Here is a 288,358-nt window from a genome sequence, read left to right on the forward strand (position 1 = left end):
CCGAACCTCCTATGGCGCCATTTTGATGCTAATAAGCACTCACCGCCGTTAGCATTCCATTGACTGCCATCATCATTTTGACGTCACTTTGACAGCGAATAACTTTACATCTAAAGCGTTTAAAGACTTTATTTGTCCATTGTTTATTTCTAAAGAAACAAGACAATGTATAAAAGGCTTGTACCTCACGTTATGGCTCCGTAGCAGGCGTTTTTGTAAAAATAGGTTAACGATTGTGTCATAACCACAGGACTTACTGTCGCATAGTAGAGGAATTACCGTATAGTACAGGAGAAGCTCGCAGACAGTTTCGACTTACATTAGCTCCATCCATCCATCCATCTTCATCCGCTTATCCGGGGTCAGGTCGCGGGGGTAGCAGCTCCAGCAGGGGACCCCAAACTTCCCTTTCCCGGGCCACATTAACCAGCTCCGACTGGGTGATCCCGAGGCGTTCCCAGGCCAGGTTAGAGCTATAATCCCTCCACCTAGTCCTGGGTCTCCCCCGAGGCCTCCTCCCAGCTGGACGTGCCTGGAACACCTCCCTAGGGAGGCGCCCAGGGGGCATCCTTACCAGATGCCCGAAACCACCTCAACTGGCTCCTTTCGACGCAAAGGAGCAGCGGCTCTACTCCGAGCTCCTCACGGATAACTGAGCTTCTCACCCTATCTCTAAGGGAGACGCCAGCTACCCTCCTGAGGAAACCCATTTCGGCCGCTTGTACCCTGGATCTTGTTCTTTCGGTCATGACCCAGCCTTCATGACCATAGGTGAGGGTAGGAACAAAAACTGACCGGTAGATTGAGAGCTTTGCCTTCTGGCTCAGCTCTCTTTTCGTCACAACGGTGCGATAAATTGAATGTAATACCGCACCTGCTGTGCCGATTCTCCGACCAATCTCCCGCTCCATTGTCCCCTCACTCGCGAACAAGACCCCAAGGTACTTGAACTCCTTCACTTGGGGTAAGGACTCATTCCCTACCTGGAGAAGGCACTCCATCGGTTTCCTGCTGAGAACCATGGCCTCCGATTTAGAGGTGCTGATCCTCATCCCAGCCGCTTCACACTCGGCTGCGAACCGATCCAGTGAGTGCTGAAGGTCACAGGCCGATGATGCCATCAGGACCACATCATCTGCAAAAAGCAGCGATGAGATCCCCAGCCCACCGAAATGCAACCCCTCTCCACCCCGACTACGCCTCGATATCCTGTCCATAAATACTACAAACAGGATTGGTGACAAAGCACAGCCCTGGCGGAGGCCAACTCTCACCTGAAACGAGTCCAACTTACTGCCGAGAACCCGGACACAGCTCTCGCTTTGGTCGTACAGAGATTGGATGGCCCTGAGAAGGGACCCCCTCACCCCGTACTCCCGCAGCACCTCCCACAGTATCTCCCGGGGCACCCGGTCATACGCCTTCTCCAGATCCACAAAACACATGTAGACTGGTTGGGCATACTCCCAGGCTCCCTCCAGGATCCTTGCGAGAGTAAAGATCTGGTCCGTTGTTCCACGACCAGGACGGAATCCGCATTGTTCCTCTTCAACCTGAGATTCGACTATCGACCGAACCCTCCTTTCCAGCACCTTGGAGTAGACTTTACCGGGGAGGCTGAGAAGTGTGATACCCCTGTAATTGGCACACACCCTCTGGTCCCCCTTTTTAAAAAGGGGAACCACCACCCCGGTCTGCCACTCCTTAGGCACCGTCCCAGACTTCCACGCAATGTTGAAGAGGCGTGTCAACCAAGACAACCCCTCCACACCCAGAGCTTTAAGCATTTCTGGACGGATCTCATCCGTACAGAACAGTACAAGGTACCTTGCAACTGCCTCCGGAGTCGTCTGGGATAACATATCCCGGAAAGACTCCTTCTTCAGTCGGACGGCTTCCCTGACCACCGGTGTCCACCACGGTGTTCGTGGGTTACCGCCCCTTGAGGCACCTAAGACCCTAAGACCACAGCTCCTCACCGCAGCTTCAGCAATAGAAACTTTGAACATTGTCCACTCGGGTTCAATGCCCCCAGCCTCCACAGGGATGCACGAAAAGCTCCGCCGGAGGTGTGAGTTGAAAGTCTGTCGGACAGGGGCCTCCTCCAGACGTTCCCAATTTACCCGCACTACCCGTTTGGGCTTACCAGGTCTGTCCAGAGTCTTCCCCCACCCCCTGACCCAACTCACCACCAGATGGTGATCGGTTGACAGCTCCGCCCCTCTCTTCACCCGAGTGTCCAAAATATATGGCCTCAGATCAGATGAAACGATTATAAAATCGATCACTGACCTTTGGCCTAGGGTGCTCTGGTACCAAGTACACTTATGAGCATCCCTATGTTCGAACATGGTGTTCGTTATAGACAATCCATGACTAGCACAGAAGTCCAACAACAAACAACCACTCTGGTTTAGATCAGGGAGGCCGTTCCTCCCAATCACGCCTCTCCATGTGTCTCCATCATTACCCACGTGCGCGTTGAAGTCCCCCAGCAGAACTATGGAGTCCCCGACTGGAGCCCCATGCAGGACTCCACTCAAGGTCTCCAAGAAGGCCGAATACTCTGAACTCTTGTTTGGTGCATATGCACAAACAACAGTCAGAGTTTTCCCCCCCACAACCCGCAGACGTAGGGAGGCGACCCTCTCGTCCACCGGGTTAAACTCCAACATAGCGGCGCTCAGCCGGGGGCTTGTGAGTATCCCCACACCCGCCCGGCGCCTCACACCCTGGGCAACTCCGGAGAAGAAAAGAGTCCAACCCCTATCCAGGAGTATGGTTCCAGAACCAAGACTGTGCGTAGAGGTAAGCCCCACCAGATCTAACCGGTAGCGCTCCACCTCCCGCACAAGTTCCGGCTCCTTCCCCCACAGAGAGGTGACATTCCACGTCCCCCAGAGCCAGCCTCTGCTGCCCGGGTCTGGTCCGTCGAGGCCCCTGACCTTCACTGCCACCCATGTGGCAGCGCACCCGACCCCAGCGGTTCCTCCCACAGGTGGTGGGCCCATGGGATGGAGGGATGTCCGCCACGTAGCTTTTTCGGGCTGTGCCCGACCGGGCTCCGTGGCAAACCCGGCCACCAGACGCTCGCTGACGAGCCCTCCATCTGGGCCTGGCTCCAGACGGGGGCCCCGGGCTTCCTCCGGGCAGGGTCACTTCATCCCTTCCTCGATTTTTCATAGGATTTTTGAACCATTCTTTGTCTGGCCCCTCACCTGAGACCACTTTGCCTTGGGAGACCCTACCAGGAGCACAAAGCTCCAGACAACACAGCCCTCAGGTTCATAGGGACACACAAACCTCTCCACCACGATAAGGTGATGGTTCCTGGAGAAGCTTACATTAGCTGTTTAAAATGCTAGTTAAAATTAGTAATTAAACTTAAACAGCTTACATTAGCTGTTTAAGTTTAATTACTAATTTTAACTAGCATTTTAGTTAGCAATAATTAGCCTGTGTCCATGTTATCTCCTTACATATACCTACGCTGTCTGTCTCTGCAAGATTGGGAATGATTGAGATTTCTCTTGGCACAGCTACCAGAAGGCTTACAACTTTCAGACAGGTTGCTCACGGCACATTTACGTCGCCTCTCTCAGTTGGAGGCTGTGCAGTAACGTTCGGCGCTCACCGGAAATGTGATTCTAAAGGCCTTCATTGGTCTCCGTCCAGAGCAACGGGATCTGTTGGTCCATTCTTATATACTGTCTATGATCCTTCCAAGGTAAAAAAAAAAAGAGGACTGGAACACACTGATCGACTTGCAGCCCTTAATTGTGCAAATTGTCTATTTGCATTTGCATTTTGCGCATGCTGTATGTAAGACTTTTGCTGCATATTCATGCATTCATCCACACAGTTGGAATGAATGAACACTGGATACTGGATACTAGTTGTATAAAACAAAGGAAGAGTACAAGGAAGACATGTAGACATTTGGTCATTTGCAGTGTTGTGTGGGTCAGAATGTTGCCTGGAGTAAATTGGAATGCATTTGAATGACTAAAGGAGGTTATTATCCAATGAATGTCTCATTATTTCTTTGTCAGAGCCCAAAGGGGCCTCGACTGGTGCCTCAGTGCCTTGCTAAATGCCTTTGAATTAAAACAGTAATTTCCATGAGGTCGATTCTCCTTTTTTACATTTGCATTTTTCGGCATTCAGCCAATGGTCTAAATCCGAGCAGTAGTAGAGACTGTTAGAGACTTGTTGAAGGACATTAGGCCTACATCAGGAGAGCACTCACAGCTGTTGACTGCTGCACATTGTGACTACTGAACGGATCTTACCCATGACATCTGTGAAACATTTCTTTTTATTTGAACACGTAGTGCCACCTAGAAAGCCTGTTTTGTAAAAAAGAAAAAACACTGTAAACTTGCTTTAAAACATATTATGCTATCAGAATAAAGGCAGCAAAACCTAGCGTAGTGGATATGTACTGTAACAGAGCTGAGGTCAATTACTTAATGAATTCAGTGAATTCCAAGCGCATCTCTCTTTGCACTATTAAGAGCAGAAGCTTAAATTCCTGATAGAGAAAGACAGGCTTAGTGGTACGTCAGAAGAACAATCTTCCTGATATGTATTGTGTGATATGAATTAAACTGAAATTATTTTTGTTAGGTCACCTTTAAATATGAGCAAATAAGCTTTAAAGCAAATCATTTTAGTTTCTCTGAATACGTTTCTATACTGAATAAATGATGAAAGACATTCAAGCATATGTTAAGCAGTTGAATGTGACTGTGACATTGGCACAGAATTGTGAAATCATTCAAAGGTAAATGGTCTCAAAAAGATGGCAACAAAGGTTTGTAATTTGATCACCTCTTCCTTACTAAAGTTTTGATAAATCTGTGATTTTTCAGGCAGGAAGGGTCCTGTGTGTTAACGTCTTACCAAGGTACCCATCTTTTTGGGAAATAACTAAGCATTTTCAAAAGCGAGAGAACTAAATTTGGAGTCAAACTTTTTTCACACATGAATTCACAAGTGTGTACCGTAGACAGCTGCCAAGAGCTCAAACTCTTTATCAGTCACATATAGAAGCAGCATCTACGCACTATTGTTTCTTCAATCCCCTTGACTTCCCTGATCTCTTCCTTTTCCTGATCTTATTTCTCAACTTGTCATTTCCTCTCTATTCCACTCTCTTTTCCTCTTGGCGCATTCTTTCGTCTCCTCCCCCATTATCTCCTCTCTTGTCTTTTCCTCTCTGCTCATCCTTAATTCTCCTCCAAGTTTCTCCTCTCTTTTACTTCTCCAGTTGCAGACCTGTTGACCTTTGCACAGAGTAGGTCAGCCTTGTGTTTTCTTACTTTGGGCTTTTATATTTCCATGGATGCTCAGTGAGTGAAAGTTTCCTGTTCCTCTGTTGTGAATGTACCCTATGTGGTCACATTGCTGGAGAGAAAATACATGGACTCATTTCTGAGCATGCATGTTTTCATTTCCCAATTTGCCTTTGCACCATGATGCTTGGCCATCTGTCCCAGCACCGTGACCAAACGCAATGCCAATATGTTGCAGGGTCATGAGAAAACAAACCGGAGCTGCTTTCCACATGAGTGGATGAAGCATGACTTAACCCACGATCCGCGGCAGAAACAACAACACTGAGTGTCACGCCTGAACGCTATTGGGAGGATGCCGGGCAAGATTTCCACTATCTTGATAGATGTTCATTTCGGATGAGTTTTAGCTTCCGTGCTGTTTGGCCATGCAACCTTTTATTCTGGCTTATTAATGGCGACTCGCCCAGCCAAGGGAGTGTCTCATGCGACGGAGGAAGCGGTAGTGCAACAGCGTGTGTGCAGTGAATAAATGCTGTACATTAAACAAATTCCCCCGCGCTTGTCTTGGCAGCCAGGCGTGTGGGAGGAGGAAGTATTGCAGAATCTGCCTCACTTTCCTCTCTCTCTCACTGACACACATGTACATGTGTATCCAGCCACACATGCATTTATTTCTAGGCAAACATTTACACAAACTAGCCAAACCAGTGCTGCTTGCTTTTAAAACCAACCTCATGCAAAAGGATTTAATTTCACACACACTAGTATAGTCACATTGTTACCATCATAAACACATACAGTTTCATTGAGCTTCATAAGAACTGCATTTGTCCCCATATGCACTCTATATGACATGTGCATAAACCCATGTTGTAACACAAACACGTACACATCCACTCCCTACTCTCCACTGTACTGCAGTCAGTGTATCAGGGGATCCTTCTGTAGCCAGCCTGTAAATTGACACTGATTGGCCAGCGAGGGCCGACCTGACCCCAGTGGCCTGTCAGAATAAAGGATCATGTTGACCGTCGAGGTAATAATGCTCATAGAGGATTCTGGGAGACTGTCTACAAGCAGCGTTCCATTCATGATCCAAAGACGAAGGGTGGAGGAGGAGAGAAGTAAATAACATCGGGCTGAAGACAGATAGATGTCAGTAGAAATTTGTTGTCCTTTCTGCTGCTTAACATTTCCTTTTTCATCTGACAACAAACCAAAAGTTGTCTTATTAATGTCAAATTTGATAGCACTTTTTGAGAAGTAGCAATTTAATTTCATAAAGGGGTTAATATTTTTATTTTTTAAATGCTATCTGTAAGTGGAAGTTCAATTTTAGTGTCACACCCATATGATGTGAACATCCAGATTTTAAATTCTTAAAGAAGCAGAGCACTTGACTGTAGCAGCAGTCAGCATAATTGACCTTGTGGATAATGATATCATAGCATGGGCATTGCATTTGTGCAGGGTATGAATTATGTGTTCTCATTACTTGCACTCTATCTACATAGTGATTTAATGTCAGTATGCAGAACTTGCATAAATATTGTATTTTCAACTCCCGACATGAAGTCAAAACTCTGTTATTTTGACAAGTATACTGCAACAGGCCATGTAGTGCATTTAGGGAAGCTCTCCCATAGGAGCCTCAGTGTCCATATTAATCAATGATGCCCCTGTCATACATGCCAGCACTGATATCATATCGTTACCTAGAAGGAGACGCTGGGGACAGGGTACTGATGAGCTCCTCTGACCTTTCACTGGCGATAACCTTCCTCAGCTGCTCAGTGGAAGTTCCTTAGGGTGGACTCATGGCCGCCCACAGCTGCAGACTTGACCCACAATGTTGACTGAATATTGAGTAATGCTGTTGCAGTAGACATGGCCTCTAGAAGCCCCATGTACCCTTACATGTAAAGACACAAAAGAATCAAAGTCGATTTACAGTATGCACTTCTATTTTAGTATTTCAAATTACAGAATAACTACAAACAAACATGAATGTACACTTAAACATGGATACACCCCTCCATATACACAAATTGCAATGGAAACCATCAACTTATGGATCTGTACATGCAGTACATGGCTAATTATCCAAACATCGACCACGCTCATGCACACACCCAACCACCCACCCACACACATACACCCACAGATTTGGACCAGGCTCATTAGAGATGTGAAGGAGAAAATGAAAAAAAGAAAAGAAAGGAGGGAATTCATGCAGATTTGCACTCCACTGCTCTCAGGCAATCAGCGGCAAACCTCCTCTTCGCCTGAGAACTGTCGTCCTGCGGTCACAAAGGGCAAGGAGGAGAGAGAGAGAGAGAGAGAGAGAGAAGCTCATCTTAGCGTTTGTTGAATTACCCCACCTACCACTTGAGGAGGCAGTTCATTTAGTAGTCCCTTTCATTGATGTTTCTCTTTCATCTTTTTCTCTTTTTCTCCCTCTCCCCCTTTTTCTATCTACTTTAAAGGTACAAGTGAGCGAGTAACAAGAAGAAGAAGTAGAAGAAGAAGCCGCTGGAGCAGCTGAAGATATGAAGCTAAAGAGGTTTTGAAAACAACCCAGTGGTAAGTGCGCCCCTGAATTATTTTTTTTGCACAATGCACCACCATATTTATTAGGAGAGTAATTTAGTTCTCCAAAAGGAGTCCTACGCCCTGCATAATATCTGATTTTACGTTGTTTGGCACAAATATATACTTCATTATAATCCTCAATCAGATATGTCTGATTTTCAGCTCTTTCCTTTCCTCCACCTTTTCATTTTTATAGTGTATATCTGCCGATTTCAGCTTTTTGATAGTCACAGTGTGGCATAATTCCATGTGAGTAAGATATTTTCTATCCATGTTCTTCTCGTGTTTCACACCATTGCAGATGACACTTAATAACTGTCCGAAGCAACCCTATGCCTATCGTTGAATCAATTTGCAATGACAATTTTCCTTAAAACATGCAGCAGGCAAAGTCTAGGTTTAAATTCCTAATTCCCAAAGTGGGGCTGTGACAGAACATCTTACCTCCCCTCCCCCTCAGTTGAAAAGCTGCAGATACATTTTATTGTCTAATAAATCATTTTTTTCTGTCACTAATGGACTCGGACAGAAAACAATTCATCAAAATAGTATAGGAAAACACCCAGAGAAAGATTGACATGTCCAAGAATAGATTTCTCTGCTTAGTCACCAGTTACTGCATTTAATTCATACTGTATGCTCTGTACACATTGTGTGCAGATATGTAAAGAACTTTGGGTAAAGACATCCACACAACGGTGTGAAAATTTATTGAAGTTTGATTGAAAAGTGACACTGCAGGACCAGTGTCCTTATTTTCCCTTCCTAATGATCACGTGACACATTGTAAACTGTCATCTTCCTCCACAAGTTTTCCGTTTTCCCGGTGCTAAACCCATCCATCCATATTGACAGCTGGGCTGAGGCAGAGAGAGAGAGAGAGCTATCATCTACCTGTCACAGCGAGCTGGCACTGAGGAGCTCTTCCTGTACCACTGCAATTATTTTATTTCAACCACATTGTTGGTTTTCAGACTTGAAAGCTATCAGGCATCAGTATAGAAGTGTAATGTACTCAGTCGCCTGACTTGTTCCGTGTCCATTCATATCCACTCCTCTCCATGTTGGTGCATACCAGTAAGTGCAGAATTCATTTAAAAAGGTTTCCTACACGTACTCTCTTTGAAATTGATTAACTAATTGTTTTTGCACTCTATGTTGCATTTGGCATCCTCTTGAGATTAGACTCCTTGAAAAAACACCCTAGATCTCCTTTAATTTAAATCAACTCCTGCTTTTAATTCTATTTGTGTCATTTTCTTTATTTATTTACCTTTTGTTTTCCTGGAATGGTCTCTTGACAATAAAATTTCTCATTCAGGGAAATAGTGGACATCATGACAGCACATTTAGTTTATACAAGCCAGCACACACAAAGAAAGGCAGAGAAGTAAAACAAAACATTATTGCACGACTTATTATTAAAAAGTCATAGTCTGCCCGTTGATTATCGTTCACATTCTTGTACTCCATTTATCACTTATCTCAATCACTCACATTAAACTTAAACTGACTTCATCTACACAATTAAATGTCAAAACATACACAACCAGACAACCTATTCTTACAAGCGGTAACATTTAACAGAATACAATATTCTCTGCTTTTTTGATAATAAACAATAAACATCAGTTTCTGTTTTTCCAGTGTAGTTATTCATTTTGGACTGACACCCCACCATTTCATTTTAGATGCGTGCACTTTATGTCTGTGTAGATTCATCTTATTCCTCCAGATATTATACCATCAGGTGAAAATGTAATCTCTCGATTGTCTGGCAAAATGTCCTCATCTCTACAGCTCCAGTCCAGTGGATAGTTTAATTTTGATCTGAAATATCTACTGTAGTTGAATCCACTGCCATTCCATACACTGCACACCCCATCCTCATTTCCATATCATAAACTGATTATTAGTGCTGCTGGCAGAGCGGTAGACATGTAGAGACTGCAGAGGAGTGTGAGCTAATGGGTGTTAGAGCAGATGCAGGCCCAGACATCCCCCTCGCCATGTGCAGGGGGTGGCCTGCTTCTTGTCACCTCGCTGCCAGAGGCCACCAGCCTGATATTAACAGCTGTATTTGGCATATTGGGCTGCGATGATAGTGAGGCCTCTGTGACCTGCTTATTTGACTGCAGAAATGGTGAGGAGGCAAGATAGCACATCTGGACCCCACACCATAGGCTCAACAAGCTGGAAACTAAAAGAGCACAGTGGTGGGTTTCACTGCCTCACTCTGCATCATTTACACATCAGCAAAGGAATTTCAGAGAATTTCCAGGACTTTAATTTTCAAATCTGCTCTCTGCAAAGAAGTTTGATTGCCATATTAATGATTTATTCATCTATATAACTGTTTTCTCAAACAAAGAAAGCATCACATTTTGTGTGGCTGGAGATGCTCTCTTGAGCAATTTAAAAAAATTATGGCAATTATGTTGGCTTAAAATCAGCTCTAAGTTTCTTGTCATATGCATTATGAATTACAGAGGTTCCTTTCAATGCAATAAAATGCTTGTGCTCTGGCTTTACTTCTGGATACTTTACCAACCAACTAACAATATAAACATGAGCACATCATAAAAAGAAAAACTTAAGAGTTGAAAAGCATATTAAAAGTATATTCTTAACAATGTTCATTTGAAAAGAAAAGTGAAATCATCACAAGTAAAGGAATAAGGACATTGCACATTAAAAAGTCAGTCAGCCAGCAGTGACATTACAGCCACATTGAAAGGAAATTGAAATAAGATTGGTGCCTTACATACTTGTGTATGTAAGGCACCAATCTTACATGTTGATGAGTCTATCTGCTCGTAGATAAAAACATGTGTTCAAAAGTCTCTGAAAATGTGATCCAGACTATTAATACAGAAACCAGGAAGACAATTTTGTTGAGCTGCTTCTGGTCTTTTACAGACTTCAATTAAACCTCCAGTGAAACTTTTGGTGGTGCACTGATAGAAGGTCATCATTGTTAGATTGCACTTTGCCAGCAGGTGTAATTTGCAAGTTTTATTTTGCTTAACAATGAGATATCCAACTCTAATTAGACAAAATGTAATTGACAATAGTGTTTTATGTTGTTTATCCCAACTAGTGAGAAGAGTGTTTGGTTCTAAGGAGTTTTACATCAGATGGTAGATTTGTCACTGGTTCAGGTCTTTTTGTTGCAAAACATTTCAGTCATATTGAGTTAAAGTGGAAACATGGCCTTGAGTGGCCACTAGTGGGGCCTGTGAATGCTTTCTTGGTTTAAAATTGCACAATCAACATTTAGACATGCCCACTGAGATCTGTTGATTGTTGGTCTGTAGTGGTGTTTGAATTGGACCATTTGAGATCTATCTCGGTTTGATGCTCATCTGTGCAAGGTGATGCTGATTCAGGTGCCTCCCTCTGCAGGACTTGGCCAAATCCCTAAGGCCTTTGCACCTAAATGCACAGGCAGCAGTAACTGTTGGCTGAGCTTTAAAGACTAGTTTCTAAGGAAAAGAGAGCAGCAGCTTCTAGGATGTTAGCAGCACAATTAAACAAAGCTCTGCTAATCTTTACAGCTGGCGTCAAGAGGCACTGTGTTCTAGCAGAGCGGTGTTATCCGTTGCATGGCACTGGAAGTCTGACAGGCTGCATAATCACTGCCACCACCCTCATCACGGTAGTGCCTTCACTGCCCACGTACTGTACTGTACTAGCAACAACCCTAATATACATCATAAAGAGAAAAGACAATTATATACACCACTTATTTGTAGCGGCATTTAAAGAAATGTAAATTGACCTCAAGTTTGGAGGTAATGAATTTGATTATGCCAGCACATCTAATTTCATGGAATTTGCGAATGAAATATGTTTTGCTTATAATGCTTTTCTCACAGTGATGGTGAAAAGCTATGCAGCGTGATGCTTTTTAAAGGTCCCCTTTCTGTTTCATGTCTTGTATCATAATGACGGAATTTTCCATTTTGTTTCTTTGGAACTTGGAACACATCCAAGCTTAATTTATGTCATTACTTGTTGCGTGCAGCTCAACCATCAATTCTGACAACCTGTTACAGGTTGGAGTGTGAACTCATTTTCCCTCTAACACATTTTATACCAGCTAGAGGGCTTTGGCCCACCCCGCAGACACTCAACACTTAACACTTCAAAGACTCAAAACTACCTCAAGTAGTTTGCAAACTATCCTGCTAAACTTTGGGAAAGCTGATGGATGGAAATAAACAACCTGCTGATGTGTCCTAATATGAAAGACTTGGATAGATATTTTTAGGGTGGGCTGGAGAGATGCTATCTTAGGTCCATTAATGCAGTCATTGCTGTGTTGCCCCAGGCCATAGGGCCTAATCCAGAGGAGTGAGAGTGAATGGGATTGTGGCTCGGGCTTGCCAGACCTACTTAGGTTCTGGTTGAGAGCACAGTGCTGTGTGGGCGAATCTATTCTGTCCTGGGCAGGGCACAGCATAAACATTGCCCAGGGAACGCAGGCAGGCAAGCAGGCAGGCATGCAGGCAGTCAAGCGGACAAGAGCAAAACTATAAGGATGGTTGCCTTTAATTTCCTTTTCACTGACTCCCCTCAACTGTCCAGGGCCTGAGAGCAAGAGAGGGTAGGGTGTGTATGTGTGTGGAAATTACCTGTAGAAGCTATCTTTTTTTGGGGCTTCACCAAAGTATGTACTGCTATCAGCCATCCTCTTTTGCTCTCTCTCACACACACACACACCATCACTCTTTCACGTCAAATCTGCCCCGATCCATCCAGTCGACGGCCGTGAAGCAATGACTCTCTCTCTCTTACTGTCTTTAAGTGATCTGTGTTTGCTCCATGGCACTCTGGCGCTCTGACCTTCTGAACCTGCATGTAAACAGAGCACCGCTACTCCCCCATCCACTACCCCGCAGCCACCATCCCCCACCTTTTACTATACCAAATAAGGAAGATGGAGCCACTGAGAGCCAGCAAGTCGGTCAGCCAACCCACTGAGGAGGCCATTAGTGAGCCAGCAAGCCAGCAGAGGGGTTGATAGAAAACCACCTCTGGCATCACTCATCACTCCTAGCCTCCCTGGCCTCACCCGCCTCTCCGCGGTGTAGAAATGCACACACACTCACGACATGTGCACAAACACTCGCTGAAAGGCTCACTTACATCTGCACACAGCACCACACGCACAGTGACCGGAAAGCGTTAAAGGCACTCAAATGCACACACATACAGTACACTGTATACAATGACACACATTGAAAGACACATATGCACACACAGCACATTAAAAATCACTCAGAGGCACATATACTTACAAAAGACACATTCATGGGACGCTACACATCCAAACACGTACACAGAGTAATGACATATTACTGCATAAAAACACCCCTACACACAGCATAAATTATACACTGGGGTTGTTTCAGCAGAACAATCAAAGATGTGTTTCTAACTTTGCTGAAAGATGGATTTATATGGTGATATACCATTACAGGTATTTATCGCTCAGTAAAAGTGCTTATTACCACACTAAAAACAAGCTTGCACAGAAAACATTAAGCATAATAAGGCAATAAAGCATTTACTGGATATGTGTGCAAGCAGAATTTATATTTTTATATCAACAAGGGTGATATCTGATCTTTTATCTAGTTTACATTTGATCAGTTTTATCCCAAACATGATAGGAATGCTGTTTGCACCAGTAGTCCTATCATGCCTCTCATACAGCATCTAACACATATATAAAACCCAGACTAATGACCTTATCTTTAATTATGTTAGCCACTTTTAAGTAAATCACACCTTTACATTCTGGGATACAATATTTTCATAACAGGGAAATTAAATTATAAATAATTTTCTTAAAATCAAATGGATAAATAAAATAAATGTGCTTGATTTTACCGACTCCTACATACTGTATGTAGTTGTAGTGGAGTAGGTGGAACATCAACATCACGTATTGACATGAATATTTAATGTATAGTGTTTAATAAAAGGCAAGTACTGGTCTAACCCTACACACACCAGTGGAGAACATATGAAACCTTCACTAGTTTACAGCAGTGGCAGTTAAACTAACTGTCCGCTCAGTCCAGTAATGCCAACCTAAGAAATTGAAATGTACTGCAGCAGTGGGCACCATATAAAACAACCCTTGTCAGTTTAACAGAATTCACAGGACACACAGTTAAACACAGTAATACAAAACACTCCCTCTCTGTCTGTGTTTTTGTCTCCCTCTGTCCTCACTTTTTCTTCTGAAATTTCTTCTTGTTTATTTAGCTGCACTCTTTCACCTGCCTTCAAATGTCGGCTGAGTTCAACAGAGCTGTAGGGAAAATACTCTCAGAGAGAAAGCCATATTGAGAGTGAGCTGGTTAAAAGAAATGCAGGAGAATTGAAGGAGAAAGAGAGAGGCGGGAGTAAGTGAGTGTTTGGTAGTAGAAAAGTCCTCAATGAAGGTTATACAGACTCTAATGCATTATATCAACAAATAACACTCACTAATTTAGGCATTTATCTGATGTCTTCTCCGCAATGTCCATTGTTAGACTTGTTAAGTGAGGACTTGTATCATGCAATCATGCCAGGATGCATTTAATGTTGGATTGAATGCACAAAAATGGGATTTTGCTCGCATTTCTCTTAGGAGTGAGCAAGTCAAAACACAACACCAGGGAGCAGCACCAACACCAAACACAGATGCTGCACTTCTTTTGTTATTAGTTACTTTAAAATTGTGGAGAAAATGGAAGAAATCATCATTTAATTGAGCTGAAATGAAACCTGCCCAGATAGTTAGTTTTATAGTTTTAATTGCTGTAAATTAGAAATTAGAGACATGTGAGGGTTGTCTGTTGTTAGAAGCTACGATTACAACCTTGCAACTGCCCACATGTTCTTTTGTGACGCTCAGCAAGACAGTGGACCCCATGATGACCTGTAATAAAATGCATGCATGCAAAAATTCCTAAAAATGCAGAGAGAGCTTAAAAATGTATTCTCTACCCAGCAGCATGTAATTCATTTCATTCCCATCCCTGCCCCTCCCAGTACACCCACCAAGCTCCAATCTCCATTCTCAAACTCCTGCATATCGCAGTGCTCGCTTGTGTATCAAGGTAATGAATTCGTAATCTCTCTCAAGCTCTTTGTAGATCTCTATCGTGGTGGGAGATAAGAGGGAGCATCGTTGCACTCTAATAGCCGTCAGTCTGCCTGTGTTGCTGCTTGCTGTCTGCGTTTGCGTGTGTACAGTATGTGTGTGTGTCATCACCACAAATCCCAGTACACTATCCTCCATTTGGGCTTCCAGGGAGGAAAAAGGATCCTAGCCCAGTGCACAGTCACTTATCAGTGAACTCTTAAGGCTACACGTGCACCAACGGCGGACGTGCTTACCGCTCTTCTCTCTGAGATCTGGTCCACTTTCTCCCTTCCAGTGTCTTGTTCACACTGAAACTCCACCTAGCACTTTCCAACTTAGCTGTCAAACACTCAACCACAGGGAGAGTAAATATGAGGGCGAGGCAGGCTCAGAGTTACTAAACTTGCGACTAGGGGTGGCTCCCGAGGGCCGCTGACTGCCCCGTGCGCATGTTTTTAATTGTGTTTTTGGTGGGGTGATGAAATGTCCTCCATTTGAGCGCGAGTTGGCAGTAAGTGGGCTGTCGCCTCCAGGGACAGAGTGAGCGATGGCCCGCTGCTATCGGAGGTGATTGTACCTCAACCCCTAGGGGTGACAGATGAACGAAGGGGAGCAGGGTGACAATGAGGAAAGAAGCAACAGTCTTACATTTAGTTAAAAACAGGACAGGGCGTAAGAAAGAATTGTAAGTATGACTGGGGGGGTGGGGGAGAGGGTAAGAGAGATATATATATATAAGCCCTTATGTTTGTACTGACATTTCCTGTGAAAATAAATAAAAACATATTTAAAAAAAAAAAAGAATTGTAAGTATGCATGTAAATCTGGACCAGGTAAACTTTGGCAGTGTTGACACATTTGTAACACTGTGCCCTTTTGTTGGTTTTTGAGTTGAGCAGCTCTGTAAATAGAAGTAAGCAGTAATATATTGAAGGAAAACCCAGCCTCATTCATCTTTTTGTTAACTAAATGGTGGCATAGATCTTTTTGATGTAGATGTATGGTATGTGAAAAAGCAAATTAGGTCTAAGAACAAATGCTCTGCTAATAGTGTAGGTAATGTATTTTTTTTTTATAAAGTTTTTTGGGGCATTTTAGGCTTTTATTTTATAGGACAGCTGAAGTCATGAAAGGGAAGATAGATGGGGAATGACATGCAGCAATGGGCCACAGGTCTGAGTCGAACCTGCGGCCGCTGCGTCGAGGAGTAAACCTCTATGTATGGGCAGGCGCTATACCAGGTGAGCTACCCTTGCGCGCAGGTAAAGTATTTTTAAAGAAATTATGACCACCAACTGGGCGACGTTATTGCTTACTATGCATCTTTTTTATATCAGGAAGATCACACCATAATACTAGTGGATCGACTGAATAAGTTATAATCTGTGTATTTATTTCAGAAGAACTATAGATGCTGTGTTCAAAATTGTATTGCAATCTGCAACTTATTCATCTTTCCCGTGTTTATGGACATCAATCTCATGTCAATGTTGAGATTCAAGACCCCAAATCCTTTAAAATCAGGTAAAATAACTATATTGCATTCATAATGTCCGGAGCACTTATGTATGATTTGGGAGGCATTCTTCTCCCCTTAAATGCTATTTTTCTTGGATGCTAGTGTTTCCTGTTGGACAACAGTGATAAGCAGACATCGTGGTGAGTATCAGCTTCACTTGGAGACATAACAGCTGACAGGAGGCCAGTTGTTTCGACAAGGTTCACTGGTCGTTTGGAGCGTCTTCACACTGTACATGCTGTTACACGATTCGGTAACAAGACGCAAACGATTAAGCGCTTTCCCTGGAGCACTCGCCACATCTTCCGCTCTTTGAATTTACATGGCATTTATGAACACTCACAAGGAAAACAAAACGTGGAGAGCGAGAGCAGAGGAAGAGAGCTCCTAGTGTAGAGGAGTCTCATTATTCTGTTATGGATTGCACATGTCAGGCGGTAAGTGCTCTTTTTATCCTTCTAAAGCACTAGCCTTGGCCACTGAGCACATTTCCCTACCCGATTGAAAATTTACCATGTTAAGGCTCACGCCACCAGGGGAATGGCGGTGAGAGCTCTGGGTTTTTGCTAAGATTTACCGGCCTGATTAAATAAGGGGCTGTAGTGTGAATAAGAGGCCAAGGGAGAAATCTACGTGATATTATCACATGTTTTTTACTCACCAGTTAAATTGATTAGACCCCCCCACACACACACACACACACACACACACACACACACACCCCTTTACACCTCTTTATAGTGTGTTACATGTCACACTGGGTTTTAAACAAAGAGCAGAGAGAGGGCAGTGGAGGATTGCTTGTGGCTCAGGATGGCTTTCTGCCAACACACAGCTAAGATGGGTCTTTTTAAAAGGGCCCGTTCCCATCCATTACTGCCTGCATACCTTGAAAAGTTCACACAAAATATATTGCTACTCTCCTTCCAATTGGGCAGGAGAGGCCTTTCATTTGATGCACTGTGCCTCACAAATTGTAGCCCCCTTTCCAAAGACTGCAAAATTTAATCTCATTTCCTTCGATTTCCCATCATACACCCTGGTCCTTAATGTACCAGGAAGGTGATTTGACGTAGCCAGCTACCAGCATTCTTTAGCTGAGCAGTTGTGGCTGGGCTAGGGGACAAGATTATTGTCTTTCTGTTCAGAGGCCACAATGGCATTTAAATCCCAGTTTCAGACAGTCACTTCCACTACCTTCTGAGCCCGAAGGGGTTTTGGATTAGAATGCAATCTCTAACAAAAATAAAGAAAACTTAACTGACCTGAGCCTAAGGTAAAGTGACATTTGGCTGTATGTTGGCTGGTAGTAACTGACTGTGGGTCTGTGTGTCTCCAGTCTGTGTCTCGCCTCCCTACTGGACAAAGTGAACACTAGCTGTCACTATTCAAATTCAAATTCTACCAGCCAATCAGAGTTACTGTTTCATCTTAAAGCCACTGTGATTGGATGAACTCATGTCCAAAATCCTCCTCACTTACAGCAAATTGAAAGGAGTAGGGTGAAGAGTGATGATGACTCTCACCAGAAGTTGTTGTAAATCCATGTAATATTTTTCCCTTTAATTTGGAATATGAGTATTTACTAGAAGAAGACTTTTATTGCTGTTTATTACTGTTTTTTTGTAGGACATTGTAAATCAAATTTTTTTTTTATTATCACTGAAATTAAAACAATTGATGCTAATTTGATTAGTTTTGAAATGTAAATGGTAATAAGGACAAACAGGACAGACAGCACTGAAAAGAAATACATACTCATTAAACAATAAAATAATTAAATAACAATATATATAACAATAACATAAAACTAAGTAACTTTTCCAAATTGTTTGTTCCAGCCTTGTATTTTAGCCGATGTGCAGTATAACGAATATTTTGCTATTAAGTAGCCTAGGCTTATTTTTAGCTATTAAAATACCTTTCTAAAACCACTGCTTGGTATTGACAGTGGAAAGTGGTCACACATTTTACTCCTTTGCATGTAATTTCATAACTATTTATAGAACATCATAAATTATGATTTAAAGGGGCGCTATGCAGTTTTGGCCATTTCTTCGCTGTTTTCTCGCTTTTTGCTCGCAGGTTTCTCTATAGAGCTCCCCCTACAGCTTTGGAATTGATATTTGGCAGCTCCTATGTTAACTTGTATCGGACTCCTTGCTCAGTCAGTCTGCCGTTTCCTCTTTCTCTGTTCCTCCGACAATGCTTTCTGCTTCTTTTTTGCCGACTCAGCCATGACGATAGTGTGAAATGGATTCCTGAATGGATGTATGTGTGCAGTGCTGTGAAGCAATTCATTACATCGCGAGACCTGATATCACGCGATACTTCCTGACGCTGAGGCCGGTGGCTCGCCGGACGAAAGTTGCAAGGGTGGTTTTTCTGCTCGCAGGCGCTAGGGGGAAGCGAGACAACCACCATTCAACTCAAAAAAAGACATATAACCATTCCAATGACTCCGAAGCTGTTGAGTTAAGGTAAATTAAGCTAAAAAAAAAAAAAAAAACTGCATAGTTCCCCTTTAATTCAATTGATTTTTTTTTATTTTTTTTTTTTATTGCAAATCAGGTTATTGTAGTTTATAACTTTAGCCTAGATGTTTGTATCTTAGACACTTAACTTTTAGGCTACATTTAAAAACAACAACATATACTACATAGTGAAATATCTTTCCAAATGTATTTCTATACTCAGTGCTTTGTCACTGCACCATTGCTCTGTATGTTTGTCTTCTCTTCATTGTGCCATGGTAGCACAGATTTATGAAAATAAAAGATCAGCCCCAGTAACTCGTTTCGTTACAGGTCCAATTGTGTTATGGTTTCCGACTAAACGTGCTTGAACGCACCAAGTGGTAGGATTTACGATTCCGGAGAAGTCAAGGGACGAAGTTTTTGAGGTGGCATTGAACGCAGCACAAGGCTCAGTATTTTTTCACTGCAATAGAGGGGAGGGAGAAAGGGGGGGTATTTGACTCCTGTCTCCCCACCCCCAGTCCGTGCGAGGTGGATTTAGGAAGAAAGGATCCAAAACCTGGGACGCGGAGATAACGAGAGACACCAATAAAGAGATAGGCTATACATTGGGAGATCCGCGCGCGGCGGTGTCGCGCACGGATTAATATAGGATATTTTCTTTTTCTTTCACTGCGGAGATTCTGACTCGGAGCGTCTGATCTGTTGGGGGGCACAGGAATACAAACGCACGGGGAATAATAGAAGTGTTTTCTACTCGTTCCCTCCGTTAACAAGTGACTGCTCTGCAGCTCAAGAAAGTGGAATATAGCGGGTTTTTTTTTTCTACCGTCGGGGATGCGAAGTAACTGTCTTTCTGAGGGAATACGACGGCTCACCCACAAAGAATACGGATTTGAAAAGCTGTCCCCCGTAAACAAACTAGGGGGTCGTTTCAGAAAGACTTTTCTCACGCCGTTGAAGTAAGTTTTTGCAACTTTTCTTCTTCTCAACTCTCGAAATGCTTGATATTAGTTTAAAGAGCGGGTTAAAGATATAAAGTAAATACATGTGGTAAGAGTGGGGTGAAGATAGAACTCTACAACCCTTGTTTAACTCTGCCATCATGCTGGACTGTTGTATCTAAGTAAAGTCTGCTGCGGGAAAAAAGAAAAATATGTCGTGCAGAATGTGTTTTAAAATGAACGTAGCCTATTTGCCCAGACTTTTTCGTCAACTGAAGTTTCTTTGTGTTTGCTATACGGAAGATTGCAGTCAACGGTTTTGTCCTGATGCAGAGGTTCAGACATCCAGGACTCCACATACACAGATCAATCTCTGAGCCTCCATTCTGGTGAGATTTTGACCAACATGCTAACATTGTTTTGCATTTGAAAACACCGAGGCAAGCAGCTTTCAGCCACTTGGTTGCGATGTTCATCACAAATTTCAGTGCTAAGCAAGAGTCCTTAAAACAGTTAGCCTATGTTGCTTGTTTATGTTACTAATAAAAAGTCGAGAAGAAAAGACTATCAATAAAACACAGTAAGATTCCCATAAATGATGTGTGAGGGATTTTCTCTCCTTGTATTTACTAGCAGTGTGTCTGCAGTGTCTATAGTGAGCTTTGTGTGGAGTTGATTACAATTGATTGGAGCTATTTATTTTTTTTCATCTGTGTATAATGAAGAGCTTCTTTCAGCAATTTCTTTGATGGTTGTACAATCAATATCCTTTTAATTTTTCACCATTACTACTTTGTTCGGTAAATTGCCTTGAGAAGTAACTTTTGTCTGATTGTGTTGGAAAGTTTAGATACATCTTCAGGCTATGACTTGTTTTCCTTCTTCTTTCGTTACAGCAGGCTACAGTAAGTCAAGTGAGTCCAATTTTAATTGCAATGGATGTTAATTTTATCAGAACATTTAAGGCTAAACCCTCCCCAGGCAAGATACCCCCATTCTCTTCACCCTCCCACCCCACAAGCAACTGCAAGCCAAAAAAAGATTAGTAATGCATTTCATTCACTGCAGCTTGCAGAACAGACGAGTTCAAACACTGTTGTTTTTGTTCCTGAAAAAATAGCAGAGAAGTATCTTGAAATTTAGGGAGTTAAGAGGTAAGGGTCAGGACCAGGGAGTCAAGCTGAAAAATGCAGGTGAAAGACAATTAATTCAGTTATACATACCATTTAGTGCTATTTACTTTCATTTGTTGTGCTTATTTCACATCCTCGTGATTCCCTAACCTGGTGGAGAATTTGTATTCTATTCTGCTATTCTTAAAAAAAAATCAACACACATTCTACCACATTTGCATTTGTAATGGAGATTCAGATTTTACCTCATGGCGTAACTCCAAATCATCAGTCTTGCACTCCAGCATTCAATCAGCCTGCTAGGTTGTATAAATAAACCCATTTGTCTTATGATGAGAGTCACATGTTGATTGTCAGTAGCAAGAAGGAGTCTTGTCCTTCAGAGTAATTGGACAACACGTATACCAAGAGGCTGTGCGTCAAGTGTGTTCAGGATTCTTAATGTTGCTTTAATTGAACAATTTATCACCCGTGATCACTGTCAAATAACTAGGCAAGAAAGACAAACAGCAATAAAAATGTTAAGGATAAGCTGCCAGGCACAGTCGGCTGACCGAGACCGGCGTGTCTGTCACAGCTGCATCAGCAATGGGTTGTTTTATTTAATTGTACTTACTTTATTTATTTTATGTCTGTAGAAATTGTAGATTGATGCCTTTGTGGGTGGCAAGCTTGTAAGCAGTGGTAATGAATAGTGGAGGAGGACGGGGCAGTGAGAACATCACATCGTTAAAAACTTCTTTTTATTGGACAAAACTTTTGATTTCTCCCCGGAGCTCCTTTCCCTACACTTGGAAGAAAAGCTAATTGAATTGTGCCCCGGATATGTATGTGCCCCAAAGTATGGAGGTCTTGAAGAAGTGTCCTCCTCGGGGTTTTGAAATTCATTTCCTTTGCAATTATTACTTTATGAGCTGTTTTCTTATATTTCCCCTACTTCAACAGTAGGCTGTATTCTCTCTCTCATTTCAAAGGGGAGAAGAGAGGGAGATTCTAGATAGCTACAGGCCTCACACACTGACTGGAAGCTATGTATATAATCATGCATTTGACTTCAGGAGAGTTCAAAAGTTGTCTTTCTGACTGTTTATTGTAGTTGTTTGGTGTTCTTGACATCAAGTGCATTTTTGATAGTTTGACATACAACCAACTTAAGCTATTGGATTTTTATAGAGGCAAAGCAAGCAGCGCTCTTAATACTCTAAGAGCTTTTTATCATCAGAGATTTTCCAGATGCTGCACTGAAACTGAAACTTGCAACCAGTAAAACATTTTCAAGTGTCAAAATTAGATCTTTGCGAAAGTCACACATACTCAAAAACACATATACAGATATATTAAATAATGTAACAATGAAGGATGAACTCTTATTAATAACTTTTATCCCTTAAATTACTGCACCTCTATTTTGAATTCACACTGTGGTAATATAATGTTTAACAGTCATGAGAGCAAAACATTAATCAGCAAACAGTACACAGGTACTGAACATATATGCCAAGCCCTTTTTGTTCAAGGCTTTTAGGCCTACAGTTGCGCAGTCAACCAATTTTTTTTACCACCCAATGCCCTGTTCATTTAATTCACATTCTAATTAGTAGCATTTTGGTGGCATCAAGTGCTTTCCAATTAGTCACATCGCACTTGACGCAACAACACGGTTAATAACAGCTGCTCTGAAGTGAGTCGTCGCAGAGAGAAATGTGCGCTGTGCAGAGGCGCTGTTGCACTCACAGCTAATTGTGTTTATTCATTTTAATATGCTCAGAGTGCTAAATCAGTGCTCTTCCAGCGACACAAGGTGCAATTAGTCTGGTTGTGAAAACAGGAGGCAGTGTGTCTTGTAAAGTGTCCCCTCCTCTCCTCTTTGATTTGTGGATTAGCCATCCTTTGTCATGCACATTTCTTTTATTGCCACATAACCAGAATGGGGAAACACTCAATGAAAGTAAAATGTAACAACTTTATAGCAGAAAAGCTAATATGCACACAATGGAAAGATCATGGAACATCATTGCACATGTATAAAAACCTACAGTAAGAAGTAAACACCATGTCCCTGGATACGGCAGTTATGCATTAGATATAAGACTCTGCTGACTACCAATGATTCATGATGATATGTAATATAGTCTACTTTACTAATATACGTTTAAGCCACAGGATAACTTGGCCTGGTTTTAGCTAGAATCCTGGAACTCCTTTGTTTTAACAAAACAATGGGATCTGTTTGTGGCCTCAGTTATCCATAATCTTTGATGCCTTTTTATTTGCATTTACTTAAACATTAGGCAGCTGATGTGCACTACTCTTACACTGTAATAATAATAATAATAATAATAATAATAACAATAATAATATTTTCCCATGCATTATAGTAGTAAACTGTGGTGCACCGTTGTTGGTTTCTTACATTTCCAAGAACAACTTTTAGCAACAATAAGTACAGTAGTGACTTTTTGGAATTTAACTGTAGCTAATATGAGCAGTGGAGTTTCTGCTATCATGAAAAGTAATTATTGCAGCCCCCAAGCCTGAACCATCATTTTGTGTCTCAGAGTCTGTAAACATACAGTGTGCTGCTTTCATCAAACCAGAATGTAGAGAAAATAAGAAACTTTGAAATGAAAACTTATGTTTTTGCTTTTGGCTTGGTTTGTCATTTTTGTTCCATGTTAACGTCTTTAATATGTGTTTTTGAATTTAGAAACATGTCAGCTTTAGACCTTTGTCGGGGCAAGTCTTTGCAAGCTGAAGCAACCCAGAAAAACCCTCTTTCTGCTTCAAAACACCACATCTTGTGCTGCGTCTGATTACTGTAAATTAGACAAAGTAAGTAAATAATAGCCAAGAGAGAAGGTAGTTGTTATTTTATAACCATTACATGCATTAGAGGATCACTTAAAGAGACTCCAATTTTGAATATGCGCACTCAGCACTAGGGATCTAACGAACGATACGATTTTCTCACAATTTTTTTTAACAGAATGAGCTGTAGACAAATGACTGCAAAATATTCCCTTATTTATTCATCTTAAATAACAAAAATTAAATAAAAAAATAATAATTAGATTGTTTTTAACAAATCCAACATCAAAATAACTAAGTAGAAAAAATAAATAAACCAAAAAGACGTAGGGACGTTTGAAGTGAAACAAATTAAATCAAAAGTAGATTACGCCTAGGGTTGGGTATTGTTGTTTTTTTTCAATTCCGGTGCTAAAACAATACTTTTAAAATGGTGCTAATGCCTAAACGGTGCCTGTACTGATACATTAAAAAAAGAACACAAAACACCAGTCTGTGATATTAAAAAATGGCTTGTTTATTGCTAAGGCCATGTGGTCAAATTTAAATGATTTATTTAAAATGTAATAACAAGAACTTATAACAATAACTTATTTCACCAGGCAACTGCTGTTAAACACACTAGATGGCAGAAGTGTATTTTACAATAACTTTGAATGCACAATGAGCTTACGAGTTGGATTTGAACGCACCATTAAGTCCCTTTTTGTTTCTCCAACAACTCCGACAGTGGCAGTGGCCACAGTGTCTCAAAGTGCTACACTATGTCTTCAGCTGCAGACTGTTGTACTGTACTTGTACTTTACACTCCTTAGCTGTCAGCATTTTAATAGTGTTTAAGCCAGCTACTAGCTAATGGTAGGCTAATGTCATCTGCTGTGTAATGTTAACTAGTGTCACGCCCTAGGCTCTTTAACCAATTCACAATGCATTGTTACATCCCTACTCAGCACTGTAAGACACTTTGATAAAAATGTACGAACTTTTACACCTAGAGTAGACAGAGATAGCTGTGAAAGAGGAAAACCAGAACATCGCGGTCACGACAAATGAAAACAATTTAAATCTAGGTTAAACTTCCGGAGGCTGGTATGTCATTTTTACTCCATAGACCTACATTTTCACTCTGGCCATAGGGGTAGAAACATGAGCGCGGTGGCTGGCAGAGGAGTTACTGATCACTCACTTGGACACCCCTGCTGGGTCCTTGGGTCTAAAATTGGTAGCTCTGTCCTCAGCAGACCTTACTGGAGTTGAGAAATGGCCATGACCCTCCTAGCAGCACCCACAAGTCATATTAACACACAGATTCTTCTGAACTCAAAAGGACAGCACTCTGAAACTAGCCAGCAAAGGTTTTGGGCAGAGGTGACGCATGTTGAGAGGCAGGGGCCAGATAAGACGAGGCTATGATAAGGCGTATGAACTCAGCAGGATTGATCCGTCTCTGGCTGAGTTTAAGTCCGCCTTGTATTTTGGCTGACTTTCAGGCTCCTTCGGTGTTTGTTCACTCTTGGTTTTTCTTCATCCCTATATCTCCCTCACTCAGTTTGTCTTCTCTCACATCACACATTCTCTGTGTTCCTGTCTGTTTTTCTGTCACTCTCAGTCTAATTTGCTTATTTACTTTTGGAATGGACTGTGTATAATGCATTTCTGCTGTTGTGAGTGTTGGGTCAGAGCTTAAATGTGTATTTAGTGCATTTACACATAAGATATATATATATACGTTTCAGGCTTTTTCTTTGCCCTTTTATCACCTCAAATGTGCCAGGTAGAAGTGGAGTCCTAATCAGAGTATTTGCAGTCGTCAAGTTATTGTGTACAGAAGTGAAGGTAGCCCCTCAGACATATAGACTCCACTAATCCCTACCAGACTATCTGGTAAAGCCTTGGGGAATACATCAACACACTGTCACCTCCCCAGCCTCCTGCCCGTTCCCTTGGTACCTTCAGGTTTTATAAAAATGATTTGCTCCAGTTCTTTCTGATGAAGTGACAGTAATCTGCTTTTGACGATGAGCAGTAGCAGACCTTCTGTCGATGCCTGCTACTCCCACTTCACTCTACTCTGCCTCTCTCAAGATACAACACACTTGAACAAACATAGTGCATACTTTGTTAAAGCCCGAGAGGGAACTATACTAAACCCTGCTGTAGTCGCACAACCACCCATTCACGCTCCTTTCCCTCTGGCCCTGATCCCATCCTCTTTATGGTTATGGAGTTAATGTGAACTGCTGTTTCATGGTGAGAAGTAATTAACACCCGGTCTGGGACAGGCATCAAATGGATGTGTCTGATCCTGTCTCTCTGTCTGCATCTCCTCTGGTCGTCTCCTGATGCTTGCTGTTGGGCTGTTTCTATGTGAAGTGTGATTACCAGCTGCTCTCCCCCAGATTAATGCACAGTGGTTCCCCCTGGGGTGTCTGCCTCCTCATCTTTGCAAACTAGGTCTCGCAGGAACGGATGCCCTGGTAGTTTGACCCGTGTGTGTGTGTGTGTGTGTGTGTGTGTGTGTGTGTGTGTGTGTGTGTGGGGGGGGGGGGTTAAAGACCACAGTTCTTACGCCCTAAGGGTTCAAACAGGTTGCATTTAGAAAACTGCCCCTATTACACCTATCACTTGTGATTGGTCTGCAATGTCAATAATTGATTTATTTCTGATTCTGCTGCTTCCTCCCACCATAACTCACAAGCTCCTCCAACTGCAAATGCTATACAGCAAAGAAGTGCTCTTAGGATACTGTTTGCTTGCAGTGCTGTATTTAAGAGCAGCTTGGCAGCTTTTCCAAATGTGCCAAATACCACTTTATTTTATTTATTCAGTTACTATATGAAAAGTCAGTGTGACTTTGTGTCCAGAATCACGTTAGTCCTAGTGTGAGAAAAACTGAAAGTGCAGCCAACTACTGTAAGTAGAGGCACATGATATTCATAAATAAACAGAGCAGTGTCTGACTTACATAACATCCTGGTTATGATAAGACTCACAGACACTGATCCAATAGCCTGCTTTGACTAATTCACACCAAACATGAGCTTTTCCCAAGTTGCTGTTTCAGTGTGAAATAGTTATAAGAGAGGTAAGTGGTTTTGTGTGTGTTCCAAAAGCTGTTAATCTGATGGTGCTTATTGTGCACACACAGAAAGCCAAGGGCAAGATGGCTTGGGCCATTCAGAGGATCCCCCACACCCACCCATCCGTTTGCCCCTCAATCCACCACCCTGTCCTTTTGTTCTTGCTTTCTTCACACATGCACACCCTCACCAAAACTTTAGAGACATCTGGTATGAGGAGGGGCTACAGGAGGGGTGAGCTTTGGGGGAAGAGAAAGGAGTAGAAGGGGAAGGAGAACAAGCGCGTGGGGAGGGACACTACGCAGCCTCGAGGGGTGGGAGGTGAGAGATGGGGGGTCGCAAAGAAACATGTGTATGCAGGATAGTGGGGGTTGTTGTCATAGAGTAGAGAAAGGGAAGTGGGCTAGCTAAAGAGGAGTAGGCAGATAATTGATGGATGGAAGTAATTGTGTGTAATGCAAGCAAGGAAACATGGGCCTCTGGGAGGGAGAGAGAGGGAGCCAGTGAATAGGAATAGAGAAAGGAGGGGGGATAAAGAGAGGAAAGAGAATAATGAAGAGTGTGAGTGTAGCGAAAATAGGAGGCTAGAGGAAAAGACGGAGAGGAGACATGGAGAGAGGGAAGCAGGGGAGGAAGAGGAAAAGGAGGGTGCCTGCTGTTCTGTAGCATCACTCAGTACTAGCTGGGGTTAAGAAGGAGTAACTACCTGCCTGTCAGACTGATTGTTCATCCCTATGCATCAGGGGATACGCGTCCTGGTTTATAAGAGATGGCGCAGAATCACTATGTGGGCCACTTAACCACATAAAATGGCTGCCTCTGCATCTCTGGGAATATAAGCATCACTGCCATGTTGGGCGTTCTGAGCCAGTGATGGTTGTTTTGTATGCAGATGATACCATCATCTCCCTTACTACAAGACGCTCATTGTCACAACATTTTTAGGTGTTCTCATTTTACCCTCTCCGTTTGTAGTCTGGCTCACTGCAATCATTCATTTTGTATTAATAATTCCCCCATCACTACAAAACCCCTTCATCGAAAAGCCTAATCATAAGGCCTCCTCAGTAATTACAACTCCGGCAGGCTGGGTGCCTTTTCAAACAGCACGGTGCCTCATCTTTCAGTAAAATGGAACAAAGCCTATGCACTCCAGTCTGGATACACAAATTACAGCCTACCAGTGGCCCGTAAAAGAGAAAGAAGACAGAGAGAAAAGGCACCAGAGGCAAAATGCATTGAGTTTCCTCTCACTTTCTCACTGTGCATCACAAGCTTGTCTCCCAGACGGAGCAGAAAGGTTTGTCAAGCTCGTCATGGTGGAGAGAGTAAAACCTTCCCCAGCCCCTGGGAAGATAGAAGGTGACATTTGTATGTAAATAGAGACAGGCACTTTCCACTGTATTCCAGCTGACAGGAAACAGAGTGGGCAACCTGGCGTTTTCCTTTCTTTTTTGAGAAGTTGAATGTTTTGTTGTTGTTCCCTGACATTTATTTTTTTGCGAGGAAGATGCATCAAAACAGGCTGCTTTACAATAGGTGTGTGTAAAAGGAAATGCTCATGCATTCACACACAGCAAATTATGACATTAAATCTAAAGAACCTTGACACTGCAGCATTTAACTAAGTCCCCAATCCACACACATTGGTAGTGTTTTTTTGTTGTTGTTTTTTAGCTAGGCTGTGCTGTTCTGTAGTATTGACCAACACATCAAATTGGTTGTCAGAGTGTTACCATGATGTTACTGGATGTTTTTTGTTGCAGTCTCTCCTGTTTGATAGCTCTAGGTTTTGCAGACTCTGAGATCAAAATAATTTAGAACAGAAGAAGAATAAAGTAATCCTAACAATTCCAATAGGGCTCTAGCACCTGCAGTGACTGGACCCCTAATTAACTCTTCAGTTTCAGTGTCCGAGAAGATAATCCTGATTAAAAAGTGGTGGAGGCTGGGGGAAGAATGACAACATAGCAATCAGAGATACCAACCACGGTTTGGGAGATTAGCACTACCAGAGGGTGGGGGGTTTCCTCCTTGCTGCTGTCACCCTTTTGTTTATGGATCAAATCCATGGCAGAATAATGATTTTGGAGATATTGTTTTTTTCCATCTGGTTTTTGTACCAGAGGGAAGATTGTCTTGGACACTAAACCGCTTTATATTATTTTTTGTTTTTGTTAGAGGTTTGTAGTGGTTTGTGACAGAAGAGAGCAGAGTAGCTGATTACGAACCATAGGAATACAATTTATTTTTCATTTTTGGATACAAGACTGCATTCAAGTCTTGTAATTTAAAAGGTGCCTGACTCATTGCATTGGCTGTAGAGATGTTGGCCAGGTGGTCGCTAGACAATGGGACAGGAGATTTGGCGTCTCAGACACGTTTTCAGAAACAACAAGTTAACAGGGTCATTATGGAGACTCCTCAACCTACTGCTGTGAGAGGGTCACTGTACCCAGTTAAATCTGCATTACATGTTACTGGCCTTGCCTGGGATGTCCCAATTGGTATAAAGCCTGTTTGACATTCTGATGTCTGTCTTATAACATGAGTGGTGAAACAAGCTGATTCGTCACTCTAGCCAATACTAAGACAGGAATCAGGTTAAACAACACTTAGTGGGCATCTTGTCTCACCTTTGAGAGATTGTCATGTAACCATACCTCAGTTATCCCTGCAATGGCAAGTTTTGTTCATCAATAGCCACAACTCTTGTGTGAATGTCCTGGATGCTGACCCACTACATGTACATTCTAAGTGTTGTTTAAATCCCTCCAGTATGAAATGTAAAATGTATGCAGTCACCTGTTAGTTTAATCCAGTGAAAGAGGGAATTGGGCAAGCAGATTTGGAGTAAAGTAGACAGAGTTTTTAAAGGGAAATAAATAAGGCTGTTATCAGAGTCTGTCTATTTGCTGCTGATACAGGGAGATAGTGTTGACACCGAGGGAAGCGGGAGCCAGCACTGCTCTGATTATGCTTGCCGCCTGATGCCACCAAGTGGAAACTAGAAGAGAAATGCACTTCAGAGATAGGGGGCATCATAGATGAAGATCTGTCAGGAAGCAGAAAGATAATTTTACTTGACAAAACCAAACACAGTTGCAAAATGCACTTAACAATACAATTGGAAGTCATAATCCTAAAATACTGTACCGTTTTTCAGAAACACAAGGTATCTAGTGGTAAGAGTTACAAGAACATATTTGAATGTTTGATCCCAGTGATTCCCAGTGAGTGTCCTTGAGTAAATGCACCGTCTGCAGTATACGCATGCTCATTATAAGTTATTCTAAGTAAAAGTGTCTGCTACAAAGCTAAAATGTGAGCCCAAAGCTAAAGACTTGAAGCCAGGCAAGGATGCTCCCTGACCACTGCTCTGACTCAGTATTTTAGCCAAAGGGATGGGTGGGAAGTATCTGGAGATAAATCCATCTCGCCCCAAGGCAGCCCCTTTGACATTTGTCATTGTACAGCTCCCAATCTGTAGTCTCAACAGGGTGGAGGTAGGGTTTAAAACACAGGGACAGAAGGGAAGACAAAAGCAGGTCTGGCATGGAAATGGGGGTTGCTGTTTACATCACCATAGTTGCCCTTGGGTTAGTGTAGTTAAAAACGAGGGAGAGACAGAAACAATGAAAGCAGGGAATTGGAGGAAGAGGTGGAGAAGGAGGAGGGGTCGATGCAAGGATTCCTCTGAGACCAAGGCTGCCAGCCCTGTCAAGGAGAAGACTGGAGAGGGAGGAACAGAGTGCATGAAAATAAGAGGGGAGGAAGCATGTGACAGAGAGAGAAAGCAATTTAGAAAGTATGAGAGAGAAAATTAGACATTGACAAGGAAACTGTATGTACAGTGATACTGAGCAGTGAGCCCAAAAAAAATAAAATACTGCTAGTTTGAAGGACCTAATGTTTTGACGTTATCGTTTGATGTGGGCCTCATCAGATTTTAATGATGCTCCACTTTGCCGGTGGGCAATATGGTGTACCACTCTCAGATTAGCATGTCAGCGTATTGCAGGGTAGGGGAGCGAAGGCATTGGAAGGACATGGCCGGATACCTCACAAGAGAAGCCGCCCCCCTCTCAACACCCCCTCTTTCTTCTCCTTGTTATCCCATCCCTTTCCCTCCCTCACCATTGAGGGATGAAACAATGTGAGCGACAAGCTCTACAGCTGTAATCTTCCCTTATAGCCTTTTCAATGACAAAGTCTTTCCCCCTCATTTCAAGCCTAATGTATTACATCCACCCATTTTTACCTCAGCGCCCCCTTTACTGCTTACTGTGCCTCGACTGCAGTTGCTGCCTTTGGATGACCTCTGTGGTGGGTGAAATGGGTGAAAGGCCACAGATGGAAATAGTATCAGCAGATAAAGGTGACAGGTGATCTGCAGTGCTGAATACAACTGGGGCAAGATCTGATTTCTTTCTGCCTTCACCTGATTCAAAGGTTGCCTTTGGACTATTACGGGCCTGTTTGATTCTGTTTGTGCTCTTCTAGCAAGTAAACATGGCAACATGGCGCAGTATCATTTGCCTTGTCAGGATGTGTCTTTATCATTTTCTGGGGGTGATGTCATGTCAGGTTGAAGTGTTGTTGACATCAGGTGAGTTATCCTCCCCTCTGCTTTCATCTTTGCGCAGCACCCGACTCATCACCTGGCACTCCACAAAATAAATCAGATGACGCCGCTTGATGTTTACTTTGGTTTCTTTATTCCTGCCAGCAAATGTCAGCCCAGCTTTCAGTCGACATGATGCTACCGAGCTCCTTCCCCCCGCCTTCCCTCTCCTTTCTCAAATTGGCCTGTGGTGGTTACCGGCGAGTTAATCACGATGGGTATTGTAGTTTGCTGATCGTCACTGGGTATATCACTCCCAGCATTGACAATCCAACAGCACACTGGCAGTGACTGCCACCTGACGCAGTCATCTTGTCCTTCACATGTCAGCTCAGATTTCACGGCAGGCCACAGTTTTGACAAACAGGGACTTTACACAGTCAAACAAGTCAGTATCTCACAGGAGGCCGTTGATTGGATTAGTATCGTGACATTGCTATTGATGTCTTTGGGAAGAAGATGGAACCCCTTTGAAGACGGCCAGTGCGAACAGCTGTTGACAATTTCAGGGTTGCTTGTCACAGGAATGTTGTTGTGCAATGGTGTAGCGGCATTTTCTCAAGCTAACCTTACTATATTCACACCCTCGCCCCTTTCAACTTACCGCATCTCAAAAGGCTTGTGGCACTCCGCAATGGCAATTCAAGAAGAATTGTCCCCTTTTCCACTACAACCCTTAATGTGGCCATGTTGTTATTTGGTTTTGGTACCCCAGCTGTCGCGTTGAGGCTCCAACCACGCCACATGGTCTTCAGATGTAGTTCTTGAAGCACACAGATTGTTTGGGCTTTAAGCCAGTGTTAGCCAAGACTGGATAATGGCAGTGGCCAGTGTGAATGATGAAAGATGTTGGAAGGTTTTTTTCTTTTCAGTTCAGTGGGTGTTTAAACTTGGACACATTCAAATCCCACATAATGCAAAGCATTCTGTACATATAGTTGCTTCACAGACGCATATAGTCTGACAGCTATTGCCATACTCTTCTGTCTCCATTTCTTTTATTTAGCTAGAAATATTTGCAGAGGATACACTTCCACGTTTTTAAGGCACGTACTGTCTGACTTCACATTTATCCAGATCCACACATTGCCTCCTGGGAGCTGCCTTTTAGATACACATACATTTTCTTTTGGAAAAACAAAATCTATTTTCAATGCCTTCACATGGGGACACCAAAGAACAAACACATCAGAATGTGGTACACACAAAAAAAGGGCAAATCTGGACATTAACATTTCAAAGCAGACCGACATGATGGAGCACTGAGCACTATACTGGAGCAGTTTGGGGTTGATTCTTTTGCTCAAGGGCATGCAGTGGTGGTAGGTTCACATTTACCGGCTCCTTACAGGTACATCGACCAGAAAGTACTCCATTCCTAAACTTACTTTGTATACTCTATAATTAGAGCTGTCTATTCAGTTGTATTTAGCATCCAAACTCACATTACATTACATTACATGTCATTTAGCTGATGCTTTTATCCAAAGCGACTTCCAATTAAGTGCTTTCAACCCTGAAGGTGCAAACTCCAGACAACAAGTGCAAGTACATTAGCTTTAAATAAGCAAAACTACAAAGAGCCATATGAACTCACACATTTAGATATGAAATATGGCATATATGCCCACATTGTTTGAGGCAAAAGAGCAGGAAATGTGCCATGTGAATCAAGGCAGGCACCGCAAGGGAGAAATAAAGCAATATTTTTGGACCAATAACCGCTTAAAGGGTCAGAGAGAAAAAAACAGCTTTAATATAGAGGTGTTTGTTGCCCTTAATGTCATCTTGTGTTCCTATAAAAATGCCAAAAAAGTGCAGTGGAATGGTGAATACTGGATAAATTTGTTTTGAGTTTTTATCCCCTGGAGTCATAATGTTTTAATTTGGCTCCGGCCCCCCCAGTTGTGAAATTTCCGTGGCCTGCTGTCGCGTAAACAAAACACATTTAGCATAATTGCACCTTTGGTGTAGGCCTCTCTTCAAGGCAAGGTATTGATTTTCTCTCTCCCTCTGTCTATCTTCCGCTCTGCTCTTTGTTTTTCTTCTCCTCAGCTTTATTTTCTCTTTTGCATTCCTCGGCCGGAGTACTCACTCGCTTTCTCTCCACTCTCTTTCCTTGTCCTTTGTCCTCCCCCATCACTTGCTCTCTCTTTCATCAACGGCGCTCATGTGGAAAATGGCAACAAGAATTCAATTTGACTACAGTAGCCAAAATAATGTTCACCTTAATCACACCGAAAGCCCGGCTGTTGCTGAATCCAGTCCTGTCCTCAGTTATGGAAGCAAAGAGTAGATCATGCTAAACAAAACACTTGTAGCTGTGATTTATCATGTTGATTTGTTAAAGGACACAATAGCAGCACTGGGAGAAATCCTACAGATGGCTTCCACTCTGAAAATGGAGATGTTTGGAGTCCTAAGCTGCATGACACACACACAGATGCACATAGTTCATATGTTCAGACATACTTGCAAATGTTCAGACCGCTTACCCGTATACATTTTAGATAGATAGTATGTTTACTGACGACATCCGTGTTTTAATTTATCTGCACATTTACAAATGCACTGGCTAAAACACTTAAATCCATCGTCTAGTGCACAACCTGCTGTGTTCCTTCTTCACCAGCAGGTCAAACACTTGCTGTGCTTTTTAACCCCCCCTCTCAGCTCACCAGCTGCTATCTCACTGTCTTATCATTCCTACATGATCCGATAACTTCCCCCCTCTTTAATTAACAAGCAGCGACAGAGTCCAGAACATCTCCAACGGTTTTACACCGATCAAAGAGCGGAGGCTTAGTGGTCATCATCGCCCATGTCTCATCTCACCTTTTTTCTAGCTCTTCTTTAATAGCGCTCAAACTGTTTTGGTTTTCTCTCTTCTGTGAGAAATGAGAGAATAATGCACTTTCCAACTGGTTTCATTCTTGCTTTCCAAATCCAAATGTAGCAAAAAAAATCTGGGAATTTTACATCAAGGCCACAGAGGAAACTCGGAAATGTAATGTTGCAATATCCTTTGGCAAGTAGAAAATTCACCACAAGAACCAGTAGTGCAGACAGTCTTGGATGAGGACCGCAGGACATTTTTGCGCTTCTCTTTTGATTTTCAAGGTTTGAAAGAGACTTATTCCAATCCATTTTTTTTAGGGCTGGAGGGAAAGATTACCTGTAGTGTGTCGGATTTTCATAGTGCACCTATCGTTACCATACCTGTTGGATGTAAAGTGGTCGTTGAGTGGTGCCAGTGACGGATGAATATTGGTTGTGGTCTTTTCGTGTAAATTGTCAGCTTCTCATCAATTTTTTCATTCAAAGAGCAGGAAATGTGCCATGTGAATCAAGGCAGGCACCGCAAGGGAGAAATAAAGCAATATTTTTGGACCAATAACCGCTTAAAGGGTCAGAGAGAAAAAAACAGCTTTAATATAGAGGTGTTTGTTGCCCTTAATGTCATCTTGTGTTCCTATAAAAATGCCAAAAAAGTGCAGTGGAATGGTGAATACTGGATAAATTTGTTTTGAGTTTTTATCCCTGGAGTCATAATGTTTTAATTTGGCTCCGGCCCCCCCAGTTGTGAAATTTCCGTGGCCTGCTGTCGCGTAAACAAAACACATTTAGCATAATTGCACCTTTGGTGTAGGCCTCTCTTCAAGGCAAGGTATTGATTTTCTCTCTCCCTCTGTCTATCTTCCGCTCTGCTCTTTGTTTTTCTTCTCCTCAGCTTTATTTTCTCTTTTGCATTCCTCGGCCGGAGTACTCACTCGCTTTCTCTCCACTCTCTTTCCTTGTCCTTTGTCCTCCCCCATCACTTGCTCTCTCTTTCATCAACGGCGCTCATGTGGAAAATGGCAACAAGAATTCAATTTGACTACAGTAGCCAAAATAATGTTCACCTTAATCACACCGAAAGCCCGGCTGTTGCTGAATCCAGTCCTGTCCTCAGTTATGGAAGCAAAGAGTAGATCATGCTAAACAAAACACTTGTAGCTGTGATTTATCATGTTGATTTGTTAAAGGACACAATAGCAGCACTGGGAGAAATCCTACAGATGGCTTCCACTCTGAAAATGGAGATGTTTGGAGTCCTAAGCTGCATGACACACACACAGATGCACATAGTTCATATGTTCAGACATACTTGCAAATGTTCAGACCGCTTACCCGTATACATTTTAGATAGATAGTATGTTTACGACGACATCCGTGTTTTAATTTATCTGCACATTTACAAATGCACTGGCTAAAACACTTAAATCCATCGTCTAGTGCACAACCTGCTGTGTTCCTTCTTCACCAGCAGGTCAAACACTTGCTGTGCTTTTTAACCCCCCTCTCAGCTCACCAGCTGCTATCTCACTGTCTTATCATTCCTACATGATCCGATAACTTCCCCCCTCTTTAATTAACAAGCAGCGACAGAGTCCAGAACATCTCCAACGGTTTTACACCGATCAAAGAGCGGAGGCTTAGTGGTCATTATCGCCCATGTCTCATCTCACCTTTTTTCTAGCTCTTCTTTAATAGCGCTCAAACTGTTTTGGTTTACTCTCTTCTGTGAGAAATGAGAGAATAATGCACTTTCCAACTGGTTTCATTCTTGCTTTCCAAATCCAAATGTAGCAAAAAAAATCTGGGAATTTTACATCAAGGCCACAGAGGAAACTCGGAAATGTAATGTTGCAATATCCTTTGGCAAGTAGAAAATTCACCACAAGAACCAGTAGTGCAGACAGTCTTGGATGAGGACCGCAGGACATTTTTGTGCTTCTCTTTTGATTTTCAAGGTTTGAAAGAGACTTATTCCAATCCATTTTTTTTAGGGCTGGAGGGAAAGATTACCTGTAGTGTGTCGGATTTTCATAGTGCACCTATCGTTACCATACCTGTTGGATGTAAAGTGGTCGTTGAGTGGTGCCAGTGACGGATGAATATTGGTTGTGGTCTTTTCGTGTAAATTGTCAGCTTCTCATCAATTTTTCATTCACAGCGAGAGAAAGAGATTGAGGCAAAGAGAGGGGATGTTAGTGGATATGAAATGGCTGTGTACAGGGCCTGTGCTCATGTTGATCTTTCATGGTGTCCCTGTGTCAATTTTCATCTTTCTCTCTCTGTTCCACTGTGAATTTTATGTTGATTTAAATCCATCTTATTGGGCAAACACGCCCAAAAAAGATTTCCAAATATTTCAAAAGATCTATAATGGTAGCCTCTTTCTCCCTGCGTCTCGCTCTTTCAGTCTTCTACCAACTCAGCTACTTTTATTAACGTAAGTATAAAACATATTGACCAATTGTCAAAAGAGAAATCCCTATACACATAGAATATCAATACAAAATGTTTCTTTTCAACAAATTTAACTGTAAAAAAAAGTATTCAGCCAGTCATCATTTCAGAAATATTTAAATACATGAAGCCAACCAAAATAATAGGTGAATTGAGCAAGTTATACTAAAAAAAGCGACCTGCCTTCTTGTCTGGCTACTGTCCAAGACCTCCTGCCTAATTTGCAACAAATGATATCCCTCCTGTATGTGTCTAATACCCCTTTTATACATGGAACAGCTTTTCTGAATGTGTGCTAAACCCACAGTTTACCTATTCTTACCAGACTGCTGCCTGTCGCAGGTTAATTTCTGGCTGCACTGCTAACAAAGCATCAAGTCTGAAAGTGTACTCTACAACTATAGAAATACACCAAGTAGCGTTGCACATGAACCACATGAAGTTCAAGTGACATGGGATGACCCATTCATAATAACCAGCAACATTTTGACCGACTGATGTAAACACACTTTCTGACAGCCATACACAAACACACACCCCTAAGCCCATGACTTTACACAGGGATATTAACCCAGGTTTGGTGTAGGTGGTCTCACACAGGTTATATAATGCTGTGAAACATGGGTTGTACACTGTTTTTCAATGTTACATCTTCATGTAAACTGCCTCTAGATGGTTGACCACAAGTGAGCCGAGTACTCATGTACAAGTAGGTTCATGTACAAGCTGTCTGCTATTCCCTCTTCTGGATTCAACTGGACACGCTCACGGTTCTGAATGTCAGCACACGTGTAATGTAATGTGGCCAAGTGTATTATCATATATAAGACATGCTTACAAAAACATGCATGGCTACACACTGTACATACACGGTCTAATGAGTCCATGTGCATACTCAAATTATCCTGTCGCCTACTGCACCTTTCTATAAATACACTAATTTGCACATCAGGTGTGTGTGTGTGTGTGTGTGTGTGTGTGTGTGTGTTACATTTCTGTGTGTGAGAGAGACGGAGAGAGAGGCAGTCAGGAAGTCATTGAGGGCCCCTCAAGTCTGGTGGAATGCAGACTGAGGGGGATGGGCAGGCAAGATTTGGTCTGACAGGAGAGTGAGAGAGACTTGGATAGAGGGGTGTGGTTCTCTGAATTCGAGGACACACACAGACACACTCTATAGCCTACTATATTTTACAGTATGAATAGGCTCCCACAGATGTTCACTGTTTATATGGCCCTCATCAGCTCTGATTCAACCCTCCCTTTGAGCAGCTGCGCGCCACACACACACACACACGTGTGTGTGTATGTATGTATATATATATATATATATATATATATATATATATATATATATATATATATATATATATATATATATATATATATATATATATATCAACAGGCTGGAATTTGCTATTTTTAGTCACAGCCATGGGTAATGAGGAAGCTAAGAGTGCAGCAACAGGCAGAATATACTCTTTTCTTGAAAAAACAACAACTAATTTGCAGTTTTCTCTGTTCATCTAACATCTTTCCTCGCCTTACTTCATTCTGCCTGACTGGATATAATATTTGTACCGTAAGCTGATAGGGGAAAGGGTTTCAAAATGAGGCCCAAGCCCTTCCTCACCTGGTTTGGATAACACAGGCGACAGACGAAAGAATGTTTCGAATCAGCATTCTTTTACACCACATGTTCGCTCCTCAAAAATGTCTGACACAGAGTTTTTTCTGTCACCGTCTTATTCATTGTTCATCCCTGGTAGATTTATCTTCAGTTGAAAGCTGGCATCGACGAATTTAGCCAATGTTTTGTTGCCCCTATAAAAAGTTTGAAGGTTTTCATGCCAAATGAACATTATGCGATGCTAAAACTCTCAGTAACATTATGATATTAATGCTGCTTTGCATGTTATTGCATCAGCATGTTGGACTATAATCAAACTCTAGAAGTGGATGGTACTGCCTGATAAATATTTTTTTTACTTTTTATGAAGTATCCGTTTTCTATGCATCCTTGACATGTGGATGCCCAACATTATGTTGATATTCAAACCAACTGCAGCTTTATAGTGTGATAGCAGAATGCAGAGGCAGTCACTAGTTGATAGTCATATTGTGATATCAGCTGTAGTGTAGCATAATCTTCAGATATATGAGAGAGAGAGTGATAGATGTGCTACTTGTCAACAGACATCACACTCAACAGCAACCAAAATCATTCAATCTAGTCACGGAATCAAGGTTTGGAAAAAGTCTAGAATACTGAATTGGATAATGTGAAGGGACCTTGTCTCAAGTTGCAAAGCCTTCAGAGAATCTAACTGCACATAGTGAGTGATCGGGATATGTCTGGAGAAACAAATGACAGAATGTGACGCATGAGATGCTTTTGAATGGACGTGTTGCTCTTGTTGTAGTTTTTTCACGTGTGCTCAGTTTTTTTCAGCTGAATGTCCCGAGCTCGGCAGCACTAAACTAATAAAGAAATGTGTGTTTTCAGTGTTTCGAATTTCAATGAGGCTCAGATGCTTACTGATCGGAGGGGGTTGGTGGAGTGGGGGTTAGGTAAAATTGATTTTCGGCTGAGTAAAAGCAGATGCATGAGAGCGAATGAGTGGGTACACACACACACACACACACACACACACACACACACACACACACACAAAACCCAGACCACTCACACTCTCCTGTATTCAGGAGGAAGGTTAATTGAAGGTTATAACTGGGGAGCTGAATTGAGAGGCTTTCGGCGGTAACGTTTGTGTCGGTGTGTGTGTTTCACCCCCTTTGCTTGCCCTGACCTCCTCACTCCCCATTTCTTCCCCATTTTATTTCTCTCACTCTGTCCCAAAGCCCTGTTAAAATGTGCAGCCATGCAGATACCTACAATCTCATTAATTCAACCCATCGGCTGTACTGTAGCGCTAGCTCTCTCTCTCTCTCTCTCTCTCTCTCTCTCTCTCTCTCTCTCTCTCTCTCTCTCTCTCTCACCCCCCACACTTCACCCATATGCAAACACTTTCTCTAAAAGGTTAATATAATCTGCAGCTGCTGAGGTTAACTATCTGTGGATACACTCTAAGAAATGATGTGTCAAAGCATATGCCTGCCTTGTATCTGTCTTTGAATATATCACTCTATATACATTTTAAAAAGAATGCTACATACTGTTCTTGCTTGGTATTTAAAACATAGGTGATGGCATTGTTTTAAACAGTGGTATTTCACTAACAAAAGGCTCGAAGTGAAAGGTTATAATAACAAAAGTTTTGAAAGTGCTTTAAATAAAAGGAGATACATAGGAAACAGAATATATCAAAGGAACATTTATTCAGTGAAATGACGTCAATTAAAGCAAGTTATTAATAGTCAAGTGTATTATAACATTTTTCATGAAGTGCACGGAAAAAGTGAAATATTTTCTCTTATACAAATGATCAAAACGGGAATGACTGAGATTTTTAGTAACTTTGTCTCAAAACCTTGGAAGAAAAGGTAAAATGGACCAAACTCCACTAATGAATTGTTGGTGAATTCCGTTCTGTAAAAAGGTGTCTCGTTCTTCCACATGCTTAAAACCTAATATTTCTCTATTTTGGCGGTCCAGCTGATGGCGAAACTATTCCTCAAATAGACGACCTGAGTTGAAACTTGTTTTCTTCAGTGATGAGGATTGGCTTTACATGATAGGAGGCTTTGATGACTGTGTGTTTGTCTGCTAATGTGCGTGTGTATGCACGTGTGTATGTGCATAATAGCATTTTGTATTCATATTTGTGTGTGTGTGTGTGTGTGTGTATTTCAGTGACACTTGGCTCTTTGTATCTGTGTGTATTAGTCTTTGTGTGCATCCATGCACCTATGCGTGTGTGCACCCTTCTATCGTCACCCTCTCAGAGCCTCTCTCCCACACACACTCATTAAAATGTCATCCTAAGCAGAGCCATCTATTCTATCTGTGGAATGCAGTAGGCTGGGAGGGAGTGATGCAGCAGCCATTGTGCATTCTCTAAAGGGCCTGTTGTGTGTTTCAATATACGTACATGTACATTCCTAAAAAGAGCGCTTATCGAAATCTATAATAAACTGTTGTTATCTAACGTTTAATTAACGGTGGATTGATTAGTTGATCAACAAATTAATTGACAACACATTGTTGATAATTGATTAATCATTTACTTACTTATCAAGTAAAAATAACTACCCTAATGTTCCAACTTTCAAATGGAAATCTTTGCAATCAAATGCAATTTAAGATGCTATTCTGGGCACTGGAAACCTTGATTGGAAGTTGAAGATACTAATAATATACTTTTTTTCACTTTTTATACACTAAAATGTTAATGAATTATAATAAATATTTGCCTTAGCCTTTAAGCCTGGGGGTCATCTGTGACCCTACAATATCTTATAGTGTTATGTCATATCACCGGATAAAGACACATTTTAAATTTAAATTTGTATAGGCAAATTGTCAGGATATCTGAGAATATACTCTAGGAGATACAAACTGCAAAATAGAAAAATGCTGCTACAAATGATTTATTAAACGATTGTAAAACGTGGCAGATAAGAAATACCTTAAAGTAGATACAGCTGCTGCAAAATACTACAGCAGATTACTAGTATAAGATTGGTATAGGAACTTCACATCAGAGCTGTTGTCAGACTCCCAATTTCTCTTGCCTCCATCTTTTCTCCCTCTCCCTCCCATTTCCCCAAACCCTTCTCTTTCCATTGCAAACAGACAAATGAATAATTTAATCATGATCGATTCGTTTGTTTCAGGCTCAAATGTCAGGGTGTCATTTGATAGCTCCCCACCCCTTCACCCACCACTCTACCCACCTGCTCGCCTCCTCATTTCTCCGTGGGGCCAAACAAAAGGCTTTCCTCCCTTTAATGATGATGAGGAGGAGGATGCCTCCCTGTCACGAATCGTGTTTACTGAAAGAATCACTGTTTGGTTTTAGCACTGATCTGTGTGTTTCACGTGTGTGTGTGTGTGTGTGTTTCTGTGTCTGTGTGTCTTTGTTCCTGTGGTGTGTTTAACTCTAACTAAATTGTGATTGTGATTGTGTGTTTTTACAGAGCCTAATTATAGTACTGGTTTTCTCAATTGCTAAAACACAATTTCTGAAACTTTGCTCCATTTTCTGAAAAACGTAAAACACAAAACCTCATCTTCAAGCACTATTTACAAAACCTCTGTCTCCTCTTGCAAAATGAAACTTGCGCCTCAAAACAGTTTTACCTGTGTTCCAAATCAAACACTGCTCTCAAATCATAAACAAAGTGATCAAAATGATATACACTATCAAGCAGTCAGTAAACAATACACCAACAAATAGAAAACACATTGTTCAAAACATATAGTTCACAAATTTAATATTTTTCTGTCAGTCTTTAGATGAACGAAAACATGTTCTATCATAGTAGCTCAAAACTGATCAGAAATTACTACTCTGCTTTGCTCTTTGCAATTTTTTTTGTTGGTCCTCCAACTTGTACAGTACACACAGTACTGTACCCTGCATCTCACACACTTTGTCCTTTGTCTCTGTGATACTGTAATTCTTGTTCTTTGTTGATATGAACCTGCAACCAGTCAAAATCTATTGAGCGGTCAGTACTGTTACAGTAACAAATGGAAAGCACAATGTTCAGGGCCATACAATTTGTTCATTGTACAGTGTACAGCCTAAAATGCACTGTACTACAGTATACAATACTAAAAGGGACAAAAATCAAAGGAGTAAGCATGTGATCAATGTGCTTCTTCTTGTCTTTGGGCTGGGTCAGGCCAGGGCACTTCGTCGACATCACAAGCAATATTGTCCCTCCTGAGGCAACGGGGGAAGAAGCCTCTTGTGTGCTGTATCCAGCCCTGACACCTCACATACGCACTCGTCCTCGTCCTCTCACATCGTTTCTTCTATCCATTCTCAGACTTTCTCCTTCCCACCTCCAACAACCTGTTTTGCGCTCTGAACTGGCCTATATTAGTTGTGTCACATCATTTGAAACAAGTGAAATCAATTTTGAAAGGTTGTGTTCAATCAATGACATGTGTTCTCTATTTGTATTTGATTGTTGCCACTTGTGTTTACCAGTATGGATGACATGTGCATTCGAGTGCAGAATGTGTTTTGAGTTTTGCTGAAAAGTGTAAGTGAGATCTGCAAATTGTGTTTTACCATGTGAAATGGTTTAAGGTATTGACAACAGACTGCACAATCAGCTAAATGAGTTCAGGCAACTGAGAACTTTGTTCAGCCAATTGGTTTTAGTGTTTTAGCAATTGAGAAAAACTGTAAGCTTGTGCGTGTGTGTGTGCACCCTGTTAGCATTACTGCGTGAAGACCAGTCACTATGTTATTTTCTTCTCTTCCTCTGCTCACAGAGAGCAAAGGAAGCCTGGCAGACAGGGGGTGGATGGAGGGAAAGAAGTAGAACAAATAAAGAGAAAAAAGCAGGCAGATGAGTGATGTTAAGATGAGAAGAAGGGAAGAGAAAGATGAGGATGGAAAGCAGCAGGGGAAGTTTGGAAAAACTGAAGAAAACAAGTGATTGTCAAAGGAATTAAGAGAGGGCATGCAGAGCAAGAGGGGGGATTGAATGACAACAGATAAAAAAGAAAAAAAAAAAAGAAAAAAAAAGAGGAGTGTAAACATGAAACAAAAAAGCCTGAGGTGTACTTGCTGCATTACTGCATCAAACACAACAACATGTTTGTGGAGAAAATCAAGCACATTACCACCAGTGCCTGATTAAACTATGAATAAAATATAATTCATTGAATTATCACGATTGGTTGCTTTCCCGCTTATTTTGTAGTAACGAGTCTCTGCTGTTTACATCCAAAGCTGCAGCAAGTATTCATGCATTTTCTTCTTTGATTTTAGCTAATTAATATTTGTGGAAGGCCACGTTAAAGTACAAGAAAACTACAGCAACGGACAGAAGTACAGAAACCTGACTACTCTTTCCAGCGGACATTTGTAAGGTGGAGTGTGTTTTGCTTTCTTCAGGACTAAAAGTGGTGACAATAAATTCCCTCCGAGTTTATTTCTGCATTGCAATGCACAGCTGCAGCAAGTATTCACATACATGAACTAATTAGTTTGACTTGATTTTTTTTTTGTTAATTTGTCATGTCAGAGTGGACCGTACTCTTACAGTCATTTGACATTTTTGTGTGGATGTTGGGTTTTTGGTAGGTGGCTTTTAAGGCGCTGACACACCAAGCCGATAATCGGCCGTTGGACAGTCTGACGAGGTCAGTGACTCGAGTCCGTTCGGTGTGTTCCGTGCCGTCGTCCGTCCGAGGGGCCGTCAGCCTTCATTTTGACGGATTTGACATCTGATAGAGAGAGAGAGAGAGAGAGAGAGAGAGAGAGAGAGAGAACAATAACCCCTGTGTTATCTGTTGAGGACGATGAGGGAAGAAGGGGCAGCTGGTTCACATTTCCATGTGGTGCAGGGAGATGGCGGCCAACTGCACTACTGCTCTGAAGCAGCCTTACACACACACACACAAGGTCGTTCTGGAAATTGCTGGATTTTGCTGTTGTTGCTCTGGGTTCATTCATGAGTCAACCTGGCTACGAGCTTTGCTGCAATGCCCAGGTGACTGAGGCAGCCCCATGGGACCTTGTTTGTGACAAACACACACACTCTAGCTATACACTCAATTCAGCCCACATTTGATATTTGGGGCACGACTCATTCACCAAATTTTGCTGCAAAACTCTTAACCATTGTTAGTTTGTGTGAAAAAACTTTCTGAACTTTATTGTTCTCTAAACAAGGATGATTCTGTCTGATGCTGTCATTTCATTAACAAAGTTATGCACTGTGCTCTTAAAAGTCTTAATTGGCTTTAAGTGGATCCAACTAGTAATAAAAAAACATTTATACTTTGGCACCCTCAAGAGAATGAGATAATAGTGTAATAACAATGACAAATGTCGTCATCATAGTCTTGGAGGAAGATCCACACTTTTAAATTTTTTGTCTTTTGTTCTCTCACTTCTTTCATACTCATTTTCTTTTGCTTGACTCTCCTGCTGCTCATTTTGTGTCATTGTCTCTAATTTACTTTAGAGATTTTGCTGCTATAATGCCAGCAAACACAGGGCTGAAATGAGGGAGGAAAGGGTAATAGAATACTGATTAATTTTATAGTACCTGTTAAGCTGCTCTGTGTGTGTGTGTGTGTGCGTGTGTGCAAGGGATAAGTGGATAAGTAGAATATACTCAGGCACATTGCATAACCAAGAGAATGTACACACGTTATTCTCATTAGTGCATGTGATAGTAAAAGCCATGCTCTCACACACACACACACACACACACACACACACACACACACACACACACACACACACACACACACACACACACACACAGACATAGACAACACACACACATACACACAGCGTCTCTAGAGAAGACAGAGGAGGGGTGGGTTGACCAGATGGAGCAGCCTGCTTCTTGCTGAGCGAGCTTGATGACAGCTGAACAGCTTGAGGTGTACCGGAGTGGCAGGCCACACACACACACACACACACACACACTCTCTCTTCTGTTTCTGTATTTGTCATAAAGTCACACGTGACAATCACGCTCACAAAACGCATGCACTCATTTAGACAAACGAAAAAACGCACTCAAACTGAAATATACACACATTCCATCATACAAGGCCTTCAATCAGGTCCTATTTACATATCAATGCAACACATCAAGAGCTATAGTGTCACTGTCATTTTCGTCTCTCCTTCCTCCTTCCCTCCTCTCCTTCTCCATTCCTCCCTCGCTACGAATTGTGATTCTCCAGTCAGCCTATTCCCTTAGCTGTGATTAGTGGCTTTGGATTCCAGCCTGCATGCATTTCAAAGCCCGGAGGCTTTGGAAAACCAGCCGTCTTTTTCAGTCCAATAAAGAACGGCGAGTGAGGGTGATCCAAATATGCAAGGCGAACAAGCAAACGAGTTGTACACAACTCTTATGGTGAATAAGCTAAACAAATAGAAACATAAAAAGCAAGGGGGAAAATGTGCCTCCTGGTTGAATGAAAGCCAGCGCCCTGCCTGGTGCCAAGAAGATGAGCAGCTTGTTGGTACGGCAGCCTGTCATGGATGTCACCTTTTTATGCTCCTTCTCAATTTTTGTTCACTCTGTCGCTATTTTCCCACAATAAATTGCCCTGGCGTTTGTGTCATTGGAACTCTTTAATATTTCCCCAGTTTTTATTTTAATTTTTTTTTTTTACATCTCCCGCCCTGATGTTTTAATTCCATGCTGTTAATAAGCCTGTAGAGGCAAGTTGCCACTTTGTTGCAAAGCCTCTATCCCATATATCAGAAGCCTGATGTTTTCATTCCACCTCTTACACAACACTATCAACTGATGCCACTGTGTTCTTCACTCTGACTGGAAATGTGTGTTAAAGAAATTCAAGCTTATCTATGTAGCATTTCAGCACAAGCATGTTTTGAAATACTGAACAGATGCAGACTAACCCATCGGGAGTCAGCAGGAAAACATGTTACTAATTACAAAAGTAATAACCTTTCCCCACCTTCTGCATACAATGGCCATAAAGGAGTATACCAGTGATCATGATTCCTTGGCAAATACCCACCATGGAAAATGGCCACTGGGTGTGCTCATAAATGACAAGACAATGGAGGAAATCATTTTGAGTCTACACTTGGGAACTGGCCATGGCTTGGCATCTACCACAGTTTTGCGTTTACCTTCTGATAGCCCCTTAAGGGAATGCAGGCTGTGGAGCTCTTGCTAAAAAAAGAAAGAGCTAAGAACATAATGTAACCACGTCCCAAAACCAAGAGAAGTAAAAACTCTTATCAGACAAGTCCAAAACAATATAACATCTGTACAGAGTCTTGACATAAAACTGAGGCCAAGCTTGAGCCTGGTTATGGATTATATTGCAAGCAACATGGTAATCCATAGCTGGATTACAATAGTAAAACATCTAAAATGTAGCTTAGGGGCTTCTTCCATCCCATGTGTCTTGGGCCAAGATTCTGTCAGCTGTCTCTGGCTGGCGTAGTGTAAATCACTGAAACTGAAAGGTTTCTGGTTTAATCCTGACACAGGAGAGTTTGTTTGAGCCCCTAGCTGCTGATTAAGGGCAGCAAGAATTACAGTACCAACCATCACTGCCAATGTGCTCTTGAGCTAAGTGCTCAATGCCTAAACCGCTATATGAAACACTGACTCTGCATTGTGAGCTCTCGCAAGACGTCACTTTCTCACAGCCTCTTCAAGTATACATTGTTCTTGGCAGTGGCTTCACAGCCTTGACTGGGCCTAATATGATGCATTCATCTGTCTCTATTAAGTCTGTAAACCCCCATCCCTGTCAGACTCATCCGCCGATCAGACTCAGCTGCTCTGGATGTGGTTTTGGCTGGTGTCTCTGAGCGTGTTCTCTCTTACTTTATGATTATGTATGTAAACAAGATCTGTCTTTCTCTCTTTCCTTTTGTCTACTTTCCTCTTTTTCCCCCCTGCTCTCCAGCCACTGCGATTTTACCTATGTATACGTATGTGCATTTTGCATGTGTACATATGTGTGTGTGTGTTTGTGTGGCTCCATGGCTCATTCTTTCCCTCTCTGCTCCACACAGCGTGGCACACAGAACAACAATACACAGCATGGGTGTGCAAAGTGGTAAAATGACAAACACACAGAGGAAATAAAAGACAGCGACACAGGGAGAAAGGGGTCTTGTTTATGCATTAGTTGCAGGACTTAAAAGCCCCCTCACCCACTCTATCACCACTTAAAATCAGCGTGGGTACTGCAGGCAGAAAAACAAACAAACCCGCCAGCCATCCCATCTCTACTGGGGTGTTGCTGTTTTGAATATTGCAGAATAAATTTGCCTTTGTGTTCCGAAGTCTCCTAAAAATATGACATTTTATATGCATATGTTGCATGAGTGTGACACATACACACACATATAAGGTGTAAAAAAAACACATCTCATACACATTCTCAAACCTAAATCAGGCATGGATGGATGGCTATACCTAACAGTAACCTGCTGTGAAGGAATTTGTGGATTTAAAGAGGGTTTCCAGCTGTCTGACCCCTCACCTTTGACCTCAACACCCTCCCTGGGCCCTCTGAAATTCATTCTCAAGTCAACGTCACACAAGTGGCGGGGTGTGGTGGGGGCTTAAAAGGATGGTGGTGGTGGAGGGTCATTGGTCATAGTGAAAGGGTCAGAGGAGGTGTGCTCAAAGGAGTGATTGCTGACTTTGTAGACACACTGAAGTGGATGTGTGTGAGATAGAAGCATTGAACATGCATCTCAGAGGCCATACATGTGTGGCCACTGTATGTGCCTTTTCTTATGCAGTAAGTGTGTGTGTGTGTGTGTGTGTGTGTGTGTGTGTGTGTGTGAGCAGGTTTCGTGGAAACTCCAGCATGTTCATTATCACTGCCTTTCTCCTGGCTTTTGCCCACTTGCATACCCGTAGTCCACAATAACCTTCTGTCTGAGGCACAAACAAACTCTTTATTCTGGTGGGTGGGAGGAAAGTAAGGCCAGTTCACAACACTGGCTCTGTGTTTCAATAATTTATTGTGGAGGAATACATTAATATGGATCATGCCACATTATTACCTCCCACTGAAATTCCCTTCCTCAAGATATTTTTATCCTAAATACCCTCATATGGCAAGCTACTGTGTGCTGACATGTCTGTCCATGGCAATTTCCTTTTTTCTTTTTAGCATGGTGAAGACTTGCCATGATCATGAAACTTAATTATCACTGTCAGATTGTGATTATAACTTCTATTTATGTTTAAATGCAATGTAGATGCAGAATTTAGATTCCTCCCCTATAATGTGTTGCTCATATACTTTTGCTTAAAAGGGTGTGTTTTAGTGATTTCTGCTTCACTTGTCTGTTATGTTGTGCAAAGTCAGTGTTTGTTCTTTCTGTCTTGTTTTCTTTAATTGTCTGGTTTGCTGAACCACACCATATATGAAAGCAGGGCTCGGGTTTTAAGTAGAAAGTCCAGAGTCAAAGTGTCACATTTGCTGCGGTCTGTTCCGTGAGCCCTTTTTAAAGTGGCTGTAAAGAACAGTTGTCTTTCCCAGGCTTTCAGTGGTAGTGCTGGTGGTGGGACTATGATGGGTGGACTGACAGGCAGAAAGACAGAGTGTGGGTCAACCTCGCCATCTGTCTCTGCTCTTTACAATGCTGTGTGATTGACAGGGGTACAGACACTGCCCTAACATCCATCCCAAACAGGATCTAACCACAGCCTGCTGCACACAGTTGCACAACACTAATTGCTATGTTAGCATGTTTATCCTCTTTCTTGTACATTGAACCATATAATTAGATCCAACCACTTTAATCAAGCACAGTAAAAATGCAGCAATTGAATGTCATTTTGAAAATAAGTACAAATACTAACTAAAATATTATGTGTAAGCAACTTAATTCCAAGTGGTGTCTTGTGGATGTCTGCTGCAGCACTTGCTGGCTTGATGGTGGCGGGGATGTACTACATGGATTTCTACATCAATCATTTTCATGTTCATTCTTAGTCAATAGTCAGATAATAGCACAAACAAGTGCAAATTAAAATACACCTTCCCCAATCACACATGGAACAAGTTAAATAATAGAAAGTCTGGCTTCCACAGTGAAATAATACATACTTAATACGAAATACTACTTAGAGACAGCTGATGTGCTTTAGCCCAGTTTCAGAGGCAAACTACCAGGATTAACTCCCTTTTCAATTAACTCCCTAAAAAAAGAGCCTGAAAAAGATGAACACCCTTGATGAAGAGCGGGTTTGTTATCGTCAGAGAGATTCCCCCTGTGTGTTCCTATATCAGTGTGCCTTTTGTATGTGAATGCAAAGACATACAGGATTAATCAAAAAGCTGCCAGGACATAAGGAGCCTTAGATATGAGCCCTGAAAAAGCAGTCTTGCTTCGGCAAAGGTTGCAGGCTCATATTATATGTAACTGAATGATCGCTGCCAAAGCAGGTGAGAATTATATTCTAAAACCTGAGCTTGAAAAGGCACAGAATGGACCTAATTCAATGGATGCTGCTGGCTGAGGGACATATCTGCATTAAAATATATGTAAAGGACTTCTACTCTTAGAAATGTATTGTATGATCATATCAAGCTCACAGGCTCTGTGGTAGAATATTCTTCCCCTATCATCTGATATGCTGAATTTATAGTGCGAATACTAGTTTAGAGTCCCTCTCTAGCACACATAATGTCCTTATATTTACATGACAAGCACTTATTTATTACACTGAGCTCTCTTGTTACACTGTAATTTTATTTCAGAAAAAAAGATTTGCACTCAATGTTCATTTTCCTTATAAAAAAAGAGTTTTCATTTAGATTTTTAAACTTTTTAAAGCAGCGGGCCAAAAATAGCTCCAGTTTTACTCGTTTGTGAATTTTCTCAACATGCCAGTAGTTATTTTGTTGTGTAGGTGTCACCGTTTTTCAAATAGTATATATCTCATCTTGGAAATGAAACTTCTCAAACCACACAGCAAATGTTTCACGGTGAGCCCTGCCAATTACACAGAGGAGTTTTGGAGACATTTTCTAAACACCCTGGTCTGCCAGTCTTACCCTCCTCCGCCTCCTCCTCGATCACTTAGAATAATCTCATTCCCCCCATGCGCATCCCATTTCCAGAATGAATATGAAGTGTTCTTCAACTATCCCAGCCGCCCTTCAAAAACTTCTTCGCCCCCACCCCATCCTGTGGCAATTTTTAAAGGCTGTTCAAGCCTCTGGCTAGTCACTGCGGTTCTTGTCAGACTCTTATTGGCAGAGGGCCAAAAGCTTTTGTCACCCCACCTACCCCTCCTTTACCCAGTTCTCCTAACCACCACAGTCACTCTTGCACACACACCACATCCCCTACCAACTGCCCCTTTACAGCCTCACTGCCTGTCTCACCTCCCTTCTCCAGCTTCCAACTGTGACCTGCACTTTGTCCTATAATTAAATGGCTCCTCTATATATAAAATGTAGGGCTCTTCCCAGACTCTTCCAAGCCCAGTTGATCACAGGCCATCACAGACAGTGCCACCTGTAACCTTTGGCCATTACAATCTGTGGCAGCCAGTGCGACAGACCAGGAGAGGGCAAAAAAAATAAATAAAAAAAGTGTTCCTTTTTGTGTGTGTGTGTATTCGTCTGCCAACTTGTGGCGTCACAGTATGGCGAGGTTACACAGGAGACAGATAGTGTGTCACCCCTAGGCGGTAAACAAAATGGCTGTGCAATAAAGTCCGCATTTAGGAGGTCAGTTTGCTGCCCGAGCCTCCCAGCTGCCAATCCGTTCGCCCCCGCTGCATGACCCTGGTGCTTGCTGCTGTACACTTAACCTCAACCAAGGTGGATTTCAGCTAAAAGCCTCACAGCCCTGGGTGTTTATTGGAAGGACAGTGCAGCCTCATAATGCTCTGAGTAAACCCATTTCCGCTGATCGAACTCAGGGCAACACCTGGAGAAAAACAAAAGGTTGAAGATTCAATAGGCTTCTGGTAATTTGGTCTCAAATCTTTTTGTAAACCCCCAGTTCCTTTAGGAGGTAGTCCGACAAGGCACTCTATCATTTTTTCAAAAAGCTATGAACGCTACCTGAACATTGATCAGACAACATCAAAAAACACTGATGTGTCTAAAGAACAATTTTGAGTCTTGGGCTGACCCATACAACTTCTGGTAATTTTCAGCATTTCTTTGCAGCAAAATCTCTTTTGAAAAGGCACACTGGAGCTCATGAGGCTCATAATATCCCTTGGAAAGGTTATGGTGCGCCCAGGGGGATAGCATATGGCTGGCACAAGGTGTCTCCGAGGTGTCAAGCACCATTTCTGGGTATGGGAGGTAGGGAAAAGTTGAGGGCAAAGGCTCATGGGAAAACTACGCCAAGGAGAGGTTGCTAGGGCAGGGCGTTCTACAATCTCTTACTGAGGTCACGGCAGCGCAGTTCTCCCTACCTATGCAAACAACCTTCACTTTCAGCATAAAAGGGTGCTAATGTGTTGCCATAACATCCAAAGCATCCAAAGACCAAAGACATGTGAGTCATATGTACTGGAGATTCTGAATTGCCTGTAATTGGGAATATGAGTGTCTCTGCAAAATGCTGCATCCCTTATGTTACAGTTTCCTGAATGTTCTGTATTTTAATTGTTGATGACATTATTCTACCCCTTTCCCTGGCTCGGATTTTTGTACCTAATATCAAACATGCAGGGTCACATTTGTTTGTCAGAACAGTTTGGCTTTGATCTCTGCACACCTTACTTAATACCTGTTGCATGAGTGCAGTTTATTCTACTGTTGCATTTAATGTAAGTCAAAGCCTAAAGTTTAAAATGTTAATGTTACAGACAATATTTTGCAACATGTATGAATATGTTTTCCTCGTGTAAGCTCTTCTCCTTCCACTGGGGCTTCCCTACACACGATAGCTACTGACAGGTGTGCCTTGTTTTCCTCTGACACAGATCTCTTAAGATTGGGTGGATGGCAACGAAAGAGTGAAGCTGGGAGGTAGATACACACTGGGGCATTTACATAATAGTTCTGCAGTTCCATGCAAATTCATGTGATTCCCTACCAAACATCTGCAATGCAAGCATAGTTTAGTATGCGTGAGTTTCAGGGGGGAAGGGAAAGAGAGAGGAAAGTCGTGAGAGGAGGGATGGAGAAAAAGAAAACGGAGATGGAGGATTTGAAGGACGACTAGTTTAATCAGGGTATTTTTAGAACCTAAACAACACCTTCCTACACACACACACACACACACACACACACACACACACACACACACCCTACATCTTGTATACTGCCCCCATATGTCTCTCACCATTTAAATGAGCTTTTAGGTATCCCAGTGTCTTTGCTAGTTTAAGATCAACGCAGTTGTCAATTTCCCATCGAGCGCCTTCGTCGTTTAAATAGCAAATGCACCTGCGCCCATCGGCGTGCTGGTCTTACAGAGCGGTGTGTTCAGGTGCATTCTTGGCGTATTGCTATCTTGAGGCAGCGGAAACAAAACCAACAAAAACCTGGTCTAAAGTCAATAACGCAGCATTTCATTGTTATTTTAACAGCGCATTAGTAAAATGCGCCTAGGCTCGTGCACAGCGCAGGCACACTACAAACACAGGGACGCGCAGCAGCACAAAAACATGCAAAACATTAAAAATTAAAATATTACAATGTGAAATAGTATCATGATACAATCTGCTCGCGTGCTTTCACTTCACGCACAAGCAGATCAGTTTCTTCTCCTGAAAATCTCTCCTTCCTGCTTAGCAAATCCGCCATCATAATAGCGATGCACCAAGGTTTAAACACACCTGGCTTTTAAAGGGATTGGGAGATGACACTCAGATTGGTTTATTGCATGTTACGCCCAAAACACACCTATGTTTAATTAAGACACTAAGTACAACCCTTTTGAACCATGCGCCTGGCGCACACTCCCTTTTTTTCTGCCGTTAAACTAGCAAAAGTGGATTCGTACACGCCCTAAACACACCTGCGCCAGGTGCTTCACGCTATGCGCTTAGATCGCTAAAATAGGGCACCTTGGGTTTTCCCTTTTTGTTCTCATGGTGGATTTTGCTTTAAGATGTAGCCAGTATTCTAATGCAGAAAGCTAAAAGGGTGCAGTGAGTTAGAGAGAGAGAGAGAGATTGAGAGAGAGGGAGGGAGGGAAACCTTACCGATGACACATGGAATCAATACTGTTAGGATTTCAGCATGGTGAAAAACAGATGGTTGCTATAGACTTGTTTTATAGGTTGGGGGGGGGTGTGTGTCTGTATATCTCTGCTTCTCACAAACATGCATACATAAATATATGGGCACATAAATAAGGTCACTCTAAATTATTACATACGGTATATGCCAAATGCACACATAAAAAAAGCAAAAAACTAATATAAAACTCAACTGCACCCATATGCAAATACAAACTACTTCAAATAGAAAGTACTATATGTACATATTTATGCAACCAAAAATACATGTCATGTCTCCTACATGTATAAATACATACTTACACAAACTTACACATGGACAAAATTGTTTACAGAGGCATAAATACACAAGCACAAACCTATACATACAACATACAAATAACCTAGTCATAACACATACTATAATGGACACACGCCGGCACAGTAAATGGATCTGTAGCTTACATACGTATGTTGTTGGTCTTCTGAATGGTATGAATCAATGATTGGCAGTAAAGTGGTTGAGGTAAAAGCCTGTAACTCGTGGCTGACGCATTAAAACTTCATCGAAGGTAAAAGATTGCTGCCGGAGAGATGGGCTGAAGGCTGAACATAAACAGCAGATAGCAGAGTTTAGAGGAGGCCATCAACAAGGCAGCATTTGCTCGAAAATGTTTATTTTTCCATCATCCTACAACAGAAAACGGCACAATTGACTCATTGTTTTTGTTATAAAAAATCGATGGAGTGATTTCATGTCATTCTTGTGGATTTAAACATTTTTTAAATCCACACAATATTGTCTTAGAAGATTAAATTGATCTGATTTTTAAGTGGAGTTCAGACTGTTTGTTTTTCCCCCCACATATACCCTTTTTTGGAGGGAATGCTGAATTGTGAGATCCAATTACCACACCTTTTTAGTTATCAGAACTTTTGCCCAATTTTCCAGATGTGGAGACTGGAGTAAGTGTTGCTTGCCTGAAACGTACACATACACATATACATATACATACACATAAAATTACACAGCAACCAGGCTGCTCTTGTGCAGTTTGGAAAGTCAGAACACTGCGCTTCTATATTAGCTGGCTACCAGTAGCGGCTAGCATTTTAGCCATTTATATCGACCATCCATTAACCAAAACAACATTGGATTACTTGTCACGAACAATTATGTTCAGAGTTGTGTACGTAGTCATCTACTGCATCTCATTTTTCTTCAGTGAAAAAGGTAACGCGTTGGTGGAATGGTTTTCTGATTTTTGAGACACCTTTGCCCTTCTCTTCAACACAAATATTTACATATATTCCCTAAGTAATTACTAACTTTGATTTAAAAATGAGTTCGATTTGCCATAGTGGCCCTCATGTAAGTGGCATTAGCTATATTTTAGAGTAATTTAAAGACCTCGGTCAGGCTTTTGTTGTAGGCTGGAGGCATTGAACAAGAACACTGATGTTTAGTTATTAGTGGTCCTTGTTGCAAATGATTTTCCCATAATAAAAAACTCTATCTATATAGGCCTCAGCTCATTTCACACGACCTGTGTGCTCTTAATAGAAATAATAATAATTAATCATAATTGTCTTTGGCTGGACATTTCATTCACATTAGCTGCTTAAGTCCCAGAAGGTTTAATCTCTTAGAAAGTGAATCAAACTAAAGCAGCCTTTTGTGGTAGATTGACCTTTGTCTTTGCAGAGGCCACACTGAGCTACCAGCACCACTCAACCTGATTCTGTACTATTCTGAATAGGCAAAAAAACTTGTTCTTACAACATTTATCAAATGTGAAATAATCAGATGTTGTTTTTGTGCAGTAGTTTTAAGATATGTTTTGTTTTGTAACCTGGGAAATAATGTTTTAGAAATTGGATTTTCTAAAAATAAATACTTTACTCTTGGATGACATTAGACAGATTTGTTTAAGGCAATTTGCTACAACCTCCTCAAAGTTGCTCACAGTGTAGAGGGACCAATACCCATCCTTGGAGAATAAACAACCTCCCTGCCCCGGCTGCAGCAGGGAGTCACTGTAAACAGGGCCTGCCAGAGAGTCCTGGAGCCAAAATGTAGATGTTGTTGACACACACACTCTAGAAACCAAACAATGCATCAATGCATGAAAAATGTACTTCTGCATAAAGTCCTGTCCAACTTTGTTTTTTTCCCGACTAGACAAAGATAAAATATTATTCTTTTTGAAGTTCTAGACATCAAAAACACTGTTTTGATCGTCAAGCCCAACTAAATTGAGGGTGTTTTGACTGTGTGTGTGTGTGTGTGTGTGTGTGTGTGTGTGTGTGTGTGTGTGTGTGTGTGTGTGTGTGTGAGAAGTGGGCTTACTGTTCACCTCCTAAAAGGGATTTTTAATGTGGTCCCTCAGGTCATAAGTAGTTGTTTTTCTCCTCACGAATACAACTTCACATATTTGCAGTGTGGGACGAGCTGTCTGTAACAGTGTGTAACAGTACGGTGTGTATGAGTGGAGGGAAATATCTTGGTGTATTATAGTCACTAGTCTCATCTCTTCTCGAAAAATGATACTGTATACTTAGAAGGGATCGACCGATACTGTTTTTTCAAGGCCAATACCGATTATTAGTAGTTAATGAAACCGATAAACGATATTTGGAACCGATATACATTCACAGTGAAAATAAAAATCTTTAAGTCAAAATTAAGATTTTGGAACATTACAAAATCCAAAACTTTTTAAAAATGCTTTAAGCACTTATTTATTAAATTAGAAACTTTCAAAACCGAAGCAGAGGGACAGACACAGAGCTGTAGCGGAGCCAAAGTAGTGCAATTTTTTAATTAATTAACTTTATCGGTTATCAGGCAAAAATGCTGATTTAAAGATAATCTGCAAACTGCCAAAAAATGATCGGTCTATCCCTAATACTTACCTGTACCTTCATTCACTTTGTAGGATTCACTGTGTTCTTTTTAATTTTTTTTGGCCCATTGTGGCATGTGTGTAGCTGTGCATGTCTATGCCCACAGTTTATATATTTTGGTCCTGCTCTCATTTCATGCTTATGGTGCACATTTCCATCTCCCCTGCCCTTCGCTGCCTTTCTGAAGCTCAGTAATCAAATGCATTAGTATTAATATTGCATTGGGAAATGAGCCAAATTTAAAGCTTGACCATGTCAAAGTGAGAGTCCCTGTGACTGCCACCACTCAGTTGAAATTGTGCTGGGTCTTTGGCTGTAATTACTGGAGCCTGGCAACTGGTTAATATCGGGAGTGATGGCCAGATATTAAAAAAGATATTTCTAACTAAAAATATATTCATTGCCCATTAGTGGGAATAACCTAGAATTTATTGGATAGACTTTGTCACAGTCAGGCACACATTGTATTTCTTTACATGCATTTGCTTAAAGCTGTTTTGAGTATTAAATGTTAAATATTTTAATTCCACCTGATGGCAGAAAGCCTTGTTACAATTATGTCTAATAAGTAAAGTAATGTATGACTTACATATTGGCAAATACTGAACAACATTGGCTTCCCATTAGGGTTGCACTTGATGAATGTAAGTCATTTTTCACTCGCCTTTTATGTCTGGTTTAGAGGACCAGCTTCTGGGAAAAATATGCTCATCTTGCTGCTATACAACTAATCTTCTTATGGTAACACTTGGGAGTTGTAAGTTAAGTACTTTACTACAGGGCTACTTTATAATACCATTGCCCTGTAAATTGTGCTACTGAGAATTTGATGATGCAGCTCCGTTGTCACAGGATTGCTGCTAATAATGGTGCCCCCCTCATTACAAAGGCCAACGGGTCAGCAAAAGGTGGTTTGGTGTGTTAGCATACAGTATTAAGTTACTGTTGCCAGTGGTGGCAAATGAGTTGGTAGTGCTTTTACTTTTCCAACGCTTATCTTGTGCAAGCTTACCAATCACTAACTTTTGCTAATTAGCTAGATTTCCCTAAGAAATTAGTTAAATTGTTGCAGTCGTCCTAGTTAACATTGAAGTACGCAACACATGACCATTGGCAGTTTCCTCTTGATCACAAGATGATGATGAAGATGATGTGGAACCAGCTGACGTAATGGTTTATGAATCGATATGCCTCTCTGGTAGCATTGCCAGAATGCTAAATACTCTCTCGTTCCTCTGCCCATTTCGAGAGGCAAAGTGATGAATACTTTTAGCCAGAGTTGACAGGTTTTCCCATGGAGGTGCGACTAGCAGGACAAACTGCTGTGCTTTTTATATCATATCTTCCTTTTAAGCTAATGGTTGCTTCAGCAACATGTTGGCATCTCTGTTTAGAGTTGCCTTTGCTGTTACGGTTAAAACTTTGCTTTGGTGAGGTTTTAGCCTTTCCCTATCCCTCAGGAATTCATAAAGACTGTGTAGGCATGTATGTATCTTCTTTTTATGCTTCTTCTATGCACTTGGCCTTAGGTTATGTTTGGCGAGGCCGTTCAACAACAATAGCTGTTGTAATTGTGTTTTGAAGTTTGTATAGCAACCAGAGGTGGAGATAGAAAGCCATGCCCTAAAGGGAGGGCCATAAATCATAACCAAGGCACTTTGTGAGCATGCATAGAGTAATTCCCCACAGGCACGACAAGATTCCCTCTACCTCCACCAATGTTTACAGTCAGAACAATAGGGGCATCATTCAGAGGTCTCCTAGATAATTTGATACCCACCCATTCTCTCTATTCATGTTTCCGTATTTCCCTCAGTTCTCATTAATGACATCACCTGCCCTCCAGGCCAAGAAAAAGGGGGGGAAAAAAAAGAAAGAAGAACAAGCAAGAACACACATGTTGGTCGTGTGTGTATAGTATTGTGTTGAAAGATGAGCTGAGCTCCTGAAAGACTTTTTTTCTGGCATGGCATCGCCACAAAAGACCTATTGTTGATCTATCCCTTTGTGTTTTTGTAAGTGCACGTTCTTGAATTTCTCTGTTTTGAAGTTCAGATGTGAAGAATGGGAGTGTTTTCAGAGGCCAGTAGCTGTATACTGTGTGTTTGTGTCATAACTGGGGTGTGCTGCATGCGTTTGTGGTTTATTTTAAGTGTGCATGCTGCTGCATTTATCTTTCTGTTTCATTTCGCCAGTTGAAGAGCTTGGTCCAGTAGCTGTGAACGGTGGTGCACTTGTATATGTCTGCTGTCTGAGGTGCTTGGTTACATTGCAATTAGCTGTGGTTGTCTGTCTCTCCCACAAGGCCTCAGTCAAACACGTAGACCTTTTAAAGCCCTTTGTATATTAACCTTTCAACTCCTCTGACAACTTAGCAGCATGACATGGCTGACATAATCACTGATTTTTTTGAGAAAGGTGATTTTCATTTTTTTTCTTTAGATTGTTGTTTTTTTTTTTTTTTTTACAGCCGACGTACCATCATAGTGGGTTAGTCAGTGTTGCCCTCATTTCTACTCCAAATAACATATTATTGTTATTTAATTATATAATATATTTTAGAGGTGTTGAAATTAATCAAATAATCGATGCATTGAATCGTGGACATGGACGATGCTGCATCGATAATCGGCCGGGCCATAATCGATTATTTCTGTTTACAATGTAATGTATGTCTAACAACCTTTCTGTTTACATATTTTGTTATGTTTTGCACATTCAGGAAGTGCCATGTGCTCAGTGCTGTAGTTTTATGTATCCAATTTATTTAGTATCAGAGCACTGCAGAATGTTTTTGTTTTTGAAGCTTGAAAAGCTATGAATTAAATATCCTATATGGCTTTAACAGAAAAAATGTATTTGACGCATCGTGATACATCGATATATCTAATCGAATCGCTGACATGATAATCACAATCGAATTGGGAGATCAGTGAAGATTCACACCTCTAATATATATATATATATATATATATATAAATAATTATGTAAGAGAGGCAGTTTAGAAATTCTGACTGTATATCCCTCCATTCCATTGATGTAGTTTGCCTGTAAAGTTGTCTGTCTTAGACTGTAATTCTGATCCTGATTGCATCTGAATGATGCATGAGATTGTAACTGTCAGTCAGTTAAGCTATTTTTTAAATGACATTGAGTTCACATTTCAGACACTGACACTCGTGTCAAAAGTAACTCGCAGTGAGTTAGCAGGTAAGGGTTTTATGAAATGTTCAGGGACAGTTTGAAAGTGAATGTTTGATGGTTCAAAACTGTAAACATTTGTTGACAGAATATTATCTTTAACCTTGAGGTTACCCAAAAAAAAAAAAGTTGCTTTAGGGCATCCACGATAAACTGCACACTGTCTGCACAGTTTGTACTATATAGTGCCCCGTTAACCACCCAGTGTGCAGGTAATTAATCTCACTTCTAGAGCGTCGCCCTCGCCCCTCGTGTGGGCTCAGCTGAGTAGCATCCCTCCAGCTGAGAGGAGTTCAGTGTCTTGCACAAAGACACTAAAGCAGATCAGATGCACCTGGGTCTTGTCATCTGGGTCCTCTGAGAAGGAACAGTTTTGTGTTTAAAGCTTGATTGCTGACACAGACATTGCTTTCATCAAGAAATTGACAAACTCATTAAATTCATGTCGTGGTTGTCTCTCACGTCTCTTTCTTTATCTCTTTATTCATGTATTTTTAATTAAAGAGTATGTGTACCCACTTGGTGGTGGCTCTGTGCTGCACCAGACATCAATGAGGTGTGTGTGTGTATTTGTGTGGGTGTGGGTGTGGTGGGAGGCTACCCTAGTCCTTCTGTGTAGCTTGGGGGATTAATGGCAATTTGACTAAAACAAAGAGACGGTGCCTGGAATATCATTGGGTGCCTTTGTAATTACAAGGCATTGAGAGAAGCAAATAACGACAAGATCCAGCAATTAGAAAAAAGAAAAAAAAGAAAACAGTGACTCCCCTGCTAATTAAGGGATGTGAGAGGACCCTGGTTGAGAGATGGGGAGGTTACAGGGTTTGGGGTATGTGATATTTTGCTTCCAGTAGCGTCACCGACACCCTATTACCTTCCTTCCATTTATCAGCAGTAATGAGAGGTTGTGGAAAGCACAGCTGAGTGGCCTAGTCTGTTTTTGGTTTTGTTTTTAAATCAAAATGATAGATAGATAGATGGATTTCTATTGAAATGACAGTGTTACAGCAGCAAAATATCAAACACACAGCACACATACAGAATATACATGAAATAATAGGATACAATATACATGAAATAATAATATGGGCAGTCCTTCACCTTTTCTCTGCAAGTGGCTAAGAGCATCCTGTCAAATTCTCAAAAGTAATACACATAGTTTGGCACCATTTTATTTAGGCATTGTTCTCCCATCTAGAACTGTTGCAACAATCAAACTATTATGTTGTTTTACCTCAATGTCCCAGAATGTAAATGCTAAGTAGTCATGTTTGTTATGTGCGTAAAAATCTATTGTGTCTGTGTTCGGAGCTATGATTGTGGATTGTGGAAAAACAGTATGAATGTCAACCAACCCCCCTTGGATAAAAAAAAGAGAAGGGAATTACAAAAATGTCTAATTTTTCCCATCTTTCTTCCTGTCCTTTTGCAGAGTGCCAAGCCATCCTGCGTGAAGATCCCAACCTTCCCTGCGCAGTTGGGGCCTCGGCTCTCCAGCCAGGTGAAAGATCAGTCCCACCCCACCCCTCCCTGCCCCCCCCTTCCCTACTAGAGCCAAGATGGCCACCAGCGGTGCCCCTCGACTCTCCTTGCCGCTCCTGCTGCCTGCCACCACTCTGCTGCTATCACTGCTGCTCACCGGCTCCCACGCCTTATGTAAGTATCAAGATTCTGACTGGAGAACATTTCCTTCCTGGAGCCTTTTTATAGGGATAGTTCAGCTGCTTTTCGCTACTGTCAGTTTGCTTTTGGTGAGCATGTAAAGGCATGTATTACTATCTCAAATTGTTGATACCTCATCTTGGAAAGGCTGTCTTCATCTCCAAAAGATATGTTGTTTATAGGAGGTCTCTGCTTCTGCCTTAAGAAAATAAGAATTTCAATACAATCTTAAGAGCTAGGTTTGACTTGTAATCCTAAGTGGCATTCTTACTTCTGCATTTGTATTTGCAATATACTTAATAATGAGTGAGCATGTATGCTCCATGATTTTGCTCAAAGACTACAAGGATAGGTAGCTGTTGATGGACAAGTTCCCTTTTGAAAAGACTGAACATTTTAAAATAATGGATGTCTCAAAATATTTACCATTTGGACAGATGTCTGTCCGTATAAATCATCCTCCATAATCTTCCCCCTCCTCTCCGTCTGTGCCTCTTGGTAAAACATTTGCTAAGGCAAAAAGAAAAAAAATAGTTCAAGTTTCTTCATATTGCACTTAAATAACACAGTAAGTTAATAATTATAAGTTGATAAAGTGCTTCTTAAAAGAGGTATACATACACCTTATATGCACTCAAATTAGCAAAATGCAAGATGCCATATTCGGATGCAAACAAACTGCAAAGCTTGATTAAGTTTGCAAAGACATAATGAAATGAGGAATTTCTAAACAAAAAGACCAATAACAAATTGTGAGCAAGATAATTAAAATCTGTCTTAAAATGGCACTTAAAAATGTCATCAGACTGAGCCAATGTGACATTTTAGGCATACTGCTCCACAGTGTAGGTGCCCCAACTGAAATTTTGAGGAATTTGAGTCGTGCCAGATTTTCTGAGGTGATTTGCGAGAGAGATTGCATTTTTTGCCTTGTTCCATCCGTCTGTCTTTTCATTTGTCTGAGTTTCTGACATTCATTGAGTGTGTTCTCGGTGGTTCAAGATAACATGAGAAGGACTTGATTTTTCTCACGTTGCAGCAGAGCAGAGCAGAGTTGTCTACTTTTAATTGCATGTTTGTTTGTCTGTTAGTATAATTTGAGTGCCTTTCAGCTCAGCTGGCTGAAAACATCTGAAAGTGCACTCAGACAGATGTCAAACAAATGTCTTTGTTCTCTTCCTTTTTTTTCGCTGACTGCAAGGCCACACACTCGTTTTCAGAGTGAGAGGAAAGCAAAGGCCCAAAACATTCTCTTGACATGTTGCATGATGAAGACAAAGTTGGTTGCATCTTCTCGTCTTCAGTTTAATTGAAGATTCACTATGTTAGACCTCAGTTTTTCACCTCCACTTGAACTTATTCACAGCCTCTGTTTGATCCCACTGGTTTAAATAACATGCAGTGCAGTCTGCTTCATCATTGATGGAGATTAGCGTTCCCCCACTCTCTCGCCCGCTCTCTCGCACATGCGTGCGCACACACACACACACACACACACACACACACACACACACACACACACACACACACACACACACACACGCACACACACTTACAAATACACTAACAGCAGGGCTCTCTCTCCCCATCTGTCAGTATCTGCCAGTCTTTGTCTGCTCTGCCTGTGAATATGATCGCTGTTTTTGTTGAGCTCTCTCAGTCTGTCTCATTGTCTCTTGCTCATGTTCACACGTTTTTTTCTTGTCTACCCCCCTCCTTGAGACACACACACACACACACTCCCCGCTGTCCTGCCTCATCTCTTTTTGGGGCCACACAGAATTGCCCCACAATTATGTCTGGAAATAGATGCACACACTCACAGTCTACCTTCTTTTGCTCTTTCTGATTGTCTTTCACACCTTCATGCGCACACACACACACACACACACACACACACACACACACACACACAGACACACCCACACACACATGCACACATGAATACACTAAGCCCAGTGGTGCAGTTGTCCAATTATATTCACTTCCACCTGGTGGACTGAGAGCATTGAGGAGGGAGGGGACAAAGACACCAACCTCCACCTCGTATCAACACTTACCAGGCTCTCACAACACACACACCCACACTCAGTGGATGCCACCCTTTTGCAGAAAAGCCCAGCTGAAAGCATGATGTCATTCGTTCCTCTCACACCCCTCCCTCTCTCTCTCTCTGCCGTCCATCCCTTCCATTTAAACTCATAAATCACAGTGAGAAGGAGACATTTTTAATCAAAAGAGAAATGAAGATGGCTTAATAAATCCGCTACCCCAGCCGTAATAATGCTTGGCTCCCTGTTTGTGTACATGTTTATATCTGTTTGCATGGAATTTTTGCATGCAGGCGCACACATACGTGTGTGTGTGTGTGTGTGTGTGTGTGTGTGTGTGTGTGTATAAAGGCTGCATTATACGTGCGTTATGTGTTAGCTGTCACCTGAGCTTTGTCATAGGTGGCTATAACATATTTAGCAAGTAGATCTATACATTTTGTCATAGCACAGCTATAAAATAAGATGGTAGTGCCTTTTTATTTTATTTATACGAAAAACCCAAAGTAATTGTACTATTACTAGTACTAAACATGTACTATTCATATATTTTTGTTTGTGTGGACCTTTTAGCTCAATTGCCTGTCACCCAAGAGTCCATAAATAACAGTAATTAAGAAAAATAATTTTCTAACAACCCAGAGACTTTTCTAGTAACAATAAAGATAAAGACCAAACCATCAAGCTATCACCATATGTGTGCATCCATGTTTTGTTTTGTTTTTGTGCTCCAAAACACTTCCCAACAAGTATATTATTTACTTTTTTCATAAAACATTATCAAAGTTAATTTCTGTCATTGGGCATTAACTGGCAATCATTTTGAAAGTGGAAATTAAATCAACTATTTATAGAATTTATCCAAAATTGCAACCCAGGGTGCTTTTTAGTCATGATTAAAGGAGAAAAAAACTTAAAACATAACAAAGACCCAACACAACTGAAAGTTGTAGGAGTAAAATTGTAGGAGTCTTTAATTTTTTTTTAAAACTTCAAACATCTAAAGGTTGTGTTTCTGACACTGTAACAGAGGCTGATTTAAAATTTCTCTGTGGATATTGAAAGTGTAAGTAATTACAGAATTTATTAGACGTATGAATACCATCTTGTAATTTTTATTATTTTTTTAACACACACACACACACACACACACACACACACACACACACACACTCATACACCGGACTCAAAGACCTTTGGGTGCCGAGAAAGACTTTAACAAACCTCGGCTCAAACGTACAGCTCTGCCACTTTTAACAATTCCAAGTATGACAAGTCATATACTTTTATTGAATATTATGCTTTAAAACTACAAGGGAATTTTTTTGCTGTTTTCTGTTGTTGTCCATTGGGGGATGATAAAGGTGCAACAAGAAGCAGAGTTTGTAATCTGGAGGAAAGAGTGTTTCTTTTGACAGGAAGACGAGGTTAGTTTTTTGCATTCTTTTCTGGCCTTTCACTTCCGCCTAACTTATTCCTCCTCTTTTCTTTTGGCCTTTCTGAGTCCTCAACAGTAGCATTCTTGGCAAAGTACTCGTAATAGTAATTGGCCAGAACTCACAGTGATGGGTTGAGGGTGTTCAATTATTTATATTCCTTTGAAGCTGCCAATTGGAAAAAAGAAATGCAGCCCCTTAGTCGAGCTGTTATTTTCTTGTTCTTGTTTCCTACATCTCAGTCTCTCTTTCCCTCTCCCTCACTCACTCCTTATCTTTTCCAGTGAAATTACATTTGATCCAAACACTGTCAAGTTAATTCTGTCAAATTCAATTTGATGTGCATCCTGCTGTTGCATATTTGGCCCCATACTTTTACTTTTTACAGTTTTCCACTCAAATGAGGAGAAAACAAGTTAGTCCCTGCCTCAAGTAGCCTGTTGGCACTGTCTGCATTCTGAGAGTTGTTGTAGGTTGAATTCTCAGACCTGTACACTTACAAATGGTAGAGGTAAACAATTTGATTTAGTGGTGCAATAAACCATCTTTCCTCCTTTTTTAGAATTCCTTTCAAAGGACCTAAACCTTCAGTTTTGTATTCACTATAAAGTCGACAGTTTTCTCTAAAATTGGTGTGCTCCAGGTGTGAGCTTTGGGTGCATCTGCAGTCAAAGTGGTTGCTTGCTGGACATGTATGAATGTTTTCCCTACAAGACGGCTAAACAGTGTTGAAAAGAAACCTCCACATTGAACTGACTTACAATGCAGTGGATGCCCATTGACTTCCAATTTGGTTCCGAAAGTTAAAACATTGTGGCAATAGTATTAGAAAATATTGAGGCAATGTAAGTTCTTTTATTGAAATAAAAGCACAGTTTTGGTCAGCACAATTGATCAAATAGCCCCAATGTTCCCCAAGCTTGCATCTACAGCTTTGGGGATACTTACATTATATCTCTTCTTTTTTTGCCATTATCTCTCTTTCTCAGTCTCTTTTCAGTAACATGCTCCAGTAGTTTGAGCGATGTTATATGAACTCAGTTTGACAGAACAATAGGAGTGATTGAAGTGCGTGAAAGGCGCTATCCCTCTGTGTTTTTTTTCCTGCCAGCAGAGATTAATTCAACACACCACCAAGGTGGCTTTCACAATTGTAATGCCTTCAATGCTTTGAACAAGTTTAGATCGTCAAAGGTTTTTAAAACTATTTTCTTTATTCTTGTCCTTTTGTTTTGATCAGACCTATAGCACCTTTGGCAGTTGGAGGTGTCCTCTTCATTTAATGAGCCAACAAGTATCAATTGCCTCAAGTGAGTCTCTAAATTACACAAAATTCTTCCCATTCCACCTCCACTGTGAGCTATGTTGCCATTTTGAAATCAGACACATACTTAAGCTTAATTTCCCTTCCCTCTCTCTGAGGAATTTACCCTATTTACTTCCAATGGGCAGACTTATACTACTTTTTTCTTAGCCTTCAACAATGGTTTCAATGGGACCAATTTGTGAAATTTACTAGTTTGCCACTCTTTTTAAAAATGCAGCTTCGCTGTGACAGCAGTGTGGTCGGCAACGTTTTTCACCTCTAGGTACTCGCACTCCAGAACTTATTTTATACTGGGTTCCCACATCCTGGCACAAGTCCCTCATGGACTGCAAAGCCTGAGCCCTGCGAGTTTGCCTGGAGTGCAGTCGACATGGATGGCAAACTGCATGATGCAATGGGGAAGGCTTTGCACAAAAACATCACATCTTTACTCATTGTATTTACCACTGGTCCCTGAAATCTCTGTTTTCTCAAAACAAGTGAATACATTTCCTAATGAAGTAACATAATTTAATTTATTGGCAGTTGAAATCAGTTGCTTTGAGAATTGTCTTAAAAGATGTGATACTGTTTTTAAGTTAGGCCTTTCTTTCCACTCGTATCATGAAAATGTCATTTCTTACATTTTTCATTAACACGTTAATTAATTAACACGGACATTAATTAGCATTACTTAATGCATTAATAATCATTAATTAACCGTTAATTACAGATAGATAAGGTGTCTAATAAACATTTATAAACAATGTTCATGTTTGTTCATGTTAACTAAGGTATTAATTGATACATTATTTACCATTAGTTAAGGCCTTAACTAATTGTTAATTACAGTTAACTAAGGTGTCTATTTTAACATTAGTTAGAAACTGTAGTTAGCTGTTATTAACTATCATTTACTACAATATTGCTCACAAAGAGCATTAATAACTGGTTAACTATGGTTAAGTGATGTTTTAGCAGCACTATTATGCATTTATCAAGTGATAGTTAGGGCCCTATCTTGCACCCGGCACAGCACAGCAAAGCCTGATGCAAGTGTCTTTGCTAGTTTAAGACCGATGCAGTTGTCAATTTCCCCTCCAGCTCCCACATCGTTTAAATAGTAACTGCACCTGCGCCCATCTTTGCGTCCATGGGCGTGCTGGTCTTACAGTGAGATGTGTTCAGGTGAATTCTTGGCATATTGATATCTTGAGGCAGTGGGAAGTTATCGCGCCATTGACCAACAAAAACCTGGTCTTAAGTCAATAGCACAGCATTTCATTGTTATTTAAACAGCGAATTAATAAAATGTGCCTAGGCTCGTGCACAGCGCATGCACACTATGCTTGTTACACACACACACACACACACACAGGGAAGCGCAGCAGCACACAAACATGCAAACGATTAAAAATAAAAATATTACGGTGCAAATCCGCCATCATAATAGCAATGCACCAAGGTAAAAATGCGCCTGGCTTTTAAAAGAAATGGGAGATGACACTTTGATTGGTTTATTGCATGTTACGCCCAAAACACACTTATGAATTAATTAAGACACTAAGTACAACCCTTTTGAACCATGCACCTGGCGCACGACCCCTTTTTTCCGCCGTCAAACTAGCAAAAGGTGATTTGGACACGCCCTAAACGCACCTGCACCATGCGCTTCACGCCGTGCGCTTAGATCATTAAAATAGGGCCCCTAAGGTGCATATGTTCTCAACTTTACAATAAGGCTATCAAAAAGCATTACTAACTGTTTAGTTATGGTTTAGTAATGCTTATTCAGAATTATTATACATTAATCAAGTGATAGTTAAGGTGCATATGTTCTCAACTTTACAATAAGGCTATCAAAGAGCATTAATAACTGTTTAATTATGGTTTAGTAATGCTTATTCAGTATTATTATACATGAATCAAGTAACCAGTTGTGGTTAAGTAATGCTTGTATAGCATGCACAATAATGTATATAGATTGGGCTTTAAGTTAATGTCCATATGAAGACAAAGGATCAAGCAAACCTCTGCATGGAGACTATGGAGTCTTTTCACTGATCTCACCCTCTACCAAAAGTAAGTCATACGTTGGAGGATAGACAGATATAGTGGACAAAAGTATGTGCACAACCATAACCCGTAAATAAAGAATAAAGACAGTTTTCTCATAATGAGATGGCTTTGCTGTGAACCTAAGTGCTCAGATTATGCTCATTTTCAGGTTCATAATTGTATTTAGAGTTTATATCAGAATAGGTTTACATGGTTTAAAGGGGTGATAGAATGATTATATAGGGTATTTCACATTGTTCCTTAAGATCTAATAATAGGGTATTTAACATTGATTTGGCTGAAAATGTCCCGGTTGCTATTTTATGGGCCCTTATGCATCCCTGTGTTTTGGTCCTATTTGGAATGACAGCTTTTCTTCCAAATATGGTATGCTCATGAATATTTAGATGAGCTGCGCGCTGATTGGTTGAGCGAACCACATACACATACATTGGAGACAAGACAGCAGGTCTCATATTTCAGACACTGCAATGTTTCGTTACTAAATTCACTTCTGAGACTTTTGTTATGCGAGAAATCAACTATATAAAGCTCAAATATGGGCCGTTTTACGAAAATTGATGGCTAATTGCAAATTTGGTAAGATGTGTCTGACTTTATGAGCTCCACACAGTCTGACGAGACAGCGGCAGCCCGCTTCGCTCCATACCTAAGGCAAAGTCACCATTTCTGGGTTACTGGACTACCGGGGCTCGGGGCTCCGCGGCATGTATATCACAGTTACCCTAAGGTCTTACAAAGCTTAGCTAACACTTTGTCCGATTTCAATTTAATGCATTTTTGTGAATTTCAGATGTCTCGTTAGGAGGAGGTAAACTAGCTCTCATTGATAAGAGCTCCATCCAGCTCACTCGCGGACAAGAGGCGTTTATTTCATTACGATATATTTCAAACATATATATCGTTTGTTTAAATAACTCAACACACATATCCATTATAAGATTAACTGGAACCTGTGGTAAGAGATTGCGGGCGTAACAAGCTCACTGACCGTGCTCTCACTCACACACACCGGCCATTTAGCAGGAAGAGGGGAGAGAGGGCAGAGAGCTGCAGGCCCTGGAGCTCTGTCAGGGCCTCGGCATTTGGTAGTCCAATAACCCAGAAACGGTGACTTTACGCGGGTACGGAGTGTGGGCTGCCGGCCGTGACGGCGATCCATCTAGCTCACAGCGGGTCTGTGAAGGATGACACGCTGGGCGCCGAGGCAGCACCGACTGCTGTCACGTTAGCCTGCTGAGCTCCTGCTGAACTCCGACACATAGTCAGACAAAATTTGCAATTAGCTATACATTTTTGTAAAGTGGTATATTTGACCTCTACATAGTTTAATTTCTCGCATAAAAAAGTCTCAGAAGTGAATTTAGTAGTTAAATAGCAGACGAACAATGTATAAAATTTCTGAGCTCTGCATGACCTAGATTCAGAAGACTAAGCTGACCTCAGGTCAGTGGTGTAGCCTATGTAAATGTTGGGGCGTGACAAAGACTAGAGACTAGAGCCAAATAAGGTAGGAGTTAAGGAGTTGATGTCAACTTTTAGCTTTGTTGAGATTCGCTCGTTTTCTGCTGCAGTTTCAAATTGTGAGATTTGCAGAGGAAAGAGGTGTCAATGTGATTTTGAGGTTCTATGTATGTCCTATTTACCCTCCAAACTGTCATTTTTCAACTATGACGAGGTAAAATGATTAACTGTTAAGTAATGCTTATTACCATAATAACTAATGTAAATAGCATCTTACAAACCATTACAAAATGAATCAATCAATACCTTAATTAACATTATCAACATTTGTAAATGATAGACACTTTAGTTAACCATTATTTCCAGTTTAGGCTTATTAGTACATTAACTAATGTTAAAATAGACACCTTAGTTAACTGTAATTAAGTTAGTTAAGGCATTAACTAATGGTAAACAATGCATCAGTTAATACCTTAGTTAACATGAACAGACATGAGCATTGTTAATGTTTATTAAACACATTATTTAACTGTAATTAATGGTTAATTAATGCTTATTAATGCATTAAGTAATGTAATGTTACCGATTTGTCTTCCTACAAAGCTGATTTATATTCACCAGGCAAATAATCCTGCCTCTCTTATTAAATTGTTGAAAGGCAAATATAATTTTAAGACACTATTTGAGGTTACAAGATGGACAATTTTCCACTTTGTGAACTGCCTTTACAGTCCAGGTGGCACAAACTCGCTTTGAGAATTATTATATTCACAACTGCTTGGCACCCTAGCTGCCCCAAGAGCAAATCCCAATTAGCCTTTCTTCCTCATATTTTAATTGGAAAAGCCATTGTTTCATTAACCCTTAAGCTTGCACAGCCATGGTAAAGGTTACATTGGAATGGAGCCTGACCCAAACATGCCCTGTGGAATATGTCTATAGCTGAGATTAGTTTAGACAGACATTTTGTTATCCTGACTGGCAGAACATGCTTATTTCAAGCAAACATTCAAGCAGTTTCAGAAATTCACACCTCACCAGTGTAATCACAGTATTAATTCAATTCAATTTTATTTATAGTATCAAATCGCAACAAGAGTTATCTCGAGACACTTTACAGATAGACTAGGTCTAAACCACACTCTGTAATTTACAAAGCCCCAACTATTACAGTGATTCCCTCAAGAGCAAGCATTAGCAGTAGCTATTGCGACAGCGACAGGACGCAGCATGATGCAGCCGGACACTGTAGGGAATCGCAGAGCGTAGCTTGGTGTAGTAGGTCCACAGCGACAGCTGCACCCAAGCTGCATATTCTAGGTGAAGAAGAAACATAAGGACTCTGGGGAGTAAACTCTCCAGAGCTAGGTTAGTAACAAGCATTTCTGGGACTATGATGGACACAAAAGGAAACAAGTGAAAGAGAGAGCAGCTCATTGTGTCCTTGGAAGGAAGGAACTTCCCCAGCAGTCTAGAGTTATAATAGCATAACTAAGAGAGGCAGGCTAAATTACTAAATTACATGGTTTTCCCCTTCAGTGGCACTATTTTAAGTGTTCTGCTACTTTTGTTTCATAATAGGCACTACAGATTTCGACAGCTGCCAGGTTTAGCTGATACTATTTCATGGAAATGTACTGCCCTCTGACAAAATTAGTTACATGATAGATGATCTCATTTTAGACACCACATTGTTGACTAAGTTGTTAGCCCAGTTGTTCATCTTCTAAGTTGAAATATGTTGATGCCACCAAATTGTTTACTCGCAAACAATTTTCCTATCAGAAAATTGGCAACAGACTGACCAACTGGTTTTCTCTTCTTTCTCTCGTCTGGTTCAAGTTTTTGCAGCAGTCTGCTGTTCTTTGTTGGCAGTGATTGCGTGTGACAACCTCCAGACAAGACAAAGCAAGACGGCTTTAGAGTAAAGGCTTGGTTTCCATAGCGATGGCCCTTGCCCAGGCAGCCTGTGAGAATTGGTCCTGATTGATGTGGCTTGGTTGTTAAGGCCTGGAGGGGTGTGTGGTCGTGAGTGTGTCTGTTGTGTGCTGATTTTTAGGGTTTTAAATCAGGTCCAGGATTGACGGACAGGCAGCTCTAGCAGCTTGGCGTCCTGCGCTGAGTCTTTTGGATAGCAGTTAGGCAGTTGCTGCAAGCTGGTTAAATCTCTACACCTCAGAGGTCCACATGGCTGTAGTTCAACATCAGCAACATCTCTGTGCACGTATAGTCAGTTATGACGGGGTCCAAGCCTCCCGGCGCCAGTCGCCCCTGACGACCCGGGAAGCGTGCAAAACCGGGACCCAAAGCATAATGGTGGGGAGGCAAACGTTGGGAAATATCGTCTGCGGTACGTTGCTGTTGCAAATATCCCATTGATTGAGTAAAAGGGCCAAAACTGGTCTACGTTGACTATAGTCGTTCTACCTCAATTATGTCGCCCCCTAAAGGTCGATCATCACCACGTCTGGTATAGAGACGTAGAGTGGCATGTCGAACAATAATCTCAAGTTTTGTGATGATAGCATTTACTGCGGCAGAGATATTGCCATTGCAAATTTCCCATTTAAATGCATTGAGTTATTTGCCAAAATGCATCTACGTTCATTATAGTGCCCCCTAATGGCCGATCCTCACCAAATTTAGTACAGCGCCTCGGAGTGGGATGTCAAACAATATGCTCTGATAACTATTCATTTGGCCGAGATATGCTAAAGTTTGTGTTTTGTGGCTAGCTTCGGAAATTAGTTTGGTTGTAAATTGTGCATACTTTAACGTAGTCTTTTGATAACTGTTGGTCAGGTCCATCTGGAGATGCTACGTACCAAGTTTCATGCCAATAGGTCGCACGGCCTAGGAGGAGATAGAAAAAGTTGGTATTGAGCGATATTGCGAAAAGACTTCTTAGCAGAAATGGGTGTGGTCTATATCAACCGATTCAGCTCGATTCAAGGAAAACATGGATGTAAGGCTTTCAAATGTGCGATGTGAAATGTGGGAGTTATAGGCAAAAACACGTTTTATGTCATTATAGCACCACCTAATGGTCCATATATGTACTTTTTGGTATGTGAGGTCCATGAACCATTCTACATCTACACTGTAAATTTGAAGTTGCTCACATGTGTAAGTGGTGAATCCAAACCTGGGTCCCATAGGCCACGCCCACTTTAACGAATCAGTACCCCACTGTAGGGGTGGCCTAAGGAGTGGCTCTAGATGATACCCTAAAAATTTCGTAAATATCGGATGAGCCGTTCATGAGATATAAACGTTTGGGACTTGTAGCGCCCCGTAATGGCCAATTTTCGTACAATTTGGTGGGGAACCCCAGAGGGTCATCAACATTAATTTTGACCAAGATATGGCAAGGTTTGTGTTTTCGTAGCTAGCTACACAAATTTGGTCATACGTAATTTGCGCAATGTTTATCGATAAAAATTCTTTTGATAACTTTTTTCAGGTCTGTCTGAAGATGCTATCTACCAAGTTGTGTGCAGATCGGTCGCACGGTCTAGGAGGAGTTAGGAAAAGTAGGTTTACAATAAATCGCGATTTTTCGGGCATAAAAGTCTAGGCAGAAATGGGAGTGGCCTATATCACAAGATTCAGCTGAATTCAGGGAACGTGTGGATATGTGTATTTTTTATGTGCGATGTACCGTTTGGGAGTTATAGGGCCAAACACGTAGCTCTGCTATAGCCCCATCTAGTGGTGCACATTGTTTTGTCCGAAGTCCGTGCAGGGATCTGGACCAGTCCTGAAAAAGGCCCCCCCCCCCCCCCACCATGTATGGTTTAGGCTGAAGCATCTGTTTTACGTGGAGAAAAATAATAAGAAACCTTAGGAAAACAATAGGGTTCCACAGCCCTGCTGTGCGAACGGCGTAGCTTTGCTACCGCCGGTTCTTCCAGACTTGGGCTTGGACCCCTAATAAGTAGAAATTGTCTAAAGTTTAAATTAGACTTAGTGCAACAAGAAGGTTTTGAGGATTTTGGATGCTAAATTGCTCCATTGTCTAGTCATTGGTTGTTTTGTTTTTGTTTTTTTCTTGGCAGTGCCTGTGTGTGTGTGTGTGTGTGTGTGTGTGTGTGTGTGTGTGTCATGTGTCTGCTGTTTGGCTAATATGAAAATTAAATTCAATCTCAGCCAGGATTATCTAGTAAATCCACTTTAAATTAGTAACACACAGTCATTCATATTGTTCCATCTACTTTGGTGACATACTAATTAAGACCAGACTATATTTGCTAGTATACTGTATATAGAAAGCAGAGTGTCTGTTGAGATAAATAGGCAGGAAGTGGAATGAAAATATGTGGTAATACACTTTTAAACTTGTTGCTTGTATCAAGAGCAACTACGAGTACAACAGTTACAAAAAAAACTAAATTGATGTCATTCTCATTGCATCCTCATCCTGACCACACACTCTTTCCAGACTGCCACATAAGTGGCAGGATAAATTAGAAGTAGTTTGCTTGTAGTAATACCACTAATTGTACCAAATGTTCTTTTCAGACATTGCTGGGGAAAAAAAGGTATCTATGTGCTGTGAAAGGTACCTATTTGTAGCAAGATGGATAGTGCCCTTTTCCCAATGCTGTGCCTTTCTCTGCAAATCACTGAATGGATGTGAGTCATTTTGTCTCCCACTTTGCTAATTCAGCAGATAATGGCTCCTATTTATGACCCAAGAAGCTTTTCTCCATCAATTACTGTATTAGTCATAAAGCCAGTCCCCTCCCTCCTCTTATGCCCCCTCTACCAAACGACAACAGAAAATAAGTGTAAATGGAGCTGTCTCATATTCACATACCCACCTCCCACACTCCACCACTTTATAATCACAGTGCTGGTGTATTCTGTCTTATCAGGTCCAACAGAGGTAGCGGACAGTAGCAGGTGGTAGCTGTATTAGCTAAACAAGCCTCTGTGTGCACAGTGTGAGTTTTTTTTTCCCTTCCTGCTAGCCGGTCGTGTTTGCTAGGATCTTTTTTATTCTCGGGTCCTTGTGAAGATAGCCGGCCCCCATTGCTGGTTATTTTAGCCCAGGCCATGTCCCCCTGCCAGACAGATAAAGACAGGTCTTGTGTGCTTATCTGGGCAGTGCCGTACCTCAGTCTGTCTGAGGGAAGCTTGGGGAATATTGAGAGACTTAGGTGGAAGGGACAAATGGCCACTGCGGGTGCAATGTCCTTTCAATGTCATCTCTGGTAACATAACGCATACCGTTGGGTGGAGGCTTTTATACAAGGTACCTTACAGCAAAAAAGTGTTCATTTTTAGAATAGGTGACACCAGTGGGATCAATCCTCAACAGTTCTGTGCTCTGGGAAACACTTGTATATTCACACAGAAAGTGGAGGACATTCTGAAGTATATTATGGAAATATATTTAAAAAAAATTCCACATTAAATTGTACAACTTTGACTTACTATAAAACATTATCTAACTCTACTTTTACCCTAAAGATGCCCAATGATTAAAGGTGCTAATTGTAGCATTTTATTGTAATGCCAGAACAACAAAAAGATTGAGATAATACAAATACTGCAAATAAAGAAGGTTGCAAGCTTCAACACTACACTAATTTAATAGCATATTAATAGTTATGTTACTGAAAGTAACTTATTTCAGGAAATCAACTAGATTGCTGTATATCACAAAGTTGCTTTACCACACCTAATGTGTAGAGGGAGTGGTTATAGGATAAAGCTTCCAAATAGGAAGCAACAGGTTTCATTGGAAATCTATTTTTAGTTTTTAGCACATATACCACTAAACTGAGATGAAGGGGATACCATCATCTTCTATGGTAAAGGTAGTTTTAGTTGATTGTAGCAGGGACTGACATATCATATGAATATCATATATAAATGTTTAAATCAAACATTAAAGAGAAAAAAAAAATGAAAGTACCACGTTTGATTGCCCACAAGAGCCAGTGTGCGGCAACTTCTTGTGTCCATGATGTACATTCTGAACGCAATGCATGAAACCTTATGAATAAGCTTCTTATCTCTTGATAATATGGCATGGTCTATGCCATCACTCATTATTGCACTCATTAAGCACTTTAATCCCCTACACCACTCAACATGTTCTACCCCGCAGTTACGTACCAAGGTTCATATCCCGAAAAACGAAAGGCTCAAAGTCAACGGTAACTGGCAGCAGAAGCCCAGAGGCACACAGCCGAGGAAAATAATAATAATAAAAAAAAAAAAAAAGGTTAATTACGCCCATCAGAGTTCAAACAATGTTATTTTGTGTCTCTGGTGCTTCCACACGCATACAAACTTGGAAAAAAAAAAAACTCTATGCTGTTTTGAGTGAGATACGGGTTTCTGAATGTATCCTGCCTTTAGTCGCCGGGTGAGCTGGTCAAAATCGGCAGGTCCGTCTACGTCATCGGCCAAAACATTTGAATATTCCCACCATAAGCGTCCTGCTGAATTTTCTGAGTCTCAGGTTCTGCAGCAGACTCCCCTTCTTCTTCAGGATCCGATTCTGGTTCGAACGTGTATGGTTGAACTACTGCCGTCATGTCCGTAACTTTCACGTGTAGTTCTATCTAGTCAAGTTAGTCTACACTCTCCCCGTTACTAATGTCTGTGCCCAAGCACTGACTGAGTATCTACTGCGCATGTGCGACTCCCAACAAAGATGGAAAAGAAGTGACATGTCTCACTCTGTAGCTAAAACAGAGAGCTCAACACACAGGGTGAGGGTGTGCAGTACAACAAAAATATGGTGTTTTTTGAAAATTAAACCACATAAACCTATTCTGGTACAACCTCTAAATACAGTTATAAAACTGAAAATGAGCATAATATGAACACTTTAAATTATGATGATGATGTTCAAATAATGTTAAATAGAATTAAACTACCTGAATAGTGTAAAAAAAAAAAAGAGAGCAAAAGTATGAGAGGAGACCGCAGAACTAAAGCTATACTTATGCAATATAATAATGTATAATTCTATGGTTTTCAGTAATGGCATCACATCACGAAACATCACTTTTGGACACACGTCTGTGTGAAAAGTGACGACAGATTATTGTGTGACAGAAGACTTACGTATTCAAATGTGGACTGACTATTGTCGGCCATCGTCATAGGTGAGTCTCCTTTATATGAAAAGGGATATCTCTCACACACAAACTGTTAATGTCTCTACTTTATAGGCCAGCTTCCCAGTTTCTACTGTAGCATTGCCTCTGCCTTTGTCCAGCTGTAAGTATTGCCTCACAGCTCATTTAGCAGCCATGTTAGACATTCTCAGCTGTATTTTACTTAACCATCTTTTTACCATACAGAAAAATCTAGAAATTTAGTGAGACTCGCTAACTCTTCGTCTCATAGTTATTAAATGTTGCTTTCAACAAGAGCATAGATTTGGGTCTTGAAAATCTGTTTTGTTTTGCTCACAGTGTATGTGATCAGTGCACACTACACAGTGTCATAAATATCTGGACACAGGACGTCATATATAGTTCAAGGGAGCAGTGCGGAACACCACAGATAGTGTAGGGTATCAGTTTACGACCATCGTTTTCAAAATGCAACCAGCTAGAATGAATGAAGTAGCTTGGCAGGTATAAGTGAGCATCCTCTACTGTAGGGAGATGTTAGCATTGTGAAGCTTGATGCAGCAGAAGGGAGAACAGTTTTTAAAAGTTAATGTTTTGATGATGACACTTTCTGTCCTGCCCTCCCCCTTCACATCATCTCCTCTAGTCCCTGGACCTCCTGTCACCACCTCTCCTCTTCCAGCTGTCTCTTTACCACTGACCTCACCACATCCTCCTGCAGACCTCTTCCTGTCAACCCCTGCTGTGTCATTCTTTTTCATTTGAAACCATTTTCCTCTGAGCTCCCTTGCTTTCTTTTAACCTTCCTGAGGTAATGTTGAAAAAAAAAACTATATTCAGTACATCCTGATAACATCCTGAATCTGTCAGGAGTTAAATTCAGACTGACATGCGGGCCAGGCACATTTATTTGTACATCTATCTCATCCTATGAAGAGAGGGAGAAGGGGACTGGGTGGAAATGTCGAATGGTCCAGGGCAAAACTAATCAAAGAGCGCTGGCCTTCTGCACAGCCACTGCCACAGGCCTGCTCTGTGTAAATCCCTCTTCTGTCTCGACAGAGGGCACATTGTAAGGGGAGGTCAAATGCAGAGGAGCTGTGTTGTGTAGTTTCAGAATGGAAATTGAGATTGTAAAATACCAAAAGGGATCATTGTATGCACCAAACAAATAAGTTAGGCCTACTCCTTGAAGCTAGAGAAAGGCTGCAGCGCTCATATCACCACAACCTCCAAAATATATACTCTTGTGACATATACAGTAGTCAATGGTGATTTATTTTAGACTTTTTGTCTTTGATTTTCTGAGTAATCTTTTTCATCTATAATGTTATTAGAATGTTGGTTTTGTTAATGATTCATGACAACTGATGCATTTTTAGAGAGTGGAGAACACCTCTTTAGCCAATGCTCCAGTTTTGGACTTGTTTTGAAGATTACAAAGTTACAATTGTGCATTAAGCAACATTTAAGTTATGTGCTGCAAATTAAATTGTCTACCATGTAAATGCAAGATATGTGGATGCAGGATAATCATACTAGGAGCAGCCTCTCTTTCTGCCACACTACATATTATCAAAAACCGTCCTCTCTTAAATATTTCCATACATTATAAATTAGTAATACTTATTTGTAGGAGATCTTACGTGATTTGAGAGATTGAAAGACGATTGTCAGGTTGCAGAAATCGTCCTAAAGCATTACACTTTCGGTAATGAAACCTCTCATGTGTGTCAGGGAATGCGACCTCACCAGGGGCTATTATTTTAACCAATGTAGAGTTAGATTTAAAGAGGGCTAAGACATTTTTTGAAGGCTGTAACAATCATTGCAGTTTCATTTGACCATCAGAAGGCCAGGAATCAATATTTCCAACATTAAAATGATTGCCAGCAACCCTGCCCTTTACTTCTTATAAAAGTTGAAGAGTTTCATCCATGCCCTTCGGCTGGTTTATTTAACTCTGCATGTTGTCTGTCAATGTGCAACACTCACAGTAATGATAATAATACATTTTATTTATATAGCGCTTTTCATGGTACTCAAAGACACTTTACAGTAAAAACCAGCACATATATCACATTAAAAACAGATAAGCCTAATGTGTGTGTAAAACAAGCATATTAGAAGCAATTAAAAACAATGAAACCAGTAACTATCAGGTGAGAAATGTAAGACTATTGTGTGTGGAAAGCTAATCTGAAGAGGTGTGTTTTGATTAGTGTTTTGTGTCCAGCCTGTCAGAATGATGTTTTATCATATATGACAATTTAATTCACATATGGAATTAAGTCAGCATGTTAATTCTAAAGTCTTAGATGCACAGTGGGAATTACACCTTTAATCCTGGCAGCGTAGTTAGTGTCACGCTCTACACCTTGAGCAATATTCTCCAAATTACCCAAGAAAAAAAGTAGACAAAAATCAAAGCAAGATAAGACTAGCTCTGTTCATCTGCAGTTAAGGCTGCTGACTATAGTGTGAAGAAAAAGGAATCATAATAGTTTTTAATGGAACGCATATTTTTTATCTGCATAATGAGCACATATTCTTGCTTTCAGCGATAATCTTGCATTCCCGGACATCTAAGCTTGTAAAATCAAGGTTAAGTGTGTCTCACACACTCGTAAGCAGGGCAGGAACACATTCTGGCATTTGTTATGATGTGCATCTTATATAGAGCCTCTTCCACTTGAAAAATACCCAGCTGGTTGAGGAAATTGTGAAAACTCCTTTTTAAGATTAACTAGCCACCAACCACTAGTTAAAGTTCACTGCTTTTACCATTGTGTGCATCATTTGCGTCAGACATATTTGGGTTGTTAGTTGGGGGCGGTGATATGAACTTTGCATGTGGTGCCTCCGCTTTCCTGAAGCGGTACACTCACACTTCTTTTCATTTCCCTTGTCCTACACTATTTCTTTTTGCCTCGTTCTTTCTAAAATATCCGCTCTCTATCTCTCCTTATTGATGAATGCAGATACGCTCCTTCATTTTTGTTTATCAGTGCCTGAAGACTGGTGTTGGCCCATGGTCCCTTAATTATTAATTTGACGTTATGCACTAGCCGTTTGATCATCCCCACATATCTGTATGATTCAGATTTAACGAGTTCCCCAGGATACTCTGTTTCTCTCTCTCTCTCTCTCTCTCTCTCTCTCTCTCTCTCTCTCTACGGCTTATACTAACTGTAGATGGACAGTTTAACTAAAGAGTCTCAGTTCTATGAGCCCATACATTGTTACTATGTGTGGTCCAAGTGAGAATTGAACCTCTGATTGTGGCTTTGTCAATGCTATACTCTATCCTCCAGGAAAATCAGTCTCACTTTTGAAAACTTATACAATGTCAAATTAAAACAAAAACCCACTTTTACTGCCTTATTATCTTAATGCCATTTTCTCAGGGTTTGCTACTGTACTGGTTGTATCCAGACTCCCATTTTCCCTATGGAGAGATCTTTCAGCTACTAATCATCAGCACCTTGGCACAAAATCAACATATAAATTCACAGCGCTGTGATTTACACACTGACTTACATAGCACTGAAATTGGGGTACTAGATAAGGAAAGGCACAGTTATTTAATTCAACCCAATGTGTTGTGTTCTGCAGGGGGTGATTCAGGATGACGACGTGGCCACGTGTTTAAAGAGGCTGCCCTGTTCAGGTTCAATGGTCAAATCCCAAGTGTCCCATAGTTGGAACACTTGATTTAAAGTGCCCATCTTATGCTCTTTTTCAGGTTCACAATTTTATTTTGAGGTTGTAGCAGAATAGCTTTACATGGTTTAATTTTCAAAACACACCATATTTTTTGTTGTACTGCACATTGCTGCAGCTCCTCTTTTCACCCTGTGTTCAGGTCTCTGTTTTAGCTACAGAGTGAGACCTCTCACTGCTGTAACATCTTTGTTGGCAGTCGCACATGCGCAGTAGCTAGGTAAGGATCACATCATCTAGCTAGCTGTTTGTTTCTACAACTTCAGTCTGTACAAGGCAGGATTAGCCAGGAGACTTCTTCTAAACAAGGGCACACTTCCAACTTTGCATGGAATACCTGCAGAGTAGGGACATGTAAGTAGTTCTTTTGTAGATTATGGTGAACTAATGTGTGTTGTAGCAGTGTTTTGCCATTCGGAACGAGCTAGCATGCTACAGTTAGCCACCTCGTTTTGGCTAGTGACGTAAAAAGCCCTGCTGATTTTGAACAGCTCACCCGGAGACTGAAGGCAGGACACATTCAGAAACCCGTATCTCATTCAAAACAGCATGGATGTTTTTTTTTCCAAGTTTGTATGTGTGTGGAAGCACCAGAGACCCAAAATAACACCCCAAATCACAGAAAAAGTGATTTTTTTCATAATATGGGTACTTTAATGTAGATAGATCACTATGGATATATGGCGAGCTATCTGTTTGTCTGTCTATCTATTCTGACTGACTGTCTAGCTATTTATTTTGTATCTCTCCAAAGCTCAAACTGGCTCCCATTACTTATCCAAGACTTAGCTTTGCTGCAGAACAGTGTGATACAGAAGGGGTTGGGGAGTGGAAAGTGTGGGATTGTGTGACATTATAGAGATGTGCGTGTGTGTGGAAATAGGCTGTCTTTCTTGAAAGGAACTGAGTTAATGTCCAGTGTGTATCATGGCTTGTGCTAATGTCTTTTTCTCTTTCTTTTTTCCCCCCCTTTCTGCCCTTACTTGTCTTCCCTAGCATCACCACGGTTCACTAAAGTTCCCGTCGACCAGATTGGCGTCTCAGGGGGCGTGGTCTCTTTTGTGTGCCAGGCAACCGGCGACCCAAAGCCAAGGGTTAGCTGGAACAAGAAAGGCAAGAAGGTCAACTCCCAGCGTATAGAGGTGAGTCAATGAGCCCTGCTGCTCACTGCTGCACTCTAGGGGTGAGGAGGGCAACTTTATTGTCGCTGTCCTGTAAATGTCATGCAACGCCAGACGAAAGACTCTTTTTAACCTTTATTTGCCCATACATTCTTTTCAACGCTGCCCTGCACCACTTTGACATTATAAGCACAGTCTCCTGTTGAGAAAACACAAACATATTTTTTTTTTTGGCTTGCTTTCTTCACCCACAGTTTTCACAAATAGTTCTGGACAACAACTACCAATCTTTTCATGAACTGGCCTCTCTAACCTCTGAGCAATGTTCAGGTCCACCATTGGCTACAGTCACCCAGTGACGCAATTCGGAGCTCTCCCATTTCTCCCTCTCTGTCCACTTTGCACTTGACTGACTCTGTCTCCGTTGTCACATTTTTGTTTCTAGTGCTGGTTCTTTTTCTGCATACCGCCCTGTCTGTATGAATGCGTCCGTCTGTGCGGTATTCATGATGTTTGTTGTTCAGTTCTCGGCAGGCGTCCCAGATGGCATCTCTAAAAGTCTTGATTGATGCTCAGTGTCTCTTAATTAAAAAGTTGCTTTCGTTAATGACGACAGTGCACAGAGATAGACATGCACACACTGCAGCATGAAGACCATCGCAGGGGAGGGGGCTAAAAAGCAAAAAACAAAAAAAATGACAACAACATCAACAGGGGGAGAAGCAGCATCTCAATGGAGGACAAAATAAAAAGACAAGTTGTGTTTGTACGTTCTCTTCTTCTGCATGCTAAGTAGGAAACAAAGCCAAGGGCGTGAAGGAGCCTGCCAGAACGGACTCATCTCTTCCTCCGTTTAGCATGAAATAAAAAGATTGTAAAAGGTTTTTGAAGTTATGATTTTTTCCCCCCACTGTTCTACCCTGTAGACAGCTGCTTTGATATTGATCATGATGCCATGCTCTGCAGTGTTTTTAGCCTAATTAGCAGCTCAGCCCTGAGATGTGCAGCAGTGGAACAGCAGGATTGCTGAAGACTTGTACCTATATCTCAAAGTCATGCTTTGCTCAAGGATCTTAGCAGTGAAGCCTTAATCAAGATGGTGTAAGGTCCTCTGAGGAACGATGGATGTTGAAAGAGTAGGTTTGCTGTGAGACTGGCAGACAGACTGACCATCTTCCAAAACACTTTATCTATCCAAAATTAGAGTGATAGAGATTATCTTGGGACATGACTGCCTATATATACAAACCTGTGGCTCTTCAGATGTTGGCCGGTGGCCAGTTTCTGTAACTACTATCTCAAAAACTGTCCTACTGTCAGCTACACCCACTGACATCACTTTGAAAAAAAAGACACATTTTAAATTGCTCATAGTATGCTTTTTGGCTTTTTCCCTTTCCTTTATTGTGTTATATATCTTTTTTTGTGCACGTTATAGGTTTACAAAGTGAAAAAGCCCAAAGTCCACCCCAAAGGGACTTACCATCTCCAACAGAAAACACTGTTCACAAACTGCTCCAAACAGCTCTATTGTAGTCCAGCCTTTACTTCTGTGACAAACGAGCGTCACTTTGTAACACGTTATAATGCTCGCCTAGCTGCTAGCGTGGCACTCCCTCATACTCTGCAACTGACTAGCTTGTAGTGCTGACCTAGGTACTGCGCATGTGTGACTCCCAACAAAGATGGAACAGAATCGGTATTGGCTCCGATACTGCCGAAAAAGCTGGTATCGGGAAGTACTGGAGTTTATGCACCGATCCGATACCACATAATAAAGCCCTAAAGAAAATCTACGTTAAAGTAGTTTATGTTCTTTTTCCATTATAACTGACTGTCAAACTGGATAATAAAAGAATGTTCTGTGGCATTCATTGTTTGTGTTTGTTCATGTTTCACAAAAAGTTTAACCTGAGCCAGACCAAAACAAAGATAGAAATAATATCACATCCATACAGGGATAGTAGTATACAGTTGTTAAAACATAATAAAATATATGACACACTGGTATCGGATCGGTACTTGGTATCGGCCGATACGCAAGTTCAGGTATCAGAATCGGTATCGGGAAGCAAAAAATGGTATTGGGCCATCTCTAAGTGAGATGTCTCACTCTGTAGCTAAAACAGAGAGCTCAACACACAGGGTGAAAAGAGGAGCTGCAGCAATGTGTAGTACAACAAAAATATGGTGTTTTTTGAAAATTAAACCATGTAAACCTATTCTGATATAACCTTTTAAATACAATTATGAACCTGAAAATCAGCATAATATGAGCACTTTAAAGGTCCTTATCACAGTAGTTCTACTGTTTGTAATGTGGACACTGCTTCAATTAAAAGTGTAGAAACATAAGTTATTAACAAGTCCATACTGTTTCAGACATACTATATTGATCTAGTATGATGTCCAGTTAGGTAAACGTGAGATTTAAATTGGGAAATTGGCAGTTATTTCATATAATTAGTCTAAATACTATGTAGATAGATGGTTTCTGTCATACTAATACTGCATTTTGCCATGTTGATTTTATACCTTAATGATGCATGCATTTGAAAACTTGGTGTACACAGCTTTAACAAAAAACACTTTCTACTTTATTGTTAAATTAATTAATTGTTTCATGTTGTTAATGTGAGTAGCCTTTATCATTTCTCATTTTGACACATAAACTATACTTGGGTTATTCAAACATAAAGGGTGTTAATGTTTATGTAGCTCTTCATAAATGGAATCATGTTATGAAAGTGAGGCTTTTTTATTTTATCATTCACCTTTGTTCTACTCAGTATTCTCAGCACATTTGGCATGATTGATTGTTGTCTCATTTTGTTTTGAAGAAGCGCTTTTACCAAGGTTCAAAACAACGGGCTTTACAGAGAACAAAGGAAATAATTACAGATAAAAACAAGAGATGAGAACACGGAAAAGTGAGCGCATCACACTCAAAGAAATTGGGCCTGGATTTTGTGTGTGTAGAGAGAGTGTGTTTCTTTATAGTTATGTATTTATGAGGACCAAGGCCATAAATAATTGAAACCCCTTCTTCTGTCTCACCTAACCATATTTTTTGCTCTATCTTACAGACCATTGAGTTTGACGAGGGTGCCGGCGCCGTACTCCGAATCCAGCCTCTTCGAGCGCCACGTGACGAGAACATCTACGAATGTGTTGCTGAGAACAGCGAGGCCGAGATTACTGTAAATGCCAAGCTGTCCATCATCCGAGGTGAGTCCTGCATTATGAAACAGTGTGCAGAGGGGTAACTACAAAATAAATCATTAAAGTAGACGCCCTGGAGCTCCTCAGGTTTTTTTATGATGACATCTTACCTTGGAGTTTTTGCACTGCACTTGCCAGTGAATGGGGGCTGCACTTTGCTTAGAATTTCTGGTACTGTGCTCTAGTATTTTTCTGGTTAGCCATTTTGGCTTTACTGTACCTATAAAGCTGGCTCATAAGTTTTATACAAGATTTTACTTTAAAGCGTATGTGATTTTATTAGATTTTGGCATTTTAGACACATAGAAAGACTGTCTTCCTTGTGTGCTGGGAGTTGTATTGGTAAAAACCTATCTGATGTCTGTAGAAACTTTCATTTACTGAGCACTACTACATTAGCTAAATGAGTTACATGAACCATTACTAGAGAAGCCAGATTAATATGTGAAAAGGTGGAGGATTATCTCTTAAAGCTTTTGTACAGGCACATGTCACAGCCTAAAATAGACTCATATTCACTTACAATAGATGGACAGTGTGAACGCTTTTTATCAGTGATCCATCAATTTGATGGAACTAATCAACTGTCCATTCAGGGAAGAGCTAAACCTCTATTTACCCGTGATGAAAACCCATAGAATCCCTCAATGAAAAAGATTGATTGGTCACCCACACACAATCAGGGCACAGTGGCGCACAGATGTGTCTGGAGACACACACAGTCACACACTTACACATTTGCAGGTGTAAAATAACAAAACAGCTAAACTTTGTGGACCATTTATTGATCTGCTCCTATTGGGGCTAGTTTGGATTCAGCAAAGATATTATACCATTTGTTTAGCTCTAGCTTAGAGGTCATGGAGGACGGTATCATAGGCAAGCAAGCATGTTGTCACACACTCCCGCTTTCTTCTCTCTCATTCTACCTATCTATGTTTGCCTCACATACATAGACACACACGCACACACACAATGTCTTCTCTTCTGTTCTCTCCTACCGCCATCTGCCATGTTTCCAGGGCTGGATGAAGCTGAGCTTTTGCTGGCTGGCTGGCAGCATACGAGCTAGGCCTTCCTGGCTGTCAAATCCACAGGCAGTGTGGTGGAGTGGGGTGTTGGACCAGGGATTGGAAGCCTGGTCCAGCATGCTGGGTTAGTTATTGTTAGCAACAAACCTCCCATCCTGGAAGCCTGCTGTTGGGTGCTACAGGGGGGGTGTGAGTGCCTCAAGTGCCCGTCACAACTTGATATATAAATGTGGTACTTTAGACTTTGAAATTACATGTATGTTCACAATGTTTGCAATTCTACCCATGCCATTGTCTGGAGTGATGTACATTGAGTGAGCAGCTTGCAGTTTGGTGCTGTACTTAAGGACTTCCTGTACTTAAGGACTTTTGCTACTGATGGACACACACTATCTGCCATTTCTTGGAATCTTGAATCCAAAATTACCTTGTAGGATCTTGTGCGTAGCATTATATAGCAACTTCCAGTCTTCATAACGAGTTTAATGCTCAAAACAATTACATTACATTATGTTAATTTAACATATGTTATTCATAGTCATAACCAAATGTATTCATGAATTGCTGTGAGTGTGAGAGTCAAGTCTGGAAAGAAACAGTTACAATGAAACAGTGGCCATACAGAGACAGATTGGAAAACAAGAAATTGAAAACAAGGAACTAGCAGATCAAATTTTAGACTACAAGCCCAGGCACGTGCACGTCAGTGTGTGCAGTTGTGTGTAAGAGCACAGCGCAAACCCAGGGCAGTTCACAGGAGCAGGATGAAAATGAAAAGTTATTGGAATAAGCTCGACAAGGTTTCCTCTGGAGACCAGAAGAAGACAGCAGCTCTCCTGCCCAGGCAAGACCCAGCATTTAGTGTGGTGATGGGGGGGGTGAATGTGCAAGATGAACGGCAGAGGAGGAGAGCAGTACGTTCTCTCTGTTTTCCATCATTAATGAGGTTGGATCCCCCTGCATTAACCCATTAGGAAAGAAACAGGAAAAGATATGGAAAATATCAGAGAATAGGGATATAATTTTATTCAGAGAAATTGCATAAATTATAGGATGGAGAAATGTGTTTATGGTGAGGTGAAAATGGGTAGAATGTGTGGAAAAGAATGAGGGTGAAAAAACAAGGACAAAAGTTGGCCAAAGATGAAGGGAGATAACGGGGTGTTGCGGACGATTGGCAATGTAGAACAGGTGAGGCGTACAATAGCCGGACATGGGTTCTTGGAATGGGGGCAAAGGATTATGGGATATGGGACAAGGCACAAGGGACACATCCACCGTAAACAGAGGGGTTGTGGTGTGGGATTTGGAGAGGCAGAAAATGGGTTGCCTGGTGGGTGACTTGGCTGAGAAAGCCATGGTACACATTTATGAGAAAATACAGCTGCATGTACACACTCTCCCACGACAACAACAAATAGAATATATGCATTTAAACACAAATGCATGGCTTATACATCAATGTTATGTTTGCATTGGTAAACACTTACTAACAAAGGGTCATGCAACTCCCTGAGCACATAAATTATCAGCAGCCACATAGACAGGCATACCCATATGAATATCTGCATAATCACTGTTCAACTGTTCAAAAGCGTGCAGTCCACCAGCATGTGGGCTCTGCTTGGAGTTTGAAAGGAAATTAACAACAGCACAGTGTTCACCACACACATACTTCAACTTTAAATACTCAAATACAAATACTTTAGAAAATACCAGACAGGCTAAATTTAAACCCCATCTCCAGTGACACAACCCCACCTTTTCTTCTGTTGTCTCTGTGTTTGTGTGTATGTGCATGGGTGTGTGTTGGTGGCAATGGCAGGGTGTATTTAGGATAGACTGTGACACATCCTTGGCTATTTCTCCACTGCCTCAGTTGAATACCTAAGATGGGGGCCATCTGGCTCCACTAAGACTTGCACACAGTCCTCTGGGAGTCCTTGGAGAGAGACAAGCTTATGAAGCATACTCTTGAGATCTGACTCAACTTGCAGCTTGGTCTGCATTTCTTTTGTCATGGGATCATTCTTTTTCAGTTTTTGGGATTTGCCTGTTTATTTTTTTAGATGTGAAGTGTTTTAGAGTGGCAAAAGGAAGGCAAAGTTGCAACTGGGATACTGGCAGCTCATGCTGTTGTGGGGAGATCATGGGGAGTTATCCCGCTTTGTGTGCTTGTATTTTAGACTGCTGCAGTCTTTAGCCCTGTGATTACTGTTGCAAATAGATTCTCCCCTGCAGCATCCCATCGAGAAATAACTGTGATTGCTGGGGAGGTGGTCTCAAGAAGTTTTAAAAATGATGTGTCTATCCATGTGTGAAGCCATGGAGCTGCAGTTTTTCTCGTGAAGTAACAATCAAGGATGCTCTGGGCTGTTGGAACCAGCACCAGAGACCTCTGACACACACACACACACACACACACACACACACACACACACACACACACACACACACACAGTTCAGTTCTCTGGTCTAGCCTTATACGAGTGCAAGATACCAGAACGAGCTGACCTTCATTTTCAGCACTCATTACACACACAGTCATGCTTGCATTCTGCTTATTTTTCTTTTGCCACTCCCAACCAGGTGGAACCAATCCAACGTCACCTCCTGTTTCTAATCGCACTCTTACTCCCTCTCAAACCTTTCCAATCATCTTGCTTTCTCTCTGTGTACGCTAAGTGGCAAGTCTGGTTTTCATCCACAGCACTGATTTAGTTCATGTATATTTTTAGGGGTTTCATCTCCAACCCCTCCTAACTTCACCCCTCCTCCTCTTTCTCTGGTAAAAGCTTCTTTTTGAGAATAATTTTTTATATACATATATATATATTAGGGCTGCACGATTATGGCCAAAAGGAGTCATGTCTGGCTGTATTTTAGATGTAAAGACAGCAGTGACGCTGTGTGTGATGTGTGTGAAAAGACAGTGAAATACAGTGGTAATAGCTAATTTGGAATTGGTAAGCCTACAGCCTACTTTTTTACTTTACTTTAAACTAGTTGTCACATCACACTACAAATAAAATACGTAAAAAGTATTGGTATTGGTATCGGTATCGGCAATACCAGCCTGGGTATTACTTGGTATCGGATCGAATAGGAATTAAGTGGTATCGCACATCACTAGTAAACGCGGCTAAAATGCTGACAGCTAAACGGTGTAGTGTGACTGTATTTCACTGTAGAGGATTCAACAGCGGGAAGTACAACAGTCTGCCGCTAAAGCTATGAGCTAAAAGACTCAAACTAGCACTGGTCACTGTCTGAAAAACAACACAGACGGGACAAAATGTTGCGTTTACTGGTAAACTGGTAAACCTTGTGACGACTTATGACCGACTGCTATCTGTTGTGGAATTTTTCTCACGTTACTCTGTCCTCTATGACTGTCTACATCTAGAAACGTGATCAGAGAGTGGTTTACGGAGCTTTGGAAAAAAGAAAACTTTGATACAGAGCGTTCTATGAACGGAATGAAGCATTTTAAATATCGCTCGATCACGTGAATTTGATCGTGGGGAGCCAAAATCGTGATCGTGATTAAAATTTGATTAATTGTGCAGCCCTTATATATATATATTATATATATATATATATATATATATATATATAATAAGTGGAGTAGAAAGAGCTATAAGTGGAGTATAAACAGGTAAATATCAGGTAGGCAACATATTTATGTAAAGTTTATGTCTGCCAGAGTAAATGCAATCTACATGAACGTCAGACTATGATCTCAGATTTCAGTTTATAATTGTTGGCAAAGAGAACGAGAAAAGAACGATTCCATTTCCATTAGGATTCAGTAATGTCCAACCATGTTATCAGTAAATTATTACCAGTTTTTATGTTGTTTGTACAAGTGGGGTTTTGTTTTCTTGCTACACATGGATTCAGGTCATCACAAGCTGCATGTGCTGTTTTAATTTGTTGGTTTTAAATTGACTGGAAATTCCGCCCATCTGCCACGCTGTGCCGGTCAGGTTCGGGAATGCACTCAATATTACCCAGAGGGGAGTTGTGCCTACTGTTTGATCATGCTGTCTGCTAATTGGCCGCTCTCTTGTGAAGGAGCAGGTATGGGTGAATTTGAATGAGATTCTGGATCCTTATACATGCACAGTCTGTGCACAGATCAAGCCCAGTGAATTCTAGGTGCCTTTTATACAGGAGAAGGATTGAGAAAGAAGGGTGAAATGGGGGTTGGAGGCAGACAGAGGTGCAGGGATGAGATGGGAAAAAAAGTGAGCGGCAGCAAGTGGGAAGGAGAACAGGAGTGAAAGTTAAAGGGACGGATACCAATCAACCTTTCAACTAGTAGTGGCTCCAGGCCAAGCCTTAAGACACTCTATTTCCTGTCTCTTTGCCAATGCTGTCTGTTCTCCATCTACCTTTTTCTCTGTCTCTCTCACACAATATCTCAACCATTATGTTCTGAGCTCTCTCCTCTCTATCTCTCTCTTGCACAGTTGTTCTCTCTTTTCTGCCCATCTGTTGTATTTCAATGGGTTGTGTGTGTGTGAGAGAAAAAGTGCAGCCTGCAGGAGTGGACAGCAGGCTGCAAGATGATGTGTGTGATCAATAGTGTGTATGTGTGTGCTACAGCCATTTATCAGGTAGATTTTGAACAAACTGCAGAAAAATAAAATACAAATTCAGATAGATTTCTTCAGGGTGGGCTGGAACACATACGATACAATTTCTTTGTAAATGGAGAGCATCCTACATACTGGGCAGATGATATTTAGTCCCTCATTTCTCTTTTTATTGAAAAAACTTTTTCACCTAAACATTAAAATGCTTTTGCTCTACTGATAAAAATGTATTACTTTGAAATACTTGGATGCAACCTCAGCTGTAATAGGCAATACTAAGGAAAAGATCGATAAAGAGAGAAAGAAAAGGTGGCGAGGAAGGTTGAAAAAGTTACGCCCCGCATTATGTTAGGTTATGTTATGAACCGTTCTGATCTTCACAGCCTTTAGTGTACGTATGTTTGCAATCAGAGTTAAGAAAAAGTGAGTTTTCCCGCATGTGTGTGATGCAATCCGATAAAAAAATTAAAAAATGTTTAAAAAAAAAAAAAAGTCTGAGCCCAAGCTAAGACAGAGAGTAAGAGACGGTTTGAGAAATCAGAAGATTGCTCCTCCTTGCTGTTCATTTCATCAGTATTCCCTTTAGATATCTAACTAGCACAAATACACATTCAGGTTTGTGAAAGATTCCCCCTGAGTCCATTCATGATCCCTTGGGTTTTTGTAACCCCTTAAAAGTACATTTTACAGTTTTTCAAACAATTTTCTTTTAAAGAGAAAACTCTTCTCTGCAAAAAGTTTTTGGAGAGAAGAGTTTTCTCTTTAACAGCCACATTTGTTTTTTTTCCTGTTTTTGCATTTACATTTTCTTTTGCATTGATTTGTCTGGTTTCTCTTTGTAGTGCTAATGTCATGCTGTTTTGGTGTTGAAGGGTTGAATGCTTATTTTTTGTGCTCATTTCAGAGGAAGAGGTGAGTCCAGGGCAACAGACAGACTGGAGTGTGTTTATGAGAGACCCAGTTAGTTTCCGTGTGTGTGTGTGTGTGTGTGTGTGTGTGTGTGTGTGTGTGTGTGTGTGTGTGTGTAAGATGGAGTCAATGTAAGAGAGAGACAGCCCGCAGGCAGGCAGTGGCCGCCCTGTAATGAGACAGTGAAGAATAAGCTTGGCAGTATCAGCAACAGAGCTTGCTGTTCTTCCTCTTCCTGTCTGCCTGCCTCTGAGGTGACCTTTGCCCTCTTCCACTAGGCTCATGCACCTATAGCGAAAGCAAGAAAGATGGGGTGGGGTGGGAGGGATTAGAAAAAAAGAGTAGAAAAGCAAAGCGGTAGAAGGAGGAAAACACAGGAATGAAAAAATACACAACAATTCCTATATCATATTGCACTTTTGTTGTACTTGTGAGTTCAGGAAATTGAACTCAGACTAGGACAACAATTGGGTCAAAGTTTCGGAGACTTTGTTGAAATGATGATTTTTTCCACATTGAAGTGCTTCTTTTGCATAATGACGGCATGTGTTCTGCTGGTATGCCTTCCAAAGTTTCCGTTTTTGTCTACTAGCCAGGACAGCCTTGTTTGAGATGTTTATACTTCTATGCCAATTGGATAAAAGTGTCCACAAAATGACAAGTGCGTACATGCCTAAATAAAATTTGTGAGGCATGACTCTCTTAATGGATCATAAGACCCTGACTTACCTCATGTGACCAAGTCCCCACTGAGCTAATGCTATGTACTCTGTTATTTTTCCAACTGCTTTTCCCTTGTCCTTGACAAATGAGTCACTTCTCATTCCCCAACAGCACTCACTACCGCAACCAGTAAATAATACATTTGTTTAGTGCAGTTAAGATCTACACCCATCGACACAGGTTACCTGCTCACAGTGAACCCATTCTTACATTAGGCACCTGTTCTCAGCTAGTCAGTGCAAGCATTATTTTTACTTGCAAATTGTAAACCGTGTGCTCTCCTGTCAATCACAATAACATTTTAGTTTTTTGCTCTTACATTTTAGGATTATGTGTGCAGCAAATATCTAGTTGTGTTCTGTAGTGGTGCTTATGAGGTGCTACTCTGTGCTGTGTTGGGATTCTCTAGCTGTTATTGCTGTTATTGGTGTATATAGTAGAGGGCACATATGGCGCAATAAACAAATCAATAGGCGGATGTTGAGCACATAGATAGCTCTCATGCCCCTGATCTCTCATTGGAGGCTTTTTTTTTTTTTTATTACATATTTTCCCTTTGCTGTCCTTCAGTGAATCTGGTGCTTCCTTTCCACTCTTGAAAGATATATCTCTACCTACCTTTCACCTTTTCCTCCCCCTACCCCACTTTATACCTCCATATTAGGATTTGTATGCCTGCCAGTCTATTGCCAGCCTTCTATCTTTCTCACCCCGTCTTTCTCTCTTGTAGAAAAAGTTCCCTCCAGAGGAAATTCACTCAGATGAGAGTTTATGGCCTCTGAATCCTTTGATCCTTGGAACCTGTAATGCAGTAATCATGTGTGATTGAAGGATGAAGAAAGGGGGACACAAGCTGAGTGGTAGCAAGAAAGATAAAGGTGAAAAAGTGAGAGAGAAAAGAGGTGGTAGTGATGGAGCGGGATAAGTGGAAGGAGCTTGCGTCTAGCCAGGGTTGGCTGGCTCCTGAACCTTCGCCATCAATTTCGTATAATTCCAACTCAAGAAGAGCGACCCTGGCCACCCTAGACATCTGGCCACAGCCAATATAAGATTCTGGGGTAGAGTAAAAAGAAGGGGAAAAAAGGAAGTGATGAAGAGGCAAGTAGATGGAGAGCGAGGGGCAGGTATAAGCAGGGTTAGGGCCTGGCTGATTGGTTTACTTCTGACTAGAAGGTTTAGATAAATGGATCATTTGTAGCAGCAAGGAGTTGGCCAGGAAACTAAATTGAATGAAAGATCAGTGTCTCCGAGACACTTTTACAATGATAAGCACTCACTGGGCTGATTGTCCTGGTAATTCCACCTGTGGCAGAAGAGTATATCAGGTATTTTTTATAATCTGTATCTTAAGGAGAAACCAATCTTCTATTCTCTCTATAAAACAGCCATAGCCATCTTCATGTGCCATGTGTATGTGGAGCTCCAGATAAATCAAATGTCCATCCATCCATCTTCATCCGCTTATCCGGGGTCGGGTCGCGGGGGTAGCAGCTCCAGCAGGGGACCCCAAACTTCCCTTTCCCGGGCCACATTAACCAGCTCCGACTGGGGGATCCCGAGGCGTTCCCAGGCCAGGTTAGAGATATAATCCCTCCACCTAGTCCTGGGTCTCCCCCGAGGCCTCCTCCCAGCTGGACGTGCCTGGAACACCTCCCTAGGGAAGCGCCCAGGGGGCATCCTTACCAGATGCCCGAACCACCTCAACTGGCTCCTTTCGACGCAAAGGAGCAGCGGCTCTACTCCGAGCTCCTCACGGATAACTGAGCTTCTCACCCTATCTCTAAGGGAGACGCCAGCTACCCTCCTGAGGAAACCCATTTCGGCCGATTGTACCCTGGATCTTGTTCTTTCGGTCATGACCCAGCCTTCATGACCATAGGTGAGGGTAGGAACAAAAACTGACCGGTAGATTGAGAGCTTTGCCTTCTGGCTCAGCTCTCTTTTCGTCACAACGGTGCGATAAATTGAATGTAATACCGCACCTGCTGTGCCGATTCTCCGACCAATCTCCCGCTCCATTGTCCCCTCACTCGCGAACAAGACCCCAAGGTACTTGAACTCCTTCACTTGGGGTAAGGACTCATTCCCTACCTGGAGAAGGCACTCCATCGGTTTCCTGCTGAGAACCATGGCCTCCGATTTAGAGGTGCTGATCCTCATCCCAGCCACTTCACACTCGGCTGCGAACCGATCCAGTGAGTGCTGAAGGTCACAGGCCGATGATGCCATCAGGACCACATCATCTGCAAAAAGCAGCGATGAGATCCCCAGCCCACCGAACTGCAACTCCTCTCCACCCCGACTACGCCTCGATATCCTGTCCATAAATACTACAAACAGGATTGGTGACAAAGCACAGCCCTGGCGGAGGCCAACTCTCACCTAAAACGAGTCCGACTTACTGCCGAGAACCCGGACACAGCTCTCGCTTTGGTCGTACAGAGATTGGATGGCCCTGAGAAGGGACCCCTCACCCCCGTACTCCCGCAGCACCTCCCACAGTATCTCCCGGGGCACCCGGTCATACGCCTTCTCCAGATCCACAAAACACATGTAGACTGGTTGGGCATACTCCCAGGCTCCCTCCAGGATCCTTGCGAGAGTAAAGATCTGGTCCGTTGTTCCACGACCAGGACGGAATCCGCATTGTTCCTCTTCAACCTGAGATTCGACTATCGACCGAACCCTCCTTTCCAGCACCTTGGAGTAGACTTTACCGGGAGGCTGAGAAGTGTGATACCCCTGTAATTGGCACACACCCTCTGGTCCCCCCTTTTTAAAAAAGGGGAACCACCACCCCGGTCTGCCACTCCTTAGGCACCGTCCCCAGACTTCCACGCAATGTTGAAGAGGCGTGTCAACCAAGACAACCCCTCCACACCCAGAGCTTTAAGCATTTCTGAACGGATCTCATCAATTCCTGGGGCTTTGCCACTGTGGGGGTTGTTTAACTACCTCAGCAACCTCCACCAGGGAAATTGATGCCAATCCCCCTCATCCTCCAGCTCTGCCTCTACCATAGAGGGCGTATTAGTCGGATTTAGGAGTTCCTCAAAGTTCTCCTTCCACCGCCTCTATTACCTCCTCAGTTGAGGTCAACAGCGTCCCCATCCTTACTGTACACAGCTTGGATGGTTCCCCGCTTCCCCCTCCTGAGGTGGCGAACGGTTTTCCAGAAGTACCTTGGTGCCGACCGAAAGTCCTTCTCCATGTCTTCTCCGAACTTCTCCCACACACGCTGCTTTGCCTCTTTCACGGCAGAAGCTGCAGCCCTTCGGGCCCTTCGGTACCTTGCAACTGCCTCCGGAGTCGCTCTGGGGATAACATATCCCGGAAAGACTCTCCTTCAGTCGGACGGCTTCCCTGACCACCGGTGTCCACCACGGTGTTCGTGGGTCACCGCCCCTGAGGCACCTAAGACCCTAAGACCACAGCTCCTCACCGCAGCTTCAGCAATGGAAACTTTGAACATTGTCCACTCGGGTTCAATGCCCCCCAGCCTCCACAGGGATGCACGAAAAGCTCCGCCGGAGGTGTGAGTTGAAAGTCTGTCGGACAGGGGCCTCCTCCAGACGTTCCCAATTTACTCGCACTACCCGCTTTGGGCTTACCAGGTCTGTCCAGAGTCTTCCCCCCACCCCCCTGACCCAACTCACCACCAGATGGTGATCGGTTGACAGCTCCGCCCCTCTCTTCACCCGAGTGTCCAAAACATATGGCCTCAGATCAGATGAAACGATTATAAAATCGATCATTGACCTTTGGCCTAGGGTGCTCTGGTACCAAGTACACTTATGAGCATCCCTATGTTCGAACATGGTGTTCAAGTTATAGACAATCCATGACTAGCAGAGAAGTCCAACAACAAACAACCACTCTGGTTTAGATCAGGGAGGCCGTTCCTCCCAATCACGCCCTCTCCATGTGTCTCCATCATTACCCACGTGCGCGTTGAAGTCCCCCAGCAGAACTATGGAGTCCCCGACTGGAGCCCCATGCAGGACTCCACTCAAGGTCTCCAAGAAGGCCGAATACTCTGAACTCTTGTTTGGTGCATATGCACAAACAACAGTCAGAGTTTTCCCCCACAACCCGCAGGCGTAGGGAGGCGACCCTCTTGTCCACCGGGTTAAACTCCAACGTAGCGGCGCTCAGCCGGGGGGTTGTGAGTATCCCCACACCCGCCCGGCGCCTCACACCCTGGGCAACTCCGGAGAAGAAAAGAGTCCAACCCCCTATCCAGGAGTATGGTTCCAGAACCAAGACTGTGCGTAGAGGTAAGCCCCACCAGATCTAACTGGTAGCGCTCCACCTCCCGCACAAGTTCCGGCTCCTTCCCCCACAGAGAGGTGACATTCCACGTCCCCAGAGCCAGCCTCTGCTGCCCGGGTCTGGTCCGTTGAGGCCCCTGACCTTCACTCCCACCCATGTGGCAGCGCACCCGACCCCAGCGGTTCCTCCCACAGGTGGTGGGCCCATGGGATGGAGGGATGTCCGCCACGTAGCTTTTTCGGGCTGTGCCCGACCGGGCTCCGTGGTAAACCCGGCCACCAGTCGCTCGCTGACGAGCCCTCCATCTGGGCCTGGCTCCAGACGGGGGCCCCGGGCTTCCTCCGGGCAGGGTCACTTCATCCCTTCCTCGATTTTTCATAGGATTTTTGAACCATTCTTTGTCTGGCCCCTCACCTGAGACCACTTTGCCTTGGGAGACCCTACCAGGAGCACAAAGCTCCAGACAACACAGCCCTCAGGTTCATAGGGACACACAAACCTCTCCACCACGATAAGGTGATGGTTCCCGGAGAATCAAATATAATATACTTATATATAATTATTTCTAGTAATTGATTGATTTTGCCTACACTCAATCATTTAAAATATTTTATATTATTTATTGTTCCATGTCTAGAAATATCAAAATCTATATGTAATTCAGCTTTGATTAAAAAACAGTTAGATGTTCTGCATCTGGTTGCTATCTTCCTTCATGTTTTTCATTATATTTCATTACATTTGCGCCAGTACTTTGCTGCCATATGATTTTGTTGAGAAATTGAGATGGTTGAGAAGATGTAAATCAGTTCTCTGCAATTCTCTGCAATAACTGCTATTCTGAGTATGGGTACATGCACATATTCATATTAATGTGCAATTGGATGATCAGTGCAGCTGGACGTAGGATTTTCTTGCCCTCGACAACTTCTAATTAATCTGACAAGGCAATAAAGCTGTTTTTCTTTTTAAATAACAATATCAATAATACAAATTGCATTTTTGGAAGAGTAAATATTTTACAAAGTAAGATGAGCATGTGTAATCTAATTTAAAAAAAATCCATATCAATTAAATTATAATGTGCATGAATAAAATCAACAATCCAAACTATGCTAGGGTAGTGTAGGTGCTTCCCACTCAAGCAGGGAATGAGATTTCGGAGGGGGTTCCTGTGAAAATGGTGTGAGTGACGACCTTTGGAGTGGCCCAACTCATGCATAAAGAAGAGCAAAGGGATATGGCCTGGACCACCAGCCTCATACATATACATGAGCCACCAGCCCAGGTGACTGAAGTCGTACAACGCGGAGGTCGTGCTGTGGACCCTGCAGGATCGGCATAGTTAAAAAGACTTATAGTTCATGCTTCGCAAGTGCCGTACCTACACTTCATGTGGTAAAAGTTGGATGGCAAGCTTAACAGCAAGATTATTAGTATTTATTCTATGATGAATTAAGTGCAATGTGTAATAAGTCTCAAACTAGGTATACAATACAATGCACAATCAAGAAAAAATATTCAGATCTTCTAAAAACTTTAGACTTTATGACTTATAATTATTGTTAAAGCATTGCAGTTCTTAGTGAGAAGAAAGGTGCACTTATCAGAGGGACAAATGGAGAACAAGAGTGGGAAGAAAATAACAGTCTGAGAGAGGCCAGTTGGAAGATGCTATCCAGGACTCATTCATGATTACAAAGCTTGTGTTCTGGATTGCAGCCCGGATTCTACTGGATTTGACCACAGCTGTTCAATATTTAAAAAACAACAACAAAAAACATTGTGCTCCTTGGCCCTTAAAGGGCAACTCCACTTCCAACATGTGTTGATCTATTCTGTCTTTCCCTTCTGCCCACAAACCCACGAACCCTCATTTTCTGTCACATCATTCTGTTGAAATACATGGAGTTTAATTTATGCATCCCATCTCTGTGTGAATGGGGATCCCATTGGGTTGTTACAGCTGGGGGATTTTTTCTTTTCCTTTGGTACACTATGTGCTCTATGTTTTTCCTTTTTATTTTTAAATTTTTTGCAGGTTCCTTTTACTAAACGTGTAGAAAGTTTTTACCAATTTCCCTGTCAAATGCTGCTTTACAACAGGATATTATGGTGAAATTGCAGCTGTCCACTTTTCCTCTTAACAGTCCTGCTTGTTACCCAGCTTATCAGCATTATTCCTACAACCTTTCAGTCTTTTCATATTTTTAAAGTGACTTATTTTAACTCTTCTCTCCGTGGTGACGGCCCACATTTTTTGTGACCCTCATTGCCATATCCGCTTGTCATCTCCACCTCTCAAAGTGACATTAAGCAATTATCTGGCAGTCTCCTGACTGGCCCTCATTTTTACAGCCACCACATATTCATAATTCTTGTTCTGCTCACCAAATGTGCCTCCAAACCTGTGATTAGTAGCTTAGTGCACAAAGCTAATGGCCCACCTAGACTATGACCTCACACTCCAGCCCCACACATCCTCCTCCCTTCAAATCCTTTTGCAATTATTGTCACTCTTTGTTTTCAGGTTTTGGTATTTGTTTGGGTTAGATTAGTTGCTTTGGCAGAAATGGTACAGTGCAGTGGCTCAGCCCTCTCAATCCGTTGTTGTTTTGGCTCAAAGTTGTTTGGGAAGCTTAGAGAGGCCTTTGCTCCACATGTCAGAAGTACTAAGTCTTAATTCTCACACATATAAAACCCTGTTTACCTCCTGTTTAAGCAGTGGTTTTGGCATTTAGGTCTTCCATATGGGAATAAATGTTCACTTTTTTCACACATGACAATAGATCATTTTTTCCCCACAGCGGAGGCACAGCCGAAGAATGGTGATAAGTTGGAAAATATTGACACAAGGGAAGAGGAGCGTTCTCGGATATCACACAGGCTGTTTAGATGATGAATTCAAAAACTTATTTCGCAATGGAAAGACTGCTTATGACTCCAACTTCATTGCCGAACTTATGGATGAGCTTCAATGAGCTGTCAAAGCACCCCCCAGTACGCTCTCATCAATGTCATCATTAATTAGCTATGACATCAAGTTATGCTGCCTAGTTACATCGTCTGACAGGATCAGAGCCACTTTAGTTATTTAAAAAAGTTGTACTAAAACAGTTGAGAAGTTTTGGCTCTCATGTAGCTCCTATTTATTTCCCTTCACTCTGCAGGGGAAAATCTCTTAAGAAAACATGTCTCTCAACCAGACATTGGCTCAGTCACAGCACTTTCATTGTTATTAACACATATAATTTCCTTCTGAATGTGAAATGATGATTAAATGTGAAATGTATTACACACTATATTGTATTGTGTGTGTGTGTGTGTATGTATGTGTGTATATATATATATATATATATATATATATATATTATATTATGTATATGAAATACACCACATGTATGTATGTATGTAAAACATTTGTTCATACATGTCTAAGAACACCATAGCGTTGAACATGCTGTATCTGTTTATATGGTTGCTTTGAAGGTAATGATACTACTAGGTTCGTAAAAGAGATTTTTAGTCATTTTCAAGAAAATCCACTTGGCTACAAAATTGCAAGAGTGGCGCATGCCTGAAAGGGGCTATACATACCATTACTCACACCATGATTCAACCTACCTTGGTTGGCGGTTGTATTTCAAGAGTGGCCTTGTGATTATATGAGATGGCATAATTACGTACTCTACAACTCTCAACTCTAACAATGAAACAATGAAGTCCATTTTGACAGACTTGTACAGCAGAATTGCCAGCCACACTGTGTTGTAAACTGACGTCAGGTTTCAAGGTGCCCACTGCGCCTCCACACACGGTCCCACCATCCCAAACACATGCACACATACTTAAAGAAACACACACAAAGCCACCCACCAGTAAACCAGACGTGACTGGTTGACGTTTCTCTACGGTGAGGCATTTCCTTTAATGGCCCCGGCCTCATCCCCTGTCTCCCCTGGAGTTCGCCTGTCTTACCCCAGACGCCTCAGGAGCCTGACAAGACAGGAGAGAGAGGAAGAGGGAAGGAACTCTATAAACTTTCAACGGTTGAGACAGATAAATAGAATTTTTTTTTTTTTTCTTCCTTTTATGTTTTTTTTTTCCCTTTACCTCTTCTTCTCGCAGGCAGGGGATCTTTAAAGCTGTCCTAGACAATTACTCCTCTCTCTTGTCTGTGCTGTATCTATCACGCTGGCTCACCACATTAGGGAAACAGCCTGTATTGTATGTTTTTTTTTTTGTTTTTGTTTTTTTTAATCAAAACTGGACCCTGGCTTCCAGCATTTAATATTAAAATGTGGAACAAAGACAGTAGCATGTCTGTCAATCATGGAGAAACTTGTGGGGAAGCCTTCTCACAAGCCAAAACACATGCTCGGATAAAGTCATAAAAATTACTCACAAAATAAAGATGTTTTTTCATTTTTCTACATTAAATGAGTGAAAATGTGTGCAACAACTTTTAGTGCAGATTAATTCTAAAAGTTCTAATGAAAGTAATTTATTGTTATGATGCCAATCTTCATTCTTTGCTTTGATCAAAGTAGCACAAACGGACACATCACTTTTCATATAGGGTAGATATAACACTGTGATTTAGTGACAAATGTAATTTTCTATAAGGTCTCTCAGATTAACCAAGCATTTTTTTTATTTCAATTGTGTACTGTGAAATTGTAACCTCCACCAGAAGAAAGTCACTGGAACTCTTTAAAGACAATGGTGCACCAATCATTATCTTATTAGGCTAGGTTATTCATTTATGCATTATTCATATTCAGAAACACTGACTGCAGCAGCAGTATGTTCATTTGAAAATGTATCAGCCATGTGGTGTGTGAGTTTATATATCCTGGGTCTTAAGTAAAAGATAAAACATAGTATCATTTCAAGCAGCAAGCAATTATTGTTTCCTTTAGTCTTGCAACATTTTTTCTATAAGCGATTGCACCACTACATACACCACACACAAAAACATACTTGGAAGAAATATATCAGCCTCTGATGTTATATGGACAAAACTTGAGTTCCCTTCTTTGCCTATAATGGACCAGAAATTATGCCCTACTGTTACCCTGTTCAGCCTAAGGGTAACATAATGTTTCCTGCCTTGTGCTATCTATAAACAGGCTTTTCTTTAAATGGTTTGGTTCCTGTTATTTGCCATCAGTTCCTCTCTTGTTTTGGCTTTCACATTTGACAAAACTGTGGTCATAGCTGCTACCTGTGGTGGTTGCTGCCATTTGTTCTCCAAAATATCCCCCTGTTGGCTGCTATCATTGTCTTTCTTTGGCAAACAAGCTGTCTACTTGCTGTTTATCTCAGTGGAGATGATAGCTTTATGAATGTGGCCTAATATGGGCTGTGTTCACAATTGGAGGTGATGTGGAAAGTGTTTGCAAACCGTCAGAACAGTCAGTTTAAATGCCAGACTAAAGTTATTGTCACTCGCACACACATATTTACATTTTCGCAATATAGCCACTTAAAATATAGGGTAAAACTGCAAGATTTGAGGATAATTTAATGGAATAGCCAGTTGCTGTGAAAATGAAGCCTGTGACCTTCTCATTACAGAGTGTGCGTGCCATCTGCTTATACAGCACACATACATTATAAAAAGTAAACAACACACATATAGTACTTACAAAAATAGTCTATAGTTGCATATACAACTTCAACAAGAAAACATAAAGCAAATAGATGGTTTACCCTGCGGGGTCTTCATATGGTCAGAAAGCTTTTTGACCCCAAAAAATAACTTTGCAGTGCAATAATGCTGCAAACTTCTGCCTTACTTTCAATGTCCCTCCCACCTTTTTCAATCTTTCTGTGTCTCTCGCTCTCACTCTCGCTCTCTCTCTCTCTCTCTTTCTTTGTCACTCCTTTGCTCTGCCCCTTTTACTTCCTCTTATCTGGTCTTTCAGACTATTTCTCTCGGGTTGTATTCGTTGATTTGGATGTAAATGTTGCCCTTGGTGGCTAGATGCGCTAGGTGTGGAGAATACCAATGGGACATCAGACGTCTTTCCGGGAACAGAGCAGGGGGGTAGAGGTTGAGTGCTCGCTGTAATAACCGTTATTCAGCTGAGATGGCTATCCAGAGAGGGCTATCGGTGCTGGGGCCAGAGACACTGTGATTAGATTTCCCCTGTGTTGCTATTCTTCTCTGTCCCTGGATCTTACTGTGTCACTGTTCCCCTGTCTTCCGTTGTATATTTCTCAAACAATTTAACAGCGGTCCCATTGGTTATATGTGGAATGTAATGGAAAGATGCATTGAAGGTAGGAAAATTACAGAATGCTCTTCCATTTGGTTTGGTTGGAAGATATACATTTGGCTGCAAACCATCATCACAAATCACCTACTTTCAACAACAGACAAAAAAAGCTGCTAAGTGAAACAGACTAGTGTGCTGTTTGTATGGAATGAAAACCAGAAGCTTACACCTGTTTCACAGATTATTTTCAGTCGCTGGTGGCTTTTAGTTGCTTTACTTTACAGCACAACCAAGTGCTGACAAAAACAGAGGGGTCTCTTTCACAACATGAAGCACAAGTTTGTGGTCTTGAACATACTTTTACTTGGTTCTGGTTGAGTCTCTGGACTGGTAGTCAGGCTTATCAGGTTACTGGAATGATACCATTAAGACTCAAAAATGTGGTCCACATTTGGGAAGGAACCTTGTAGACTCAACTATTATGGTGACAATATGGTGGAACTGTGGTGCTCTATGCTGACCATTGACTGGGGCCTCAACCAAATTTACAAGTGTGCATGTATATCCAATCAAGTAAATATATCAAACGTAACATTTACCAATATATATATACACGCAGAGACCATTCATGCACACATGCATTCTACAAAATAGACTTTCCAAAATACAGTTGTACCCCAGCTGTATTACAGAACCTCCCTCTTAACACACAGACACTCTTCTCTTTTCTCTGGCCTGCCTGATTGATGTAAAGATATCTGGCTGTGTTGTAGGTGCAGAGCAAATAAAAGTGCATTGTCTAGATTCCCAGCAGCTGAGTCTGCCCATTAAACATCTATGTGTGTGAAAGAGAGCAGGCCATCAGTATTTCTCCACTATATTTATCAACCTCTTTTCGTAGCTTCTAATCTTAACCCCTCTCTCTCTCTCTCTTACTCTTCCTTTCCCTCGCTCTCACCCCTTTTCTCCCCCAGCAGCCCCTCTGTGGTATTAATGCACAGACCTGCTTAAAGCCTGTGTCTCTATGCCGTGGCGCTGGGTAATCAGTTAACCTGATTACGCTGCTGATGAAATTAAATCATTTCAGTAAGTGAAAATAATAATATGAGTAATGGGTGCGGGGGACGGTGGAGCACCCCACGGCATTTGCTGCAGTCCTAGCCAGTTGGATTTTACCTCTCTTCCTCTCTCTCTTACTATAGCGCGCTCCTCTCTATGAAATAATTGATGGCTCAGAACCAGCACCTTTGAAGCCACTATGTCAGAGATTTGACATCAGATGAAAATGGACGACATATGCAGTATAATAATATAAAGATCCATTCACAGGATAATATCCTGACCAAGGCTCAGGACTAACACTGCCAGGGTTAGTGGTTTGGTTAAGCATGTTAGAACAGAACACTAACACACTGGGGTTAAGTGCCATATGTTATTCTACTGTATATAGCTAATTAGGTAAAGCATAATAGCAGCATTGTGTCAGTCAGTGGGTAGAGAACGGCACTGGAACTGACAGGTGCCAAGGCTATGGGCTCATTGAGTAGAGCCCACAAGTGGCTGTACTAGTCATAGTGCTGTAAAGTACATTTTATCACACAGTATTACATTGTATTTGCGAAAGGTGGGGAATACTTGCTAACTATGCTGCCATGAACTGTGTGTATCATAGAAGTAGGAGTTCCAAGGTTCTACTTACATTTTTCACCTGGACCACTGATTCATAAGTATACTGTATGTTGGAAAAATGCATACTAAATGACTCTGGTATATACATACTAGGACTCTGGTACAGTAGTACTTTTGACTATACCAGACTTAGATTTACTAAAAAGAGATGTTTTGTTTGGTAGCAGTGAATCACTGGAAATGGGATTAGTCAGAATAGTTAAATTAGTCTAAGGGATGGATCTTTTAAGAGGGCCACACTTAGCATGATAGAAAGGAACAGCAGGCATGAATCCGCAGATTATCAGCCGGGCAGTGACTAAGCTAACCAGAGGCTGATTAAAGGCTTTGCACCTGTCACTTGTGTAATGATATTAAATGGCGAAGCAAAGTTAAAGACAATTATGGATAATGATGGCACTCAAGCCAACTCGAAAACAAAACAAAGAGAATGACAAAAATCTAAATCTAGATAAGGTCAACTAGCCTGTATGAGGCTTAGCTTTGGTGTCATGCTGAGCAAGCCAGCTGTTGCATGGAGTGGACATGTACTCTTGAAAGCCTACTCCAATTAACATATGCATTGAGTAAAAGTTGCACTCGTTGAAACCAAATCCTCCTAAATAGTCATCTTGTGGGAAAATATGCATTCTTTATCACTGAAAACATGTTTTTGGCAGAAAAATAGTTTTTCATCTGATTAAGTTCAGAATGGTCTCAGTGGTGTCTTTTGAAAGGCCTTCGCCATTGCTGCATAAGTGCATCACAGCAGTGCTCAGGACCAAGCTGTGCTGCCCAAATGTCAACCATCAGCATATGCCGACAACTAAACGAGCACTGACCAATTTGTGAATCAATGGGATGCATCAAAAAGGCTTTTGTGGCACTTAAAAAAACAAGGTAGCCCAACAAAGGAGGACGGTTGGTAAGCTGGGGAAATTAAGATTCTCTTTAAGCGCCCCCACCTTGTCTCTTGAAACAAATGTACCTGTGGAATAGTCAGATTTTTTTGATATCCTTCAAATCAGGAAGATCATCATCAGATAATACTATTAGATAGTTAGATAGTTTTTTGTTGTTGTTCATAGTTTAACTTTAGCATTTACAATGTGATTACGGAAATTGAATGTGAATGAATATGCATGTCTGTGAGATTAACCAAAACTATTCAAAAGTGATATGGTACTTTGAGAAGTATTGGCACACTGCAGGGTGTAACTGCAGCATGTGTCTCATGCCTCTGTAGTAAGATGATTGTTGGCAAAGGGTGCTCCCAGCAAAATGAACAGCGACTTTGTCATTCACCAATAGTGCACAAATGTCCATTCTATTTGGCCTGTGTAGATTTATCATCACTGAGAAACCCCATTACACATCATAGAAATGAAATTGCTACACCATTATGGGTGACTGGCTCTTTGGGAATTCTAGGATACTATCAGCCCATGTCATTGGTTGCCTTTTCACTTTCACAGTCAGGCTGGCTAACCCTGAAGTAACACTCCCTCAATGAGTGATCTATTTATTTTTGCATGGCCACCTTTATCGGCAGAGCCTGTAAGCTTCAGGGGGAAAGATGGTATCGGATTCTATTCCTGGGGTAAGTAAGTAACCAGCAAACATGTCATTTATTCAGGAATGGCTGCCAGTGCTGTATCAGGTCAGAGCAGCTGTAACGATAGCATCATCTCTACATCTACCATCCCTGCTTCTTGTTTACTGCTGTTTTGCTTGGTTGGTTTGTTCACCCACCTTTTTCTGCCCTCCCTTGCTCCTTCAGGCAGATTCCCTCTGTCAATTGCCTAATTTCATTAGTCTCAAATCCAGTTTTCAGCTTCATTACTGTAGTCCGTGCAGGCCCCTGTCAACTGTTTTCATACCATGAAGACAGAGTTAATGTGTTGCAAAGTACAGATAAGCCTCTGCAACATAAAATACATTAGATGTAACACCCAAAAAGCAGGCCAGCCCTAACCTTCGCAGACAGAACTAACTAGAGGGGTATGAGTGTGCAGCACCTTTTTATGTCATCTTATACATACAGTAGATCAATGATGACACACAGAACACAGAGTTTGTGAGAACATGTTGCTCTGAAGTTTCTAAAGTGAAGTGTAGGCTTGCCAGTGCTTTTCTAAGCTCCAGGGGAACTTGGTATAAAGAGATTATACAAGGGTGATCATTAATAATTGATGGAGAGGATACAGCACGGAGCCTAAACCAGTGTAACTGCTTGTACTCCTGTGAACCTAGCATTGAAATATTAATCTTGCTCTGTTGATGTCAGCCTAAGTTAGTAACCTGTCTGGACTTAGTTTGAGACCCTCTGGTTCTTCCCATTGTTCCCCTGTATTTCATTTATTAAGATTCAATATTTGACAATGTGAACACATATAAACTCACCACTCTCCATGCAAATCCGGTGCATAATGTTGTAGTGCAAAAAATAACACAAAGATTTTATCTTGGTGAGAATTTTTTTTAAAGATTTAAAAAAGTTTTAGGGCTAATTTATTATGTAAGTTGTCACAATCAAAAATATAAAATCATGTTTCATATTTTGCAATCCTTCTAATATGAAATTCTTAACTGACATGACTTAAAATGAGAAATTGGTCGAAAATTGAAAAGTCTTATTTGTATAAGAGGTAAATATAATATAGAATAGCTCTCTGTGTTGATTAAAGACGGAAAGACAAACCCTGCTTTAATTTATTATTAATTTTTCCAACCCTGCTTTTAGATTATGCAACTCGCAAACTGCGACTCAATTTAGTGTGTCCTAATTTCTCTTAATTTAGCGTGTCCTGGGTGTCAACGACACCAACATGATGTCTGCAGAGTGGACATGAGGTTATTGGCTCTCCAGATGAACAGTGACCTCGGCTGTGCCACTGGCCAGGAAGTTCAGTCAATCTTTTCTGCATCGCCATGTGGTGTTGGGCCTCTGATGCATATTACAATACAGCTCAGGGTGCTTTCCCCTCGGTTCTCATCATCTAAGAATGAGTCACTGTTCTGGCTCCAGTCGGGGTAGATGTCAAGCAATTTGACCCATGGGACTAATTGCCCCAAGAGAGTGAGGAGTCTGCATAAGGAGAACAATGACCACAGAGCACACTGGCGTCTCTTAACAGTGAAATAATTGCTCAATCATGTATGCGTATTAGCTGCAAGGATACCATGATCTTTGTTGGCTAGTGTGATGGTTCTTGAATAAGTGGTGCAATAAAGACAGTCAAAGAGACTTCAATCTTACCCTTTAAACAACCCTGGCTTGTGCCTTTGATGGCAGAGTGAAATCCAACCAATTAGTATTCAGTCCTGGGCTATTGGTGGTTATAGTGTGTCTCAACCAAGTGGGGGGTTTTGCAGAGCACTATATAACCTCAAATGTACTTGGAGTGTCATTTATTTTCTCTGAACATGGGGAAACTAGATAGAGAAATGACTCGGATTACCGGGCTTTCCATCTGGTATTACCTTTCACTCTATTGTTTCACCCGCTGATCTTCTATTTGCATTTAAAGTTATGTATTGACTACTTGTTATATTGAGAATATGTGCAGGAAGTCAGTGTCTTCCTTAAAGGTATTTTATTAAGACACATTGCTCTTATTGGATAAGCTAGTTGATAGTGGGAATGCAGTCTGTGAGTACCTGGCTACCTGATGGCTTCTCTAACCATCTGAGAAAGAGGAAGTCAAAGAAAGCACAATGCTTGTTTTTCCTGGTCTTCATTCGTAAACCTCTCTGATGCCTCAACGCAGCCTTTTGGGAGAGCAGATTCTTTTCAAGTCTTACTATCCATAAGGAAAATGTTAAATACAAATGCATCATTAAACTCTGTAGTCAGCCTGTTATATGTGAATGAGATTGTATGATTTGAAGGTTTAAGGTAACATGGACACTATCACAACATATTAAAACATGTATTTATTCATGAAATGTTACGTACATTTAAGTGTACGTAATACAATGTTAGTGCAACCATTTACCTTCTAAAATGAATTTTGTCCTCATATTAAGCCTTACAGGTCCCTATTGTGTTTTCCATTACTCTAATATGAAATTTCAAATGCATTACAAAGGCAGGCAAAAAATACACAAAAAGTATCTTATTGCTACAGAAATCACAGTCTACACAGCTAGCAATAGTTTTAAAATGTCACTGCATCAAGTCCTACGTGTGGCAGCAAAAATACAGTTCCAAAGAGCTTCTTCCCAACAAGAATGAATGAAGAAAACCACTGCAATATAATCATTTATTTTGTCATATTTTAGTTAAATCGCTAATGTGTTCTAAGTTCAAAAATTAAATTGTAAAGCACAAAGATTACAACTAGCTACTTTGAATAGGAACTTTTTTTTAAGTCATAAAATCTGTCTCTGCAAGTCAGAGGACTTACACCTCTTCTTTTCCTGTTCTTTTCACAGAGGATCTACTCCCACCAGGCTTCCCTAACATTGACATGGGCCCTCAACTCAAAGTGGTGGAGCGCACTCGAACAGCCACTATGCTCTGTGCCGCCAGTGGCAACCCTGACCCAGAAATCACCTGGTACAAAGACTTCCTGCCCATTGACCCCAGTGCAAGTAATGGGCGAATCAAACAGCTACGCTCAGGTAAGGAAAGCCCAAGCGAAATCTTCTTCTTTGAAATCGTCTTTTTTTCCTCATACTAACTTAAGCACTTGTTTGATTTCACAGGACATTTAGTGGCAATATTTATGGCTGTTTATGTGCTTTGAAGCTTCTGTGGCTTCTACTCTGACCAGGTTGTTATAACCCTGGGTCATCATCCAAAAAAATATGTTAACAAATTACATTTAAAAGTGCAACATTACTGAATGATGTCAAATGATTCACAGCAACCCAGAAGTTTGTCATAGTAGACAATGGTCCACATTCTACTGACACAACTCAGTGGTGGATATGTTTTCTTGTTCCCATTTATTAAACCCCACTGAGAGTTCAAGTAAAGCAAATACTAATTATATTGCTAATTAAGTGCAGACCCTGGAGTTTCCCCGGGCTATAAGGGGTATATATTTTAGATCGATAATTTGTCACCATTCGAAAAATCCAATGACTTCTATTTGATTTGTTGCTGCAAACGTAAATCAGTGTAGACACCACTGAAGGAAGAGTCTGTTGCCATTAAGTCCTTGCCCCAGTTGTGATCCTCATGAGCTGTAAACTCAAAAGAATCAATTTGTCATCTCATTATTTATGCCTTGCCATGTCCACAGCTCCCTAATATGCTTTTAATTTTAGGTGTTTTATATTTAACTTACTGTTGCACAGTTTTGAGGCAGACATTTGACTTTTAAGATTTCAAAGCAAAATCTGCTATCAACATTATTATGTGTGACAATTTGCTCTCTCTGAAATGATGTAAAGTCTACTGAAAACTCTTTCTTGGTTCATAGTGGCTCGAGGACCTCCTCTGGGAATGCTGGGTTGTCCTTACTGTAGGTGCTTTGGAGAAGGCTGTCAGCCAGTGTTTTTGACTTTAGTTTGAGGACAAAGAGCCTCCCCAAGGGACTCTTTGAAAGAGAGCTCTAACGTAAATGTTTTCACCTCCATGCTCATCTTTTTGCACTTTCAGCCTTCTCCGAAAAACAATTTAGGAATCGAACCTTAAAGGTGCACTGTGGTGTTTTCTTTTGAACAAACCAAAGTTGTTTACGTTCAGTGTTTCCCACCAAAACGTACTATGTGTATCCTTGAGGTCTAACAATCATGTTGGTGCATTTGCTTGCTCATAAAAGAAAGCATTTATCCCATTGCAATTTTTGCCATTTAGCACTACTAGTGGTCAAAAACTCCACAGGGTACCCTTAACTGTTCAGATTCCCTGCACCTCCTGATGTGTAACAGGCAAATATTCCTAATAAGGTTGTAAGGATATTACAGTTTCACCCTACTAATAATACTAATACCAAGTATTAATCTAATACCACGCCAAAGAATAGTGGAATATATTTTACATTCAGGGCTTTTGAGCAGTTACTTAACTAGACAACTGAAATATAGCTTTGACAAGTTTATTGTATCATTACGGTCATCAATTTAATCTTGCCATGTACAGTATATTAACAGTGGCATGATGTCTTTTCACAATGATGATTATGATATCAGATGTTGGCAGTTATGCAGCTGTATGTAGTCATTGTGGTATTGCAGTACTTGGGTAGTATTGCACAAAGAAGGATCATGCAACTTAAGCAGACAATATTTAAAATTGCTAGAGTTGCATTGAAGCTTTACTATGTAGGAAAGTAATAAAAAAGGAAGGCTATTAAAGATATTAAAGCTTTTTAGAGAATTTGATTATTGTTAGAAATGTAGGTTTGTTTTTCAGGTGCATTTGACAGCTGGTAAGCATAACTACTCCACCAGAAACTTCTTAGGTTGTATATAATCATATGAAAGGCCAGCTTTGCTCTAAAAATTGAGTTACCTGTAAACTTTGTCAATATGGCTTTGGGAGTTTTGAGCCTCTGTGAACGATGGTCAAATACATTCAGCTTCCTGTCTGTTGTCGAGCTCTGTATCATCTGTCTTTATCTGTTTCATGATTTCGTCAATTGTCATTGTGTGTCCTGTCTAACTGAAACAGAATGCTGTTTTGTTGTTGTCTCTCTCTTTATATATGTTTTGTCTGTATTTGTGTCTGAAACTCAGATGTGTCTCACATTGCAGAGTCTTCAACACTTTTCATTTGGCTGTGACCCATAACACAAGTTAAAAAAACAAAAAAAAAAACAATAAACCAACCAATAAAATACAACTGAAATGTAAAGTTACACCAAAAAAACGTTAATTTGATTTCTCACAAAAGAAATGCCTATAATTAGAATTTTAAATTGTAAATATAATTTATGTTACAGGACTTAAAAACTGCTAAAATACTGAGGTGGGACACAAGACCCAACTAAACTGGAGTCCCTTTAATTCTTGCGTGGCAGTCTCTTTAACCTCAACCTAAAATGAACTATGTTGTTCTTCCCCCTTTTCTATTTACTTTCCTCTTGCATTGTCATTTTCAGAAACCTTTGGTAAGTGTCTTGCAAAGCCTAGAAAGCCCACCCATTCTCCTTGAAGCAGATGGCAAATTTAAACTACTTTCCAAAATGCATGCATCCCCTGCTCTCCCCTCACCCTTGTCCTCTTTTGCCACTTGTTCCCTATGTTCTGTTTCTATTTATGCTAAACTTTTACTTTTGTTTCGTCCACACTCCTTATGCTATTCTTCTAACTTTATCCTCTTTCACCCCCTACACTGGAACTTAAAAAGGCAAATCAAGCCCAAGCAGCAGCATGAGTTGGGGAGGTGTTTAGGTATCACAGTCCACCAAGCAGCACAGTTTTTATTTATATGGACAAGACTTGCTGAGCAAGTCTTTTGAGGAAACATCCTGCTTCACAGTAATTCTAATATGCATAGTAAGATTTGTACTGCCCAGTTCAACCATGTTTTCTACAGTATTTTAGCACCTTTACTGGACTATTTGGGGTCTGAAGTACCTTGTGCAAGGTTACCTTGAATGTACTGTAGCTGTTGCCTTATGTACTTTTCCCCTGACCATTTTATCCAGATTTTACACTGACGATGCCTCCTGTCACGTCTAGTTCTTTCTCTCTGCTGTGTTCCAAGACAGCAGGCTTTGAGGAAATAATTGGACTCTGCTTGAATCCAAGACAATTATTCCTGCACAGTCATAGCCTACAGTATATTTTTTTGTCTTCTTGGTGAGACGTATAACAAACACTTTTCTCCAGAAACACACTGTTGTTTTATGCTCAGGGGTAAACGATCAAACTTTAGTTTCACAATAACAGCCTTGCTGTCCAAAAAAATACCCTTGGAAAGTGCAGCAAGTACTGAGAGGGGCTGAAAGAATCTTGAGTTCTTTCCAGGTGAAGGTCACTGCACGACCGCTGTCTGGCTGCACCCTCCAATCCCACTTGGGCTGGGTCGACCCTCTGGACTTGGCCAAATATTTTTTCAGGAGAGCATTTTCTTCGCTTGCCAATTTGGCCCACATCCCCACTGGCTTACAAATCTCTAGCTCAGGCTCTATTGCCCATGCTAGAGGGCAAGGACTCAAGTGATAGTTACATTTGGCCACATTTTGTATTCCTCCTGACTTTTTGAACTAATTGCAAAAATATACCCAGCCACATTAAGCTGGGTATATTTTACTTACAGGTCAAACTATATGTGTATGTAGGAGGGTAGAAAAGGAAATTACTTTCCCTTGTTTCAATACCAAGGTTCTCATAAGGTAATGTTATCTCTGGGGGCTTGTCTTTTTTCTGTAGCCTTTTTGCTGGAAAGCTCATTCAGCAGCCAGGCAGGATTTATGCTGATGAGAAAAACGCCTGCCTGCTAAAGCCCCCTAGGCTGCCATCTTCTCATGTCCTCAGCACTTTGAGTAGCCATCTTGGGTCTCCAGGTTTTAGTACTTAGTAATTCTTCAGTTTTTCTTTTTTTCGATGTTAAAATCACTTTAAAAAACCGAACAAAGGTAAAAGATTTGTGGCAGGCTTTGTTTTCAGATTCTTCTATTGATCAGATTGCTGTTGACAATTTGTGGGGCTACCTGTTTGCTCTTTTGTTTTAGGCACACTCTAAAGAACTCTGGCCTGTCCTCTCCCATAGATGATAGACTTCTGGTAGGAGATAGGGGAGCGAAAAGGGGCTCATGGGAAGTGGGTTGGAAAATATGAGTTGAAAAACATAGAGAGCCTTCAGCTCCTGTAATCCAACACCTTTCTATTTGGACCTTCACTCCATCTGATTTTGAAATGTGCATACCTGACATATTCCCGCCTGAAATAAAAGACAACATTATAATAATAATTTTGAATATATATATACATGAAGATAGAGCATCCCACTCTTGTTTGTGAGAAAGCTGCATATTTGGCTAACTCGTTTTGTATGTGCCAGACCATGCTGTGCTGGCGGGGCAGTGATATTTGCGTCAGGGTCCCCTGAGGAGCTCCTCTAGAGGTGTGGAGGGAGCCTGACATTTCTCCCCAAGTCCCTGTGGCTGCAGACCCCAGGCCCTTGTTGGCCTTGTCAGCCAGAACAGATTAACCAGAGGCCGGAGAGACAGTGAGAGGATGGGAGGAGTGCATATTCATAAAGATTAAGGTCCTTTGTAATATAAAGGTTTAAAATCATGACCTGGCATAGGATGGCTCCCTTACATACACACAGATTATGCACTTTCCAATGTGAATAATGCTGAGTTAAATTGCACTTAATATGAAATGTGCAAGAAAACGCCCACATTTGTTGGCATCAAAGCTGCACTGCATGGAGTGGCTCAGAGCTTTGCAGATGTGGTAACAACAGCCAGGTTTTCCCTGAGACCTGCTGTGACACCACCAGGATCCCAGACGAGTGTCTGTGTTGATGAGAAGGTCAGCCAGACGCCCTCTGGAAGGTGGTCAGACTTTGACACACGGCCAATCACGCAACCCCATCCGCCTTACATGCAGATGGGCAACATCTCGGGCCAGATTGCCTTTGGACAGACTACATACTTCAATAATATTTTTTAATATATTCAGAGGGTTGTTTCACAAAACAGCTGGGGTGTTCTGTGCAGCGAATAATGCCGCCTTTGTTAATGCGAGGAGATCAGAAGCCTGTTGAGGTATATTTAGGTCATTGTCACCCTAAGCTGATCAACCTCTGGCTGACCAAAGCTTAGAAGGGGAGCTTATGGCCATCAGGTTGCATGCCCATAGTACAGGTGGATTTGCCATTGTAATTGAATACAGGCTGCCGAACACTCCAGACCCAGCCTGCGTGGTCAGGTCCTTGGCAAAATTGTATTTGTATTTGTTCATGCTGCTTTATTATTCAATTAGTTCCAATGACCTAGGGCACTCATTTCATTTTCTATATTTTTGTTTTGTGGAACCATTTTCTTTTACCACCCTCTAACTATTATCTGTCATCCTTTTTATTGCTTTCCTCTCTTTTTCTGTCCCTCTTTTGTCTCTCATTCCTTTATAAAGTCCACATGTGATGGCCTTCTCCTTTACAAACCTGCTTTATTAACCTTATCCTAACCTTAACCTAACTTTGACCTTAACCTCACCTAACCTTTAACTAGTAACCCCATAACCCCCAACTAAAATTTCACCACAGCTAAAGCAAAATAAACCAACAGCTTCTGCAGCCTCTAATCAAACTCTAACTCTTTAACAATGTAACCTTCCCAGAGCCCTATTGTCCTTTGTCTTGTGATTATCTATTATTATGTGGTCTCTAAAATCATTGCTGAAATGATTAAAATGTCACTGTTGTTTTGCCTGGTTTTTCAATGACTCCTCTGTGAATACATCTGTGGCAAATCTATGCATTTAGTGTACTGTTTATAGACAATGAAGGAAGCTTATCCTTTAGAGTGGGTTTACAGACTATGAAAAACCTTGCAAGTAAGAAATAGTTGAGAAAAATGACGATCAGTAAGTAAATCACTTTAAATTACAGTATGGTTAATTGCAGCAAATGCACACTTTCAGAGTATGAACACACAGTATAATAACATCTACTCTATAACTGCTTTTGTATAAATCTTACAAATTTGTCTTTAATGGTATACAATTCTTGATATAATTTACGATGTATACATAAGCACAGTGCTACCCAGTGTACAGCAAGTCTAAAGAAAGGAAATTAAACCACCTAGTTGCATTGCAAACCAGGCAGAACTTCAAACTCAGCGATTGCCTCCTACCTGCTGGTATCACAAAGGACGCCTCTGAATGCAAAGCTGCAACAACAATCTAGTCAGAAGTTATTAAAAATGTCATCCCGCTGCCCAGCCACCCACACCCGTTAATGTACTGTATAGGATATGGAAATTACTGGCACCACCTTACATCTTAAACTCCAGGTTCTCTTGATTTGATTTTTTTTAACTGTGAGAGTATGGGTATTGGTGAGGCGATTGGCAGGGGGATTAGTACGGCATCAGCAGTAATGGGGGCATTGTACCAGACCTTTGTGGTGAAGGGGGAGAAAAGCCGGAGGGCAAAGCTTTCGATGTACCAGTCGGTACAGTTAATTTCATGACTTTTGAATAGTGACCGAAAAAAGGAGGTCGCGAACACAAGTGGCTTATGGTTTTGCGTTATATGTACGCATAGATACGGACCCTATGCTGTACCCTACGCCGTACCCTACGCCATAACCTGACGTGCATCTCCCCAGAAATGTAACTTCACGTCAGCAATTGCAACAACTGTGATTGGTCCGCTTAGTCGTGTCTTGGTTGCATCGCATTTCCTCCTACGTATTTCCAGGTGTTTCTTCTCCATGAACAACATGAAATCAGGGAGAGGGTTAACGTTTCCTGCTACAACTTTTTGACCGTAGTCAGAAAGCACAGGGGATACACTTTGTTTATCTGCCTCCACCGCCGGAGCCGGTACTCGCTCCGAAGCTAATCCCTCTTTGACTTGCTCTACCACAATCTCCCCACGCAACACAAACATACACACACTACGTACTGGCTCTGCTATTCTCTTAAGGCCCTGACACACCAAGCCGATGGCCAGGGACTAGTGGCGACGATGGCCGACTGTGGCATCGGCTCACGTCGGCCCTCGTCGCCTTTTGTCTTGGTCAAAAATTTGCACTGGAACACACCACAGAGACTACAGCTGACAGCCAAGTACCACGTACGTTCTGCGCCTGCGTGAGAGGAAATAACTCTCCATACCAGCAGGCGGCGGTAAACTATTCGTCATTCAACAAGGGAAACTGGATAACATTACAATGATATCCACAACAAACAGCGTTCGCTTGATCAGCGGCAGAACCGAACAGAGCCTACGGTCCCTCTACTTCACTCCCCGCCGGGAAGACAGTGGAGACTGGGAGATGGCTAACCTGGGCTGTCTGCGTTCTCTCTGCAAAGAAGTCTCCCTACAGTGGGAGCGGAGGGACCGAACGGCCCACTGCTAATTTAGCTTGCTAATTTCACCCACCCAGCATGCCTTCATCATATACTGGTTACGCAGTACCAGTGGTCAGTTAGGGCGTAGGCACAGACATGCCAATCTGATCAGGATGACTCCTGGGCGTCTTCCTTTAGAGGGATTGACTGATAGAAGGCCCCGGTATAGATAGATTAGATAGATGGATAGCTTGATAGATTATATATCTCATCTGGCTTGAAAGCTGGAAAACATTGCTGGCGAGATGGACGTTTGGCCTACCTTAATTAGCCTGCTGCCACCTTGACCCAGCCTGGGGTAAGCGGCAGAAAGCTGATGGATTGATAGAAGGTATTGTTGTTTTGTTGGTTCGTCTAGTGGTTAGGATGCTGGCATATGCCGTTGTATGCATCTTGCAGGAATGCATGCACGCACGCAAGAGCCATGCCTGTAGCGTTGCCTGGGAAGTGCATACCCTTGACCCTCTGCTCTGTGCCTGCAGGGCATCTATGCGAAGTAGGGCACCTCCCCTGGCTTGGCACCGCCCTGCTGGCACTCTCAAGGGATGGCAAAGGGCAGATTGTAGCCATGAGTCATTCTTAGATTTAGAGAGGGAGACTTTAAAAAAGGCAAGAGGGAGGAAACTGTGGGAAAGACTGAAACACACAAAAAGAGAGAGAGGAATGGAGGAACAGATAAAGAAAAAAGGAGTTAGGAAAAACAGTTCGAAAACAATGAACGAAGAGAAAGCGGAGGGACAGTTTAATGCTTGACAGAGAGAAGGTTGAGTTAAGCAGGCTCCCCTACCCACACCAAAAGCTCTGCCTATAAGGGATGCATTTTAAATCACAGCAACAACTCGGGCAACGTTTAAAAGCCCACCAGCCATTGACTGGACAAGCTCAACATTTCATTGTCCCTAATGGGACATTTGGCTTGCAGTCAGGCATGTAACACAATACAGACAAAATAAACAAAGAATATAGAAACATACAACTCTCAGTAAAATGAAACAGTAGAAAGAGTCAGGAGATGGAATGACTGGGGAGGAGGGATGAAGCTTGAGGTGAAGAGTCCATCTGTCACAGTCAAGCAGGTGTACGACTTGTAGGATAAATAAGAACTTCAATCTGTTTGATTTAGCTTGAAATTCTAGTTCAGTGGAGATGCCATTCCATGCACATCCCTCAGCAAGTGTGTTCCTTACTAATGTAGATACCCGGTATAAAATAGTTGTGCCCCAAGCATGCTTTACTGACCTCTTATTCAAGGTCAGTTGGCTGGGAAAAGGCATTTGCAGCTGGAATGATCCATGTCAACTTCAGGTCAAACCGCTCTTGTTCTGCATGTTTACCCCAAGTTGCAGCCATGATCAAACTCGAGCTTCTTCAGTTCTGCCAATGAAGCATTGCGTTTCCTGTCTTAATATGTCTAAAGCAAGGAGGGGGGAAATCGAGAAAACAATAAAATAATAGAGTGTGCGAGTCATATATAGCGCCCCATTCCTTTGTGATACCAGCAATGAGAGGTTACTATAAAAAAAATCACCCATCCATGAAAGCCATGTAAGAGATTACCTAATGGTTTGATAATCTAGTTCCAGTGATCCACCTTTCAACCCAAATAACTCCTCTATTACTAACTTTAACACTGAACTAAACTGATGTTGTGTCTTCGTTTTTGTGTCTCCTCCAGAGGGTACCCCGATTCGAGGTAAGATGTTTAACACTAAAAAAAGGGAAAAAAGACTTTAACTTACATTAAACCAGACATAACCGCTTCTAACTCTCCACCCAACTGACTTATCATGTGGGCTTTTCCTCTTAAAAAATGACAAACTTCTCTATTTCAACTAACATTAATATGTAATCTGTGTTTGGGTTCTGTGTACACAAGGTTTTGTGTGCAGGATCATATGTGTTTAACTCTCTCATGTCCCATGTCATCATTAATGTGTAGTTCTTCCACCTCTGTGGGTGTTCTGTGTTTGTGCCATTATGTCCTCCACATCATCAGTGTCATCAAACCCCAGAGCATTTCAAATTGTGTTGCCGACTGGTTATGAGACAGGATTGAGAAGGTTGAAAGCAGAGGGGAGGTTATTACTAGGCGGTTTGTTTGCTTTGTGCCTCTGACATTTAAATTGTTTGGACATGGACATGGTGCTAGAGGGTGGGGGATTGGGGATGGGAAGTTGCGGAGTGGGCGATGGTGGCCTAATTTGATGGTAAGGCCAAGCTATTGATTACTGTAAACTGTTCAACACAATTTTAGCAACGACCTTTCTTCCTTCTTCTCTGCTTTGATATCATCCTCATCCTTCTGTTCGCCAACAAAGCAATAGCCACATTCTGTATGGTGATGCATCCCTATCACTTTCATGAGCCCAAGCTGGAGATACTTGTGGTATGTCACGGAAAAAGCCAGCATAAATTACATTTTTATTTAATTCTCTTCCTACCCGTTACTGTGCGGCACAGCAATTTATAAAGGCAAAACTAGGAAGGTTGCTGCATGTCCATAATTTTACCATACTATAACCAGCTCTTATAATGTAATCGGATGAGGATATCAAGATGGGAAGGGAATGACACAGAGGTAAAGCAGTGTGAATCCAGCGAATTATGCAATAGTGTCAAATAATTCTTCCTCTCCCCTAATTTTTTTTCCTTCATATTTCCCCGGACAATATAACTTTCACTTGTAATTATCCACCAGGCTTTGTTGCTGAAGCATTCTCTCCCAGTTGATTCAGTGTGATTGTTGATTCCTATGTTTGTTGTAAAATGCTTTTGTTCCACAGGCTGAGCAGGTAAGTAAATATCTCAGTTTGCCATCCAGTTTGCTGTCCCTGTATTTATGGGGACGAGATGAATACTTTTATTTCCATGATTACAGTTTGGTACAGCAAGAGGGTGATTCATTTAATGATAGAGCTCCTACAGTAAGAGTATGGTTCTCCATCCTCAACCATTTCATACATGACTCGAATCTCTATACAGAAGCATGTTTTCAAACACATTCAAGAACATCTGAGGTTTTAGACAGAATTCAGACTCTTCACTCCTTTAAAGCCCTCACTCATGACCAACATAGCCAAACCCAGCCCTCCCTGCTCTGCTTTGTTTGAATAAGAAGGTCTCATAAATCATATTGTGGCGAACAAAAGCAAGCATGACTTATGAACTCTGCATTTGCATAATAGGATAATCGGCCTGAATAAGGCGATTTCTCCCCACAACGTTACTGCATGCCGACACTGACTCGCCCTCAGGAGTGTATGGCGCTTATGTAGAGAGAAAACTAATAGTTTAGGATCTTGAGATAGATGCAAATGTAATTTGAGATCAAGGTATCTGAGAAGGATACAAATTGTTTGTTTGCCAAGGTGCATGTACACACTAATGCAGACTTTCATCTATTTTAAGTTGACTCTTCCACTCCAGAAAATTAACCTTTATGAAAGCATTTCTTTAGGTTGGACACCACTTGTCCTACTGCTGAGTCATTTTATGTCAGTTTTATTTATATAGCCAGATATCACAACTTTGCCTCAAGGGGCTTTACAATCTGTACAGCATACGACACCCTCTGTCCTTAGAACCTCGATTTGGATAAGGAAAAAGCTCACCAAAAAACACACAGGAGGCAATTCATTCACACAGATAGGAGAGGAGACAAGACAACATGCACACAGCAGAGTGAGAGACAGGAGGAGAGGCTGAATCTCCTGGATTGAGGCATCGTCAGCCAGTGGAGGGAGAGAGGTCCTAGGACAGCCAATGGTCCAGTACAGAGAAGCCTGAGTGAAAAAAAGAGGACATGGAGGAGAAAATAGGGGGAGAGAGAGACTGGATGTGCCTCTGTTTGTGGGACAACAAACAAACAGAGCGAGATACTGTGGCTTTCACAAAGTAGACACATCGGCAGAAAAAAAATGAATCATAAGTACTAGCTTTATAGATTCATTTAGACTGAGCTTCCGGAAGGACAATCATAATAGGTATAAGGCCTGAAGACAAACAAAAACAACAAGCAACCAACTGAAAGTTAAGGCAAAAAGATCAGTTTTAAATTTGGATATAAAGGTATCAAAAGAGACGGACTGAAGTCAGCAGGGAGGTTATTCCAGAGGAAGGTGGCACAATAGGGATATGGAAATGCCCTGCAGCCTGCTGACTTCTTTTTATCTTTGTGAACAGAATGGAGAGCATGTGACAGAATGTAAAGTTATAGGATATCAATCAGGTATGAAGGGACGTGCCCATTTAGAATTTTATATTTGTAAGTCATCAGAAGCACCTGATCTGTCTTATCGGACAAAACCAATGAATGGGTTAGAATGTAAGCTAAAATTGGTGTAAGATGGGCAAATGTTCTGGTTTTTGTTGAAATAACTGCAGCATTCTGAACCATTTGACGACTTTTATTACTAGCACGCGAACCGTTAACACAAATCATTGTACCACAGGTTACAATGGTTGCTTTAGCTGTGAGTGTCTGGAGACTACAAAAGCTAAGATCGGTTTGAAAATAAAAAGTAGTCTAATATAATGTGGAGCACAGGGAGAGTTACAGAGTAGAGGAGTTGTCAATCTCAGAGAAGTCACAATGTGCGTCACTCAAAGCAGCGTCACAGCTTCCCATGTGAGAACTGATTCCCAAAATGTAAAATCTGCATTTATTTTGCTTCCATACAAAGCCACCCAGGTGCTGGCCTAGAGGTAAGTGATAGGTAGAAAGGTAGCTGGACTCCCTACCTGCTTCATTACTGATTTCATGGGAGCGTTACAAGCCACCAGATGGGCATTGACAACAATGGCGTCACACGTGGGGCCCCATGCTGGTGCAATCACAGTATAATGACCTTGAGGTGGTGGCAGAGCGTGCCCGAGTGACAAGATACAGACAGAAGGAAAGGGAGACGGAGAGATAAGGGCATTTCCAAACTGGCTGTCATCTCATAACTGAAATCCCTAAATGTCCACACATTGTCGCCCAGTAGTCGCCCTCTGTTGTCACAAGAGGTACAGTATTTGAATTGATTTTCAACAATTCAACAACTGCAAAATTGTTGTATGGAACCCTGCTGAACCAGCTGTAGCACAACGTGTAAATACACCAGCCAGTGAAGTGGGATACTACTTTATACATGATGTGATAATGATGATGTGAAAATACAAACATGGTGTGAAACTTTTAAACACCAGTGTGCTTGCTGTTTTTTAACTTGAGCTGCATTGTACTTAACAGGACAGCTTTGGCCTGACAACATTTCACAATTTTAAAGTGCATCACTTAACAGTAATTTTAATGGCTTTATGATAGTGAATCTTAATAGTTTTAGTAATGTATTAGTAGAAATATTTTTGTATATAACAGTTCCTCCTGAATCATTAAGTGTGCTTAAGGTATTGTATCCTCTTCTGTGCACGTCAGTGAGTTTAATTCATGTACTGGAAATATTATTTTGAGTGTCTGTCTATCTACTTATACAGTAAGGTGCTAATTTGGGGTTTTAATTGCACTGTAGTAGGGCTTAGGTGAGCAGCGTTGGGATGTGAGGATCGTGAGGAAACGACAGCAGAGGAGATGAGAAATGAGACACTAATGAAAGACATGAACTGAAAATGAGAGATAAAATGATGAAAAGAACAGTGTGCCACTGGCAGGCCTGAGTGGGCTGCGGAAAGAGCTAGAGGGAGGGAAAGAGAGTGAGACTTGGCCAGCCATTTTGTTGATCGCCTAAACAAATCAATCAAGGCCCGCTGGAGCACACTAATTGAATTACACAAATGGGACTGGGGGGGGTACACATGGCAAAGCTGCTACAAAGCAGCGACGGGGGTGGGTAGACCACGGCTTCAGGCACTTTCTGAAATTAATCATCCATGCTTGCCCCTCCATGCTTTTCTTTCAACCCCTCATCTGTCCTTCTGTTTTTCTGTGCTTGTCTGTCTATTCAACTCTTCCTCCTACCCCTCTCTGGTTTTTTCTTTTTTCTTTCTCTCTCTCCCTATTGCACACCGCACTTCTCATAAATGAGGCTATCTCTCCACCCCATCTGCTGTCTTTTTTCAGATCACCCCCACCCTTACGCTTTTTGCCGTCTAAATCCAGAACTAAATATGGATTTGTCAATATTCATGTTTTTGTTTTGTTTTAAAAATGAGACATGTTCTGATATATTTCCTGCTCGTCTACAGTACAGCTACAGAAAGGGTATTGAAAACCTGCAAATAACTGTTATAGTTTAAACATAGTGAAACATCTCAGTTTGGCTTCATTTTGGAAAGAAAATGATGACTTGTTAAAGTACCGAAGACTGCTGGCACTAACTAACCGCATTGAACAGCTTTGGTATGAAAATGTCTGTTCCAGAATCTGAATTGGCCTTCAAAAACATGTATTTGTTGAACTCTGCCCAGGCAGTCTTCTTTGTTATCACACGTTGGCACCTCAACGCTCCTCATCAGATCAGCCTGCGGCATGCAGCACTGTTAACCAGGGCAGCTGTCATGGCTGGGACAAATGTCCCAGACCCACTGCCCATTACAGTCTTCTTTACGGAATAGATGAAGGCAGTGAACATGATGCAAGACAGCCAGGAGTGGGTAGCAGTGGAGATTGGAGGTTGAGCGTGTTGGTGAGCAGGGAGGGTCACTTTGACTGAAATGGAGACTAATTAGTCCACATGAAAGTGAAGTCATTATTATCAGGGACTTTATTTGCCTCAACTGTAGCCACTGTTTTTTCTTCTTTGGGATCATAATGGTGGATCATACATTATGGAGCAGGACACAAAGAAAGAAATGGCACCAATCTTTTCTCCTCTGACCCAGAAAAACATGAATTATTACTTGGCAGGGGCGGCACAAGCTGGGCTTTATGGATGGTCGGTGTGACCTATAAGTGGAGGTCTCAGGTTCAATACCTGCAACAGCTTACATAATGTCCTTTAACATTCATTTGCCCTTTTTAAAGTGTCATTGAGCAAGATTAAGTAGCAAGTAAAGTAGTACTCAGTAATTGCAGGTCAATCTTGCAGTTGAAATTAAATTCTTACAATGTAATGTAATAAAATCACTGGCACTTTAGTACCATGCATTTGAACCCACAGTTAAGCGCATTTGTTTTGGTTTTCTGTCTTAAACAATCAGTCGACACAGTCAAACTGTGCTGATATCATATAAATTAAAATGAGCCATGCGTTTTATTGATCATACCATATCTTGGCAAGCAGAGGAGTCAACTCTTATAAACTGTTTTTCATGTTTTTGAATGAAATCAGAAAAAAAAAGAAGAATTTTGTTGGTTTATGTTTGTGATAAGACTTAATAGCTAAAGACAGGGAAGACATGCCATTAGGTCCCATATAGTATTCACTTAATAAGCACAGTCAGGCCATTTTGTGAGCGACACAGTTTGTTGCTAGGCAAGTCTTTATCAGCAAACTTCCAATGTTTGAACCGACTGGGTATGTGGTTTTTATTTTGCTTGTGAAAAATTATTTTTAGCATTTATTTCATCCCTTTTGTTTCCTCTTTTCCTGATTAAAAAAATAAATAAATTCCAATGGCCAGTCACGCTCTGATGAGCCACAGGCTGACATGGTAGACCGAGTGCAATTATGCAAAACACAGTGCAGTCATATTAAAAAAAACAAAAAAAACACAAGGAAATTGTAGGAAAAATACACATGCTGGTCAGCTGGTGACAAAGGTTTTGAAAAGGGGGAGTTTGTTTTGGGTGCACACATGCACGTGTTTTCTGCAGCTTGAGATGGATCATCAAAGAGGGTCCGCTTGGATTTATATGTTAAAAGCTCTTAGAGGTCTGTTATCTTTAAATTCTAATATTATCTGGCTTTAAATTGACTGCCTGATATTGCATCCCCATTATGTGTGACTCTGACAGAGAGGAGCATAAAGCCTCTCAAAATAGAATAAAGTTGTGATTGTTCTCTCACTTATCTTTTCTGTCCCTCTTATTCTGGGCTTCCTTCATCAAACATTTGTTCACACAGATTTTATTGTATCCGGTGTGTACAATTAAATGTATCAGTATGTTGTTGTTATTCATTTTCAAGTGTTTATTCACTTTAAGATAAATCATAACTCGCCAAGATTTTCACAAGGGTAAGAATGATGTCAGTCTAGTTACAAGAGTCAAACTTAGGGTTTCAATTTTGAGACAGAATAATAATGACAAGTTTAAGACTTATAATATAGGAATATTATATATAAATAAGAATAAATGTCCATTCGTCCTCCTCCTCTCTGTGCTCCTCTTCCTTTTCTTTCTTCCTTTGTCTCTCCCCCTCCTATCTCTCCTTCTTGCTTCTCCTCCCTGCCTTTTTCTTCCTCGCTTTTTTCCTACCTCAATTGTTCTCCCTCTCTCTGTGTTCCGCCAGCGGAAGGAGTCTTTATGTGTTCTTCACAGCTCCACTGAATAATAGCTAGAATATGTAATGAAGCCAGTAGGGGCTTGAAAACAATAGATAATGCCACCTAGCGAGGAGCCTTCTCAACCAAAGATAGAAAGGAAAAGATGAAACTCCCCCCATCCCCTCAAACACTATTTCTTTCTCTCTCTCTCTCTCTCTCTCTCTCTCTCTCTCTCCCTGCCCTTCCCTCTCCCCTCCGCCAGGAGGTTCAATTCACAGCAGCCAATGTTGGTTTTAATTGGCTCTCAATTAATTTAGTTTGGCTCATTATCTGTCACCCTCCCCATGTTGGAAGTTGTGTTTTGTTGACCTTCAAATGACATGTGTTAATCATTATTTTTTACACAAAGACATTTGTATTTGTTGGAAGCATTTGGACCGGTAGACTTTCAGCAGTTGGCACACACAATTAAAAAAAACCATATGAAATATAGAATATTTCTTCTGATTTGACTGTTTGGTAACAGTCAACAAAAGCCCTTCAGCATAATTTTTTATGAAGCATTGAAAAATATTGCATCAACTTCAGCCTTCCAGTGATTTTATAATTCAGCACAGGGGCCGAGGCTGACAAGCCGCTGGCAGAGCTTTCTGGAACCATCCACCTGGAGTTGAACTTCACACAGTCCTTACTTTATGGTCTCCCTCGTGTTGAGGCAGTAGGCTTCTGAGCACATTCCAAGCCACCTGCCACCAGGCTGGCATTTGCTTTTCCAAGCGCACATCAAACCAATCCAAATCAGATTCCATGCATAAACACAGAGCGAAGACTCCACCACCTGCACTCTGCAGGTAGACATTTTCATTTAGTTTATAAGCTATCTGCCAGAAATGGCTCCCTCTGGGGGATGAGGATGATCTGAGCTGTAGAGGGAAATGAAGAGAACGGAAAAAAATAGAGTATAGATTGTTGAAGCTTCAGGTATGTTTTCTTTTTCTAAGAGTAGATATCTATGTACGGACTCCAAGCTGTAAAATATTCTAAGAGTACTAGGCCGTGGCCAAGGTGTAAGTGTGACTAATCTTTATAATTAAACAGAATCAATGGTCTCATTTGTGGCCGAGCTGAAAAGTGTTATTAGACCAATGTTCCAGAATAGTTGCTTTGTACAACATTGTGTTCCCTCCGCTTGCTGATGTGATGGAGTAGGTTATTGTATATTACAAAACATCCTGGGCAGCGGCTGGCGTATTGATGTTTCCTGGCTAAACGCTAACGAGCGATGGTGCTGTGTTTGTCAGGGAGGCCTGGGCTGCAATCTGTCTGCTGAGCCAGCCAGAAGCCTTAATGATATCATCAGGAAATGCCGTCAACAGCGCTGTAACAAGGAATGATCTGACGCCCGTTGTTTCACCTCCCTCCTCCGTCCCCCAAACCCTTTTTTATGTGCCGTTGCCATGCATTTAGGTTGAGTTTCTTTGCACATACTAGAGACGAAATCTAACACCTGATAATATATAGTCAGTTTGAAACATGCCCTAAGGAGTTCATATAAAACCTTATACCCTAAAATATGACAATATGCAGAAAATTAATGAAATGAAGAGTAATTATAACAAAACATGAATTACAAGTTAAATACAACACAAATGATTGAAAACAACCTAATCACAATGGTAGCCGGTATATAATTCCATGTGGATGTACTTTTAATTTCTCTCTCCCTATAATGTGTGTTTACCATATGTAATGTAAGACTTAGATGCGTCTTTATTCTCTTGAGTAGTTATCACACAGTTTGTAATGCTTTGAGTGGTTAATATACAGTGGGGCTGAGCTGCTGCATTATGCACCATGCCAGTGTTAATTTGTACATGAACTACATGTCTAAGTATTTTCCCATGACCCCTTTTCCCCCAACACACATAGACTGTCCCTTTGGGAGTGCTATGCAAAGGGCGATTTGTTAGTCTCACTCAGTTTACAGGCCCATCTCACCACCCTTCTCCATTACCTTTCATCACACTTGCATCATTACTTTGTCCTCATGGCTTTTTAAAAGAGATCTTATGTCTGACATGAGTTGCATAGACCAGCATAGCCACAAACCTAGTGTGTCTGTTTCAGTCCACCTTTTTATGTATTTATTTCCTCCGCCTTTTATCTGGGGATGACTGAGGCTGGAGAGGAACCCAGTTTGTCATGACAATTAGCATTAGCATTGCAGAGATAAACAGTTGTTGACAAAATTGTCCTGAGAAATTCAAGATACCTTGCATTAAGAAGATTGTCTGACTCGTTCATGCACTGTCATTGACAAGTCGACTAATCACATGCTCCCTGCTCTCTTTCTTTCTCTCTTGTTCTCTTTCCCTCCCTCCCCTCTTGTTTTTGTTGCATATTGTGATTCACCAGGTGCCTTGCAGATCGAGAACAGCGAGGAGACAGACCAGGGGAAGTATGAGTGCGTGGCGTCAAATGTGGAAGGCGTACGCTACTCGTCCCCTGCTAACCTTTATGTGCGAGGTAGGGAGCAACCCGGCCTCAGAGCCAGGCCAAAACAATAAAAGCATCCACCCATTCTAACTTAAATGTCTGAACAGTGCAGCTCAGCTTTAAGTGGCATTACTGTTGAGCCTAACACATGATAATTGCTTCCATTCTAGCACAGCTGTATTTGCACAAAATGTGTTTTGCAAAACAGTATTACCAGAATAATATAAATCTTTTAGCATTTGATAGTATTGCCTGCCCACAAATGTAATTTCGTTTGCACTGAAACTTCCAAATGTAAAACTATAATTGACCAACTAATTTTCTTCTCTGTTATGATGTTATGCTCCATTTTGTCTTTGAATGCCCTCCCCTACTCGCTCGGAAGGAAATGTGTAGCACAACAAGCCGTATGTCTTTTACTATCAGTTGTAAGACGCCTTCTACCTGTAATTGTGTGCCCGATAAAATGTCTCCCCCTCCGTCAAAGTTATGGAACCCAAAAAGAGTCAGACATCTTTTTGATTAGCCTTTTTCAGGTACAGGAACACAACGGTAAGTCTTGATTTTGATTGGGTGGCGAGGTATTAATGCCTACCAATCAAAATCTAAACTCCTTCTCCTTCTGCAGTTTGGGGGGGTAACAGGATTTCCTTGTGGTGAATTAATAGAAAAGGACTCTTCACACAGTCAGTTGCTCTGTAATACAAAAAAAAATGCTCCGTTGCATAGATTATAAATAGTGCACTTCCTCTACTTTTTCTTCATGTTGTTCTGGAGCATAAATCCATAGTTCTCCCCTGTTTCTGCTGTGGGGTATTATCTTTAAAGCCTTTTACAGTCAGCAGTAATTTAGGCTGGCATGTTCCAGCAACGTGAAGATATGAACAACAATCAGTCACAGAGAATGTTGAGTTTCATAGGAAACATGCAATGAAGACAAAGGCCTACCCTCTACCACTAATGCTAAATGACAATGAATCCCTGTTGAGGGAGCTCTGATAAATTGAAGCAGATGCATTTTCGACATGTATTATTTATATTGTGCATATTAAATAAAGATGCCTCGGTATCTACTCAGTTTGTTCCCTCTGCTGTGTACCAAATAACTTTGTTCCCAATAAATAATGCATTACCCTGACATTATAAAATGGGTCAGGGAGCTGCTTTTTCATTATTATTGCTATTATCATACCCTGTGAAGTAGCAGCATAAGGAAGAAAAATTCAACTGTTAGAAGGTAAAAAAAATGGTTCATCAAGATTAGTGCGTCTTTTTGCCAGCATTCATCCTGGAGACTCGTGCTGTCTCCACTGTGATGCAGTAACACTTAATGTCAAGTAGCTATCCCCTTTTGTCACATACAGCACCGTGGGATTTAAAAGGTTCATTACAGTCAAGAGCTCTACAGGGATCATTAAATAGCAATAATGGGAACACATTGTTGACACAGCACTGGGATATTTAGTAGTTCCTTTGGTCAAAACCACACAGATATACCCTGATATCATTTCCAACAATTCATGTGATCTCCATGAACACTGGCTCCATCAGCATGCTTTTAAAAGGCTACACAAGGGTCATATTTAGTCAGGTACTTTCACACTATGTAACACACTTGTTATTGCTTGATGGTGTCGACCTTTGTCTGTTTTCAGTTAACTTTTGTCAGTCAATTCTGATACTTGATGTTGACTATGTTTTGTTCACAAAGCGAAATGCACTCGAGATTAGCAGCTGTGGTAGAGATCAATATTCAGAAACAAAATAACAATCCTAAATTGTATCTGGGACATAACATACCCAGGAAGATTGAGCCTACTTCCCAAACAGAAACCATAATTACTGTGCTTCTGATTGGCTTCTAACAACATTTACTGTAACTGTCTTGAACTGCAGCTGCTAATTTCAGCCCAAACTGTGTCTTTTTTTCTTTTCTATCTCTCATTAGTTTTTCTTTATTTTCTCTTTATTTGGTTTCCTTCTCTAACAAAAGCAAATACAGCCACCACAGGAGCCTCTCCTTGTGGCTATAAGGAGCTTGTGAAATTTGAAATTATGAGTATGGTACACTTGATTTGACTCTAGTGGCGCCTCACTATTTTTTTCTTACCAGACGACAGTGCGGCCACTGGGGTGTATCTGATTGTTTTGGTTCAAAGTTTATTTAAGGGTGGTGGGGAGGGGGGGCAGGCAAGTGTACTTTCAAAGACGGGTGTCACTGATAGCAGGGACAAGGGAAAAAGGAGGAAAAAAGGATTAAAGAAGAGGGAAATGTAGCTGCAGCTAAACACCTTGAGGTGGCTTTTTTTACTCTCTCTGTGTTTCCCCTATTTTTCTCTTCTCCTCATGTCATTGTGTTCTGCATCAACCCCTTTACATCCCTCAGAGCTTCGAGAAGGTTGGTGTGTTTTTTCTTTTTTACTTTTTTTAACCCGCATTTGAAAAAAAAATTCAACATGTTGAAAATTTTTAGCTGTATTTGCCTATTACAGAGCTCGATTCATTACTAATTTGAAGCAATACTAATTAGTTAATCCAAACTGCTAAATGATTATGGAAGAAATGTATCTTTATTTCCAAGGAAGAAATGATGAAAGCAAACCCGATTAGCTCGGGTCTTGTTAATTTACTTTTATGTTTGCATTGTGGGGCCTTTTCTCGTTTTGCATCCTTTGGTATTGCTTCTGCACCTAAAGGCTTTCTTGCATGTGTTGGCATGGAAACCCAGCACGTGGAAATAACAGAACCTGATGCACGGTGGGAGAATGTAACTGCGCTTGCATGCCTGTACAGAATCCCTTTGGCCGTGTTGGTCTTTTTCTTAATGCATTCCCTGTGTTTTGTTCAATTGTTTCCTTCTCTTCCTTTGGTTTCTCAACTAGTGTTTTCCCTGATACAACCTGATTTGTTGGCTTTCCTTTATTTAGTTTAAGTTTTTGTGTTGTGATTATGGTATTGTGTTTGTGTGTGTTTCCTTTTGTTTCAGTTCTGTTCTTGAACTTACTTCTGTTAAAAATATTTGTCTTTTTCTGGTTAATTTGTTTGTGAGATTTGTGTTTCTTTTTCACAATGATGCTGCTCTGCTTCTTGACTCTCGGAGTGCCAATGCAAATGCCGAATGAAATAATAAGTGTGTATACAGCCAGTGTTCCTGTCATCTTGTTTATAGCGATCCATTACTGAAAAAATTAGACCTGATTGGGCCTGATTGGGTTCCGTGGTGATTTCAGGCAGCCATTAAGGGATGCCATTTACAGTGCCATGTGGATCAATAACAATATAATGACTTCAACATCACATTTGCTGTTGCTTAGCGGGTGCTCAAAGATACTTTTATTTTAAAATGGTGGCAGCTAGATGTGATTGGTTTCGTTGAGTGACTGCTGTTTGCATTCCCTCGCAGTCATGACACTCAATCAAATTATAATTTATTATTCAAAAACCGTCCTTCCCTTGTACACACACACACACACACACACACACACACACACACACACACACACACACACTTATAGAAGACAATTGATTTTTAGGTTGATGTGACTAAAGTAATGATGATTCTGAAACTGGATTAAAACAGGACACAGTAATTAGTTTTTTTAAGCATTCATACTGTATTCCTAACACAATAAAGGGGATGAAATTGCTAAATGAATTGGAGATCAATGCAAGCAGTGATTTATATTGCAATTGGCTTGGACCAACTTTCCCTCCTCTCTTAAGAGGTTCTACCTAAATGTCAATACATCAGCATGTGCACCAGGTTTTCCAAGACATATCCAACTGAATCCAATCTATACTGTATCTCATGTCACCTGCTGCTGCTTGCCTGTACATTTGAATGGCTCTACTAGTCTTACGAATACATAATAAACATATTTTTGGAAAGCAACCACGGTTTTTGGCTAGTATTACATATGGCTTAACAAGTCTGTGCAGTTCAGGCATATCATTTATTCAGATAGAAGAGTGAACACACTTCCACCCATATCAGTCTCCTCTGAGAGTGGGAGTATTTGTATGTGCGGCTGTCAAAGTGTGCTGATCTCTAGGAGATTAGACTGATCTCTGTAAAGTATCTGAAAGACATATTAAAACTGACTACTGCTCCAACAGCAAACAAAATTAATTCCCATGCTTTGGCAGCCTTTATATAATAACATGCAACATGCTGCACCAAATTTACCACTGGAATCTGCATATTTGAAGTCTTTTGCTCTTGGCAACTTTGGAGCCCAAATGTATGTTGCTTAAGGGCACCTTGACAGTTGCTATTTACCTTCTAAGTATGTGCAAGCCAGCAAGATAATTTGATTCTATCTTTTTTTCTCTTTTTCTTGCCATTTGTGACTAACTCCTGAGCTTTTTGCTTGTCAAGAGTTTAAATGCTAAATGGACTGCATTTTTATAGCGCTTTTAAACCTTACCGGACAAAGCGCTTTACAATTTGCTTCTATTGAATTCACCTATTCACACACACATTCATACACCAAAGGTGAGTTTAATTGAGCCTCACGTCTCACTGAGCCCCAAGATATTAGTAAGAGAAACCCCCTCAAAAGAATATGTAATGGTAGTCAGTGTTTTCCTTTCTGAAGATGCTGAATATAGCAGAAATATTTTATTCCATTGCACCAGCCAAATCATTTGTCCCTAATATATATATATATATATATATATATATATATATATATATATATATATATATATATATATATATATATATATATATAAATAAATAAATAAAATAATCTCTTCTGATCTAGCAGTTATCTCAGACACAAATTAAAGTTTTAATTCCAACTCTATGCACCAATTGGCTATCAAATTACTTTTTCTCAGTAATTGTAACAGTTGAGTCCGTGAAAGCCACCAATCAATAATCTGTCATTGCTGCCCTCCACATAATAGTGTCCACAAAGCATGGCACAATCCCACTGTAAGAAACCAAGAATAATGAAAGCCTGACAATGTCTACATTGGGTTTTTATATCAAATGATAAGTCTTAAGAATAACACTGATGCAGAAAGACTGCGCTGTGATGTATGCATGTGCATGTTTGCCCTTCTACAAAGGTATCTGCCTGATTTTGAATGTGCTTGCATGTCCTGCTATGCATTTGTGTGTAACGTTGGGAAAGAAAGCTAGATTACACCTTATGTTCTCACTGGCCAAAGCAAAATCCTGCCAACTCTATTAGATGTTTGTCTCAAGGAGTCCTGAAGTTTATAACCATCCCTCAAAAAATTCTTCTTGCCATCTGATGTGCATTTATTTTTTTTATACAAAACAAAAGTTTCATTACCTCCTATTCTCATGCAAATACGTGAATACACTCCCTTTCTCAATCGTTATGATAATATTCACTGAAGGGATCACCACAGTGAGGGGACATGCTTGTGGTACCATTTGGCTGCTTGTCATCTACCTGTAAGACAATAGAAAAAAAGTCTTACACTCTGAAATCCCCTCAATCTGCTGCTTACTATTATTAGATACGCCTGCCATGATTTCTGTCAGTTTTCTTAAGGTTATAATTTCCATTTTGATGAGCCACCAATAGTGACTGTTTAGCATTGGCGCAGCCAAGGTATGTTAATATGGGCCGGCCCCCGTGGCTTATATGTAAATGCTGTAGGCCTCACCCAGCAAGTGTGACTAAAGGATCTCCATACTGCGCCTGTGTCCTCAGGCAGCAAGAGGGTGTAATCTCAGCTTCAAGGTGACACTAAAGGCTGCACATTATTTTGGCTTCCCCCTTCATTTTGGGGCAGCAAAAACTGCCTCACCAAAATGGCCGATAATGTCCACCTTCTGACCTCTGTTTTTTGGCACAAATCCCTCCACAACACCGCCCACTATTAGAGTTAGTGCAGTACTCTGGCGTTCTCTCTCGACTGCTTTCACCTCGTCCACTGTAAGGCTTCTTGTCTTTTTCTCCACATTGGGGCTTGAAACAAGATTATATGTTGTTAGTAGTCCAAATGAAAGGTATATGTTTGTTTTATTATCTCTCAATTCCAAATGGGCCGGCTGGGCTCCTGCTCTCTGTGAATGAGGAGCCTGTCCATGCAATTGGGATTCTTCATTTTCTTTGATTCACTGGCACTACATTTTAAGGGTAGGATAGCATACTACACTTATATACACAGCATTTGCGAGCTTACTGGATTGTTGGCATATCAGAGTTACACTGTCTACTTGAACATCCAATCATGTCATACAGGCCTAGCTAATGATAGTGCAGTGATAAGTTTGCATGTCATACTGATATTTAGACACAGTTAATGTTGTTTCCCAACGTGTCTACTGGGTTTTAAGATGTATCGTTATTTCTCCCAAGATAAGTGTAATGTGATGTAGCATCAACTGACCTTGAGCTCTTGATCTTCTGTTGTTACCAAAGATTAAATGTATTCATGCGTCAGACACACTGGTCGTTCTGTTGACAGGTAGACTGCCTATCATCTGTGTGAGCCCCAATGCCATGAAGACTTTAAGAAAGGAAGTTTTTGTGTATTGTCTCAGTGATTTTACTGGCAGGCCACAGCCAAAAGGTACCAGAATTTGGCAGGTGGCTGGTGTTACAGTAGTTCCCACATTGCCCTGACAGTGTACTATACAGTAGGTACTCAGAGGTGAACAGAGACATCTTCCTGTGGAGAAACCTCATTCACTCAGCCACTTCCACTTCCGGTCCATTGGCTGACCTGAGCCCCACGGTGAGAAGAGACATCAGACACACTTTGATTGGACATTTCCACTAAAAACAGAACCTGTTCGCCCTATTTAGTTGTTACCATTCTTTTGGATTGGAAGCAAAATTCAAGCAGAGACAAATCATAGCTGAAAAACATCTAATAGTATTGATGCATACCTCTTTGTTGAACACAGCTGCACTCTGGTACTGTCTATGCTATTCGGACTTAGTTATTTTTGTGGATCTGTCCAGTTTTATTTATTTCCTTTCATTTTGTGCGTGAGTGTCTGGAACAATGCTATACTTGGGAATGAATGGCATGCTTGGATGGGCTTGGGTGACATTTTTGGATTGTATTGGTTCCCTGGTGTCTTCCCAAGTGGATGGGGGCGCACCTGGGTATGTCACTCATGCCATAGCCACACCCATGCATGTCTATGTGAGGAATGGGCTGCCCTTTCACCTTTGTTGTTCAGTAAGGCTTTTTTTTTTGACAAATTAGAATGCAGAAATTTATTTTCTGTAACTATATGATATGCTTTTTTGCCATTTTTCCAGTTCACCATGTGTTTTAGAGTACTTCCCATTTGGACTTCGTAACTATCCTATTACACCTGTCACATTGAGACAAAGCATGCTATCTCAACCCAAAAGTTCATGCGTCCCATTGATTACAGTAATTCAATTTTTATACTGTCAGTTTAGGGCAGAACATGTTATGATTCTTTGATTGTGTTTTTTACGTTGATTCTAATACATGGAAATTTATTTTAAGGACAGACTCTTTGAATCTGCTATTGACTATTTTTTCTTGGTACATGTTATGCCAAATCAGTCAAAGGTCAGTGATGAAGTTTTTGCCCTCAAGGTCAGGTCTTGTCTTGCCCAAGGTAGTAATAAAATTGACATTAACAGTGAATTACAGGACTCACAGGATGCATGTAGAGTAGTACAGAGAAGTGATTATTTAAGCGCTCAGGTCATTAAATGTCATTTATCTGGTAAAAATCCCCTTAGAGTGTGTGTAGGTGATATTTGTGCCCTTAGTTTGTCGGAAAAAGTGAAAGTGTCCCATGCAACGATCATATGAATCCCATTTGGATCGACACGGTGTATTTTGGAATGCTACCTATCCTTGATGCCCTTCTCAGTCTCCCCCCTAAATCTTCCCCTCAGTCCTCACCCACCCCACACACACACACCTCACGTCCTAAGACTTCCCAAGTTACATTTGCATGGAGGTGCAATGTTAAAGGCGGGGAGAAGGGGAGGTGTAGTTGATTCTTGATTTTAAGCCCCAGTGTGTGAGACCTCCAAACCCACTTTGAGCCATGGTCTTTTTTTCTTTTGTTTTGATTTAGAACCACAGTCTCCTTATTCTATCCCCCACTTATGCCTTCCTCCTCCTCCTCCTCCTCCTCCTCCTCCTCCTCCTTCCTTTTCTCCGACAACCCAAACCCCTCCCCCTCCCCTTTGCGTACTGTACAGTATGTCTGCGTGCTCATCCGTCACTGTCTGTCTGCCCGTCTCCCTCTGTCTGTCTTCGTGTCTGCTGTCTTGCTGCTTGAGTCTGTTTTGTTCTGCCTCGTGGCTTGTCTCTCGTCCCTGTCTTTCCTGTCTTGTCTATCTGTCTGTCTCTAAATCAGCTCTTCCATTGAGTTCATCGCTTTTTACTTCTACATCTGCACTACTTGGCTTATCTTTCTTTGACCTTCTTTGCATCCCAACAAACAATTTGACATTAAATAGATGTAGATATTTTGGTTTGCAGCGATTGTTGAAAAGCTGTTTAAAATAGTGACACATGGATGTTATAGACCTCTAGTAGTCCATATCTGTTGTCTGTATCTTTTTGGTGAATTCAAAACCTAAATACGTTTGTTTGAAACAAGTTAAAGTCTTAATATTTCATTTTTAATGTACCAGAAGAGAGTTTTCCCTCAGCACAAAGTGGTACCGGACTATCAGGCATGTAAAATGTTTGTTTCTCCTATGATTATATATGTTGGAATTCTGGCGTTTGACCGAACAGCAATATGGGCAATTCTCCACCTCATCTTGGCTTAGGCAGAACAAATCCAAATGTCGCTCACCTTATATTTATATAGGCAAGAGAAATCCTGCATTATATAAGACTTAGTTATTTAGTGTTGAACCACCTCTTGCATGACACTCTTTGTCAAGTGCTTGCTGGGATGCCTCTCATGAACACAGTGTTTTTGCTAACTCATACTCTTTCACTTTCTAACTCTTGCATACTGTACACACGCACACTCATACCAACGCAGGAAATATATACATCTGTGTATATACACATACACACACATGCAAGTACACAATACCTTTCACGCCCTTCCTCTGCGTCTCAGACTCATTATCAACCTCCTTTCACCCAACTCCTATCCATGAGTTTTGAGGTCCTCCCTGTCTCCCTCTCTTAGCTGTCATTCTGCCCTTATTCATCTACTTTTCTCTTTCCCTTTCCCTCAATCTTTTTTTCTTGTTCTCTGGATTTCTACTCCCTGGTAATCCAGTTCTGTTTCTTGACTCCACCACTCTGTGATAGTAGCCTCTCTAGCTACAACTACTAGTTTTTTTCTATGTATTTTTAGGCACACACCTTGTTCCTCAATACTTATTTTGTGTTATTTGGGAGTGCGATGTGACAATGTGCCACCATCACATTTTGTCACATTTGCTGGAGAAAAACTAAGTTTACATAGCATTGAAGTGGGTGACCCCCCCTTCACCCTTCTCCAAACCTTCCCCTCTCCTTTTCTTCCTCTGTCACTCTTTGCTCCTCTGTTCCCTTTCTTCCTCTCCTCTCCTCAGATGCTTTATCCTCTATCTTGTATTTCTTCTTTCCTCTCCAATCGTCTTTTGTCTGGGCATGCTAGCGACCCTTCAGTTATATTCCTCAATGCATTTTATCTCAATTTTTATATCTGATTTTGTTATCATTTACTCCTAATTTATCTCGGTCTATTTATGCATGCTGTCTGTGAAACTGATAGCTGCATCTATCAATGGAACCGTGTCAGATCTTAATAAGGCTTTGTCCAGTGGATCTACCCTAAACCACAAAAATCTGATTAAAGTTTCTCATCTTTAAGACATCTAGGTAGAAGAGACAGGTCAAGTGTAAACTTGTGCTAGAATGTGTTTAGAGATCTTGTAGAGATGGTCAATAGCCCAGTAACCCTATACTTCCTGTGCTGTGGGAGAAGCCTGTAATGGCCTACTTCCTGTTTGGCATGTGTGCCTGAGAGGACAGGAAGTTCCAGGTTGCCATGGTGGCTTTATGTGATAGCATTATCACATGGCCTTTACTACACACCATCATACTTCGTGATCAGGTTATGCCGTAGTTGTATATATGTCAGCAGTTCAGTTCCAAAGATGAGAAACTCGTAATAGATTTTTGTGTCTTTAATTGTGCTGTGATGGGTCAAATTTTGGTCAATGGAACCTTGTTGCTATGAATCGTTGCTTTATTGTTAATCTACTTTGTTGTTGAAGCAGTTCTGTTAGTTTAGTTCCTTCTCTTTATTTGTATATTGTTTTTATGTTTTGAAAAGTCTACTTCTTTTATTTTGTGTACAGTATCATGTTGAACCTTCTGTGTTAAGTATTTCCTTGAGAAGGGTCCATTTTCATCAGCCTCTCTTGTTACTTCTCTCTCTTTTTAAAAAAAAATCCCTTTCCCTGTTTTGTCATCTTCTCCCCTTCCTCATGCCTTCCCCCAGTCCGGCGGGTGCCTCCTCGCTTCTCCATTCCACCAACGAGTCAGGAAATTATGCCCGGTGGCAGTGTGAACATAACGTGTGTGGCGGTGGGGTCGCCCATGCCTTACGTCAAGTGGATGCTGAACTCAGAGGATTTGACACCGGAGGATGAGATGCCAGTGGGCAGGAATGTTCTTGAGCTGAGCAGCGTCCGTGAGTCAGCAAACTACACCTGCGTGGCCATGAGCAGCCTTGGCATCATTGAAGCTGTGGCGCAGATCACTGTCAAATGTAAGAGATAACTGTGCTTGTGAAGAGGTGTACTCATGAAGAAGAGTAACTTCAGTTAAGTCTGAAATGATGTACAGAAAACTCTGGTGACAATGTGTATTGTATAATGTCCATTGTGAAGGAATTCCCAAGTTTTCCTTTTTTGCTACAAAGTTCTTCAATTAGTCACTGTCATGATAAATGACTGTTTCCTCTTTCCTTCCTGTTTTGTCACCATAACAGCTCTCCCCAAGCCTCCAGGTACTCCTGTGGTTACTGAAACTACTGCCACAAGTGTGACCATCACCTGGGACTCTGGCAACCCAGACCCAGTGACTTACTATATCATCCAGTATAGGGCCAAGTCCCCAGACAGCAAGTATGAGACGGTGGACGACATCACCACCACACGTTACAGCATTGGTGGCCTGTACCCCAACACGGAGTATGAAATCCGTGTCTCAGCCGTCAACACAATTGGCCAGGGTCCTCCCAGTGAGCCGGTAGAAACACGGACTGGTGAACAGGCCCCTGCCAGTCCACCACGAAACATCCAGGCCCAGATCATATCCCAAAACACTATGATGGTGCGCTGGGAAGAGCCCGAGGAGCCCAATGGTCAGATCAAGGGATACCGCGTTTATTACACCATGGATGACAACCAACCCATGAGCCTCTGGCAGATCCATAATGTCCAGGACAGCATCATCACCACTATCCAGAGCCTGGTTCCTCAAGAGACATACACAATCAAAGTCCTAGCATTCACCTCTGTAGGAGATGGACCCTTCTCAGAGCCCATCCATGTCAAAGTACTGCAAGGAGGTAAGGATAAAAAACAGATTTTCTGCTGGAAAGTGTGCATACAATAGGCACCTGTATAATGTTTAAACCAAGTTGTTAGGTTAATTTAAATTAAGTTATACAGAAACTGGTGAATGCTACATCTATTAACCAGCCTTCTGCTTAAGGAGAATACTTTGACAACCAATGACGAACATCTTCAGCTGTTTTTGTGCATCCGCAGCACATTTTCTGGAACTTTAGACAGACTGTGCCTGCTGCCAAAGAAACAAGTTTTCTCTCCAGTTATGCAAGGTTCACCCACACATCTGTGGCCAAAGGATGACAAAAGTCAGTTTGATCATGGCAGAATGAATACAAAAACAGCCACATTTGAGAAAGAACCAAAATCAGGCAGCTCACCAGAATCGGTTATAGGGCTGAGAAAAATCAGGCACCTCCAACTTCAGAGACCCCACACTAAATAGAGCACTTTGTACCAGCTTGCCACTGGGGCACAAACTTTTGTACTTCATGATAATCTATTCCTTTCAATTTAATGCCATTTAATCCTCTTCCATTTTATGCCAAATCTCATTATGCTCATCATGTTAGTGTATATATAGAAATATGCTCTTTTATTAAGAAATCACTGAACAGGAAAAATAACTTCATTGACACATTCTTAGGACCTTTTTCCAGTGCTATTTGTGCTGTACCCTTCCCTTGTATATAACATCAATTTCTAGTAGTAACATATCCTGCAATGATGCAACAATGTCTCTGCTATGTTCTTCAGTTCCAGGTCAACCATCCAAATTTCAGGTTGGTGCTGTGTCTGATACCAGCATTGAACTGACCTGGGAAGCTGCCTATGAGAAAGAAGGAATTATAAATTATGAACTTCGCTACATGGAAGGCAGTTTTGGCACCCAGGTAATTCATTTCAAATTGCTGGACCTTGTGCAGTGAGAGCTGTCCATCATCCCTTAATGATCCAACATTGAATTCCTGTGTAACTATTTTAAATCAGACTTGTCAATAACAGTACTCTCCACCAATAGATGAAGAAAACATTTGGACCCACATCTTCATATGTTGTGGAAAATCTCCGCCCAAACACAGAGTACCACCTCTCCCTGGCAGCCATCTCGAACAAAGGCATTGGAGCCTTCACCAATGACATATCACAGAAGACCTTGCAAGCCAGTATGTAGTCCTTTATTCAGTCTTCTCTCCTGTTCTCTTTGTGGGTTGGCTTACAAAGAGCCCCCAGAAGAACCCCCCCCCAGTAAAGCAGTTAAATGATTTTATGCCCATACAAAAGTGAATTCTAATGAGGTTATGTGCTTTTTCCTTTTACTGGAGCTTGTCAACTTTATTTTCTGTGATGCCAACTGCATCATCACCTTTGAACTATGACTGTGTTTTTCTTAGACATAATCAGAGTTCAAAGATTCTATCTTGAGAAATGATGGACTACATAACAAACTGAATTAATTAACATGTTGTTGAATTCTTGCTAAAAACAAGTGTTTTTTGCATTTGATCTTGACTTTGTTAACCCCAATGTGGCAATATGACTATGGTATATTTATACAATAAATGGTTTGTTTTGTGGAGAGTTAAGGTTAAAAGTAGGCTACAAATGGCTAAATTCATTTTAGAATTACCTTTACTAACCTCACTCTGGTGCCAAATATGCATGAGTGTATGACACTTTTTTAAGCAAATCAAGTCTACGTGGACTGACAATTGTGGCAGTTTCTTTACTTCTCTTTCACTTTTGTTCATATTTGCTTTTTCTTTGTCAACAGCAAGTGCACTTTCTTCAGTGTGACAGAGACACAAAACATGTCAGCTCTCCTCTAAGACCGCCAAGGCTCTCATATGAACTGTATTTGGATTGGGGATGGGGAATTTGGGGTTGAGTTTATCATCAAAGAAACAAAAAACCCTATCAGCAGTCACTAAAAGTAATCACATGCCCACTGCCTGAATTTATTCCAGTATATCAGTTATGCACTGATTATTTTATTTTACAGATGGCAGGAACACAACTGAATTATTTAAACCATGCAGCTAAAAATAACAGGAGTGATATAATAACTTGCAGTAGTGCAAGCTGTAGAGAAAAAAATACACACAGCTTATCCAATCAAATATCCAATATTAGTAGCTACAGTTAAGGCCTGTTGGGATGACAGTGTATCTTTTGGATTTACACAGCTAACAAATATTAACCATGATGTTGTGTATTGACATGTATTACATTAATGGTATATGGATGGTAAAGAACCTTGAACATGTAACTAGAATTAGGCGATTAGGGGCTGATCTGAACTAGTCATTGTGGATCCTACTGATACAGAATATTGAAAGTCACAGACAAAGATGTATTTATACATTCATTGTCAGAGTGGCAACCTTAATTGTCAATTAACTGGCAGAGGACCTTTACTGGGACAAAAGAGAGCCATGGCGGTGGGAGTAGACTTCTTTTAACACATTTTCTGTTTCTACCAGTGCAACTTGTTGGATGTACCCCCACATCTGGGCTGGGGCTTTGGAACAACCACTTCACAGTTATTTTTGGTATTGCTGGGCAGCAAAGCTTCACAGACAGTGCAGAGTCCCTGAGGAGAGCGCCAGTTGCATGCAACATTCACTCCTGCCCATTGGGGGTGCTGTTCAGAACCTATCACTGCACCGTTGATCTTTGATCAGTCCAGGCATGACAATACTTTATGTTCATTCAGCCTCATTTCTGTCTTGGCGTCTCTCGAGTGTGCCCATCTCACCTGTCGATGTGTGTTTGTGATTACCTCACCTCTGTTTTTGCATTTGTTCTTGAACGGTAAACCGCAAGCTGATTGGATTCGATACACTCCTCTCCTCCTCTTACATCACCCTATTCCAGCTGTGTTTCTCTCTTTGCCACTTGTTCCCCTGTGCAATGGAACAAAAGCTCTCCTTGGAATGGCTTGACATCTCCTTGCTCACTTTGTGTCCTCTTCCTTTTAAGTTAAGTCTTTTGAAAAAAAGTTTTGAGTTAGATCTTGTATTTATTTATTATTTTCTATTACTTTCTGGGTTATACAAACGAATATTGGTTTGACATCACTCCAAACAGTAGCTTGCTGCTATGTTCATTTTTCTGTGACCACAAACAACTACAGCGCAGCAGGCAGAACAGACAGCACTGACATACCCTTGCCCGTTGAGCAAATATGGGAGAGAATAAGGCCAACTGATGGCTTTTCTCAAGTCTCTGCTCGAGACAAGGGGCTCTTCCTTTCAACTGCCTCATCCATACAATTACAGTGGATAGAAAGGACAACTGTTCGTTGATGACAGTGTGCCTGCCCACCACAGAAATTTGATACTACTGTCCTGGAAATTAATTTCAATTTATGTTCAGAGTAGTAATCAACTTAATACATATACGTTCTCATTTCCCTGACATGATTATCAAATACTCTTTGGTAAGGTTAACAGCCATCTTTACCGTTTCTATCCATTCTACACTCTATGGTTTCTATGGAGTCCCTGCTCAAGCAAGTGTGAGATACATCCTTTGGTTTTTCACTGCTGAGGTCAGAAAATTCAAAGACTAAAGTCAGACAAAGCTAAATATTTTCCACAACACAATAAATAACTTAATCATTTGGACCCTTTGAGGTAAGTGATTGCAAGGTTTAGGGATTCAGTCTGCCGTAACCTTTCTCAAAGACCTCTACACAATAATTCAATTAACTGTTGTTTTTCTTGTTTGGGCTTTTTTTGCAGTGTTTTTCTTAAACAACAAGATAATTGGAAGCATAGAGTAAGCAGTCTTTTTTTTTACATGACACGGTTAAACATTAAACGGCATGTCTGCTGTTTGGCTTCTCATACAGGTCAGAAATAGCAGCATCTCTATGCATCCAAGTCAGTGAAGAGCCTAAATTAAGTGTCTTTACAATGCACTGTTACAGCCTTTTGGAAAAAAAACACCTGAAAAAATCATATTGTATATACAAAGCATACATACAGTAGGCCACACATGAACACACAAGTGAACAGAAACACAATGGTCTCAAGTTTAAGGGCTCCAGAGTCCACTGTACGATTGCTATGGGTGATGCACTACTAAATGTGCCCCATATATACAGTACAGTAAAATTAATCTCTAAGCTCAAAGATTAATGGCATGTTAAGGAAGGATCAGATAGAATAAAAGACAAAAAATGAAATACATTGCAGTAAAAAAAAGCAATGACTGCATTCAACTTATATTAATATACATTTACAATAGTATAATAAATATTGTTCATTGACTTTTGGCATTGTTAGTGCCATGTTCTACTCACAGCCCCACATTTGCAACCTGGATTTGAACCCAGTACATGTCTGGCAGACTGAAACCCTTTTCCACTAAGTAAAATCAAGACGGGCAACATGATTTCCCTGTTTGCTTTATTGTCTGTTATCTGTGGTAAAAAATTTTCGCAGATTGTTGAAGTTTGTGCTCAGTCGGAGCAGCATTACCAGGGGCTATTGTCATGGGGACTACTCTGTCAAGAACCCGTGAAGAGCCACTGCAGAACAATTCTCATGGATCTCAGTCCTCCATCGTGAGTGACGCCAAATTACTCCTCAAATCAAAGAGCACCATAATCGTTTCATTGGCTTTTCTTGGTCAATATTACAGCAGGCTCAAATAAATTCACAAGATGTTACTGACACCAGTAGCCCTCATTTAGAAGCAAGGCCTCTTGGGGTATGCTGCTATAGTCAGATCACATTGAGAGGCCATTTTTGTGAGACCTTTCAGACGTGGGCGGAGTGGGTCCACAACTTGAGAGCTGGGAGGGCTCCCAGTATTCTTCTAGCTGTTACCCAGTTGCAAGGCATGCTAACAGGACCTATGATGGACCCTGGGAGTGGGTGTTAGAGCATTGCAGGGCCCCAGAGTGGCAGATAAGAATCCCATTTCATAGCGTCATAATTCATTTCATGCTTTGCGATTAACTATGAGCCAGGCCCCTGGATTGTCAGGCTTTGTTACACATTTAGATTATACCTAGAACCTGCCAGTAGCCAGTCAAGTGCTATCTCTCAAATTAAAGTGGCAGATTCTAAATCCTCTGTATTTATCCAAACAAGCAGTTTAGCCCCCCACTTACTGTAATTGCAGGAGGTTTTTAGATATATTGGAATATTTGTGTGAGCCACAGCACAGCCATTTGGCATCGGGCGGATTAATTCCATAATGATCTACAAATATGAACATCCTGTCATTCAAGGCTTCTAATGAAAATACAATTCAAATGCAGACATGTGCTTATACTCTGATAGCAAAAGCATTGGCAATCTCTGTCATTTTAAGAGTTGACAAATGACATTGAATAATGTCCTGTGTAGCTAAACTGTTAGCAATGTGTGTAATTTATATCCACTGAGGATGTTGCACTAAATTCACTTTTATTCATTTATTCATAATGTTTAGGTATGCCACCAGTACTTGACATTACAGACTTTACACCCAGAGCTCTAAGACTAAAAATCAAAGAGAAGGATATGAATGCAGACATGACTAATTATTTGTCAAATAGCAGTTAGGAAACTCTTTCAGGGAAGCTTCAAAAGAACCTCAAGTGAAGCATTAGCTGAGCTTCTTCTTTTGTGCTTGTATAGTTCTTCTATCCATAATCCTACCACTGGCCTTCATGGGATATGCACTTTATAAAAGCTGCGCCCCAGCCAGTCTTAAACCGTTATCAGGCATGAGGATGCCTGTGCACTGTGATAGCCTGGCCCCTGTCAGATTCTCAGCCTTTTCCGCACCACAAAGATTGAAAACTGAGCAATCATTCTTGACGTGGAGAGTTTTCAAATACAATATGAGCGGAGGAAGGAAGCTGAAAGGCTCTAAATCCAGTAAGACCGTAAGTAAATAAGCCCATTGGACACAGAGAAGGTTTTGGGAACTGTGGCTGAGGTCCTGCACTATTTGTTGTGTGCTGGAACATTCAGTTCGTTTTTCTTGAAAGCTGTTCTACCCAAAGTGACAGAACACTATCATTAAACTTTTATGAATTCAGAAATGCAAGCTTTCCATCTTGCTTCCTCTATACGTGTCTTGTCATTCTCAAAATGGCAGTAAGCTTGACAAAGATACATAGGCACAGGGCTATGAAATGGGATTTATTTCAACACATTTTTAACTGGAATGGTTGTCTGTGTACATGGCCAAGTGAAGAAGAACAGAATATCTTGGGAGCGAGTTCCCCCCCCCCCTATGTCTTCCCCTCTCACAGTCTTGTGGATCCTCCTGTCCAAAGATACATGAGTATTAAACAGCCCTGGCTACAGCACAGAGCCAACTCTCTCCCTCCCAATAACCCCAAAATGGGTCCAAAACTAACTCTCAATGAGTCAAAATTAAAGGTGTTATTTACTGATTCGAAAACGGGGATTGATGTCAACATTTCTGGCATGCTTTTTGAGAGGGAAAGTGTTGCAGTTCACTGACTATAGAGTAAGCATGCTCTGTAGTCAGGTGCTGACGGTAAGAAAGTCTTAACAATTTAGTATTTGTGGGAGTCAGGTACGTATAATGCAAACAATGCTTGTGATTTATTTTTGTTTGTTGTTTTTTAGAAGTTAAAAGTTCTCATTTTTTGTTTATGCTGAGTATCTTGTTTTTCCCACTTTTTCTCATGAGTTGTCATTTTAAACCTTAACTGTTGTGGTTCTTTTTTTTTTGAGTCACCTGGGTTACAGAGAAATTCATTTCCCAGTACCCTCCTTCAGTTCATAATTTATTTCTTCAGCCTTTGTTTTGGAATGAGAACATGCTGCTTGTTTCCATGGGTTTCATTTGAGTTATTTTCCTGAGTTGCTGTGTGTGGAATGCCTTTTTCTTCTGGTGGTATTTCATTTTATTTTTTATTATTGTGCAAGTTTTTTCCTTACATAATAGACAAAAATGTAATAATGAACTGGGTTTGTCACACCAAGATGGAGGGAATATATTCTCACACAAAATCAGAGGGATAGAGGAAACCTTGGATAGAAATAATTTCATACATGTCTTTTTATCCATATAATACCAAACTGGATGAGAAGTGAAACATTTTATCGCGCTCTGCACAGAGCACACTCTCTGGACAAGCACAAGCTGTATAAGAGCTTGGCACAGATTAGAAGCGAGAGGCATTGAATTTGATTTAGAAAGTTCACAGATGTGTAGGTTTTAATATGTTTTGGAAGAATACTTCAGACACAAATAAAAGCCACCGTGTAGGAAAGCTTTTATACTGTTACAAATTTAAAAAGGGACTACTCTACCTCTCTGCTAGCTTATACATAGGAAAGAAATAGCTTGTTTTGTCTTTTTTTGTCTAATTTGTCTAATTTTTTTGTCTAATTTGGCTGAAATTTCTGGTACAAAAATTACAAATGCTTTTTAATGGATTGTTTAATCATGCTTATTCAAGGTGAAATTTACATGACAGTAGCTGCCAGAAATCATAATCAATTGGACTAAAAATGCACATTAACACTAAGCATATCTATCTTATTTTCATTCTGGCTTTATGGACTGTCCATGTCATTAATCCTCATGTGGATGGCTGAGTGGCTTAGTGGTTGCAAAATTGCAGAGACCCTGAGGGGGAAAGTTATTTATTTTTGTAGTGCTCACGACTTACCTGGTTGCTAGTTTTCAGTTGTTAAGGACTTAAGTGTCAGCTTTGTGCCCAAATATAAAACGCACAATGGATGTGTTCATCCTTGCCCATCTGGCACTGCACTGTGAAACATTCAGAATCTTGAGTACAGGCTTTAACAAGGATGACATAAGCCAGAAAGTGTCCCACCTCCTGTATTGTAATACATTGCAGGACAAACAAATGGGTTCTGTTGTAAGAAGGGCTGGAGATCATGATAGTGTTGCAATAGGATGTCTCATTTTTGTGGTAAATCCAACTAATTGTTCATGACAAAGTTAGACTCTGCTAGGTCTATTTCCTCAGTAGCAGTAATACAAAAATGCTCGAGCATTAATTCAACACGGTGAAGCTTTTCTCTTAATGCCGAAAAACATGACAGAACCAAATATGTCTGCGTGTACAGTGCTTGTCCCCAGGTATCTCACTAGGGTAGCCATCTTGATTCATTATTACACAAGCTTGTGCCATTGTTCATTTATGCCTCTTATGTTGACATTTGCTTGATGATTTTATTTTTATTTGAAACATATTTTGCCTCCGTTTTTGTTTTGCAATTTTTGGTTTGAATTACTCTTATTGTTTGTTTTTTTTTATCCTTTTTTATCATTTTCTTTATCTCTCCCATCTTTTTATTTTTTTGTTTTTTACCCCTACCTTCCCCGTCCTCCCCGTCCTTGACACCCCCCCCCCCTTCCTTCCTGTCCTTTCCACCTCACCAGAGCCCTCCGCCCCCCCTCAAGACATTAAGTGCAGCAGCACCAGCTCCACCACCCTGCTGGTAAGTTGGCGCCCCCCGCCTTTGAAGAGTCAGAACGGTGTCCTGGCGGGCTATAGGGTGCGCTACCAGGTGGTGGGCCCGTCAGAAGGCGGCAGTGACGACGGGGAGCCTATGGAGGAGCCTACAGTCCCTGCCACTGAAGAGCAGGTGCTGCTGCAGCGATTGGAGAAGTGGACCCAGTACCGCATCAGTGTGTCCGCATCCACTGTGATCGGACCAGGCCCTGAAAGCGAGCCCCTGATCTGCCGCACAGACGAAGACGGTACTTGAATCTATAATGTGTAGAGGCAAAACTCAATGTAGAAATGAAGGTACTTCTGTATGTGTGTGTGTGTGTGTGTGTGTGAGAGAGTCATTGCATACATGCAGGTGGAGTACGTGTCCATCTTACAAGCATCCATTAGAAATTGTTATCAATTCTAGACCTCAGTCAGATGTCAAAATACTTTTCCAAATAAAATAAATTTAGTATTGGTAGAATTGTTTTCAGAAGCATACCAGCATTGTTGTCTTTACTTACTGACTACATACAGCTGTGTAAACCAGAGCAAAATACTTAGAAGAGATAGCACACTTGGGAAATCAAGTGTATTGCTATTAAAACATAACTGACTAAATGTATTTCATAATAGCTGCCACATCCCATACCCTGCCTCTATCGGTAGGCTTTTAACAGTATCCCATCGCTCAGCTGAGAGTCATAAGCATTTATGAGTGCTGTACATGGCAAGGCTATATATCGTTCTGTGCATTTACGGTGGCAACAGTAGGTTGGAGGTTAATGCAGCAGTTCTGTGTCCAATAAGGTTGCAACTCAAATCTCCTTTCTTAAAAATGTAGTTGAGGATGAAGACAATGTTAATAGATTGATAAACAAATACATACTGTAAGCCAATGAATATATTTTTGGTTCTCTGCACAGCTGGCCATTTCATACACTTTCCTGTACACCACTGTGTAGCAGTTAGGCACAAAATATATAGATTGTGCTTGGAAAAGCCAGAAAAGCCAAGATGCTTGCAAAAACATCTCAACATTAAAAGAGAACGTGATGCAGCTAAGTTGGATAGCAGAAAATAAATGACAAAGGAGAAAACCAGTTGAACAATAAAATATGTAAACTGACAAAGATGTGGGCCAAGTCACAGCACATCTGAATCATTGACGGAGGGCTGACATTGACTTCTATTCTCCACGATCCATTTCACAACCATTACCACAGCATTTTAAGCATTTTTCTGACACTGATATACAACGAGTATAGAGAAACAGTAGAGACAAGCTTAAATTCAACATTCCTGTTTTAAAAGACACCAGTATCAGGATTTGCAGGGCAAACAGTACACTGACGATAGCTATAACAGATTTTCTGGTGTCATTACAATAATAACGTGTTATAGAGAAGTGCCAGGTACTGTCGGGGCTAAAAGGTAAAAAAAAAAGATTTTGGTAATAAACGAGTGGTGCATGATCCTGGGGAAGATGGGGAGGAAATGGGGTTGTGATTTAGGGGGGAAGAAGGGGACTTGAAGTGTTTGTGGATGAGCAAATGGAAGCAGTTTGAGTGCAAGAGTTCTATTAATGGCACATCCATCTCAGAAAGGGCCAGGCCATGGCACACCGAAAGGCCTAGAATCAAGGCCTTCCATAAAGGCTTGTCATTATGACTGAGAGCTTTCTGCTGATGGCAGACAGGCACAGCAGACACATATTGAAATGGTGGAGGTGACCGAAGAAAGGTGTGTGTGTGTGTGTGTGTGTGTGTGTGTGTGTGTGTGTGGTGGGGGATATACTACTGCGGGAAGACTGATGCGAACTGGCAGTGTGTGTGTTGTTTTTATTATTATTAGTTATCATTCTTGCTAGTTGTTGGTATGTTCAATAGATACTGTGTGTGCATGTGTGTCAGGGGTTTATTAATGCCATGACACAGTTTTATGTGTTTCTTTCATCCTGCATTGCCCTTATGAATAGTGTGAAGGATGTGGAGCAATTTCGCTGAGACACAGTATTGTTTGTTTATTGCACTTGTTGAATCAGGAACATCTACTTTTCACTTTCCCACTAATATCTGAAAATAGTGAATCAAAACCACAATTTGCCAGCAATAAATATAACAAAATGATTCTGATTTGGCTTTTTGTTTTGTGACCTACAGTTCCTGGGGCTCCTCCCAGGCGAGTGGAGGTGGAGGTCCTAAACTCCACAGCACTAAAGGTGATGTGGCGCTCCCTGACGCCGGGCAAGCAGCATGGTCAGATCCGTGGCTACCAGGTCCACTATGTACGTGTGGAAAACGGCGAGTCAAGGGGCCTGCCCCTCATCAAAGACGTCATGCTGGCCGATGCCCAGGTATGACCATCTCTCAGTTTCCTTAGTACAAGTCAGTTATGTCAAACTATTTTAAATTCCACTTCAAAGCATGCTTATACCATGCATCAAAGCAGCTTTTGCTCACAATAAATTGCAAATATGCCCAGGTCTGCCTTTGAATATATTTGTCAATCGTGATACAAAGAAACGTTACCAATTAAGCAGAGTAAAACACCACAGTTACACCGACGCAATGATTAAAACCTCAGTGGACATTTCAAAGAAACTTTGCCCAACTTTTTTTTCTCACACAGACTGCAAATTGTGTACTTCATCCTCACCGTTGTGGCTTTGCAAATATTGCTGGAGCATGGGTGCTGTTCCCTTTGGATTTCATTTCATATTGCTGTAATATTATTTCCCCCTCAGCCCACAACAACTGTAATCACAGTTTCACTCCTCTTGTCCTCCCTCTTCTGCCTCCATGGCTTTTATTAGGAATGTCTAGACCCCTGCTTTATGGCAACATATGCCATGAACTGTCTGTTTGTGTGCTTGTATCAAACACAAAGACTCAAAGAAAATGCTGATTATAGTATTCTGTATTTGTGTGTGTGTGGGGGGGGGTGGAGTGAGGAAGTGAAATTGGTATGAAACATTTCACCAAAAATCAGCCTCCACTGACAGCTAGAATTGGAGCTCTGTATAATGGACCTTTTTCGTGTTGGAGGAATCCTGCCAAAATGAGACGGTAGCAATTATCCAAATGGAAATTATAGCCCTTAAAGCAATAGGGTAAACAACACAGAAAAGAAAAGCTGTATGCAATTCTACATATTTTGGGAATGAATGAATGAAAATCTATTTTTTCCATATTGGCCAAACGCCACCAGCATTACGTTGACATTTTAGGCATTTAGCTGACCACGACTCCAAGAGTAGCATCAGCTTAAATAACTTAAATTATAAGATCCAAGCAATGCATGCACCCAGTAATCAACAAAGAATGCCTGGCAAAAATATCTTGATGCGCCAGATGGTTTGTTACACAGAACCATCTGAGAAGCCGTCATTGGAAACTTTCAAAAAATACCTGGCAGTGATTAGATCATCTGCCTATCACATCTGCCATTGTTTTAAATGAACAGTCGTGGTCGTCCCACACACACACACACACACACACACACACACCTAAACATAAACATGCACGTTGCTGCCAGTAGCTCTCACCACATGCTGATTGATTCGGTAAGCTGGTAGTTCAGACTCAAACGCATTACTTGAAGCCTGACAAGATTGATTTTCGTGTGATATGTGATCCCACAATTCTTGCTTGATCTCGTGATATCATGAGAATCCAGCTGCAGTGCAAGGTAATATATGTGTTAGTATATTTAAAAGTGAGCTCATCAATAAAGCTGCATCTTAACGTCAATACTGGCTGTATCTATCAATGGTTTACAGTAACACTGAGGTAGCTTATTATTGGCTGCACAGTAACATGGTTCAACATCTCCAGGCAGACCTATACAATTCTCAGCTTTGTTTCAGCTGCTCCTCATAACATAGTTTCAAACAGCTTCTCTCTCTACTGACCCCACAAAACCAGTGAACTATTTCTGATACCAACCCTATGCTCCCAGACCTCTAATTCCCCCGTCTCTCACAATCCTATTTTTTCCCTTTCTTTTCTCTCTCTTTCTTTAAAAAAAATATTGCTCTCTCTCCTGTGCTCTCCTCTTTGGCGGGGGGGGGGGGTTAGTGGGAAACGGACGATACAGCTGAATACGTGAGTATGAAGTTTCGCCTGAGTGCTTTGTGTAGCTGAAAGGGTATAAACAGTGGGTATTGCATCAACCTGGTTGGATTCACAGTTTTCACAACCCTCTTCAATCTTTATTTAATCGTTTGGATAACAAAGTGGCTCAGAGGTTTCACCTTAGCTCTCTGGCCAGCCAACCTACAAACTATCTCTATATGCCGCTAAGGAAAAAAGGACAAACTTTAATTACCAGCTAGCTTCTACAAAATGATGGCTGATGCAATATCCACTGCCCACTGTGCCTGGAATGCTAATGCTACTTGTGTCATGCTGTGTGTGTGTGTGTGGATACAGTATGTTTTGTCTTGTGCTCTGGTGGTGTGTATTTTTTCTTTTTTGTGTGCGTGTTTAAACCATATTATTTCATTTTCTGTGTGGTGCCTTAGAATTACTGTGCTGCCCTGAGTTCGCACAGTTTTTTTGTATTGTATGTATATTTTTTATCTCTTTTATTGAAAAGAATGTAGTTTACATAGCTTCCATGTATGACCCTTGACACCTACAAACAAAATCCTCATCACACTCTTGATTATCGTTCAGAACTGCAGATCTTTTTTAAAACACCATTATTTTGAACCCAGATTTGAAACCCCAGTCCATCTGCATTACGTTAACAGCATCTGAAGTACAAGACAGTACTTATTGCTCATTTACCTTTATTGACCTCTCCCATCCCTCTGCCAACCAGACTGTTAAAAACCTCATTCTGCATTCGTTCAAACCTGCTCCCCTGAAAGATTCATTAGAATTGATCGGAAGCCTCTCTTTGAAGAGGACTCAAGGAAACTTAATAGCTGAGGTTAAAAACTGCCGGTGGATGGGCAGGATGTATTCATCATGCATTTATCACAAAGTTAAGTTGTTGATTGGAACGAGGGGGGTTACTTTCCACTTGCATACCTAATGTCCCTCCTCCACCTTGGCTACTCTGAGGATATACTTAATGGAATGGTCTCCCATTACATGGGGGGAAACATTACATTTAATGCATGCCTTGTGAAAATAAATAGAGCATCAGGAAACACTTCACATAGATTAACATTCTACATAAGGCAGTTTAAACTGTATGAAGGGAGGTCAAATTTTGACATTGTCCTGTCTCTTCCCTGTGTCCCATAGGAAATGGTCATTGGAGGACTCAAGCCAGACACCACTTACTCCATTACTGTGGCAGCATACACCACCAAGGGGGATGGAGCCCGGAGCAAACCCAAACTGGTGGTGACCAAAGGGGCAGGTCAGTACATCATTTATGTGTTTGTTTGTTCACAGAACCTTTGTTCAGGCAGCAATAAAAGTAGCGTATTATTTTTCAGCCTGTGGCTGAAGGGTACCTTGCTCAGGGGTCCTCATCTTTAATTTTTTCAACAACTGAATTTTGATATTTTTTTCTAAATAAATTAATCTGAGGTATATCTGGATTCAAGAACAGTTCAGTCAGTTATGTTGATGTTTGATTCTACCAGGGCAGCATTTATCACTTGAATCATGTTCAGAAGACTGTCCACAGATTTTTAGAGATCAAGGAGATGGTATGAGGTACGTGGTAGATTTTTCAGACATATTATGACAGCTTGAAAACCCCTGTTGGGTTGTTGATTTGAGCTTTAAGGATACAATGCTGGAGGCTATTGCCTGCACAGTACAAAGCCTTGTCTTCTTCAGTTTTTTTCCCTTGTTACCACCGGTAGGCACACCAGTTTAACTGGACCGCTTGAGCCTGTATGGAAGCTTGCAGCTTAGTTACCATGAACATGATCTAAACCTGTGAGACTGGCTGTGAAAGTGTGAAAGCCTGCCTTGAGAGAATTTAAGGCATCAAGCCAAGATAGGAGTGTCCTTTTGTGAGAGCATCTGCGCCAGTCGGCTTTGGGAGGCTTCAGAGAGCCAATATGTACACAACTGCATACATACTTGTATACACACACACGCCTGCATACTTACCTAGTCACTCAAACATACTCATGAGCAATTGCTGTCCCCACTACTGATCCCACACATACAGTATAAGCCGACCTATACTGTGGCAGACTCATGAAACAAAGCACAACAATAGACCCACAACCCAACACACACACAAACATAGGCAAATTTCCCAGATCCTGACAGGTGTGTGTGTTACAGGTGTCAGGGAGTGCGACGCTGTCAAAGGGGCTTGAGTGAGTGCTGTCACTCTTCATCCTCCTGTCAGTGCCGGCTGACTGATATGCCAGTCTAGCGTACTCTGTCTGGACCTCAGAGGGAAAGCCTCTTCTTTTTATTATTGAAGTGTAAAGAAATGGTTTATGCCAGGGGGCCAAGATAAATGGAAAAAGGGGAAGGGTGAGAGGTGGGGAGAATACAAGCCTCAGCAGCCTTTTTTGGAGGTGAAGAGGTTGTCCTTCTTGTTCTGAGGGATGTTAGGATGGCCTAGTGAATAGCAGGGTTCCCATTGGTTTGGGAATTCTGAAATACTGTGGAATTTCCTGAGGTCTGTATCAGGCAGGGAACAAAAGCGATTTTTTTGTGTGTTCTCTTTAAAAATGGCTTACTTTTCAGAAATATGGCCGCATCCTTTTATAATGTCTGAGTTTTTTTCCCCTTTAGAACAACCTCAACCTCAGTGGACAGCTTCAGAGCATCTCTGAGCTGACAAACAGCAGAAACATATAATTACAAAAAGCAGTCTCATAGTAGAGAGTGTGCCAGCCAACAAGTCCTTCCTAGGACTTGCTCATTTTTATTCACTCTTACAGTGCTAGTTGAATTCCTAAAATAACCCAGATATATATGATGTTTAGACATCTGTGTTCTTCACCATACAAATGATTACATGTTTAAATGTCCTCTGCAAAAAGCTCTTTCAAGTTGTTTACTTTTGGGTAAACTCACTCATAAACCGGCACACTGCAAATAAATTAAATATTCTACCACATGAATGCTTTTGCATGTAGGCACTTTTAAAACACTCACAAACACACTTATGCAACAGCTCTTAAAATCTTTTCTTTTTTACAGACAACTATGCCCTTAAAGTAAACAATTGCGGAACAGAACATCATGACAAATAGAGCATGTTTTAGTGCCACTTAAAAGACAGTTGACATCAATGGCCAAGTCTTTCCATCTTCCAGACAGTTCAACAAAATCTGGTAGTTTTGTGTATTAGAACGTATCCAAAAGAATCTATTTCAGGATTTTGTAGGATATAAAAACAAGTAGAATTGTGCACCTATTTGTGAGTCACAGGCGAACAACATCCATTCTGTGGCTGGAAATGTCTTTCCAGGTGAAATGCCAGGTTTGAAAAGCGCCTTTTCATGATTCATACTTTCCATATTCTTGCTTTGAGGAACAAACTTCACCAATGCCAATGTGAGACTTGTTTTAGAGGGGGCCAAAAGGAGTCTTCTGTTGACAAAAGATTAAAATGTTTGTGTCTGAAAATGTTATTCTGCCATCCCATCTGCACTTTGTGGATTTTCCCACTGGGCTGAAATGAGCAGCAAACAATAACCATCCTTTTTTATCTTCTTTTCTTGTTCAAGAAAAGTGGAAAATATACCTTGTCCCAATATACGGAGTAGAACTAACCTATCAACAAACTCAAAACAATATGACATGTTACAAAGACATAACACTCTATAGGTAGTGTACAGTATGAGGGGGTTACCCAGCACCACTAACTTAAGACCCTCTTAGCATACAGTACAATGACAAAATCCAAAGAAATATTATGCATTATTTTTTATTTGTACCGTTTGTAATTATGTGAATTGGTTTGCATTATTCATTCATCATATTGCAAGTCAGGGTGGATATAGATTCAGATGATCTCAGTCACACTGTTGTTAGATAGGCATAAAGGATATTAGTAAGGTATCCTGCCCTTGTAGTATATTTTCAACTCCCATCCCCCAATCTCACAGCACTTTATTTTGATTGTTGCATCCTGTGAAAGGATGCTTAGGGTTGCATGTATGTGCGCTTAAATTGCATGTACAGTATCTGCGCTAAAATACTTATTCCGAAGCTGACTACAGACAGCTGATTTTAAACAGCCCTGATCCCCTCATTGCATGTGTAGTAACTTCCTGATTGTCATTTTTGTCTAGTGAGAAATTATTACTATAAAGGCCCTGTCTCTTTCTCTCTTTAAAAGCTCTTTCACTATAAATGGGCCATGGGAAATTTGTTGCAAATGTGACTCCGTGGCATTTCCTCCTCTACCAATTACTGCCCTCCATGAACCATACACTCCTTTGGTAAACGAAGGGAAGAAAAAAAAAGAGAAACAAAGATGGGAGAGGGTAATGGATTTGTCATTACCTTTAAGGTTAAAAAAACTTCTTACCCCCCCATATGTCCTAAGATATGTTAAGTCTCCTTGGACATGCTGTAGCCACAGGTTAATCAGTGGGAGATGTTGGTCTATCGTGAAGGAGTATAGCTCAAAGCATACTTTCATCTGAGGTGACAGATGATTGAAACGTGCATATATGTGCACCATGTAATTTGCACACAAGCAATATGTAATATGTTTGTTTGTATGTATATGTTGGTGTGAGTGTGCACAAGAGAGGCAGGAAATGAGAAGGGAACCTGATCGGCCCTTTCTCAATCAGGATGACTGAGTGTCAACAGCAGGCTGTTAATACTGTGGCCTGATGGGAAACGTGCCGGGAGGCCCACAAGGAGGGATTGAGCCAGGGTCGACCCTGAAATGGACATAGAGAGAGGGGGGGGGGGGGTTAGGAAATGAAAATTGGGATTGGGTAGTGTACAAGGGGAGAAGTGTGGATGATGGGGAAAGAATAAGGGAGAGTGTTAGAGGGGGGAGAGATGAACACTGAGGAAAGGGACAATCAAAGTGTCCGAGAACCCCAAAATTACTCATGTACACACACACACACACACACACACACACACACACACACACACACACACTTCTGCCCCCTCATATCCCTATTGGGCCCTCTTTGCAGCAGATTGCTCCTTGTCCCCAGTCACCTTCATTATCCGCCATTCACTCATTTTTCACCCCTCACCATGCCCTCATTCTCTCTCTCATCACCCTGTAGCACCACACACACACACACACTTAAACACATACACTGTACATACCATGAACAACACCACCACCTCACAACACCAATCTGCTGGCTCAGTACCTGTGATCCTTCTCTCCAGTGTGCAATGGGCTACTGTTTTAAATGTACAAATAATAATAAAATAGTTTCAGGGCCACAAAGGTTGTAATGGATACATTTGTAGCCTGTTGAGGTTAGAAGCGAAGCACAGAAATTTAGAATGGAAGACACACACTCACAGGACCATTATCTCTGATTCTATTTCCTTGATTAGCGGTGAGCATGAAGGCAGAGTGGGCTTTTAAATGACACCAAGCTGAGCTATAGTATGTAGCCGAGGAGTATTAGGAGCATTCGTCTCACCCAACACACGGCACCCCGCCTTTCCATTACCGGCAAAGGCTTAGCTGACTAGCCACCATCCACCCACCAACCCCCGTCTTCCTCTAGCAACAGCCCTCAGAAAGAAGACCATTAGCAAACGGAAATGAATAATACGAGCAGAGGGAGCGGAATGTGTAGAGTGGATTGCTGTGTGTGTGTGTGTGTGTGTGTGTGTGTGTGTGTGTGTGTGTGTGTGTGTGTGTTTTACTACATGCACATTAAGACTTACAGTGGGGAGAACAAGTATTTGATACACTGGCAATTTTGCAGGTTTTCCCACTTACAAAGCATGTAGAAGTCTGTAATTTTTTATCATAGGTACTCTTCAACTGTGAGTGACGGAATCTAAAACAAAAATCCAGAAAATCACATTATATGATTTTTAAGTAATTAATTTGCATTTTGTTGCATGACATAAGTATTTGATACATCAGAAAAGCAGAACTTAATATTAATATTTGGTACAGAAATCTTTGTTTGCAATTACAGAGATCATACGTTTCCTATAGTTCTTGACCAGGTTTGCACACACTGCAGCAGGGATTTTGGCCCACTCCTCCATACAGACCTTCTCCAGATCCTTCAGGTTTCGGGGCTGTCGCTGGGCAATCTGGACTTTCAGCTCCCTCCAAAGATTTTCTATTGGGTTCAGGTCTGAAGACTAGCTAGACCACTCCAGGACCTTGAGATGCTTCTTACGGAGCCACTCCTTAGTTGCCCTGGCTGTGTGTTTCGGGTCGTTGTCATGCTGGAAGACCCAGCCACAACCCATCTTCAATGCTCTTACTGAGGGAAGGAGGTTGTTGGCCAAGATCTCGCAATACATGGCCCCATCCATCCTCCCCTCAATACGGTGCAGTCGTCATGTCCCCTTTGCAGAAAAGCATCCCCAAAGAATGATGTTTCCACCTCCATGCTTCACGGTTGGGATGGTGTTCTTGGGGTTGTACTCATCCTTCTTCTTCCTCCAAACATGGTGAGTGGAGTTCAGACCAAAAAGCTCTATTTTTGTCTCATCAGACCACATGACCTTCTCCCATTCCTCCTCTGGATCATCCAGATGGTCATTGGCAAACTTCAGACGGGCCTGGACATGCGCTGGCTTGAGCAGGGGGACCTTCCGTGCGCTGCAGGATTTTAATCCATGACGGCATAGTGTGTTACTAATGGTTTTCTTTGAGACTGTGGTCCCAGCTCTCTTCAGGTCATTGACCAGGTCCTGCCGTATAGTTCTGGGCTGATCCCTCACCTTCCTCATGATCATTGATGCCCTATGAGGTGAGATCTTGCTTGGAGCCCCAGACCAAGGGAGATTGACCGTCATCTTGAACTTCTTCCATTTTCTAATAATTGCGCCAACAGTTGTTGCCTTCTCATCAAGGTGCTTGCCTATTGTCCTGTAGCCCATCCCAGCCTTGTGCAGGTCTACCATTTTATTCCTGATGTCCTTACACAGCTCTCTGGTCTTGGCCATTGTGAAGAGGTTGGAGTCTGTTTGATTGAATGTTTTGACAGGTGTCTTTTATACAGGTAACAAGTTCAAACAGGTGCAGTTAATACAGGTAATGAGTGGAGAACAGGAGAGCTTCTTAAAGAAAAATTAACAGGTCTGTGAGAGCCGGAATTCTTACTGGTTGGTAGGTGATCAAATACTTATGTCATGCAATAAAATGCAAATTAATTATTTAAAAATCATACAATGTGATTTTCTGGATTTTTGTTTTAGATTCTGTCTCTCACAGTTGAAGAGTACCTATGATAAAAATGACAGACCTCTACATGCTTTGTAAGTAGGAAAACGTGCAAAATCGGCAGTGTATCAAATACTTGTTCTCCCCACTGTACATCTTGGCACAGGAACATGTACTATATGTAGGCACATGTACACAGACACACACACACACGCACAATAATACCATTCCACTGAGAGGAGTACTTTTGCCTCAGACTGTTTGCTCATCCAAATTACTTTTAAGTCCATACTGGGCAAAAAGCCAAATAGCTCTGTATGCAGGTGTAATGGTGATATAGGAGCTGGAACTGGCTGCAAACCAGGGCCTATACGATCACACACATGAACACATACTGTACATGTGCATACACACTGTCCATTATGCACAAATATACACACATCAGATGTACGTAAGACATAAATTGTGAGAAAAAAGGCTCAAATAGATGTTGCAATCTAAATTAATGTAGTGCAACAGTTAGCAAACTTTAAATGTATAGTGATAAAGAAGTCAAATGTATCTATAATTGTAGCTACTTAAGATAATGATGAAATGTATGTTACACATTACGCTGGAGTTAACAATTTGTATTCAGCTTATTCAATTACCAATTTGCTGCCGAACCAGTTGGCAAGCTATTTGATTCAGAAATATACAGACATAGCCAATCTCCTTACCAATGGTTTCAAAATCGTATGTAGAGGCATGAAATTAAATTGATAATGGTAAATAAACTGACAGTGTTGTATTACCTGCTTTATATCATTCACCCAGTCAGTCTTATAATGCAAAAATAACAGTTATCTGTCCTGCCCTTGCCTTGTATTTATGAGAAAGGAGGGACATAGATTAGGGAGTTAAGATAGAATCTATTTACAGAGAGATATGGCTCAAGTGTGAATCAGCCGCACTTATCTCTCACAAAGCTTTGACGGCAACTTGAGAACTGAAGGCTTCCCATAACTGCTGCTGCCTCTATCACACTGATGGGGCCTTAAAAGGAGAGTTAAGATGAGACGTGTGTCATCCATAAGAGCAGCAAAACTGGGCCACACTGAAGAATGGTGTCTAGACCCCAAGCGTAGATCATCCATTTTACAACAAGAGATGACTCTTACAGCTGAAAGAGGCACTGTCCTCTGCTTGAAGTTTAAGTGATGCTTTGCAGTACAGAAATGATTTTGGCTGAAGCTTACACATATCATGAAATGGTAATGGGTACAGGATGGATTACTTTAAGAATGTAGAGGCTCTGAGGATATGGTTGATGGGTGAAATTAAAATGATTACTGAAAGTTTAGATTCTGTAGTAGTCACTGACAATTCTTGATTCACAGTGGTTGACAGTCCACTCTTGTATTTTAGCATGCAGTATAATCGGACAGGTCTGACGCAGGTATTTGTTTGCCATGCTAAATTAATGCTTTAGTATTATTTGTTTGTTTGTTTATTTAGGAGCCTCATTAGCTCCTGCATTGCAGGTGCTATTCTTCCTGAGGTCCTTACAACTCACTTGAAAATGTGGCAATGCAATAATAAATACACATAATTGTGCTGTAGGTATCAATAACAACAGTACTGGAGCTTCAATGCCTTATGATTTAGCTAAAGAGCATGAAATGGTGTGCTTAATCTCAATACACTTTAACACTGCTGAACCTGTGAACTTCTGTTATCAACTGTTTGGTTCTAAACTATATGTTGCTTCGTGAATAAGGATTAACTGAAACTGTATTTCATAATTGTTAAAACAAATAATTTATACAAAATGAATGACTCTTATTTTTAATTTGATGGCATTGCTGGTTGTGACAATATATGAATAGAATAACAAAAGTAGTATTTGCCTTGTAAAAAGCACTAACAGTTCCCTCAATACAACTACTCTAGTATGTTTAGTATTAAAACCTGTCCCTTTTGAAAATTATCGATCTTCATATAACTGGAAAGTACATAAATTAAGATTTGTTTTATTTCTTTGTCTATCCAGTGCCTGGTCTACCCTATCTGTCAGTGGCTCAGGACTCAGAGACGTCAGCTATGATCCGCTGGGACCCTCCAGATCTCACCAATGGCATGGACCTGCAGGGTTACCGGCTTCAGTTTGGACGGAAAGATGTTTCTCCTTTGGCCACACTTGAATTTAGTCCCCAAGAACGACAGTACTCTGTGGGCAACATTCACCGGGGGGCCACCTATCTCTTTAAAGTCTCAGCCAAGAGCAGGGGGGGCTTTGGGGAAGAGGCTGTGGTAGAACTCGGTGTGCCTGAGAATACGCCAGGGGGATACCCTCAAATTGACGAGGGCTCCAACGTGACATGCTGCTCAGTGCAGCTGTCCTGGTCTCCTCCCGTGCTGGCGGAGAGAAATGGGATAATTACAGAGTACACTTTGGCCTATAAGGAAACTAGTACCGGAGGAGCACCGCAGGAGCTCCGCTTGCCCCCCAGCCAGTCCAGCTATGTTCTCAACAGCCTCAAACCGAACTCGGCGTATGATGTGAAAATACGTGCACACACCAGTGTAGGTCCAGGGCCCTACAGCCCACCTATCCAGTATCGGACGGTGGCCTTTAATCCAACAGGTAGGGCTTGCCTGTTTCTTTTTCAACCCGGTTGACAGGGGGTTGGAAATTGGCTAAAACAAATCAGCTACCACACAAAAATGAATACTGCCCCACCCCCTCCTTCAACCACCTTCACTTCTCCTCAAGAAAGAGAAAAGATTGATATTAAAATTGTTTGCCGTGGGATACTCACTTCACTAACCCAAACAAGGTAAAACCCAAGACAGTAAGTTATAGTCAGTCATTTTGAGAAAGAGGAGAGCAGCCTAGAATTTTAAGGTAAGTGCTGTTTTATCAGACACTCCTGTCAGTCATCATTGCAGCCCTTTGCCAGCACACTCACGCAGCTAATGCCATCTCACATTCCCAGTTAAAAAAGAAAGGTAGGATCTCAGTCAAAACCAGTCACTGTAAGAGTATGTTTGGACTATTCTAAGATGACAGAAAGCTGATTTTGGTTATTTATTTTATTTTTGGGTTTGTTTTGAGATATTCCCCCCTTCCTAACCCCCTTCCTTTCCTAATTCCTCCTTTCCCTCTCCCCTGTCCCTTAGTGGGACAGTTTGTGGCATGGCATCCCCCAGATGCACTGCTAAGGACTGTTGGCATGCTGTGTTTTGAGTCTGTCTCTATGCCCGTCTGGCAGCAGGTTGGCAGTGCCAACCCAGACTCAGCCGAGGCGTAGGAACAGTTGACACTGGGACCACATGGGTCAGGTGTTAAACCTCAAGTAGTCATGGGTTCAAATACAGTGTTGAGATGGGTTGGCACTACCCACGATGGCTAGCCAGTGGGCAGACCCTTGTGCTCCATGGGTTTGTTGTCCATGAGTCTTATGTGCTGTGTGTCTTAACCAATGGCATTGCCCTTCTCACAGCCAATCACAACTCACCGTTACACTCACTCTCCAACCCAGATGAACGTTGCAGGGGAACAACCGCTTTTCTTTTCTTTTAAACCAAGGTTCTTCTTTTGTTTCTCTTTCCTTGGTCTCTCAACATGTTTGATTTACTAAAAAAAATGTTTTTTGCATTTGTCCACTCAACAGATGTTCCAAAGAATTTCACTGTCAAGTGGGCCACTAAGACCACAGTGGTCATTGCATGGAAGTTTTCTGAAAGCAGGTCTCCATACAAATGCACGGTGAGTTTAATGTTGTGCAATAAACACATTTTAACTCAGTTGAGATGTGTTTTAATATAAAAAAAAAAAAACATTTCTGAAAATACCACTGAAATTTAGAACTCATTTTCATCTGTTTTTCTGAAATTGAAAATGACTTGATTTGGCACTAGTGTAATTTTTTTTAAATGCATTTGCATATTTCAGTGCAATCATTCACCTCTCAATCATTCTCATTTACAACATATCCATTCCCGGACTCATGTAAGGCATTCCTACCTACATCTGTTCTTACCTAAATTCACCTTCTTACCTGTCCATCCTTGTCTATCCAACCAACAATCTATTGACCTACCAACATGAACAATCCTTCTTAACAATTATGGATTAAACGCCTGGACAATCTATTGAACTCTAGATTGAGTACAACCGTCAGAAGATGGATGTGGACGCCAGGCAGATGAGGGTGCTCGTCACTGGACTAAAGCACAACACCACCTACGAGTTCAGGGTGACCTGCCAAGAAAGCATGGACGGTGGGCCAAGACATCGCGTGGTTGCCAGGACCGCGCCACTCATCCTGGTCAAGAAACCCAAGCTGGACATTTACGCTGAGCCTGACAACATGCCCACCATGTCCTTCCCACCGGTCGATACCAAGGATGTAAAGTGAGTATAGCGTGCTAAAAGATGGGTTCTGTCTGCATTATCTTTGAGAGTTGGGGTATTTATGTTTAAGGTTTAATTTAGATGCTTGAGATCTGATGTGATATGGATTGAGATCTCAAGATGCCTAAGATGTTGAAATGGGTTTAGGTCTTAGGATTTCTGAGACATGCTGAACTTTGCTAGTACCCTTGTAAGTATTGAATTACCACTTCAATTTCCTGTCAACCCTGTGGCCAATGTTTTTTATCTTAACTGCCAGGACCTTCTATGTGGTTGTGGTGCCACTTAAGAGGACCTCAGGAACAGCCAAAAACCTAAAGAACCCTGATGAGATGGACATGGAAGAGGTAGGATATTTTGAAAGCAAAAGGTGTGAGGTTATTCTGGGTTATTCAACATAAATGATTAGGTTAATTGGGTGCTCTGGGTCAAAGAGAATTAAACATATGTAATCGGAAGAGGCAAATTCAAAACTTCAATAACACATTATTTTTCGAAGAGACTGTATTCTTTTCTTTCCAGTGGCAAAACGGTTTGTTTTTAGGGAGGGATTCCAGAGACACTTGTTTGTGTTATCAATATTTGAATGTGCTAGGCAAATTGTATTGTACATGTACCAGAAATCAGCACACACAACACAAACGTAACAACATCTCAGCTATGCTAATTTATCCCCCCAAGCATGCAGAAGAGAGAATTGCAGTCTTCCCCCACTCTTAGCATAGCTCGAGGTCACCTTGAGTGCCAGATCACCAGCAACCATCCCTTTTGGATTTGGGATTACACACATTCCCTCTGCTTAGTGCCTGCCTCTATCTGCAGTATGGAATGATGGGTATTGGAGCCTGGTTCCATGGAACATTGCCAAAGAGTTACAGTAGCATCTTTTTGAATCTAAGGGTGTTGTTAGACCTACAGTTTGCTTTCTTTGGACTCAGTCAGTCCACTGAAAGGAATCTAGTTCTTGTACAGAATAGTCACTTAAATTCACAATTTAAATTCATTAATTTTTTTGGAAAAACGTGATCACCAGTAATGCAGCCAAATTACGTTAGTTAAATTTAATCTTGTGTGTACAAACTGTGCAGATTATAAACAAACATTTGACAGCATCAGAAAACATTATTAGCTCAGACTTAGTCGTTCTCAGTTCTTAAAAAAATATCAGTCTATTTGGGACTGATGTTGTAGAAACTGCAAAAACACAAGTGAATACCAAAAGGAGCACACAGAAAAAGACAAACGTAAACTAATGCCCTTTCACCTCATCCAGCTGTTACGGGAGGTGACCCCAAAGCGTCGCTCACGTCGTCAGCTGACTCAGCTGGACCACAGGAAGCCCTACATCACAGCCTGCTTCAGGCAGCTGCCCTCAAGCTTCATGGTGGGATCTGACTACCGCCACAGCAGCTGTGAGAGCAAGCCTCTTGAACCTGGCCAGGAGTATGTCTTCTTTCTGCTGGCTGAACTCAATGCCACCGCTGGGGTGAGTTACCAGTTCAACACAGTTCAATTGACTTACTTTTAGTCAATTGCTTTTTTGTCGGAGTGGATTTAATAATTCACTTCTGCTCATTTAATCATGGTTCACTTCAGTTTTGTTCATCTGAATCTAATACATTTCATTTTTGTCCAGCTTTTGCTGGTAAGGTCGGAAACTTCCTTCATCTCATGCATATACCATGCTGTAACCTGGATTGTGTTTCATATACTATGTAAACTTCTTTCTGTTCAGAAAATGTTTGCCACCAGCCCTTACACCGACACAGTGATCACTCCCAAGCTGGTGGTGGAGCCATTAGAGACTGGTGACGGACTCATATGGGTGGTGGGCCCAGTCCTCGCTGTGGTCTTCATCATCTGTATCGTCATTGCCATTCTCCTGTATAAAAAGTGAGTTGGTTTGGAAATTGTAGTTTTTGTGGAGAATGCAGTTGGACCTTGTTTAGACATGACAGTGTAAAAATAACATTATTCAACATCAACTAACAACACTCACACTTAGTGTACAAGGCATTGCCACTTTGTACTGAGTGGCCAGTATAGAATGATTTATTCTGGAAACCCTTATAACCATCCTCTTATCATTAAGAGACGCAGGGAATTCAACATTTTGCATTGTTGCTCTACACAAGCAACATATTTGTGATCCATGTTTTTTTCTGGAATTAGGGTAAATGTGCTGGAAATTTCATTGTTTGTTTTTTCTAATCCAGCAACACACAGTGAACATTTTCTTGTCATTTGATGTTGAACCAGTTTTTTTGCAGTGTTACAGGGAAATTGGGCGATTGGGAAATAATTGCATGTTAAGGAGCATGTTGAAAAAGGGGCTTATATTTTGTATTCATACGTAGCAGCATGATATTCAAAAACCCAACAACATTGTTGCATGTAAATATGAAAGAGCTTTTCTTGTGAAAAAGATGGTTGTGGGAAGTGAGGGGGTTGGAAAAAGAAGAGAGGAGATTCTTTGAGATGGTGCTCAATAACTGGACTAAGAATAGTACAATCTACCAATCAAGAGATGTCACAGATATGTTCTTAAATAGGTATACATTATATTTCAAATAATAGCTATTAATCTGGATAGAATACTCCATAAAGGTGTTTTCCTATGTTGCCCAAGTAACTTAGTAGTCTTTTGAACCATTATTAATTTAAATGTATGCTTTAATAGTTTTTTCAGGAGTCAGTGACCCTGTTTTCTAGTGGTGGACACCAAACTCTGCATTAACAAACCTTACAGGATGCAGCTCTCCTCCTGTTACAAGTCTAAATAAATGTACTATTCCTCAGTGTCATGGGGCTTTGGAACAAACATCTCCCCTTTGTTTTACAGTTAGTTGTAGCTTTTAGTCTCAGTGACTGCAAGTCCCAACTGAACAGAAGTGAAAGAGGTCGCCCTACATACCAGGGAAGAACCCTGAATTATTTTAAGGGGGGCTGGGGCTAGTGTAAGCAACACGTACAGCTTGCTACTGTCAGATGATCCCTGACTGTCTGACCTTGCCTTACCTCAGTCTTTGTGGTTAGGGAGAGTAACATCTCTCCTTGGATCTCTCTTTTTTTCTCTCTTCTCTTTCTGTCCCCCTAACTCTCCCATCTCCCTCTCCATCTCTCCCTGGTGAATAGTGTTTCCCGGGTCTGCCCTTGGCCCTGACATTCCCCTTCCCCATCTGTATCTGCACCGTAGTGCACACACATAAGCACACACACACGTACATAGACACACCGACACAGGCTCATGAATGTCTGCACTTACTTGCACATTTCATTGAATTCTCACTTGTTCTCATACACTGATACATGAGCACACACGCATGCATAGACCTCCTCCAAATGCTGATGAGCTTTATCTCGCATTTTGCGAGCCCAGCAGCGACCCCTGTGAATTTTAAACTGCTCTCTATTGATTGATCTCTCTTCTCGCCTCCCCCCTCTCCCTTTCTCCTTGTGTGTTGTGTTTTCACCATCTTTATATATTTATTTGACTCCTATTGCTTTCTCTGGAAACAGCAAACCTGACAGGTAAGGTTTAGCCGTACTTTATTGCATTTTACAGGGGAAGACGAAATAGCCTGCCTCAGCAAAAAAAGGTGCCTTTAATTAGTGAGGGTGAAGGAGAATTTTGCACACTTGATACGCGTTCTCTGCTCCGCTGTTTTTGAGTTTTGCTTCACTTGAGTGTTCTTGAACCGCTGAGTTACCAGTCAGTTGGAGTTGCTGAGTTGCTTAGGTATCCTCATTAGTGAGAGTGGTGACTGTTATGCTGGATTAAGTGTTCACTGAAAGTTATTCTGTTGTTTTTGTTGTACGTCTTCCCCTTTTTCTACTCTTTGTTTGTCTTACTCTCCAGCCGCAAAAGAAAAGAGTCAGAGCCGCGCACAAAATGTCTACTGAACAACGCAGACATTACACCCCACCACCCTACAGACCCTGTGGAGATGAGACGCATCAACTTCCAAACTCCAGGTACAAGAAGAACACACAACAAATACATTGAAGAACACAAACAGTCCCATTGTTTAATTCAACAACATATATAGCTATAGATAAACTAATATTGTTTACATAAAATCTTTGAAAGATGTGAAGAAGGAAGTCATCCAGCTGTACGTGTGACAGCCTGTAAGACTTGCAAAGATACCTTCCTCACTTTGCATTTAAGGAAAGCTGTGGTATTTTACACCTTGGATCTTGGGTTAATGTAACATTGTGCTGACCAGAGACTGACTAGAGATTTTGAACGCATTGGACACCGTTTTACAGCGTAGTATAAGAGTTTGACTCTAACAAACAAAATAAATAGATAAGTAAAAACATAAGTAGCTCTGCATTGCAAAATATAGTTATTGAGATAGCAACCGTTAATGTTCTTCATTTAGACCTCCAAATAACTGCTTTTGATTGTTGGATAAAAGCTGGCCTGTTAAAAAGCCATCTAAGGCTTGTATTTCATTGGCCTAATTGGATTTATATTCTAATTCCAGTGGAGCGCTCATGCTTGTTATCTAGTACAACATTAAGCCAATCTATAGGTTTTATTTGGAAAGAGACCAAAGTTGTAGTAAAACAACTGAATTTTATGAAGCTACTTACCTACATAAACATTCATGGAGACTGCTGTTTCAGTGGCTTTTGCAAACCAAATGCTACTTTAAACGTTTTCGCCCAAAATAACAAAGTGTGGCAGCAACTTCAAAATCCTCATTTCAAATGGAAAGCACATTTTAAAATTTGGCAAAAATGTTAATTAGCCGCAGCTCTAATCCAAAATTACCATCATTGGCTATCTAAAGCTTATATTGGTTTACCGCCATATTACACTGTGTAACTGTGGGCGAATAAAGACACACCTGCAGAAGACCTTCCTTCTCCACCAAATTATTCATTAACAGTGAAAACTTTTTCATTTGTGTAAGACAAAACGTGTGCAGTTATGTGCTTCAATATTTGGCAGCGGATTGCAACATTGGCACATGCACACAGCCTACACAGAGATTAACAATTCCCAAATGATGCAACTTAAAGTTAAATTTGCGCTGCAGCATAAATTATGTCCATGAAGTGCTCCCACATCATTCTGTTTGACATTATGTGCCTTCATAACTACCTGCAATCCATATGTGTGTGTTTGCCATGTTCCCATGTAACAAATAGCCGTTTATGAATAACAAAGGATATCTGTTGTTGAACTTAATGTTTTGATGTGGAAACAAATCCTTTTTGGAAGTTCTCTTGGGTTTTTACCTGCTTTCTCTTTTGTCTCACTTTCTGGCTGGTGATCATCCGACCTAAAGCCTGGTGTTAACAACAGAGCACATTCGATCCCAAACTCATTCTCTGATGCTACTCCATCTTCCTCCTGCCTCCTTTTCAGACCCATTATCTATTGTCTGTCTTCGTGTTATATAGCCTTCTGGGATTTAGACTACGATGGCATCTACAGTTTGTTGTCATTGGTCTGAATCAGAAAAAAAAGAAACAAGTAGCATGTTTTATTTAGATTTGGAAACCTCTCATCCTGCCAGATTACAGTTTTTGGTGAAAGAAAGTTAAAACAAATCGGATTGCAGCCACAATCGTTACCTCAAGCTAAGTGTCTTGGATTATCGTGAGTTTTCCACTAAATAGTTTAGATTGTTTTCTCTCTTCAGGTAGTTTATTTAACAGAGGAGACCTCTGCATTTTGAGGAACTTGCACTGTATTTCAAATGTGTTTTTCCCACCTGGCCAAGCCACTAGCAGAAAAGGAGTAAATCCTTTAGAGGTGGAATAAACACATCCACACTCTTTTCTGTGCCTTTTTCCCTTTTTTCCATCTGCCTTTCTGTATCCTAGCCTAGTTGTCTCTCTCAACCATCCATCTGTCATCCATGGCCAGTCTCTGTTCCATCAAAAAGCTCAGATTTCGAAATGGAGTGTTTTCTCTTCAGCTTCTTTGGGAGACCAGTCATGCTGCCTGAGTTTGTATCTTGAAAAAAAAAACCTGACTTCTTTACATCAGAGAAGAGATGCACAAGGATGAAAGGAGATGCACAAACCTGCTTATACACAGAAATGTGAAAGTTCAATGTACTTCTCCTTATCTTTAGCTTGCCTGGCATTCAGAGCCTCATTAGTGGTTCTGTACTTACAAGGTTATAATGGCCATTTACTGCTATTTGCCTCTCTGACTTCCAGCACTTTCCAATGTGCCTTCAACTGTCCTCCTCCATTCCTTAAATAATAGAAACTCTTGTTACAGTCTCACTTTTACATAGCCTTCATCAATACATGCTGAGGCTTCTTAGTATATGAGCAGCATTCTCATTCGACAGCCCTGCTGTTGTTCCGCAGAATTTGATGTTGTTTCCTCCACACCCGGGGAATTTAATTTGAATGGACATTTTAGCCCAATTAAGTGGGCCGGTGAGCATTTGTGAACATCCCCATCAGCTAATAGCGACCATTGTTCAAATGAGCATACTCCCAGTGCACTTATCCAAGGCCTCTTCAATTCAGCAGAGCATATGCCACATTGGCAATGTGTGCTCAGTGACCCCTAGTGCTAGGGAACAAAAAATATGTTTTTGATTAGGCTTCCTATAAGCTAAGCTTGGCTAATGTGTTTGAGAGGAAGTGTGTACATTGTGTGTGTGTGTGTGTGTGTGTGTGTGTGTGTGTGTGTGTGTGCGTGTGTGTGTGTGCCACGTGACAGCCTCAAAGTGACATCCCATAACTCCTTGGGGCGCATAGTGGCTCATTTTGTCATTATCTTCATTGGTGCCTGGGGTTTAATTGTCAAATGGGGCCAAAGTAATGATGCAGCACGACTCAGTGGATATCTACTGTCTATCCTCAACCAAGCCCCCCTTTTGCTATCAGTACTCTCTCTCTCTCTCTCTCTCTCTCGCTCTCTCTCTCGCTCTCATTTTTTTAGCGTCTCTTATTTCCTTTTCTTTCTGTTTCTCCTTTTACTTTACTCTTCCTGCTATTTCAGTTGAAAAACTGGTAAACTATAACAGTTGGTGATCATAATGACAATTACTGCCTGCAATATAGATGTACTGTATATCTTATCTCAAAACCCAACCTTCAAATCATCAGTTTGGCATACTGTGCTCATATAAATTCACATCATTACTGTTCAGTTCAGCCACCAATAGAACACAGGTATTGTAAACTGAGTTTCGCTCTGGGTTTACTCGACAATGTATCTCTGATATATTTTCTATTCATGCCATCTCCATCTGTGATTCTCTTTATCTCCCCCCTCCAATACTGCATTGCATATGGCACTTCACGCCCCCATAATTCTGTCTGAAGAACTGACTTTCACATTTAAGCATGTAGAAAGTCAAGCACTTTCCTACAGACAGCATCACGCACTTGCTAAACCCACGGACACCAGCCAATCACTCGCATGCATCAGTAACATAACTGTTTCTTCAGATTACAGCAACAACTGCAACAGCCGTGCCCTCCTCCTCATAAACAGTTCTATCGAAACGCACACACACAGAGCACACACTTACACATAAACATAATCAGACACGCCTGTGCCTCCCTCCTGCTGTGATGAATGACATTTGGAGACAGTGGATCAGAGCACCCCCTGCTAGGTTTAATTAGTCATTGTCACAAATCAATTAGGGAGAGGGGGTTGTTCGATGTCTTCATCTCTCTGCGCTCATTTGGCGCCACTGGTCTGACGTCAGTGCAAGGTAAACCCAGCAAAACTCAGTTTAGCGACTTTTATTTTGCAAAATTAAGCTTTGCAGTGTTTTTAGGGTGACATACATCCTAATCATCTTAGTGTTTTCATTTATTCCTTCCACTAATGTTGGCTCCTAACTGGAATTGATGACTTACCTTCGTTTTTGCTTTATCAAAAAGATGTTTTATGTTTTTGGGACCAGACTTTTTGGGAAGGAGAACGGAGTTTATTTTAGAAAAACAAATTTATTTTTTTCATTTTGCCTGCAAATCGGATTTCCTTGCCTTCCATGTCCCACTATTTATACATGCTCTTGAACGAATTATTCTTTGGATCAAAGTTGCCATCTTTGGGAGATGTGATCTTTCCGTGTCACTGTGATCTGATTTCAGCTTTCAGCCCTGGCAAAATATTTTTCCCTTTACTTGATGGGCAGGTTGGTAGCATCCAATCAAACTGTATCTCTTAGCCACATGTCCAGTTAACGTTGTCACAGATGGCTCCTTTGTGCTTGAACAGCTGAGAAGACTTGGACCTGAGTCTACCCGGACATAGCATCGCTGGCTGCGGCCTCAGAGGACTTCTCCTCTGGAGCAAATAAGACTGAACCATCACCGCACTCCTCAAAACTCTGACTCCCATCAGCTGTGGCTCCACAGCTGTCAGCCAAGAATGCGGACACTTTTCCACACCTTTCACTTCCAATGCCTCAGCACCAAGCCGCTGACAAAGGAACCTTTCAGAGTTTGGTGGTGGTTTTCACCAGGAAACATAAGCCCCCTTCTCTTTCTTATTGCTGTCAATGGGGGCTTCCAACTGGAGTTTATGAAAGCTTAGAGATAGCGAATCAATTTTCTTATCTCTGATCTCTGTGCCGTTGATATGGGGCTTGGCAGAAGGTTTTCTCAGCAGGGGAATCAGAGGCGGTTGCCAATGGCTAACAAGTCTGTTCCTGAGGAGGGCTGTAGCTGATCTGAAAATGTTTGCCCTACTTGTTCATGTCTGTGTGACTGGCTGGGCTCAAGTCTGTCACTCAGGCCTTCCTGAGAAAGGTCTGAGTTTACTGATGGTAAAATTCTTTGTTTTATTTCTTGGCCTTTTATCATTTTGCACACTTTTCTTTTGACATAGCATTTTATGTTGCATTACAGCCTTTTGAAACCATTTTCCCTTATGTTTGCTGTTCTTTACAGATTCTGGTCTAAGCAGTCCTCAGAGTGAAGCTGATTTTGACTATGAAAGTTAGTCTCTATGCTTTTAGCATTTGCGTACCAGCTTTCTTTATCTTTGTTTTTTAAGCACGCTTGCCTCCATTTACAAATACATAATTTGCATTTGTTTGTTTTTTCACATTATGCAGCAAAATTTCAACACTAATTAATTTGATGTTGGTTTCAATTGGTATACTGGGCTGTTTTTGTTTTTTTTCTGTAATTGGATGTCAGTCACAATATTCACTTGGGCTGCTGGCTGTGCATTAATCCACCATGCAAAAATAACCTGTACGATCACTTCTGCTGATGTAAAGATGGTTGAGAGGTGTTTTTTTCTTTTACAGGAGTACAATCTCTGTTATCCCTCTTTCTCTGCTTCCCCTTCCTCACCTTCTTGTTGTTCTCCCGTCTCCTTCCTTCTCCTCCTCCTTCACCACCACTGCTCCATTTCTATTCTGAAGTAACGGGGTCTTTAGCTCAGAGATAACGAGCAGAATAAATTAAAGCGGTGGCGAACAATGGCTCGACATTTGATCACCCCCTCTCCCTTCTCATTGCAAAAGGATCACCCGGGAGAAAAAGCAGTCTTTGGTTTTCCTCTTCCCCCTTTTTTGCCCCTTTTATTTTCTTCACTTACCACAGACAGACTTCTTCCCCTTTATATGGAAATACTCAACATTATAATTAGGCTTTACGACAGAGACTGCTGTGGCTTATCAAAAAGAATCGTTATATTTCTCAGGCATATCGACTGTGGATCGGGAGATTGGAAACGTGTAATTAGGCGCTAGGTTGTTTTTCTGTGTTCGCTGATCACGCTGTTGATTGTGGTGAAAAGACTCTGTACGTGGATAGAGAAATAGCCGTGGGCAGGGGGGGGAGATGAGAGCTTTGGAGTGGGGGTTGGGAATAACAACAATTTGTCCTTGAGTGACTTTGTGAGGACTGGTCATAACGAAGCGTAGTTTTGAAAGTAAATATTTTCTTGGATAAACACTGCAATGTGCTGTGCGGTGTGTAAATGACAAAATTAATACAGGAACAAATCAGGCGCGATCGACTCATTTGTCTTGAGAACAAAACAAATGGGTGAGGTTAGAAAAGTGCACTCAGAGAGAGAAATTGATGCACAAACAGATTGGTTTAGCTATGAGGAATGAAATGAAAACATGACAACTTATAGCAATATGTTGGCGGAGGACAAAGTGGAATAAAGGTAAAATAATGGATTTAAGCAGTTTTAAGGATTCAAATTGTTTTCATACAAGTTTCCGGAAAACATTATATATAAACAAAGACTACTATGTATAACCTTCAGCCTATTCCATTGGCAAGGCATCATGCTTTATTTGGATGTATATGTAAACACTTTGGCCTGATATATCTCTCCAACCGTACTAGCACACTCATACATGCAGACAGTAATGTGGGCAGTAAACACAAACTGAAAGGAATTAATGGCGTTTGAGTATATCAGTAACTCATGCACACCTGCAAAGATACATAAAGACACGCAGAGTAAACTACACACACATACACACACCGTCTTTGATCTCCCCTCAAACAAGCCACTCTTGATCTCTCAAAGAGAACTGAGGGCCCCTCATTTGCATAAGCATTTATTTATTCCGCTCGTATTTTCTGATACCTTCTGATAGAAGAAAACTATTAATTCAGTAAACATCATTTAAATGATGTTGATGATCATTAAGAAGGACATTGGTGTTTGTCAAGTAGGCTGGTAATGCAGTGTGTCCATTCATTTTCCGGAGGATGTCACGGCATCCAGTGTCCTCTCCATTTGTCTCATATATGTATTGTGATCTTTGTTAATCTTCATGTAATTGACACTGCTGCATTGTTCTGTCAGTGTAAAATAAATTACCATTACTAATGAAGACTGTCAGCTCAGAGAGGTAGGCTCCCTCTCTTAAGCGCAACAAAAGCAGCCAAAACATCAGTGGGGGGGGGGAGTAAGCATTGTGAGAAAAGGGAAATTAAGAAGGGTTAATGTGATTATGCCGATTCGCACGCCCAATTAAATCTCAGTAACTTTTTTTGTGAAACGATTTTAACATATTGTCGACTTTTGACCTCGTCACCCGGCAGGAAGCGAGACCTCTTAACTAAAAATAGGAAAGCGTTAAGTATTGCCAGTCCGCATGCAGGGACGGAGCCACAATCTATGGCTTCTCCATATTCCATTACATGGCCTCAGCATTATGCTCCTAAATGGATTAGTGACTGGACGGCACAGCAGTGCTGATAATATTGTAGCAGCGGCGACACAATATTCAGTGGATATAGGATCACAACTTTCCCTCCCAACTGAAAAGCTAGTTCTTTCTGGGAATTCCTTGGGATAAATGGCAGTAGGATTTGGGAAGAGAACGTACTGGACAAGTAACTGAGAGTGTTTTATTTTGTGATATTGGAGGTAAGGGGTGTTCATCTTAGAGCCAATGTTCACTGGGTTACGGAAACCAGCAGATGGAGGAAAGGGTAGAAACAGCAGCTTGCTTGCTTTGCGCTGGCAGGCTGGCTGGAATGGAGCAGCTCACTGTGTCACTCAGCATCACTCACACTCCTAAACCTTCTTATCCCCCTCCCACCTCCCTACCCATGAGCCCCCAGGTCAGGGCTTGAATAGGTGCCTTTTTACAGAGGTCAAAATTGTCACCATGCGAACAACAGACCAACACAAGAGCATTACAGATTAAGGATACAGTAATGCAGTATCCCTGTGGGTCATGTTTGGTATGATCCAGATCAAAACAGCATAGTGTCTATCTCATCTTTTCTTTTAATTAAGGATGGTGCGGAAAGTAATAAATGTTGAAAGAAAAATGCATCAGTCATGTATAAGTAATGACTTGACTTGAATTTGTTAGATCTGCTTCAATTAAAACCATCCTTTTCTAAAGTAGTTTTTTCCACCAACCAGTAATCCAGAATTGAATTATTTTTTGTTGATAATAGTCATGCTGAAAGAAAATTACTTTTGATTATCTTCAAAGGAGCACAGGGATTTTTTGTCAACATGTGTTCTGAGATAACTTCTGTTATGATTTGACACTATTAATTGAATTGAATAAGCATTCCATTGATTCAAAGACTAAAAATTGCTGTTTTATGTCTTGTCTGTGATTTTACCATCAGTTTTTTTTCATCTTGTGTCATTTTTAACTAATTTCAAAACTATTAAAAAGTATTGATGCCTCTGAATGTTTTTCTCTGGCTACACAAAGCAACGGTGGTCCAATTGGTCAGTCTATCTGTCAGCATCACTGCCATTGTGGGAATAAAAGTTTTTCTCAATTGTTTACACGCTAATACTGGTACTTGTGACACAATGAGCACAACCTGTAGCTAATGTCCCAACCCCCTGAACCAATTTTGCTAAAATACAAGAACATTTTCCACTTTACACTCAGATTGCAGTTCTAAACTACACTTTTTTCAAAGCACAACAGACTAGTTAGTCTACATTTGGCACACTCGTCTTAATTAACATCTCTTGTCACATGTTCACATGCAGCACACTGACATTCAAAATGCTAAACTTACATTTCCTACTATCCACTCTTGACTCCTTACATGGGCAAACGCATGTTGCACAATTGTTCAATTAGATTGAGGGAGGGAAAGGTAATTAGATTACCAAAATGAGCCATAATCTTTGATGAGAGTCGGGCCACTTTGGTGTAATAATGAGGGAGGCTGGGCAGAGAGTACAACCAACACACATATTTTTATTTATATTACAGTGCATATGTGTGTGTTTTTTGAGTATAAAAATGGAACAGAGCACTGCACTGAACATGCAAAAGGCATAAGTCTCCTAAAAATTAATAGTGTTAACAATTCATAATAACGTTTAATTTTGAGCATCAGTGTTCAACTGGTTCCTAGAAATATCTATTCATATGATGGTGTGTGTGTGTGTCATTTGAACACAAAATGACATTTTGCAAAGACATAACATTGTTTTGAAGGCAGACTTTCATTTTTGCAGGGGATTTGTGGAGTTTTGCCTTTTGTGTGTGTGTTTTTGGATTTTATGTGTATAGTTCTGAGAATACAAGGTATGCTTTCAGAAAATGTGTCTAAACAATTGAGAAAAAGCTGTACTACAATTTGGTCTGTGGGTGCATGCTACCAGCTTCTTGGCAAATAATCAATCAGCCCTGCTCGACAAACTTAGCTGTTTTTGAGCTCTGGCCTGGTCCAATCAAGTGCCTATAACATCACCAGTCAATACATGTTCTCTGTGTGTGACATTTACCATGTTCTGCAAAAGCTTCCTCACCACTAAAACCCAACTTCCATTGTTAGTAAGCAACAAATTCTCATCCATAAATGGTGTGCTTTGTTAAGTGTTGAACTTGCGTGTCCTGTCTGCTGTACTAATGAACTTTCTGTCCTCTTTCCCTGTGTGGAATTTCTCTCTCAATTTGTTGGCGAGCAGGTATGATGAATCATCCTCCCATCCCTATCTCAGAGCTGGCTGAACACACAGAGCTTCTCAAGGCCAACGACAACCTCAAGCTCTCCCAGGAATATGAGGTATGTGGGCCTCGAAGTGGCAAAGAAAGACAATTGTAATGTTTTAAAATAAAATTTCCCTTGGCAGGTTGTTGCAATTCCTGAATGTTATTTTTTGCTAAATAAAAGAATCATTCTACTGTAATGCATCCAGTCCTACATCAGGAAGCAGGAGGGAAAAGAAAATGGTTGAATATATTTGCGGAAAAATAAAAATGTGTTAGCTTACTTATGAAACCAGCTACCTACATTTAACTGAGGAGAAACGCAAAGAACTTGGGGACGTCTCTATTTGAAAAATGAAATCTTAAAGAACAGAAATTACAGATTTAAGGCTTTAGTAACATTTACTTAAGATGAGGATAACTCTGTGTGTGTGTGTGTGTGTGTGTGTGTGTGTGTGTGTGTGTGTGGAGAGGGGGTAACTGAGCTGTCTGAGCTCTGAGACCGCAAGGGGTTATAAATGACACCAGAGTTGATTAGAAATCAGGAGTGCTGAATCAGCTCTCGTTTGCATACAAGCAATATCCCCTCCTCGCCATTCCTAAATCACTGTGCCTGTCGCCTCGCTGCACGCCAGGCTAAGGTAGGAAGCAGGTACCCCAGCATGGATTGCTGTCATCATGCCTGCCGGGGGGGATGTTGGTGGATAATGACTTCTCATAGCAATCCAGTATTTCTTGGTTATCTATTATTCATAAATCCGCATCCGGGCTATGTACCAAGTGGACAAGCTTGTTTCATTCGGGGGGAAGACAGATGAGAGATACAATGCCAAAGTTGACGCTTTGCTACAAACTAGAACTTCTAATTACTTGGCTTTAAGAGAACATTAAACCGCCCGTTCGTCTCTTCTCCCACTCTGTCTTTTTCTACTCTCTCTGTCCCCTTGCCCCTTCACAAAACCACCCCCCAGGAAAAATAAATGACCAAATTAAATAGAGAAGTGTAATTTTAATTTTGTTATTTTCTTGATGAATGGCTGCTCGTCCAGGCGCCCTGGCTTGCCAAGCGCAGCTCTACGGGGCTTTGACTGATTGGTTTTTAGCCAGGCGGGATGTGAGGGAGGAGAAAAAATGGAGGGGAAAAGGGGAGAGAGATGAGGTGGGGAGGCTTGGTTAATGATGAGGATTCAGTGAGGGGAGAGAGAGAACCGGCATCTCAGCTGGAGAGCGGAGAAGAGGAGGAGATAATCTGCCATACAAACGGCAATGAAAAGGCAGCCACAGTTTTACCTGACGATACTGACTCAGTATAGACTTATGAAAAGTTTGGACTACACAGATGTGGTGTTAATATATCAATATAGCGATGTTTCATGGAAGTGACCCCAATCTGTGTGTGTGTGTGTATGTATGTATGTATGTGTGTGTGTGTGTATATATATATACACACACACAGACACACACATACTCAGGCTTAAGTTAATATGGAAATAAAGGGAAAATAGCTGCAGGATGGGCGCTAGAGAGGGAGTGTAAACATCCGAGGAGATGGAGACAGAGATAAAGAGAGAAAGAAATGTGGACAAAAAAGTGTAAGACTTTGAAGATGGAGAGATGCAGATAAGGAAAACAGGGACAAAGAAAGAGGGATAGAGACGAGAGGGCCGAAAAAAAGAAATAAACCGATGGAAAGAGGCTAAAGCTCTGATTGCTGTAATGAATGCATTGAAATGTTTGAATCAGGTTTCTAGTTGGACTTCATTCAGCTTCAGTCTCTCTCTGCAGCCCCCCTTCAAGCCTCCATTCCCACACCAACAAAGCGCCAGACGCCTATAAGCAAACAGCGAATTTTAATGGAACACTTAAATAACCTGACAAAAGAACAGGATATTTATCTGGAATTCTTGTATTTTAAAGAGGAGGCTGAATTTGTCTTTCACTCGTGTGTCTGGCCTCACGCCACGCCTTCTCCTTGAGGGGGAGAGCAGCCGCCTTCATCAATATTGTTATTTGTCATTATACTGTACAGCCGCTACATTAATGATCTTGATAACGTACCGTGTGTGTGCAGCTGCTGTGAGTATTTAAACAGGCAGTGAGCAGATTTTCATGATACCACGTTCTTTGTCCCTTTGGGGAAATCACCCTCTCAATCCCTCTCCCTCTCCCCCTCCCTCTCTTCTTTCTTTGATAACATTCAGGTCGTATTGTTATTGCTCTGCTCCTCCCAATGCTCTTCTGATTTCTTCTTTGTGTGTGCATGTTTTGCCTGTCTCTGCTTCTGTCAGTCTATCGATCCAGGCCAGCAGTTCACCTGGGAACATTCCAACCTGGAGGTGAACAAGCCCAAAAATCGTTATGCCAACGTCATTGCCTACGATCACTCTCGCGTCATCCTGGCTCCCATCGAGGGTAAGGCTCAGCCGTCCTAACACTCTGCACCTACACCACCTCATTTGGGAAATTCTCATAATTACAGAGTCATTTAAAGTAATTAGGAATTTATACTGGATAGACCGGATGGGACTAGACAGGGAAGACAAAACTAGAACAGTGCACAGCAGTGCATAATAGAATACATTAAATACAATGAAGTACTTTTATAATAAGAAGAATAACTACACTAGACTGAGCTGGATTAGACAAGTATTTTGAGTTAACACAGTAACATAAAGCAAAATAGAATAAAACGTTTAAAATATATTAAATCATTTATAGTGTGTGCAGTTCAAATTCAGTTAAGCAGCAACCAGTAAATGTATAGAACAGAACTACATTTTGGAGGCTAAACCGAGGACTAGTTTCAGTTCAGCTTGGTCCTGAGCAGCTAAGCAGTTTTGTGGAATTATATTATATTTGGGGGGATTGTTTCAGCTCATCTTTGGACCTAGCTCCCAGCAGGAATTTGTGTTTACACCGTCCCATTTGTCTCATCAGATCTGCCCCACTCTCATGAGTTCCCTCTAACTGCCCACAGACACAGTACTGAGAATCTCAGAGCTAGAAAAACTCTTCCACGACTAAATTTCAAGGGACATTGTCAGAGGTAGTCACCCTTCACCGCTGACATTGTTCTGGCGTTGCATCACCAGGAGAGCTCCAGACTTCTCAGAGTAGTGCCAAACTCCACAGTACTCTCCTTTTGTGTGAGCTAACTGCTCCGACTACATTTTGACATCTCGCAGTAGTCAGGCCAATTTGAGGGTGCGACAACATGCATAACAAAATTATCCCAGGGAAAAATGCCTCGTTCATAAATACATAAATTAATCAAGTCTGAAATTTCTATTTTACACTGCAGTGATTTTGCCATTAGACGCAGCAGTAGAACAATTCATGCACGCTGCCATTCTCTGTTCACGTAGCTATGACTAAAGCCAAGGCACCACAGTTGAATTGTGCAACGTGGAATCCATTTTAATGAATGAGAATTTGCCTTTCTTTTCCTGTCTTTTTTCTATTCTTTCGATCATTCTCTTTTCTTCTTTGTTCTTTTCCCCCCCATCTCTCTCTCTCTCTCTCTCTCTCTCGCTCTCTCTCTCTCTCTCTCTCTCTCTCTCTCTCTCTCTCTCTCTCTCTCTCTCTCTCTCTCTCTCTCTCGTTCTCCATCTCTCCCCCTCTTCCTCTATCTCATTCTTTCTCTCCAGCCTGGTTGTTGTCCTCACTGCGTCTCCTCTCTTAAATTAGCCCAGTCGAGTGTTTCATTGTTTGTCGCTTGAGTGAGGAGACGTCAGTCAAAGAGACGTGACTCTCCAACACTGATGCTGCCACACTGAAATCTCTTTTCAACTGACAGGATTGTGGAAGTTGGTGAAATAAAGATGGGTAATGTTCTGTCTTATCACTGTCAGATGCTCAGTGTTAGACATTTGTTTTCTAGAACAACTTAAAACTGTGGGACACCTTGCCTTTTTGGATGCAGGACAGTCCACACCACCACAACACCCTGATTCCCCCAAGCTTGACAACAGTTTTGCACTGAATAGCTTGTTTCATAGTTACACAACTTTGACACTTGGTATCATGAGCAAACCTGGTAAAGCCTTGCAGTGAACTACATATTTTAGCTTTGAAGTGTCTAGTTACCGCTGCAGACACATTAAAGGATGCCACAGAATACTTTGATAGTTACATGCAGTCAGTCAGGTTTTGCGATAGAGCTTACAAGTCCTGTATACACCATCCTTGTCATTATGTTTCCAGTACACATTCGTCTACCCAGCAATGTGGAGGCCTTCCTTACGGCTAGATTTAGTGGACCGGTGTGCAATAGAGCATGGTAGCGGGCTGAGAGGGATGGTAGCTGGATCTACCTCCCGGCTGTGTTGGTTGAGTGGCTGATTTACTCCTCGCTATCCTCCATCTACAAGAACACTCCATCCGTGGTGGTGGTAAATCAGATGTAGGCTGCTACGACATATCTACAGAAACAGAGGCAGAACCACGGAGGTAGAAAAAGAAAATGACAAAAGAGCAGACCAGGAAGTTGTGACTGTGAGCCAGTGGCTGCATTTGAATCCATTTAAATAGAACAACTAAGGTTTCCTTCAGCTGTACAGTGGCAGAGGGGGAGAAAGGTTGTGAGACTGTTTTAACATCTCATTTAATAATGTACTATGTCTTGAAATAGTGGTTTCAAAACAATAATAATAAATAATAAAAAGCAAGAATAATACCTAGAATATTTCCAAAAGCTGACACAGTCACTACAATGGCTCTCTGGACAATTCCAACATTTTCACTGAATTCAGCCAATTTCCACTCGTTGCAACTATAAAAGGTGTGATAACTCATTACATAGGCAATTTACTTGTTTTCTTTTTTTCAGTCTAATATCTTTACACCTTTGTTGATTTAGGAAAAAAAGGGTTATTGTGTGTGAAAACTGGGAATTATTGAGGCAGATAGCACAAAATGAAAAGGTGCAAATAATGAATAATGTAAAATAAACAAAAAAGGCAGAGAAATGAAGGAAGAAAATGGATTAAAAGAGGAAAACTTTTTTTTTTTAAATATTTTCTTGCTGTGGTCTTTATGTAGGTATCACTGGTAGCGACTATATCAACGCCAACTACATTGATGGCTACAGGAAGCAGAATGCCTACATCGCCACCCAGGGTCCATTACCAGAGACGTTCGGGGACTTCTGGAGGATGGTGTGGGAACAGAGAGCAGCCACTGTGGTAATGATGACCAGGCTGGAGGAGAAGTCACGGGTAAGTCCACTTAACCAATTTTTGGACTGACGCTGGGCACTGTTTTTGACAGGTTTTCAAAGCTCCCCTGCAGTGACCTTACAAACCACTATTAAATAAACCTCAAAATAAATCACTGGTTCACAAGACCAACAGCTGCTGAAAATAGCACAGCTTTACAGTGATTTCCTAGTTTCACAACTGAACATTATTGCTAGGTAATCAGACTTCATTATCTTGAGATGGCTTGCTTTCAGAGATGTGTACAAATTTGAATGGGGTGGTGAAAGCAGCAGGGGAGGGTGATAAAAGTAAGTCAAAGACGGTCTACCTGTTCACATCTGATAAGGTCGGCTGCATATCCACTGGGAGTATATTGGCTTTCGTTTCTCTCCTTATCTGCAGTGAAAACGACAAGCTGTTGCTTGTTCCCTACAGTACTGAGAGCTTAGCAAGTTTTAGTGCTCAGAGTGCACCGTGCTGGAAACTAAAATTAAATCAGATTTTTTTTTCCTGTGACCAGTGCCTCCCACAACCATCTGTTGATTGTGAAAGTTAGAGGGGAAAAAAGTGCATGCAGAGCAAAGTGGCTTAGTCCCAGAAGGGAGAAATTAGATGTCAGGATGTGATCACACTAGTCCACTTCTGTTTTTCTTTTACTTTTCATATATTTATGTCCATGGAAAGTGGCCACAAGGTGTGCAGGAAGTGTATTCCTTAGACATCTTTGAAAGGGGCTCAGCCTGGTGTCCATGAGCTGGAAATGAACACTTTTCATAGTTACAAACAGTCTTTTTTGAGTTGTGCCTATAATGTAAACACTTATTTCGTAGCCAACTAACTCTTGCAGAGAACAGAGAAAGATTCATTGTAAAAAGGCAACAGCAGCACTTTACAACCACAAACTATTAAATTAATAACGGAAAATGTTATGAAAAAGTGAATCAGTAGAAAGCACATTGGAACTGTTAAGGAGGCCTTTTAAGTGTTGATAGTTGGATATCAGTTCTGTTTGCCCTTAGTGGTATCTAGTCATTATGAAACAAAGGGCCTGTCGTATGACCCTTTTCTCTAAATAATGAGCTGAAAATGCAGGTGAGCGCTACAAAACAGATATAAAAAATAAAGCCACATGGTGTGAGTGCACCCTTAGGATAGATCTGCAAAGATTGTATTCTTTGCTATCACATAGTCGACTTGTCTAAATGTCAAAAAGCCAACCATGATGTTTCATCTTGTCAACTCAAACCTATGTCAACATCAGGCTCACTCACCCCAGGTGTCTTCCCTCATTTTCCCTCCCTGTATCTCATTTCAATTGTTTACCAATCCTCCATCCTAACATGCGCGTTCCACTGCTGCCAAACGTGATCAAGATTCGCGGGCAGTCGAACTTGAGTGTCAGCTTGAGCAGGAAATGGGGGAGAGAGCTGCAGAGCAGCACATCTCCCTCACTAGCTGTCACATCTCATTTGATGTCCGCCGGCACGTCACAGCCCATATTGAATGAATCTTTATTAAGTGAGCTGACAGGGGAGGGATGGGGTAGCAGGTGTTGCGTTTTCAGATATACTCTAGAACCACTGGACAAAAACAGCTAAAAAAAACAGAGAAATTATTTATAATAGTGGCATTTTATTCTTACTCAAATATATGCTATGTGACAATCTGAAAATTATAACACTTAATCAGGCTTTTATTTTGACAGATATTGAATTAAGAATTTATTGTACAGTTATTATGTTCCCTTAAATGTACAATACAGTCCTGCACACTGATTACCACTGAAGTTAAGCTGAAAGAGTGGAGTTGCTATGACAGTCAAGTGACATCAGTTTAGGCTGCATAGTGTCATTTCTCAGATTTGAAATAAAGAGAAGCTACCGTGGTGTTTCTGTCAACACCGCATGGAGGTTTAATCCACAGGAGGCTTGCTTTATGAATGGTGCGTGAGTGCATTTTATTATGTGAGAGCGGGCATGGTTACATTTTTTCTGTACTCCTCCTTTTATGTGTGTGGTCTTATTCATCAGTGGAGACACTACTATTTATTAGAATGTGACACAGTTCTGTCTCTCTCTCTTACTTCCAGATTAAGTGTGACCAGTACTGGCCCAGTCGTGGCACAGAAACCTATGGTATGACCCAAGTGACCCTGTTGGACACCATAGAATTGGCCACTTTCTGTGTCCGTACTTTCTCCTTGCACAAGGTAGGATTACTTCTCTCTCTCCCTCCCTCATACAGTACATATGGACACCACCGCTGTCTTCTCTTTGCTCTTCTGCAGTAACAAACCAGCAAAGACATGCAGAGAATTTTAAAGTGGACAGTGCTTAAGCATGTCTAAGCAAATACAATACAGCCCTTATATTTACTATCAAGTTGGATTACCATGAATAACAATATCCATATTTAATGTCTGTCCAGTAAACAGTTCATGGGTTACACCTTGTAAAAAATGCATACACAGCATAGGCGACAAAAATGATTGCAAAAAACGGGTGCTGTTTTATATACATAAATAACCCTTCGTCCTCATTGTCCCTCCAGTCCACCCCTTTTACCTTGTTCAGCTCTCTCTCCTCAATAGATCATCTGTTTATGTGCGTCTGCCAAATTGGAGCACTTAGGTAAAGTGAGCAAAAGAGAAACTCAATATACATAATTGGCAGACTGCTCTCATGCTCCTATGCCCACACACACACACACACACACACACACACAAATTGAAAGACTAAAACACACAGGCAGATACAGAGTCTGCACACGGAAGAAAAACATTCTTAAGATGAACCATTTGAACATGTAATCTCACATGCACACTCATACACAACCATACAGTGAAGGTCGCACACAAAATCCAAATATGTGAATTTACATACCTTTGACACACATGCATCAATATGATGCGAAACACAGATACACACCTGCAGACATGAATAACACATTACCGTGCATGTAAATACATACACTAAGACATAGACAGGAAAAAAAAAGACTGGAAATTTACATGCAAAATCAATTTCACTCACAGTCTCACACACCTCATGGTTATGCCTGACCCCACCCAGCCAGATAACACCACACTTAAAGTCACAGCTGCCTTTTTAGCCTGGTATTAGTGTCAGTGGAACAGTGAGCACCAGGGCAAACTAGTGACACCAAAGTTGGTAACATTTCAGTTGCCACGGTGCTTTAAAGTATGCTGGTAGACATTCAGCTGCATTTACATTCTACCGCTCTCAGCCCCCATCAAACCTACCGATCGGATTCTTTTTCTATCGTCTCCCTCCTCCTTATAACTGCAGCAATTGCTGTGATTTCTCACTGAGCTGTTTTCACTTTATATCTCTGAGGAAAAAAATGCTGTGTTGAATTTGTGTAAGGTATAAGGTATCAGAAGCTGGCAGTACACACACAAACATACACACACTGTGCATCTACAAAGCAGCCTGGCACCTATCCATATGTATGCCTATCCTGCAGTGATTCTAAATTTTGTCTACTGATAAATTCTTAACAAAAACAAAGACATTTAAATAAAACCAGCAGCCAAGCACCAAAAACATCCATGCATTATGACTCAACTGCAGAAACAGGGAATGTCCAAAAGAAAATAAAGGCAAATAAGATTTAGGTCAGTTTGCTTTTAATTACCACACTCATTTATTCATTTATTCAGCAAGGAAAAAATTCCCTCTGTCAGAGAAGCAGAAACACCGCATTAAAATGCAAACAGTACCACCATTAGAGGATCTTCAGAGAGGAAAGAGAGGAGGACAGAAAGATGCAAGGGAGATATTTTTTTTTCTCTCTCTCTTCTTATCCTTTTCAAAAACCTTCATCTGGATCCCAGCTTGTACCTTTAATGCGTTGAGCGTAGAGTTTGAGGCAGGAGCAGACAGACGGCTGTGTAATGTGGGTGTGTTCTGCATGTGCCTGTAGATGTTCTGAGCAGCAGCAGTGTGAGAGCAGGACGATATAATACCTGCACTCTTCAGTACAGTAATGATCATTCTTATATTATGATGACTCCATCTGATCAGCTCCATATGTGTGAAAGTGTTTACCAAAGGAAAATGATGCCGATACTGCACCAAAAATCGATTAAAGTTTGAAAAGCTGTACAAAAGTGGTCGTTCTCAGACTTCAGAGAGCACAGCAGAAATGGTTCATTAATATAGTTTACAATGTGAACTTTATCACAGTTTTTTTTACTGATTCAAACATGATATTTAATTAAAATATTGCTAAATGCACAATTTCTATTTCAATCCACAACACAACCCTATCGAGCTTGTTAGTGGACATGTGCATCAGTTGCACAAGCTAATACAGGGGAAGGCAATTTGTGCAAACCAAGACATATCCCTATATACACATGCAAATTAGTTTTATCCATGTAGGACATGTTAAAGCTTAAAGAGATCTTTGTTTTTAGGCGTAGTGTTTGTACTGTACATGCCTGAAATTCTGGGCCGAGTGGTCATACCTATGAAGTTAATTAAACACTCATCATACAATTCACACACAACATTTTTGTGTATTTTTTGTTATGACACAAATAAAACCATTTCGACAGTCACTCCAAACAAAGCTCCACCATCGTATCCAACCTCACCTCTCTGTTCTTTCTAGAATGGCTCTAGTGAGAAGCGAGAGGTTCGTCAGTTCCAGTTCACGGCGTGGCCTGACCACGGAGTACCAGAATACCCGACCCCCTTCCTGGCCTTCCTCCGTAGGGTAAAGACCTGCAACCCGCCTGACGCCGGACCCATCATCGCTCACTGCAGGTCAGTAGCAACGTTGTTGTTTGGGTTGGTTAAAGTACTCTGAGATCCAAAGTGTTTTTAACTTATATGTAACTGGAATATCTGTGCCCAAGTGGGACAGTTTTATGTGCCTCTGTGGTTAGCCTGGTTGAAGCCTTAACCTGTGTGCGCACACACACACACACACGTGCCCATGAGCGAACATAATGGCAGAGCTCCTGTGTACTGCTTTTATACATTACATAACACGCATTATACAAACACACGCTCTCTTTCTTACCAGATCCTCCATCATTTCTTTTCTCCATTAGTCACATCATTTTTCTTTTTATGGCATCTTTTTTTCTGTGCTTTTATTCTCTCCACCTCGGCCTCTTTTTTTCTGTGAAAAGACTCACAGTAATCCCTTCCCAGCTTTCTTGCTTCTCCCTTTTTTGCTCGTTAGCCCTTCCTCCTTTTACAAGCGATATTTCTCGAATGGCTTATTCAAATTGAAACCTTCCTTTTTGTCAAGATAAGAAGACTTCAGTGAGTCCAAAGCCCTACACAATAGAATTGAAATTTGACAGCTTGCTTCGCTCAGTCTCCATCACTGTCCTCTTGTTGTTCTATCTGTCATTTTTAGTTGCTTCTGTATTCCCTCTCTTGCTTTCGCTATATCCTCTCCCACTCAATTATTTAAAATGCAAGATAACAACACATCTACAAGCATTACTGGACATACATAATCTTTTAACTCTTTTAATCATTTTTTTTATATATATTTCAGGAGTGAGAATAACCATAAATTACACACACAGCACCCTAAAGAGGATAAGACCATAGAAATAAAAGCAAGGAAGAAATTATTTTTTATTAAAGAAACCTTTTACAACCTACAATTTCTCTTTCTTGTCATTCCTTCCCCTCCTCTTGTAGTGCTGGTGTCGGCCGAACAGGTTGCTTCATCGTCATCGATGCCATGCTCGAGCGTATTAAGCACGAGAAGACGGTGGACATTTACGGCCATGTGACGCTGATGCGCTCGCAGCGGAACTACATGGTGCAGACGGAGGACCAGTACAGCTTCATTCACGATGCACTGCTGGAGGCGGTGGCCTGCGGCAACACTGAAGTGGCTGCCAGAAGCCTCTATTCCTACATACAGAAGCTGGCCCAGGTGGAGAGTGGCGAGCACGTCACTGGCATGGAGCTAGAGTTCAAGGTACAGGAAATGGGGCAAATTCCTTTATACCATGATGCCTAATTTTTAAGTGCATTGCTTTAACTGAAGTGATAGGCAGAACTTAATCTCCATCTCTCTCTTCTTTTCAGTGATAAACCATGTCTGTGTATGACAAGGTGTTTCACATTAGCTTGAACTATTTCTGGGGTCTGCATACAAATTACAGTTTACAATTTTGACAAATACAGGTACCAAATAAAACTGCCAATGACAGTTACAAACAACCTGCAAATCCAATCAGGAATAGCAGACATGTTAGATCAGTGTCTGTGTTAACTTTTCACTTCTTAGACTTAATAATAACTCAATTTTGTGAGTTCTGTCACCTTGTCTGCAACTGTAAGCCTTTTAAATGAGACTCGCTGCCAGCTTTACCTTCCCACAACTTATTTTGGATGCAAATCCAATTTCTTCGCCTTTCATATTTTTTGCTCTTCATCATTGTTTGCAGTGTGCTTAATTGTTGCTTGCATTAATGTCTTTTTGATTTATGGTCATACTTTTCATACTTGAACAAAACATAGTTAAATAGCAACTGTCTTTCTGGAAAGAAACTGAAACTAAATGGGGAGACTGGGGAACACAAAATGGATGATTACAGTAGCTGATTGGGGGCACTGGGAGAATAATATTTCAGTTGAGTGAAGATGCAGTTTACAGCAAATTTCTAAACTGAGTTAGGCAGATTGGATGTTTCTTTCAGCTTGTTGCTCATACAGACATAAACAGAGTGAACAAAGTGTATAACACAGTGAGCTGAGAGAATCTGAGATAAAGACACTTCTCCTTAAGATGTAATACCTTTCCGCCCCAGGTAAGTAGAAAATAGATTAAAGCAGCTTTATTTACATGGCAGCTATTTGTCAGTTTATACTGTAAATATTGATGGATAAACAGCCAGGCACAGTGTTTACACAGATCTCCATTAAAGATCTTAACATTCATCTACTTATAAACTCACCTCAGCGTCAGCGCTCCAGTCAGTTTCTGCTGACCTTGAATTGCACACACGCTCACTCTCAAATCATCCATCATCTTCCCATCACCATTCACCAACACGGCCCCCTGCCAAGAAACAATAATAGAGCTGGTGTTTGACCTTTTTTTTTTTTTCTTCCGGTTTCTTTTACTCACTGGCGCACAACGGTGATGGAATCTCCATCGCCATCTGTAACAAGGATAATGCTGAGCTGGCGTCAGGAGTCAACCGGGGATTAATAACGTCCACACTACAGCAATGATAGAGAAGAGAGGTGTGCGTGAAGACGGGTGGGGGAGCTAAGTAATTAATACTGGATGATGACAAATGGAGGTGGATGGCAGGGCAAGTGGAGGGAGGAACATTTGACTAATGAACAAGGGACTACTGTATGCTAACGTGGCACTAAGCAAGTGATTCCACAGAATGCTGCACTATAGGGACGGGTGGGAGGGCATTGTCATTCTCAGGTGGGAAACAGCATCATACGAAGTTAAGCTGTGACTAGTGGGATTCACGGGAGTTCAGCAGGGAGACTGACTTGGAAGAGGGACTTGTCGTGGAGTTGTCAGACTAGTGCTTTCTGCCAGATGTGCATGAATAACCAGCATGTTCAGGGGAAGATTTATGCGCAGAAGACGTTTGTGCACATAACCCACATGCAAGAGAAGTATTTAGCAACATACACTACACGAATCACATCAACAAAACAAAAAGAGCTACTGGGATCCATTTCAAATGACAGTAAATAGCAAAGGAATGATTTGGAAATCAGCAGCAGAGTTTTAATTGGGATCCAAATGCAAACAAATGTTCTTCGGTTTTAAATAAAAAACGATGATGACAGTTTACAAGAACTTCTCCAGGTGTTGTGTGGTATTGTAGCTGCATCATTCGCATTCCTAAGCATTTATTGTTGTTAGGGTTATGGCTAGGGCAGGTAAGGATTAGGATAATCACACCTTTGTAAGCCCTATGTTGTGACATATAACCCCCAAATGTGATTATCCCTGTTGTAGTGAAACATGCTTAATGTACATCATCTCTTGCCTTCCAACTAAAAAGATGTACTGTACTGGGAAAGGAACTGGCAACCGTGACCAGGGGTACCCGACAGAAGGTGCTTCTCTGCCCTGTTGGATGACAGGTTGCCAGGTTTGGCTCCGTTCCCTGCACCCTCTGGGGTGTTTGGTGGTGTAGGTGGGGTCCTCTTTAGTGCTGCCAGGCCACCTCAAGCCTTTCCAAGTGCCTTTGTGAAACACAGATCAAAGGGAGTACAGTAGCAAGGGGTGAAGGGAGGAGGGGAAGGGCTGGACCGACTCCAAGTGGCCACTGGCACAGAGATACTGGTGCTATAGGGGAATTAGAGGGAAAGAGAGGACAATGCTCTAGTTGGAAATAGAGAGAAATGGTTAGTTAGGCCCTGTTCACACTGAGATTCAAGGAGCCTGAAAAGTACCCCAGACAATCTGATTAGGGTGTCCTCCATTTGCAGGCAAACGCTAACAAGCAAACACACACACACACACACACACACACACACACACACACACACACACACATAAATGCTTTGTTGATTCATTGGAGCAAAGAGCAGGCGACTTGCTGACCCACAAACTCCCACTATGACGATGATGATGTAGCAGCACAACTTTTCAGTTTGATCATTATGCAGTGTGTGTTTGTCTTTCTGAACACCCCCATGTGAGTCTACATTTTATGCACACATACCACACTGCCATTATCAAAGGCACTTGTGACCCACTTTTGCGACAAGTTTTCAGTTTCTTACAGACTTGATCCAGAGGCTTGTTAGCCTGGGTTTGTGACATATTTTCCATCGTTGCATCTGACCCTGCAGGACCCCACAAGTTGCGAAAAGGGCACAAAGGTTTTGAATTGTTCCCAGATAAATATATTCTTGATAAACAATGTCTCTTTGAAGGTGTGTCATCATCGGCAAAGCGGATTAGATTGGGTTTGCTTTTTTACTTTCTGTCATTGATTTACTACTCTTTTTAACTCGCACCTGTCCTCCCCAACATTCCTCCTTTTATCACCCTCTCCTGGTCTTCCTTCTTCTCTCTCTTTTCTTTTCATGTCTCTTCTTTCCTCTTTCTAACTACCGTGCCTTTTGCAAATTCATTCCCTGTTCCCCTCACCACGGTACTTTCTTTTCATCTTCTCATACCTCCATACCTTTCAATATTTTATTTTTGCCTTTTTTTTTTAACCTCTCTCTATTTCTGTGCATTCCTTCCCCCCCATTCCTCCAATTATCTCTCCATCTTTACCCTCCAGCGCTTGGCCAATTCCAAAGCCCACACGTCACGCTTCATCAGTGCCAACCTTCCCTGCAACAAGTTCAAGAATCGGCTGGTCAACATCATGCCCTACGAGACCACGCGCGTCTGCCTGCAGCCAATAAGAGGCCTGGAAGGATCTGACTACATAAATTCCAGCTTCATTGATGGCTACAGGTAGGAAGAGGGGTGAGATGGCGGGAAATACTGTATGCAATTCAAGACATAAAAGAAGAGAAGGTACAGTAGATAAGGGAAATACGGATTTGATTTAGATGTGAAAGGAAGATACCTATTCAAACTGCAAATGTACACATATTGCTTTTGTTTACGATCCCAAGATAACGTATTACTCATTAAAAGCTATCACTCAGTCTTTTTTTAAGAATGTATCAAGTATCAGTGTTGTTCCCATTATGTATTCCCATAGCCTTTTGTGTTAACATGAATGGTTTTAATACGGTTCTACTGTATACAGACAACAGAAGGCCTACATCGCCACACAGGGCCCTCTGGCAGAGACTACAGAAGACTTCTGGAGAATGCTCTGGGAGAACAACTCTACTATTGTAGTCATGTTGACCAAACTGAGAGAGATGGGACGGGTAAGACATACTGTAAACAAACATGGACACAAACATAAGATTGTTGTTATTTCCTAACATTTATTTGTGGAAGGTTTCAAAGAGTAAAAAAAAAAAAGAGTAAATAATCAAAATATAAATAACAAAGGGTTTGTCTACCCATTTGCTCAAACAGGAAAAGTGTCACCAGTACTGGCCGGCGGAGCGCTCTGCCAGGTACCAGTACTTTGTGGTTGATCCCATGGCGGAGTACAACATGCCCCAGTACATCCTCCGAGAGTTCAAGGTCACAGATGCCAGGGTAAGACATACCCGGGAGTTTTGGATATGCATTTATAAGGTTGCGGGTCGGGAAAAAGCAACAAATTAAGACCAACAAAATCATAGACGGTTTTTAACAAACAGTAATTAGAGCATTTTGTTCATAAAAAGTTGGGGAGTTACACATGAAAATGAGGTGAAAACAATGTGTTGCTGGGTAACTTCTGTTGTTTAGTTGTGTAGATATAATCAGGAAAAGACTTAAAAGAATTATATATATATATATATATATATATATATATATATACACACTGTAGATTCTCTATTTTATACTGACATTCAATAGCAGTACTGGACCAGTGTGTTGTTCATGAATATTCACCTCAAAAGGCCAGAATGCAATGCAGTACCAATTTCTGCTGCAGTGTGGGAAATGTAGGAGGCTAAGCAGGTTAATGAAAAGTAGGTCACATACACACAGAAACATCACTATCACATCAAGTATTTTTTTCCTCAAAAGTTCCTAAAATAATTCTGATATTATAATTTGACTGTAGTTTGATGGGTTTCCACACAAAACAAGATACCATCATGACCTAATGTTAACTTCATTCATTTTTAGTGAGTTCACACCTGAACTATTTACATCCTGTTGAGTAGGTTTTACTACCCTATTGTAGTTATCTTTTTTACCTCAGGATTTCTTTTTTGGGTCCAATTAGGTCGGACAGTTTGAAGCAGCAGAACTGTAGCGCAGAAATAGAACTGCTTCCTCTCTTTGCCAAACGAAAGATTTCCCAGGCGGTGTGGCAGCTTGTTAGCAGTCACCCTGTTGGTATTAAAAAAATGAATACATTATATCTCTGCACATACACTTATACACAAACAGACTATACTATCCACATTGTGGAAATCAGACATCAATGCTGTTTTAGCTGGAATGCCATCAATCCACACACACAAACATGGACTCTTTTCTTAATACATAATTTTGTGTAGTGTGCAAAATTCCTCTCTTAAATGTCCCATATTATGCTCAATTTCTGGTTCATACTAGTATTTTGGGTTTCGACTAGAACATGTTTACATGCCTTGAATTAAAAAAACACATTCTTTTTTTCTTACCGTCTGAATATAACTGTATTCACCCTCTCTCTGAAACACTTTATTTTAGCCCCTGTCTCTTTAAGCCCCCCTCAAAGAAAAAAGCCCAGTATGCTCTGATTGGTCAATGTTTCCCGGACTTTTGTTTCTGCTGTCTTTGTGTTTCTGCACCGTCATTGCAGCCGGGGAATGACTATAACCGCACTGTAACAGCACTTTATATATATATAGTTGGAACATCACAGCCGTATGGAAGTTCTGATGGCTCATTTAAAGGCACCGTTTCTGAATACGTGCTGTGTGCATTTCTCTGTGGATTGAGCATTTTGGTACTTTCACAATGTTGAAATAGCACCTCGACCTGCTTTATAATTAAAACAAGACATGGCATCTCACATCTCATGGGACCTTTAACAGGCTCAAACACAGACACACACACACACAAATATGTACACGGGCTTACTTTATGCTACATACACATCTCTATGCTGATTTACTATTCTCAGCACAAATATACACACTCTTGCATACATACAAACACACCTTTGAATTTTGTATATATTTTATTTTTTAACACTCAAGGACACATACATTCAACAAACAGGTATTTACAGCTTGTATGTTTCAACCCCTCCATGAACACTCTAACACAGTCATACATTTTGTCTAATGCACACTCCAGTGTTGGTGTCTTTCAAAAGATTCTTAAAGGAGGCTAAATCATCAAAGCAGCCAATAGACACTCAAAGCTTTTCATGAAACAAAACAGAGAAGATTATATTAGAGATATGGTATATTGAGGTGTGAGTGAAGGTTAGGTTGATGTAAATTGTTAAGAAGCACTGTATGTGTAGCTGTGTGTTGTAGGTTTTTAACCCCATATTTCTGATTGTGTATGCATGCAAGAGTGTGTGTGTGTGTACACGTTACGTTGGTTTACCTCACATACCATAGATCACGTAGATGTATATGCATGCATGAGTTTGTATATGTATGATTAAGAGTGTGTGCGTGCTTGTGTGTGTGTGTCTGTGTGTGTTCACGTTACGTTGCACGCCTCTGCACAGTAATAGCATAGACTCCATGCCTCAATACTCACATCTAGCGAGCCAGTCACGTATTTAATCACACAATTTGACACGGCGCGTGGGCCCTCAGGTTGTGTGTTAAATTTTCCTTTCTTTTTTTTCTTCTTCTCTCCTCTCTTTCTTCAGCGTGCTTGGTTTATTGTGTTGTTGTCTTTGCCCCTCTTTTACTTTTAATCCCCCCGCTGAGGCAAAATGTTTTTCAGATGAAAAACAAAGGCAACGAAAGAAAGGAAACATGCAATGCGTCATAAAACAAGGAAAGACACGGGATGTTGTACAAAGAAAGCACATGGAGCTTAACTTATTAGAATCCAAATCACTGTATTTGTCAAGTGCAATAAATGTACGTTTGTACAAAAATAAATCTTGGCGACGTTGGTGCAGAAATATATCAACAGCTAAGATAGCAACACGGTGCATACTGCCACACGGGATGGCAGGACCTTGCTTCAGAGCACAGATATTCAATAGACAGATTATGTAGATCCTTTGAAATATAGTAGCTGCAGATGTCATACATTCAGCTTTCAGTCAGCATCTTCATTGAGCATGCTAGCATTAGAGGGAGACGGTTAGCTCATGGCAAAAATTATTGAATGAGAATTTAGCATGAGAACTCATGACAACATCCATGATGAATATGGAGCATAAGGCACTTTTACCCAATATAACAGGAGCTCTTTAGGAAAACTATTGTGAGTTTTACGAGGTCATTTAATAATTGTAAACTTTTTTATGGTGACTGATTAAATTAAATGACAATATAAAGTTTTTGTAGTGTTTTATAAACTATAAAATATAAACCTGTGTAACATAAACTATCCTGACATGATACTATTTTGATCCCCAATCATCCATTGTGTAAGTGCTTGCTGGACTGGATGATACCTTGAAACCAGAGACAATTAACTGTTAGCTATTTTTACCCAGCAGCCAGTGTAGGCAGTCATCAGGCAGTAATCTTTAGTTCCATGAATCATTCTTTAGAAAAGAAGAGCTCCTGCATTCACATGATGGTTACCTGACAAAACATCTACTTGGACTGTATTTATATAGCGCTTTTCTAGTCTTAATGACTACTCAAAGCGCTTTTAACATCAGACAGGAACCATTCACACACATTCATACACTGAGACCAAGGCTGCCATACAAGGTGCCACCTGCAGATAAACATTCACACACATTTACACTCCGATGGTGCAGCATCGGGAGCAATTCGGGGTTCTGTGTCTTGCCCAAGGACACTTCGACATGGGACTGCAGGGCCAGGGATCGAACCACCAACTTTCCGATTGGTAGTCGACCACTCTACCACCTAAGCCACAGCCGCCCCTTACTTAAGGAGACAAACTGCTATAAAGCAGTAATGCCACCATAAATGTCCTTTTTTGCATGTTTTTATGTCCTGTCTAACATCAGAGGTAGTGTGGACAGTTGCTTTCAGTAAGCCCCTTATATAGAGTTTACAGTATTTTAGCCATGATTTTAAAGATCGCAGAGAAAAGAAAGAAAAAACAGATTAGAGGCAAATCGGCACCTGCTCTTGTGAGCGATGACAGCAGCGACGACCTAAAGCCAATGAGAGCGCAAGGTACGGGGTAATATCAGGAGGAGCAGTCGTAAAACCTGAAACAGAACATCAGTTAGTATGGCTATGAGAAAGGATCATCGGTGTGCTTCTTGCGGACATCCTTTTTTGGAAGAAAAAACTCTGGTTTTGTGTCTTTTCCCGTATCACTTTTCACATGTGTTTTGTTGTTTATAAATTTTATTTTTTTTATCATTATGAAGCTACTTAAACAGGTGCAGAAACACAAAATCAACAAAAAAAGGACAAATCAATCCCAGTTTACTCGTCAAATGAGTATTAATCAAAGTGTGCCTTTGCAGTGTGAACAAATGGGAAGAGAATTTGTGAGAATGACCCATGATGTCTAAACCGAAGTCTGTTGCACAGAGAAGTGAGAAACAGCTGGAGAAATGAACACCTGGTTGTCTTAATTGCTGGTAGCATCAAGCGGACAGCCCATCTCAAAATGCACAATTGCTTTACTCTGCTCACTTTCTTGAGAAATGTATTCTCTCCGAGACCACTTGAAAATAACTTTCTTTACAAGGACACAAGTATTGACTCAACATTCTCAGTCTCGATGATCAGCTCTCTCAAAATAAAGCAGATCAATGAACTTGTCCTAGTGTGAAGACACCTGATTGTAAAAAAATTAAATAAACATTGTTTGCACTAACACAAGATTATAAGAATCAATATAAGATTAAATTGTTAACATTGACATTTTGACTAGCAGGCTTGTCGGCTTGTCAGGGTTTTTGTTTTCAATTTTCATCATCCAATCCCACTTGCTGCTCCGTTAGTCCTCCGTTCTTGCTTCTTACCTCCATCTATCAGGTCGCTCTATCGATCGGAATTGCAGGATTATCCTATTCAACATGGTGTCTGGGAGAAGGCGCTTGTCATGGCAGATACACTATTGATTAGCTTTAACTAGGACCTACTTGTGCATCTCACACACACACACACACACACACACACACAAACAGAGCTGGAGAAAATAGAGACAATTTGGTTGGAGGTAGCGTAGCAGGGTGGGAAAGGACACACTGTCCCTCTGTTGTGAGATGTGTGCGTCATTGTACATGTATTCATCCTTGCTGTGTTGCTATTGATCAAATCTCCTCTCACAGACCATTGCCTTAGCGTTCTTTCCTCTACTCACTCTTTACATATGCCTTGTCTCCTTTCGTTTCTATGCCTCCTCTCGTTTCTTTACACAATCTACAAACTTCCATCTTCTATCCTCATGTTCTTTTCTCTGTATTTGCAGGATGGTCAGTCCAGGACAGTAAGGCAGTTCCAGTTTACTGATTGGCCGGAGCAAGGTGTGCCCAAATCCGGGGAGGGATTTATTGATTTCATCGGCCAGGTGCATAAAACCAAGGAGCAGTTTGGACAGGATGGACCAATCTCTGTCCACTGCAGGTAAGCAGTCGGACTATAACCAGTCTGCATCATATTTTCCTGCTGCACAGCATTAAAGATCAAAGATCCAAAATGCACTTTTACACTTTTTCTTAAAAATTGTATATTAGGTTTTTTTTAGGGGGGTGACATAGTTCCAGGCTCTGCAACTTGTTCACAACTTTCCTTCTTGAAAGAGATATAAGGCTTTAAGTATCATGACAGGATTAAATCAATTCTTAAGGTGGTTGTTGTTTTGGCAGTGCAGCACCTCCTGTGGTGCAGCATCATCAGATACGATCCCTCCACACCTTTTTGCTACCGCCGTACACAACCTCTGCACCTCCACAGGCCCATCTCCTTCATAATTGATAAGGCTGAGATGTGACTTGCCATTTACAAAGAGGAGGCACATGAAATGATACGGCCATTCTGTTTGGTTTTTATGATGTCTCCATGATGCATTTTTATCACCTTGGGTGTAGCTTCCAAGGTAACCCTCATCATTAACTTGAAATGCTGGACACAGGTAGAAACCGTTATTTGGTAATAGTGGTCAACACCAAGGCCTCTGGTTTTTCTCTTTTAATGATAGACCTTGAGAAGGATCCATCCAAATGAGTAGTTACCTTTTGTGACCGGACAGTGGAGATCTTTGATGTTTTTTTAGTGAAGAAAAAAAGAAATGTGTTAATTCCTTTAACAAAGGCACTGATTTTGTGTTGTTTTCATGGTTTGGCATTCAGAAACAAGCACTGAGGATACAACCGTTCCTTTGAGTGTGATCAGGGTTAACAAAGGCGTTAATACACTGAATACTTTCCTTGCTGTCTCATAAACATGGTTTACTTTTGTGACAGATTAGTTGTCACCTTTTATGCCACATTTCTATCGCACAGGCGCCATGACATCACCCAATATAACATCACCGCCTCTGCATTAAAAAGCAATGATGTCACCAGCCATGAAATGACCCCCTGGGAGATGTAAGATGTGTCAGGGAAGCTGAGTTATTCCTCCCTTCTATGAGTCCTGAGAGTTATTGGAGAGAGAGCGAAAGGATCGGTTATTGCAGGAGGAATTGCAGGACTGGCGTATTTAAACTGGATTGCAAGAGTCACAGAACTATGTTGTATTCAGCTGTCAAATGCACAATTAAAGGCATCCTTGATCCATCTCAGTGAACTCGCACCACCTACAGTGTAATAAATCATTTTAAACCATGGTCTGGGTGAATACTCGATTCTGATTGGCTGCAGTGTGTCCATCAAAAAGTGATGTGGGACACCTACTAAAGGAGTTCCGGTGAAACTGACTATTTACTGTTCTAGGAATGTGCTACATTAAATCAAAAAGTAAATGTGGATCTGTTATTTCCAACTCGTCCTCTGAACACCACAGGATGGCGCTAACACACAAGCTGCAAGAAGTAAGTTATACTTCCCCTCTGGACTGACTTTGTTTCACAGCGAATAACGTTATCTCACATCCAAATTACATTGCGGATAAATTTGTTCGTAAAAGTCGTTATATTGTTTTGGGGACAATGACATGGCTGGATAGCTAGCTTGTCTTGTTGTTCAACATACTTTCAAATTATTTGTTCTGATTGCCAACTGTACACAATGTTATTGACTTTGGATCTTGCTAGCATAGCGTTAGCTTTCTGGCTCGTAGCTAATCTGAAGGGTTCTACGAGCTGAGCGGACTATAAATATCTCCCGTTGCTAAGGGAGGCAAGTCGTATCTAAGGTCTTTCCTATTTCCTGGAAGAGGGAACAACGTTTGCATTGCATAAGAACCTTATAGGATGGGAATGATTGTTCCAGGTATTAGTCCAACCCTCAGGCGTAACCAGGGAAATTGAGTTATTGTTTGGATAAACTTTAGATTTCGATTGTAAAGCAAATTAAAATATAAACTAATGTTTAAAAAATATGTTATTTGGCAAGTGACCATGGTATAAGCGGGTTAATGCCCTTCGAGGTGTCCATTGTCAGTTATTAATGGACTTCGGCTGCGCGTCGGACGGTTCACGTCTCACTGTCGTCCATTAATACCTGACAATGAACACCTCGTCGGGCATTAACCCTTACAGAATTGTGTGCTGTCACCTGCAGTCCTTTTCAATACTTAGCGGTAATTTTGTACTTTTTAACAAGTTCTTTTTTGTTTTTTGGTGTCACTTTGTCTGAAGGCAATATGCCTTATTTTGAAAAGAAAGTTTCTCCTGAGTAGTGAAAAAAAGAAGAATTAAGCTTCTGTTGGTTTCTTTGTCTGTCATTACCATAGCCACCTCCTCTTCCTCCCTTCCTTTTTCTTCAGGCTTTTCATCTCCGAGTGGAGAGCTTATGCCTTCCTTTTCTCGTACTCTTTCGTCTTCTGTCACTGGCCTTCCCCGTCTGTCATCACTCTGTCTGTTTCTTAATCCTTTCTCTCTCTGTCTGTCTCTCTCTCTCTCTCTCTCTCTCTCTCTCTCTCTCTCTCTCTTTTCCTCTCCATCCATCCATCCATTCTCCCGGCCCTCCTTTATTCCACTCCCACCCTCTTTTCTTCTTCCTCCTCCTCTCCCCTCCTCAGCCACTATCTAATAGACCCACATGCTTTTTGTCATTAATTGCCTGATTACTTCCTGTGAATGGGGACACCAAATCCTCTCAGTCTGCAGCGGCTCTGCGAGCCTTCAGATTTGGAGAGTCGATCTTCCTGGACAGAGGGAGAGAGAGAGGGGAGCTCTGAGTGAGTTTAAGAGTCCATGTGACAAACTGTGACTGACTCCCAGAAAGAGGCTTTGGGTGGGCTGAGAGATACTGCAGCGTGGGGGTTGGTAGTGGGTGGGTGTATATGTGTTTGGGGGGTGGTCGTATGTTCTGCATGGTTAGGCTCAATAACTACTGTGTTCGATATCATTTAAATTTATTGTCAAACATTACAAGTCATCTTTTGTCCTACTTCTAGCTTTGTCCCCCAACAGACGCACACTTGTAGACACACACACACACACACACACACACACACACACACACACACACACACACACACACACAAACCAAAAATGTCTGCTAGCAGCCCTTGCTTCCATTCTTCACTCAAAAAAATAGCATCAGAGGCTGGAAGAAGCCCAAATAAATCTGTTGTCATATCAATTATTGTTCCATTGGTGAAGTGGAAGTCATTTCACAGCAAAGCAGCTTAGAGAGGCAGTTCTCAAGTATTTCAGGATCTGAGTTAAGACTCAGTATTTCTGGAGAGCAGCAGCAGGCTGAGCTTCTCGACACATGGGAGGGGCTTAATGAGACAAAATGTTGGCCTGGTTGTTTGTGTGCCTGATTTGGAGTGCGTCTCTCTGTCCTTGAGGCCTCATTTTGTGTTCAACGAGAATGTTGGGGCACATCAAAGTGGATTCACACATGCAGATTGCGTCCTTGCCATCGCCAACGTTGCGTTACCCTGCCACAGGATTTCTGGCTATCAAAGGTTTTCGAACGGTTGACACCTTCAGGCAGTCAGAGAGCCGCAAATGTGCAAAGTTGCCCAGTGCAGCTTTACAACTATATCCTGTTGCAGATATAGCATGCATTTTAGAGAAAATTTAGGTTTGAAATTGTTTAAAGATTAGTGTTATTTTGCAGGTCTTGGTTAGACTAATGTAGAGTCATAAAGTAACAAAGTACAGGCGTGGTATGGGACAAGAAAAGAAGACACCTAAGATAAAAATGTCCTTAGCCCAAATCAAGATTCACAATTCAGCCAAGACATATTTACTACATTCTTATTAATTCACTTTGTCGTTATGTGTTTCTAGTGCCGGTGTGGGCAGGACCGGAGTCTTCATCACCCTTAGCATTGTCCTGGAGCGAATGCGTTATGAAGGCGTGGTTGATATATTCCAAACAGTGAAGATGCTCCGGACCCAGAGGCCAGCCATGGTCCAGACTGAGGTCAGGACACACCCAAAAACATACACTACGTCTTACACAAATTACACAATTGTACTATAGTATTTTGTAGTTTGGAGGTTAGTTAAACTTGACTCAAAAATGTATATAAAATGATTTATATTATATACAGTAGTTGTCTTAATATCTGTGTGAGGACATAGTCTGCCTCAACAAGTACTGTAATTTGCTTTAATTTTAAATTGTCTGAAATATTTAATCTCATTATCATTGCAAACTCTTTAAACTACTGTTGAGATTTTGTTCTGATGTTTTTTTTCTCCTATATCTGTGTTTCTTCCCTACAGGATGAATACCAATTCTGTTATCATGCAGCTCTGGAGTACTTAGGAAGCTTTGATCACTATGCAACGTAAAAAAGCCATCTCTTCCCCCCAGAGTCCTGTCATCCCCCCCCCCCACCCCCCTCAACAGTCTCCGGAGCCATAGAAACTTTAAAATTTAAAAAACGAAGACAGCAGACGACAATAACACCATCACAAATTCAGACACACCAAACAGGATCCTACTGTAGATTTTAAAACAACGCCCAACCAAATTGTTGAGAAAAATTCCAATTCGACCAAGAGACCCTTCGTGAGGAAACAAGGAAAATTGCCCATCATCAAGAAAAACAAAATCCTCATCAGCAGAGGAACCAGACGCTGTGGCTCAGGCTGTGGGGCGGGAATCGATCAAATTGTCAGACTGCTTACCTTACCTCAAGTGTTTCAATGTGGAGGACATTGTAAACATTCGTGGACTTTTCTCTTCTCAAAAATATCTTTGTGATACAACGGTAACAAGCAACAGCTAATGAAGGAGAAGGCAACAGCAAAATCAATGAGAGGCAGATGGATGTAGCCGAGACGGGGTGACTTTATTTGTTTTTGTTTTATATGCCTGGGTGTAAACGGGGGGTTCAAGTATTTCTATCAACAAATTTGGTGAGTGATATCCAGAGAAATGACCAAATTGTGGTTGCCTGTGTGAACACAAATGGTTTTCCCCAACCTCTGGTAAAAAAAAAAAAAAAAAAAGGTGGAAACGTAACTAGCACGAGAACACTACCATCTAGCATCAAGTAAACCTTGAGTTTTTTTACACTGTCCCACTAATGATATGCCTAATTTGTGCGGAAGAACACTCAACTCAACACTCAGATGTCAACTGCCTGTTCTCAAGCGCTAAGAGCTTAGACAAGGCATTGTCAGTGGTTGTGGGGAAGAAAGCAGCAACCCATATCTTAAGATCAGTTAGTTTCATGAATTGTGAACTTGTGTAAAAGCAGTATCTCAAGCCAGGTGACCACAGTGATGTTGAAAAGTACCACAGTGTATTTAAGAAGTGCCCCAGGAGGCTCGTGTCTCAGTCACCAGAGAAATCGGAGGAAAACCATGGCTGTTGCAAGAAGCTGCGGATGGTCAACGTGGGAGAAATGGCAACCGTGTCCCATGTTTTTTACAATCACTCCTCTATTTGGAACGATTGCATTGTGGGGCTTCGGTGTTAACATCCACCATTTTGAACAAGAGATAAACCTGGTGGACGAGAAGCTTTGGAACAAACGGAACAACCAAGCAAGGATTGCCGCAGAGTCAGGGCTTTCTTTGTGTACAGTGACCAACGTTCATCATCATTGTTTCAAACTTGTCTTATGACGAATTATCTCTTTTTGTTTTTATTTTCTGTCAAAACCAAACATGCTGCTTATCTTGTGTATGCTGTAAGTGTGACTCTTATGGGAGAGGAAACTGACGAACAAAAGATGCCAGCTCTGCTATCTACTCGCGCCAAGGCAGGCATGACTGAAAGCGCATTCACATGACAACATCGTCCACCAGTCTTTTTCACATCTCTTTCTTTCCCAGCCTCTTCTATAATCATCTATTTTATTGTATAAGACACTCAAGAGTGGCTGAGGCCTGTTGCAGTTACAAAGCTGTATGTTTGTGGTTGGAAAAATTGGCCTTTAGTTCAACTGTATGTGTGTTTGTTAACAGGTGGATAAACAAAGTAGTTGCTTTGGTTTTTGTCCTCCGTTTTAGAGATGATGTCAACGTGGGTGACACCGCCAGACCAGGCGGCCATGTTGGATCTCGATGCCATGATGTGATAATGAAATTCTTCGGTACAAGTTACTTGCACATGCCTAAGGAAAAAAGAAACAAAACTTGAAACAAATACCCCCAAAACAACTGCAGGTCGGATTTGACGCACTAAAGTACGTGTCTGAAAAGAAGAAGAAAAAATCCAGCTTTTGAAATCTTGAGATCAGTGCTTTGGTACAGAGTTGTGTGTGGATTCTGTGGAGGTTTCCAAAGGGTGTGCACAAAAACCAGAGTGATTGACAGAACTGTGTGTAATCTTTTCTTATTTCCAAAAAAGCCTTATTGTTATTGTAACATTATGAAAACATTACTGTTGTATTATGAGGACTTATTTTACATTACATAGTTGACTTTTTATTTTAGTTTTGGTTTAGTTTTTTTAACAGAGATGTTGTATCACATTTTTTTAAATTAGCAGGAAAAGAGAAATGCTTATTTGTTCATATTACGTTAAAAGACATTCTATTTTTTCACTGTAGAAATGTTAAGTATAACATGTCTGTGTGTATGTGTGCATATATATATATATATATATATATATATATATACATACTGCACACTCACACATGCATATATATATTTAAATGCAGAATATAAAGATATATCCAAACACTTAGTATTAATGACATTTTTCTCCTTATCATCTTTTTTTTATATATACCAGCCAGTGCTCATGTTTGAAAATATGACTTTTTTTTTTGCTTGTGTGATTGTTTCTTGTAATCTTAGAAACCTTGTGTGTTTCTTGAGTAAAAGTGGAGGTGATGTCAGTGCTATGCCTGAATCATCTGCCTCCACTACCCAATGTTTAACTTCTACCCCTGGGTAGATCCTGTGCCGATGAGGAGATGCCATTTTTTTTTTTTTATCTTGTTGAGATTCTTTATTATCATTAACTTTTAGGAATTAGTATTCTTCTTTTTTTTTTTTTTTGCAACTGTTGAATGATGAACTGGTCTACAAAATATCTACTCAATCAAAGATTTCATAATTGAACTTTTTTGTTAGCTATATCAGCCCAAATGTGACCTACTGTACCTTGTATGATCATGTACAGACTATGTCCATCAGTTCTTTCTTTTTTTACTTTTATTATTTTCTGACATAATGTGGTCATTCATTTTGTTAGATATCCACTATGATCTAGAATATACCTGTAAATAAACAAATATATAGATTATATGTATTTGTATAATTTGACCCTCAAAATCTCATACTTTTAAGTGGGGACAGAATCACATAGATGGAGGTTCTGCTCATATACGACTTCCTGTTTGTTTGTAAAGCCTGTTATCACCTTCTGAAATATTCTTTCTCCAGCCCTGCTCCCTGGTCTTTAATTACCACTCGCTTTTTTTCTGCCTTTAATTTCCCCTGCTGGCAGTTAAACTTGGGAACAAGCCAGCTCCTGTTCTCACACCTATAGCATCAATGAGGGCTTAAAATCAGCATCCGAGATCTGCTGGTATAATTTAGCTGAGGGTGGGAAGTTAGTCCACTCACTAACCATTTGAATTGCTAATCAACAATCAATTCAAGGTCCTGTTACATTCTCATTCTCAATGTAGACATTAGAGTAGACAGATGTCAATGTAGACACTTTTCTCTTTTACACCATGGAATTATAGTGTTTAAATACTTAGACCTCCAAAGTCTCAAATTCCAACAAAAAATGGGATTACAAAGGTGTTCTTAATGTATCCACTAATGTGAGAAACAATAGCAGCTAAAGGTGTTTTTTTTTTTCATTCCTTAAAGATTTCCCACAGATCCCCAGAAAGTCCCCAGCTGTCCAACTGCCTAAAATGCCAAGGTGTTTCCATAAATATATCATTGGCTGATGGACAAATGCAGCTCTGCTAAAGACCGTACATAGTTCAGTTGCAACATGACATGTTGATTTATTTACTCCCTAGAGCATTTTTAAGCTTTGTATAGAACCATACTCTGTTTTTGTTTAGTCATGTTTTGTTGTGGGATGCAGAAAGAAATCAGGACTCAATGAAACAGAGCAGTGCGATGCAACAAAGGGAAGACCAAGACAACCAAAAATTGCTGCAAATTCACATTTCCAGCACATCATTTATGAACAGTGGGAACCTTGAGATGTTTCATAATGAACTAAAATCCTGAACTGAAGTCTTTTTGGAACTCAAAACAGATGGCCCAAATGCCAAAACTGAAAACTGTGGAAGTCTTTGGAAGCTTGTGCAATGTGTTTGACTTATGTAAAGATGCTAGACTTTAAAAAAAAGATGCCAAATTTACTGGAATATGTTGCAGAATATTTGGGGGATGGGGATGACTAACTAAAAACTACACTAACAAAAAATGGCATCAAAAAGAATAGAACATATACAGTACATAGCGACAAAAAGAATCCAAACTCAGCAAAATGTTTTTTCCTTTGTGTAAGGGCCAAGTGCTATCAATTTCAAACTGTTACTTCTGACTGAAACAATAATTGGTTTAAAGCCACTGTGTATGTAGATATGTTGACTTTGTATTAAAGAAATGTTGTCTGAAAACCATTTTGCCTGTCACTTTTGGCTGATAAAGTATGTGATAGTGTGATTCTTCTAGATATCTCTCCTCATGTCTGATTGTCTGCGATCTGTGGGGAATATGTAAAAAGCTGGTACGAGTTGTTTAACTACAATATTGCACCAGCACTTACTTTGTACATCATTCATTACAATGTGATTTGCGTTGAAAAACAAGTGAAGCAGCACACAGATGGTGCACTTCTTTTGTTGATAAGATGGCTTGATTAGGTTCCTCCTATATTTGTTCACCAGCCTCTTCACAAACCTATTCCGATGGGTCCTTAAGCTCCTTTTCAAGCTTAATAAATGCCACCCAGACAGGCTGATATTGGTGCAGAGGTAAACTTTCACCTGGTGGTATTTGCTCTCTCATCTATCTTCAGATATTTGATAACCTCAAAGTAAAATGTCTGCAAAAAGGGGAAAAAAAGGAACATGTTGGTAGCAAATCTTACTGCATTTGCCAAACACTAGCTTTAGAGTACATCCTGCAGATTACAGTGTGATTAGTTGGTATATACAGGGTATGCATAAAATACTTACTGGGTACTTATACCAAAGCAAACATATACAGGAGGAAAATAAAGGTTAGGGAGTAAGGGTGTAACAGCTTTGAACATTCTGTTATGTTATATATGTTAACTTTTTTGAAAAGATCACAGTACACAACAATTAAGACAAAGCATTAAAAACGTGCGAGAAAACGTAATTATTACAATCCAGGGTACGCAGGCTGTAACAAAGTAGTATCTTGCTCACCCCTGTTAAACTGTAATCACAGGGTATACAGGCTGTAAAATAAAGCATTCTCTTGTGTATGCAGGTCTTCATTCAAAAAATGCTTTTTCTTGCAGTTTAACATACCCTAAAGCAATTTGTTTGCACTTATTTCCTGTACTTCTAACCTATATACCTCCCAGTAACTACCCAGTAATTATTTCATTGGTACCCTGCATGTACAACATATTTACACTGTAATTTCAAGGTTGTAATCTAAAGTGTTTCCCTTGCTTCAATTATAAACATTTAGACTAAATTTTAAATAATCTAGTGCTCTGGTGAAACATCCCAATATTTGAAGTCCTCTCTCCTAAGACCTCACTGTTCATGGCTGTTATATTCACACGTGTACCAGCTACAGACGATGTGCCAACGAGCTCCTTGTCACCTGAAACAGCAATCTGTAACATTCTGCTAAGAGGATTGTCATTTATCAAGGGCTAATATACGCAGAATGACACCCTGTTTCAAGGATGATGTCACTAATTGTCTGCTCAAAAAACGGTGTTTCAGTCCATTCTTTTCTAATAGTGGTGAGCCAGCAGACCGAGTGTGAGGGCAGGCGAGGAAGTGAATTAGGGCGGTGATTATGCTGTGATTCAGACAGCAGCTCATTAGGACCCAGCTAAGCAAGCAATCAACGAATCGATGTGACAGTGGACCCAAAAGCCACAGAAATTTGTAATAAATGGCAAAGCGATAAATTGGATTATCTACAGCCCCGTGGCCAAGCTCTTTTCTGTTGCAAATGACAAATCAATCCAATCATGCCACGAAAAAAGCCAAAAGAAACAGAAAAAGGGGCCTCGAGTTGCACCGGCCCTGGAGGTTATCTGTCTGAGATGTGCCTTGTTAAGGTTGTGGTTTTCCAGAGGTCATTTCTGTATGGCACCAGGGCTCTAAAATATTCATGCCAGACCATTAGATGTTTATGACCGCCTTTTATAATAAGAGATTTACCGACATATAAACTCCAGCCAGAATAGTAAAGGTGTCAGAGAGGTACTGTGCAACATACTGATTTACTAAGGAGAAAGCAGCGCTGCATTGAGATCTGGAAGATGTAAATGAGCAGCCAAGGAGCCATAATAAATATATAAAATGCAGAGACAGCAGGGTCTCTTCCCACCTCACGGTATTCCAAATACAAGTGGATCCACTCATGATCACTGAATATCACTATCATGACTGGAGCACACGGCACTGACGATAGATAGATAGATGATAGATAGATAGATATTAGCTGGGAATTAGTAATAATAAAGTAAAATTGCACTTATCCTGTCTAAACCATATTTTTGCTGAATTCTGCTTACCCTCCTGACACTCAGAACTGTTTTCTCAAAAGGCTTTGCTGCCATCTGTAGGATATTACATGGTATTTCATCATTGTGATAAACACACTGAAGCCTAATTTCCATTAAATTAAATCAGAGATTAACATAGATGATGTATTGTAATCTCCAGAGTCTATTGCTTTCTCTACTCTAATTACATTAGTGTGAGATATGCTTAGTAATGCTATCAGTGACTTACTCATTTAGATTTGACACACCAACACATGGAATGTTTAACGTGTATTCAGACAAATACTTATGGCTTTGACCACAACAAATTTCATAAACCATACATAGTTTTGAGAAGTATCTTGAGTGCTGCATTTTTCCCCTGCTGTTTGAGCATCTGCCACCAGTAAACGGTGACATGACTCCTGAGTTTATGCCCTTGTCCTGTTATTTCCTATAATCTGTCTTATGTTCCCTACATCCTTTCTGTCTCTGTTTTCAGCCAGAACTCGACCACTGACTGATACTGCTATTAAAACATGTTCCTGTTAGAGAGCTATATTCTCTCATTTTCCCTCTCGGCCTTGCTCTTTTCATTCATTTTGGCCTTCCCTCATCCACCATATTTATCTCTTCCCCTCTCTCTCTACAAAGTCCCCTGACTCCTCTGTTTACATTCAACACAAAGCCATGCCAGTTGCCTTGTTCTAGGGACGGCTCTGCTGATTGATTGGTCCATTGCTGGTCCAGAGTGAAATATGTATATGACCAAATGTGTGGTTGCCAGATCTGTTCATATGGGTTATGGGTTATTTTGGATGCACAAGCAGACAACTGTTTTGTTGGGGGGGGTGTTACTGTTAGTTTTAAAGCTACATTTGCCATTTGGTTACACTATTTCTATTATTTACAATGCAGTTAAACCTGTTTCGTCCTTAATTCATCATTATCGTGAAAAGGTTGACAGATCTAGTTACAAGATGCATTTGAAAAAATATCTTAAACATAAAAATTGCACACCAGGCAATATTTCCTCATTCTTAGATGAATTTGATTCAGTGTACAAAGTGGGATGTCATTTGGGCTCTGTGGCTGAGAAGAAAGACTCCTTGTTAAGATTTTTACTACATATGCCCATACAAGGCCAAGGAATGTATCTGGCAAGAATCACTCTGAATTATATAGAGTCATTATTCATGGCCTACAAACACCAAGAGCAGTAAGCTTTGTACTCAAACAGAAAAGTCTTATATCTTGAGAAAACTGTTCTTCTACAGTTGTTTCTAAAAAAAAAATAATAATAATAATTTGGACTTTGGTCTCAAATGTCAGCTAAAACATTCACAAAACAAGCTCAGTACTGTAGGGATAATGGTTCTGTAATGGGAAACAGAGCATAAGAATGATGGCAGAGAATAAAACCCCACAGTGCTATCTGCTCTGTGATGCTCTCAAGTGAATTTTACAGTAATGATTAAGGATACATGAAACCATCCGCAATGGAACCATTAAAGCCTCCCTGTAAACATGTCCATTTGAGCACAATTAAATCACATTCCAGCACTAGCTGAGAAATGATGATAATGTTTTATTATTATAGTTTGGTGTCCTCTGACAGGGCACCTCTCATTCTAGCAGATCCACACACTAAAATCTGCATAATGCTCAGTCAGCCACCCAGGCCTCAACCTGCAAATATGAGCTCTAAAAAAAAAGAGGGCGTTCACTAACCACTGCATCCACGGAAGTTCCCCACATAACGAATTGGGCTCTCTGCCTGTGTTCTTAATGTAACCTTTATGGGTTTAGGGGGCAAAAATCTGTCTGAATGACTTTCCTACCATTCTGTATCCTTCATCTGACTGTGTTTGTGTTAACACAAAATGGATGAGCCATCGACATGAGACCTCTATGATGGTAAATGTGTCCTCCTATGTGACATTCCATGTCATGGTTAAGCAGAACTCAGCTCTACTGCCTGTGTCAGAACTTGTTTGCTGAGATGAGACCAGGCCATGACGATAAGCTCATCCAAAGAGAAGACACCTCTTTCCCCCTAGTGTCTCTGCTGTTCCAGTGCATCTTCAAGGTGTAGTATGCTGGGGAGGAAGCTAGTTGTATTCTAAAAGAAAGCTATGGTTTATGACAACCAGGTTTTGTTTTTGTAGCTTAGGCCCTCGGATCCTTCTGTCATGATAATGTTGTGCCCACCAAAGTAAATGCTGAGATCTCAGAACTGTGTGTATAATATAAATAGCTTAAAAATAGGTCCAATAGGGTCACAAGTACAAGAAGGCCAGACAAGGATTCTGCCAGATTACAGTAGCTACCTGTTTATTCACAAGTGAGAACAAGAGTGAGCCCACCTTTAACGTCACTAATAATCCCTATTTGCACATGAAAACCGTTAGTGCTCACAGTTAGGGTATGTTCGTTAGGTCAAAGGTGAAGCAAGAAGTCTGTAAACTGTAATGGATGTTGTCTTATCCATCCATGATGTTACACTCTGGGTAGTCTATAGCCACGATGTTCCACTTCCTGGATTGCTCCGTTGCCGCAGGAAATCCCGCCGGATGCATGTTGTTTCCTTCCACTTTCTTTATGATGGAATTTTAAACTCTGATCAATTTTTGAGGACTATGGTTAACTGCTCCTCAGATCTCTGCATTGTAAATTGAGACAGTTAGCTAGACTATCTGTCCAATCTGAGTTTTCTCTCGCACAACTAAAAGAACTTTTGAACGTTCCACCAAAACAAGTTCCTTCCAGAGGCTATTTTGCAGTGGCTCCGTGCGGAGCTTAGCGCCGCCCATGACGATTGTGATTGGTTTAAAGAAATGCCAATAAACCAGAGCACGTTTTTCTCCCATCTCCCATGTGGCGTAACCAGACCTTCCTCCGCAGCGTGTGGGGGATGGTCTGGCAAAGCGAGACTACACTCTGAGACAAAACTTTATCATTTGCTCATTTTTTGCATGGGCTCCAAGCTGTCTGCCTTTCTGTTTAGTTGTTTGTGTTGGCTTGTGTTGATTTCATGAGAATAGGTCTTTTAAGGCACTGCAAGATAAGGAGAGGAATGCTTATATATTTCATTTGGGGCTCACACTAAAAAAAAAAGGAGCCCAATCTCCTCTATTACAATGACCATGTGGTCTTAATTGTGGCCTTTATGTTACTGTTGAACTGTGAGAGCGTGGAATTATTTAGGGGGGGCAGGGGAGCATAATTAACAGATCTCCAGTGGGACTACAAAATTACTTTTAAATGACAGTAGCTGAGAAGTTGAGCTGTTGGATTAATGTGAGTGCAATAATGATCTTGGGCCTAATTGTTTTTGACTGGGAGTTCTTTTGCTCCAGGATCTGAAGCCAAGTTAACTTGAGAGGGGAACAATAAATTGGAGTACTGTCGTGAAAAGGAAAGATAGGCCTACTGTATTTGGTTTACTTCTCATCCACAGTTCAATGACTCAGCAAGTACGATGAAATCTGTGGCATGTTCAGGAAGAACTAGCAGTTAAAAGAGAGGCATCTAACATGTTTGATTCTTACAAACAGCCAACAGCCATGCGGCCTGTCAAGGTGTCCATCTCCTTGCTAGCATAAGCAAAATGGCAGCTCAGTGAAATGTATTAAGAGACTGTCTTTCCCCGTAAAAAGTTCCCATAAGTTGTTTGTTCAAGCAGCAATTACGACTCATACTTACGTTTAAAGTGGCAGCGCCCTCTAGTGGCCTCCCGTAATTATTACAGGAGCAAAGCACGAAGTAAGGTGATGATGCATTAGAGCACCATATTCCGGTTGTGGTGGCAAATGGGTTAAACAAACACAGGACATTAACCCAGGGGACTGGGGTTAATTTTTTATGGAATAAACAGACCTACGTCAAGTTCTGCATCATGTGCGTTACCAGAAGTGAAGTAACATAACCCAAACCACGATCTTTCTCTAAACCTAAGTAGTTTTGGTGCCTAAACCTAACCAAACTGCAACCGTTTTACAACGTTAACAAAGGGTTTTTAAACCACAACCGTTACGTTCTGTGGTTTATCAGTGAGGACAGAAAACGCTCCTGTAGTTTATATTTCCTGCCACCACTAGGGGTGTTAATTTATGAAATGCTCCTATGGGTCGTATTAGAGGGTATGACTAAACGACCTATGAGGAATAGTTGTGTATTAAAAATAGCAGCATGAGTGATACCTTTCACCATGAGCAATTGGAAACTTCTGTTTCAACATGCCTAAAGTACACAGATGGGGATGAAGTTAGAAGAGACCTTCTTTTTCAGCTATATTTCAGGGTGCGTTCATGTCTAAAGGAGGCAAAGGAAATCAACAACAACTCTCAGCATTTCCCAGATAATGTATTGTCAATGTATCATTGCTTTGCTTTAAGAACAAAACATTTGTTTTGTCTGCGCTGCATCTATGGAGACATTTACTACAGGTATGACCCTCTGGCTGAGTTTAGGCAAAGTTCAGTTAGTTGTTTTCTTATCTTTTCCACTACACTTTTACAGCTCATTAGAGTAAAAACGAAACAGCATGCTTGGGGCTGGTGTTCGTAGACAGATGTATGTCAGCCATAGTGTCACAGTGTGTGTGTGTGTGTATGTGTGTGTGTGTGTGTGGTGTGTGTGTGTGTGTGTGTGTGTGTGTGTGTGTGTGTGTGTGTGTGTGTGTGTGTGTGTGTGTGTGTGTGTGTGGTTGTTTGTTTTTTTATGGATTCTCTCTTTGTGTTTTTGTTATATTAAGTGTATCTGAATATACTGAGCATTAATCACTTTCCACTTCTGCCTCGCTCGACAGATTAAGTCAGACAAAGTTGTGCCAGGGAACTGTTTTCTGTTCCAACAGCTGAAACCTCTCTTGGTTGTTTACCACTGAGCAGCTTTACTGGACTTCTTTTAGAGAGCCGTTAACCAACATCCTTATTTACCAGCAGCTAGGTGGATGGTGCACATTGTTTTGCACCTGGATAAAATATTAAATAAATATTAATTTAAAGAAAATGTCTTATGTATGAAAAATGATGGCTCATGTTGCACAACATCAGAATCATGGTTTGAAGTCATGAAGGTGAGAAATAGAGTCCAAGTTTGCAAAAATGTGTAATTTAATTATTGGCAGAGACAAAAGATATTCTATAGGCGAGTTGCACTGATTAGTATGTATTCCCCTCATTTCCCATTTAACAATTTTATAAAAGAAAGAGAGAAAAAAGAAAGACATTTAAGATCACTTTCTTGGTGATTAGAATCAGTCTTGTGGTAAAGCGCGAGTACATAATTGCTGGTCACTATAATCTATGGAGCAGTTATGGGATTCAGGTGGTGTGGTGATCACAAGCATGGTTGTTCTGTGTGCATGGTGAATAGATGTCAGATTCAGGTTAAGGTATGGTGATTTTTTTCTTCTGTTTCCATTTAACATAATACTGTGTTGGATAGGATAGATTGTTGAAGTGGCTTCTGGGCCTTTACATAAAGTAATATCTCATTTGTATATAGGCTGATTTTGTGGTTAGTGTTAAGAATTTGGGTTTCTGTTGTGTTGGTGTTTTGTCAAAATTGCAGACTCAATATAAATGCCGAACAGAGATAGAGAGCCATGCTATCAAGAATTTTGGGTTCACTTTCTCAAAAGCTTTTTGTCAAGTGATGTTCTGGCTGTTTCATATGGAGCGGTTGGTGGTTGGCCAAAAGTGATTGTAGAATTTGTTAGGTCTGTATTGGATAAAGTGATTGTCAACTATAACCAAGGTCTAATTCACACGTGTTCATTTTTCAATAGATATCCATTTTCTTAAAATACTTGGGAAACTTTGATTGTCTAAGTGTTAATACCTGTATTAAAATCTGTTATCACGATTTTAGCAATTGAACAGTTTCTTAGGAGAGAAAACGTGATCATCTAAATTTGGGATATAGGTATCAAATATGGTATATCATTAATGATAATTAAACTACAGTACCATAAAAGTCTTTAATAACAAAGCTATGAGATAATGTTAATGGATTCAATTAGATACCTCTCTTTGAAGATAAGAGGAATTGTAACAAATAACAAATATCATATTCTAGTTTGCCAAAATGATTAAATCCTTTTTTTTTAAAGATTTTTTTTGTGCATTTTAGGCCTTTATATGTATAGGACAGCTTGGACTTGAAAGGGGGGAGAGAGGGGGAATGACATGCAGCAAAGGGCCGCAGGTTGGAGTCGAACCTGCGTCCGCGAGTAGACCTCTATATATGGGTGCCTGCTCTACCAGGTGAGTTACAAAGGCGACCTAAAACTTTTGTTTTAGCTGGTGAGGTGATGTTATGGATATTCATTTACAGTAATGAGATGTGAAATATATATCAAATATATGTATTGTGTGACTGTAGATACCTTTGGTATATGCACTATGGATGGCCATATGTGTGTGTGTGTGTGTGTGTGTGTGTGTGTGTGTGTGTGTGTGTGTGTGTGTGTGTGTAGTCATGCACAATAAATGCAATAACAAAAATGATAGAGGTGGGTTATGTGAATGTGAGTAAATGTACGAATGTGTATGTATGGATGCAGAAAAGAGGGGCCACTGGTGAAGTGTTTGTGTTAGGAGAGATATGAAAAGGGGTGACAATTGTCTTACCATGGTCTTGTCTGATTCTGCATAATGTTGAGGAAATCACTCAGAATTCTTTTAAGGTGTTAGCCGGAGTGGAGTGTAATACAATTTACTAGGATACGGTAATCTTACATACACAGATCTAGCTACAAAGAGATAAATGGAGCAGAGCACATAATTTATATGAAATTGGAATGGTACAGTAGGAACTGATGCATGCAAATAAAATTGTGAGGTTAATAGGAGTTTCAGGCTGCTCTGTAGTTAAACAATAGAACCAATATTTGGTTTACAATGACATATAGAGAGTAATGAAGTCGACATGATGAGATCAGAGGGGGTTAGATTGCATGTATGAAATCACAAAAGCAGAGAATGGGGCGCTTCAAGGTGTCTCTGATGAGTCTGTTGTTCTTATGTTCTTTGTATCTCCTAAATGTGCATTATTTTCCTTTATCACATGTACAGATTCCTGTTTAGGCAATAGAGAGTATACTGCTCTGTAATTTGTTTGTTTTGAGAAAACTACAAGTGTGTATGTGTATGCAGGTTGTCTGTAAATATATGTGGTTATGAAAATTTGAATGGTATTGTGGAAACGTGCTGTGTCTGTGCTGAGATAAGGGGAGCAAGAAGGAGTATGGGTGGAAAATAGATACAGATTGACCACCGCTGAGCCCGTATAGATATAAAGGTGCACAATGAAGAAATGTTTTGAATTATAGTTAATAGGTGATAAAATAATTTTCATTAAAGAATTGACCATCTACATACAATTTGTATTTCATTGTTCTTCCACCATTAAACATGTCCTATTTTCCAGGTTCTTGCATCTCTCCACAGGCTTAATTTTTCCATTTTTTTCTCTGTGATGGTATGGGCAGTTTTTTTACCAAGCGTGTTATTTTACTCGACAGTAAGGAATATCATCATGAAGGCATAACGCTTGTGTAGAGCCATGCTATCCCCAAGAGATCACCCTGCTTGTTTTCTTTGTTACATTTTGCTGAGGTTTTTGTTAAGTGTGTTTGGTGAGCTGTTCCTGGCTAAAATTGAGACTGTCCTTCAAGGGCTGGAGCTTTTTGTGTAAAGACCTCAATAAAATGTAATTCTGGATTCAAGAATGGAAAGATTTAAGTCTAAGAAAGGATTTTATTGGTGCACTGTTTCAGGAAAGGTCTTCTGTGAGTTAATGAGATATAGCTGTCTGGAAACTGTGCAAAGTCGTTGGTAGCATAAGGGCAGTTGGATATTGTGTTTAAATAGACCTTTAAGAAGAATATCTGCAAGAGTGGTCTCAAATAGAGTTTAACATTGATGAACTAAGGCTCAAGAGTGAAAACAAAAGGCCTCCCTTTTGTCCATGTCTTCCTCTTTCCTTTAGACTTGCACCCTCTCAATCTCAATATTTCTTTAAGTTCTGCATCCACATCATATATTTTTACAACAGACCTTGCCATTTGTTTCGGAACAATATTTTAATGTACTTTGTGTTTGTCTCTCATTGTGGGTGAAATGCTTCTTTGATGCATTTCTGTGGGTCTGATCTAAACTAATCTGCAGCTGTCTGAGATCTGTTTCATGAAAGGATGGTTGATTGAATGCAGTGTTTATAAACTTTGTGTGCACTTTCAAGTCAGGAACCCTGATGAAGCCAGCTTCTCTGGACAAATGTTGGTTTAGTTAAGCTACATGGAATCCCTTAGTGTGCTTCAGTGTGTTTTCCGAGTTTTATAGCTAGGTCTGTGTGTCTGCACCTTAAATCGTCAAGAGTCCTTTTGTTTCCTAATTCACAAATTTTTACTTTTTATATATTATTATATATTTTAGTGTACAGGTATAGATAACATGTACAGTATGTTGTTTCTAAGATGTGATCTATGTACAAAAAAGACAAGGCCATCTTGATATTAACACACCACAGGTGAATCTATAACCTTTAACCTCCACCACTGTGTGATTCAGGAACCACATCTTGCCAGCCCTGAGTTGAGAAATTAGAGTGGTGACCTGAGTACATTAGCATCTGACCCTTAATGCAATTAGCTACCAAATGGACCACTTTGGAGTTCAACCTAACAGAACCTGCCTGTTTGTTCCCAGCAGCTGGACGCTTCATTTTAGAGGCAGGGAGGAACCGCAAGGCCACCACAAACAGTGATGCTTTGCAGATTGCCTTGATGTTGAGGACATCATTCTTCTGGCTCTTGTTCACGTTCTTCCAGTTAGCATTTTATTTGGTTGTTTTTTTTTTTTTTTTGCAGCATGTTTCTATATTTGGTTGTGTTTTCTGAGTTTGCAGCATTTCATTCTCTAAATGCTGCACATGTGTTGCAAAATTGGGTGTTTTATATGTTTTACTATTGTTTGATCTATTTGCATGTGTTTTTTAGGTTGCAGTGTCTTTATCTTCATCACCACCAAATTCCATATGACAGCAGCAATGCATCATAGTTTTGGAAAAGCTCAGTTTACCTTGTAACATGAGGCAGGTATTTTCAAATGTAGCCACTGTACACAACATTGCCTTTTAGGTGTATGGCAGGTCAATACGCAGAGAAGACATTTAGTTTCAGGTTAGTGTGAACATGGTCTCAGGTCATAACATTCACAAAACATTCACAGCAAAACCGTATATGTAACCTTAGCACTGTACACTTGAAATGGTATCCAATACATTACATCCATTTATACGATAGTAGGAAAAGTGTTTTGGTCTGCTAGTTTCTTCAACGTTATGTCTCTAATCTTGGCTTTACTCTGCACTGCGTGTGTTTAAATCTTCTCTCACGTACTCAGTGTATAAAGTGTAATAAATTGTAGTTATTCGCACACCCACCGTTTCATTCCTTATCTCAAACCCTTTCATCTAGCACATGGGGGACAGATGAGGAAATATTAGTAGCGCTCTTGTAAGAGGAAAACATCCACACTGGCCAAAAGCAAGGCCATAGCTTGATAAAGTCAGTGTATCCACTGTGTTGTACTTCAGTGCTTCAGATTTTGTATGATTGTGTAAAATGATTACCTTTCTTGTTTTCCTGCTTTTGGTTTAATAAATGTTTCGATTTAATCTAAATGTGTGAGGAATAAATGTCAAGAAATTGCAGCAAATGCAGTACAATACATTAACTTACAGTGTCAACAGAAAACTGAATGATTAATTACAGGTTACTGTATTGGCTTATTGTACGTTGATTGTACAGGCGTACCTCACACAAGGGGAAAGTCATACTTCCATTAGATTTTCACATAAAAACCAAATGTATTATTAAATGTATTATTAATGTGTGATGCACCATAACCTTTTGCTGGCAGCCTCACTCATCACTGACAGCAAGCAGTGATGCCACATTTTGTAAGATTTATCAAGCTTCACTGGTGGGAGATTGGTGTCCACTGCCCCATATTCTCAGGATGATGCATATCGGTCCTACTTTTAGGTATAAAAATACCCTTTTTAAATCTATTTCTACTGCTGAGCCCTGGATAAAGGAAGTCATAATAATTAAGCCTGGAATGAATAAAACTATCACGTCTCCGGGTCAGCACATGAAAGAAAACACCTCAATCTTAATAATGTGCCTTAGCTGAAAATGATTGCACCACTTTTGCTACTACTTGACCATCAAATGATAGGTCTGTATCAGAGATTACACCGAGATTACAGGCCTATGTCTTCAAATCGGCAAAAGGTTGCCCAAACTATAAGTAAGCTCACTCAACGTGCTGGTGATGGGCGTGGGTGGACAAATTTCTCACTAATAATGATACCTACTCCATCACTGTCATTCTTGTTCACATTTTTCTGTATGTAGACTCTTTCATGCTGTCCCTATTGCATAGGATCCAGATTGTGATTGTGATTTTATAGTTTGTTGATCCAGTGACAGCCTTATTCAATTCAATTTCAATTCAATTCCATTTTATTTATAATATCAAATCATAACAAGAGTTATCTCAGGGCACTTTACAGATAGAGTAGGTCTAGACCACACTCTATAATATACAAAGACCCAACAATTCCAGTAATTCCCCCAAGAGCAAGCATTTAGTGCAACAGTGGCGAGGAAAAAAACCTTTTAGGAAGAAACCTCGGTGGTGAGAAAAACTTCCTTTAAGGGAGAAACCACGGACAGACGCAGGCTCTTGGTAGGCGATGTCTGACGGTGCCGGTTGGGGGTGTAATGAACAGTTGCAATAATAGTCACAGTAAAGATAATGGAACAGTGACTAGAAATAGTAGTTGTAGTAGTTCATGGCATAGCAGGGCACTGCAGGGCGTAGCAGGACGTAGCAGGGCCCTGCAGGGCACTGCAGGGCACTGCAGAGCGTAGCAGGGTGTAACAGGGCATAGAAGGGCGCCCAGCAGGACCACGGCGACAGCTGACATCAACATGCCTCACACACCAACGGCTAAGACACTTCAGCTGCTCTGTTCTGTGTGTGTGTGTGTGTGTGTGTGTGTGTGTGTGTGTGTGTGTGTGTGTGTGTGCGTGCGTGTGTGTGTGCGTGTGTGTGTGCGCGCTGAAGTAGAGCAGAGCCAAAGTAAACAACTATTATTAAGTCTTTATTGTTAAACCTTTGCAGGTAAACATTAGATAATTGAAAAACAGTATTTTACTCATCCACCGAGTACTTTGTAAATAGCATCTCCAAATTTCTAAACTAAACCAAATGGAGTTTTTACAGTAAGTGGGAACGCATCTGACATGGACAATCTCCTGTTGTGTGTGAAAGGGAAACTCATCACTTATGTCGGGACCTAATTCCTCAGATATTGTCCAAAGTTCAAATGTGAATTAGGCTTACGATAGGCTACTTCACCTATTGGCTAATTTTTGTGAAGGAAGCACCATCTCCAATTACATCAAGGCAAATTCCTTGCAAGTGAAAACTTATTTTACAATACAGCTGATTCTGATCTTATTGTGACATGCTGTAATGGAATGGTTGGGCGTGTTTCCAGTGGAATCCAGACATTCCCAACAGGAGGAGGGGGAGGGGGACTCCTATTGCTAAAGATTTTACCCCACATTTATCCCCAGAGAGAGAAACTTGTAAGTATTCATGGGTAGTGTTGAATAACTTAAGTAAGTTAACACTAAATGAGTATTATTGCGTTTATTGTTGTTTGTGTATCGTTAGTCTTTTGGAAAACCAAACCTATTGTGGTGGTGGTGGTGGTGGGGGTATGTAACCGTTTAAAAAAATAAAATTGCATGTGGCACCAGCCTGGACACCGGGGTTCGTGTCCCATTTGAAAACAAAAATAGACAGTGAGTGTTATAAAAACAAGCCAATGACAATAGTTTTGTGGGTTATATCCTATCATCTATTGGCTTGACCTCTGTGAGGCTATTCTGAAAGCAGTTACATGAATAGGGTTCAGTTCACCATGTTCTAATGTTTAAATGAGACACACAAGGATATATACATTTTCTAACAATCGCTTCATTCACTTAGATGACATGAGAGTAGAAAGAGGCTCCACAGAAAAGGAGGATTGCTCAAGGTAGGTTGAAGCAGATACATCTTCAGAAATAAAAACAATGTAACAATTAATGATACAAATGTATGATGCCAATTAAAACAGATGAGAGAGACTTTGTTCAGAGCTTTTACAGAAATAAAATGTAACATATTCACACAACAGCGATTTTTTTTTACTTTACGGAACAACCGGAGCTGCGTCACATGTGTAACAGGAAGTGAGGTAACGTCTGATTTGAACCCAAACCACAATTTTTTTTAACTTAACTAAGTAGTTTTGGTGTTTAAATATAATCAAGTAGTATTGTGCCTAAACCTAACCAAACTGCGACCGTTTCACAACGTTAACATGTTTAAATCTGTAGGCTAACCTTTACAGTTGCAGTTAGCAGACTATTTTCCTCAGACTCAACACACATTTATTGACTGTACATATTCATCAGGCAAGAAAATGACAACTGACTTTTATCATTAATAATCCTGTAATCTCTTTTACCTTCATTCCTGCTAGATTCTCCTTGTAACTGATTTGGAGGCCTGCGCTTAGCTGAAAGTGTTTGGCAGCCATGATACACATCTGCACTGCATATTTCAATCTGAACAAGTCGTTCAGTTTTATAAACTCTGTGAAGGTCAGGTTCTAAATAAAACCTGAAAACAAATAAGTAAAAACATCTGCTGATGGCATGTCCAGCTTTTTCCAGTTGTTCCAGGCTAGTCTTGAATCTAATCTCAGTCGTTAAATGAGGTTGATTACTCCATTTGCTTGAGTCTCTGGTCAGCAAAAGTCTTGCTACATTTGTATTAGAAACATTATTGTAGGACAGCAACAAAAAAAGAAGAAATCCTATGTTTTGGTGTGTTGACTAATCTTTCGTTGACCCCTTTCTACAGCCTGTAGGGACCACACCTCCATCTTCCCATCACACATACTAATGAGACAAACGCCCATTTTCCCCCACTGTGCACCACTGACTAACTCCAGTTAAGTGCTTAATGACTTTTCTCTGTTGCTCATTTTTCTGCCTAAAATACTGTGGTGTCTTCCCAGAGCCCTTCCCCTTTGTCTTCCAGGGAGGGATTTACTGCTCAAAAGGAAGCACGTCTGGAGGGGGAGAGATGAGTATCTGAGCTTCGGGGAAAGAGTGCAGATGATCGTGGGCTCCTGCTAACAGCCTGCTGCAGGACTTCATTTAGGACTTCATTTCCATCAGATGGGACTTTTTGGGACTGCGTGTGTGTGGCATGTTTCCCACCTCTTTCTGTGACTATTGTTTGTGTTATTCATTTTACAAGTGCAGAAAGATGGTTCGGATGGAGTGGTGCAAAACCCAACTGAGAGTCATCTTGGTCCTTTAAAGAGCTTCTGTGGTGGTAAGACACATTTTAATCACTTTGTAAGCAACCTTTAAAAAAAAATGTGTTTATGTTTATGAAACATGACAGATTACCTACAATGTATCATTTAACGTATCTAAACTGTAGAGGAACCCCAAAAAATGTTTGAATATAGAATTGTCTTTAGTAGGGTCTTTATGATATTGGTTAGCCCACCCTTCCCTTGTACATTTATGATTAAAAATGTTGTTACAATTTATCAGAATAAATAGGGTTGTTATAGGATTCTTATTTGTCAGGGCACCCAGTAGAAGTTGCATTTTGTTGATTTTAATGGTTTTGTTTTGTTTTGCTGCTATTAATTTGCAAATGTAAATGCATTAGATATTGTTTCAAGAAATGGAAAACTGTGTAAGACGTCACATTTCAGAGACATTCAGTAGCCTACCATTGAGAGAAAGCTGCACTAACTCAGTTTAGTCTTAACCAAATATGGACAAACACAGCCTTGGCATTATTATAATGCAATGATAGAACTTTGTTTCACCGATTAAAAATGATCATTCAAACTTTTCAAAACTCTGCACACTGCCAGACCCATGCATATGACCCATACAGTTGGTGTAGCATAAGATATTGCTTTTAATGACTTAGGTCTTCCTAAATCAAACATTCACAGTAACCATTGCTCTTTGATCAAACCTCTTTCTACCCAGCCTGAAAACACATATTGCCTAAGGATCATCTCCACAATCTTTGAAACTTGAAACTGTCTTCTCTTTCTCCCTCTCTCAGAATCAGTGTTATTGGCCAAATATACTTACATACACAAGGAATTTGACTTAGGTAGGTGTTAACTCTAGTAGTAAACATTCAGTAGACAAATAGTAATAAAGACATACTGTACAATAGAGACAACAATATACATATAGGCACATATCAACATAATATACAAAAATAAAAATATACATATAAGACATAATATCAAGACAAGTACACATGGAGTGGGATGTAAAGTGCAAAAAGTAATAGTGCAAAATAGTGTGCAAGATGCATATTGGAATGATAAGTATGTAATGTGTAAAGAAGTGGGTGAGTGGCCAAAGTGGGGATAACCCCACTTATCCACAGTTCAGTAGAATGATAGCACTCACTCTCTCTCTCTCTCTCTCTCTCTCTCTCTCTCTCTCTCTCTCTCTCTCTCTCTCTCTCTCTCTCTCTTTTCATCTAGCAGGCTGAGAAGTTTCTCTTTTATTTGTTCACCTCACTGAGAGCACAATGTCAAAACCACTGCATTGGCCAAGTAGACCAAATGTAATAGAATTTGGCTATGGCATATTGCATATTTATTGCTCGCTCTCATGTGCTTTTGTCCTTTTTGCCCTTATAAAGTCATGCATAACAATCTTTTTTTATTAAGGGATATTATACATACATACATATACATTTGAATAAGATGTTTGCAATACGAACAAGGAAAAGAAACCATTATGATGGACTGAGCAGGATATTAGATGGACAGCAGACTGTCTCAAAAATGGTTTAATTTCAAGCAACCACAAGTACAGCAGCTAATGTTTCGCATCACAAACCGTATTTGAATAGTGTCTTGTGATCCATGGCAGTTACCTATCCTCAGTTCAGGAACCTCTCGACAGATATTTTGCACACACTCTGCATTCTCCATGGCATAGAGTACATGCACCTCATCATTACACTTCTGTGGTTTCCCATTAGTTTGAATAGGAAACCATTGGTCTGCCTCAGTGAAGCAATTTTGGTTATGACATAACATAACATATGACATATTGATTTTAGATGCTAACAGACTCTTTTAGCTAATGGCACTCTAAAGGTTTTCAGGGTCATACAAGAGCTGGCGCCAAGTACGTCTGTCTCATCCTAGCATCCCCTAAGGTATGGAAGGACCTGTTTGGTTAGCTTTTAACGGAAGATGCTCTCATTTCATGTGTCTTTACATTTTCAGCCTTTTTGGAAAAAAAATGACAATTAGGCAGACAAAAAAATTCATGGCTACTGGGTAATAACAATACGTATTTAAAATGATTATAACGTTTGAACAATGTGCACTGAACATCACTTATGTATGTATCCATTTCCCATACTGGATGTATACAGCAGCACATTTCTTATGCCCACTTTTTTAATGCCAGAATAGAATCAAATATTTTAAGATTTCAAGATTTTCAAGACTGTCAAAGCGTTTAACCCAGGTGTGAATCAGTCACAGCATGTAAGTACTAAAGTAAAACAGCAGCAAAATTGATTTAAAAGGAAAAAAAGAAGTAAACCAACTCAAACTCAACTGTAATTTGTGTGCTGCATGCAAGTTGCTCTAATTTAGTTTTTGCTAAATGAGAAATGAATTAGTTTCACAGAATTTCATGATCTGCAAATACATTCCAAACAGAGCAGTAGCTGGCATGCATGAAGTCTTTATAAACAGCAACACCAGTCCTGTCAAAAGGCTTAAACTTAGGCTGAAGTAACAGTAACAGTGCTCAAGGACTGTTGAATTTATGGTAACAAAGACATTTTTTTAACGAGCTGGAAATTATATACAGTATAGGATTCAACATGTTTTCCCCCACTGTTAGTAGATTTGTTGTTTCTCACTTTGGAGACGTAAATTCAGGGGTGGGGCTGGCTAAAAAAAGGCACCCATTTGCTGTTTTTGTTGTGGTGCAGCTGAACCGTCAGATGTTTTTATTTTTTCCCGGAAAAGTACCAGCATGTGCTACATCAGGCGTGTAAAAGTCTGCAATGCAGCAGTGCTCAGTTGCATCATTACACATGATTGTGTTTTGTGCCAAACGTTTTTATTTTGGATTTTGTTCTTCAGTTTCCCAAAGTTTAACACTAATATTACAGAATATTTATGAGAGAAGTAATAAGTGTTGGAACTTAATGCAAAAAAGCGGGAACACATTAAAATAACAGATGGTGGTAATGGTGGTGGTAAAATAAAGTAAGGGCTGATAACAAGTAAATTGCTGAGATCTGGTCAGATGATCAGACAGGTTCTGAACTCCCAGTTCACAAAGAGAAATTGAAAGAAAAGGGTGAAATAATTACAGCGACTATCCTTTGTAACCATCCATTACAGTTTACAGCCCAACTTCCTAGTCCACCTTTGCCTTGCTGTAGTTGCGCATGCTAACTACTATTATTTTTTTGTAGTTTCAGCGCTTATTCTTATTGGTAACAATTATTGTACCTACCAAGTAAATTGCTGAGATCTGGACAAACGACAAGAGCGGTCAGATGATTAGACAGGTTTTCTGGGTGTTGAATTTAATAGTTTTCAAACAAATATCACTCTCTGCCACCAAATGCAAAGTTTTCTAGTGCAGTTTTCAGTTCTATAATGATCCATCCAGTTTTCTTTTTCTTTTTTCTTTCTCTTCTTTTAGACCCAGTTATACAACCCAACAATAAACATTACATCGTATGGGTTTATTTGGGAGGGTTCATCATCGTACATCATGGTATTTTAATACTTCCTGTTCATTTCTGTATTTTATTCAGAATTATATCAATACCCACATGATAATCCCATCAAACAAATAATTGTGTATATATTTGTTTAAGTAGAATTCTGCTTATTTATTTCCCATATTTGATTTCACTTCAATATCCAGCCTAATGTGTACCTCCACTTTGCTTGAAGCCAGTCTCATACTATCTGACTATAACATGCAGTATATTGGGTACAGACCACTAGGGACAACATCATAGACTGATTGCGATATTATGTGTTTATTTCCTGTTTGTTACTCTGTCAGTACTGTTCACATAACTGCATTTCCTGCCAGGATATGGCAGCTCTCTCTGTCTATATCAGTCTTTGTGTCACTCTGTCTCATGCTGTCCCTGTCTGCTTGTGTTGGTGTGGGTGTTATGTACTTGCTGTATCTGAGCCGTTACATTGACTTCATTACATTGACATCATCCAAAAATGCACTCAATGTACTCCAAGATGCTTTGGATTTAAACATAGTTTTTTAGTCTTATTTTTTTGTAGTTTCACTACTACACGCTCATTCTAATTGGTAACAATTATTGTACCTACCAAGTAAATTGCTAAGATCTGGACAAACAACAAGAGTGGTCAGATGATCAGATAAACCCCCAGTTCAGAAAGAGAAATTGAAAGAAAATGGTGAAATATTTACAGCGACTATCCTTTGTAACCATCCATTACAGTTTACAGCCCAACTTCCTAGTTCACCGTTGACTTATTGTAGGTGTGCATGCACAGTTTTCCTATAAAATGAGAAAATATTACCAGCATTTTCAGTAGAACCTCCAAATAAAGTTTAGATAATCTGGTTTGTTTAATCATCTGACCAACTCCTGTTTCCCTCAATATATGCAGCCATGTTCCAAGATCATGCAAATACTTTAGTAAATACAGTACAGTGATATAATAACCAATTCAAAATATGAAAAGTAACATTTTAATAAACCAGAATGATCCTTTCATATTTTTAATCAAAAGACTGTGATGGACTGCCAACCAATAAAGGGTGGTTCCTGCAGCCGCACATGACTCTAGATAGGAATAAGCATGTATAAAAATGTTCAGCACCAGCAGTTTCAGTTTCAGAGTTGATAAGCACCATTTAGCATTGTATCAACAAGAGTAAAGAAAAATGCCATGCCACATTTGAAGTGCAACAAAACCAGCCCAACTCTCATAGTAGCTGGACAGTTTGCTCATTTCATTGGTATTGAATGTTTCAATATTTGACTTTTCTCTTTTTACTTTTGAGGTCGAAGAGAGAAATTAAATTCCTCACGCTGGTATTGTCTTTCCATCTCTGAGTCATCTGAAATCAACGACCCCACACCAGCTGACCACCATGAATGCCTCCGTCATGCCACTCGCCAACAACACCCCACTCTGCTACTCTATCAACAGCCCTCCATTCAAATACCACCCTACCATCGCCTCGGCATACTTCTCATCCATCTTCGGCACTTTGGGTCTCAGCTCCAATCTCATCGCCTTTATAGTTCTCCTCAAATCCTTCCAGCAGACACATAGCCGCTCCCGCTCCTTTTTCCTGATCTTCCTGGGTGGCCTGGTGGTCACTGACTTCATGGGTCTTCTGGTCACTAGCTCCATCGTGATCTCCTTCCATGTTACGCACTTTAATTGGCGCCATTTAGATCCAAACTGCCACTTCTGCAACTTCATGGGTATGTCCATGGTCTTCTACGGACTGTGCCCACTCATGCTTGGTGCCGCTATGGCTGTGGAGCGTTTCTTTGGCATCAACCTTCCATTTGCACGCTCCACCAGCATGCCCAAGAGACGGGCGGTCTACATGGTGCTGATGGTGTGGTTGATTGCAGGTGGCATAGCTTTGCTGCCCCTAACGGGCATCGGGAGCTACCACATGCAGATGCCCGGCTCCTGGTGTTTTTTCAACATCAGCTCGGAGGGAAATGACCTGGCCTTCTCCCTGGTCTTCTCTCTGGTCGGGTTGATGTGCATCACTGTGTCATTTTTGCTGAATACGGTGAGCGTTGTGACCCTAATCAGGGTGTGCTGTGGACAGGATAGGTCCCAGCGTCGCAGAGACTACGAAATAGAGATGATGCTTCAGCTCATCCTCATCATGGTCATCGCTTCTATCTGCTGGTGCCCCCTTCTGGTGAGTTTGCATTTTAAATAAGTAGGCCCTATATGTGTGCATGCAATATGTTTAGGACTGGCTTTATGCAAAATGATAAAGCCACAGTAAAATCACACTTCACACTCTTCCCTGTTGTAGTGCTGTCTTTATGTATCTTTGCATTAATTAAGGTTGATACAGATGTTGGCTGATGAGACTTTTTCCAACTGAGAACAGTCAATGAGACAAATATCTCTTCACATTAAAGTATATATATATATATATATATATATATATATATATATATATATATATATATATATATATATATATATACAGTAATATTCTTTCCAATTCTAATTATTATACAAAACGGAATAGCCGAATTACGGAAGAGGATTAGGGCCACATGTGAAATTTTATTTTTATTTAACCTTTTTTTTTACCAGGGAAAAGAATCACATTGAGATTACAATCTCTTTTACAAGTGAATACTGAGTTCTGAGATTAAAGTCAGAATTCTGACATTTTTCTTAAAACTCAAACACATTTCTTTTACGTGTGGCCCTAATCCTCTTCCATACAGAATAAATTTAGCATTCCAAGCTTATTTCCAAGCTTATTGTAAAGCTGCTTTGGGCCAGCATTACACATAAAGGTCTCTGGCCCTGTTTCAACTTGTTTGAATGAGGCTAGGCACATTTTTTAGCAATTGACTATAAACATCTTAGAATATAATTATTCACTAGAAAGCTATTCACAAGACTTCATCCTTTCATCAACTCCATATGTCTCTTTATCGTACAAAGATTTTGATTCTAATTTGTAAAAGCATCTTAAAATGTGGGATCTAATAGACTAAACTTTGACCAAAAGTAACAATGAAACAACATCACTTAAGGTTGTTGATGTAGATGTAAACACACAGTCAGTTATGATATGGCAAACACTTTTAGTAATTGTGTCCACCAAATTACGGGTTTCTCAGGTATCTAAAAAAACACCAGACCCAGACCCATCTATCCCTAGATATCAGCGCTGCCTTGTTACCATAATAAGGCATCACAAGGTCCTAAGCTTCTTTTCTCCACCCCCCTCTATTAGCTTCATTTCTCCTTAGTAATGCAGCTTCCTATCTAGTTGATCTCCAATCTCTCTGATCTCTGACCCCTTAACGTCTTAGTTGAGATGACACATCTCAGCTTTAGACCAGGGTTTAAATCAGTGTCTTTAAAAGGTAAAACTCCAGTTTATTACAACTTGGATTATACTTGTGGATACGGAGGCGTATTACATTCACCATATAAAAAAAAAATGTAGACACCTTATCTCGTAATTACGAGAAAATAACTCATAATTTTGAGAAAAGATCATTTTAAACACCTGGAAGGCGGCATATCTAGCTAGTTGTCAGTAGGCCACGGCTCAGTGATCAACTGTACCACCGAGAGGTAACATTAAATTCAGCTGGGTTAAGTTAGCGTGATACTTCTTATGTAACTTTATAGATGCTGCTGTTGTTCTGAGATTCTGAGTCTTTTAACTGTTCTGCTGGAGGCTTAAAGGGGTGGTTCAGAATTTTGGATTTTCCAAGTTAGCCAGTGTGTTATTTATCAGTGGAGACCGTTTTCAACACTTTTCATCCAGTCCTTCCAGTTGCAGAGTTCACTGGTGCTAGACTAGCGCAAGTCAACAGTATCTGCTAGCCTGCCACTAAAAACAGTCTTACCGACTCCACAGTGCACAAGAGGCAAATAAATTATAACGCAAGACTATCAATGTAAATGTCTGTGTTGATAGAATAATGTTGGAAATAAAACTACCCTTGCATCGCATTGCAATAGTTATACTTTGTTCCCTGTAGCTGGTAGCATAGGCTATAGCAGCGGCGGAGTGATATTACCTAGGCTACTGTGAAACCTTCTGCAATTACATGAATTTTCTGTCAGCAATTACCTAAAGTTAGCGGTTAGCCCAGCCAGGTATCTACCAAGAGTGTAGCTATACCGTTAGCTAACGTTGTCCCTCTCCACAATGCATTGAACTGTAACGTTATCTCCACTAACGTTGTCAGTTTCAATCTATCAGTAGCAGTTAGGCTAACGTTATGAAAGGGGCTAGCTTTATTAGCTAGAGTACCCTACCAAAAGTTATTACCTGTTCATCAGTAGCTGTTGGTGCATCTGGAAAGACGGATGGAACTGCATTCGTTATCAGTGACTTGTGGTCCTTTTGATTGTGGGGTTTTTCAATGTCGTCTGGTCTAAAATGATCACTACACATTTTCCACTTGAGTAGAGTCTCCACCTTGATGTCCAAGCCAGCAGCAAGAAGCCACAGTTGGTTCCTTTCTGGATCTCCCAATGGAAATTTGTGGAAACTTTGTGGTGCCAATCTGTTTGGTTTATTTTTACAATTTCTAAATGCACAGTGAATCACCATGTTGCATAGTCCTTAGTTTCCAATCCAATGCATCAATACCACTGTACTAGGGTACTACTAGGTGTCCCGACTGTAGTGCACTTCTCTGTTTACTTTTCGGCGCAGTACTACTAACCGGAGCAAAGTAAAATTCCGCCGCTGCTGAGAAACTAGTCCCTCAAAATGTAATGCAATCATTGAGATGCAAGGGTAGTTTTATTTCTAACATTATTCTATCAACACAGACATTTACATCGATAGTCTGGTGTTATAATTTATTTGCCTCTGGTGTACTGTGGAGTCTGTAAGACTGTTTTTAGTGGCAGGCTAGCAGATAGCCTACTGTTGACTTGCGCTAGCCTAGCACCAGCGAACTCTGCAACTGGAAGGACTGGATGAAAAGTGTTGATAACGATCTCCACTGATAAATAACACATAGGCTAACTTGGAAATGAGGTCCTATGTCTAAAATTCTGAACCACCCCTTGAATAAAGCTCATAACTATAGAAGCCCCATGAAGAATTTACTCCAACCTACTTAATCTCCACCACTGACATCCTCTTCCTTGCCCCTCCTTCCACTGTGTCCTCATCAGAGACGGAACAAAAGTGCCAAAGCTACAGTACCTGACTGGTGCACATATTTTTCTGCAGTCCTGTAAAACTAACTAAAGTTGTGTGACACTCTGCACAGATATATATTCTGATGAGCGTGGTGACTGCTGATCCTGTAAGAGATGAAATAGTTTTGTTCGACATACGAATGGCCACCTGCAATCAGATATTTGACCCCTGGATATACATCATATGTAAAGTGTCCCGGCTAAGGCGAGTAAAAAGTAAAACGAAAACTTTGAAAGGTTATTACAATAACACAGCTTCCCTATAGTGACTGCACACCCCCATCGTAACTCAGCATGTCCTAAACATCTGCCAATGAAACTTACAGATGGCCTGTACAACACTGTTTACTCCATGCTTTGCAGCTTCCAAACCATTACCCATAAACTCAAAGTATTATTGGAAGCATGCTTCATAGTGCATCCAGTGTCTCATCTTGTTTTTGCTGCTGCTATCTACACTTTCTATTCTTAGTCAGTTAAAAAACAGTTCACTTAAATAGTTTCAGCCCTTTGTCATGATCAATGTTACTCAAACATTTCTTTGAAGCAGAGCTGCAGACATCTTTACAGATAAGGGTTAAACATCAAGAAAGTTATTCAAGGGGTGATAGAATGCAAAACCGATTTTACCTTGTCATAGTTGAATAATAACAGTTTAGTGGGTAACTAGGACATAGAACCTCAAAATCCCATTGACACCTCTTTCCTCTGCAAATCTCACAATTTGAAACTGCCTCTGAAAACGGGCAATTCTCAACGAGATCTCCTCCTCATTTGGCTCTAGTCTCTACCTTTGTCACACCCCAACATTTACATAGGCTACACCACTGATCTGAGATCAGGAAGCCTTCTGAAGAGGTCGTGCAGATCTCAGAAATTGTATACATTGTTCACCTGCTATTTTACCACTAAATTCACTTCTGACACTTTTTTATGCGAGAAATCAACTATGTAGAGGTCAAATATGGGCCGTTTTACGAAAATGTATGTCTAATTGCAAATTTTGTCCGACTGTGTGTCGGAGTTCAGAGGCTGGTGCTGCCTGTGTTGCTGCCTCGCCGCCCGGCCTGCCTTCCTTCACAGACCCTGGCCTGCTGTGAGGAAGATGGAGCTCCGTCACGGCTGACAGCCCACGGCACTCCATACCCACGCAAAGTCACGTTTTTTTGGGTTAATGGACTACCAAATGCTGCTGCCCTGACAGAGCTCCAGGGCCTGCAGCTCCCCTCTTCCTGCTAAATGGCCGGTGTGTGTGAGTGAGAGCGCGGTCAGCGAGCTTGTTACGCCAGCAATCTCTTACCACAGGTTCCAGTTCATCTTATAATGTGTGTAATTATATGTGTTGAGTTATTTAAACAAACGATCGGGGAAATAAATGCCTCTTGTCCGCGAGTCTCATTGATAGAGCCTGCGGCTATCAATGAGAGCTACCTAGCCTCCTCTTACAATTCCTCTGGAATTCACAAAAATGCATTAAATTGAAATCGGACACCATTGTTAGCTTTATAAGACCTTGGGGTAGATGTTTATATAAGTGGTGTGACGAAATTCAAACTGTAAATATACTCTAATTCCGCCAAAAAAATGAAGCTAACTAGCTGCGATCTATACACAGGATTGAAGGGACAGTCACAGCTAACGAAACCCCTAATGTTCACAAAAATTCATTAAATTGAAATTGGACACCATTGTTAGCTTTATAAGACATTGGGGTATATGTTATATAAGTGGCGTGACGAAATTCAAACTGTAAATATAGCTACTCTAGTTATGCCGGCAGCTGGCAGCCAGCCACGGAGCCCCGAGTATTCCAGTAGTCCAGTACCCGGGGAAACGGTGACTTTCACTGGGTATGGAGGTTGCCGCTTTCTCGTCAGACTGTGTGGAGCTCCTAGCCAAAGTCCGACATGTCTTACCAAATTTGCAATTAGCCATCAATTTTCGTAAAACTGCCCATATTTGAGCTTTATAGATTTCTTGCTTAAAAAACTCTCAGAAGTGAATTTAATAATGAAATAGCCCGACAAACAATGTATAACTTTGTGTCTGAAATATGAGACCTGCTGTCTCATCTCCAATGTGTTTCTATGGGGTTCGCTTAAACCAATCAGCGCGCAGCTCATCTAAATATTCATGAGCATACCATATTTGGAATAAAAGCTCTTGTTCCAAATAGAGCCATATTCACAGGGTAGTAAAGGACCTAATAAAATAGCATCCGGGCAATTTTCAGCCCAACCAATGTTACATACCCTATTAGGAGACCTTAAGGAACAGTGTAAAATACCCTATATAATCATTCTATCACCCCTTTCAAACTCAGTATTGTAATGCTCCTGAAAAATGCATTCTCACTACAGTAACTTATCTAGCTGGAAATAGCCTGTTGCCAGTAAGCAAAACCGTAAATGCCCCCTTCTGTGAAAGCTGAAGCAACTAAGCTAACATGCACACTGGACAACTGTGCTTCTTTGGTTGTTTCAGTCTCTGGAGCACCTCTGCCTCTGAGAAAAGTTTACCTTACTAAAAAAACTGTGGTTTGCACTTCATTACAACACTTGCATGCAACAGTTTTTAATATTTATATAACTTTCTCCTCGCACTGCTCTGGTGTAAACCACAGTTGAACAGTTTTTTTGGCACCAGCTGAATTTGGAACAGAGACAATAATAAGCCATGTCATTCCTTAAGGAGCTTGTTAGCATATTTTCCCACCACAAGAGACTGTTGGGCCAATGCTAATAAGGCTATGCCTCACATAAAATGATGCAGCTTATTTAAAGCAGGGGGATAATTATGTTGCAGAAGCCACTGCCTCAGGATGGCCATGGAACATTGGTCGAGCCATTTGCTCAGTGTGTCTCTGTGCGATATATTGGCCCTGTTTGTAAAACCAGCATGAAATAAAATGAATAAGAAGAAATGTCTTAACATTTCCCTCAAGTGCTTTTACTGTTTAGATTTCCTAGTGTGTGTGTGTGTGTGTGTGTGTGTGTGTGTGTGTGTGTGTGCGCATTTGCAATATTAACCAATTTCATCTTTTCCCTCTTGTTCCTTATTTCTAATCTTTCCTGCCCACTCTTTTCAACTATAATTTGCTGTCTTTCTTAATTTACATCTTTTTTTCCTGTTTTCTCCTTACTGTTTGGCTTCCTCTCTTCAAACCTCTCATCCCTCCCCCACTTCTTCCCTCCATCATTCCCCTCTTTGCCTCTTCTTTTTTTCATCCTTATCCCCACTTCCACCAGATCTTTATTGCACAAACTGTGCTATCCGGAAGTCCCCTCCAGATCAAATCCCTCCTGCTATGGCTACGTTTTGCCACCTGGAACCAGATCCTGGATCCGTGGGTATACATCCTGTTCCGAAGATCAGTTCTTAAGAGAGTCAACCCCCGCCTCGACTGGTCTCGGGGTTCCATCATGAGCTTGTACCCGTCTTTCAACGACACCATCCGAAGGTTCACACACTCTTCACTTAGGATCACCCTGAGCCAAGATGAAACAGGAGAGATGCAGAAATCAAACGTAATGCCCCCATCTACACTAAAGCCACCACCTCCTTCTCCGTGATTGTTTGGATTTGAGTTGTTGCCACAGACTGAGTGACATCGTTGGGGTTACAGTATGTGTTAGACTGTGTTTTCATGTTAACTGTGACCAAGATAAGAAGCAGGATTGCACCATCCATCCATCCATCCATCCATCCATCCATCTTCATCCGCTTATCCGGGGTCGGGTCGCGGGGGTAGCAGCTCCAGCAGGGGACCCCAAACTTCCCTTTCCCGGGCCACATTAACCAGCTCCGACTGTGGGATCCCGAGGCGTTCCCAGGCCAGGTTAGAGATATAATCCCTCCACTTAGTCCTGGGTCTCCCCCGAGGCCTCCTCCCAGCTGGACGTGCCTGGAACACCTCCCTAGGGAGGCGCCCAGGGGGCATCCTTACCAGATGCCCGAACCACCTCAACTGGCTCCTTTCGACGCAAAGGAGCAGCGGCTCTACTCCGAGCTCCTCACGGATAACTGAGCTTCTCACCCTATCTCTAAGGGAGACGCCAGCTACCCTCCTGAGGAAACCCATTTCGGCCGCTTGTACCCTGGATCTTGTTCTTTCGGTCATGAGCCAGCCTTCATGACCATAGGTGAGGGTAGGAACAAAAACTGACCGGTAGATTGAGAGCTTTGCCTTCTGGCTCAGCTCTCTTTTCGTCACAACGGTGCAATAAATTGAATGTAATACCGCACCTGCTGTGCCGATTCTCCGACCAATCTCCCGCTCCATTGTCCCCTCACTCGCGAACAAGACCCCAAGGTACTTGAACTCCTTCACTTGCACCAATATATGGTTATTTTATTACACACCTTTGAAACAGTATTAGCAGTGACACTTTCATTTAGAGCAATGTTTAAAGAGAGAGGCCACTCTCTATTGTAGGTGCACAGCCGTCACCTACAATAGATTTAAAGCTACTTACATGGACTGCACTCTTCCATCAAGGTTTCTTTTTATATGAATATGAACAACTTTTTACAGTGGATATGGGCATTCTGTGGTAATTCAGGTAAAATGTGATACTACATTCTGATGGGACATAATGCCTTTCATACTCATGTACACTTTGTTCAGATGCTCTTGAGTGTCACATTATCATTTAATTGTTTTTTCCAGCTCATACTGTTCATGTTTTGTTCCCTTTCTGAAAGTATTTAGCTGGATTTTGAAGGAAGATGTGAAGTGAAGATGGTTTAACAAAAATGAAATATAGCTTAGACTGCCAGAGGCATCCTACATTATTTCCATTTCAAGAGTTTATACAATACATGACAATGCATGTGTTTTCTATGTGTCAAATGTTTTGATAATGCATGCGAATCAAACCAAACTTTCCAGACCCTTGAAATGATCAGTTATCCCCGAATGGGAACCTCTAGTTCAGTCCTAATGCTTGTCATTAAGAGACACACCCGGGTTTGGCAGAAGAAGAAAAAAGGAAAATAAAGTGGATGCCAATAAGAATGTGATTATTGTACAAATTAAATATTTACGAAGACCCTGAAAATTTTAAGATTATGTTGTCAGTGGTAGAACAATCTTTTCCACTGTCAACTTTAGACATGCAAACAAAAATGTAACAGTAACAGCATTATTTTGAGATGTATTATGCTGCATGAAGGGTCATATCTACATAAATAGTTTGAAATCCTTATCTGCTAAAGAACAAGACAAAAACCTAGTTATGGCTGGACCGTGTATGGTCATTGTGCTTAATTGTGGCCAAATTGTTACAGGGATATTCAGCGGTGGTGTCTCTAATGTGAATATAAATGTAACCTTCATTTCTAATGGTAATATTTGTTTGTTGTGTACTGAAGTAGCATACCATATGACATGGTAAAGATAAGTTTGACACAAATAATTTAGGACTGCTTTTCAACACAATCATGTTATTTTTAACAAGTTATTGTTCTGGATTACTCATCTGAAGTGTTATGTGTAATGTATGTTACTTTGTTAAACAGACCAGACCTAGTTTTCACCCCTTGACATTTATGAACCTCAGCCTTAAATGTTGGTCTTGAGGTAGTCTCGCTTTACCAAACCTACCTCCACAGCGCTGTGGAGGAGGGTCTGGCTAGTCCACACAGCATTCCGAGATGGGAGAAAAACGTGCTGTGGTTTATTGGCATTTCTTTAAACCAATCACAATCGTCATGGGCGGCGCTATGCGCCAGACGGAGCCATGGTGCCTCTGCAAAATAGTCTCGGGAAGGAACTTGTTTTGGTGGAACGTGTATGTTCAAAGGTTGTTTTAGTCGTGCAACAGAAAACTCAGAATGGACAGATAGTCTAGCCAGCTGTCTGGATTTACCCTGCAGAGATCTGAGGAGCAGTTAACCATAGTCCTCATAAATCGACCGGAGTTTAAAATGCCAACACAAAAAAAGTGGATGTTAACAGACATCCGGCCGAAAATGAGGGACATCCGGAGGAATTACCGGCGGCACCGGAGTAATCCCGGAAGTGGAATGTCGTGGATATAGACTAGTCTTGAGGAGATGCAACATTTATTCATGGACAAATCGAAACTTACACTGTACATTTACTAGCACCTCACAACTTCACTGTTTATTTCTTCTCTGCTTTCTTTGGTGCACCAATGTTAATATCTCCGCTGGAATATGAAAGTGAAACTTAGGTTTCAATGGAATCGTTTGCTTGCGCTACTTTCAGATGGTTCTATTTTAAAGATTTCTTCTTTCTTCAAAATGTGTAGGCCTACTCCTTTTTGTTTCAAGTTTTGTTAGAAAAAATGTTAAGTAACTGCAGAAGGTTAAGTGCGAGTGTGAGTAAGGGTAAATGAGAAAATACACGTCTAAATTTGGGTGAACTGACACAAAAAAACACAGGCTTACTTAATCATCTTACTTGTCTTTGAATGACGGTGGGAGCAAGTACTTAAGTCCAATATTTACATCTGGAGAAAGTAAAATTCCTTCTTCCTCTGGGCCTCACTGCAGTGCTAGCTTGTTATTTCTGCATCCAGAGATGTTTAACTGAAACTGAGAAGTTGTTTATGATAACACTGAACAGGGAGTGGGGGATGATTTAGTTGTTCAAATTCACCCTGATCATTTGGGCAGTGTAATGGCAACATGGTAACATTGTAGATAGAAAATTACAATATAAATGTAATATAATATAATGAAACTAAAAGTCATTTTTTGCTCTACTAGATTACTCCGTCACCCAGCTATCCACACTGATCTGTTTTACACATTGCATTATCACTCATGTCCATCAGAGTGTCACTCAATTCATTACCAAACCAATCACTGATAACGGCTGAGATGTGTCTTGCTTTAACTCTTTAGGAGTATCATCCAGTGAAAATAAAATGTAAATGTTGAATGTGCTTGATAGAAATGGCACGTGATTGTACCTGTAAAGTATTAGTAAAATGCAGAAAATAAAAAATCTTTTAAATGGGCTTTTCTGTTAAACACACAAAGGCTTGACAACTATGATTTCAACCTTTTTACTAACAATTTAAACATGTGAATTGTGCCATACATTTTCAGGTCTTCATTAAGGGGTACAATCATATACAAAGAGTTAAAAGAAAACATTGCTATTAGACAAATATTGATGTAGCTGAAACAGTGTAGCCAGAATGAGTGAAGTCAAGTCAAACTGCATTTTGAAATTTGGAAGTTCAGTGTTTACTTGCTTACATGTATGCAACAAATATGACTTTAATACTTTGATTAAATTGTTTGATAAGCCAGAAAACATGAAACTTTCAATGTTTCAATGTAGTTTGATGTTTATTTTTGTTTTGGTTTATTTTACAGTAAATACTCTCCCATGCAGAGACAGACAGAGAGTGGTACTGAAGTATAAAGACGGCAACAAACTGGTCAAGTATATTTACATTCTCTCTCTGAATCAAACCAGAAACGTTTCCTGTGAACTTTTAGCAACAGTGGGAAGCAAGTGAATATGTGATACAATGGTATTTTAATATTAGCGGGGCATGAAGACCTTCATTTCTTTCAGGCAACAATCGCTGCAAGGAACCCCAAGGAAATGTTTGCATGCACACAAGATAGCTTTGTTTGTCTTGCTTTTTTGTTTGATCATGGGTATTTTGGGCTTGGTTCCTGTTTGACAGTAATGATAATGTAGGAAAATGTGAATTGCAGAGCAGGGCCATACATCTGGAGAATATCCCCATGACATTTATTATCATATGATTACATTTTCAGATGACAATTATGTCTTAAAACAGAGATTAATATCAGTCACTTAGAATATTTAAATTGCAATTTCTTTTTTGAAGTTTTAATTGCACTGGGGCCAGTTGGTAATTGAAAAGAGTAAACCAGTTCTATATAAATATAATGCAACCTGTGCAAACATATTATAACTTATACTAGCTTGCATAGATTATTGGTAATGGAGAAGTAGACCACATTCTGACTTTGGGATAACCCAAACATGTCTCCTTGTTGCTCCCCTGTTTTCCCAAGTGGGTCTTTATCAGAGGAAAAAGGTTTACGTAGCTTATCTAACTTCCTTGATTCCTAGATGGCTGGCTGATTGTCCCCTTGTGTTTCCTGACACATCGTTAGCACATCCTTTACATAATGGTATAAACAGGAAGGGAGCCACACAAACATTTTGTATACTTTTTTCTATAATCAAAAGAGGAAGAGTTCTTGTGAACAAGCTAATTTGACTGTCACTGTTTTCCTGAACAAGATCATCAGCTAAATTGCTACACCATAAAGGTTCATTTCAATCCTTGAGTCTTTCAGTACAAATGTATTAAAAAACTACACTGCAATTTTTTGTGTTTTGTGTTTATTGTAAAGATTTGTCAAACTTCAGGACAATATTAAGAGTGATGATCTGCTTAAGGGCAGATTATTGTAATTTGACTGTTCAAAGGGAAATGGTTGAATTAATCTTAATTAATTAATAATTAATTAATCCCTGGCATGGTTTTAATTAAAGTGATTAAAAGTTAAAAGCTTCTACACATTCTTTTTTCCCAGTTAGATGTACCAGAGAAGAGAGCTCTCTCTTTATCTTGCTGTTGTGTATATGGTAAATGACTCTACATTTTACCATTCTTGACATCTCCAATAGCTCCCCATACTTCAAATAAAAACACATCAGGGAAAGCAAAATCTCCCAGAACTGAGTCCAAGGCCTCTGCAAAGTCATCAGGGTTCTTCTTATCTTTACCCGCTTCCACGATGGTGGTTGCTGCAGAAAAGAAGGGACGGGACAGATTTTAATCAATCCAGGTTTAACTAACTACCACCAAATGCTGGTAAGGCATCAAAAATGTATTTAGACATAGCTAATATTCTATTCTTTTACCTCATGAAATTGGCCGATTAGTCATGATTTAGGGGAGCAGGGATTTGGGAGCAACCTTAATGATCTCAAACTGTATTAATGAACCATCAAACATAACATTGATTAAAATGGGCACAGCCCGCTTCTTCGTGTGCAGGAAATACATGCATTCAAAATCTTCATTGAACTGCGTATTTTGATGTTATTTTGATGTTCAAATTACATAGCAAACCGAATCAGATAACCAGCAGGCAAAATTGAGTGTACTGTAATCCCCACGTTAAATGCACTGTCAGACTATTTAAATCTTCTCTAATTCATGTGTCAATACTATCTCAGTATGTACTGTATATACTTTGCCTAAACAACAGGAACTGAAAAATAGTTTGTTTCTCTAAGCCTGAAGATATCTGAATAAAAGGACGTCATGTATCCCCCAGTGATAGATGATATATAGCTGAATGTTGTTGCATTAGGTCAACAACAGAAATTTTTCAGGGATTTCTCACCATTATTTTTTGTTAATCCACCCTCCACAATATTTGGATGAAAATATGCAGCCAAACAGCAGATAAAAGATCATGAACCTTTTTTTCTCAAGAGCCAAACGTCCATTTGAAAAACCTTGGAAATCTGGGAAAGGGCAAACTAGTATCATTGAAAATGTTAAGTATGTGGCCGGGTTGGGTCAGTGGGTAGAGCAGGCGCACATATACTGAGAGGCTTATGCCTCGACGTAGAGCTCAGCATGCCAGAGAGGCTGTGAGTGAGGCAGTTTGCCAATCTTTTACACCCCTCAGTAAACCCCACTGACTGTGTATGAATATGTCCTTACATCCAAACGTGGACTCAAATGTGTTGTCTATGTTAAGGACCCGAGTGTTATGTGGGTGGTCTTACCCAGCTCCAGATCTCTGATGCCCATGTAGCTCTCCAGCAGGTCGTCCACTTTCTTCATGGCACGTTCATCAAACTCATTCTGCTGGCAGAGCGGACAGGAAAATACAGAGGTGTTAGTGGATTTCATGGTGTTCACACTCTAAATATGGTGATACAAACTCTGTGAGAGCGTATCTTCTCATGCCAAAACATGTAAGAGCCAAGCATATCTTGGGCTATTGTTTATCACTTATCTTTATGTTATATAAATATATAAAAGTTTATAAGATGACATTGAGTATTGCTGGTAGGTCTTCACTGCTTGTTCTATTTGTTCCTTCTTGAGTTTACCCCAATTAACCTTTTCAGCCTCCAAATTTTGTCAGAGGATTCACATCATAGTTCAGTGTGATGTGAAACATCCTGTAGGAAGTTCTTTACAGAGGTCACTTCCAGCGAAGCTGATGGAGACATTGTTCCATAAGGAATAAAGGATATTTTGTGACTGTGTGTTGATTTGTGATCAGAGTCAACTGGGGCGGTTCAGTTCAGTTCAGGGTTATTACTAAAACTGAAACTAAAACTGTAAGGTGTGGAAAAATAGCTTTTGTAAACTGAAAATAAATACGAAATGAAACTAAACAAAAACAATTTTGCATGGTTAAAACATTTATTTCAGTTTTCGTTTTTAAGATAATATTTAACTACCGTAAAAGACAGCATGAATTTCTGTCAGCTCTCGTGACATTGATAGTAGTTAAGTGGTCATTTTCCAGTAGAGCGTGGGAAACTCACCACTTCCTGAACTGTAGCAGCACCCTTGGAGCGAAGACGCAGCGTCTCCCTCCCGTTTACCATCTTGCCCTCGGTAGATTTTGGCGCTCTCGTCCTCATTCCGATCATATCTGACCACACACACACACACACACACACACACACACACACACACACACACACACACACACACACACAAACAAACAGGATGATAACCATTAATCAAATTAAAGAGATAATCTGTGGAATATTTATTTGTGACATCGTCACAGTACATTCCTCCGAGGATAGACAAAGACCAAAGCAACAAACTATAATTCACATACTGTTGTTCGGATGTGTATTTCTTGTCTCCTACCATAAGACATGAAATATTGTTTTAATAACTTGGTGTATGATAAAATGAGAAGTCCTTTTTAAAGAGGCATGCTGCCTGTGGGCAAGACATTTCAAATCAAATTTCAGTGTGTAGCTTGTTGTGATGTTGTGTCGCACCTACACAAAGAACGGTGTCGAAGCCAGTCGTGTTTATGCTTTTTTATTTTTAGGATGTCTCCAAAGTTACAGTAAAGGAATAGTTGTGTAATAGACTGAATGTGTACCATGCTCCCTAACTGACAAGCTTAATAACTTTGTTTGTGTTAACAATTATGTTGCTTGCACTCTGCGCACCATGTATTCTCTCTCTATTATTTCTGACATTTAGGGCCATAAAGAGGTCCCGGCTCTGTTACTTTCAGGATTGTAATTAGTGTAATAAATCATTTTACACATGAAATCTAATCCATCATATGCAGATTTGGCAGCCAGCCAGTGTGTGTGTGTGTTTCAATTATTAAGAGATTTACTTTACACCCTTTCAAATTGGTAATGGCAAGTTTATACAGCGAAAGGACTCTGAGGGGATGTGTCATACCAGATACAAAACTTCTGCTCCTGTTTATTTGTAGACGAAGCTTCCAGGAGGTTGTTTCTGTATTCTTATAAAAGGTGTGCTTCATTTCCTGTTTTGCATGTCTTATGCCTGAAGATGAATTGTAAACTAAGAAAATAAAAATTGAAATTCATTGCAGTATACTTTTTGAAGAGCCTCGTTTTCTCCTGTGGCTGATGAAAAATACCTCAAGCCTTTTCAATTTTGTCTTGGTACATGATTGAGAATGAAAACTTATTTCAGTAACTGACTTTAAAGAGGTGATTAGCCATACACTGCATATTTAATTTTTCACAAAAACAATTAACAAAGTACTTCAATTTCTCTGTAATATTAAAGACTCAGTCTATAAACAAGAACTGACAACCAAAGAAATGTATTTTGTTTCTATGTTTTGCTAAGAGTTTTTCAAAGTTTATTTATTCAAATCACTTCTAACATAGCCATACTTTGCCCTGCAGAGCTACTTCAGACCATCTACTGTCACATAACATTCTTCGGGCTAAGGCATAACAACCGTAATACTGGTCAATTAATTGTAGCTGCTCATTTAGCTGTTTAATAACTTTTCCAGGGTCATTGGCAGATAGCCAGTAATCTCTTCAATGTTTCTATCTCCTCTTCCTCTTTGGCTGATGATATATGGAAAAGTACCGGAGAAGGCTGAAATCCATCAACCACTCGGACCAACTGTGGACAACAGAGTCTGTGGACAATAGAGTGTGGCCTTATTAGGAGAAATCAGCTGTTGGTGCTACACCTTGCATGGACAGTCCTATCATAAGACACATATCTTCGGGGCAGCTTTTGGTGCTGATGATATTTAATGTCAGTTTTAATAATCACAAACACACAATTCTGCTTTTTGAGAGCTTAGGATGGCAATAATAGTAATTTTTCTTTTTCATGCGTTTTATTCTAGTGTTTTCACTTCCTGGCAAAAACTTTGCTCTTGGTACTGAGCCTTTTTATCCCATTATTTAATCAGGAATGGATTTATACCGTGCAAGTGATTACAAAGTCAGATGTGTGCAAAGACTATTGAGTGTTAATGGTATCAGTGCACAGACCCAGTGTCAACTCATACAGGGTATAGGGACAGCAGTGCCTTCTCATTATAGTATTTGTCACATGTAGGCTAGCAATATTTAGCGTCAGGCCATGTTACATAAAAGCCATTGTAATTTTTTCTTTGCAGAAATGTACAACAAGGTGAACCCCATCTGTAAATGATAATATGTTTGCTTTCAATCACCATTTCTGACTGATTTAGGAATGCATGTCTAGAATTCCCAATCTTCATCTGTTCTGCACATGACAGTGAAGCCCCGTCATCCAGAAACATTTTCCACTCACCAAAGGCCTTCTTGGGCCCCACCAGGCGGAGAGTGAAGGGGATGCCTCTTGGTTGCTCTTTTAGCATCTTTGCCACCTCGTAGTGTCGACAGCCTACAATGCTCTGGTCATTGATGGCCTCGATGTGGTCACCAACACATACTGTCTTCAGCTGGTCTATGGTGCTGCCTTCCTTTATCCTCTGAAATAAATAAATTTAAATGTTTCACATGTGTTGAGATTCCCAGTTTGGAGCCTTCTACAAATTGAGATGACAGACTGTTTAGCTCTGCCACTTGTTTACCTTGATGAAAGCATATCCAGCTCCATTGTCTGTGATAGTGAGGCCCAATGCGTCTTCCGTCTTCGTCACCTCAACCTCTTTGGTCTCCCCTCTGACGTGAGCGAAGATGAAGTCTTCCAGTCCGATCTGGCCACCCAGTAGCTTCTGCATGTCCACTTTATGAGAGTTGAGGGTGCAGAACAGAATCTAATTCGAGGGAATGGGCCAACATGTTAGCTGTTTCTGTTAATAACTAAGCAGAATCCACCTATTATATTTTATTGTTTATGATATGATGTCCACACTCTGTAGTAAACAAGATTAAGACTCCACCAAGTTGTCCATTTAGAAATATAATAATGTAATACTATTACATTTACCATTTTAAAGTGGCCCCTAAATATTTGAGAGTACATTATTCAATTAGAAAAAGTATACTATTTTACTTTTTAAATAATGTCAGTAACATTGCCCAAGACTAACTACAACTTCAATCTGCTTTTGGTTAAAACAAGTGCATGTAGTAGTGTAGATATGGACATCCCTAGCAGATTAGTTTTAATTAAAAAAACATTGTTTGGAAAACAATAATTCCCTACCTATTTACAATACGTGTGATAGTTTAGTTTCTGTATAGTTTCTGTGGCATTCCTTGGTGTTTTTTTTCTTCATTTCTTGTGCCATCAGAATTCCTTTAGCTGTGCTGTATAGGGATTAAGCAGCAGAGGGCAGTAGAGTCAACAATTTGATTCAGCTATTGTGGCCATTTTGTATGAGTCATAAATGTGACAACTCATTAAGAGCCTCTCTATATTTTAAGATCAATGTTTGAGTCAATCATAGCACACATACTGCTTGATTAAACTTATTTCTGTTTGTTTGAGGGCTTAAATCATGCTTGTTTCCAAAGGTTTGTTGCTGAATTATTGATTGAAAATGATAAGTAGCTGATAGTAATATACTGTAGACTTAAGATATTAAGATCAAATGTAACTAACTCTCAGGATTACACCATTTATTATCAGCCATGTATTGGAGCAAACATTGGCACAACAACACATGGTTCTCTCCAGGCTGCCCTTTTTATAGTTTATTTATAGTTTACAACTATAACTGTTTTGTTTTTTAAATAACTTTAGTTTTTGCAAATTCTCCCAAGGTCTTTTTTGTCTGTTTGATATTCTGAAGCCTGAGGTTGAAATTCAACTTTGACTTTATTGTCCATGACGGAAATTCAAGATAACCCAAGTGAACCGTTATCTCACTTGGAGCAGTTCCTGTTAGATATTGCTCATAGTAGCCTAGTTCTCTTGACAAGTGGAACAGTCTGCTTGCAGTCCATGGTTTTCTTCGGCATCTGGCTGTGCTGTAACTTTATGCTGCTGCTGTTCAGTCTCAAGGAGGTCAAGGGAACTGCTCTCACTATCACCATCTAGTTGCTAGCTGCTATTTCCTATAGAAAGTCTTGTATCTTGAATTTTGACTGCAAGCTCTTGTAGCAATACAGGCCGTTAAATCAACTATTATTTGAATAATGTCTGACAAAACCATTCAATTATTGGTAAAAGACTGAATGTCTTGATTAAACAACAATTCAGGCAAGAAAAAAAAGGTGTGTTATTAATGTTATTAATCATTTATCAATCACTCTAGTCTTCTGCATTAGATATAAACAGGTTTTTTTTAAGCAACATCTGACAAAAACTTCAAAGTCTCAAGGTTTAAAAGATTAATTTTTAGTATTTATTATTATGTATTTGTTACAATGTAAGGCTTCAACAATGCATTGTTTACGGTTAATGGTAATCTATCCGACCGTTATTTAAACTGCTTATTCTTTCAGGACCACTGGAGATTATCCCAGCATACACTTGGGAGAGTGTACCCTGGACAGGCTGCCAAGCTACCACATGGCTTACATATAAGAAGACAAACACATTCACAGGAATTTAGAGTGTCTAATTAAATTTGGACAAGAGTGTCTGATATATCAGGTAAGATATCATACAAATTGTTATGCATAAGTTTTCATACGGTATCATACAAACCCATTTATGAGAATGCATTGGAGAGTTACAACATACAAACTCCACACAGACTGCACACAAATGGCAAATAAACAGGATCCCTTTGCACAATCACGGTTGGTAGTTGCGTTATAAGATCATCAAGGTTGGCTCTTATGAAATGCACATATCCCTTCATCTCCAGTCATTGATATCCAACAGGTACATTAATAGGAAAGCCTTCATGCATGGTGGCCTTCATAATACTGATAAGTATTAGATTAGTTGAATGTTAATTGCTCTGTTGCCATAAAATACTGGAGAACCATGCAGAACAGCAGCATTCCGCCACCATTATCCTTAATTAAATTTTTCTTTTAAAGATTACACTATTTTTACAGTTTATCCTTGTAGTATAATGTTGAACTGCATAAACAACCACAGCTTAGTTAAGTAAACCAATTTCTACAGACAAAACATGCACATGCACATGACAGAAAATCGGTTGCTTACACATAAAGCCCTGCTAGTCTTTCCGCAACTATGAGTTTCGTCCTACACACTCTTTGATCACTCTACTGTTGCACCTACTTCCAGCTTGTCTGTATAAATGTCATCTAAATGCCTGTATAAAATACAAAATTAAGTGTAGCCATTGATAAGTCTTTCTGTGACATCCACCTGTAGCCTTTGATTGTGTTTAGCATTGAGAGCAGTATCAGGCTGGATGCATGGTTTGGCCAGCCCCGACCTGCTAAAGGTTGAGTTATTAGACTCCTTCTCAAGGATTCTGACCTTGTGAGCAGCTGCCTGCTGTCACCTGACTGCATAGCCTACCACACCTTTAATCCCCATGCAGTGCTATGAATGAACTGTTTAGTCCTATAATGTTGTATAACCATTTTGGAAATATGATTTCCCTTTAATTTACAATTTAATGTCTCTAAAACACAGACAGTTCACTCACTTGTTACAGCTTCACTTGACACAGTATTTATATATTTAGGGTAATGTTACTTCTTGGAGTGTTTTAAAAGGGAACTGACAAAAGATCAGCATACTAGTCATGTGGAGTACTAGTCAGACTGTGAAAACAGCTGTTTTCTAATGTCTTACGTGGCTCTGGAGGAGCTTTGTCATGCCTTGCTATGTTATCGGGAGATTATCTTGGATTGGGCTTGGACACCACAACAACATAAAAGAAACCTGTGTTTCAAATGATGTGGGCATTCACAAGGCAAGATCCAATGAAAAGTTTCTAATATTTGCAACATGGGAAATGTAGGACCAAGCATTTTTGGGGCTTCACCCATAGGGACTACCTCTGCCTCTGCTGCTTCTACACTTAATCACTGGAGTGCCCCTTTGAAAGGCTGTTTTTACTTGAGTATTTGACCACTTTAGCTTGCTTTCTGTTTGAGCTGAAATGTAGCTCTGCTGGACATAATGCTGATAATCATCTGTCAGATTATTTCCAATTAATTAGGCAAAAGAGCTACCGTAATACTCTGTGATTGTTAAAAATAGGTTGAAATTTTGATGATATTTGCATCAATGTAACTGAGCACCTGTATCTTATCCCCAAGTTTGTAGTTTGAATAACTTTCAAAGCAAAATTTTCGTCACCTGGTTTTGTTTTGCTCTAAAGTCACTTCCCTTACTATATGCCTATCTTGTTGTGTTGTATGTGTTACACATAACATTATCTGGTTATTTGTTTCCATTATTGATCCTGGTCAAAGTGCAGACAAGAACAAAGTCTGGCAGACAGTAGTGAGACCAAAAGATCTTCAATAGTGCATCATGGAAAATAGCCTAGAAAGGAAACCTAATACCTATTTGCAACTTGCCTGCCAGACCAGAAATGCAAGAAAGGAATAACATAATTTTATTATCTTGAAAAAAAAAGTGTATCATAACAGTGTGTCATTTCTCACAAAAGTGAAAATGCCACTAATTAGCCTAATCATGTTTACATGCATAGCTTGGTTTGTTTTGTACCTCTGAGGGGGAGATGTTGAACACTTCAGCGATCTTGGCGTACAGCTCCTTGACGTTTGTGAATCCGTGGATGCGGCCTGTGGGACTCCCATGAGCCAGCTGGGTGTGGAAGATGAGCTTAGGTCTCGGGTATTCTGGTGGCCCTGATGGTGGTGGTGAAGGTGGAGGAAGCGGAGGCGCTGTAGGCTCCACACTCCCCTGATTCTGGCTCTGGTCCTGGGCCTTTTGCACCTCCATGGCCTCAGCCCCTGCTGCCTTGTCCTGCGGGCTCAAAGCCTCCCCGTTCTGCATCGGGCCCCAGCTCAGGTAAGGGCCTCCTCTGGGAGCCCTGGTGGTGCACTGCTCTGGCAAAGTGAGAAACTCTGTCCTTCCCCCCGCTTAGCAGACCAACCAACAAATAGCCACCCAGAGCTTTGGGGTGAAAAGCGCAGATGAATTAGTTATGAGAGTAGCCTGGTAACAGTAGCTGGAAGAGGCCAGCCAGACCCTGTTGGGTAGAAACTCAACACCCTATGAGTTCAGGACTGTGTGTGTTACACCTGAGCCTCTGGCAGCTCACGCATAAAGATCACAAACAAAACACATCAGGTTAGGTTTTTTTATACACATGACATGGTTAAGACTCTAATCCCCCAGATCAGTCTGGGTGCCAGACAGACATGACCCTGAATAGGTGAACATCCCTCTGAAGTGTGAAATTGCCCAGTATATTACCACATAATAAATGATTTCCAAAGTGGGCGGCTCAGAGATGGCCACAGACAATGTCCCAGTGTTACAGGTAAGATGATATTATTGGGTTAGGGAGTAAGGTGCTCCCCCCTTCACTGGCCTCATTGAATGAAATTGGCTGTTGCCGGGGTGAATCCTTGGTGATGCACTGACCTTTTTGACCCCACAGACATACAGACATACAGAAGATGACAGTTACAGCCGCTAAACAGATGTTTAATTCACCGATTCAAGGATTTAAAATATCAGTTTCAAACCTTGCTGCACCAAAATATGCGTACATATGATAGCACTTAAAATAATGATAAATAATACAATATATTTTATTAATGAGCTCTTAAAACCAATAATATACAGTATGTATAAAAGATGCTAATTTAAAAAAAGTTTCAGTTCAACCTGATCTCACAGAATTTCGGGAAATGAACATGGCCCCTTAACTCAAAATCTGTGGCAGTTTCACGGAATCGCAAAAAAATCGGTGATGGGCCCACAGAAGAATTCCGTGAAATGAACACGACCCCTTAAGTTAAGAAAAAGGTCGTGGGTGGGCTTACATTTCCATGACATGCGGGACAACAACGGGACGGTTGGGTTTAGGAAAAGAAGAACGGGATGGTTGGGTTTAGAAAAACAAGAAACAGTTGGGTTTAAGAAAACAATAAACAGTTGGGTTTAGGAAAACAATAACAGGACGTGGGACAACAACGGGACCGTTGGGTTTAGGAAAAAAAGCGGGACACGATCCCCGGTCTCCTGGGTGAAAGCCCGGTCTCCTGGGTGAAAGCCCGGTCTCCTGGATGAAAGTCCTGTGTTTGACCCATCCACCACCCCAACCAACCTCCCTACGCGGATTTTCGGGCTTTCATACTACTCGCTACTGTAGTCGCTCCTAATGCTATGTCATCTTCTCATTGACTTTACATTGGCATTGTTTTTCGTGGTGGCCACACAGAATTTTCACACATTCCGTGCCCTTGTTGCCCTGCCACTACTATCCTTCTGCATTATGAACTGACATAGTGTAGGAGTTGCAAGCCCATGTAAAACCTTAAAGATAAGGCAAGCATCTGCAAAAAGTTTGAAACTATCTAAATTAAATAAAGAGTAAGTATTTTTTACTATGTGGTGATAGCTATTTGCCTTTAGGTCTAGTGTTTTTAGTGTCTGTTTGTAAAGGGACTCAATTAGTTTCAGGGTTGTCATTTTGTGAAATGATGGAGTATCTTGACTCAACAAAATGCGTTATATACAAGTGACAAATAATGGAAATAGTGCTAAGGTACTAAAATGTATGATGAGAGACACATGTTCTCTATAGCTTGAATCTGAGACAGATGTATTGAAACCGATAAAAGACTTAGCTTGGTAAGGGGATTTCCTCTCATCAGCCAACCTGAAGCTTGACAGACAATTACTGAAATATGTTCTTCTTCTGAATAGTGGATAAACACCTAAACCCTGAAAATCCATGATTAACATATTCCTATTTTGTTCTGCCATGATGGTTGTTTCTGTTTGCCTTGACAATTTTATTTGTGACACTTTTTCCCATGTGATGCATCACTTGTGCAAACTAATGATGCTGTCATGCCAGGACACAAAAAGCTATCTATCTCTCTATCATATCTGAAAATTCCACAAAATGTGGAATTTGTGGGATTGTGTCGCCTGCATTGTGATTCCTGTGTAATTCCCTTCAGGCAAAGATTATTTTTAGTATGTATGGTATGTATCAACAAAGTTTTGAAATGGGCAAATAGTTGAATAGTTTAAATGTCTGAAGCTAAAAGTCTTTAATATTTATTTGGCATTGTATGCTGCCATGACATAATGCTTTACTGTTTTTTTTTGTGTGTATACCATGTTATATTTAGCCAAACATTTGTATTCCATCATTGTACTGTAAGGGTAATGTGATGCACTTTGTTTTACTGCTTCACAAGCATTCCTACACACCTGTGCTGTATCGTGCATAGCTGCAGCTGCCTGTGCGTCATAGCCTCGTTTTTCCAGGCCAAGGTGTTTTCAGCCTCCCAAGGTCAGAGTGTTTACATCAGCAGCTGATAATAAGCATCTCACTGACAAACCATTCCTTTTGCAATAGATAATAGGCAGTCCTAAGCAAAGGACATCTCACTTTCTCTTCTTGCAGAGACATACATGCTGATGACCTCTATCTACATTTTCTAAAGCAAACAGATGCCTGGCTTCCCAGATGTGCAACTGGCAGGAAAAATATTTTGTTAGAAATTAGCTATCATCATCATTTAGAAGGACTTTGTCCCTCCTTAACATAAACGCCTTCATTGATCACTGACAAACAAATCAAGTCAAAACGTTAATTTAGCTCAATGAAAGTCGTTTTCTGCATTTTCTGAAATATTTGATTTCACTTTGATTCCAATACTTTTCAAAAGGTATCCACTTCTTTTTTCCTTATTTGCAAGCAGCCCCTGATGCTTTGTTAGCAAATTTTGTAGATAACTGCAAGATAAAGTCTAAACTTTATATTAACAGCTCAACAACTTTACATGCAAACAATAATGAAACCTGCAAGATTCATAACAGCAGCCAGTCGAAGCTTCCTTTCTCTGCAATGGTTATGTATTATATAAGAAAGTAATATAAGCCAGTGAATGAAAGCTGCACAAATATTTCTTCTGTTTGCAAAAGCATATTTTATATATGCCTTTCTTATGTGTCTCTCAGCTCATTGGCTCCGAACAGATGGTGTGTCATTTACAAATATTGACTACATCAGGCTTCATGACTCAGACAGTTAATATTAGCCAAATGTGTGGTCTTATAGGACTAAAGGCATTTACAGTGATGAATAAACATGTTTCTTTTATTCTGTTTTTTTATACTTGTTTTCATTCAGCAGTGACGGTCTACTGTGCTGAATGTGGATTTTACGTCAATTTCACATCTTACTGACACACAGTGCCTTTCTACGGGAAAGGGCCTCAAGGTTGTGATATTGTGCATACTTTGTGCATATTTTCCCAAACAAATTACATCGAACCAATTGACACACCGTGATGCTGGGGCTTTTGTGAGTGGTACTTGCGTAGTTCCCCAATTATCTATCCAGCTTTCACAGTGATGAATCAACACAGAAAGGCCTTTTGTTGCCTATGTTGCATGTACACCCCCTTATTGCATCACATACTTCCTTATGAAGCGTGATTTCCTCTATCTGATTTGTTTCCTGGCAGGGGAGACAGGAGGGAAGACCGTGGGCTGGCTGGTAAAGGCCAGATTACGTGAGTGGGTGGGTGGGTAGGTGGTTGGGTGGTGTGTTTACTGCATGTGACAATACACTGCCTCTTCTGTTTCTGGTGGCGTGTTGGTGCCTCAGCTGCCTGGTCAGAAAACAAGGACTTTGCTAAGATCTATGTGAATTTCTCTAAGCTGCCACCTAATAATGACTGGTTTTCTTTTTTACATATGGTCAAGGTCTCCATCAATGGAGTGGTAAAATACTTTGTACTTGAGAAAGTTGTGCTGTATTCAGAGTGAATTGTGTTTCAATACAAACCCATTGATTTGTCATGATGTGATCATGTATCAATGACATCAAGAGGAAATCTGGGACAATTATTGAAAGTGACTTATATGTATAGTCACTCGCCAACAATGCCATTCCTAAAATATCCATGTTAAAAAACATGAATATTCAGTTAACATTGGAGGAACTTGATAGCCAGGGCTGTAAAACATTGTCAGACAATATAAGAACTTGTAAATCTTCAATTGAATTTCAGTAATACGAATTGTAAAAACAGGACCTCCTTCTCCTTCCGCCATGATCTATGTTTTGTATTTTTTATTAGTGGAGCCCTCTTTACATGGAGGTCAAAGTTCAGGGTCAGCTACAGAAAACCCTCACACAACTTGTTCAAGGACACTTTAAATAATTGATAACAGCAAGCACAAACCCAATCTTATAACATAATAAAAAGATTGTCTCAGGTCTCAATACACCATCCCTCTGGAGCATATTCCATTTTTTTTAACACACAAGGTAGTCACAAGTAACACACAGTCATCCAATGTGACTACAATGTGACTTAGCTGATGATTTAGCTTTGGCCTTATGGCCTTGGTCTACTGATTGTACAGTAAGGGTAAGACTTTGCCATTTGTCGCTGCCTTTTTCTCCAGTAAAGGCTGTTTTATGGTTCTGTGGAGGCTCCATGCAGAGCTTTCGTCGTAGCCTACGTAAGTGGCCTGATGTTTATTTGTGAGCTGGTGTGTGCGTCGAGCTGGCATGTGTGTGTGTGTGTGTGTGTGTGTGGGAGTGTGTGGTAGAGCGATGGAGAAATGAGAGAGTGACTGTGATTAGCTTTGGAGCGAGCCCAGACTCTAGAGTCATAGTGAGAGACACAAAGTGTCTCTCACGCTGCGACGTGCAGTTACATTTTTTGAGAGGTGCACGTCAGGCTATGGCGTAGGGTCTGGCGTAGGTTTGTGTCTTCACGTACCTATACGTACGTAGCAACGGCGTAGATTTTACGCAGAAGTATAAATCAGCCTTAAGGGGGAAGTTAGCGACTTGGCCCTTCACTAGCTGCATGCACAATGCTTGGCCGAAATTAAGTGTTTCATGCTGTGGCATTACAATAAAAGCCACCAACTGAGCAATTGACTAGCCTTCTGAGTCACTAGCCTCCACTTCCCTTCATAAGAACAGGGATAAATGCTCATTTGTTTCCTGGCTCATTATAATTCATGAGATAAGAGTCATTTCACTTTTGAACTTTATGGCTGCTGCCAGCTTTTACTACTCAGTTCTGTGCTTTCAAAGGAATACCACTATTTGTTCTAGTTTAAAAGCATAAATGTAATTATGTAATTTCAAAAATAAACAGCAGTATACCTTATTCAGATAAACATGTGTGCTGTTTTATGTTACTATTATTAATATTATGGTAATAATATAAAACAACCCCACCCTGGTGTACCAGTAGTTATCTTTAAGATTTAGCATAGTGTGATAAATGATCACACTATTAGCATAGTGTGATAAATGATCACACTATGCTGATATGCTGAACAATAAACACTATTGTTAAATCACAATGTGTATTCCCCAAGTGGTTCAAACGTGAGATGTTTAAAACTACATGCAAATCATTTATTTAAAGGACCAGACCACCAGCACAATTATAACACAGGCCTTACATAGGTCTCAAGAAAGGGACAACCCGACTACCATATAAGGTAATGGGCGGTCGGTGAAAGCCATCTACTCCGTTCTGATTGGAGAACCGGGCTGACATGACTGTTTTTTCACAAATCATATCCGACGCTGATTGGTCAGCCGACTTGGTCCGATATAGGGTCATTACCATAATCAGCCGTGGATGGAGTGAGGGTAAAAAAAAGCCGAAGCCAAACAAGAACGGTGGAATCTGGCGTGGAACGTCGACCACTGGCTGAGGGAAGAATGCTTGAAAACAAGAGAGACAGGTTGAAAACTTTCCTCAGGAAGATCGACGAGAAGGCCATCGTCAGAATCAAGCATTTCATGAAAGAAAGGTAAGCGGAGTGAATGTGGCGAGCTGAAACGCTATCTAACGGTAAGCAACATCAACAGGGTGGATGCTAACGGTTAACGTTAGCATTTATTTGATGATGACAACCTGTCCGATAAGATTGGATTGTTTTATCTGATGTTATGGTGCTGTTTAACACACAACAGGAAATTTGTTTGTAGAATTGATTTGAACTGAAACCTATGTAAGGGGAGAATACGTCTTTCAGTCAATGAGTAACGTTAGATAATGCTAGCAGGTTAGCAACACGCCTGACTGAATATGTATTGGCATGTACATTCTTTTGCTAACGTTACAATCAATTACACTCACTGGCACTGATATTAAACCGTAACGTGAAACAAACAGTAATTGTTGGCTTCTGAGTTAAAATACACTTGGTAGTTTTAGACGGTGGCTGTTGCGAGTAGCCTATATTTGCAATATTTAATGTAACGTTAACACAAATGTAACACAAATTCTCCAAATTAGCACAAATGGAGAATCTACACTGTGTTTAAGCATACGCTATACGTTACGTTGTTGGCCTAGCTATGTTTGAACTGTTGGTGACCTAAACACCTGACCATCGTTTATATATGTATAATGCTTAAAGACAAACTTGGATAATACTACATAAAATGCTTTTTAGTGGTAAAATGCAAATACGTGTTAGCATAATGGTGGCCATTTATCTTGGACGTATTTTCATGGGTTTAGTTTAATGTTTGGCCTTTTTTTAAGTGTTTGTACAGACACAATGCAAGGGGTTTCATTTGTGTCCTTTCTCATTGGGCTATTTCCAAGAACACAATGATTGGACCATATTAGCACTGTAAAGTGGTGTTATGCATGTGTTGTTTGTGTCTCATACCTGGCTAATCTATTCTAGACAGTGTAAATAAACAGCATTGCATATGGTTGAGTGCCATAAAGGGATACTAGTCCAGATCTGGTTGGTTCTTAATCCCGCCTGTGCCTCCTGCTCAGAATGTATATGGATGTGATTGGCATCACTTTTTTGTCCTTCTGTCATGGATGATCCAGCCCTATTGAGATCCTCAGCAGACCAGCCTGGCAGAGGCACATTTGTGCACAACCACATTCACTCATACACTCTTTTAAACATCCACACATATATTGTGTCATCCCCAGGGAAAGACACACACACATGCTTGTCACACATGGGACTAGCAAGTCTTATGTGTTCCCACGAAATATGGTACATGGTGTTATGCAAATTCTCCCTGTATCTCACTGTTAGTACACCTCATCCTCTGAGCTTGGCCTTTCACTTTCCTCCCCATAGATAGCCATTTGATGGAGTACAAGAGCCCTCCCAATCAGTCTTGGCCTGCTGCTTATCAGCATAGCTATGATGTGTCTGCAGTATGGTATGTGGGTTGATTATCTGTTCCCACAACACGCATACACATGTAAATGTGTGTTATGTCAGGCCTCAGTTAGTCTCGCTTTGCCAGACCCTCCTCCAAAGCGTGCTGGAGGAGGGTCTGGCTACTCCACATAGCATTCGGGGATGGGAGCAAAACGTGCTTTGGTTTATTGGCATTTCTTTAAACCAATCACAATCGTCTCAGGCGGTGCTAAGCACCGGAGAAAAGCAGCGGTGTCGATGCAAAATAGGCTCGGAAGGAACTTGTTTTGGTGGAACACGTGTACGTTTAAAAGTTGTTTTAGGCATGCAACAGAAATTGTAGATTGGACAGATAGTCTAGCTAGCTGTCTGGATTTACCCTGCAGAGATCTGAGAAAAGGTTAACTATAGTCCTCATAAATCAACCAGAGTTTAAAATGCCAACACAAAGGAAGCCCAAGGCAATAGATATCCGGTCTAAATGAGTGAAATCCGGGCAGATTTTCCAGCGGCAACGGAACAATCCCGGAAGTGGAACGTCAGGGATATACTGTAGACTAGGCCTCAGTGAGCCAAGGATCTTATCATGTAAATGCAGTATCCATCTATAGTCATTTATTCTGCTCTATGTTCTCGTCAGTTTGTTCTTAAATGTTCCTTTTTATGAAGGTGAAAATGGCAACAAAAAAAGTGTTAAAGTTAAACGTGAGTAGTAGTTGACGGTAGGAAATGAGTACATCACATGCTTTAACACTAAACACCTACTTGCCAGCTCGTTGTAAGTCGCTGCATACAGGTTTGCAATGCACACAGTGGCAAAATATGAATGGCCTTGTTTCAATAGGGAAGAACATTGCTGCAAAGCTTGTTTAGACAGAGGAGCCTGGAATAGGCTGGGTGGGGCTGCTTTGCAGGCGTTCTGTTGGCTCCAGGAAGATGCTCCCAGGACAGAGCTTCCTTGCCGCCGCTGTGGGCAGTGAATGCTGTGTAGGTCTAAATTATGAGATGAGCTGCAGGCGTAGAGGAAAACCCCAAGTTAGAGGATGAAAACCACATCTGCAGGACTGTTTATCGCTCAATGAGGGGTTGCGTGCTAACCAGCTGGTCACAGTTGAAGTTGTGTGTTCCCTCTGTCAGGAAAGTTCTAATGACCACGTGTCACAGAGCCAAGAAAGGCTATATTCTTCTTAACTGTTTCACCTTTTGGTACTCACAGTAGCCTGGTGAATTCCACCTAAAGTAGCCAAGTTGCCATACGTCGGACTAATTTCAGACATCAAGCTTATCTAAAAGCTGGGTGTTCTGCTTTTTTTTTTAAATCGTAACTTACTTTCAAGATAAACCCAGTACTTTGGAAAGTAGGTATACATCCTTGGCATCACTGTGTCAAGGTAAGCTGCTCATTGAAGGTTGGAGTATCTGTAGGAAAAACAGCCAAATAAAGAAAAATGCAATCCACTCTTCTGAGTGAGAGTGAGTTTTGGATATGATTATTTACCTGGGCAACCCGAGATCAACAAAATTCTACTGTAGATTAAATCCAAGCCCCCCCTTGGATACAGTAGAGGGGGCTACTATTAACAATTTCAAAGTCCGGCAGGACTTTCCAGCCACCACCACACCACACCATCCCCACCCCCCAGCTCACATGCCTGGTAGCTGAAAGTACTCTTGAGTCGCCTTGAAGAAAGACCCTCTCTGTCTCTGTGTCCAGTTAACACAGAGGAAGTGGCGGGTGATGCTGCATGCGCAAGGCCGCATGACTTCCCACTCACACACAGTTGTTCTGTAACACATGTACACAGACTCGCTCTATTCCATTTGACACACATGCACACACCGTTTTCCAGCAGCTGAGGTCTGGCCGGGCGCCACAGACGGCATGTTATTTTGCTATGACCACTGGCTCGCTTCCTTACCCTTCCTGACTGCTCTATTGAAGCTCACACACATGCACGTGTCTGTGCATGTAGGCATGTATGCATTTTGGCAATTATTTGTCACTTTCTGATTTTTAAAGTAGGTAAAATAACAACACAAAACTAAACTAGGTTATCACAGATTAGGACTCTCAGGTGTGTGTGCATGGTTGCAAAAAAACTTTAAATATATTAATGATCCCATTGGGCTCAATGAAGCACAGCTGTTTTGTTTTTTTTTTTTTTTTTTTTGGGGGGGGGGGGGGATTTTGATGGTTTTGATTGGATGTTGGGGAATCGGCTGTTCATGACATGACAAAAATGATCCACGGCTCTCCAGGAGATGGTGCTCTCACGCTATCTGGTTTTGCAAATTCTCTGATCTCATGGAGATTACATGGATGTAAAAGTTGTGTCCGCCTCACATTTAAACCTAGGGCTCATGTTGTTGGAGCAGTAATGTTGCCTGTGGGAAAACTTTGACATAGGCATATACGGAAGCAATTTTGTGTAAAGGGCACTAGCACTAGAGAGCTGACGTCTGCAGCAGGACTCCTGGGATCATATGTCTCGTCTCGGGACAGCAAGTCAAAGCATCATAATTCTATACCCAGAAGAATTATTTTGTCGGCTGGAGAAATCGGTCGCCATGTCAGTCCAAACTAGTTTCCAGTGAATTTAAACAGTCCAGTGTAGATTTAATATATAACTTGCTGGTGATTATTATTATTTATTTATTTTAAATATTAAAGAGCTATGATCAATGAATAGAAAGAGGCATATCCTGCCCTGTTTTATACCATAAGAGGGCCAGTGTCAGCCTTGTGCACATGCATTTTAATTTGTGCAATTCAGAAGTTTATAGATGAATATCATGAGAAGTGCCCTTGCACCCCCTCACAAGCACTGTGCAGTCTTACCTGTAGATAAAATGGAGAGCATGACCAAAATAGTCATACATTATGTCATTGTGTAAGTTATTGATAAAACTATAGTGAAAATGAATGATTCCCTTTTTTTTGCTGGGGACCCCCTGGAACACCCTTAAGGACCCTTGGTGGTCCCCGGACCCCACTTTGGGAAGCACTGGTGTAAGCTATATGTTGTGGACTGGACTGTTTGTATTTCTGCAGAGATTTAGGAAGTAACTTTATGCAATCGGGGATAGCAGAGTTAAAGGATAACACAGTGGCCCATTAAACCTCTGACATCTCATAGCCTGCAATCCAACATTGAGTTGAAGTTGTTGGGACACAGGACAAATGTGTAGTCTGTTGGTGAGCAAGTTGGGGTTTCAGTTTCAGGCTCAAGAACTCTGAGAGGCCACACGGCTGTAGCAAGGAACAAACCTGTGCCATTTTGATTATGGCAAAATGTATTTATAACCGCATTCATCCTGCAGCTCGACGACGAGAGTTGTACGGTGAAAACATGGCAGGTGTTGGGGAGACGGGAGAGGTAAGGGGTGATATATGGTGGCTAAATTTGGACTGATGTCACGAGTGCAATTGGACTTCATCTCGAGTTTCCTGAATAATGATTTAATAGGTATAGAAATGGCCTATTGAACTGCAGCACTCAGCTGAGGTAATGTGAATGAAACCGGGGTCTGTTACATTTACAGTACAGAGTGTACTATGTTAATCTACTGCTTTTCATTATAAATTATTCTTTGCTTTTCTCCCATTTTCCCTGCAGTCAAACACAAATAGTCTTGTGTGTGATGGCTCCATTTACATCATCCACAAAGAGTATGTGCTAGCTATTGTCATGCACATTGCACTGGCTGCTTTTAAAGCCATCTTCTTGTTGTCATTGAAAACAGGCTATTGAATTTAGTTGTTTGGCCTTCTAAACGGAGAATAACCTAGCACTGTTTCTCTCACCCCCACATTTCCACCGTCTACCCCCTACTGTTGTAGCTGTTTTCCATTACATCTAGACTGAGAAAGGACAAAGCTTGGGAGGGCATTTCAGGCTTGAACCCCAACCAGTCTTTTTTGTTACTCTTTTCACCCCCTCTTTCTTTTTTACTTTCCTGCTTTGTGTTTCTGGCACTATCTTCACGTCCTCTTCACTGATCTTTGGTGCTCTAAAACATGCAGTAAAACAGACCTTTACACCCTTATGTTTTGGCTCAGTGCTCAGGGTCTAAGTGCAAAAGATACAGCCGCCATACTCATTTGGCTGCCTGGACCAGTGGTGGCTACAAGCTTTTAGAGATCGTGGAAAACGTGGAGGGTGAAGTCGGTTGGTTATGGAGAGAGGGAAAGGCTTGTTGAACCAGCAGGGTGCTGTGGCCGACTCTCACTGCTTTGAGGATCTGGGAAGGTAAGGCGAGCACGCGTATCCAATTTCTGATCTCAGCCAGTACTTCTCAACCCGTCTCAGATAAGGAAGGGCTAACTTAAGCAACATTGAGGAAATGTAGGCTTATTGTTTGTTTTAAAATAGGGAGAAAACCTAGCCAAAGGCTGGCTACGTGTTTTTATTCCCACTGTGGGAAAACTTTGGAAAAATAGTTTTGTTGGACTTCTGTCATGTGGTCATCAGTCTCATATCAGTGCTTCAAATACGAAAAAAAATAAATAAATTGTGATCAACATCCAGTTTGCCTCTGTGATAAAGTGATTTATCTGGTCTCTAAAGCCGCTTTCCGACCGGAGGGATTTTTTTCAGTTCCTAGAACATAAAATTCCTAGAACCCTTTTTTTTCTCGTGTTCCCGACTGGACCAATTTGGGGATTTTTAAGTTCCTCTGGCCGCAGTTCCTGTAACTCTTTAAGCTCCTACTTCAGGGCAGGGTCTTTTCGCTGTTCTCTTTTCAGCATAGGAACCTAGGTCAACGAGCGTCGGGTTTCCGGTACAGACAGACCAACAACGGGACAATTTTAACAATTTTCGCCATCCCATTCATCACTAAATTCTCTTCTGACAACGTTTTAGGCGAGAAATGAACTTTTTCGATTTCGAATATAGGCAGTCTTGCTAAAATTGATGGCGAATTGACAATTTGCTTCAACGTTTTCGGAGTTGAGAAGCTCCATGAAATGAGGCGACAGCCAGCAGGCGCCTGCCCGGGCCGCTAGCTCATCCCTCGGCCAGTCTTGCTCAGAGACCCCGCTGTAAGCTGGAGGTCTCCCAGACCGCTCTCGTAAATCGGTGGCTTTTATTTCGCCGTTGACGGTTCGTTTGTTTAAATATCACAACACATGTCCATCATAAGAGTCTTTTCAGAGTTAAACTCCACCTCGCTGGCCGACCGTCACACACACGTCCGCAGCGCAGCAGGCAGAGGCGGGGGAGAGAGAGATACCCGTTTCTCTTTGGGAGACTTGTTTTAAATTATGACAAATATGCTCTATACATTAGATTTAGTATTTAGTTCATACTTTTTTTGGTGTATTTGTTTTCTGATTTTAACGCTATAAAGACTGTTGCCGTGCTTGCGTCACTTCCTTATCCGCCCTCCTATAGTGCCTATGGCCACTTGGCCAGTGCGAATGGAAAAAACGGTTTTGGGGGAAGAGTAGTTGGTAGATCTGCTTAGAAGTGGACTTTTCCTATAACTACATTCCTGTAACTACTTGGTCGGAAAGCGGCTTATCATGATACCAGAACAAATGCAGATAAAGAAATTGATCAATGTGTTTGTCAGTAATCTTCTATTTCACAGAACATGTCTCATGTGTGGTTGCTGTTTGTTCTGTAATTCCCCCTCCCCCCCCCCCCCCCCACCACCACCACCACCACTCTGAAGCAAGTCCAGATAAATATGCCCCTATTACCTCGTGAGAATTTGATTTGCCTATGCTTGCTTTGAAATGTCAGGCGTGGCGGTACAACTATGCCTAACATTGATTGTGTCAGGTCAGGTGGTACGGCGCAGTGTTCCAACAAGTACGTAGGTCAGAGGTCAAGGCCTCTGTCTGGCCATAACACACCCAATTCAGGCAGGCTGCCTCAAGCTTTGTAAATATGAACTATGCATTGCATAGCTAATTTTGTAAAAAGGTTTTTCTCCATGCGTTAACCTTTTGGTTATTACAATGGTTATTGTCACACACCTGTTCACCTTTAATGGCTGTGGCCTTGAACACTTTTATAGGCTATTATAAGGCTGACTTTCCTTTTCGTTTCACTATTGGATCTTAGCTCATTATATTGTATATGACAGTTTCTTGGAACCTCTGCAATAAACATACACAGTATTATTGAGTGGCTGACTGCCAGACTGTCTGTGTGTGTTTTGACACAAACTGCATGGTTATGAGGGTACAGATGATCATAGTCGGAGGGTCGGTCGTCAGAGTAGTGCAATATATTTCTTGGTAACAATATTACCAAGAAATTCAATTAAAATTCCAGAATCTGTAGAAACATTGCAACCCTTAACCTGAGGCCGAGTGCTTCTTAAATATAAAGCGCATCCATCTGAAAGAACTGACGAGTCCTGGCGGCTGCCTGAGTGTTACAGGAAGCCGCTTCAATGTGACCCTGTTAATGGTTAGGGTTAGTCCTGAGTAAAGAGAGGAAGTGGTTGAGAAATTCAAACAGTCAATAGTCTTTAAATACCGCCTATATTGCCCTGCCACTTTAAATGGTTTCAGGTGAGCATATTTGAACACAGTCAACGGTTGACCACCTGGTCAGCAGTTCAGCACTCATTATAAAATAGTTCTCACAGTGTGTTGCCTTTTTATCTAAGCACCAGCCATAGTAGCTTACTTGCCCCAAAGTTTACTAAGCTGATCTGGTATTGCCTTGATATTCTATAATTCATTCAGTTTTATTTATAGTGTCAAATTATAACACTTTACAGATAGAGTAGGTCTAGACCTACTCTACAATTTACAAAGACCCAACAATTCCCCACCAAGAGCAAGCATTTGGTGGGACAGTGGCGAGAAAAAACTCCCCTTTTACAGGCAGAAACCTCGGACAGACTCTGACTGTTGGTGGGGGGCCATCTGCCGCTGCCGGTTGGGACACAGAGACACTGATACAGATAAAGAGAAATATGATTCATAATAAGTATAGCAGGTATGATGAACAGTGGCAATTATGGTAACCATAAAGATAATAGTATCTATCACTAGAAATAATAGTAGCCGTGCAGGGCGTCGAGCAGGACCACGGTAGCAGCTGCAAACACATTTTGCTGCCACCCTAATCCAAGTAAAGTGTGTGTGTATATATGTGTGTGTGTATGTATGTATGTATGTATGTATGTATATATATATATATATATATATATATATATATATATATATATATATATATATATATATATATATATATATATATATATATATATTATAAGTTATAGTCATAAGTATTTTATAGGACTTTACTTAACATGATTAATAACTAACAGGCATAAGCTTTCATGACACTTAAGAATGTAAATAGATTCAACTACACAAGCAGGAAATCACTGTATATTTTTTTTTTTTAAAGCTCTTTTTGTACTGATATAAGGAAGTGTTGCTGGTTGCAATTTCATAACCAGAAGTTCAGTTACAGGTTTGGCATCCACCTGAAGTGTGAAGATGCCACCCACTCAGCTTTTCTCTTTCTCTTTGACCTTCTCCACTCAATCAGTTGATGCGGTACATACATTGTTCAGGGATAACTGATGGGATAAAAGAGAGTAGCACAAACTCCTCATCAACCCAGACTGATTTAAAAAAAAATAATAATAATTATTATTTTTATAATGTGCAGGATTTAGGCAGTGAAACGGCCTATGCACTTTTAAGTAGCCTATTTTTTTATTATGCTGCCAGTTGTTGAGCCTGTGTCACTTTTTTCAAATGATTTCTTTTGAACTTCTTAACACCTTGAGTGTGTTTTAAGGAAGACTTGAGGTTGTGTTGTGGTGTTCTGCTATCTCCTTGGTATGATTCACTGCCTGAGGTGAGAAGGATAATATACCACTCCTAGATCGGGCCAGTCTGAGCACCTCACAAATATTTTACTCTTTTAATAACACACCAAGCCTTTTTTATAAAGTCTCTGCCGTGCTTTGCCGCACCAGAACAAATACCAACAAGACTAGATTTTGATGTTGGATAATGTTTGTCAGTGGATTTTCCTTGTTTTCTTAAGTGTGTGTGTGTGTGTGCGTGTGCGTGCGCATGGCTCTGGGGGAGTGGCTGAGTTTGACATCACCCACTACGGAGTGTCACACCATTCTCATCACAAAGTTGCTTCCTCGTACAGGCACATTCACACTGCAATACAGCAAGAGGTTTTTTTTTTCTTCTGGCAGGATGTGGCAAAGGAAACCTTTTGACTTAACTAGGACAACAATTCACCTTGGATCACATATTTAAAACAGAGAGAACTACACAAATCTTTTTGGCCGTTTTTATTATCTCGGTGTCTTATTTTAAAAGTTTTCAGCTTTGATGGCGTGAGGCCAGTAAGCATAGCTTATAGATAACAAAGCGTTTTGACTTGGGATTTTTTTCTATAGGAAAAGGAAATGCCTACTGTCGGTGGGTATATGAGTTTTCGTTCATCAAAGCGATTTAAATTGACCAGGTAAGGTGGTCTTTGTTGTTTGTCTTTTGTCTCATATTAGTCCTGTATCGTCATTGTTAATATGATTTACAGGTTTAGATTGTGTCATTAGATTTCAGCAAACTCTCTTTCAATCTATCTATGAATTTGTGGCTTGTTAGTTCCTGGTCAAGGACAGGCCATGGCCTTTTAAAGAGTACATTGGCTATAGTAAGTCCTGCAACCTACAGGCTTTTTTTTTTTTTTTTTTTTTTTAACAGTTTATTGAAATGGCATATTTGCCTTGTCAGTTTTGGAGCATGAGCCTACGTTGATCAGCTTGTACAGCAGCCAGGAGGTGCACCTCCAGAGCGTTGACGCAACGTATATCAATACAACTTTGTGATTTGGAAGTGTGTAATCTTTCCCGACACCATACAGATAAGCCCATTGTCTGCATAGGCTTTTAATTAGAGTAGAAATGGAGTTATTTAAGTTATTAAGACCGGCTTAATGACTGTTCTTTGGTGCTAGATGATAACATTCTAGAGAGTACAGGAGATTGTTACAGGCATCTTTGACAGTCATAGATCTAGGTTCATTTAGATGGTGGCTGGTGTCTATTTCCTACACTGACTTCCTTCTGTCTTATTTTAATGTGTTCTCATCATTTCAGTCTTCATCTGTGTTCATGTTTTTAGCTGTGGTAGAGTCATGTACTATTTTTGAAAGTATGTTTTCCACAGAAGTAAAGTTTTATCAGTGGGTGTAATCGTGCTGTTTGTTTTGTAATGTCCTTGCTGTAAGTCTTCTTAGAGAAATTCCCCATGCCCAGTGTATGTGCACATGAAAATGATTGTAAAACAATATATTGCATGTTTCTAAATCTTCTCCCCCCTCCTCCCCATGTCCAGCAGTTACCCAGTAGAGAGCAGTGGTGGCGGGCTGCCAGCCAAAGTGAAGAAAAGCAGGAGCAGCTCAAGCAATGGCAGCATCAAGAAGGTGAAGAGCAGGAAAGACCTGAGCATGGAGGCGTCCCAGCTCGACATCCAGCAACAGCACAAAACCATCACCAGACAAGTAGCCATCAGGTAGGACTGATGGGAAAAGAGTGGGAATTATACAAAATGCAACAACAAAAAAATCTGACTCAAATGATCAAAAAAATAAAGCCTTACAGCTCTTAAATGTTTTTGAATATAATCCTTTACAAGCACACACAGACGGTGCTAAATGTTTTTCAGATTCATGAAGTAGCCTGCAGAACTCTAAATCTTAGACAAGACAGTGACAAAGATCGAAGAAAACAAAAAACTCTTGCACTCAGAGATAAATGATGTTCTTTATTACTTCTTTTTGAGTGCCAACGTTTTTGTATTCATAGATCCATGATGAACCACTTATGAAAACACAGATCTACATTCAGCCAACAGGAGGTCTTACTTTCACGTGTATTTCCAATTTAAAAATAAAAAAATGAAATCTAAAAACTGAAATGTTAGTGATAAACCTCGCAGACTCTTATCAAGTCTTATCAGATGTGAGGAAAATACTATTTCTCCGTCTTGAAATGCAAACGACAGGGATGAGTGGAGTGGAGGCTATTCTCAACATGTATCACAAGACCTAACTCAGCTTGTGTTCAGTCGTGACACACTCATGACTGCACAGCTTTGTACACTGACTGTCTTCTCACATGATTCAAATTTTCAGCTAGATTTGTGTTGGTAAGAAGAGTGATATTCATCCCCAACTGCTGCCTACGTGACAATGTGTTTACCCAGCCACTTTCAACATCATTTTGGATTGAGGAACATAAACACTAACCAAAGTTCAGTCAAGAGAAAGTTAAAGCCTGTTAAAAATACTAGTATTTTCCGAGAGGGCATGGTGAACACTGCCTTACTTTGCCGTTGCTGTTTCGAGCCCCCACTGCCCTGCCACCATAGTCGGATAAAACGTACTGTATTTACAAAACAAACGTGGAACTAATCCTTTTTACACTAAATTATTTTGTCATCAAATATTCATTCGGCATGGAGCTATAGGCAAGTCGTGGAGTCTGTCTGTATCTTCTCACATAAACCTGCTGAAGTCATAGACTTCCTTTTCAAATTGACAGTTCTTTTTCTCTGCAGGTCGCAGACGTTTGATGACAGCAGAGGCTTCGAGAGGACGGAGGGCACTGGCACACAAAGTGTAAGTCCACATCTTTTCATTTAAACATTTGTAAAAGTAGATTATCATACTTCAGGTAGTGCAGACCTTTGTGGTACTTTTAGTGCACCATGATGTTGTTGGGTGAAAGCTGCTCTGCTGAAGTGTCTGGATTTTTGCTTAAATTGTTTTCTCTCTTTTAGAGTTTCATAAAGCACAACAAGACATTCCACAAGTTGTTTCCAGAAATTTCTGAGAGTGAAGACTTGATACATGGTAAGTAAACAAACAAAAAAGGAAAGGGAGAATAAATGACAAAATTAATGATCCACATAAAACTAAAGGCGTTTGTCTTCCTTTCCTCTCCCAGCATACATCTGTGCCCTGCAGAAGGAAGTGCCCTACCATGGTCGACTGTACATCACTGACACCAATGCCTGTTTCTACTCCTCAGTTCTGCTCAAGGACACTAAGGTAGGCTGTAGCTCTGCCCTGGCTATACATATGTAAATGATCGATTTCTTTTTGTGATTGGTTTTTCACCACATTGTTCCACTTTTCCTAACCTTTTCTGTTTGTGGCTGTGTCCTCTTGCAGTTAGTTATTCCCGTTTCCTGCATCCACATAGTGAAGAAGCAGAACACAGCTTTACTGGTACCCAACGCCTTGTCGATTCGCACCACAGAAGGAGACAAGGTCAGTTTCTCACCTACAGCCCCACACAGGCATCTTAGTAAACACTTGTGATGGCCATACAGTCTATTACAACTAGAGATCTAGTCTACAACTAGAGATGTTTAAAGTCAAATGGAAGCTTTAGATGTAATCTAATCAATGACCTATAATGAATATTTTATGGTGCAGGTTTGGCAGATGGCTAATATTTTTTTTTTAATTCCCTCTCATTGTTCAGTACCTGTTTGTATCGCTGCGGAACAGAGAATCATGTTATCAGCTGCTGCGTTCAGTATCTCCTCAGCTAGAGGTGAGTGGCTCAGGTCAAATGTTAGAGTTTTAAGACCTTTAGAAGTTCTGCAATGGTAAATGTGATTAAAGAAAATTGAAGGAAAACGGTACATTTGCTCAGAAAATGGAGTTCTGGAAATGTATTTAGTTTTACAGTGGAAAGAGGGCAGCAACTCTGCTGTTATAACCTTGTTGCACATCTCTAAACAATTTATTTATATTTTGACTAAATGCAAGTCCGAGCATGCAGACTATCAAATCCATTCGCCAGAACTAACTTCATGATAAGTTACTTTTCAAAAATACAAGTTTTAATGCATCTAAAAATCAAAACATTTCTCTCTGTTACAGGATGGCAGCACAAACAGTAGCCCTATCTTCTCCTCGGCTGAGAACAGCTTCGATAAGAGCAAACTTGAGGTAAGAGACCTTTTCTCAATATTGCAAACATGTAGTCTCACGTTATTGTCACAGGGCTCAAAGGTAACATTTTTAGAGTAGTACATAATGTCCCTGTAAGTACAACATTGTGGATATGGTTGAATTATAGGATAGACCAGTTTGTGATGGTGTTCCTTGCTCTCGTATCTCAACAGAACTCCAGCCAGTCCAGTCTGGACAACAGCTTGGACCAATTTGATGGCTCCGCGTCACAATCTTTACAGGACCAGCCTCTGCACAGACCACACAGAGGTTAGAGTCCTTTAAATTATGTTTACGTGCAAAACGGCAAACCTAGTTGTTAATGTAACAACTGTTACCTTTTACCTAGAATCACCTTGCATGATAGAGAACTCTAAACAATATTTCTAAGTAACCCATGGTGTATTAAAGTGTCTGCAAGAATTTCTTTGGAAAGTTGACGGTAATGCTAATCCTTATATGACAGCTTATATCAGCCATGCGTAGCTGTTGACGTTTGTTTTGGTGCCGTTATCTCTCGTTCTCATGTCTGTTCAAGCCAGTAGATATGCAAAGTCCAAGGTCTAATAGCAGGCTAACATTTATTTCTTTTCTCCCATCTCTCTCTCCCTTCTTCAGAGGCAGTGCCTAATGGGAATGTCCCAGCTTTCAGGAACCTAAACATGCAGCAGAGTGACAGCTCATCGTTTGAGGAGCTGTCAGTATCAGGTGAGACACGCATACAGATTGCAATTAGTTACCAGCTAAATCCTAAACTCTCAGCTAACCTCTTGACTGTGGTTGGTTGGTTGGTTTACTTATCAAAGTTGCTGGTAGAGTAGACAACTAATCGTCAATTTAGGCACTTTAGGGGCCTGCAATTAAAAAAAAAATGGCTTTTTTTAATTCCCAGATAGACGGCAGATGCGGGCATCCTTTCTAATCATAAGGGTTTTCATGATATTGAGATAATTTCTCTGTTTGCTCCTAGCTTCATTGTGCATCTCGCTCTCTGCAGTCATGGCTGTAATCTGCATGTAATGTACATACTGTACATACGTAAATTACATCCTACCAGCATTGATAATCATGCTATGTTTACTTTTCATTTTCCAGGTTCAGGTGGATCGTGGGTTTGGAACGTAACAGAAAAGGCCAAATCCCTGCTGGTTCAGAGAGAGGCCAACACCCTCAACACTCTACTCTTTATTTACTTGATTTTGTGAGTAGCACTTCCTCTCTATAATATGTTCTATCTTCTGCTCTCTATCTTTGCCTCCCTTTATCCTCAAATCCAATGCCTTTCCTATGTGCTAAAGTCACGGCCCTTAAAAGAGAGGCTGAGGAGTTTCAGAAACCTGCCGCAGTAGTAACTAACTCGGTGATCTTGTCGTCTCATTACGTATTAGAAAATCCAAGCTTGACAAAAAAAAAATACGTTTTTGATCACTAGCATAAGAAATGTAGAGCAGTCCCTTAAACTATATTGTAACCCATTAAGGCTGAGACCCTTTTTTTTTTTCTCTGCCTGCTTACGTACAAGTAGTCCTCCAGTGTTGCAAAAGGTAATGTTTTATTGACCGTGCAGTTAATAGATATGCAAGTGTGACATGCAGTCCTTGATGCCTTCTGAAAGGACTATAAAAAAATATAGGCATTAACCAAGTGTTGAGCTGTTGTTAGTTCTCTATGTACCTGCTATCAGCCGTAATCATTGACCTTTATCACGGTGAATACGTAAGCATGAAAAAGGCAATACATGTGACTCATTTTTTTTTGTCTGTTACAGGGTGGTGCTGCTGCTGTTGTCTTCTGGCTACATTGGCTTACGTATCGTGGCCCTGGAGGAACAGCTGACATCTCTAGGGGCGCTGTCTGAGTTCACTTTACAGAGCGGGTAAGAAGTCTTTCTCTTAATATAAACACCCACCTTATAGGTTGGCTGCAAAAGAGATGGAAAAGTTGAAGCCAGCAGTTTATATTTACCCAGTCCAGCAGTTCTGCCTCACAACTACACTGAGCCATTAAAGACAAATTCAGTAAATTCAGCCTTATTTGTGCCCAGATGGTCCTCAATCAGTACACATTACTGCCACTTGGTGGTCAGTGTTGTGTACTTACTAAGATACAAGTAAAAAAACAGAAGACTGACTTCTTTCTTTAATAATTCTTTATTCCCCATGACAAACTAATCTTAGTTTCACAAGGCTCTAAAAAAGATAAACCTATCCTGTTCACCTCAAGACTGTATTGAGGCTTAGGAATTGGGAATGTTGCAGAATATATCTACATATTCCCTTTTACTCTGGTATTATATTATTGTGTTATCTTTCAAGGAAACAGGTTAAATTAATTCCTGTAATGGACATAGCCTTGTTGCCAAGCAGGTAAGTGTAAGTGTTCTTAGTTTGCTTTTTAATATGCCACTCAACTGGTTCCCTCTTGTCTTTCCATAGGTACGAAGACACATAACACTCAGTGACTGAAGGAGAGATTGGTTGACTCATGATTGGAGGATTACTTCAACCTCTTCCAGCAGAATGCAGCTGGGGAAATTGAATGTACTCAAGACTGTGCTCCCAACATGGCCTGTGCTGTCGGCTAGAGGAAAAATGGCCAACCTGTGCAATTTTAGAGGCAACTTGTTAACTTGAAGGGCTATACTTCCTCCTAGTAGACAAATGGACATGCCACGATTTAGTCACACAGCCAAACCAAAATCCATACACACCCTGCCTGGTTGCAGCGTGTCGTTGAAACCAAAGCCAAACGGCTCCAACTTAGCAATGTTCCCCGCTGGCCAGGTTGATGGGCACTGGCCTGACAGAAACCGTAAAACATCTGTGAAGTCACGTTATCCATCGTCCTTCACACAGACTCCTCTCCCTGAGCATGCGGTCTGAACAGGGCTATACCAATCAGCATTAGCCTGCTGTAGTGCTTGTTATTGCACCTCAACACCAGAGACGTAGTGCTATGCATAACCAAAGATACACACAGTGCACGTCTTTATAGCATGGGTGCACGGGGAGGATTTTAAAATGACTTTCTATCTCTTATTTACCCATCCAACAGCAGAATTTACAAATCTGTCTTTGTCCTTAAATTCTGTCGGGTACTGCTCTCCGACTGGTTCTCATCTTTCTAATCCGGTGTGGGTTGAAATGATGAAGCTGAAACCTCAACATCAGATCAGCCCATGGAGGCGTGATACTCTCCTGATGGTCTTAGCCTTTCTCTCTTTCGCCAATCAGCAATGATTGCAGTATTACTTTCCTCGTCTTTGGCGCGATTTAACCCCATTGATCAATGTTCAGAGGTTATTTCCCCTGCAGTCTCTACTGTGGATGAATGCATCATCAATGCACAAATATGTGATACAATAGGACACGAGGAGGTTGTCTTGGAGGCATCGATATGTTGTTGTGTATGACTTTTCTGCATTGGTCTTCAAGAGTCACTTTCAGATGCCTGATGTACTGTCTACCAGTCTGACCACGTTGTTACAAGTACGAACCTCTTTCTTTCTCTGACCGGCCTCTTGAAGACCAAGTGACATTTCTCAAATTTTCAGGTTATTTCAAGTAGCACCAATAATGTATTTCTAATGTTCATGAATGTGTCGATATCGACACTCCTGACTGATACTGTATATGCGTTCTCACTCTTTTCACCTGAAGAGAATTTGCAGCCACGCTTGCTATAAGTTCCCTCGTTTTCAACAGCAAAAACAAGTGGTCCCAAGACGAAATTTCAATATGCAACAAATTATTATGCATGGCAAAATGTAATTTATCTTTGTGTGCCGTTTTTAAATGGAGCTTGGTGTCTGTGGGTAAGAAACTGTGTATGGGAAAAAAAGCAAAACAAAAAGATTTGAGTGAAAGGAGCAGCTCAATCGAGCGAGCGCACTTTAAAAAAAAAGTGTTGTGCCTGTCACAATCGGGACTGAGAAGAAATGTCAAAGCTGGCATTTTGTGGTATCTGACGGTGCTAAGACCTTTTTTTTAAAAAAAACAAACAAAAACAAATTGTTTTCACTCAGGGGTGGTGGGCACTACCTGCCACATGGTTTGTCTTTTACTTTGTCATTTCAAAGTCTCGTGCTAGTGATGGGGTTCATGTTTTGTACATGTTGGCTTTGATGATTTCTCAAATGTCCATTTGAGAAAGAACACTACTTTTCATTGAGATTCACTTGACTTTACTACTTGACTGTATTCAGAATGCTTACTCCCCCATGACACTTTTTAAACTAACCTAACAATACATATCCATGCCACATCTCAATGACTTAAAGGAACACGCCGACTTATTCACAGTAACCCCCAGAGTTAGACAAGTCGATACATACCATTCCCATCTCCGTGCGTGTTGTAACGCTGTCTGACGCACCCACCGCTAGCTAAGCCTAGCACAGATCCTTGAGGTAACCAGTTCCAACTAGCCTACTGCTCCCAATAAGTGACAAAATAACACCAACATGTTCCTATTTGCATGTTGTGATATGTATAGTCACAGCGTGTACAAATAACGAGGTCATATGAGACACAGCCGTCTTCTAACCGTATACAAACTGGGAAATATATTCTCAGAAAGGCGAAGCACTGCTACTTCTGCTACTTGGGCGGAGTGATTTGCTAGCAGCACCTGAAGCCTTGTGGTGAGGAGCAGAGAGTTCGCTTGGAGTTCGCTAAGAGTTGCAGTAATAGAGTCAACAATTACTAGATAGTAAAAGCATAGTGACCTTGTTATTTGTACAGCCTGTGACTATACAAATCACAACATGTAAACAGGAACATGGCGTTATTTCTTATTCGGAGCAGTAGGCTAGTTGGAACCGGTTACCTCCAGGATCTGTGCTAGGCTAAGCTAGCGCTGGGGCCGTCAGACAGAGTTACAACACGCACGGAGATGAGAAGGGTATGTATCGACTTGTCTAACTCTGGGGGTTACTGTGAATAAGTCCCAATAAGTCGGCGTGTTCCTTTAACATCACTCTTGTTGTCGAAGCTGTTCTTGACGAGGTGTAACAATGGGGTTTACTTTTGCTACATCCTGTTTTGAAGAGAGTCGTATTCTTATATTCAGCAAAGGTTATTGTCAGCATGTCCTATACAGTACTGTCAGTTCTCCTAATCTCCCACCAGGGGGCAGCACACACATCCACTGTCCTTGAATGGACTCACAATGCAAGAATCTCAATGATGAGGGCAGTTTGTGTGGTTTTTGCACTATTCAAAATGTAAATAATTTTGTATCGGTTGTTAATGTCCTTAATTCTACTATGGTCCTATTTGCATTCTGTGTAATTTAAAGTAGTCTCTGTGAGATGACTTTGCTATTGTTAAAAAATAAATAAAATGTTGCAAAGTAAATGTTTTGTGTATTTGCTGTTGCTGTTCCTACACAAGAAATGAACTTGATCAAGTTATGTTTTTTTAGGAATGGCACATGTAAATTAGAAACAAGTGAACATTCACAAAACAAATAGCACATTTGCATTCCACACCTAGTTTGTGTTATACATGTACAAACAGTAATTTAAAATGTTTATATTCAATAAAATAAGATCTATAAATTTTGACAAAAAATTAAATTGCTGTGAAGTGCAGATTATCCATGGTTTGACAGAAACATCTTACTGTTTTGGAGCATTAAAACTCAACTGAATCTACTGTTTATACTTATAATTGTAACTATTGCGTTTTGATATTTTATCGTTCTTACGTGGTATATATCTTACTATGATATTTTGGAATTGCAAAGTCAAATTTAACTGTACTAGCTGTAGCTTTCTTAGACATTTTTCCTCTAATGCAAAAAGATTTTTCAGTTCTGAGCTGAAGACATCTACATCTTCAAGCAATCTGAAGTCGAGTTGCCTGTGACTTACGATATTGCCCTATATGTTCTATTTTTTATTGTAAACATATACTTCTTTATTCCCTGAGGGACTAACAACTTCATCACCTGTTAAATGTGCTGCTCCTGAGCTGTGTATTGGGCTTAAGATTGAGTGTTTGTTCCAAAGCCAACTGGTAACCAGTTTTTAAAAACCAGTCAGCTAGGGTTTTCATTATTAGGTGAGTAAGTGGAACTAGATAACTCATAAAGCGTGAGTAATGTTAACTCACTTTGCCACACAGGCTTTATCTTTCAGCAGTGGGGTTTGTGCCTCTTGTGTGTGTGTGTGTGTGTGTGTGGTACAATACCACCATCCAGTGGAGAATCACTAGATGCAGACAATACAGCAGAAAACCACACTACATTATGAATGGGCATTTTAATTCTGATTAGTGGCACACATCACCCAGAGATTGTTACAGGAAGTCCTTGCGTGTTTTAGAAAAATCAATAATAGTCCATATGTTATTTCAGTTAGTGCTGCTAAAAATATAGTAAATTAAAAGTAGTATTATGATGAAATGTTTCTCACTTTCCATTGTTTTGTCTGGATAAATAAAATAAAACAACCCGAAAAATAAAAATGATCAGTGGCCTAACAAATTATGTTTTATGGGGTCGGGTGGTCTTGAGTATGATAGAGTATTTGATCGTTTGCTCTAGGTGTATGGTGTCAAAAAAGCAGATCTGACAATTTACCCTGAAAAAAAAGGTAAGATGTTTTCTCAATTTTGGGGTCAAGATAAATAAAAAAAAAAAAGATGTCAGTGAATCAGAGTTGCAGTGAAACCACACAGGAGTCTATGATTTCTATTTATTCCATTCTAGGTACTCAAAAGCAGCAGTGACATCCATTAGAACGGTCCTAATCGGCATGCTCATCTTGTTTAGCTGTCCGGGCTATTTGAAGGAGCAGGTTCTGCAGTGGTCCGCTGGTAAGCACAGAGCTGAAACACACCTGAAAAAAATAAATCAAAAAGCCAAAGTAAGTAACACAGTAATCTCCAAATAGAACTGATAGTTTAATTCTTAAGTGACATCCATCTCACTATGACCAATGATTGTTGTCAAAGAAAGTGAAAAGCACACTTTTGTTACTAAGTTGTGGATTAGTGTTAGTTTTACTGAAGACTGAGACTTTCAAATCCTACACATACTTAAATAACTATAAACCACTTTAAAGTTCTGCTTATTTGGGAGCCCACTGGTTTAATGCAGATCCATGGACACTGCCTCTGTATAACCATGTCATCTAAAGTAGTTATTCCAATGAACAACATCATTAAAGTGTTAGATCCTGATCCACAATACAGTATCTGTCACATAAAGTATGTGTTTACTCACTTCAGAGTAAGGATATCTAAAGGTGCAACTGACCCAAAAATGTGAAATGTTGCAATGCACACATTTGGATACTCTTGTCCAGGCTGCTACCAACAATGATTGACAATCAACTTTTTTTTACAAATACATTAATAACTGATAACAGTTAATACCTGCTGCAAAAGCCAAAATGATGGCCACCCAGCCGATGATGTAGGACCAGGAAAAGCGCCAGTCCAAGAAGCGTTTGCCAAAGAAAGTGACAGTCACTCCAGTGTAAATCGCCAAAGCAAGCAGAGCAAGAAAACCTGAGAACGGAGGGTGAGACGAAATAAAAAAATAAATAAAAAATAAGTCTATATAACCTGTCAACAAGTATGATTAAAGAAAAATAACAACCATATAAGCCTACATGTTTTTGGAACTGACTGTTAAGAACAATCACGTTTATAATGTGATGAACATGCTAATTGTGTGTGTTACCTGACAGGACCAGGGCGATTCCGCCTGTACGGACCCTCCTGTTCTTGGTGCCATTAGTGAAGGCACTCAGGCCGAGCACCACGCCGGCGAAGCAGCTCAGCACCGCCAGCAACATAAAGGCCCGTGTGGCATCCCAGAAGGCTGGACACAAAAAGGTCAGGACCACATACATGTCAACAGATACTTACACTTAGGCCTGGATTTCACACTCACAAAACAGAGTTCCTCTGCAGTACTGTGCAGTTGGAACATTTGTGTTCTCGATATATTTACTATTGGGAATTCTCGCCTGAGTCTTTCTTTAATCCACTCTTCTTTCCATCAATAACAAAATGAGGTTGCCATGTCTGTAAACAGCCTAATTCATGTCACTAGTAAATCTACTTTTTAAACAGGTGTAACATGCTTTGACCTGCAGAAATTACCAACATTTGTAGGTTGCTGTCAATGTGTTTGATATCATATTTACTGTCATTTATCAAGAAGGGCATTGCTCTTTCACTTTCCCCAGCCAGATGTATCCTGCCGTTCTGGGGATTAAACGGCTTTGCTTCTCTAACCTCTAGGCACCTTTAGGTCTCGTCCTCTTGTCCAAATGCCACTTCTGAAGTACTCACCTACACTTATGGTGTGGGCATGGCATTTGTGGTTAATGCAGAACCTCCAAAGCCCCTGATTGGCTGAGCTACCCGAGTATCGATACTGCATCCAGAAGTCTGTTGCCGTAGAAACAATGAGAAGCACAAGGGCAGCCACACCGCAAAGCGTGCCCCCTCCCGCTAAAGTATACAGCATCGTGGAGAAGCCAGGGGAAGCACTGTCCTCCTACACATTCAGCAACTGTTAGGGAAGAGAGGACAGGGGGGGGTTACATCATTTGGTTACACTTTATTTGAAGGTATCTACATAAGAGTGACATGACACTGTCATGAACGTGTCATAAACATTATAAACAAGTCATAAACGTTTATGACATAACGCTTCTTTTAGTAAGCGTCATTTGGTTTTTGTCATGACAAGTTATGGTTAGGGTTAGAGTTAGGGTTAGGGTTCATATGTGATATGACATATGAACAGGATATGACAGTGTCATGTGTTCATGACTGTGTCATGTCACTCTTATGTAGATACCTTCAAGTAAAGTGTTACCCATCATTTAGACGTCATACTCATTGATTTATTCCTTGATGCCCTGAATGCCAAAAATATCCATTATACATCATTATCTATGTCTGGTCAAGAAAACAAAGCATTCCAGTATACTACCCTCTCTCCCATCCACCCCTTATGCAAATCAGACACCGTAGTTATTGTAAGTCGGAACAGAACGTATTAAGTTTCTTGGATGTGCGACAGGTCTAAATCAGCAAAACATCGGTTATGAGAGGTGTTTACTAACCTGCTGTAAACCTGCTGAGAGAGCCAGGTTTAAGTACATTTAAGTGCTCCCTGTAGTTTCTGAGCAGACAGAATATATTGACCACACTCCAAAACTAAATGTCCAAAGAAGAAACCACTTGTTTAAAGAGTTTAAAAACAATAGCAAGAGTCATTTTCCCCAAATGATCCTCATTAAGCATTTTTCTTCACATATAAGAGCCAGAGATTTGACATGAACATTAGACATGCTCGCCGCACATTAGACAAGAGAGTGAATCATTCTTTAGTGAAGCTGTCATATTGGTCACAGCCAGCAAAGCACTTGACCCAAACTGCTGTGTGACAATAAGCTTGCCTATCAGGCAGTTCAGAGCCATTGTTTGCCACTAATTCCCCTCCATGCACTGCAAACTAATCTTCCAATACTGAGCAACTGAACTGTCAGCAGTGTCGCTCTCTGTCACACAGCCAGCAAACCAATGAATTCATACACTGGTTTTCAACTACCGTACTCGCCGCTCTTGAAACATATTCCAAAACCACATCCGAATAAGACCTATTCATCTAAATCCCAAATGTGTCTGACAATATTGGTGTTTGTCAAGAAACGTGAACAAACGACAGGTCCCTAGGCCCAATTTGTAAGCTGTAAAGATCTTTTCCATAGACAGAGGTCTCCACACTTCATCTCTCCGGTCTTTGAAGTTCCGCTTGTTCTCCAAAAGAAGGTTCTTAGCTGTGGATTTGCCTTTTAAACCTTCAAAGAAAGTAGTCCTAAAAGTACAATAAAAAACGGTTCTGTGTAAGTCCAAGTTTTTTTTCTGATACCTCTGGGTTGGCTGGTGTCTCTCCAAGGTTGCTGGCTGTGACACTGTGCGTATCCTTTTTAAGCCCTGTACCCCTGGCTCTCATTGTCCACCGCACAAAAGAGGGAATGATCGAGCACAGCATGTGAGTGATAGTAAATCCCACCCTTGCGCTCTTCTCTACAGTTACCTCCATCCCTCTATCACCTCTCTGTCTCTCTTACCTCTTGCACTTTGTCTATCTTTTTGTGTCCTGGATGACTTCTTCTCATTCCTCCCGTCTTCAATTTCTTTCTTTGTGTTTTCCACAAATTAGCTGATCATACCTGGCACCTACAGTAAATTCATCATGAGGTTTTTTTCTGCCAAAATGCCATGAGCATGTCCCAACCCCCACAGTTTAGCCATGCAAGCGATGGTAGTATGCAGGGCAGTTCTTCTATACATAAGCAACATAGGCAATTACCTCGAGCAGAAAATATGTGTTTGTGAACCCTGCATATATATCAGGGAAATAAAAAAAAAAACATTTTTATTTAATTACACTTGTGCTAAACAACACACACCATAATGAGCAGTGTGATGACACTTTGTTTCTTTATTCCATTAGTTAATTTACAGCTCCAAAGTGTAACATCAACTGGTGATGGTGGAGAAGGAACCCGAAGACCGAACGAAGGAGCTGTCTGCCGGAATGGGGACTCAGGGTGCTGTGGTTGACGATGACCAGAGGTGGAAGGGGAGGAGGGTTGCACGTTTGCCTGAAAAGACAGCTGACAGCACGGAAAAGACATTTAAAGCAGGATGTCATGCTGTGATTGGATCATGAACTTCGTGGCCAATTGGTTGGTTTACTGAAAAGTGAACGCCTCTAAACAGCTGAATAGTTTTTAGGAAGAGAGCGGTGATTAGAAGTCTTCCTGAAAGAATTTACGCTGAGCTCCATTTGTGTGCACAAACGTTGCTTTAAACTGCACAGGTTTTAAATGACAGAATTTGCCATTGTGAGCCACCGATAATGTAAAATATGTGCATAATACCCTGTTCTATCTCACATCCATCAGGTGTATGCATAGGTGCTCAGTAAAAGTGAAGATAAAATCAGAGCCTTGTTTGTCAAATTGAAGGAGTTGACTAGATTTGTCATTTCACATTGAGCAGTCCAGCAGCATCCCTCACTTTAAAGTGCCTCATTACCATTGACTTGGCTTCAGCCTGCTATCATTTTCTGTCATTTCTTTGATCATTTTGTTTAAAGAATCTGTTGTTTTGGGGATATAAGTCCAGTGATAAAATCCAGTTTAATATAAATAATGTGATATGACGAGCTAATTGAGCTCTTCTACAACTACTCTTATTTCTCCTCACCCAATCACTTTTTACAACTGCACTAAGCTTTGCTTTTACTGTGCTCATCCTTTGAAATAACCCTGAACTGAGCCAGCACTGTGGAGTTACACATCAAATGTGCTGATACCAGAATCCACAAAAACAGGTTTCTAAAACTTCAGAACAAACATTTACATATTCCCATGATGCAATGTATCTATTTAGTTTGTGTTGAACACAGCAAGAAAATGAAATTTTTGGTTTGAGACCCATTTAAAAATGATTCGTCACCACTTAAATGCCAAACCTGGACATACTGTGTATTATTCAGTATTTGTGTTAAGCGTTAATTACTCTCACAATAGTAACAGATGTATTGAAAAACACTTTGGGAATTTATACAAATGTGCACATACACACATATACCAGTGGGTGATTCATTTTCTGCATTACAGTGACATTAAAATAATTTACAGAGGACAAGGCCTATGAGTAAATACCAAAATAAAGCTGCAGATAAATAAATATCTTAATCTATTCACACATCCAAAACCATCCACAAATGTTACAAAAAGGCACATTATGATATGCATAACCAAACATGGCTTCTTTCCACAACATGAACAGTCCAGCTCACTGCTTCCTATAAAAACTATAGAGACCGCAACTGCTTTATGTTGCACCAAACTCTCCATACCTTCTAAAGTGACCCTCATGTGTGTACCACGTTCTAACTAAAGCTGACTAAAATGTAGTTTGGCATTATGTGTAAATAAACTTGAAGGTGTGCTTGCAGGGAACTTACTCATGCCTTCCAATACAGGCATTATCAGTTATCTCTATATTCAAAGTACATATTTGCCAACTACATCTTTGTAGGCTCCAAAGGGTTCATGTTTATGCTTTATAACCTACAAAAGCCAAAAGGTATTAAGCAAACACACAGACACACACTAAATTGGTACTGGACCTCACATGAATTCTGAATAGAAACTTAACTCTAAAGTTCAATGTTTCCTCTTTTAACAGTGTTTGGAAAATTATCTTATTAGTTTCCTTTAATTTGTTTTCCTTTTAAATACACATATTTTCAAAATGATGCATCTGCTTTCACACACACATAGACATATGCAGCAGTATGCACACAAAAAAAACCCGTCAGTATGCACACAAAAAAAACCCGTCACACAATTTATATGCACACATAACACACACACACACACACACACACACACACATAACTCTAAACTGAGCAGCACACACACACACACACACACACACACACACACACACACACACACACACACACACACACACACACACACACACACACACACACACGGGATATGCGGCCACTGTGTTCTTCTTCTCCAGTGAATAACCTCAGGGGCCTGGTGCCCAGAGGACGACAGTTCGATCTGCAGAGGAGGAGATGAAGGTCCGGTCATGGGGGTGCCACCTACACTGGATCACCTTGTCCCAGTGCTCCCCTGCCACCGTCTGAGGGAGGGGCTTTGTTAGGTCACCTGGGGTTGGAGAAAAGAAAAACATCACACAGGCGTGGCGAACAGTGGTATCTAACCATCAGGCACTGACAGCATTGCGTTGCATTAACATGGTGGCCAAATGATCAGATTAATGCAAGTATATGACTCTTTCAACAGAAAGTGGGACTTGAAAGCAACATTTCTTATGACGCTTTTTACACTTAATTAAACATGCTATAAAATGTGTACTTTAAAAAGGTGGAATTCTTAAAACATGAAATAATGGGCATCAAGTAAGTTTAACCTTTTCAAATCGGATTTTATAATCTAAAATGGAATTCAAATGATTCATCTTTAACCCTTTGTGTACAGTATGTACACATACTGTACACAATATATTAAGCTTTTTTTCTCTCCCCGTGTAGGCGTCGCTACCTTGCAGGTCACTGATGATGATTTTGTTGTCGTAAGAGCCGGTGAGGAGATGATGGGCTCCAGGTGAGAAGCGCACCGAGCGGATGTCACTGCTGTGGGGCCGGTATGTCTGGACTATGCGGCCTCCTTTGATGTCATACAACATGCAGGTACTGTCCTCCTGGCCTGTGGCCAGCAGCCGGCCGCTGGGATCCACTGCCACTGAAGCAACTGCACTCCCTGAGTGAGACAGAGTGGTAATAAGTAAGATGGATGCTGCAGCTTAAAAATGTACTGCCTACTATTAGTCGTTTCTTTAACCACAGAACTAGGGATTTGTTTATCTCAATGAGCACCCACTGCTACTCTTTGTTGTTTTTTTTTTAAATCTATTGGGAAATGACATTAACTTTGACTGATAGTAAGTGTCTAATTTGCAATATGTTCAGTTACTGGCAGCTGTGCCGTGTTCCAGACATATTCAGGAAGCATTAGGGCCTTCTTGTGGGTCAACTGGTATACTACACTGACCTGTAGCAGTGTGGTACAAGTCATTTGCAGCCACATAAAGAATCCGCCCTAATGAGAGTCATGATGCAACTCACCTGAGCCGTGCAGAGTTGTGCCCACCACCCGGACGCAGCTTGGCACCCGTAGGTCCCAGAACCGCACGGTCTTATCCTGGGAGCCAGAGGCGATCATCCACCCTCCCCACGTGTACAGAGTCAGAATGTGACCTGTTCAAACCAAATGGTGACGTCTTAAATACTGTATCTTTACCTTGTTGTGTTTTCAAGCCCTGTTTATATCTTGTGATACTGTACTGTTTGTTTCTCATTAGGGAACAATTTAGAAATAATAATCCTAAAAAGATCTATGTAGATGATTCACCATGTCTGCAAACTGATTTAAAAACCTGAGAGTTTCCTCAAAACTGTTTCTTTCACAAGGGGAAGAGCTGTGGCTAACGTACCAGTGTGTCCACTCAGGGCGTGAAGGCCTTGTCCTCTCTGACAGTCTGTTGTGTAGATGTTACAGTCTCCGGCCCCGGCACTGATCAAGATGGATCCTCCACTCTCGGGGCCCTCCATGAAGGCCAGGTCCCTGATGGTACCGTCATGCATGCTGAACTCCAGGTCTGGGCCTGAATCAGAGGCACACATTCGGGGTGGAAACAATACCATTACCTCAATTTCCAACTGAGTATCTCAATTACTCTTTTTGAAACCGCATTTCATTTGTTCTGCTTTTTTATTTTTTTATTTTTAACAAATCACGTGGTGCAGAAGCAACTCAACCTTTTTTTTCAGAGGTAGAAAAATGCTCATAGGCATGACAGTAATTATTCAAACATAGTTCTTTTCTGTTCAAGGTAAGTGGCTTAGAGAAACATTACTTAAATACATTAGACATTATTAAAACACATAGAATAATACCTGTGGCATTGCAGCTGTCTGCATTGAAAGGCAAGACTTTGACATATTTGTCGTTGGAGCCAGTAGCCAACAGTTGTCCACAGTGGCTCCAGGCTACACAGTAGATTGAGCCCTTGTGGTGTTTGTTCCTCCTGAAGCGCACCGCTGGCTGCTTGACTGCACCAGAACCAGAACCACTGAAAGGGCCAAGAAAATACAGACTAAGAAATGTGTAGGAAGAAGTGAATTTTAAAATGCTGTATAAGTGTGGGAAGAACTGCAACCTGTATTAAAATATTTTGAGGACTGACTTTATTATGTGTGAACAACCACATTTTTTGTGTGCTTCGTACAAAATGCTGGTACAGTCTTCAGCATGTGTCTCTTCATTTGTTCTTATCAACAGAATATTGTTGAAGTTCAAACATTCTGCTTTAACATGCAAATAACATTGAAGACACATTATCTTCTTTTTGCTTTCCTTGCTAATGATCAAAATTGCTCACATGATGCACAAATCCCCAGTGTACTTGCATGCACATTTACAGTAACCCCATGCTGCCACCACAAGTTAAGCTGAAACACTTTTTTGGCTGGATATTCTTCTGTGTCTAATTTCTGTGTGTCTGGTACATAAATAATCTATCACCTTGTAAGAATGTCTCATAGTTTGGATTTGTAAGTGCCTGTAAATGGCTTCTACCTGGTGGTCAGGGTTTCTGGGTAGCCACAGACTCTCAGGGTTTTTGAGTTGGAGCCGACAGCATAGAGCGCTCCAGAGGGATGGAAGGCCACCGCACGCACCGCCTGTGTGTCCTCGAGCTGGTTCACTTTAACAAACTGTGCTTTGGACTTCCCCGGCTGTACAGAATCAGAAAGATAATCCTTTGAACTCTGATCTATGTGTACATCAACATAGATTTTTAAAACACAAATACCCTTCGGGCTAACCTTTAGGAAACAGGTCAAACACGTGTACCTATTTTATAGCATTTAGTTGAAAAGTGAGAGGTTTAGGTGGTTAGAGAGAAACAATGGGCCTACTAATACTAAAATAGCTATGGAAATAATATTTAAAAAATAATACTTAAGCAGTTTGCTGTACCTCTTGGGAGTTACGTGTCGCAGAGCAGCCAGAATCATCTTGGACTGTGGGACAAGACCCTCTGATCCTCTCAGCACTGATAATAAACACACACACACACACACACACACACACACACACACACACACACACACACACACACACACACACACACACAGCTAGAAAGGTAAATTCACTCTATACTAGTTTAATCTTAATATAAAGATCAGCATTTTTAAATGCTGCAAAGCAACACTGGATTGTGTCCTGCTTACTGTTCAATATTAAATCAATATATAATGTTAAACTGTTGTTATTTGAAGATAACTAGTCAACATCAAATTATCCAAGCATGATTTTGACAGAAAGAATGTATATGATATCCTATCAAAACTGAAGCCAAATATGCCAGTAGTTCTGGGAGTGGTGTGATGATGACATGACCACACACTCGGAAGGCTCTAACCTCTGACTGGCAGGAACTGGGGACTCGCTGAGGGAAGGCAAGCCGTGGCTCCCGGCCCCTGACGGGGTGCTGCTGGCCCCTCCACCTGGCTTGTCCCTTGGCGACCCGGTGTCTGGGGTGTGGCGGGTGTTGGTGGTTCCTGTCAGTCCGTTCCACTGTGTCATCACCTCATCTCCAATGCCCATGTTCATCTCCTCCAACTTCTGAATGGATCTGGATAAAAAAACAAGAACTCTCTGTATCAACAAGGTAGCACTGAGGTTGTGTTTCCATTCATTACATCGCTGATGTTGAATCTTTTGATATGACTTCCTCACCTACTGAGGAAGGTCTCAGTGAGGTTGTTTTGGGCTCCATTTGGCGGCTTCACCCCTCCCTCCAGCAGCATCTGCTGGTAGAGCTGTCTCTGCTGCTGCTTCTGCTCCAGATGCTGCTGCACGCGGAGACGCTGCCTGTAATACTCCTGGATGTGCTCTGTGGAGTCAGGACGCTGGACAACACATATGCGCATAGCGAGTCAAAAATAAACACACTTTAAGGCTTGTTTTTGCAAAACATGTAAAAAGAAAACCTTTTTTTGACAGGTTTTGTTTCATGCCCTGTAACCTGATTGACAGAATATTTATCACTTTCAGTATTCTCTGCTTCAATGCTTGGCAGTGCTAATTACCACTACACACACACACACACACACACACACACACACACACACACACACACACACACACACACACACACACACACACACACACACACACACACAAGAGCACACACGCAAGGGCACACACACCAGATTATAATAGACAAACTCTCTCCGAAGAGCCACTACTGACAACTCTTCAACTCCCAAGGCCTCGTCCTCCATCATCCATCCCATAAATAGTTTTCAAGGACCTCATCATATCCAGCAGGTCTACAGTATATTCCCAGTATATTATGGGACTTGGGATGCATAAAGATGAGTGATGATGGAAGCAGCAGGCCATCTTGGGTGTGACTGCACATCAAACCAGACTATCTCCCTCCAGTGTCCATGACCTCCACCCTCTTCACTGGGGCACGGGGCTTAAAGGCGCTGGTGCCCCTTGGACAGGTGTGGTCAAGAATTGGGGAAGGATTTATGAGGCAGTGGAGATGTGGAGACGAGGTGGTTCAGAAGGTTCAGAGGGAATCTATTCTAAATCTCTTACATCTAAGGGAATGACTGTGGAAGTAAGACAGACTGACAATCTGGACTTTGACTTAAATGACCAGACAGACAACCATGACTATTTCTTTTTACAGTCTTCACACGAGTCATGAAACCAAGTCAGCCTGAGAAACCAAACGTAAGAGACACTCCACTGCTGAGAGTCTGCAGTTCTTATTACCTCATTTGTTTCCGTGCTGCAGGGTGGCCCACCATCTTTTCCAGGAGTCAGAGGTGTGCGTGTGGTGTTGGGTCCATCCAGCCCATGTGGTTGCTTCCTATAGTCAGGAAAATATGACAAACTCTTGAACTTGATCAGAGATTGTAGTGATCTCACTTTGTACCAGCTGTCCACATTACTTGTATCCAGCAGGTGGAGCTAGAGAACCTGCAAACATCCAACAGTCTGGCAAACTGTTCAGTAGTTCTTTCATGTGAAGCCTCAGAGCACGGTCTCCATCTACAGTATTACTTAGTGGTGTACCATTTTTATTTGCAGTAACCTTGTAAAGTAAACCTGTCGGTTCATCTCTGATGATTTGATGGACTTTAAACACATCTTGCTTTACTTCCTACAGTAAGTGTTCCCTAATCCTAACGGAGGCTGTAGTAATGGCCAAATGAGCCATGGAGACCCTACTAAAACAACATTTAAGCAGTAAAAACCTGCTCTTCAGTCCACTTCCCTCTAAAACAGGGATCTTCAACACGGAGTCTGGAACCCCTAGGGTGACTGTTCCACATGCGTGATTAACATTAAAACATGATTTATAAAATGCTTTAGGCTGCCCTAAAAGCTATTGTAGAACTAGATTAATATGCAACTTCAACCCAAGGTCCCTGCTCCACTCTCTTTCAGTTAAGGGGTCCTTGGCTTGAAAAACGTTGAAGACCCCTGCTCTAAAACATACTAGTTACCATAAGTATCTCTAATTTACAGCCTTAATTTAGTAAAAGCCTCAGTACTATAATTCTCAAAAATAAGTCATAAGGTGAAGGCTGTAGATATATTGCATCCATCAACACTGCTGTACTGCAGAATAATATGCTCTGTGCAGCACATTAGGAGATGACTGATGAGGCAGTATGTCTCTGTTAAAGCAGGGCTAATGGGATTAATGGAGCTACAAATTGTGTCATACAACGATATCTACCACTGGGTTTAAATCTAACGTTCCACATGCACATGCTAAGGGTGAAAGCTTGGTAAGAAAGCTCCGGGAGTATGATATATTATTTCTGAGTATAATATTATTACATTATTAACTCCACCAATCTGGTATTTCAAGCACTTATAACTATCACCAAAAATCATTTCTCCCAGGTGTGCTCAAGCTTCTTACTTTTCAGGTGAATCGTCCTGCTGATGCACATTATTCTCCACAAGGCTCCGACTAAGAGCAGACTTCATGTTCGCCTCCATGCCTCTCTTGTCCTGGGCTGCCAGACCGTGGGACAGGCCGTCCAAAGCCGGGTTTAGGGATCTGGACATGTAGGTGTCCGCTGAATGAGGCCTCTGGCGAAAGGGTGAGGTAGGGCAGGGGGACAGGCGGTTGATTAATGGAGTGAGGAGGTCGGCGTGGCCAGCCTTACTGGGCTTCACCAGACGGTCCACATGGATGTTAAGGGTCTTTTGCTGGAAGGCGCAGGAAAAGGCACCTGGAGAGACGTTCTGCAGCCAGGAGAGCAGTGACAAGTCTAGTTCATCACAGCCATTCCCGCAAAGCAAATCCACACCGAGCAACACCTCACCCTCTGTGATCTCCTCACCAGTTGCTTTACTCTTGAAAACAGAAACAGAGGGGTTTTGACCACCAACCTTTGTACTGTGTTTTGAAAAGTGCTGTATAAATAAAGCTTAATATTATTATAACATAGGGGGAACCCTTTTCAATGTATGCCCTCCGCTATTGAAGTCGATTGAAATGGACTGTGGATGATTAAAATATATGCATGCATTTCATGTCAAGTTCAGGGGCTGCACAAAATGTTTCTGAGGACCGCCATTGCACTTGACTAGTATGTACTGTACTTTGACATTTTTTATGAAATACTATTCTATGACTTTTTCATGACTTTGTTATGGCATACTCTACTATGACATTTTTAATGATTTTTATGACATACTATATTATGACTTTTTTTATGATTTTTATGACATACTATACTATGACCTTTTTATGACTTTTTTCATGACATACTATATTATGACTTTTTTATGACATACTATATTATGACTTTTTAAGATTCTTTTATGACATACTATATTATGACTTTTTTATGACATACTATATTATGACTTTTTAAGATTCTTTTATGACATACTATATTATGACTTTTTTATGACTTACTATACTATGACTATTTAAAGATTTTTTTATGACATACTATACAATGACTATTTTATGACACAGTTTGTTATGACATACTATACTATGTTTTTTTTTTTTTTAAGATTCTTTTATGACAGGTGGCATTTAGCTCACCCAGTAGAGTGTGCGCCCTATGTAGGCTGAATCCTTGGCAGCGGCCCGGGTTCTAATCTGACCTGCGGCCCTTTGCTTTGTGTTATCCCCTCTCTTTCTCTCCCCCCTTTCCTGTCTATCCTCTGTCACTATCTAATAAAGGGAAATGCCCCAAAAAATCATCTTTAAAAAAAAAAATGTCAAAAAATTATTTTATGACGTTCTTATGACTTTTTTAGGACATACTATACCATTACTTTTTTATGGCATACTATATTAGGACTTTTTTAAGATTCTTTCATGACATACTATGACCTTTCAATGATTTTTTTATGACAAACGTTATTATGACTTTTGTCGACATTTTCTGACATACTATACTATGACTTTTTTATGATTTTTACACATTTTGTCATTTTTTTAAGGCATACTATACAATGACTTTTTAATGGCATTTTATTATGACTTTTTTATGATTTTTATGACATACTACGACTGGGGGATCCCCCAGTCGGAGCTGGTTAATGTGGCCCGGGAAAGGGAAGTTTGGGGTCCCCTGCTGGAGCTGCTACCCCCACGACCCGACCCCGGATAAGCGGATGAAGATGGATGGATGGATGGATGACATACTATACTATGACCTTTATATGACTTTTTTTCATGACATACTATATTATGACTTTGCTGCAGGACTCAGCCAACATGGGGCGAACGCTCTTACTGGGTGAGCTAGAAGCCGCCACTATACTAGGACTTTTTAAAGAGTTTTTATGACATACCATACTATTACTTTTTTTTGGGACTTTTTTCATGACATACTATGACTTTTTTAAGATTCTTTGCTAAGAGTCATACCCTCTCTTTCTCTCCCCCCTTTCCTGTCTATCCACTGTCACTATCTAATAAAGGGAAAAGCCCCAAAAAATAATCTTAAAAAAATAAAAAAAAGTTTCTTTTATGGCATACTATGACTTTTTAATAATTTGTTATGACAAATTTTGTTATGATTTTTTATATGACATCATATACTACTACCTTTTTATGACTTTTTTTCACGACATACTATACTATACTATATATATATATATATATATATATATATATATATATACTATGCTATGACTATAATATGATTTTTTTATGACATACTACACTGCTGTATGCCTTTTTTAGTGGCATACTTTGCTATGACTTTTTAAAGAGTTTTTTATGAAATATTTTGTTATGATTTTTTTATGACATACTATGACTCTTTTATCAAGTTGTTTATAACGTACTATACCATGACATTTTTATGATTTTTTATGACACATTTTGTCATAATTGTTTATGACATACTAGGACTTTTTTATGGCATACTATACTATGACCTTTTTATGACTTTTTTATGACTTACTATATTAGGATTTTTTTTTGATATTTTATGATATACTATACTATGAGCTTTTATGACTTTTTTCAATATGTCATGACTTTTTTTAACATTTTATGACATACTATACTATGACCTTTTTATGACTTTTTTTCTTGACATACTATCCTATAACTTTTTTATGATTTTTTATGACATACTATACTATTACTTTTTTATTACACATTTTGTTTTAACATACTATATTACGACCTATTTATTATTTTTATGGCGTACTACACTATGACTTTTTTATGACATACTATACTATGACTTTTTAAAGATTTTTTATGACATACCATAATATGACTTTTATGACATTTATGACATTTTTGTGTGAGCCTTGATGATTTTGAATAAATGTAAGAGTGCAATTAGACCTACCATGTTTTAAAACTTCAAATAGGATTTGATATGCAATTAAGATTATATTAGATGAAACAAATGATTTCAAACCAGACAAGGTTTTGTACCAGCAAACTTTGGGGTACCTTGCATTAAAATAGATCTTAATGGATTTTTGAGTACATCTACAGGTGTGGAGAGGTAGCATTAGGTTTGAGCCTTTTAACGGCCACTGACGTTTTCATGTAAGCCTTTACATTTTTAGGGAATCACATTACCTGACAGAACTCAACACAGCACTCGTAAAGAATCCCTTTGATGAGCAGCTGGAAGAGGCGGTTCCCGCTCGCCCTGAAGCCTGCCTCGCTCAGCTTCCTGTCTGCAGGGATAAACTCAGCTACCATAGCACAGGCTTCCTCGAAACAGTGGACACGTGCCGTGCTTGGGTTCCAGTCTTTGAACTCTGCGTGGTGGGTGAGACGTGGCAGGGTGAGGAGGAGACACAGCTTGCTGTAGTCATCCTTGGTCGGACAGAACTCCTCC

The 288,358-nt window shown here is 40.8% G+C and overlaps 6 protein-coding genes across 13 annotated transcripts in view; 3 read left to right on the top strand and 3 right to left on the bottom strand.

Moving 5' to 3' along the window:
• The first annotated feature begins 19,520 nt into the window (after window positions 1-19,520).
• Window positions 19,521-205,414, top strand: ptprsa (protein tyrosine phosphatase receptor type Sa). Of its 3 annotated transcripts, none has more exons than XM_078258753.1 (33): window positions 19,521-19,994; window positions 61,269-61,492; window positions 81,654-81,799; window positions 84,865-85,006; window positions 108,866-109,054; window positions 127,204-127,314; window positions 137,732-138,001; window positions 138,224-138,805; window positions 139,563-139,699; window positions 139,828-139,972; window positions 147,201-147,521; window positions 149,418-149,611; window positions 152,514-152,631; window positions 160,571-161,164; window positions 162,195-162,289; window positions 162,687-162,937; window positions 163,197-163,284; window positions 164,211-164,423; window positions 164,673-164,830; window positions 166,797-166,912; window positions 171,833-171,880; window positions 176,322-176,419; window positions 178,632-178,755; window positions 181,384-181,559; window positions 183,631-183,750; window positions 186,180-186,334; window positions 187,232-187,517; window positions 190,819-190,997; window positions 191,299-191,425; window positions 191,580-191,705; window positions 196,701-196,855; window positions 200,640-200,775; window positions 201,081-205,414. In XM_078258753.1, the coding sequence occupies exons 2-33, from the start codon at window positions 61,396-61,398 to the stop codon at window positions 201,147-201,149; spliced, it is 5,766 nt and encodes a 1,921-aa protein (XP_078114879.1). In that variant the 5' UTR covers window positions 19,521-19,994; window positions 61,269-61,395; the 3' UTR covers window positions 201,150-205,414. The 3 variants fall into 3 exon arrangements, with proteins under 3 accessions (XP_078114879.1, XP_078114881.1, XP_078114880.1); XM_078258754.1 differs by lacking the exon at window positions 19,521-19,994 and adding an exon at window positions 20,274-20,365; XM_078258755.1 differs by lacking the exon at window positions 171,833-171,880.
• A 15,229-nt stretch (window positions 205,415-220,643) lies between these two features.
• Window positions 220,644-236,618, top strand: tbxa2r (thromboxane A2 receptor). Of its 3 annotated transcripts, none has more exons than XM_078258758.1 (4): window positions 220,644-220,976; window positions 225,737-226,624; window positions 229,701-229,845; window positions 232,878-233,095. In XM_078258758.1, exons 2-4 carry the CDS (start codon window positions 225,827-225,829, stop codon window positions 233,009-233,011), a joined length of 1,077 nt encoding a protein of 358 aa, XP_078114884.1. In that variant the 5' UTR covers window positions 220,644-220,976; window positions 225,737-225,826; the 3' UTR covers window positions 233,012-233,095. The 3 variants fall into 3 exon arrangements, with proteins under 3 accessions (XP_078114884.1, XP_078114883.1, XP_078114882.1); XM_078258757.1 differs by lacking the exon at window positions 229,701-229,845 and adding an exon at window positions 224,375-224,449 and having other exon boundaries at window positions 220,658-220,976; window positions 232,878-236,618; XM_078258756.1 differs by lacking the exon at window positions 229,701-229,845 and having other exon boundaries at window positions 220,658-220,976; window positions 232,878-236,618.
• On the bottom strand, window positions 235,089-247,001 carry gipc3 (GIPC PDZ domain containing family, member 3). Its single transcript, XM_078258759.1, has 6 exons — window positions 246,711-247,001; window positions 242,725-242,910; window positions 242,442-242,622; window positions 240,173-240,282; window positions 239,399-239,480; window positions 235,089-238,402 (listed from the first exon to the last, which is right to left on the bottom strand). The coding sequence occupies exons 1-6, from the start codon at window positions 246,999-247,001 to the stop codon at window positions 238,251-238,253; spliced, it is 1,002 nt and encodes a 333-aa protein (XP_078114885.1). The 3' UTR covers window positions 235,089-238,250.
• Window positions 247,002-252,813: 5,812 nt separating this feature from the next.
• Window positions 252,814-271,120, top strand: LOC144523292 (GRAM domain-containing protein 2B). 4 transcript variants are annotated; one of them, XM_078258760.1, is made up of 13 exons: window positions 252,814-252,989; window positions 263,701-263,877; window positions 264,925-264,985; window positions 265,147-265,219; window positions 265,314-265,417; window positions 265,541-265,639; window positions 265,857-265,928; window positions 266,261-266,329; window positions 266,506-266,602; window positions 266,951-267,040; window positions 267,428-267,533; window positions 268,101-268,208; window positions 268,768-271,120. In XM_078258760.1, the coding sequence occupies exons 1-13, from the start codon at window positions 252,898-252,900 to the stop codon at window positions 268,781-268,783; spliced, it is 1,164 nt and encodes a 387-aa protein (XP_078114886.1). In that variant the 5' UTR covers window positions 252,814-252,897; the 3' UTR covers window positions 268,784-271,120. The 4 variants fall into 4 exon arrangements, with proteins under 4 accessions (XP_078114886.1, XP_078114887.1, XP_078114888.1 ...); XM_078258761.1 differs by having other exon boundaries at window positions 263,704-263,877; XM_078258762.1 differs by lacking the exon at window positions 252,814-252,989 and adding an exon at window positions 262,490-262,828.
• Window positions 271,121-273,105: 1,985 nt separating this feature from the next.
• On the bottom strand, window positions 273,106-274,819 carry lim2.2 (lens intrinsic membrane protein 2.2). The gene is made up of 4 exons (XM_078258134.1): window positions 274,642-274,819; window positions 274,025-274,165; window positions 273,715-273,849; window positions 273,106-273,176 (listed from the first exon to the last, which is right to left on the bottom strand). Exons 1-4 carry the CDS (start codon window positions 274,817-274,819, stop codon window positions 273,106-273,108), a joined length of 525 nt encoding a protein of 174 aa, XP_078114260.1.
• Window positions 274,820-278,798: 3,979 nt separating this feature from the next.
• LOC144522886 (WD repeat-containing protein 47-like) overlaps window positions 278,799-288,358 on the bottom strand; it is a 10,805-nt gene continuing 1,245 nt past the window's right edge. The window contains exons 4-15 of the mRNA XM_078258135.1: window positions 288,094-288,358; window positions 284,938-285,377; window positions 283,776-283,872; window positions 282,723-282,895; window positions 282,406-282,618; window positions 281,961-282,036; window positions 281,559-281,716; window positions 280,877-281,052; window positions 280,414-280,584; window positions 280,046-280,177; window positions 279,462-279,680; window positions 278,799-279,065 (exon numbers count right to left, since the gene is read on the bottom strand). The exon at window positions 288,094-288,358 is cut by the window's right edge and continues 44 nt beyond it. Coding sequence (XP_078114261.1) covers window positions 278,923-279,065; window positions 279,462-279,680; window positions 280,046-280,177; window positions 280,414-280,584; window positions 280,877-281,052; window positions 281,559-281,716; window positions 281,961-282,036; window positions 282,406-282,618; window positions 282,723-282,895; window positions 283,776-283,872; window positions 284,938-285,377; window positions 288,094-288,358 — 2,263 coding nt within the window. The 3' untranslated portion in view covers window positions 278,799-278,922. The remainder of the gene's footprint in view (window positions 279,066-279,461; window positions 279,681-280,045; window positions 280,178-280,413; window positions 280,585-280,876; window positions 281,053-281,558; window positions 281,717-281,960; window positions 282,037-282,405; window positions 282,619-282,722; window positions 282,896-283,775; window positions 283,873-284,937; window positions 285,378-288,093) is intronic.

The sequence above is a fragment of the Sander vitreus genome, chromosome 9, assembly GCF_031162955.1.
Source record: "Sander vitreus isolate 19-12246 chromosome 9, sanVit1, whole genome shotgun sequence".
Taxonomy (NCBI): Eukaryota; Metazoa; Chordata; class Actinopteri; order Perciformes; family Percidae; genus Sander; species Sander vitreus.

Excerpts from the sequence above, each read along its gene's own strand:
- ptprsa (XM_078258753.1), top strand. The coding sequence starts at position 61,396 with ATGGCCACCAGCGGTGCCCCTCGACTCTCCTTGCCGCTCCTGCTGCCT. Across the intron at positions 163,285-164,210 it reads ATGAGATGGACATGGAAGAG|CTGTTACGGGAGGTGACCCC; the intron begins GTAGGATATTTT and ends CACCTCATCCAG. Across the intron at positions 181,560-183,630 it reads GGCTGGAGGAGAAGTCACGG|ATTAAGTGTGACCAGTACTG; the intron begins GTAAGTCCACTT and ends TCTTACTTCCAG.
- tbxa2r (XM_078258757.1), top strand. The coding sequence starts at position 225,827 with ATGAATGCCTCCGTCATGCCACTCGCCAACAACACCCCACTCTGCTAC. Across the intron at positions 226,625-232,877 it reads TCTGCTGGTGCCCCCTTCTG|ATCTTTATTGCACAAACTGT; the intron begins GTGAGTTTGCAT and ends CACTTCCACCAG.
- gipc3 (XM_078258759.1), bottom strand. The coding sequence starts at position 247,001 with ATGCAGAACGGGGAGGCTTTGAGCCCGCAGGACAAGGCAGCAGGGGCT. Across the intron at positions 240,283-242,441 it reads GGGGCCCAAGAAGGCCTTTG|ATATGATCGGAATGAGGACG; the intron begins GTGAGTGGAAAA and ends GTGTGTGGTCAG. Across the intron at positions 238,403-239,398 it reads CATCAGAGATCTGGAGCTGG|CAACCACCATCGTGGAAGCG; the intron begins GTAAGACCACCC and ends TCTTTTCTGCAG.
- LOC144523292 (XM_078258760.1), top strand. The coding sequence starts at position 252,898 with ATGCTTGAAAACAAGAGAGACAGGTTGAAAACTTTCCTCAGGAAGATC. Across the intron at positions 265,640-265,856 it reads GCACCACAGAAGGAGACAAG|TACCTGTTTGTATCGCTGCG; the intron begins GTCAGTTTCTCA and ends CTCATTGTTCAG. Across the intron at positions 267,534-268,100 it reads CTCTTTATTTACTTGATTTT|GGTGGTGCTGCTGCTGTTGT; the intron begins GTGAGTAGCACT and ends TGTCTGTTACAG.
- lim2.2 (XM_078258134.1), bottom strand. The coding sequence starts at position 274,819 with ATGCTGTATACTTTAGCGGGAGGGGGCACGCTTTGCGGTGTGGCTGCC. Across the intron at positions 274,166-274,641 it reads TGCCCACACCATAAGTGTAG|CCTTCTGGGATGCCACACGG; the intron begins GTGAGTACTTCA and ends TTTTGTGTCCAG. Across the intron at positions 273,177-273,714 it reads CATTTTGGCTTTTGCAGCAG|GTGTGTTTCAGCTCTGTGCT; the intron begins GTATTAACTGTT and ends TATTTTTTTCAG.